This window comes from Aquarana catesbeiana, linkage group LG05 (genome assembly GCF_042186555.1).
Source record: "Aquarana catesbeiana isolate 2022-GZ linkage group LG05, ASM4218655v1, whole genome shotgun sequence".
NCBI lineage: Eukaryota > Metazoa > Chordata > Amphibia > Anura > Ranidae > Aquarana > Aquarana catesbeiana.
In genome coordinates this window covers 414,073,905-414,362,262 of record NC_133328.1, presented here as the reverse complement: position 1 = coordinate 414,362,262, position 288,358 = coordinate 414,073,905, and the positions used below count along the sequence as shown (strand labels likewise).

At 42.7% G+C, this 288,358-nt stretch overlaps 2 protein-coding genes across 2 annotated transcripts; both read right to left on the bottom strand.

Annotated features, from left to right (window-relative positions):
- Positions 1–11,792: 11,792 nt before the first annotated feature.
- Positions 11,793–45,156, bottom strand: BLOC1S4 (biogenesis of lysosomal organelles complex 1 subunit 4). The gene is made up of 5 exons (XM_073631180.1): positions 44,879–45,156; positions 37,441–37,512; positions 30,018–30,119; positions 26,272–26,412; positions 11,793–16,378 (listed from the first exon to the last, which is right to left on the bottom strand). Exons 1-5 carry the CDS (start codon positions 45,080–45,082, stop codon positions 16,289–16,291), a joined length of 609 nt encoding a protein of 202 aa, XP_073487281.1. The 5' UTR covers positions 45,083–45,156; the 3' UTR covers positions 11,793–16,288.
- Positions 45,157–68,085: 22,929 nt separating this feature from the next.
- On the bottom strand, positions 68,086–255,558 carry PARD6G (par-6 family cell polarity regulator gamma). Its single transcript, XM_073631179.1, has 3 exons — positions 255,335–255,558; positions 201,929–202,151; positions 68,086–69,183 (listed from the first exon to the last, which is right to left on the bottom strand). The coding sequence occupies exons 1-3, from the start codon at positions 255,404–255,406 to the stop codon at positions 68,321–68,323; spliced, it is 1,158 nt and encodes a 385-aa protein (XP_073487280.1). The 5' UTR covers positions 255,407–255,558; the 3' UTR covers positions 68,086–68,320.
- Positions 255,559–288,358: the final 32,800 nt, after the last annotated feature.

Below are 288,358 nucleotides of genomic sequence, written 5' to 3'. Positions count from 1 at the left end.
CTGAGCTCCTCCACAGGGAGTACTCTGCATAACAGGTACACAAAGTAACACTTTGTTCACACATGGCAATAACCTGTTGGTGGCTTCTCATGTTTGCTTTACTGTTGTGCCATTATGACAACCCCCTTTAAAAGACCAGCATTTCCAGAGAGGGTAGAGGAGTCACCTGTGGATGACTACTTGAGCCAGCCATGGCCTGTTGAGATATGGGATATCCTTTTATATTTCCTGGCAGGGCAAGGTTTAGCTCATTAACCACCTGGTGAATCACTGCTGTAGATGGAGGCTTCAGTCTCCCTCTAGCAGTGTTTAACCCTTTAAGGTTTGTTCCTAAGCAAACTATTTTACTGCATTTAATTATTTTTATGGGCTGGTTTGTTAATTGGCACGCAAACCCTGTGGAAAGGTTATCTATTGGTAATTACCAGTCTCAGAACAAAACAGCTCTCTTCAGACTCTATGACTCTATGACTGCATAATTCTGCTTTGTTCAAGCAACCAAGAATAAGGATGACGACACCTAACAGGTTGTCACATTCATTAAGCCTGTGGTCAATACACTCTAAAGGAGTGTTTCCACTCACCCTGTGAAAGGGTTACCAAGCAATCTGCTTCAGATTCCAAAGAGAAGACAGACGAGCATGACTGCAAGAATGTTGTCTTGTTCAAGCAACCAGGGATAAAGATGACGACGACACCTAACCGGTTGTCACATTCATTAAACGTGGTGAATACACTCTAAAAGAGTTGTTTCCACTCACTCTGTGACGGGGTCATATATGGTGCCAATGAGTAGTCTCAGAACCTCCTCGGGCAAATTAACCCTTTTCAGCTTCTTCCCAAGTAGAGATGAATGAACATGTGATTCCTACTTTGTTCAGGCAGGCTGTGATTAAGATGATGGTGACCAAGTTGTCACAATTAAGCATATGATCAAGACACTAAAGGAATTGCTGAATTCATCTTCTGCTAGGGCCATCTATTCTGGCAATGTTCAGTCTTCTTATCAGGGCCTTCTCAAGCCAATCAATCCTCTTCAGTCTCTTCTGAACAGGAAGATGAGGATGACCTTTGTCCAGATTGGTAAGGTTGGTGAAATGCCTTTAAATAGAAGTGAAGCTTTGGAAGTATTTGAAGTACCTCCAGAGGACAGCTTGACAATTTCCTTATGTTGGATAGATCAGTGCTCGTTCTACAAGATTGTAGTATGTTGTCACAGCAGGATGTCAAAGTTATGCCCTTTTGAACTAAAAGATGTCCAGGGGTTGGGATCACCCCTCTGGTCAGTGTGTATCCCTTGTGGGATTGGCCATATACATGACCATACCATCAGAAGATGTTGTGGCCTTCAAGGACAAACGCTATCACTGCATTTTTTTGATCGTAGAAGGTCAAGCCTAAATTTAATAGTGGTCAGTTTGGCTTCCTGCCTCAAGATGAATGTCTGCTGAGTTAAAGGAGACCGAAAAACTCAAGAATCAGTTTCCACGCTCACTCTTACTCCAGAGAGCTTAGCTTCTGCATTTCTGGCTGGGAGTCCAGCAAAAACTGGGAAGCCAACACATAAACTAAGAAGTCAGTAAAGACTTCCACGTCAGGATGCTTTCTGTTATTTTGGGATTGTGCCACCCATATATACCTTATGGGGACTATGTGGCTCCTTTGTGGACATAGGTACGGCTTTGGTGATTATCACGTGGTCCATTAAAGCAAGCATTTTAGGCCATATTTGGAGATCTCGCTCCCGTTCAAGTTGGGTTTCTGGACCAGTGGTCTAAACTTATGGTTGAAGAAACGAAATCGTCTGCAATGTTCCGGGGTAAGCCTGTCCTGGAAAAGTAGGACAACGCAACAACTGTGGCCTACATCTGGAAACAAGGCTCAGTCTCTCCCTTCTGATGGAGGTTTCTCTAATTATAGAATCTGCCCAAGTCAATCTTCTGCAGCTATCTGCGGCCTATGTGCCTGGTCAGAAGAAACTTCAGCTAAACTATTTGTCCAGGATGAAGTCTGGACGACAATGAATGGTCCAGACTACTGCAAGTCTTTCGAGAACGAACAGAGCTTGGTATTTTTCTTCCAGAGGTAGACCGCTCACATCCCCAGTCAACACCAAGTTGCTGAAGTTCCATTCCAGGGCCCAGAATCCGCAAGCAATCTGGGTGGAGGTGCTGACTGCAGAGTGGATCTCCAAGACAGCTTATGCCTTTCTGCTGCTCCCTCTGATTCTCAGCTTCCAACAGAGGCTGTGGCGGGGGAAGGTGACAGTTCTGGTGATGATCCCATATTGGCCGAAGGGGCCTTGGTACCCTTTGCTCATCCTTATACATGTCATGGATTGACTCCCTCTGTATGTAAGATCAAATCTTCTCCAAAGTCCCATTCATCCAGCATCCGACAGGCTCAGGCTGATGGCCTGGGTCTAGAGAGGCAGAGGCTAATGGATCTGAATGTTCTGTGAAAATTGTAAATAACCTTATGAAAACAAAGGACAGCGCTAACCGTGCCTATAGTAGAATATGGCATAAATTCCCAGTATTATTGATGATCAAGATTTTATGCTGGACTCCTCAGAAGTCTCTTCTGAAATGCCTGCAGGCATGGCTTGATTTAGGTCTATGCGTAAGTATGCTATAGGCATACATTTCGGCTTTCTCTGCCTTCACCGGCATACAGTGGGCATCCAACGCCTAATTATACTGTTTTTCAAGATGCAATTTGGTTAAAACCCCGAATTGTTTCCGAAATGGGATCTCCCATTGCTGTTGGATGTTATTGCTTCAGATGCCTTCAATCACCCTGTGGTATCTCTCACTGAAAACTGCTTTACCGGTGGCAATAACATCAGCCAGAAGAGAGTCAGCATTGATGGCCTTGGGGCTTAAAGAACCCATACTCGCGTACTTCCGGGCAGGGTGGTACTCATGCCAATGCTCGAATTTTGTGCCTGAACTGACCTTCAGAGTCCATATCACACAAGAGGTTGTCCTCCTACGTTCCTTTTGGGGAGTACTCAAGAAATTAGCCCATTGGATATGGGCCAGGCTTTAAAATGTTTAATCAAGGCGACTTCTGCCATCAGGAAGTCCAGGTGGAACACATAATGATTTTACGGCTTCCAGCAAGATTATTGCCTCTTGGTTGGTAAAGCTCATCTCCTTGGCCTACAAGTTGACAGGGTTGGCCGTGCCAGGAGAATCACGACACCCTTCATTAGAAGGGTCTCGACCTTGAAAGTGGCAGCAGGCCGAGTGAAACTTTCTGCAAGGCAGCTACGTGGGAACCAAAATATTCTTATTCATGGCTTAATGACAGTTAAGTTTGGCAGAGACATCCTGGCTTCAGTTTTTTTAGTCAAAATTTAGGAGTGTGTAGCATTATCCCTCCCCTGTTTTGGCTAGTTAGTGCCCAGCTGTGCTGAAATGGAGCCGTCAGGAAAACGGAAAATTAAATTCAAATACTTACCATAATTTTCCTTTCCTGACGAGCTCCATGGCAGCACAGATCCCACCCAGCTTGGTAGGACTAGTTACAGAACGCTGAGGCTGTAGGTGGGCTCAAATTTATATGGGTTAAGTCCTGGAGCCATGGGGGGGCGGAGCCTATATCCAGCTCTGCTGCCACGGAGCTCGTCAGGAAAGGAAAATTACGGTAAGTATTTGAATTCAATTTTCCGTTATTTTTGCCTTCTCTTTCTTTTCCTTTCCCCCCTCTTCTCCTTGCGCCCTGTCTTCTTTTTTAGCCCTCTCTTCTATATTTGCTCTCTTTCTTTTTCTTTCTCCCCTTTTCTCCTTGTGTCCTGTTTCCTTTTTTTGTCCTCTCTTCTCTTTTTTTTTTTTTGCCCTCCATTTCATTTTTGCTCTCTTTTCTTTTTTTTGCCCTCTCTTCTTTTTTGCTTTCCCTTCTAGATTTGCCCTGCTTTCTATTTCTACCCCCTCTTTTTTCCCTTTCCCCCTTTTTTATCTTGTCTCTCTTTGCCCTGTCTTCTTTTTTTGCCCTCTCTTCTTTTTTTCCCTTCTCTTCTTTTTTTTCCCCTTTCATCTTTTTTGCCCTCTCTTCTCTTTTCTCCTTCATTTCTATTTTTGCTCTCCCTTCTATTTGTGCCCTCTCTTCTATTTTTTTCCCATTTCTTTTTTTGCACTTTATTCAGTTTTTGCCCTCTCTTCTATTTTTGCCATCTTCTTTATTCCTCTTGTCTCTCTTTGCCCTGCCTTGAAAAAGTATTCATACCCCTCAAAATTGTCCACATTTTGTCATGTTACAACCAAAAAGGAAAATGTATTTTATTGTTTTTTTTTTAGATAGACCAACACAAAGTGGCACAAAATTGTAAAGTGGAAGAAAAATGATTAATGGTTTTCAAATTTTTTGCAAATAAATCTCTGAAAAGTGTGGCATGCATTTGTATTCACACCCCCTGAGCCAATACTTTGTAGAACCGCCTTCATCTGCAATTACAGCTGCAAGTCTTTTTGGGGATGTCTGTACCAGCTTTGCACATCTATAGAGTGACATTTTTGCCCATTCTTCTTTGCAAAATAGCTCAAGCTCTGTCAGAATGGACAGAGAGCATCTGTGAACAGCAATTTTCAAGTCTTGCCACAGATTCTCACTTGAATTTAGGTCTGAACTTTGAATGGGCCATTCTAACACATGAATATGCTTTGATCTAAACCATTCCATTGTAGCTCTAGCTGTATGTTTCGGGTCGTTGTCCTGCTGAAAGGTGAACCTCCACTCCGGTCTCAAGTCTTTTGCAGACTAACAGGTTTTCTTCAAAGATTGCCCTGTATTTGGCTCTATCTATTTTCTCATCAATTCTGACCAGTTTTCCTGTCCCTGAAGAAAAGCATCTCCACAACATGATGCTGCCACCATGTTTCACGGTGGGGATGGTGTGTTCAGGGTGATGTGTAGTGTTAGATTTCCGACACACATAGCGTTTTGCTTTTAGGCCAAAACTATTTTGGTCACATCTGACCAGAGCACTTTCTTCCACGTTTGCTGTGTCCCCACATAACTTCTCGCAAACTGCCAACGGGACTTATAATGGCTTTCTTTCAACAATGGCTTTCTTCTTGCCACTCTTCCATAAAGGCCATAATTGTTATCCTGTGAACAGATTTTCCCACCTTAGCTGTGGATCCTAAAGCTCTTCCAGAGTTACCATAGGCCTCTTTGCTGCTTCTCCGATTAATGCTCTCCTTGCCTGGCCTGTCAGTTTAGGTTCCATACTCTCCAGTTTCGGATGATGGATTGAACAGTGCTAGGTGAGATGTTCAAAACTTGAGATATTTTTATATAACCTAACCATGCTTTAAACGTCTCAAAGCTATCTCTGACCTGTCTGGTGTGTTCCTTGGCCTTCATGATGCTGTTTGTTCACTAAGGTTCTCTAACAAACCTCTGAGGTCTTCAAAGAACAGCTGTATTTATACTGAGATTATATTACACACAGGTGGACTTTATTTACTAATTAGGTGACTTCTGAAAGCAATTGGTTCTGCTAGATTTTAGTTAGGGGTATCAGAATTCTGACTTTGAAAGAGAGGCTAAGCTGCTCCGATCGCGCCTGCTTAAGCGCGGCTACAGCAACAGGTGCCTCAAGAAGGCCTATCTCAAGGCTAAAAATCAAGATAGAGCCTTACTTATACATAATCCCAAATCCAATCGAACCAATCCAGGTGTTCGTCTTATCACTAGGTTTTCAGGGCAGCACCGACAAGTGCGAGACATCATGAGGAAATACTGGTACCTCCTAATGGGAGATGAAAAGGTCGCCCAGCACCTGAAACCATACCCTGAAATGACTTTCAGGCGGTCTCGATCCCTCAGAGACACCCTGGTACACAGCCATTATGACATTTTAACAAAATCGTGCAATGAATCCCTCAAAGGCAGTAGACCATGCCATTGTTGCAATTTCTGAAGATTCATATATGCAGCACGCAGTATCCTGCTTCCCAATGGTCGCCTTTTTAGACCCAAATTCTCGGAAACATGCTAATCAGTGGGCATTGTTTACATTATGCAATGCAAATGTCAGATGTTCAATATCGGAAAAACCAAGCCACCTTTCTTCTGCCGAATAAGAGACCATGTCTCATTGATACATAAAAAGCGCATGGAAACCCCTATAAGTCGACACATTGGTTTACAACATAATTTTGACAGCAGCTACATGCACTTTTTTGCCCTTGAGCACATCCCCCCTGGCGACAGAGGGGGGAACTATGATAAGGTGCTTCTTCAAAAGGAGGCACGCTGGATACAAGAGCTATCAGCTCCAAAATATCCAGGTTTAAATGACGCATTTAGCTTTAAACCATTTCTATAAAAGAATTTTTCCCAAAAACTCTTTCCAAATTCAATTTTACTCTGGTTACTATTTAGGATTTATTTATTTTTATATTCATTTTTTTATTTATTTTTTTGCCTTATTTTTTGTTGTATTCTATTCATACTGCATTTGTCTGTGTGTGTTTTTCCTTTTTTCCCATGTATTGGATACCATATCCTTCACAGGCTGCCTCTCCCTAAATTTAAAATCAATATATACAAGTCTCTCAAGAAAACGATGTATGAATTATGTAGCTCAACCTCTCTCACTCTTTAGTGTCCCGGTCTGCTTAATTTTGGTCCACACGGACGCCAGGGGCACTCACGGGGCGGGCGAGTAATCAATCGCCCTCCCCCTGTGTGCCTCTACAGGTGTCAGTCCCAGTGTTGTCCTTGAATTGTGGTAATTTATCATTTACCTACTGGATAATGTTTACAAATGTACTCTCTTGGATTCAACATGTACAGTGGTACTCATTAATTTACCCAATATATGGTCTTAGATTAACCGCATTGTTTACAATATCCCCTTTCCAAGATGGCACCTGGAGCTTCATTTGCTTTTTAGACACACTGCGCGCGCATCTATTGTTGGCACATGCGCATCGGCAGCTGCTGACGTTCTCAACGCCATGCCTCTCGATGCTGCCACTCCTCCCCCTCCCGTTCGTTCGCCTCCCCCTGGTTCCCTCACTACCCGTCCGCATCATGGCGGTGACGCCAGACGCCGCCGTTGATGGAGGGTGTATAAGAGTGCGATTCTCATACCGCTACATTCTGCTGCAGGCTCTTCACCACAGGGGAGACTTTGTGTCTCTCCCCAAACCCTGTGTCTGCCCGATCTCTACAATTGGTAAGTATCCCTGCACAGTCTTGTTCAACCCACACACAGGTTGTGTTTAGGGCTGCATGGCCGATTAGTGTCCTTTTTGCTGTTTTTTGGTCTCTTAGGAACGACTTTAAACTTCACTGTCTGAACTTCATATGCATGACTCCCAGATGATGAAGTAGGGCCCCCTAGTGGATTCTGATCAATATATCGTCTCATTATCTATGAGGTGGTTGTTGTGCCTTTTGCACAAAGATTTTTTGATTCTACTAAAGGTACTTTCCACTCTCCACCACAATGATCAGTATGGTTGCCCTCCTAAACTCATTAATCTTTAAATACATTTTCCTACCCTTTATTTATTTCATTTTTTTCCTTTGCATTAAGGATATACAAACTTACACCCCTCTGTGGCCATAAATGACGGGTACTTCTGATGTGGGATAGATGCAGTTGAAATATTCTATACCATTGATGCCAATTATTGGATTGGATTATTGAATTTAATTTTGCCTCATATGTGCGGCAGCCTGGTAAGAATATAAATATAGCTTTATTATTGTCATTGCTGTTCTATTTGATAAAGGAATACTTTGGATGTTGGTTGAGCTGTATGAATTATTTATCCACATATATATATATATATATATATATACACTATCTGTGAAATGTATTAATTACAACAGTATATCTTATTTTTGTTTTTTATTATCTACAGTATACTTTATCTTATTATATTGCCAAAACTCCTGAGGAAGCTCCGAAGTGAGCGAAACATGTAGAGTGGCTGTTTAGTCAAGTGGTACTTTTCCGATCATTTGTCCATCAGTCAATGTGGCGTCTTTGATATCCAAATATTGTTTTTAAGTGAAAACTGCTCTGTTATATACCTGTTTTAAATGTGTTAAATAAAAATTATTTTTATGGATAAAGTCATACATGTTTTTCTACTATATCTACTTTAATATACAAGCACCTTAAAAGTCCCGGGGGGGGGGGGGGGTTTCAACCCCTTTCCCCCCCCTCTTTTTCTCTCTTTAAAATTATATGGGATGTGCTGCTAAATGCTGCCTATGTCTGCCCTTACTATTTTGTTTGCCTTAGGGGTATCAGAGTAAAGAGGCCTGAATGCAAATGCACACACCACTTTTCACATATTTATTTGTAAACAATTTTGAAAACCATTTATCATTTTCCTTCCACTTCACAATTATGTGCCACTTTGTGTTGGTCTATCACATAAAATCCCAATAAAATACATTTACGGTTTTGGTTGTAACATGACAAAATGAATGAATGTATGAATACTTTTTCAAGGCACTGTAAGTGCAGTAAGAGGTTCTGTATGTTTCTCCAATATAGCCCCAGTTCAGTAATGACTTCTGCAAAGAGCATTGATAGCTACTGTAAAGCCAGGGCAACAGGGAAATACAAAAGTAATTTCTGCATTTCCCTGTCACCTATTGTTGCTTTTGATTGAGCTTCATTTAGTAAGGTAGTTACATAGTTGGTAAGGTTGAATAAAGACAACAGTGCAACCTGTGTAGGTGTGTGTGTAAAAATAATTTCCCATATCCCACTATATTGTTTTCGCTAAGATGCATGTCCAAGAGTCTTTTAAAACTATCCATACTTCCTGCTGACACCACCGATTGTGGAAGCGAGTTCCACATCCTTACTGCCCTGACAGTGAAAAACCCCCTACGCAGCTTAAGGTTAAACCACTTCTCTTCCAGTCTGATCTTATGGCTCTGTGTCCTCCTACACTTCCTGGGATTGAGAAATTTCATACTTACACTGGGATCCCCATTGAGATATTTGTATATCGCAATCAAATCTCCTCTCAAGTGTCTCTTCTCACAAATTTAGCGCTTGTAGTCGTTCCTCCTAATTGAGGTCCTCCAGTCTCCATATTAATTTAGTTGCCCTTCTCTGGACTCTCTCCAGTTCCAGCACATCCTTTCTGAGGATTGGTGACGGAATACTCTAGATGTGGCCGAACCAGAGTTTTATAAAGTGGCAGAATAATCATCTTATTTATTGAAGTAAATTCCTTTTTTAATGCATGCTAATATTCTAGTGGTTTTGGTAGCCGCTGCTTGACACTTCATGCTGTTTATCAGTCTGTCTTCTACTAGGACCCCTAGATCCTTCTAGAAGCCCCTAGGGTTTCTCCCCCTAAAAAGTAACTTGTGTTTATATTTTTCCCCCCCAAGTGCATTGCCTTAAATTTACCAGTGTTAAACTTAATTTGCCATGCAGTAGCCCATTCCAATAATTTATTCAGATCCTCATGTAAAGTTTCTATATCCTGCTGTGTTGTTATTGACCTGCATATTTTTGTGTCATCAGCAAACACTGAGATGGAGCCATTTATCCTGCCCTCTATATCATCTATAAATAAATTAAACAGAATTGGTCCCAGGACAGAGCCTTTGGGTACCCCACTAACCACTCTGAGTATACGTTATTTATCACAACCCTTTGGACACGCCCCGTAACCAGTTTTCTATCCAGGTACCCACCTTGTGGCCCATGCCTACAGACCTCAGCTTGTTGATTAAGCGTTTGTGGGTGACTGTATCAAATGCTTTTGCAAAATCCAGATACACCACATCCACTGACTTACCCTTGTCCAGATGGCAGCTCACTTCTTTATAGAAGGTTAATAGGTTGGTTTGGCAAGAGCGTCCTTTCGTAAAACCGTGCTGATTACTGTTAATGATGCTGTTGTTCAGCTTCATACCTACCTTAGCTGCCTTTCTTGTCACATTACTATGGCAGTTTGTTTCCTGTTTTCTCGAAGCAGATGGGATAAGTGTGTGTATATACAGTGGGGACGGAAAGTATTCAGACCCCCTTAAATTTTTCACTCTTACTTATACTGCAGCCATTTGCTAAAATCATTTAAGTTCATTTTTTTCCTCATTAATGTACATAAAGCATCCCATTTTGACAGAAAAACACAAAATTGTTGACATTTTTGCAGATTTATTAAAAAAGAAAAAATGAAATATCATATGGTCCTAAGTATTCAGACCCTTTGCTCGGTATTTAGTAGAAGCACCCTTTTGATCTAATACAGAGTCTTTTTGGGAAAGATGCAATAAGTTTTTCACACCTGGATTTGGGGATCCTCTGCCATTCCTCCTTGCAGATCCTCTCCAGTTCTGTCAGGTTGGATGGTAAACGTTGGTGGACAGCCATTTTTAGGTCTCTCCAGAGATGCTCAATTGGGTTTAAGTCAGGACTCTGGCTGGGCCATTCAAGAACAGTCACAGAGTTGTTGTGAAGCCACTCCTTCGTTATTTTAGCTGTGTGCTTAGGGTCATTGTCTTGTTGGAAGGTAAACCTTTGGCCCAGTCTGAGGTCCTGAGCACTCTGGAAAAGGTTTTCATCCAGGATATCCCTGTACTTGGCCTCATTCATCTTTCCCTCAATTGCAACCAGTCGTCCTATCCCTGCAGCTGAAAAACACCCCCACAGCATGATGCTGCCACCACCATGCTTCACTGTTGGGACTGTATTGGACAGGTGATGAGCAGTGCCTGGTTTTCTCCACACATACCGCTTAGAATTAAGGCCAAAAAGTTCTATCTTGGTCTCATCAGAACAAAGAATCTTATTTCTCACCATCTTGGAGTCCTTCAGGTGTTCTTTAGCAAACTCCATGTGGGCTTTCATGCGTTTTGCACTGAGGAGAGGCTTCCATTGGGCCATTCTGCCATAAAACTACGACTGGTGGAGGGCTACAGTGATGGTTGACTTTCTACAACTTTTTCCCATCTCCTGACTGCATCTCTGGAGCTCAGCCTCAGTGACCTTTGGGTTCTTCTTTACCTCTCTCACCAAGGCTCTTCTCCCCCGATAGCTCAGTTTGGCCGGACGGCCAGATGTAGGAAGGGTTCTGGTCATCCCAAACGTCTTCCATTTAAGGATTATGGAGGCCACTGTGCTCTTAGGAACCTTAAGTGCAGCAGAATTTTTTTTGTAACCTTGGCCAGATTTGTGCCTTGCCACAATTCTGTCTCTGAGCTCTTCAGGCAGTTCCTTTGACCTCATTATTCTCATTTGCTTTGACATGCACTGTGAGCTGTAAGGTCTTATATAGACAGGTGTGTGGCTTTCCTAATCAAGTCCAATCAGTATAATCAAACACAGCTGGACTCAAATGAAGGTGTAGAACCATCTCAAGGTTGATCAGAAGAAATGGACAGCACCTGAGTTAATATATGAGTGTCACAGCAAAGGGTCTGAATACTTAGGACCATGTGATATTTCAGTTTTTCTTTTTTAATAAATCTGCAAAAATGTCAACAATTCTGTGTTTTTCTGTCAATATGGGGTGCTGTGTGTACATTAATGAGGAAAAAAAATGAACTTAAATGATTTTAGCAAATGGCTACAATATAACAAAGAGTCAAAAATGTAAAATGTAAGGAGGTCTGAATACTTTCCGTCCCCACTGTGTGTATATATATATATATATATATATATATATATATATATATATATATATATATATATATATATATTTAGCATGATGATCAAACCACATCTAAAAAGGCAACCTACTGTACAATTTGTTTGACATGACACAAAAAATACCAGCACTACATGCTAATAACTATTGCATTGTTTATTTTGTATACAAAGTAAAAAAAATCTGTAGAATTACAACGCTGGAAGCCCCAACACAAAAACATGAATGAACTTATATATGCATATATCTTAAAGAGCCACTTTATCCAAAACAAGTATTTCTGTATTGGCAAATGCTGGAGCACTAAGTCACCTGTCAAATTCTTATATCTTTGTTGGGAATTTACCAAACTCCCAAGTGGTTATGATCAGAGTCAGTAAATGACAGGCTGGAGTACCTAAAATATGTCAGAAGGCAGCTGCCTTAACCCCCTAAACGCTACTTATAACTAAAATATCACTTTTGGCTGAACCCCATAAACTTGTCACAAACTAAAGCAGTTCAGCAATCATTGACATTTTTCATACAAATCAGACATGTCCCTGTGCCTCACCTTCTAGTTGGTCAAAGGGGCTTTCACATTATGGACTGAGAAACAGGCTTGGGACAGAGTGAGGCCCAGTATAACATTTAATGGTCAAATTTGTATACAACTTCATTTGTCTATATAGCTGGCCCTATTAATGATTTTGAAATGCAATTTTTCCAAACACATGCTCAGCTTGATTTGCCAGTATTGTGGCGGGTTTACTTTAAAACAGTAACTCCAAGCCAGTAGTTCATGAGGCACGCATGTGGGCTAAACTACCTGTAATGCTAGTGCCAGTTGCTCAGTCACTATGAAGTGCTTTACATGCTTCACTGAACATTCTGTAACTATGAATATTCATTCTTCCTCTTGATTACAGAACAAAGCAGAAACTGCATTATTCATAAGATTACATAAAAAAAAGGCATATTCAAATTCTCCCACTATTGCCAGGCTCATGTAACCAACTACTGCCTACATTGTGGATTTCACTTCCTATAAAGCACTGCACTGCTTATCCTCTTTCTTAACAAGTGTTAGGGCCCTTTCACATCCAATGCAGTTGGATGCATTTTGAACTGCACTCCAACTCCATAGACAGCCCAAAATCAAGGTAATCCTATGGTCATAGTTCACATCATTGCAGTGCAGTTCAACGCAGTTAAAAAAAAGTAGAGCATGCTGCATTTTTCCGGACCGCAAATGCAGGTAACAGGCTACAAACGCACTTCAAATGCATTGCACTGCACCCCTTTAAGCCAAGCCCAAAAACGTATGGAAAAATGCCATGCACTCAGCACAAAATGCATGAAAAACGCATTTAAGCAGGCGTCAAGTGTGCAGCAAGCATGCATCAGGTGCGCTTCAAAATGCATGTAAACATGCAGTTAAAAACATGGAGTTATGTGCAGTTTCTGGTATGAACGGGCCCTTACAGCTGAGAATGAGCCTTGGCCATAGTGTATACAGAGGTAGAGTTGCAAATATACAGGGGTATACAGGGGTCTAGATGCAAATCTTTACCTGACCCATTAAATCAAATTCATAAAGCTCTAAGAAGGCATAAGGATTTTTTGCCATGCAACAAATTTTCAAATGGGATTGGACACTTACAGCTTAATCTTGGTGTGTCAGCTTTGTGAAATAGGCCTTTGTATCAGTAGTATCATGAACTGTGATTGACAAGCTGACCAAGGACCTCTATTTTTTAATTAAAAATTAAATTCCCTCTTAAAGCGGAGTTCCACTCAAAAGTGGAACTTCCGCTTTAAGCACTCCTGACCCCCTAACATGCCACATTTGGCATGTAATTTTTTTTTGGGGGGGGGGGGGGGGGCGGGTACCTAGTTTTGACAGGTACCCAGCTCCCACTTCCACTCGGGCCACTCAGGCGGCCCCTCCCTCCCTGCAATTTTCTGGGACGCGCCACAGGTCCCAGAAGATTATTCGGCTATTCAAGACACGCCGTGCGACTTGCAAATGCGCAGTGCGTGCACCCGGCTGTGAAGCCACAAGCTGTCACAGCCAGGTGCCCACAGTAGTGATGCTAGTGCCGCGAAGAGGCGGGGGAGAGAACCGAGGGTTCGGGCGGCCGCATCGCTGGACCGTGGGACAGGTGAGTGTGTGTTTATTATTATTATTTAATTATTTAAACTTTTTGTAGCTGTTGACTTTTAATAAACACAGAAACGACTGGAACTCTGCTTTAAGTTTTGTTTTCCAACACAAAATGGTCACATTATACATGTTGTTAGCTACACAGAAGTAAAACAAGATATTTACACACTAAAGACCAATTTGGTATTGCTATCTGCAGCCTTGATAGACAGAATACTATGATGCACCTGACTACCGCCGTCATGCCAGAACTACAGGGTGACTATAAGCCACTATATATATAAGAAAGATAAACAAAATAATGTGCTATCTTTATAGTTATTGCATGGGTTGAACAGAACCATTGAACAGTATGTTGTGTAGAAAGAAAATCAATGTGCTGCTGTTCCATAGACCACAACATACATGCCTCACCACCTATCAAATGTTTAGGGAGAGCAATCTTTTCTCAAAAACACTGCTTCCAACAGTGACTGCAGATAAATACTAATATGGTAGGTGTAGACCAGGGGTGTCCAACCTGCGGCCCCAGAGAGTTTAGCATTCTGTCTGGGCCTGTCTGGAAGGACGCCGGGGATGTTGTGTAAGCACAACAGCCACAGCAGCCGACACAGACAAGCCTGACCCATGTAACACCTGAGAGGCCGTACAAACAGACATGCCAGGCAAATGCATGTCTGGAGAGATGCCGGGGCTGCCATGTTTGCAATAGCACGGGAAGAAGGTAATAACATGCTGCATGGCCAGATCTAGGGGAGTGCTGGGGTGGGCAGCCCCCCTTAAAATACAGCACATACATGAGCTTCAATCACACTAGCAATTAGGGTCAATGCGAATTGTAGAGGCAGTTCCTCCTGCGGATCTCAGCGGGTAGGTGCGGCTGCCGGCCCCACTCACTATAATGACAATTCACCGGCAGCCGCACCTATTCGCGGCTCTACACAACAAGCAATTACCTGCGTTGATCACTGCATGATGCACTTTGTCTGGCTGTGCAGAGAGCCATGAATAGCTGCAGGAGGAACTGCTCTTCAGCTCTCCTTATTGTTGGTGTATTTGATGTGCGGCTCAAGACAATTTCTCTTCTTCCATAGTGGACCAGGAAGGTCAAAAGGATGGACACCCCTGGTGTAGACAGATTGCCGACACACACCAAACATGCCCCCCTGAACAATTTTCTAAACAATAGAACTGCTGGGGGAGCAAGAGCGATGTTTAATAAAGCAGTGTTCAGTTGGGTGGTTTGGACCACTGGAGAGCAAAGCCACTGCTTTTGTACGAGTCACGGTCCTTCTCTCCTGTGTGCTGGAAGAATGGGGTTTTTGAACCCTACTCAGCACTTAGCTGATTAAAAAAAAAAAAAAAAGTTCTATATCTATATATAAATACAGATATCTATATATAGATATAGATATATATCTATATATGACATATTATACTACTGCGTATGCAGCCTGACTGTAATACAGCAATAAATGAAGAGGGGTCAACTGAAAGTTACTATATTTCAATTTGTGCATATTGTCCTGGCTTAAAGGGGTTGTAAAGGCAGGTGTTTTTTTATCGTAATGCATTCTATGCATTAAGATAAAAAGCCTTCTGTGTGCAGCAGCCCCCTCAGCCCCCCTAACACTTAATTGAGGTCCCTCTCTGTCCAGTGATGTCTAAGAGTGCCTCAGCCATCCCAGATTCTCCTTTTGGATTGGCTGAGACATAGCAGTGGCGCTAATTGGCTTCTGTTGCTGTCAAAGTCAGCTAGCCAATCAGGGGAGAGAGGGGGCGGGGCAGGGCCGGGGGGTTGGTGTCTGAATAGACACAGGGAGCTGTGACTCAGCTTGGGTGCCCCCATAGAAAGCTGGTTGCTGTGGGGGCACTGAACAGGAGGGAGGGGTAAGGGGCACCGAAGAGGGCCCTGAGAAGAAGAGGATCCAGGCTGCTCTGTAAAAATCCACTGCAACAGAGCAGGTAAGTATAACATATTATTTTTATAGGGGAAAAAAACGAGCCTTTACAAATGCCTTTAAGTTGAAAAGAGCAGTTTTTTGAATAGGGCTCCAAGTTCTACATAAGCACAGAATAGTACAAGCATATTTACCAGAGGTAAACACTTAAGTGGCAATGTAGTTACAATACAGTGCAATACTGCTCTGTAGTAGCTATATGAAAATGGCATCAACAAATGTATTATTTTTGCTTTACAAAGAGACATCAGTAAGAATGTCCATTGATTCAATGCACAAAAAACTTGCATAGAATTATACCCAAATTTTGTGTGGGTTCTTAAACGAGTCATGGTGCAGTTCCAACACCATAAAGTAACTCAATGGCGGCTCTAAAAAATTATTTCAAATTCTAGAACAGAATGATGAAAAGCTTGGCTGGAAGACTTGATAATATTTCTTAGTGTAAAATTAATCTGACATCTTGTAGAAAGTGCAGAACTTTATTGTCCATGGCAGTGTCTAGAATTCAGATTCTACAATAGCACTGGTCAGCTGGAAGTTGGAAAGAAATCTTCAGTCTTGAACACTGTTGGAGGCTCATGTCGGACTTGCTGTGTCCTTGGGGATGCTGCTGCTTTCTGAAAAGAGAAACATATATTATATACACATATACACACACACGCACATACACATACACACATACACACATACATACACACACACACACACACACAACACAGTATCTCACAAAAGTGAGTACACACCTCACATTTTTGTAAATATTTTATTATATCATTTCTTGTAAAGTAGTTAGTGTACAGCTTGTATAACAGTGTAAATTTGCTGTCCCCTCAAAATAACTCAACACACAGCCATTAATATCTAAACCGCTGGCAACAAAAGTGAGTACACGCCTAAGTGAAAATGTCCAAATTGGGCCCAATTAGCCATTTACCCTCCCCAGTGTCATGTGACTCATTAGTGTTACAAGGGAACAGGTGTGTTAAATTTGGCGTTATCGCTCTCACTCTCACATACTGGTCACTGGAAGTTCAACATGGCATCTCATGGCAAAGAACTCTCTGAGGATCTGAAAAAAAGAATTGTTGCTCTACAGAAAGATGGCCTAGGCTATAAGAAGATTGCCAAGACCCTGAAACTGAGCTGCAGCACGGTGGCCAAGACCATACAGCGGTTTAACCGGACAGGCTCCACTCAGAACAGGCCTCGGCATGGTCGACCAAAGAAGTTGAGTGCATGTGATCAGCGTCATATGCAGAGGTTGTCTTTGGGAAATAGATATATGAGTGCTGACAGCATTGCTGCAGAGGTTGAATAGTTGGGGGGTCAGCCTGTCAGTGCTTAGACCGCTACGCCGCACACGGCATCAAATTGGTCTGCGTGGCTGACGTCCCAGAAAGAAGCCTATTCTAAAGATGATGCGCAAGAAAGCCCACAAACAGCTTGCTGAAGACAAGAAAACTAAGGACATGGATTGCTGGAACCACGTCCTGTGGTCTGATGAGACCAAGATAAGCTTATTTGGATCAGATGCTGTCAAGCGCGTGTGGCGGCAACCAGGTGAGGACTACACAGACAAGTGTGTCTTGCCTACAGTCAAGCATGGTAGGGGTAAAGAAGCTAAGGGTTTTATTATCTTTGCTAATTACATTTTAAATACAATATGCCACGAAAAGTATGTAACTTTTCATATTGTTATCAATAAAAAGAAACTAAAAAAAAAAAAAAAAAAGGGTAGAAGTGACTGACTGGCTAAGCATGTCTCCAGACATAAACCCTATTGAGCATCTGTGAGGCATCCTCAAATGAAAGGTGGAGGAGCGCAAGGTCTCTAACATCCACCAGCTCCGTGATGTCGTCATGGAAGAGTGGAAGAGGACTCCAGGGGCAACCTGTGAAGCTCTAGTGAACTCAATGCCCAAGAGGGTTAAGGCAGTGCTGGAAAATAATGGTGGCCACACAAAATATTGACACTTTTGACCAATTTGGACATTTTCACTTAGGGGTGTACTCACTTTTGTTGCCAGTGGTTTAGACATCAATGGCTGTGTGTTGAGTTATTTTGAGGGGACAGCAAATTGTTATACAAGCTGTACACTCACTACTTTACGTTGCAGCAAAGTGTCATTTCTTCAGTGTTGTCAGATGAAAAGATATAATAAAATATTTTCATAAATGTGTACTCACTTTTGTGACATACTGTATATATTCATATATTCTCTCTCTATCTCTTTTCACTCTTTGTTATATTGCAGCCATTTGCTAAAATCATTTAAGTTAATTTTTTTCCTCATTAATGTACACACAGCACCTCATATTGACAGAAAAACACAGAATTTTTGACATTTTTGCAGATTTATTAAAAAAGAAAAACTGAAATATCACATGGTCCTAAGTATTCAGACCCTTTGCTGTGACACTCATATATTTAACTCAGGTGCTGTCCATTTCTTCTAATCATCCTTGAGATGGTTCTACACCTTCATTTGAATCCAGCTGTGTTTGATTATACTGATTGGACTTTATTAGGAAAGCCACACACCTGTCTATATCAGACCTTATAGCTCACAGTGCATGTCAGAGCAAATGAGAATCATGAAGTCAAAGGAACTGCCTGAAGAGCTCAGAGACAGAATTGTGGCAAGGCACAGATCTGGCCAAGGTTACAAAAACATTTCTGCTGCACTTAAGGTTCCTAAGAGCACAGTGGCCTCCATAATCCTTAAATGGAAGACGTTTGGGACGACCAGAACCCTTCCTAGAGCTGGCCGTCCGGCCAAACTGAGCTATTGGGGGAGAAGAGTCTTGGTGAGAGAGGTAAAGAACAACCCAAAGATCACTGTGGCTGAGCTCCAGAGATGCAGTCAGGAGATGGGAGAAAGTTGTAGAAAGTCAACCATCACTGCAGCCCTCCACCAGTTGGGGCTTTATGGCAGAGTGGCCGGACAGGAGCCTCTCCTCAGTGCAAGACACATGAAAGCCCGCATGGAATTTGCTAATAAACTCCTGAAGGACTCCAAGATGGTGAGAAATAAAATTCTTTGGTCTGATGAGACCAAGATAGAACTATTTGGCCTTAATGCTAAGTGGTATGTGTGGAGAAAACCAGGCACTGCTTATCTGTCCAATACAGTCCCAACAGTGAAGCATGGTGGTGGCAGCATCATGCTGTGGGGTATTTTTCATCTGCAGGGACAGGACGACTGGTTGGAAAGATGAATGCGGCCAAGTACAGGGATATCCTGGATGGAAACCTTCTCCAGAGTGCTCAGGACCTCAGACTGGGCCGAAGGTTTACCTTCCAACAAGACAATGACCCTAAGCACACAGCTAAAATAACGAAGGAGTGGCTTCACAACAACTCTGTGACTGTTCTTGAATGGCCCAGCCAGAGCCCTGACTTAAACCCAATTGAGCATCTCTGGAGAGACCTAAAAATGGCTGTCCACCAACCTTTACTATCCAACCTGACAGAACTGGAGAGGATCTGAAGGAGGAATGGCAGAGGATCCCCAAATCCAGGTGTGAAAAACTTGTTGCATCTTTCCCAAAAAGACTCATGGCTGTATTAGATCAAAAGGGTGCTTCTACTAAATACTGAGCAAAGGGTGTGAATACTTAGGACCATGTGATATTTCAGTTTTTCTTTTTTAATAAATCTGCAAAAATGTCAACAATTCTGTGTTTTTCTGTCAATATGGGGTGCTGTGTGTACATTAATGAGGAAAAAAAATGAATTTAAATTATTTTAGCAAATGGCTGCAATATAACAAAGAGTGAAAAATTTAAGAGGGTCTGAATACTTTCCTTCCCCACTGTGTATATATATATATATATATTTTCATGTCACAGAACTCAAAGGACATGCAATGCAAATATAACGCCTTCAGACAGGAGAGACCAAAGACAATCTGCCCTTTATGTTTTTGTGTATGCAATATTTATATATATATATATATATATATATATATATATATATATATATATATATATATATATATATATATATATATATATATATATATATATATATATATATATATATATATATACACACACACACACACACACACACACACACACACACACACACACACACACACACATATATATATGCATACATACATACATAAATACATACACACACTTAATTAAATTGATATGAACCATATATGACACTCGTTTATGCCAGTGCCATGGACTATGATTACATTTTTCTGACTACTGCTTGGCATACAATCAAAATAAACATGCTTATCCTTTCACTAGGTGATTGAATAGAAATACAAATGTATTGTGGGGCAGCACAGTGGGTAAATGATTAGCACTTCTGCCTAGCAGCACTAGGGTTCAAATCCCAACCACAGCACTATCTGCCTGGATTTTGCAGGTTTTCCCTGGGTACTCCGGTTTCCTCCCACACTCCAAACACATGCTGGTAGGCCAATTGGGTCCTGTCTAAATTGGCCCCAGTATGTGTATGTATAAATGTAAATTAGAGACCTCAGACTGTAACTCTGAGGGCAGGGACCATTGTGAATGTATTATGTATGTAAAGCGCTATGTAAAGTGACGGCGCTATACAGGTACCTGTAATAACAATTTTCCATGATTGTCTGCTTCCCCACAACAGTGTGCATGCACATAAATGGAAGATGACTGCATAATATGAAGTGCCAGTATACTGCACTGACAGCAATCAAGATCTCTTGTCAGCACAAGGATGTAGCACTGTACTTTGTCCCCTCTTTGAAAATGGTTTGTCTCTTTGTACAAAAAGCAGCTAAAAAGGACAAAGTTTATTTTTAATTCTTCAGGCATCCTGGTACAATGTACTATTTTTGTCTGGTTTCTCACTCAGTGGGTGGCCCTTTCGGCCACCTCCTGGTCGACAGTCTCAGATTAAAAAATCAAATTTGTCGGGCGGAACAATCAAATGCAGCCGTTGTTCAGGTATTTTAACAGTCAGCAGGGTCGGCTGTCAAAACACAATAGCTACAGCAGTAAGAGAATTGTCCATTCACACTGTTAACGCAGAAGGAAGAATTTGTTAGATTTTTTTAATTCAGCCTGCAGGCTAAAGAAAAAAAAATCTAATAGTGTATGGCAAGCCTTAGAAGTAATTGGAAACCAATAGAAGACTTGGCCTAGCTTCAAGCACTAGTGCCATATTATAAACAGCCCCTTAGGCAAATGCTATATTGACAGTCCTCATCTAAAATAATTTTTTTTGTCAGCCTACTTCTTGTGTCACTCTAGTGAATTTGGGATTGCATCCATGCTTATAGTTCTTGAATAGTATATTATACAGGTAATGTAGACATCGTGCATAAAGTAGGGCTATATAAATGTAACTTAAAGGGTTTATTAACCCATATATATAAGACTATGCCAGTTCCTCTATTGGAGGCTGGCATAGCATAGTATGCAAGTAGTTTTCAAAAACGAGCATTCTAAATACTGAATTTGAGCCGTCTTCAGGCTGGTCACATGACTCGCGGATGCTTTACAGTTTCGATGAATGTCTTCTGCGGGAGGGGCCATGATCTCCCTCTAACATCAGCCGGGGAGATCATGTGGCCGCTCGTCTCCTGCGCAGAAGCTCTGTATCATAGCTGTAAAGCGACCGTGAGCCACGTGATCGGCCTGAAGACAGCTCAAATTCAGTATTTAGAACGCTCGTTTTTGAAAACTACTTACATAGTGTGCTATGCTAGCTTCTAAGAGAGGGGCTGGCAGTGATAATTGTAGGTTTTTATTTTACAATAATAGCGGCGGGGACGGGGCTGGAAACAGACACAGAAAGGGAGTTGACAGGCAGGAAGAAAGAGTGAGGGGGGAGAAAGGAGAGCAGAGGGGACAGCAGCGTATGATGCAGGGATGTACTCTGACCACGATGATCAGGGCTGAGCAGCCCTGATTTTTGTGGTCAGCGCAGAGACGGGATACAGGAAGTGCCAGGTTCAGGGGGTTTTTTTACAGTTCAGATGGGGGCAATTACACAGCACAAGCACAGTGCTGTGTAATCTACTTTAACCAGTTCCCGACCGTACGTCGGCAGAATGGCACGGCTGGGCAAATGGGCGTACCCGTACGTCCCTTTGAATTTGCCGCTGTGCCATTGTGTGCACGCCGCCCGGGAGCTCCGTGAGTCGGGTCATGGGTCCCGCGGACTTGATCACCGCGGGGATACCCGTGATCGCCTCAAGGAGAGGACGAACGGGGGGGGATGCTAATGTAAACAAGCATCTACCCATTCTGCCTAGTGACAGTGTCACTGATCTCTGCTCCCTGTGATTGGGAGCAGAGATCAGTGACGTGTCACATGTAGCCACGCCACCCCACAGTTAGTAACAGATCCCTAGGACATACTTAACCCCTCCCTAGCCCACTAGTGGTTAACCCCTTCACTACCAGTGTCATTTACACAGGAATCAGTGTATCTGTATAGCACTGATTGCTGTATAAATGACACTGGTCCCAAAAATGTGTCAAAAATTACCAATGTGTCCACCATAATGTCGCAGTCATGATAAAAATCTCTGATCGCCGCCATTACTAGTAAAAAAAAAAAAAAAAATGAATAAAAATGCCATAAAACTATCCCCTATTTTGTAAACGCTATAACTTTTGCCCAAACCAATCAATAAACGCTTATTGCGATTTTTTTTTTACCAAAAATATGTAGAAGAATACGTATCAGCCTAAACTGAGGGAAGACAATATTTTTGGGGGATATTTATTATAGCAAAAAGTAAAAAATAATGCATTTTTTCAAAATTTTGTTTGGGAGCCACGTCGCATGACCGCGCAATTGTCAGTTAAAGTGACGCAGTGCCGAATCGCAAAAAAACGCACTGGTCAGGAAGGGGGTAAATTCTTCCGGGGCTGAATTGGTTAAGGGACCAGGATCTGTATATATTTTTTGGGGGTTAACAAACACTTTAAAATGTTTCTTAGATAGTAGGCAATACAAAGCAAAAGGTGCTGACTTATCCCAGAAAACAGTTCTTTATTTAAATACGCTGATCATGTACTAATAGTAACGTAATTGAAGAAGAAAAATATCCATTATACACTTTAATAGATGTCATACACTTCTCCTGAGAAGTGCCAATTAAAATATGGTAATAAAGGCAGGACAGGTGGTGTTAAAACCAAGATACTAAAACTAAAAGCCAGAATGAAATAGGATTCACCATAGGAAATCAGATGCCCTCTTCCACAAATAATTAGACTTATCGTCAGTGACCAGGAAGTTTTTTTTCCTTCTCAATCCTTTCTTCCCTTCCCCACTATTGACTTCAATACTTGGGGACCTGTACTTTTTTTTCCTGGAACTGAATCTTCAAGCCTCCACCTGTTGGACCCACTGCTAGATACCAGGAGGTCCTCCAGTTATATTTCCTGTTATTCACCCCTATTCCTCGAAACATTAAACATCCGTTCAACCATACTTCCGCAGACATTTGTGAAACGGCAACCCTGGTACGTCAGAAACCATTGCTCAACTACAAGGCACTTCTTGCTTCACCCATATATCAGAAGATGGGAATCTGCCCTGTCCACCAGTTTTACACTCTCACAGCAGGAACAGCTTTTAATATTACCACACAAATCCTCCACTGCCAATACATTTTAGGAACAGGGCTACAACAACCTTTCCTGCTGGTACAGGGTACCTGCTACTCAACACATAATCATTAATCAGAACTCAGAACTCTGCTGGAAATGTCAGAAATGCCTATATACCATGCTTCATATTTTCTTGGTTGTGAAAATAATCAGGCCATTTTGAACCCCAATCACAGATGTCATCCATTGAGTATCTAGACACTCCTTGGGTGATGATCCAGCTTCATCCCTACTACCACTTAACAATCTCCACATATAAATTCTTTGTAACAATCAATTTACTGAATGCTGTTTTACTGAAGGTGTTAATACCTCCTTTCGAAACAAATGGTTTCACATCCAGTATACCTTTGAGTGGAAGTACAGGAGATTATGAAACTAGAAGATCTTTCCCCCTCCCTCAAAATTGCTTAAGACAACCACTTGCCAAACAGAGGAAGACTCGCCACCCATGACCTCCTCCTGGGCTGCAGCCACCGCTGTATCCTCCTCTCTCTCTCCATTCCTGGTCACAACCGACTTGCTGTGAGTGGGAAGATGAAAGGGGCTCGTGGGACCTCCGCCTGGCTCCTTCGGATATTTATGGGTCTGGCCGCCGCTGTCCAGTGCCATTTTGCTGGAGCCCCACCGCCGGAAGTGAATTTGGCCTCTAGCCTGAGGCCTCAGGTCGGCGCAGGGCAGATGGGAGAGACGACGGCTCCACCATTTTGGCGTAGTCCAGCGCCAGAAGTGACACGGTCCACCTGGCCAGAATGCTCTCTCCCAGGAGTGTTCCACCGATCTTCCAGGGACCCGCGCCAGCAGATGAAGCTGCCACCCGCCCCTCCCGACCGACCTGGACTCCAGTCGACCTTCCGGATCCTTCAGCTCCCAAACAGTACCTGACCTGGGTGGCAGGTAAGGGGGGAGGTGTGTACCCACAGGAGCTCCGGGACAACCCCTCTGTGCCCGGGAAGCTCCTCCCTGGGAAAGACCCCCGGCCGTAGGGACCCCCTGGAATAGGGATAAATCCTGGCTTGAACCTCAGCCCTCCCAGGTTTTGGCATCCAACACCCGGGGGGGTAAACCATCCGTTACCGACTACTCGCTGCCGGGAAACACAATCAAGAACTGAGGTACAGGGGGAAGGGAGGGGCCTTTTAACCTCATGTGTTGATTGTGTTTCCTGTCAGATGGACCAGTCATCTCTCAGGTGTGCCGTCCTGGAAGATGACTAAAGAAAAACAAGCCTTTATAGTGTTTTTGTGGGCTTATCTAAAATCTACCTTGTTCTACAGTTTACATTGCTTTGTAAATGGCAGCTTAAAGCTACAGGGCTTCTTCAACTGGTCTAGATGTGGTTTGGTTTATATTTTGTAGCAATATCATGGAAATCTATTGAAAGACTTTCAATCTCAGAGAGAAATATGGCTTACCAAATAATCTATTCTTTCAATATTTACAACTCAGGCATGCCATTTTTGCACAATCTAGAATATCTAACTGGGAACTAACTAGTCCTATGGTGCTTACACAGCTGGTATCAACAAAATCCAAGAAGGGACAGATTTCCTCCATATATGGTTCATTTATATGTCAGGTTTCCAAAGCTATGTCCTTTAAATGTGGGTCTGGGTGGTCAGAGGATATAGGTCACATTTCTGATGAGGAATGGTCCAGTATTCTGCATAATGTACTTAAAGTACCACTCTCATCCGCTCAAAAACTCACCAACTGTTTATTATTCATCGCACATATCGTACTCCTTATAAATTACATAAATAGCATAGAAGAGACTGTCCATTATGTCCCCGGTTCCAAAATAGACAATGGTATGCTTATACACATGCTATGGAAATGTCCAAAGTTGATAGGATATTGGACTGAGGTGATTAATAGAATTTGGAATCTCACTCTTAAAGTAGACCCGAAACTCTGCCTACTGGATTGGTTGGACGAAGAACTAAATACACCTCACACATATGTTGCTATTCTCTGAGTTTTATTTATTGCTAGAAAGCTCATAGCACGAAAATGGCTCTTTGCATCACGCCCCCCACACATGCGGAATGGGTTAAAACTATAAATGAGACACTTTTAAGGGAGCAACTAACTTACAAACATTGGGGTAGCCCAACAAAATTTGAGCATATCTGGGATGCCTGGCGAGAAGTTCCCAGGTTAGCTCCACTACAATTAGTTCACAATAGAATTCTTGGTGGTAAGACATCATCCACTTGATTGAGGCACTATTAACTGAGACTGAGGTATCTGTAGTAAGGACAGGTGAATATTAGCGTTCTCTCTCCAACACTGCTACAAGTAATACATACTTTGACTTGCAGAGGTCAACTGTTTTGTTTCTATTTACCTGTTCAGGTATATGTTTGCTTACTATGAATCACACCCCATTTCTAGGGGTTAATGCTTCCCTTGCCTTGCTCTGCTCTCTGGGCCGATCTAGGTTCCGGGAGCGGAACTAGGGTAAAAGGATAAGCGGAGGATGCACAACTTATGTTATTAAATACTCAGGAAGGCTTGCTAAGCTCACTTTACAATATTCTTTTATTTCACATGGACTATGTTGCTATATGCAGTGATATTGTAATTACTATATTGCCGGATTGATACATCTATGGATAGGATTGTGTCTCCTCGACACAGTGTTTTGTATGTTAAAAATTTTCTCTTCTTTTTCAATAAAAACTATCTGATAAAAAAAAAAAAAAAAAAAAAAAAAAACTGCAGCTTAATCTGTGACCTGTTACATTTTAATGGTTGCTCTTCTGTAGGTGAAATAAAGAGGCAGAGAATGTTAAATGAGGCAATGAGGGCGTCTTCGGGATGGGGTTCAGTTAGACACAGAAAAGCTTAGATAACCACAACAATTGCCTACCGTGGGAGAAAAGAGAGGTGAGGCACTGAGGTTTTGGAAGATTTTCTTTAGAGGGTTAGGAAAGGTGCCCAAGTTTGTTTCCGCTTGTGTAACCTGCTCTTCCATGAGAGCCACATCACCTCCAACCTTCTTAACAAAGGCCTGTCCATAAGTGCACAAAACAGAAGAAAATGTTATAATAGCTTTTCTAAAATAAAAACAAAATTATCACAGTGAATAAGAAAGTAATCAGATTGCAAAATAGTAGAACATATAATGCTGGGAAGCAGGAGGACAGGGCACATCGATCTGTAGCATACACACAACACAAACATTTTTATTTGTTGGGTCTCAAAATGGAAGGCAAATCAAAACTTAACTAAGCTTAAATCCACTCTCACGCCCCTTCTAAGATGATTCCATCTACACTGTAAAAAGGAAAGATGCCTATACCTACCTATTCTGAAGTTACTTTGGTTCGGTCACATGATTGGGTCCTGCTGCTGGCTTCAGTGTAGAGAAGAGATTGCCGACAACAGCTGCAGAGCATGGGCGATGACATTTCCCATAGGCTTACTATGGGGCGTCGGATATCCCTCCTCTACACTGAAGCAGGCGCTGGGACCCGATCATGTGACCTGACCAGGGCAACTTCAGAATAGGGGTGGGAATATATTTAAAAGCGGCGCTCCAATCAAAAGTGGAACTTCTGCTTTAAGGCCTCCTCCCGGGTCCTGTTTGTGAAACTGAGCTTTTGGGGAGGGAGCAGGTACCAGATTTTGACAGGTACCTGCTCCCACTTCTGGTCACATTAGGTGATCAGAAGTGGAAGTTCTCCCTCCCGAACTCTTCTGGGACATATGACAGGTCCTAGAAGACTACAGGACCAGTCACAGAGTGCAGCACCACTTACACATGCTCAGTGGGCACCCTGCTGTGAAGCCGCAAGTTGTCACAGCCGGGTGCCTATAGTAGAGATGCCGGCGGCGCCGAGGGAGGACATGGGGAGAACACAGCGCAGGTGAGTGCACAACTGGATCATGGGACAGGTGAGTGGCTGTTTATTAAAAGTCATCAGCTACAATTTTTGAAGCTGCTGACTTTTAATAAACAAAAATATGACTGGAACTCTGCTTTAAGCTTAAGCCCTGTATACATGGGCCGAATATCAGACAGTATCGGCCGATTCAATAGAAACCAGCTGGCATTCAGCCCATGTGTACGGCAGCCGGCCCGACAGAAGCTGGACGTTTAGTGGCATGACCAAAAAATGTCTGCCGATCGGCATCTGAGCTCGGGAGTGTTGTAATATCTTGGTAGATTTATGTGGGATTTTATATTATCATATATATGTACACATACAGTACAAGATTGACCAGGCCAGATTTCAGTTGACAATGGTTGAGTTGTCCGAGCCTACTCAATTACACACATCAAAGGGGACTTGTTGATCAAAGGGGAAGTGGCCAAACAAGATTTACTCCACATATATAAGGGGACAGATAGTGACTTTGGGCTGTATTCAGCTGTTTATGGCTAGGGGTCATTGTCTGTCACACTGAAAGACAGAAGCAGATCAAAGGCCTAATTTAAACAGCCAATCAAATTGCTCAGCTATTCAGTGTATAGGTAATACAACCGTTCAGGCGTTCAGTCTATTTACTCTCTCTGTGATTATGAAGGCACAGGTCTAGGAAACATGGGACTCTGAAGGCTATTATTTACTCTGTTGGATTTTGTCATCCGTTGCAAGACTTTGTTCTGTGTTGGGAGTCAATAAAGTGTATCTCTCTGGAAGAAGTGGGTTGCTGTGGAAGATTATAATAACTACTAAATAATTATCTACCCACTATACTATATCACTACATTGGTGCCGTGACTCAAATCTGGCCTGGTCAATCTTGTACTGTATGTGTACATATATAATAATAATAATAATAATAATAATAATAATAATAATAATATGAAATCCCACATAAATCTACCAACATATTACAACAGAGAGGAGATCCTGTACTAACATCAGATTGTTAGAACAGGATCTCCACTTGAGCTCTTCAGTTTATTTTTCGTTCAGTCCACTGGGTTGAACGAAAAAAACTCACAATGTCTATTAGGTTTTGATTTGCCTTTCACTTTAACTACATTTTTAAAGTAATACACCTGTCTCGTTTGTTTTTTTTTTGTGGTTTTTTATTTTCTGCTTTCAAATGCATAGAATCTTGATAAAATGCAAATCAAGAGTGCATGTGTATTTGCTAACTTCAACAAAAGCAGAAAAAACATATACTAGAAATGCCCATGGCTTATACTCTGATATTGTGTTCCTCTATTCTGTCTGGCTTGGGTTATTTTATTTTGTGACGCACTAGTTTTGGTGACAATTTGGGAAATTGAAAAGCATTATTTTTATTGAATGGCATTTTCGTGCTATCCAACAAGGGGCTCTGAATCCTTTGTATAAATTCAGTGTAAATAAGAAAATGTATTTATACAAGGATTTTCAGAAGTATAAATGAATGGTCAAAGTTTAAAACAGGTCTTAAATGTCTCCTGTAACTATTGCTGGCGCCAAACAGGCTATTTAAACAGAGCTGCTGCTGCACTGGATCATTGCCATTTGGTCTATAGCATTTCCTGCATAACCTGTTACTTGTTCCTGTGTCTGAACACTTGCTACTGACCCGATCTGCCCCAGACTACACCCGACCTCTGCCTGTTACTGACCCCAAGTTGTTCTTGGAGTACATCTCTACCTACTTGTTATGCTGATCTGCCTCACTGTTCTTGACTCCAGTCTGAACCCTGACTAGTCTTCAGTCTTCCGTCTTACACCTGATCTGCTTACCAGTTACAGATCTGGCTTGCCTGACTTTACTGATGAACTATCTGCCGCTTGGGGTCAGTGCCTGCCAACCAGTTAGTTACTGTCTTCTGCCCAGCCCAGTGCCTGCTGATCGTCTGCCTGTTGCCCAGCCAGTTCCTGACGGATACCAACGACAGTCTGCCATCTCTGCTGTTCTCACATCCGCTGTTCGGTCTGCTTCCGGGGAAGCACAGACGACCTATCTGAATCACCTATGGAAAGATCTGTCAGGCACTCATGCCACTACATGCCCTTGTGTCTCCTGTTACTTTACCAGGGGCCCTGAGCCAGAGGTGTAAGAGAGGCCATCCACATCACATCAGGCTTCTCCACCACTCCCCCTAGAGGTCCATTGCCCCAATCACGTCACCACCAACTATCTCCACGAATGACGTTCCCAAGTGTCCCTCAATGTCACAGAACCAGGGGGGTTCTTTTGGGATATATCCACCCATACATGTCACCCAAATCTACGACCACCACCCTACAAGACTATTCAGCGCTTGGGAGGCATTTGGTGGATGCTATACCTTCAAATGTCTGACAGTTTCTTACTACTTACTCAAAATTTCATCACCAAAATAAAAACTGTGCTAAGATTTCTGTGGAATCAGGATTATGTGATGTAAGTTAAAACCCATAGAGCTGACTACTGAAAGATGTTTCCCTACAATTATTTCATTGTTTTTAAACAATAAAAAGGTAAATGCTCTCTCTGCTATAGTAACAAAAGCAAAAACTGCTTTATACAGACAGCACTGGAGTATGGATGATAAAATCTACTTAGTTTCTGTGAGCAAAACTTAGTTATATTGTGCTATGTCAAACTTAATACAATACATCTAACAATACAACTCTTTTATCATTTCTACTAAAATAACAACCGCTTTCACTTTTCTACCTCAAGCAAGTCTATCTTCTGGTAGAGTTTTCTCATTTCTGCCGCCTTAGTGTAAATCTGAGGTACTTTTTCATTAACCACTTGAGATGTATCATTTCGTATCTGTAAAGGAAAAAAAAAAAAAAAAAAACATGGTTAGACTTACCGGTGACAGTGTTTCCAAGAGTCTTCCAGGACAGCTACATGAGAGATACTGGCTCTGTCCTCTACAGGAAACAATACCAAAAACAGTTAAAAGGCCCCTTCCACCACCTCGCCCTTAGTTGTTAACCAAAAAGAAAAACCATCAGTGTGCATGAGGGGAATTACATATATATAAAAATACACAGACCACAATACATAACATAATCAGACACTCATAGAAATGGTGAAAAGACCAGGGTGGCAAAAAAGGACGCTGTCCTGGAAAACGCTTAGAAACACCAGTAAGTCTAACTGTTGTTTTCCCAAAGCCTTTTCCAGGACAGCTACATGAAGATAAAAAAAAGTAATACTTCTACCTCAGGTATGGACCACAGCTTGCAGAATTTATTCCAAAAAGTCAGATCTTGGCTGGAAAGCAGTTCCACACAATAGTGTTTTTAAAAAGAGTGGTTTATGGACCAGGCTGGCACTCTCAGGATGTCTTTCCATGAGACACCGATGTTTCTGACCCTCTTTACCTGGAGGGTCAGAAACACAATAACAACTGAGGACGACGAGGTGGGAGGGGCCTTTAACTGTTTTTGGTATGGTGCTTCCTGTAGAGGGTGGAGCCGGTATCTCTGATGTAGCTGTCCTTGAAGGCGCTTTGGGAAAACAGCATTTTAAAATATATGTGAACCTTCACCTTGTAAAAGAACCCATTATGTTTAAAGTAGAAATGGCAAAACATTTGTGTGTAGATATGAAAAAAAAAAATTAACAATATGTTTGTTCTTTATAAATGATCACATGACCTCTGCTCTTAGCTGCATAAGGGGCTTAGAGAGGTGGGGTGGAGAAACAGCAGGATACTGCGAATGCCTGTGTAGGTGGGCATGTGTAAGCAAAAGTCCTGGCCATTGGAGGACGGTCAGACTATGTTCCCAGCACAACCAGAAACCCGACCATGCTGGGATGGATATGCTCTCAACTCTAGTGTGGTCAGTTTGAAATAGGAAAGCAGAGAGACTGGAAGGATCACCAGGTACTTTACACAAAAGAAGAAATGCAAACAGAACATGACACTTTTTAAACACAAGTACATGGTACCACAGACACATATCGGCAATATGACATTTTGGGGTAACACATTCTTTAAGTCAGCAGTAATTGTTACCCAATATTAGACTACATTAGTCAAGTACAAAATGACAGCTCCAATAAGAGGCCAGAATAGGGGGAAAAATGAATGATGTTGGTAGGCAGTACACATAGAAAGAGTGATAAAAGGGTAAGTAAACTTTGTGGGCCAGATTCTTTATCCTTTCAAGTTTAAACTTTTTTTCCTTTTCAATCATTTTGTTCCTTAGTCTTCTGTGTTATGTATTTAAAACGGAACTGTACTCAGAGAAATACAAATTTCCTCATTCTAGGTTAAAGCACTCATTGACTGTTATCTTTTCCCTGGTTACTTCCAAGTGTTTTTTGGCCTCTTGATTGACATCATCCCGCACATGCACATGGGGCTCTTCTTTGCCAGGAATGCACACTGAGCTGCACAGCATAGCTCTATGTGCATTCAACAGACGACTGCAAACAGGCTAATAAGTGTTACTTATTGCAGATGAAACATAGCATGTCTCCTCTGCAATATAGAGATGATTACTGTTTTTTTTACTAGTCATGTTTAGTTCTGTTTTTAAATAAATTTTAAAAAAATCCTTTATCCCCTTGTAAACAACTTAGTCATGCTTTTCAATTGAATCCTATTTTTACTGTCATCCAAACAAATAAATAAATAAAATGGGTCCTTTATCTATAGTAACACTTCGACATTAGAATCAATTGGAAAAATATGTGAATCCTGGGTGAAAACATTTATAAAAAAGACCTTTTATTTTATTGTTACCAATACTGATCAAACATTTTTTTGTCTACAGATTGCATAGAGAATAAAATATTTTTTGCAAGATTGTGGGGTTGATTTACTAAAAGAATATAGACTGCACTTTGCAAGTGCAGTTGCACTCTGCAAGGGAATTTGCTTCAGGGTTTAGTAAATGAGGGGAAGCTCTGCTGACTTTCATCATCCAGTCATTTTTTTCCCCTTGCTTGTTATTGGATATTCTTTGCAAAGTGAAGCTTCACCAATTACCAAGCTCTGGAGCAAATGTCCTTTTAGTGCAGCTGCAATCACTTGCAAAGTGCCTTTAGTAAATCAACCCCAATATATTTTTTTTTTTTTTTTAAGGCTTGTGTGTACAAAAAAACCCTATGTATTTTACTTTGTTATCTGAAGTAAAGACAAAGTTACCAAGGAATCAATAGGCACATAGCTAAAATGTAAAAATCCACTGGATCCATAAGGTGTATAGGAATAGGGGTTTGGTGTGAGAGCAGTTGTTAAAGCAGAATTCCAGACATGTTTGGTGTTGAGGCCAAATAATTCAATTTTAGTCTCATCTGACCACCTTAAATGCACCTTGAAGATTCTGACTCCACATGGAAAAAGGTTTTATGGTCAGATAATTTAATTATTTGGCCTCAACACCAAACAATATGGCTGGCAGAAATCCAATACAGCTCACCATCCAAATAACACCATTCCTACTGTAAAGCATGGGGTTGGTAATATCCTGTTATGGGGTGTTTCTCTGCAGCAGGGACTGGAGCACGTATCAGTATAGAAGAAGAATGGATGGGGCCAAATACCATCATATTCTTGAGGAAAATCTGCTGCCATCTGCCAGAAAGTTGTCAATGGGAAGAAGGTTTACCTTCCAACATGGCATTGATCCACAGCTCTCAGGAAAAATGACCACATACATAATGGTTGAAGGAGAAAAGGTGAATGTATTTGAATGGCTTAATCAGAGCCCAGACTTAAACCCCATTGAAAATCTGTGGAAAGAACTGCCGTCCACAAACGATCACCATCAAATTTAACTGAGCTTGAGCAGTTCTGCAAAAAAGAGTGGGCAAATATTGCAAAGTCTGGATGTTCATAGTTAGTAGAGACATATCTCAACTGACTAACGACTGTAATGTCACCAAAATACTGACATAAGGGGCATGGATCCTTTTCCAAAGCTCAGTGATTCTGTATTTTTATTTTTTTGACAATTAAGTGGCACTGAGTAAATACAGCTGGATACAACAACAATTTCAGGCTGAGAAGCAACAAAATGTAATTATTATTTAAAGGGAGGATTCTTTTCTATACCCACTGTTTATACTTACCTATTTTCAGTCCAATTCGGTCTGGTTATGTGATGCCTTGTATCAGCCAGCGGTGGCTGCAGGAGAGAAGAGAGAGCGCTCAACCGTGGCTGGCAGTGCCTGGGAGTAGTGATATTACTCATAGGTATAGGCAGGTGTGTGCAGCCTATTGCATTAGGGTATACACACCAAAGCTCAAAACCCAAAGTTGCGGCAAATGGTGGGTATGACCAAATTGTGTTTACAGTAAGAGGGGCTTAAAGGGGTGTGGTTAAATAAAACAAAAGCCTTCCTGCCCCCATAAAATATGCTTTTGGCGTGCTTTCTAAAACCAAAAACTTAAAGCCTGGTTTTGGTGCACTTTCAGAAAGAATATCAAAACCATGAGAAATAAAAGAAGTCTATGGTAAAGCGCAGCTAACCCACACAAAAACCGTGGAAACACTGTGCTGCACCCAAGGTGTGGGAAAACCGCACCGCATTAGTCTGAAAGGCAAGTTGACTGTTTATTACTACTAACCTTGGAGCTTTGCCTCACTTACTGAGTCCCTTCTAAACGCTGCATCACTTACTACAGATTTCAGAGGTCAGTCCTAAGCGAAGCAGAGTTTAGAGGTGATGCACAGAGTACAGAGTGCAGTAGTAAGTGACCGTCTGTCTCACCTCTGCACTGCTTACCTCTGTTCTCCTTCTCCCTGGCCTCTGCATATTACTCAGCGTACTGCACTCAGACTCCTTCTCCTATTCCCTGGTCCAGCAGGTGGGGCTAAATTACAGCTACTCATAGCCCTGCCTACTGGACCAGAGAATAGTAGAAAGGGGAGAAGACCTGGTGCTTCAGTACCCTGAGTTCTGTGAAGAGTCCCAGGGAGAGGAACAGAAGTAAGCCAATCTTCTGTGTCTTCCCTGCAGATGTGCTTCTTACACACAGCTACAGAGGAAACGCTATTTGTTGGGAAGGGGGCGGGTACTAATTAAGAATCAATCATAGCCCTGCCTCCCTACTTCTTGTGGCGGCTTTTACTACTTGTCCCCCATCTGGAATAAACAAACCACGTCTCCTCTGTAGCTGCCTGTGACAAGCGCAGCTGCAGGGGAGACACAGAGAGGGGGAATGGAGTAGTGTTTCACCCCTTTAGGCTAATTAGTAGAGTCAAGTGTTGGAACGTGTTCTGGGATTCAGCCTGGATTGGCAGAACACCAGGATTTAATTCAAATCTCGGGACAGTTACGCCCAATCCAGGGCAGTTGGGAGGCATGAGCATGGGGTGATTAGGGTGTGCTCAGGCACACCCTGTGTGCATGCCTATGGTCATTGGCTTTCGAAGGCCCATCTATTATCGGTGCTGTCTCTTCTCTCCTGAAGCCGCACTGGCTGACACAGAGGTTCCAGTTCTCATGACTGGACCATAACCGGCTGCAAATAGGTAAATGTATACATCTTTCTTACAGAGATTAGACAGCATAGGTGTTAGAAGGGGGGAGGGAGCATTTTTAAGACTGGTTAGGGTTTGCCTGGAATTCTACTTTAACCACTTAAAGACCGGCCACTGCATATATACTGCGACCGGGTGGCTCTTTTGCGCGAAACGACATACCTATATGTCGTTTCATGCAATAGATAGTGTGGGCACATGTGAGCCCACTGCATGGAGGAGGAGCCGATGCACCTGCCCGGCGGACCTGATGTCCGCCGGCCACCCGTAATCATTGTACAGAGAGGCAGAACGGGGATCTGCCCATGTAAACAAGGAAAAACCACATGGAGATCTGCTGTTACTAGTGATTAGGAACAGCGATCTTTGTGTTGTTCTTGTCAACACTTCCCTCAACACAGTAAAGAAACACACTGAGGGAACACATTTAACCCTTTGATCACCCTGTTAACCCCTTCCCTGCCAGTGTCATTTATACAGTAATCAGTGCATTTGTTTAGCACTGATCACTGTATTGGTGTCGCTGGTCCCCAAAAAGTGTCACCTCGGGTTAGATTTGCCTGCCGCAATGTTGCAGTCCTGCTAAAAATTGCAGATCGCCGCCATTACTAGTAAAAAATAAAAAATAAATGTAAAAGTCCATAAAGCTATCCCGTAGTTTGTAGACACTATAACTTTTGCGCAAACCAATCAATATACGCTTATTGGGTTTTTTTCCCCAAACATATGTAGAAGAATGCATATTGGCCTATATTGATGAAGAATTAGTTTTTTTTTTTTTTTTTTACATTTTTTTTGGATATGTATTACAGTATTACAGAAAGTAAAAAATACTGGATTTTTTTCAAAATTGGCGGTCCTTCTTTGTTTATAGCACAAAAAATAAAAAACACAGATGTGATCAAATACCACCAAAAGAAATCTCTATTTGTGGGGAAAAAAAGGAAGTCAATTTTATTTGGGTACAGAGTTGGAGGCCCACGCCATTGTCAGTTAAAGTAATGCAGTGCCGTAGCTCAAAAAGTGGCCTGATCATTAAGGGGGTAAATCCTTCCGGGGCTGAAGTGGTTAAAGGATTGTGCCTTTGGAGCACGTTACACAATACATCTGTATTTAGGGTGTAACATGTAACATGCTCCAAACTCCCTTCCTTGTGACAGCAGGCAGGGGTTCCTCTTCCGTCACACTTCAAAATCAGTGTGTGGTTCAGCCCGCATAACCGTATCATTCATTCACAGCAATCTGTGAAGGAGAAAACTACAAGTCCTGTCTGGCACCATGGCAGATGGCCTATGCCCCGTACATGCGGTCGGATTTTCCGATGGAAAATGTGTGATAGGACCTTGTTGTCGGAAATTCCGACCGTGTGTAGGCTCCATCACACATTTTCCATCGGATTTTCCGACACACAAAGTTTGAGAGCAGGCTATAAAATTTTCCGACAACAAAATCCGTTGTCGGAATTTCCGATCGTGTGTACACAAATCCGACGCACAAAGTGCCATGCATGCTCAGAATAAATAAAGAGATGAAAGCTATTGGCTACTGCCCCGTTTAGAGTCCCGACATACATGTTTTACGTCACCGCGTTCAGAACGATCGTTTTTTCCGACAACTTTGTGTGACCGTGTGTATGCAAGAAAGTTTGAGCCAACATCCGTCGGAAAAAATCCTAGGATTTTGTTGTCGGAATGTCCGATCAATGTCCGACCGTGTGTACGGGGCATTATAGTTTTCAATGAACTGTGAGGGCACTAATGAGCGTGCTTGTAATACATTTACAGCCCTTGCAGCTTTCAAACTGCGAGCCTGTACAGCGGTAAGGGCAAAAACCTGTAGGACTTGTCTGCCATTTGTAAAAGTGACAATCTTTTTTTTTTCTTTCTCAAAAAAATGTTATTGTTTATGTAGAGAAGGTTACATCAAACATTGAACATACACATTTGTATGGAGACTGTATAGTCTATAACAGGGAGAACAGGCAGTCATTCATTCAGTGTTACATTGTGACAATCTTTATTGAACTTGTAAACAGTCCAGAAAATAAAACCGCTTACTTCAAAAAATTAACACAAAACAGTCCATAACTCTGGCTCAATGGAAAAACAAGGTAATGGCTCACTGCCACTATTCCAGTCCCACGCTGGGGTTTTCCCCATCTGCTTTAGGGGTCCCAAAGAGGTGGCTTTCACAGTTCAGCAACCATGGCTCAATTCCAAGTTTAGTTCACCCTGCTCGCTGAGGTGTCTCTTACAACCAGGTGTCAACTGTTTCCTTTTCTGAACTCAGAGGCACCCGGGGGTTAACCCCTCGGGACCAAAGTCCCTGCAATCAGGATTTGAAGGTTCTTTTTTACCAAAAACTGTTCGAACCGCTGAAATTCCAGGTCCATAATAAGGACCTAACAATCTTTACCAACCAGACTGCCCCGGAACCCCTCACCCTGAGTACTCAACAATGACCACAAACTATCCCCTTAAAAGGAACTACAGCCCAAATAATGGGATAATATACCTGCCACTCAGGACTCATCACTGGTGTATTATACCCAATATATAACAAAATTTGGTGCAATTTATTATACTTAGACATTTCCTATCATATCACTTGTGAAAAATAAGATAAAGCAGAAGTACTGTACTTACCATATCTAACATTCCAACAAACTCATCAACTCTAACAAGTAGGTCTTCCAAGCTCTTCTCCAAATTCTCAATCTGGACAACAAACGTATGTCATAGGTATTAAATTATAGGGAAATACATGATGTACATTACTGGGTCATTGTTAATACTCTAGCAACATTTAAACAGACAAATTTGCTGTGGAGAAAAAGATACTTGATGTCTATATCCAACCCAGCAAAAATAAAACAAGTTACATCATATGTATTATGTGATATATAGTATCAGGAACTATCACTAGAATTAACATCTCACCCTCCCTGCTGTCCTCTTATCTGCTGCTATCCACTTTTATAGGACTTTTACAATTTTGACATGCTTTCTTTTCCAATTATTTTGGTATTGTATTAAATATAAAGATGTGTAGATCAATAGCTTAGCGCAATTATGTTGTCTATTTTAACAGACATTGATGCAAGATGCCTGCTACACAGGCAGTGCATTGTTTTTAATGAGTTAGATGGCTCAAAGACTTGCAATGTGGGGAGCAGTAAAGCATAGCCATTGTGTTATCATGAAAAAGCAGGTAGAGCCTGCATATGTAATTAGTGAATATGGCCTCCCCTATGTACATATATATGTTATTAGTTAAGTCATTCATAGAAACAACATTTTTAAAATATTAAAAAAACACTGATAAGAATATTGACATCAAACTGACCTATTTTACATGTTTGTAGAAAAAAACCTAAAGAATTTAAATTCCTTTTAGGCCCAATGCACACTGGTTTATTGTAAAACGCTGTTTATCCTGACAGGAGAAAATCTGCAATAAAAACTCACCTAAGCTGCATTTTTTTCAAACCAGCGTTGCAAAGTTTAGCAGAGATTGGGCGTTTATTTATTCATTGGCTACAATTTTAATTTATTCTGGCTATTGAAATAAACGCTAAGGTGCTAAACGCACCTAGCGTTTAGACGCCTTTAGCAGCGTCAAGTGTTTTTTTCGGCCAAAACTCAGCTGCTCCTGGACACACTGGCAGTGATAAAGGCCATTCAGATTGTGTTGTGGTAATGGTTAAAAAGCATGTCAACACATGCCTACAAATGCTGTTCTATTCATTGTGAATGGCACCCCAATGACCTGCCATGCAATGTGGTGCACTGCATCCAAGAAAAGGGTCATGTGCCTTATCAGCCAATTCAAAACGAAAAGGTGAACTTAACACAATACGCATTCTCGTACTACAATGAACAACTAGTGTGTAGACCCAGCCCAACGGTCATTTTTATTCCACTTTTTAATTATGTTTTATTCTTTATCTACAGGTGCACCTCAAAAAATTTGAATATTATCAAAAAGTTACATTATTTTAGTAATTCAATTCAAAAAGTGAAACTCATATATATTATATAGATTCATTACACACAGAGTGATATATTTCAAGCATTTTTTAAAAAAAAATTGATAAATAGGGCTTACAGCTAGTGAAAACCCCAAATTCAGTATCTCGAAAAATTTGAATATTACATAAGACCAATTAAAAAAAAAGGATTTTTAATACAGAATGTTGGCTTACTAAAAAATGTCTATGTACAGTATAGTATGCGCTCAATACTTGTTGGGGCTCCTTTTACATGAATAACTGCATCAATGCGGCGTGGTATGGAAGCGATCAGCCTGTGGCACTGCTGAGCTGTTATGGAAGCCCAGGTTGCTTTGACAGTGGCCTTCAGCTCATCTGCATTGTTGGGTCTGGTGTCTCATCTTCCTCTTGACAACACCCCACAGATTCTCTATGGGGTTTAGCTCAAGCGAGTTTGCTGGTCAATCAAGCACAGTGATACTATCATTAAACAAGGTATTGGTCCTGCCGGAAAATGAAATCAGCATCTCCATAAAGCTGGTCAGCAGAGGGAAGCATGAAGTGCTCTAGAATTTCCTGGTAGATGGCTGCGCTGATTTTGGACTTGATAAAACACAGTGGACCAACACCAGCAGATGATCACACTGGATCTCATGCAGCTTGGATTTTGTGCCTCTCCACTCTTCATCCAGACTCTGGGACCTTGCTTTCCAAATGAAATGCAAAATTTACTTTCATCCGAAAAGAGGCCTTTTGGACCACTGAGCAACAGTCCAGTCCTTTTTCTCCAGGAGTGGCTTGACACAAGGAATGCAACAGTTGTAGTCCATGTTCTGGATATGTAGTCCACTCCTTGTGAATCTCACCCAAATTCTAGAATGGCCTTTACTAGGGTGATACCGATACTAGTATCGGTGCCGATACCGAGCATTTGCATGTGTACTTGTACTCGTGCAAATACTCTGATGCTTGATCCTGTACCTGAGCAGCCAGGGGTGATCGGTGAGGCGGTGGGGGGAGTTACAAGCACCAATCTCCCTGCATAGATTTCAATAAAAGCAGCTGACAGCCACTTCCCCTCCTCTACCCTCCATGGCTTTCAGCTGCTTTATTAAAATCTATACAGGAGATCGGTGCTTGTAACTCCCCCCCACCACCGCACCGATCATCCCTGACTGTCCCCTGTGTCCTTCTACATTTCCTCCTCTATGTGTTCCTCTGGTCCCCCTCTCTGTGCTCCTCTGGTCCTCCTCCAGTCCCCCTCCATGTCCTCCATGCACCTCCACTCCCCCTCTATGTCCTCCGGTCTCCCTCTCTGTGGTCCTCCGGTCTCCCTCTCTGTGGTCCTCCGGTCTCCCTCTCTGTGGTCCTCCGGTCTCCCTCTCTGTGGTCCTCCGGTCTCCCTCTCTGTGGTCCCCCTCCATGTCCTTGGTGTTCCTCCAGTCCCCCTTCGTGTCCTCTGTGCTCCTCCAGTCCCCCTCCATGCCCTCCGTGCTCTTCCAGCCCCCCTCTGTGTCCTCCGTGCTCCTCCAGTCCCCCTCCATAACCCCTGTGCTCCTCCAGTTCCCGTCCATGTCCTCCCCTGTCCCGGATCTGTCAGGAGGGAGGGGGATGGAGCTGGTAAATATGTAATTCACCAGCTCCTTCCTTTTCTGAATGGACAGAGTCAGTGATCACTGACCCTGTCCATTCATAACTGAGCATCGTAAACTGTGTTTTTCTCTGCTTCAGTTTATGAATAAACATGAGCCGCTGTCTCCTGTCCATTCATTTTCAGTGAAGCTGAGGCTACAGAGAAAGGGACTGGGGAATCTGTGTCCTCTGTCCCTTTCCCTGTCTCAAAGGGGAGATGTCAGGGGTCCGTTTAGACCACTGATATCTCACCAAAAGCCCCCCCCCCCCCCACAGGGCTGATAAAAAAAATAATAATAATAATAATAAATAAATAAAATAAACTAATAAATATTTAAAAGGTAAAATTGTAAAAAAAAATTAAAAAGTAAAAAAAAAAAAAAAAAAACAACTGACACAGTCCACAACTCCCCCCCCCCCCCCAAAAAAAAAGAAAGCATTGTAAAAGAAAAAATAACCAAAAATAAAAATTGTAAAAAAATAAATAGAATAAAAAACTACTGACACAGTCCACTGTCACATGACATTAGAAGAAGTATCGGTAATCGGTATTGGCGAGTACTTGAAAAAAAAGTGGTATCGGTGCAACCCTAGCCTTTACTTCACAATCCTCTCAAGGCTGAGGTTATCCCTGTTGCTTGTGCACCTTTTTTCTACCACACTTTATCCTTCCACTCAACTTTCCATTAATATGCTTGGATACAGCCAGCTTCCTTAGCAATGACCTTTTTTGACTTACCCTCCCATTGTCAATGACTGTCTTCTGGAAAACTGTCAAGTCACCAGTCTTCCCCATGATTATGTAACCTATTAAACCAGACTGGGTTCACACTAGTGTGATTTGGATGAGGGCAATTCGCATGACAGGAGAGTGTGCCCGGCTCTCAATGGAGCCAGTTCACACATCTCCATGGCGGCTGCGAAGCACACTGCACAGGGGTCCTGTGCGTCTTTGGCTCCGTTTCAGGTCCGAATTTTGGCAACAATTAGGACCTGATTCATCCCTGAAACGGAGAACAGGGATGCACCGGACCCCTGCTGTGAGCCGCATCCGTATAAATTGTGAACCCAGCCTTAAAGTGGAGTTCCAACCCAAAAAAAAAAATTAGTAATGTGTTTAAAAAAAAATAAAAAATAAAAATTTGGAGAAATTTTTTTTTTTTTACTCACCTCTAAATGCCCGTTGCTAGGGGGTTCCTCATAGTCTGCCTCCTTCGGTGCCTGGGCTCCTGACGTCACTTCCCTCAGCGCAGGAAGGGAGATCGCCTCTCTCCCCTCCCTCTTGTCAATCATCTGGGACACGTGACCGGTCCCAGATGATTGCGGGGCCAGTGACAGCACGGCTCGCGCATGCGCAGTGGGTGCTCGGCTGTGGCACCCACAGTTAGAATGCCGGCGTCGCCAAGCAGAGGGGGGGACGAGCGGGGCTTCGATCCCCCGCATCGCTGGACCCTGGGACAGGTAAGTGTCCAATTAAAAGTCAGCAGCTGCATTATTTGTAGCTGCTGACTTTTAATTTTTTTTTTTTTAAATGGGAACCCCACTTTAAAGGCTCAGGAAACCTTTACAGGTGCTTTGAATTAACTAGCTAATTAGAGTGTGACACCATGAATCTACAATATTGAACTTTTTCACAATATTCTAATTTTCTGAGATACTTAATTTTGGGTTTTCACTAGATGTAAGCCATAATGTTCAAAATTAAAAGAAAGAAATGCTTAAGATATATCACTCTGTGTGTAATGAATCTATATAATATGAGTTTCAATTTTTTAATTGAATTACTGAAATAAATGTACTTTTTGATGTTAAAATTTTTTGAGATGCACCTGTATTTACATAAAATATTTAACAAATAAACATGTTATACACGGTGCACACAATACACTGATTTAGCAGCACAATTTAGGTTCCAAAAGAAAGAGCACGCTCTCATTTAAACTGTGTACAGAGCCCTGCAGGACCCTACAGGGAAAGAGGGGTGAGTGGAGTGTCCTTTGTTGGACTTTGGCTCGGTTCATATTTCCGTGACTTGAGATCCGACTTGTGAGACCCCAAGTCGCGCGACATCTGAAATTCCATGTTAGTCAATAAGAGCTGTCTTAATTAGCACTACTGAAGTCGCTCCAACTTTAGAAAAGGTTCCTGTACTACTTCAAGTCAACTTATATCAGACTTGTGCCTCAAAGTAGTACTCAAGTCGCCAGGAAGTCTCCTGGCAAAGTCTCACCCTAAACTGCGCGACTTTTAGGTCGCAGCGGTGTGAACTGAGCCTTACTGTATTTCAGTATGTTGGCATAACTGGGGCTTCAGTTATTGTAAACTATAAAAACACTTTTTTTCAGCCAAGCAGCTAAGATTAGCCTAGTAAAAATGTGGCAAGCAGCCTAGTCCTCCACTGGCTGACAGGAAAAAGAAATACAAATGTTTTCATATGCAATATTTCATATTTACCAACTTAATAATTAAAAAAAAAAAACACCTTTTACTACCATTGCCATATAGAAACACAGAAAAGCGACGGCAGAAAAAGACCAAGTAGTCCATCGAGTCTGCCCATTTTATTTACTTTTTGTTTTGTTTCTTTTTCATTATCCTTGTTGTCTTGAGTATAGATCTATGTTTCTCCCAAGCATGTTTGAAGTTATTTACTGTTGACTGTCTCCCTACCTCTGCTGGAGGTTTATTCCAATCATCAACCACCCTTTCAGTAAAATAATACTTTCTAAGATTCGTTTGAGGTAATGTCCCCGTGTTCTTGATTTTGGTTTCATTAAAAAAAAACTGCGTTCCTGAACCTCATTCACCCCCTTGATGTATTTAAAGGGTTTCCATTATGTCTCCCCTTTCCCTTCTTTCCTCCAGACTGTACATATTAAGTTCCTGAAGCTGCTTTCGATATGTTTCATCCCCCAAAACTTTCACCATTATATAAACTAAAGTGGTGGCTTTGGAAAACAGGCGTATAGGTGCTGCAACCTTCCCACATAACAGCTCCACCCAATGCTCAGACCTTGAGGCTGCTGACACCTCCAACTAAGGCTGAGCTCCGGCGTGTTCGCACAGCCCACGTGCAGAGCCCCCCAGGAAGTTGGCACTGGCGGGCTCTGCACGTGGGCTGTGTGAACACGCCAGAGCTCATCCTTACCTCCAACATACCCAAATAAAGGAACTCAGGATGACATCCAAAATAGTATTTCTTTATTGAATGCATGTACAAAGCTGTAAAACAGCCTACGCGTTTCAGACAAAAGTGTGGCAAGACTAAGGACTAATGTCCGAAACGCGTAGGCTGTTTTACAGCTTTGTACATGCATTTAATGAAGGAATACTATTTTGGATGTCATCCTGAGTGCTGACCATCCCTTTCCTTTACAGTGGTGGCTTTGACATGCACTTCCGGTGGGGAGAGTGTGTAAATCTGACAAGTCGACTATTGGTTGTCAGATAGATGCAGCCACCAGATTTCTTCCACACACCCCCATTACCCCCCCCCCCCCCCATGCCATATTTTCTAGCTCTGTGAGCCCAATGGTGGAATCAGGACCACCATGGTAGGTGCCACAGGGTACAGTGGAAGGAGATCAGCAAACGTCCATTTGCTGATCTTCCTTTTCATTACTGACCTGAAAGCGAAGTGTAAAATGTCACTTCTGGGTCCTGGTGTGACTGTCCACAGAAGAATCGAATGAAGTGTGATCTGCATTCCATTAGATTCACTGGAGAGCAGCTGAGAAATTAGGAGTGTTTTTACCCCCCCTTCCCCAAACACATGTAGAAATGTAACTGCAAGTGCTGGGGGGCTATGCACAAAAGCACTGATTTTGCTACACGTTACATATCACAGTTCATGCCAGAGTAAGAGCAATAATTCTAGGCCCATTATTCATGGCTAAAAGAACCTGGTGGCCTCTAGTCTAGGGACTGTTAGAGCATTATCTCTGGAAAATTGGAACTACCACTATTTCATTCTCTAGGGTGTTTGATTTCAGAAAATGTATAACATTTGGGGGGTTTTATGTATTCCTTAGGCAAAAATGGCTCTAAAGGGTCGAGGGACCATTCCCATACAGGGGGAGGGGGTCTGTTGTTTGAATGAACCCCAACAGTGTGAACAGAGCAGCAGCCTTGAGTGGGCCACACATCATTGGCGGTATGTCGTTGGCATCTAGCTAATGCCTCAAGAAACTGCTTGCATTTCAGGGTCACAGGGGTCAGCCATTGCTGTCCGCCTCTGAAAATGCTGGCCTGACACACTTGGAATCACTGCTCCTGGTCAGCAGTAGTCAGAAGCCTTCCTTTGCAAGCTTATGTCACAGTAATGAAAGGGGGGGGGGGTGAGCCAGGTGACTGGCATTTCAGGACAGGACAACAGCAGCCTCTTCCATGTTTCTGTCATGAGAGGCTGACTGCAAGCGCAGGTGAGCTGTCACATGACTGTCAGGAAGCCCCGCCCTTACCTCAGTCTTATGATGGGCGGGGAGAAGGTAGCTGGACAGCTGATTGGCTGTTGTTTTCAGACCTGCTTGTTCGTCGTCGTTCAGAAGGCCAACCGAGACGCTGCTGCAGGCGCTCTGACTGTGAGAGACATGGCCGCTGTCCCCTGGGCTCCCCTCTTCCTCCTCCTCCGGCTCCCACTGCCCGGCACCTCCATCTAACGCCATCGCTCCTCTGACCAATGAGACACGTGACCGGAGGCGGGTGCCGAGTCGGGTCAAACTTCGTCAGAAAGCGTTGTTCCCTCAGACAGCGAAGTACTCACTGATTCCTCATAGGAGATAATACGAGAGCCCGCCAAGGTGTGCTTCTAGTTATTTCTAAACGAGTGCGCCGTCTATGTGCTGCTGAGGCTGCCAGGCCTTCAGAACAGGGCTGCTGACCCAACCCCCTAAATAAACTCCGGAAGATTTCCCCCCTTAATAACCAGGCCATATTGTGCGATACGGCGCTTTACCTATTCAGCCCCAGACCATTTGGCTGGCCAAAGACCAGAGCACTTTTTGCGATTCGGCACTGCGCCGCTTTAACTGATAATTGCGCGGTCATGTGACGTGGCTCCCAAACAAAATTGACGTCCTGTTTTTCCACACAAATAGAGCTTTCTTTTGGTGGTAGTTGATCACCTCTGCGGTTTTTATTTTTTGCGCTATAAACAAAAAAAACGACAATTTTGAAAAAAAAAAAAGCAACATTTTTTACTTTTTGCTATAATAAATATCCCCCCAAAAAATATAAAAAAACATTTTTTTCCCCTCCGTTTAGGCCGATATATATTCTTCTACATATTTTTGGTAAAAAAATCGCAATAAACGTTTATTGATTGGTTTGAGCAAAAGTTATAGTGTCTACACGTTGGACAATGTTGACACATTTTTGGGACCATTGGCATTTTTACAGCGATCAGTGCTAAAAAAATTCCATTGATTACTGTAAAAATGTCACTGGCAGTGAAGGGGTTAAGCACTAGGGGGCAGTGAAGGGGTTAAGTGTGTCCTAGTGTGTGTTCTAACTGAAGGGGGATGGGTACTGTGCAGGGGGCATGACAGATCGCTGTTCAGACGAGAGCTGAGTCTGTTGTTCCCTCAGAGAACCGGAAACTGTGTGTTTACACACACTGATCCCGGTTCTCTGTGTGCCCTGAGCGATCGCGGGAGCCTGGCGGTGATTGCAAGCGCCTGGCGCTCGTATCGGCTCCGTGGGGGCGCACGCGCCCCCTAGTGGCCGTCTATGGTACCGACGTACCATGACGGCGATTCGCGCAGCCGAGCCATGTTGTCGCAGTCTAACAGCAGCGGCTGGTCGGCAAGCAGTTAACTGACAATTGCGCAGTCGTGCGATGTTGTACCCATACAAAATTTATGTCCTTTTTTTTCCCCCCACAAATAGAGCTTTCTTTTGGTGGTATTTGATCATCTCCTGCGGTTTTTATTCTTTGCGCCATGAACAAAAAAAGAATGGCAATTTTGAAAAAAAAAACAACTATTTTTTTTGCTATAATAAATATCCCCCCCCCCCCCCCAAAAAAAAAAAAACATTTCTTTCTTAGTTTAGGCCGATATATATTCTGCTACATATTTTTGGTAAAAAAAAAATTCCAATAAGCGTATATTGATTGGTTTGCGCAAAAGTTATAGCGTCTACAAAATAGGGGATATATTTATGGCATTTTTATTATGATTTTTCTTTTTTTTTTTTTTTACTAGTAATGTCGGTAATCAGCGATTTTTAGCGGGACTGCAACATTGCAGCGGACAGATCGGGCACTTTTGACACCTTTTTTGGAACCAGTGCTAGAAAAATGCACTGATTACTGTATAAATTACACTGGCAGGGAAGGGGTTAACACTAGGGGGCGATCAAGGGGTTAAATGCGTTCCCTGGGAGGTGTTTCTAACTGGGGGTGTAGAAAGAGATTACTGTTCCTAATCACTAGGAACAGACAATCTCTCTCTACTTCCCTGACAGAACGGGGATCTGTTTGTTTACATTGACAGATTCCCATTCTGGCTCTCTGTGGAGCGATCGCGGGTGGCCGGCGGACATTTCGGCCGCCGGCCACGCGCCGACTGTATCTAGTGCACGAAGCGATGTACAGCTATGGTGATTTTTCTCAATAGACCCAACCTGCGGCAGTATTATTTTGACGGCGGCTGGTTGGCAAATGGCTAAAGGGGTTGTAAGCCTTCAAGGGTTTTCACCTAATGCATTCTATGCATTAAGCTGAAAAACCTCCTGTCATGCAGCAGCCCCACTGAGCCTCCCTTTTACTTACCTGAGCCCTGTAATCCTCACAACGGGAATGAGCACGCCAGCTCTGGCCGGTGTCCCATGTCCTGATTGGATAGATTGATAGCAGCACAGCCATTGGCTCCCGCTGCTGTCAATCAAATCCAATGATGTGGGCACTAGGGGGCTGCACTGACCTGCCTTATACCACGCTGGAAGAATACAAGTCACTGCTAGGGAACAATTTTTTTTTATGTGTCATGTGATGTGTTCAAATTATTATACAGGATCTATATAGCGCCAACAATTTGTGCAGCGCTTTACAGTATAATGGGAGAAAGTCAGATACGCTAAAGATGGAATAGGAAGGCCCTGCTCCTGGAGCCTGCAATCTAAACCAGCCTTTCTCAAACTTTTCAACACAGAGGAACCCTTAAAATAACTTTCCGGCTCTCAGGGAACGCCTGCTAAAAATTACAACTCCACAACTCCACAAGGGGTGCCACACCCCCTCCCCCCGGGCCACACAATCCATGTGTGTTGCCATGTACTGTGTGGGGCCCCAGACCAACAGGTCTCTACCAGGTCTGTCACCTCCTCACAAGCATGTGCCCAGAGCCTTAGGCCCCAGTTGGCCAGTTCCATGTTGTCTTTGGGGCGCAGTACACTGCGCCCTGTACCCTCCCACTCTGCGATACCTGTGAATCAACATTGGCATCCAGGGCTCCGCCCGTAGGGTGAGTGCGTACCTGGAGGGGCCCACCCAAAAATCCTCCAGCACCAGCTGCCACTGCTACAACTCATGATACATTAGTGTGATGATCAGTAGGAAGAGTGCTTCTTACGCTTGTGGTCACTGGGAAGTATTACCCCCTTACAGATAGCTAAAGGCCTGTTTCACAAAATTTTAAAGGCAGACCTGATCGGACCCTCCATTTTTACTCTATGGCCAGTCGGATGTAAATGGACTTGTGTCCATTTACACCTGGCTACCTCAGATCCGGCAGATGGAAGTGGATCTGTTCCCCTCCGTCTGATCAGATCAGAGTGCAGCTGGGTGTAAACGTACAGCTGGTCCTTTTACATCTGACTGCCCATAGAGCACAGCGGGCTTTGTCCATGTCTGCTCTGCATAAGCCGGGTGGACATGAAACTATCATCTGGCCATTCAGCTCAGCAGGGAATCAGCAGACAGATCGCCTGCTGAGCAAAACCAGATTTAGCCCATGTGAAAGGGGCCAAAAAGATCAGTGGAACTTCTCTGAGAGGCAGAAATTGCTCATTGCTCAAGGCCTTTAGAAAAACAATAGGGTTCTATGAAACCTTGGTTGGGAAACCCTGATCTAAAGGGAGGGGGAGGTGCTACAAAAGGTAATAGCTGCAGGGGATGATCTGCTGGAGGTGACCCAGGTACAGTTTTTAGGTGGAGGTGGGCTTCCTTGAATAAATGAGTTTCAAGGAACCTGACATACTGGGGTAAGGAGCTCCAGAGGATGGGAGAGGTTCTGGAGAAGTCCTGGAGGAAAGCATGGGAGGAGGTAACAACATTTTACGTGTATACAGTTTAACACAACACATGTAAGTGCACATTAATGTAACACAAGTCTAGGGGAAAAAACCCTTTTCATTATTTTGTCCCTTACAAGCAAGCAATATGTTATGCAATTTTCTGTCCTTCGACCACAGGTTGAAGGACAGAAAAATCACTTGATTCCCCCATCAACACAGTCAGTGTTGATGGGGGATTCCCTCCCGCTGTGCTATTGTATTCTGGCAGCAGGAGGTTTCCCCGCTGTCAGAATACAATGATCACTGCGGGTGCCTATAGCTGCTGACAGTGAATGCACAAGAAAAAGCCGACAGGCTGGTTGTACTGAGGTCATTTGATTGATTAACTTCAGTGCACCCAGCTTGCCTATAGCTGCTGAACCAGCTGAATTTCAATCCATCTATTGCCGCCTGGAGGTGAAGTAGTGGAGTGGAAAGCTGGCTGGTGAGGTGTCCCAATGACAAAGTTTATAAAAATAGATGAGTGATATTGTACATTCTGGTATAAGGTCCAAGCTGCCCTTTATACTCATCTTGTGTGAGCAATGGATGCACTCAATAGCACAGTTTGGCTTGCCCTAAGCTACTCATCTGCATCCTCCTCAATGTAGCTAGAGCAATCACAATGATTAGGGCTGTTACACTAGACATCTCGTTTGCAAGTGCTTCTGTAGAACAAAAATGTGTAAGTCTCTCTCTATGTTTCTCTTTCACGCCCTCTCTCAATTCACAAATATGAAAAAGGATTCAATGTCAGAAGAAATAACCTGCGAAATGCATAGCAATTTAACACGCATATAAATGTATGGCAATGTGCGTTAAAATGCACATCCATTTTTCAAGCATTTTATGAATTTTAAAGAGGTATAAAACCCAAAACCAAAAATGTAACATATTGCAGCTTACCAATCATTAGATGTAGTGGTTACATTTGTTTTCTTTTTTTGTTTAGGCTTTTTACACTCTGTTTTCATCTGGTGATATGGCCAGTAACACACCTGTTTTATACAGACACCACTCTGGATGAAGCAGCACAGTGGGCACCTTTGGACAGCAGCATTGTTAATCTGGGGGAAGGGAAGTGTTAGATGTATCAGCAGATTTAGATACATTAACAAATTAAAGGCAAACTCAAGATATCACTTTATAAGCAATTACAGGAAACAGTTTTGTTCCTTTTGTGATAAAGGTTTTCCGAAAATGAATAAAAGCTGACCATTGTGAGCACCCCTGTCAGTGTAAGTGGTTTGTCTCAACCCTTGTAACTGCTAAATTTGCAGGACAGCTTGTTCTGTTAAAAGGCAACAGACTAATGCCTCGTACACACGATCGGATTGTTGGCCAACAAAACCATGGAATTTTGTCCGAAGGGCGTTGGCTCAAACTTGTCTTGCATATACACGGCCACACAATTGTTGGCCAACAATTACGAACGTAGTGACGCACTAGACGTACTACGTGGTTTTTCAGCTCTTTAGCGCCACCCTTTGGGCTCCTTCTGCTAATTTCGTGTTAGTAGAAGTTTGGTGAGTGTTGATTCGCGCTTTTCTTTTCGCGGTTTTCATTTAGCGCTTTTCATTTCGTGCTTCTCAGTTCGTCTCTGAACGGCCGTCAAACAGACATGTTGCGGAATTGGAGGAGATAACGTGTTATTTATTATTGGCCTTGGAGTTATTGCTTAGACATTATTTTTTGGTTGAATAATTCTATTTGGTATATTTTCTATATTTTTGGATGCATAGAATGGTTAAGTTCTATTGGCAGATAACACGTCTAATTTTATTTGTTTTATTTTTTTAATGCACAATAAAAACATTGTGGAGAATAATACTTGGCTATGTGTTTTTCTTCAAATGACAGTTTGGGAGTAGGCAGTTACATTTAAAAAAATACAATGCAAAATTGACAAGGGACACCAACATTCATGTATCTTTGATCCTAAAAACTACGGGAAAATGGTGTTGTGGTAACTTGCCCAAATAAAAAAAAAAAAGCATAATAATATTATTCTTGATATCACTAGAAAAAAAAAGCCTTTGAAAATCCATTTGCAATAACTCCATCAGTATCACCAGCAAAGCAGCTTCATTATTATCCCATTAAAGAAGAAGAGAATGCGCGCTGCATTTCGAGATTTCATAATTTGCCATGTCATGAATGTTAATTCTCCATTACGAACGCTAGTTTACAAGACCGACCGCTTCTGCTGTGTGTTTGTCTTTTGGACTTTTGTCCGACAGACTTGTGTACACACGCTCGGACAATCTGACAACACACCTGCTAGCCAACATTTGTTGGCTGAAAGTCAGACAGCAATTGTCTGATAGAGCGTACACACGGTCCGATTTACCGCCAACAGCCTGACATCGAACATTTCCCGTCGGAAAGTCTGAGTGTGTGTACAGGCCTTTACTGTCCGGATCACCAGGTGAAATTAAGGGAAAGAAAGGCTAAAAAAGAAAATGAATGCAGCTATCATATTTATTGGTAATTGGTAAGCTGCAATATAATGTTTGCTTTTGGATTTAATACCACTTAGTGCATGTTTATGTGTGAACAGGCCCTTAAAGTAGAACTGAAGGCAGAAGTTTTGTTGGTTATTTTATATAGAGTAAGGGCTCTTTTACAAAGGTGGGGAAACAAGTGGGTTGTGTTTTTACTGTTTTCTGATTGCCTTACAGCGTTACTCAAAACTTTATAACTAGGAAATGGATGGAGGTGTTCACACTGCAGCATTAACATTGCCTTGTGTCGCAGCAAAGCAAAATAACACTACCTGCAGAGTTCAGTATGCATTGATGCTTTGCAACCACCGCCATTAATTTCTATGGAAACACGCCACATGCGCACCATAAACAGGCCTATGGTTTTGGTGCAGTTGCAAACCATCAAAAAGAGTTCATTTGTCATTTTAACCTTGTAAAGATAATAAAAAAAATCTCACAGGGAGTTTGAGGAGCATCGCCTGGTGCAATTTGAACGCCTGTGTAACACATCCAAAACAATCATTAGTGCTAAAGGTGCGTGTTAAAGGCTGCTTTATGCCGCGTACACATGACCGGACTTTCCAACGGAGTTCCTCTGAAACGAACTTGCCTACACACGATCACACCAAAGTCCGATCGTTTAGAACGTGATGACGTACAACAGGACTAGAAAAAGGAAGTTCAATAGCCAGTAGCTAATAGCTGCCCTTGCGTCATTTTTGGTCCGTCGGAATAGCATACAGACGAGCGGTTTTCCCGATAGGGACTGATTCCGTCGGAAAGATTTGAAACATGTTCTATTTCTAGGTCTGTCAGAATTTTAGAAAGAAAAAGTCCGATGAAGCTCACACATGATCGGAATGTCCGACGGAAAGTCCGGTCGTGTGTACGCGGCATCAGAATTCAACACCTGTGTGAAATCCCTAAGGGCTGGTTTGGATCCGATGCACGAAAAACAAATATATTTCAGTGAGTGCAATTTACATCATTGCAGTGTTTTCATGTGCGTTACAGTGTGCTGCATTTTTTTTTTTGCACATAAATATACTGGTACGCCTGTAAATGCACAACAAATGCATGTAAAAGCAAATTTTAAAAAATGGCTAAAAGAAAAAACACAGATTAATGTAAAGGAACTACACTGAACAAGGGGGTTGTGGTATACACAGGCCCTTACGTTAGGTTAGACGTTAGATTCACCACTCATATTTTTGTAAATATTTTATTATATCTTTTCATGTGACAACACTGAAGAAATTACACTTTGCTACAATGTAAAGTAGTGATTGTACAGCTTGTATAACAGTGTAAATTTGCTGTCACCTCAAAATAACTCAACACACAGCCATTAATGTCTAAACCGCTGGCAACAAAAGTAAGTACACCCCTAAGTGAAAATGTCCAAATTGGGCCCATTTAGCCATTTTCCCTCCCTGGCGTCATGTAACTAGTTAGCGTTACAAGGTCTCAAGTGTGAACGGAGAGCAGGTGTGTTACATTTGGTGTTATCGCTCTCACTCTGTCATACTGGTCACTGGAAGTTCAACATGGCACCTCATGGCAAAGAATTCTCTGAGGATCTGAAAAAAAAGAATTGTTGCTCTACATAAAGATGGCCTAGACTATAAGATAATTGCCAAGACCCTGAAATTAAGCTGCAGCACGGTGGCCAAGACCATACAGCGGTTTAACAAGACAGGTTCCACTCAGAACAGGCCTCGCCATGGTCGACCAAAGGAGTTGAGTGCACGTGCTCAGCATCATATCCAGAGGTTGTCTTTGGGAAATAGACGTATGAGTGCTGCCAGCATTGCTACAGCGATTGAAGGGGTGGGGGGTCAGCCTGTCAGTGCTCAGACCATTCCTTGCACACTGCATCAAATTGGTCTGCATGGCTGTCATTCCAGAAGGAAGCCTCTTCTAAAGATGATGCACAAGAAAGCTCACAAACAGTTTGCTGAAGACAAGCAGACTAGGGATATGGATTACTGGAACCATGTCCTGTGGTCTAATGAGACCAAGATAAACATTTTTGGTTCAGATGGTGTCAACCGTGTGTGGCGGCAACCAGATGAGGAATACAAACGTAAATGTATCTTGCCTACAGTCAAGCATGATGGTGGGAGTGTCATGGTCTGCGGCTGCATGAGTGCTGCCAACACTGGGGAGCTAAAGTTCATTGAGGGAACCATGAATGCCAACATGTACTGTGACATACTGAAGCCAAGCATGATCCCCTCCCTTTGGAGACTGGGCCGCAGGGCAGTATTCCAACATGATAACGACCCCAAACACCTCCAAGACGACCACTGCCTTGCTAAAGAAGCTAAGGGTAAAGATGATGGACTGGCCAAGCATGTCTCCAGACCTAAACCCCATTGAGCATCTCTGGTGAACTCCATGCCCAAGAGGGTTAAGGCAGTGCTGAAAAATAATGGTGGCCAGGGGCGACGCTAGGTCTACAAAAGATTTGGGGCTAGAGCCCATAGCAGCGAAGTAAAGAAAGTCATACACTTGGGCGGGCATACACATGTATATAACGTGTGTGTGTGTAACATTATATATTATCATTAAATCAGGGTACCCAAAGCCCCCCTCATTACATCAGGGTCCCCAGAAAGCTCCCCCCCTTACATCGGGGTCACCAGAGAGCTTGTCATGTTACCTGCCACAAGATGCAGATTGTTACATACAGAGAGGCTAGTGTATAAAGAAGACAGGCTGGTGTATACAGAGAGGCTGGGAATACAGAGAGGAGAGTGGCTAGGTATACAGAGAGGGGAGAGGCTGGGTATACAGAGAGGGGAGAGGCTGGGTATACAGAGAGAATAGAGTATACAGAGAAGGGAGAGGCTGGGTATACAGAGAGGGGAGAGGCTGGGTATACAGAGAGGAGAGTGGTTGGGTATACAGAGAGGAGAGTGGTTAGGTATACAGAGAGGAGAGTGGCTAGGTATACAGAGAGGCTAGAGTATACAGAGAAGGGAGAGGCTGGGTATGCAGAGAGGGGAGAGGCTGGGTATGCAGAGAGGGGAGAGGCTGGGTATACAGAGAGGGGAGAGGCTGGGTATACAGAGAGGGGAGAGGCTGGGTATACAGAGAGGGGAGAGGCTGGGTATACACAGGGGAGAGGCTGGGTATACACAGAGGGGAGAGGCTGGGTATACACAGAGGGGAGAGGCTGGGTATACAGAGAGGGGAGAGGCTGGGTATACAGAGAGGAGAGTGGTTGGGTATACAGAGAGGAGAGTGGTTAGGTATACAGAGAGGAGAGTGGCTAGGTATACAGAGAGGCTAGAGTATACAGAGAAGGGAGATGCTGGGTATGCAGAGAGGGGAGAGACTGGGTATACAGAGAGGGGAGAGGCTGGGTATACAGAGAGGGGAGAGGCTGGGTATACAGAGAGGGGAGAGGCTGGGTATACAGAGAGGAGAGTGGCTGGGTATACACAGAGGGGAGAGGCTGGGTATACAGAGAGAGGGGAGAGGCTGGGTATACAGAGAGGGGAGATGCTGGGTGTACAAAGAGGGGAGATGCTTGGTATACAGAGAGGGGAGAGGCTGGGTATACAGAGAGGGGAGAGGCTGGGTATACACAGAGGGGAGAGGCTGGGTATACACAGAGGGGAGAGGCTGGGTATACACAGAGGGGAGAGGCTGGGTATACAGAGAGGGGAGAGGCTGGGTATACAGAGAGGGGAGAGGCTGGGTATACAGAGAGGGGAGAGGCTGGGTATACAGAGAGGGGAGATGCTGGGTGTACAAAGAGGGGAGATGCTTGGTATACAGAGAGGGGAGAGGCTGGGTATACAGAGAGGGGAGAGGCTGGGTATACAGAGAGGGGAGAGGCTGGGTATACAGAGAGGGGAGAGGCTGGTTATACAGAGAGGGGAGAGGCTGGGTATACAGAGAGGGGAGAGGCTGGGTATACAGAGAGGGGAGAGGCTGGGTATACAGAGAGGGGAGAGGCTGGGTATACAGAGAGAGGAGAGGCTGGGTATACAGAGAGGGAGAGGCTGGGTATACAGAGTTTCCCCCCTCCCCCTCGGTCTGCACTCACCTGCTCAGGAGCTCTGTGTGAGAAAGTTCCTTCCGACTCTATGATAAGGGCAGAGCAAGGGAGAAAACTCACTCTCACACTGATCTCCCTTCTCTGGCTGAACCACTGAGTGCAAAGTACTCAGTGAAGGTGCTGCGGCTGTGCGGGAAGCGCTGTGTCAGACAGCCCGGGACACTCTCACTGTAGGGCCGGCCCTGGACTCGGGGCTATGAGCCCCAGATTCAGGGCTTCAGCCTCAATAGCCACCCCTTAACAACGCCACTGATGGTGGCCACACAAAATATAGACACTTTGGGCTCAATTTGGACATTTTCCCTTAGGGGTGTACTCACTTATTGCCAGCAGTTTAGACATTAGACATGTGCATATCGTTTCGTTCCGAATCGAAATTCGGACGAATTTTTCATTATTCAGAAATTTGTATGCATCCGAATTTCCGAATTACAAAATTAAGCAATTTAAACGAATCCGAAAAAAAACGATCAAATTCGAAAAAAATAGAAAACGAATTTCTAAAAAATGCAATAACATAGAATATAAAACAAAGCAATAGAATATATATATATATAGAGAGAGAGAGAGAGAGAGAGAGAGCGAGAGAGAGAGAGAGAGAGAGATCTATGTATATATATATATATATATATATATATATATATATATATATATAAATAATATTTTTTTATTATTCTGTTCTATTGTTTTTCTATGCTTTTCTTTTCTATCATTTTCTATTCTATAAGTCTTTTCTATTCAAATTCGAATTCATTCTATACGAAATTCGCATTTTGGAACATGGCTTCTGAAGTTCGAATTTCCTATAAAATGAATTTGAATTTATATAGAAAAGATTAGAATAGAAAATAATAGACTAGAAAAACAATAGAACAGAATAAAATATTTTTCTATTCTGTTCTATTGTTTTTCTATGCTATTCTTTTCTATCATTTTCTATTCTATTCTAATCTTTTCTATTCAAATTTGATTTCAGTCTATATGAAATTCGAATTTCGGAAGATGTTATATATATTATATTTTTTCTGTTCTATTGTTTTTCTATTCTAATCTTTTCTATTTGAATTCTAATTCATTCTATACGAAATTCGAATTTTGGAAGATGATAGATATTTATACATGATAGATATATATATTTTTTTCTATTCTGTTCTATTGTTTTTCTATGCTATTCTTGTCTATTATTTTCTATTCTATTCGAATTCGAATTCATTCTGTACCAAATTTCAATTTCGGAAGATAGATAGATAGATAGATAGATAGATAGATAGATAGATAGATAGATAGATAGATAGATAGATAGATAGATAGATAGATAGATAGATATTATATATGTTTTCTATGCTGGTCTATTGTTTTTTATGCTATTATTCTCTATTATTTTCTATTTTATTCTAATCCTTTTGAATGCACATTCATTCTATACGAAATTCGAATTTCGGAAAATGATTATATAGAGATAGAATTAAATTGAATTCTAATAGAAAAGACTAGAACAGAAAAAAATATAATATATATATTGGAATATATATATATATATATATATATATATATATATATATATATATATATATATAAAACCATCTTCCAAAAGTGAAGTTTGGTACAGAATGAATTCGAATAGAAAAGATTAGAATAGAATAGAAAATAATAGACAAGAACAGCATAGAAAAACAATAGAACAGAATAGAAAAAATATAATATATTCTATTCTAATCTTTTCTATTCGAATTCGAATTCATTCTGTACCAAATTCCAATTTCGGAAGATGGTTTTATATATATATATATATATATATATATATATATATATATATATATATATATATATATATAAAAATAATATATTTTTTCTATTCTGTTCCATTGTTTTTCTATGCTATTCTTTTCTATTCTATACTTTTCTAATCAAATTTGAATTCATTCTTCACGAAATTCGAGTTTCGGAAGATGGTTATATATATTATATATATATATATATATATATATATTATTTTTTTCTGTTCTATTGTTTTTCTATCCTATTCTAATAGTTTCTATTTGAATTCAAATTCTTTCTATACGAAATTCGAATTTTGGAAGATGTTATATGGTCTATTGTTTTTCTATGCTATTATTTTCTATTTTATTGTAATCTTTTCTATTTGAATGCAAATTCATTCTATACGAAATTCGAATTTTGGAATGGTTATATACAAATAGAATGAAATTGAATTCTAATAGAAAAAAAACTAGAATAGAAAAAACGATTAGAGTAGAATAGAAAATAATAGATAAGAATAGCATAGAAAAACAATAGAACAGAATAGAAAATATATATAATATATTCTATTCTAATCTTTTTCTATTCAAATTAATTTTGTGCCAAATTCCAATTTCGGAAGATGGTTATATATTTATATAATATTTTTTTTCTATTCTGTTCTATTGTTTTTTCTATTCTAGTCTTTTCTATTAGAGTTCTATTTTATTCTATCCCATATATAACCATATTCCGAAATTCGAATTTCGTATAAAATGAATTCGAATTTGAATAGAAAAGATTAGAATAGAGTAGAAAAGAATAGACTAGAAAAACAATAGAACAGAATAGAATAAAATATAATATATCTATACAAAATTCGAATTTCAGAAGCCATCTTCCGAAATTCGAATTTCGTAAAGAGTGAATTTAAATTCGAGTAGAAAAGTTTAGAATAGAATAGAAAAGAAAAGAATAGCATAGAAAAACAATAGAACAGAATAGAATAAAAAATAATATATATATATTATATTTTATTCTATTTTTCTATTTTTATTTTATTCTATTCTGTTGTATTGTTTTTCTAGTCTATTCTTTTCTATTCTAATCTTTTCTATTCAAATTCAAATTCATTCTAAACGAACTTCGAATTTCAGAAGCCATCTTCTGAAATTCGAAGTTCGTATAGAATGAATTCAAATTTGAGTAGAAAAGTTTAGAATAGAATAGAAAAGAATAGCGTAGAAAAACAATGGAACAGAATAGAAAAAAATATAATGTATATACTATATTTTATTCTATTCTGTTCTATTGTTTTTCTAGTCTATTCTTTTCTATTCAAAACAGAAAAAAATATTTTATATATATATATATATATATATATATATATATATATATATATATATATATATATATATATATATATAATATTTTGTTCTGTTTTGAATAGAAAAGATTAGAATAGAAAATAATAGAAAAGAATAGACTAGAAAAACAATAGAACAGAATAGAATAAAATATAGTATATATATATATATATATATATATATATAAAACATGAAACCGCAAAGGTGATCAAATAACACACAAAAAAAAAGCTCTATTTGTGGGAAAAAAGGACATTAATTTTGTTTGAGTACAATGTCCCACGACCGCGCAATTGTCAGTTAAAGCGTCACAGTGCTGTATCGCAAAAAATGGCCCGGTCAGGGGATAAATCCTTCCAGGGCTGAAGTAGTTAACATGGTAAACCATGAATCAGTGATGATCTGCTGTAAATTGTCGTTGGATTTGTTTGCATGTTTTCTGTCCTGTGAGGTTTTGTTCATACAAGAAACACATACCTGCATTAATGGGTAGTGTACTAATCGAATTTGAATGTTAGTAAATGATGCAACACACCTAAATTGTCTGTTGGAAGCAAAGTTGTGCATATTTTTCTGGATAATTTTGTAAAAAGAAACACACTGAAGTTTAAAAAAAAATCATTAAAAAAATCATAAAAAACAAAACAAAAAATTGTTACATTTATTAACCATGCCTCTACATCAGGGGTAGGCAACCTTTTGATCACAGTGTGCCGAAAAATGTTTTCAAAGAAACTAAGCGTGCCGATTTTATAACAAAAAAATTGCAACTTCACACTCTCAATCACGACACGCCTTAGATCAGCCCCAATTCATGCACCTTCACACCTCAGATCACTGTCCGACCCCCCCCCCCCCCCCAGGCAAATCTGTTTCACCACTGTACGCCCCTGCTCATCTGCCCCACCACTATAACCCCCTGCTCATCTGCTCCACCACTGTAACCCCCCTGCTCATCTGCCCCACCACTGTACACATCTGCTCCACCACTGAACCATCTTCTCATCTGTCCTAAGACTGAACTTATCTGCTCATCTGCCCCACCACTGTAACCCCCTTTCTCATCTGCCTCACGACTGTACCTCCTGTACATCTGTCCCATCTCTGTTCCCCCTGCTCTTCTGCCCCACTACTGTAACCCCCTGCTCATCTGTCCCACGATGTACCTCCTTTCTCCTCTGCACATCTGCCCCACCTCTGTCCCACCGCTGTAACCCCCTGCTCATCTGTCCCACCAATGTACCTCCTTTCTCCTCTGCCCCAACACTGAAGCCCTCTGCTCATATTTCCCACCACTGTAACCTCCTTCTCATCTGTCCCAACACTGAACCCCCCCGCTCATCTGTCCCACCACTGTAACCCCCTGCTTATCTGCCCCAACACTGTACCCCCCAGTTTTCTGTCCCACCGCTGAACCCCCTTCTCATACCTCCCACCACTGTACCTCCTGCACATCTGCCCCACCACTGTAACCCCCCCAATCAATGTACCCCTTTTCTCATCTGCCCCACCACTGTACCTCCCTGCACATCTGCTCCACCGCCGTACCCCCATGCTCTTCTGTCTCACCTTCTCATCTGTCCCAACACTGAACCCATCTACCGCACCACTGTAACCCGCTTTCTCATCTGCCCCACCAATGTACCTCCTGCACATCTGTCTCATCTCTGTACCTCCCTGCTCTCCTGCCCCACCACTGTAACCCCCTGCTCATCTGCCCCATCAATACACCTCCTTTCACACCTGCCCCACTGCTCTACCCCCTGCTTTTCTGCCCCAACACGGAACCCCCTGCTCATCTGGCCCATCACTGTACCCCCCCTGCTCTTCTGTCCCACTGCTGAACCCCCTTCTCATCTCTTCCACCACTGTACCTCCCTGCACAGCTGCCCCACCTCTGGACCCCTCCTGCTCATTTTTACCCACCGCTGTACTCTTTTCTCATCTATGATATGGGTGATATGCAGAGTGGTGAAAGGAAGCAGTGATGAGACACATCTACCTGTCCTGGCACACTCATCCTGCTGATCCACCTCTCGCATCCAGCACACGTGCTTGTATGTGACATCCCATACATCACATATAAGCATATGGAATGGATGCTCAATGATGAGCTCAGGTCAGGGGCAATTTCTGAAAGCAGTGGGTCTCTGTGCAGGATCATAAGTTGGGCCGCTGCAGCTGAAAGAAGGTGGTTGGGTGTGATTTCCATTGCGCTGAATACTGGCTGTGGCTTAAAGGGACACAGAGTGCAGGGGTTCAGTAGTAAGTGACGCAAAGGTTCAGGAATAATTTCAACAAAATTCCCAGAAGCTCAACAGTAATTCCACAAACTGTCACCTGATTGTGGTTTTCTCAATCACAGTGAAATCCCTTCTTTCTGAGATTGGTAGTGGCAACCAAGCGAGTCATCTTCCTCCAGATGGTGGGCGGGGCTAGCAAGACTGTGATTGGCTTTAGCAGTAGCCAAGACAGTCCTCCTCCTCCTGGAAACAGGGACCGCCCCCTCCTAGCAGAATTGCACCCAATCTCTTCCCCATCACAAAAGCTGACGATCGCAGCTACAGCAAAGTTAGAGAACCAATGTTTCCCATCTTTTACAATGTGTGGGGGCGCAGTGCCTCCCCCTCAATGCAGGTGCAGTGTGGAGAATTCTGAAATTGGAATGCATTAGTGTCTCACTGACACTTCCCTGCGCTGCTCTGCCGATGGGGAGGGAGTCGAGTGCAGGCAAAAGAGGCTTTGTGTGCTGCGGGTTGCCTATTTCTTCTCTACATGCTAAAGTGAACTTCTGCCAGGTGATTGTAATCCTGCAGAATATGCTACACTGTTGTGGCTGTGGTAGCATATTCCTATATTCAGAGATTTGTGGCAGATTCCCTAGTGTAAGAATTTTCTTAACATTCTGTGTGCTGTCATTTCTTTTCTACTGTTCTTCAGTCTTCTAATTTGTGATATTAAGGGAGTGGATATATAACACAGGGCAGATGCATCCCACTGTTAACACCCTGGACTTGCAGTTTAGGTGTGGTGCCTACAGTGTCCTTCAGAGTGTTCTCTGCATAGCGGTCTATCGTGCGACGGGTTTCCTCCAGACCCCTGCTTCTACTTAAGTGAAACAAAAACATTTAACCGTCGATGAGGTAGAAGACCTCTGCTGAGACTAGCAAGATACTTTCTAGTATTAAAGTTGAGTTTCGCCCAAAAGTGGAACTTCCACTTTAAGCACTCCTCCCACCCTTACATGCCACATTTGGCATGTCATTTTTTTTTTTTTTTTTGAGGGGGGGGGGAGTGGGTACATAGTTTTGACAGGTACTTCTTGTCCCACTTCCTGCTTCTGTCGCCTCGCAGCCTAAGCGACTCCTCCTTCCTCTCAGCAATCTTCGGGGACTCGTCACAGGTCCCAGAAGATTGCCTGGCCACTAAGAGAGCACAGTGCTGTCACAGCCGGGTGCCCACACTTGCAATGATGGCGCCAGGGAGAGGAGCGAGGCTTCAGGCACCCGCATTGCTGGACCGTGGGACAGGTGAGTGTCTATTAAAATTCAGCAGGTACACTTTTTGTAGCTGCTGACTTATACGAGTGGAACTCCGCTTTACAAAAGAAGGGCAACCAAACTGAGGCATAGAGGAGCTCAGCTATTAGGGAGGATTAGCTGTACTGAGTTTATTCTTTGAGAAAAAACAATTAAGGTGTGATGTGATCACAATGTAGAGTATATATACAGAAGTGATCCATATATAGAACTTGGTGTAGAGTTCTTCACTTTTAGGTCATTACAAAGGGGGGGCTCTTTCTTTCTGGAGGAAAAGTGATTTAGGCCTCATGTACGTTGCTGCTGCTAAATGTACATTTAGGAGCAGTTGGACTACTGCTGAATTATCCTCTATGTTATCTTATCAGTACATGTACACAGGGTAGTTTATAGTCTTTTCTAGGCAGTTGAGTTGAGGCTTTTTTTGGAACGCAAAAAAATGGGTTCAGAAGCTGAGTTTAGAGGCATTTCAAGCGCCAAACGCTGCTAAACACGGTAACTCGCTTTAGCCATGTTTATTTTATAGGCGTTTTTCATTTTTGGCTAATTTAAAAGGTTAAAAGCGCCCCGCTAGCAGCCGAAAAGTGCAGCTATAACAGCGGTAAAGCGAGCTAAAATTAGCGGCGCTTTACCGCTACCCCCCACCCCAGTGCGAAAGTAGCCTAACAGCAGCAGAAATGTAGAACAGACGCCATCAAGAACTAGTTCTGGCCAGCCCAGTTCATTATTTAAAAAAGAGCTGGATGTATTTCTAAATACATAAAATATACAGTGCCTTGAAAAAGTATTTATACGTCTTGAAATTTTCACATTTTGTCATGTTACAACCAAAAACAAATGTATTTTATTGGGAATTTATGTGATCGATCAACACAAAGTGGCACATAATTGTGAAGTGAAAGGAAAGTGATAAATGGTTTTTAAACTTTTTTACAAATAAATATGTGAAAAGTGTGGCGTGCATTTATATTCAGCCCCCCTGAGTCAATACTTTGTAGAACCACCTTTCGCTGCAATTACAGCTGCAAGTCTTTTTGGGGATGTCTCTACCAACTTTGCACATCTAGAGAGTGACATTTTTGCCCATTCTTCTTTGTAAAATAGCTCAAGCTCTGTCAGATTCAATGGAGAGCATCTGTGAACAGATTCTCGATTGGATTTAGGCCTGGACCACTCTAACACATGAATATGCTTTGACCTAAACCATTCCATTGTAGCTCTGGCTGTATGTTTAGGGTCATTGTCCTGCTGGAAAGTGAACCTCCACCCCAGTCTCAAGTCTTTTGCAGACTCAAACAGGTTTTTTTGTAAGATTGCCCTGTATTTGGCTCCATCCATCTTCCCATCAACTCTGACAATCTTCCCTGTCCCTGCTGAAGAAAAGCATCCCCACAACATGATGCTGCCACCACGTTTCATGGTGGGGATGGTGTGTTCAGGGTGATGTGCACAACTAATAGTTGTCCTGTGGATAGATTATCCCACCTGAGCTGTGGATCTCTGCAGCTCCTCCAGAGTTACCATGGGCCTCTTGGCTGCTTCTCTGATTGATGCTCTCCTTGCCCGGCCTGTCAGTTTAGGTGGATGGCCATGTCTTGGTAGGTTTGCAATTGTGCCATACGCTTTCCATTTTCAGATGATGGATTGAACAGTGCTTCGTGAGATATTCAAAGCTTGAGTTTTTTTTTTTTTTTTTTTTATGACCTAGCCCTGCTTAAAACGTCTCCACAACTTTATCTCTGACCTGTCTGATGAGTCCCCTGGCCTTCATGATGATGTTTGTTCACTAATGTTCTCTAAACATTGCTACTGGGGGTGAGAGCACCTGTCTACTTCATAGTTATTTATTTATTTTTCTATTGGTTGAACCAGATGGACTTTGTTTTATACTCTAACTATATAATAAGCCTCCATATACACAATTGTATACCAACAGTTACAGTGCCTTGAAAAAATATTCATACCCCTTGAAATTCTCCACATTTTGTCATGTTACCAAAAACGTAAATGTATTTTATTGGGATTTTATGTGATCGACCAACACAAAGTGGAACAGAATAGTGAAGTGGAAGGAAAATGATAAATGGTTTTCAACATTTTCAGATATTTGTAAAAAAATGTTGAAAACCATTTATCATTTTCCTTCCACTTCACAATTCTGTTCCACTTTGGGTTGGTCGATCACATAAAATCCCAATAAAATACATTTACGTTTTTGGTAACATGACAAAATGTGGAGAATTTCAAGGGGTATAAATACTTTTTCAAGGCACTGTAACTGTTGGTATACAATTGTGTATATGGAGGCTTATTATTTATTTATTTTTCTACTGGTTAACCAGATGGACTTTTTTTATACTCTAACTATATAACTATGAAGTAGACAGGTGCTCTCACCCCCAGTAGCAATGTCCCTTGAGGACCATGCAGATCAAATGCTTCTTGTTCATAGGTTCAAACTAAAGTGCTGCCCGTGTGTATATAGACATGTGTAGAGTGCACATAAAGCAACAGCATTTATTTATTTTATTTTTTAAAGGTCATCTTATCCTTTAAAACTTCATTATTCATTATACATTATGACCACTGCCACCTAGTACAACTAATTCAAGCACAAAGCTTAAAGGATAAGTTCACCTTTTTCGGGCAAAATTTCAGTTTTCATAATAGAAGCGTTTTCCAATGCTATTTCTGGTCCATCTCTACCAGTGTGCTTTCCTCTCATTTACCTAATTCACAGGAGGTTTAAAATCTTGTTAGTTTATTTTTTAATTTTAAAATGATTTTCAGATTCCAATCACTTCCTCCGCTTTCACTTCCTGTTAGGCCATCTCCCAGTAGCCTTCACTTCCTTGTTGCATCACAGAAAAGGGTGTGACAGGGTGTATTCACCACTCTGGACCAAACCTCCCTGGAAGGTAGTATTGTAATTACCTTATTGTAACTACCTTCCATCCACTTCCTAATCAATCTGATTGTACAATCTCCTTTAGCTCTCCCATCAGCTATGTAGTACAAGGGCCTGCCTGATTTGATACAAATTGAATGGATCGTTCAGGTGGGTCCTCCTATTTCATAGTTTTGGTAAATCGAAAGGAAATTGTACAGAGATTGTACAACCAAATTGCATAGTGTATGGCCATCTCTACACAAGTACATAGGAGGGAGCGGACGGAGACACTCTGGCCTCTTTCACATTTAGAAAACCTACATTCCCACACGTGTTTGTTTTGGAGCGTTTTCATTGGTCACGCATAGGGCAGCCCACTCACTTAAATAAGCTACATGCAACAATTGCCCCAGAGAAGCTCCAGTCCTTTTTTTTTTTTAAATGGAGCATGGTGCATTACCACGGTTTTTGGTGCATTTGCTGCACTTGGGGTGTCTTTAACATGCAATGACAACAAACATGGTGCATATTTGCAGTGTTTTAGAAACATTTTCTGTGTGGTTTTCCATGCGTTTGAAAAACACAGATGTGAATGGAGCCTCATTGTTCTTGTGTAAATGCACCAATTTCACTTTCAGGCCCCATTCACACCTAGCGTAGTAGGAGCACGTTTTTTTTGTGGCTTTTTTCTCCAGTGACACACATAGGTCAGCCCGTTGACTTCAATGGGCTGCACTACCCATGGCAAAGTAGCTCATGAGACATTTTGGTGTGGGACAAGTAGTAGTTAGTAGGAGTTGGACTAGTTTGTTTGCCACTGTCCAATGCTTCTATAGGTGAGAGTGTAATCCGAACCCTAAAAGCAGCGGTCCCCTACCTTTTTGGCTCCAAAGACCGGTTTCATGGCAGTCAATTTTACTAGGGCTGGGGGAAGATTGTGGTTGTGGTGGGTGAGTGGGTCAGGGATGGGATATTCATGAAGTCTGTCCTTAGCTCCTTCACACCACAACCCCCCTTTACAGCACAGTCCCCCTTTACAGCAGTCTCGAAGTATCCTCAGTTCTCATTTATATTACAGTGCCCCTTTACAGCGCAGTCCCCTTTACACTAATGTAATGGGGACTCTTCTGTAAAGAGGGGCTGTGATGTAAAGAGGACACTGTGATATAAAGGGGTCTGCAATGTAAAGGGAGCACTCAATGTAAAGGTGACTGCATTGTAATGTACATTACAGGGGGCAATTACATTTACATTAAATGGGGCACTGTAATATAAAGGGGACTGCACTGTATTGTAAAGGGCTGTGATGTAAAGGGGGGCTGCACTGTAAAGGGGGTACAGTGATATAAAGGGGACTGCACTGTAATGCAAAGGGGACTGCACTGTAAAGGGGGGGGCTGTGATGTAAAGGGGCACTGCAACAGTGCCCCTTTACATCACAGGTCATTTACATTACAGTGCCCCTGCAGTCTGCTCCCTCCCCTCCTTTCCTCTCTAACATCAATCTCTGCCTCCCCTGTTTAGGACTTCTACCTGCAGTGCAAAGGTTGTTAACAGTGTGTTTGTCCTCTTCCAGCTTCTCCGCCCGCCAGCCCGGCTGACAATATCATCCTATCAGCAGGGGGCGGGTGGAACTCCTCATTCCAATCTGCAGCACCTCCCACCCCCTTCCCTGCTAATAGGATGAAATTGTCGGCTGGATGGGCAGAGAAGCCGGGACAAGACACACGGGCATGGCCACACAGCAGGAGGCGAGCAGTGACCGCGGTCGTCACTCATCTCCTGCTGTTCAACTCGGCCAGCAACAGGCCACGAACCGGTACGGGCTGCTTAAAGACTTCCTTGTATGTCCCATTGCATAAAAGTGAAACACCATTTTACCTTTTCATTTTAAAGTACTGTAAAAGCAGTGCCACCAAACAGGTGCCAGTGTAGCCTAATAGTCACAAAGCCTCAGTCATAGTCCATGGCTTTTTTCAGGAAGAAGCTCCAAGACAAGCAGAAGTTTTCTAACTGAGCTTATTGTGTTTGAAAAAAAAAAGTTTGTTGTGATATTCAGAGGCAGTCATATTATTAGTGTCTATAGAATATATTAATCCATAGTCACATTAAACCAGAAATCACAGCAGTTTATTGTTCCGACTTTATTTATCATACTCCTTTAAGTACAAAAGAATAAAAAACAAGAGCTGTCAATTTGTATCATGCTAAGTCTTAAATAAAAAGAATGGAATGTGTTTTTTGTAGATTTCCTAATAACTAATCAAGTCCTTAATTGTTTTTCAAAGAGGTTCTCTGAAGAACACTGTATCAGGGAATAAAAAATAAAAGACACTGTTGGGAAGACTTCATTGCATTCCTAGCAGATAATTCGAACACATTCAACATCTTTAATATTAGTGGTGCTTTACGTTTGGGTACCTCTAACACAGTTGTGACCAAACAGATTAAAGGTGTTAAATCTAAATCATATCTTTTGGAGGCAATCAGATAAACCTAACACATTTGTTTCCAATCTGTTAGTACCATATCTAAAAAGGGGAAATTGATACTTATAATTTAATTTTTTTTTCTGTTCATAAAAAATATCTCTGTAAAATAACATTTATTGTATAGTACAGACAGCATTCACCAAGAATAAAAAATACCTTTGTCATTCATGTACAGTACACAGGTGATCAACAGTTTCCGCTCAAATCGCTTAACAGTGATCAATTGGAATTGTTCATTTGGGGAGAGTGTTTTGGCCTTTCCATAACTCCTAAGGTCCCACAGTGTGTTACACAAACAAGGCACTGTGAGATAACGGAAGCCCAGTTCACGGATTTTTCACTAGTGTTCTAAGCAGAATAGATTGTTTCTGATGTAGGCAGCATGTGATTTTAAAGCCACAATAGTCACAGAGACATAACAAATGGATTGTGAATGAACTTCTCTGGTGGGGTCAGATTTCACATTACTTGTCTTGTATCTACCACCTTTGACCAGCAGGTGGTGCTGTTGAGCTACATTTTCATCATGCAAGTTGCACCGACTTGCTTTTTTCTTTAAAATAGAGGCAACAGGGATTGTAACATTACATAATTTTTAGCCTGTTGCAAGATATTTACAAGCAAATAAGTAAAAATATGTACCACAGAAATACTGGGGGCTTGTAGAATAACTCAGTGCCATTTTACAGCTATGTTTGTCCAAAGGGAGGCCTTGAAAAAAGAAAAAAAACAAAATACAAATCCATTAGGGCTTGGTATTAAGAGATGCTTTGGTAATGAAACTTGTGCAGGAAAGGGCAGCTGAGGTTTTTTTTTTTTTTTTTTTTTTTTTTAATTGTACACAGGTATAAGACAGTGTCAAAGCAAACCACTTTCCAGTAATAGAATAAAACTAAAAAATAAAGATTTCATTAGGTACCACTCAATATCTAACTCGCACGTAAGTGTTCAGGTTTGAAAGTTTTTTTTTTCTTTAAAAGGTCCAACATGTATCCTGCATGTTCAACACTGAACTATATGCCAATAGCAACAGGCAGTATGTTTAAAGTGTAATAACAGTGCCATCTTCCTCAATGCCTCCTTTGGGTATGACCAAGCTGTTCCTTGGGTCAGCCTTCAAGCTGCTCAGAATTTTGTGGATACTTCCATTACTCTCACGCCCAGAATGGTTAAGAGTCAAGTCTCTCTCTAACTTGTGGCTAAGGCTGGTGCCATTGATCCGTGAAAGGCTTCCTGATGGTAGGCTGTGAGATTTGGGAATGTTGCGTGGCTCAAGACTACCTTCAATAACAATATCTGCATCATCGTCACTCTCCATTTCGTCTGGGTTAAAATTCTGTAGCAGGTGAGCCGACGGCAAGCTATGGTGACTGGCCGTGCTGTCTGTAGACTGACCAGAGCTGCCAGACATCCGGCTGCTCCGAATAACATTGTTTCTTTGGTTGGCTGGCTTAACTGTAATGATTAGATTGTGGCTGTTTGCGATCATCATATCTGTGACCTGATCAAGAGTCTTCCCAGCTACCTCAATACCATTTACTTCCAGAACCTCATCGTTCACAGCCAGCAGACCAGTGCTCTCCGCCAGGCCTCCTGGAACCATCCTGGAAATGAAGATTCCTGGCACTTTCTCCAGACCATGGGGGGTCACCCGAACACTAGTTCCATCTCGAATATAAAATCCTAGAGGCTTTTCACATCCATGTCTGTATAGTCTTACTCGTCTGTGCGTTTCTGGAAGGATATCCACATCAATGATGGAGGACACTGGTCTAAAATCATGAGGCATACTGATGTTGATGTGTGGTTTCTTGTGGCGGAGGCTGTCATTTCGTAATGCCACCAGAGCATTTTTCTTCTTTCTATTCAAAGTGGCTGACCCGAATGTGTTGTAGTCTACTTCTTCTGTAAACAGACAGAAATCAATGTTAGGATTGTTTTATATGTAGAAATACCTTTGTAAATACAAAAAAATAAAGCAAGTAGACTTTTGATATTCAGAAGGCAGGTTAACATCAACCATTACCTCTCCACTCCCTCTACAAAACCATCTGTAGACTGTACAGTTAAAGGAGAAGTAGGGCCAAAGCTCTTTTGGCCAAACTTCTCCTTTGGATCACAGGAGTGCACTTCGTTCTGCAATCCTGTGACCTGTTTTCAGCTGACAGCGGGCTAAAGTCTGCAGACATGACTGGTTCAGGCTCTGAATCGATCCTGACTTTAAAGCTGAGATCCACCAAGATTCCTGAGTGGTAGCTGGCTCAGCATCTCAGTGTGCTCCTGAGAGTCTGTTCAGCTCTTCAGTGAGCACTCGAGGGGCAGAGCAGAGAGCCATTGACTGACACTTACCGTCTCTCTGCTTTAAGAATGCTGAGAACTGAGCAATCAGCTGTCTTTATTCGCTCAGTTATCAGTGTTAGAGCTGGTGGGGGACAGATGCAGCATTGGAGCGATGCTTCCACCTAGGTGAGTATAATTTTTTTTCCTACATCCCAAACTTCTCTTTTAATGATACATTTTAATGACTTGTTTACAAACCTGCCTCATAAGCCCCTGTTCACACCGGTGCGACTCGTCATGCAATTTGACGATTCCAAATCTCATGACAAGTCACTCCCCACTGCCGGCAATGGAACCCTTCATGTCGCAGAAATTATGAAAAAGGTTCCTGCACTACTTTTTAATCGGTTTCATTTAGGGCTGCAACTAACGATTATTGTCATAATCGATTAGTTGGCCGATTATTGTTTCGATTAATCGGTTAATAACCTTAAAAATAAGTGTGGTGTATAATTTAGTTAATATGTAAAGTTTTAAAAAAAGGCAATTTATTCTTAAATATCTCTATGCAGTGGTGAATATAAGTAACCAACTATATGGTTAGGGAGCAAAATATCTAATCCACTCTGAGAATAACAGACAGAAGAGATATTCTGTACATACTATTAGAGGAGATATTCTGTATATACTATTAGGAGAGATATACTGTATATACTATTAGAGGAGATATATACTGTATATACTATTAGAGGAGATATACTGTATATACTATTAAAGGGTGAATCTGGTAAATATCATCAGACTCAGAGATCTATTTTTTATTTAAAAAAACAAACAATGTCTTCCCCGACAAATGACAAAAAATGTCATTTTAAGAACGTTTGTTCGATTTTCTAATTGTTAGTGTGGTCAAAATCGAATTGTCAAAGGATCTGCGGGAAAAGGTAGTTGAACTGTAAAAAAAACAGGAAAGGGATATAAAAAGATATCCAAGGAATTGAGAATGCCAATCAGCAGTGTTCAAACTCTAATCAAGAAGTGGAAAATGAGGGGTTCTGTTGAAACCAAACCACGGTCAGGTAGACCAACTAAATTTATTTATTTAATTTATTTACAGTAGCGATTATTTGCTCTATTTGTACTATAAAGAGCTCATTTTAGTTTTTTTTTAACCCCATTATGTTACTGGCCGATTAATCGATTATGAAAATCGTAATCGATTAATTTCATAATCGATTAGTTGTCGATTAATCGATTAGTTGTTTCAGCCCTAGTTTCATTGCCATTGGCATAGACTTCTGTTAAATGAAGCCGCAATGGAATCAACAGTGCAAATCGTGTTGATGTATGGCTTTGATATCGAGCTGAAGTAGAGCGATTTCAAAGCCATACCAGTGTGAACGAGGGCTAAATGTGCATCTCTGGGGCTTATTCACACCTGTAATTACTGGTGGATAGCAGATTCTTGCTGCTTGAATCAGTTTTATGCAAACAGTTGCGGCTGGGAAGCCCATATAAAGCAATGACAGGCTGTCCCGTAGGTAGCCACACTTTCACTTACCAGTGGTTAGAGACAGACTGTCTGCATTCAGCATTTGTTTCTACTCACAGGTAATTGCTGGATATGTGGGTACATGTGGACAACTGCAGCTCCTGTCAGCCTGTCATTGCTCTGTACTGGCTTCCCATCTGCAGCCGTTTGCATATACCTGTGAGTCCACAGTTGTAAGCCACAAAAACACATTGTCTTACTTCGCAGGTGACAATGAATCCCCAAGCATTTTTTAATATTTGTAAATACATTTATATTCAGTTAACTAATAAAGAAAATGTATGCCCTGACTTAATTTGCTAAAGCATTATCTATGATTTTTTTTTCCTTTTCACAAATTACTGTTTAAGGGTCAATTCACACCATAGAAACAGTCTGGATGCATTCCAGATGCTTTTCTGCATGCACGTTTTTGGTGCGCTTTTTCACCCTCTTTTTTCTTAACTTTAAATAAGGACATGTGTGTTCCAGTGCATTTATGCGTTTTACAGCGTTCCAGAACAGTCCAGTGCAGGAAAAAGGCAGCATGTACTACTTTTTTTTTTCCTGGAACGCAGTGAAACTGCAAGCACTGGTGTGAACTATGCCATTGAAAACCATAGAACGCACTGGACCGTATGTGGTGTGAACTGGCCCTAAACCTTTTTTCTGTCTCAGTGCTGCTGATCTCTTGCAGAATCTTAACATGTACTCCAGCAACTGCTGCATGTCGTTTCTCTGGTTGGGTTTTCTGATGGTGACAACAGTGGACAGCCTAAGCAAGTCAGAATAGCCACCTGTAGTCCTTATTGTGAAAGTGTGTGACGGTAACAATGCAGTCTATTCAATATTCCTATCGCACATGTTCCTGGTAAAATGGCTCATAAAATGGTGGGTGCTGTAGCGATTACCAGTTGGGTCCTCTTCACCAGCACACCATGGATCAGCAAAAAGTTGTCCAAGAAGGTTTTAATGAAAGGAAGTCACATCACAAAGAAAAGGTGCAACGTTTCGGGACGCACAGGACCCCTTCGTCAGGCATGTCTGAAACGTTGCACCTTTTCTTTGTGATGTGACTTCCTGTCATTAAAACTTTCTTGGACAACTTTTTGCTGATCCATGGTGTGCTGGCGAAGATGTACATTTGTTAGGGTAACAATGCAGGAGCACAATCGGGAGACAGAGACTGAGCAATGGCAACCTTTAAGAGGAAAGGTCTTCCATGGCAGGATCACCAGGTATTAGTTTGATGAGAGTTTGAAATCTACTTTTGGAATGACATGTTAAATCTTACATAAGACTTTAATGAGTTTAAATATACTTTAGCTACTTTGACAATAGCTAAGGCCTTTTAAAATCACTTGATATGCTCAATTAATAAAACAATGTACAGTGTATATAAAATATGTTGTTTACAATTTCTGGGATTCATCAAAGCGAATACTTGAATTGCAAATCATTAGGTCAGAGCAAATAGGTTTTTTTTCAACTTAATCACCATAAAAAAAAAAAAAAAAAAAAGACCAGAAACATGTTTAAAGGTGTACAGCAGAAAAGTATCCGCCTTTGTTAGCCAAGATTTTATCAACACTCCTGTCAGGTCCAGTCATGTCCGACGTACAAAGAGACCACTGTACAGATCAGCAAGTCCACAAACTACATGCCATGGGACAGAGATGTGAAATAATTAAGACTAATGGCAAAACACATGGGAGGAAAAGTGCTCGAACTTTAGGAATTTTGGATTTCTGCAGGACTGGCCCCTAAAATGTCAGCCGATCTTTATCCAAGTCATATTAAGTAAATAGTCTTATTTAACCAACAGATTAAACAGTTTACACTGCTATATCAATACTGGCAGCAAGACTGGAATAATGGTATTTATGAAAGTCAGTAATTAGGAGCCAGCCATTGCAATCATTAAATGACCCTTGCTTTCTACAGAAAATCACAACTTTGGTTACATGCCCTTCAAAGCAGAAATCTGCTCAATGTGTTTCAGTCAGGAGATCCAGAATAGCTGCTGCAGTTTACAGAAATGGAGAGGCTACAGATGGATTTGGGCCTCAAACAGATAACTGCATAAAGAAGGCAAAAGCTGAACTTTTCTGAGAAATATACATAGCTGAAAGCAGAACTCTAAGCAAACCGCTAATGCATAATCAACATTCATAGGTTTACCATTTTACTTTTCAGAAGATTTGGAATTCTGGCCACATACTTGTAACACACCCCTCTGCTAGTCAGTTCTGCTGCTTTTTGGTTTAGCGTTACTACTTCCTGGACCGCAAAACTGCTTCCTAGATCATCTCCCTGCTCATATGACAGAGGGGATGAATGCAAATTCCTTGTCCAATATAGGCAGGTTGGAGGTAGAAAGGTGAAATACGAGGTGTGTCTAAAAAATTTGGTGAATAGTCCGATATCACAATGGCAACATGGGGCAGGTGCGCACACATGGCTATCCAAAGACACGTTGAGAAGCGCCACTTAGCATAGAGTACACGTGACCATCAGGGTAAACCGGCTGTGGGCAGTTGAACGTGATCAGTGTGAGAGGTAGGGTTACAGTGCAATGGAGCAATGAGTGAACATCAAATTCTGCTACAAATTGGGGAAAATGGCAACAGAGATGCATGAAATGTTGGTGCAAGTGTAGGGGATGGAAACTGTGAGCAGAAAATGTGTTTATGGCTGGTTCAAACGCTTTTGCGACGGGAAGGAAACGACTGAGGATGAACCAAATTCGGGTCAGCCGTCGACAAGCAGAACCCTACACATGATCGAGCGAGTGCGACAAATGCTGGCACAGGATCGGCGACTGACTATGATTGATGGCAGAGGAATTGGGCATTAACAAGGACACAGTGAGCACCATGATCCACGAAGATTTGGGTAAGAGGAAGATCTGTTCCTGGGTTGTGCCACCAAGCTGACAAACACAAAGCAAAACCGATGGAAACCTCTGGACATGTGTGACCAGGATCCATCCTTTCTATGAACCATCGTCACAGGGGATGAGGCCTGCTACTACCAGTCTGATCCGGCATCCAAGCAGCATCCTCCATACTCCACTGATCTAGAGCCTGCGGACTTCTATTTCCCTGCTAAAAGCGCATCAAGAAAGGTGCACGTTTTACAGATGTGACGGTAATCAAAGAATGTGTGACCGTGGTTCTGCAATCGATTCCTAAAGAGGCCTTTGCTGAAGGCCAATAAAGGTCATTTGTTTGCATCTTATGTTTTGTTTGTTTTCTGATACCATTCACCAAACTTTTTAGACACCCCTCCTAGATGCTGCATTGCTCATCTATGCAGGTATGTCACCTGCCTGGCCATACAGTGTGGTAGAGGTACATAAGTCACAAGACTAGCTTTACAGAGTTACAAATCTTTAGGTAAGTAAAACAGTAAATATATGCTTTCAGCTGTGTATTTAGCCGTTTGTATGGAGTTCTTATTTATATACAGTATGTCATCATATGATAGCTGAATGTTGTACTGGGAATGTCACTGGTGATTTGGAATCTAAGTGACCCCTTTAGCTTTAAAAATATGATGATGCCTGGGGAATAAAGCTGTTGTGTTTCCAAAACTTTCATCTTTAAAAACCTGAGTTAGCCAACATGGGCTCATTCACACGAACGCTCAGCCTTGTACAGTGCGAGGAGCCGTTTATCTTTTTTGTATTAGCATGTCGCTGCATGCAGGTAGCCTATATAAGTGAACTGATACTCATCAGCTGTAGAGACTTGTATATATATAGCCAAAAAGGATACACTACTGTATGGGGGCTCAGAGCCTGTGTGAATGAGCCCTGAATAGAATCACAATTTAAAATATTATCACACGGAAATATTATTGTTACCAAACCCAGTAATATGAAAATAGTTCATCTGGGCCCACAGTTGCAATGCTGGCGCTGCTGAACAGAGGGGGGGAGGAGTGGGGCTTCGATCCCCTGCATCGCTGGACCCTGGGACAGGTAAGTGTCCAATTAAAAGTCAGCAGCTGCAGTATTTGTAGCTGCTGACTTTTAATTCTTTTTTTTTTTTTTTTTGATGGGCCCTCCTCTTTAAGTTAAGTTAGACAAATCATTCAAACATTCCCAATAACAGGAAATTTCAAATTATTTTGGCACCTCATACACGCTCCCAAAACAGACTGTCCTGCCCCAGGCCAACCAATCAGAAATGGTGTTCATCTTCCTGATAGTTAAGAGTGCCTTGAAAAAGTAGTCATATTTTCCACATTTTGTCATGTAACAACCAAAAATTAAATGGATTTTATTGGGATTTTATGTGACACAAAGTGTCACATCATTGTGAAAGGAAAATGATTAATGATTTTCCAAACTTTTTACAAATAAATATCTGAAAATGTGGTGAATTTGTATTCAGCCCCCTTTACTCTGATGCCCCTAACTAAAATCTAGTGGAACCAATTGCCTTCAGAAATCACCCAAATTAGTAAATGTTGTAATTAGTAATTGGTAAATATAGTCCACCTGTGTGTAATTTAATCTCAGTATAAATACAGCTGTTCTGTGAAGTCCTTAGATGTTTGTTAGAGAACCTTAGTGAACAAACAACATCATGAAGGCCAAGGCACGCACCAGATAGGTCAGGAACAAAGTTGTGGAGAAGTTTAAAGCAGGGTTAGGTTATAAAAAAAAATATACCAAGCTTTGAACATCTCACGGAGCACTGTTCAATCCATCGAAAATGGAAAGAGTATGGTACAACTGCAAACCTACCAAGACATGGCCGTCCACCTAAACTGACAGACCGGGCAAGGAGAGCATTAATCAGAGAAGCAGCCAAGAGGCCCATGGTAACTCTGGAGGAGCTGCAGAGATCCACAGCTCAGGTGGGAGAATCTGTCCACAGGACAACTATTAGTCGTGCATTCCACAAATCTGGCCTTTATGGAAGCGTGGCAAGAAAAAAGCCATTGTTGAAAGAGAGCCATAAGGATTCCTATTTGCAGTTTGAAAGAAGCTATGTGGGGATACAGCAAACATGTGGAAGAAGGTGCTCTGGTCAGATGAGACCAAAATTTTTCTTTTTTGCCTAAAAGCAAAACTCTATGTGTGGTGGAAAACTAACACCACCCTGAACACATCATCCCCACCGTGAAACATGGTGGTGGTAGCATCATGTTGTTCAGGTTGTTTTTCTTTATCAGGGACAGGAAAGCTGGTCAGAGTTGATGGGAAGATGGATGGAGCCAAATACAGGGCAATCTTAGAAGAAAACCTGTTAAAGTCTGCAGAAGACTTGAGACTGGAGCAGAGGTTCACCTTTCAGCAGGATAACGACCCTAAACATACAGCCAGAGCTACAATGGAATGGTTTAGATCAAAGCATATTCATGTGTTAGAGTGGTCCAGGTAAAGTCTAGATTTGAATCCAATTGAGAATCTGGGGCAAGACTTGAAAATTGCTGTTCACAGATGCTCTCCACTCAATCTGACAGAGCTTGAGCTATTTTGCAAAGAAGAATGGGCAAAAATGTCACTCTCTAGATGTGCAAAGCTGGTAAAGACATCCCCAATAAGTCTTGCAGCTGTAATTGCAGCGTAATGTGCCACGTCGCCATCCGCCTGGAGGGGGGAGGGGGTGCTTGTTTGCCACCCCCCCCCCCCAAAAGAAAAACCCACCAGCTGCAACTGAATAGGAAATGTCACTAATACGCAGTATATGAGTATTTGTGTTCCTTCAGTTTGTATTCCACAATCATAGAAAACCATGGTTTACTGCAGTGTTTACTATCACTACCAAGCACTCACACTATGAAATAAACCAGGACTGAAGCTGGATGCAGACCGCGCTGTAAATACAGCCATACAAAATATAATTTTTGCTGCCAGTTTTGTGCCCTTTCTTCTTGTGTAATACAATGCTGTGTGTGATTTTGATAAGCGAGCACCATGAACTGGATGACAAATCCTTACAGGAGAATCAGTGTCTGTGAAATAAGTTTCTAGGTAGCGCATACGAGATGGAATCTGAAGGTGACTAGTTTTTGGCACACAGTGAATGTCACTGGCTTGACAGTTCAAAAAGCCAATGATAACTTGGGTTATCAGTGTGAAGTAATCAGGATGGGGGGATTCTATTGCCGGAAGATGGATTACCATTCAAAACCTGTTTCCTTCTGTAGAAAACGTACCAAAATGCATTAGAAATGTTACACTTCTAGCATCTTTCTCAACAATTACAAATCAGAAGCCAGTCGTATTGCAGAGGACACATGCGAGTATGGCTTTACCCTGCAGGAGAAGAGGAAGAGACAATACTACCTGTCCACCCCACTGTTCCAGGGAAGATGGCACCCTGCAACCCAATTTTCTCTTCTGCATAATGCCAATAATTTGGCATGGATCAGCTGACCATAACATGGATCCACTGACCAGAACATGATATAACACTATAATATGGGTTCACTGGCCATAACATGACATAACAGACACTATACCATGTCTCCACTAAGTATCATTTCTAGGTAACAAGAATAGACATGTAATAGAGATATGTGAGGTCATAGAGGAGGTTCGTGCACAAGGCTACTTTTTATAATTGATAGTTTAGTGGTAATGAGTATGGTCAGGGTGAGAAAGATTTTCTTTTCACTTGGGGAGATCAAACAAACTACATTTTGAATGACGCTACTTTTATAAATGTCAGTTCAGTTTTACCAATTACATTAAGGGTGAGTAAATTTTTTTTTTTTTACCGGCAGCTTAATTCTAATGCAGAGAATGCATTAAAGTGGAACTCTAGTCAAAAAATGAAGTCCTGTTAGATCACTTCAGACTGGCTATGTAAAACATTAAGGCCTCAAGAACACTGGACATTAAAATAATGTTATAAAAACGGCAGTAGCTTTGTAGTGAGTTTTTCAACGTTTAACATTTTTCTAATATCGGTGGTGAGGCGAGTTTTTCAGCGTTTTTTGACGTCAAAGCGTTTTTACAGCTGAAAAACTGCTCTCAGAACCCACTAGTTTGGGGTTTTTTTTAAGCCAAAAAATGCCCCAGCCAAAAACTGCTGATAACAGCCTATGTGTACATGGACACATAGGATAACATGATGGCGAGTTTACTGACTTTAGCAAAAACGTCTGAAGCCAAAAACCGCTGCTGTAAAAACGTCCAAAAACGTCCAGTGTGCATGAGGTCTAAAAATAAACATCTATACTGTTTAAATCCAGTAATACATTGTCACTCTGTTCTGCACATGCTCAGTTGCTCTCTATTTTTAGGCACTGCTGTGTTTGTAGAGGCCGATCAGCTGAACTTGCACGATTTCAATCCCGCAGCAGTGTGAACCAGGGCTTAAGGGGAAACATGCTTAGATCCTATGATTATCCAAGTACAGGATAAGCTTTAGCGAGCGATACCTTTTTTAAGACCAAATATCACAGCTTGATATAGCACATGTATGAAAAGCTTATCCTGAAAAATGTACTCGTAAGTGTCTCCAACCCTTACCATACGATTCCCAATAACACTAGCAAAAATATATATCAGATATGCCCAATACACATTTAATATGCTATGCATGGTCTTCAATATAATAGTTATGTAAAACAGATTGTACATTGTGTATTGTTCCTATAGCAGGAACTACCACTCCCGCTGCTTACACAGCTGCTTATTCTAGGAATGGCAGCCAGATGAAATACACCACCGCTTAGCCAGATACTATTCTATAAACAGGATTTCACAGTATGCCAGGTTCCTAGAGCAGAACAAGGATTTAGGTCCAGACTCTACCCTAAGCATATTATATTTCTGGAAACCAGGGAACACCAATTGACAGCGAAGAGAAACACTTCAAAAGGGAGAACTTCCTTCATCAAGCAAGAAAACAACATTAGACAGCTTGGGAGTCAGGCCAATACAGATGTGTCATCCCTTTAAACTACAAATGGCAGGGCAGAGCCTAGATTAGACTGCGCTGCACCCCCATTGTAATTGGAAATAATGCAGTGTGCTCTGCTCACACTCACTGTGCCTGCTAACACTTTATTAGCTACTTTTGTTAGTTTAATGGCTTTTCATTATAGGCGCAACAAAAAGCTTGAAGATTCACTGCAGGCTTATTTACCAATATCAATTCAATATAAAAACATATCAAAAATTTACCAAATGAAAAAACAAAAAAGTAAAAAATATTTCTCTAGCAACAAAATATCTGTGCAACTTTCCTTTTTGGAAACTCAGGCTCCATTCATATCTGAATATCCACAAACAAGCGCTTTCACGCAGAAAATCAAGGAAAGTGTTTGCAGTGCTATTCATCACTAATGGCACCCCAAACATGGTAAGCAGACACGTGTGTTTGTGCGCATCAAAATGCACGACCGACGTGCAGTTAAAAAAAACACTCAAAGCGTTGTAAAGCCTAAACATTTTTTATCTTAATGGATTCCCTGCATTGGGGTAAATACTGTTTCAGTATGTGTATCACCACCTTACCCCAAGTATACCCACCTGGGCCCGATCTTGATCCAGCATCTGCAGCAGCTCTTTCTTCTCCCACTCTCAAATTCTTTACCAAGAGCAGCGGGAGCCATTGGCTCCCACAGCTGTCAGTCAAATCCTGTGACGAGTGAGCGGGCCAAGTCTATAGACGCAGGCAGCGCAGCTCTGGATCAAGCCTGCAGGTGTGCCACCATAGGAAGTGGCTTCCTATAGTGGCATACTGAGAAGTGGAGGAGCCCGGAGCGCCAGCAGGGGACCTGAGATGAGGAGGATTGTGGCTACTCTGTGCAACACAGGTAAATATAACATGCAAGAGCAGATAAGTATAACATGTTTGTTATTTTAAAAGAAAAAAAAAAATGACTTTACAAACGCTTCAACACCTAAAAAGGTACAGGAGCTTGTTTGACGCACATAGGGCAGCCCATTCAAAGCACGCCTTTCAGTCCCACCCGAAGTCCTCTGCAGCTTGAGTGGGTTGTCTGGGGTCCCACATGCCGCAACTACATCTCTGTATGGCAACCAACATCTCTTTCCACTGGCTGGCTGTCACACAAACTCACTGCAGAACAGACTAAAGTCGACTCCTCCTCCTTGGCTCTGACACTTTCATGTATACAGACAAGAGGAGCTGGGGAGGAGGGACACCGCTTTTCATGTTTCCCACGCTGATATGAGGTCTGTAGTAAGTTTAGTATAGATGAGGACTTTCAAGAGAGGGGGACACAATGACCGTATTTGAAATCTGCCCCCCCCCCAAATCAAAGAGATTGTGGCATCTGGAAACCCCCCGGGCACCCTGCATGAGATGTGGAACAATTGCTTTAGGTGCCCGTGCTAGTACTGTCTGCCACTTGTTCTGGCACGGGGCTCTAGGATTTTTTTTTTAATAGACGGGGAGATAAATTCTGTTGGGGGGGGATATGGAGTAGAACTGGGGAGAGGACTTGTGCTGAGGTGGGGGATTTGAGGGAAAAAAGATTTGTGCTGGGGAGGATGGGGGGAGAATTTGTGGTAGATGTGAGTATGGGATTTGTGCTGGGAAGGTACTTGAGTGTGATGTATTTGTGACAGAAGGGTTGTGCTGGGCGGGAGAATTTGGGGAGAGGGTTCGTGCTAAAGTGGGACAAGGAGGATGGGGGGGGGGGGGGGGTTTGAAGGGGAAGAACATTTTGTTGGAGGCAGAAATTTGGGGGGGTTTGTTGTGCTGGGAAGGGGGATTGGGGGTTCGCTTGGGGGATTTGGAGAGAGGAATCGGGTGGGGGAGTATTTGTATTGGAATGGGGAGGTTGTGCTAGGAGGGAGAATTGGGGGTGAAAGAGGTTTTATTTTGAGAGGAGTGGGGGGGCATTTGTGCTGGGAGTGGAAGAGAATTTGTGCTGGGAAGGGAAAGAGTGGGTGGGGATTGTGCTTGAACTGGGGATTTGGAGAGGGTGAAGAACTTGTGCTGAGGAAAAGGGAAAAACATTTTTGTTTGATGGGGGGGGGGGGGGGGGGATTTGTGTTCGGAGCGTGCAGATTAGTGCTGAATTTTTTCTGAAGGGGAAGGAGTGGGAATTTTTGCTGAAAGGCTAAATTTTGCACTCCCCTTAACCCTACACTGTGCATTACACACCCCTGACTCTTACTATGCATTACACACTCCTGTCTCCTTCATTCTGTGCATTACACACTCCTGTCCCCTTTATTTTGTGCATTACACACTCCTGTCCCTTTCATTCTGTGCATTACACACTCCTGTCCCTTTCATTCTGTGCATTACACACTCCTGTCCCTTTCATTCTGTGCATTACACACTCCTGCCCCCTTCATTCTGTGCATTACAGACGCCTGACCCCTGCATTCTGTGCAATACAGACTCCTGACCCCTGCATTCTGTGCATTACAGACTCCTGTCCGCTTCGTTCTGTGCGTTACACACTCCTGATCCCTGCATTCTATGCGTTACACACTCCTGACCCCTGCATTCTGTGCATAAAACTCCTGATCCGTGCATTACGTACTCCTGGACCCTGCACGGACTGCAGCCCTATCCTATACTCCTGATCCTTGAACACTTTGCATTACACATCCTGGACACCTGTACTCTGCGTTTTGTATCCTAAACCCAACACTGACAGCAGCACTTTGTGCATTGCACATTCCCAACTCCTGTGCTCTGCCTTACAGACTCCTGCACAATATACACAATACTGTACATTATATACTTCTCACCAGATTGTTCATTGTCTCAACAGTTGCTGGTTGCTATGCAGTCCCTGACTATTTTAATTAAGCTCTTCTTTAGGGTAGGCTCAATGTGTTAGTGCTCTGTATATTTTGAGTGCAAGCAAAACCATATGCAATGAAAGAGTTTTTTAATTTTATTATTTAATGTTTGTGCTGGGGTTCAAATGTGTCTGTGAGACTAATGCTTGTGTAAGAGCAATCAAAGCATGTTTTATAGGTACAAGGAAGCCCAGGTTTTGTTTAACCACCACCCTTAAGCCCCTCGCACTGTTAAAGAGTTTGGCCAGACCCACTTTTTGCTGAGGTGCACACCGCAGATCACTTTCTCCCTCAAGTGTCCCTCATTTGGCAATTCAAAAGTTGGTATGATGGTTGTACCAATTTATCTGATTTGCCAATTTTAAATATTTTTTTTTTTTAGTTACTTTTGGTGGCATTGATGATAAAAGATATCACCAGGCATTTAAAGCCTCTTTTTCCAATACACAGACATATTTCATTTTGAAGAAAGACCCTACCCACTGATAATGCAATTTTAAAGAAGCGCAAGTAAATTATTTATAGGCTTGCCATTCTGAAAGCTGACTGAACAAACTAATATAATGATCCATCCATTGTTCTGTCTGCTGTACAGACCAATTCAGGCATAAAGCCTCCATAAGTGCATCTACTGGCACCTGTATGCTTATGAAAATATTTGGACGGACATTTAAAACCACGGTATCAAATAAAAATTAGGAAGATACCTGTACAGGTTATAAAATGACTATCACTTGTATGCAGGGGGTAAATGGTGGGACCAGCTTTTCTTCCATTTAACACCTGCATTCACTAAAAGTAACATTAATAGCTATTGGATAGTTTTGTGATTGGGTAATTTGTTTACAGGAAATGTGCTGAAAGAAATACTGTGGCTGCAACCACTGGAAAAAAAACACAAAAAAAGTGCTAGATTGCCGGCAATCCGATTCATCCCGACTTCAGAGCCATTGACCTGGAACAAGCATTTGGCAAATGAAGTCCGTGTATACAGTGGGGAAAATTATTTGATCCCCTGCAGATTTTGCAAGTTTGTCCCCATACAAAGAAATTAAGGGTCTATAATTTTTATCATAGGTGTATTTTAAATGATAGAGACAGAATATCAACCAAAAATCCAAAAAACACACACGATACAAAGGTTATAAATGGGGTTACAGTTCAATGAGTAAAAGAAGTATTTGATCCCCAAGCAAAACATGACTTAAGGCCCGTACACACGGTCAGAAAATCTGAAGATAAACTTTGATGAACGATCTGCCGATTTTCTGATCATTAGTATGCTGCTTTTGACAGCCGATTACAAATTTTCAGCAGACAAAAACTGGATGTGTAGGTTTGAAAATTTTTGTCTGATGTGACCACAACGTCCGATTTTCTTTTTTTTATTAGTACAGTTTTCTGACAAAAAAAAAAAAATATGAAGAGCAAGACTACGCATGCTCAGAAATGAAAGAACACATACAAAACAATTCAACACATTACGTCACTTCTGAAGTTGAATTCTGTTGTCAGAAAATTTTCTGATGGCGAGTACCCTCTTCACTTTTGATTCGAGACTAGCATCAAACAAAAAACTGATGAAAATTCGTCCAATAATCTGACCTTGTTGGCAAGCACAGAGGTAAGACATTTCTTGTAGTTGGTGACCAGGCTTGCACACATCTCAGGAGGGATTTTGGTCCACTCTTTTTTACAGATCTTCTCTACACCCTTAAGGTTTCTTGGCTGTCGCTTGGCAACTCAAAGTTTTATCTCCCTCTATATATTTTCTATACGATTAAGGTCTGGAGACTGGCTAGGCCACTCCATGACCTTAATGTGCTTCTTCTTGAGCCACTCCCTTGTTGCCTTGGCGGTAATGTTTGGGTCATTGTCACGCTGAAAGACCAATCTTCAGTGTTCTGGCTGAGGGAAGAAGGGTCTCATCCAAGATTTTACATGGCCCCATCCATTGGCCCCTCAATGCAGCAAAGTCGATCTGTACGTACCTCCATGCTTGATTGTAGGGATGGTGTTCTTAGGGTCATAGTCAGCATTTTTCTTCTTGCAAACACGGCGAGTCCCCCCTCTTCAAGAAGGCACATGTACTGTCATGCCAATGAATATCTAAATGATTCAGAGAAGGATTGGGAAAAAGTGCTGTGGTCAGATGAGACCAAAAAATTGAGCTCTTTGGCATTAACGTGACTCGCCGTATTTGGAGGAAGAAAAATGCTGACTATGACCCCAAGAACATCATCCCTACAGTCCAGCACAGCGGTGGAAACATGATGTTTTGGGGCTGTTTCTCTGCTAAAGGTAGGTATGCGACATTGCCGCATTGAGGAGCCAATGGACAGGGCCATGTATTGTAAAATCTTGGATGAGAACCTTCTTTCCTCAGCCAGAACACCAAAGATGGGTCATGGATTGGTCTTCCGGCATTACAATGAATCAAAACATACCGCCAAGGCAACAAAGTAATGGCTCAAGAAGAAGTGCATTAAGGTCATGGAGTGGCCTAGTCAGTCTCCAGATCTTAATCATATAGAACATTTATGGAGGGAGCGGAAACTTCCAGCCAAGAAACCTTAAGAATTTAGAGAAGATCTGTAAAGGAGAGTGGACCAAAATCCCTCCTGAGATGTGTGCAAACCTGGGCACCAACTACAAGAAACGTCTTACCTCTGTGCTTGCTAACAAGGGTTTTACCTATGCCCTGCTTTGCTTTACTTTAATGCCAGGTCCCCCCCCCAGCAACATATTCCCAGTTGCTCCTCTTCCAAGGAAATAAAAGGAAGGAACATACATACTGCTCTTGGGTTTTGCTTGGGGATCAAATACTTATTTTACTCGCTGAACTGCAACTTAATTTATAGAATTTGTTTTATGTGTTTTTCTCTGGGTTTTTGGTTGACATTCTGTCTCTATCTTTTAAAATATGCCTATGATAAAAATGATAGTCCCCTCATTTATTTGTAAGTGTGCAAACTAACAAAATCTGTAGGGGATCAAATAATTATTTTCCTCACTGTATGCACCACCCAATTTGCACCCTTATTGTGGGAAATGGCTCCCAAAGTATTGAAGCCAGAGGATTGTACTGCCAGCCAGGAAACTAGTATTTTCAGAAGGAGATGCTGGCAATGGCAGCTTCTGGATTTATTTTGGCACAGGTTTCCTTTAACTTCACAGAGGCACTGGGAAAGGATAGAGTAGTGGTGCACATCTTGAGAGCCCAGGAAGAATTTTAGATCAATGATTCTGGCCAGTGCTATGAGAAGCCATGCTGGAAAATCTGAGTGTGTACTGAGTTGGTTGGTCCAGGACATTCTTTCTGACCTGGCAGGAATTTATATCTAGATGGAGCCTTGTGAGCGGAGTCAGCCACTGGCTTCTCATATCTCTCAAGTACTTTGACAACATCTCCCCATCATAGTTCTGGCTCTGTTCCAATCCAGCTTGATAATCTGTATGTTCCCACTCCACCTGTTTGAAGTCTCCAGAATAAATAATATATTATGACTCCAACAGCAAGAGCATGACCCTCTAGTAAAATTTCTGTGTGCTAGCTAGGAAACAGTAATTTTTCTTGATTTTTTAAAAATATAATAAATTGTTCAACAAATGACGGTGTCCACAAATCAATCATCTCACCCCTTTTTCTCAAAGTAGCTTCCAGTCTAACTAGTTTAGCCAAATGCTTCCCATCTGCTTACCATATAGGACACTAGTCAGAATACCCAAATAGTGTCTGTATCTGTTTGGATACAGGTGCCGTACAGCTGGAAATTTCAGGCCTGAATTTTTAAGAGTCAAGGCCAGTGGGTCTGACAGGGCTGTGCACGGGACGAACTTCAGTAGGAACTGACCAAAATTTGATCTGTGTATGGTCAGCTTTACCCTGGTCTGGGCCTGTGATGACAGCTCTCAAAGCACAAGGAAAGAAAAGCAGATGTGATGTGTTATAAATGTAAAATTGCTTGCTATTTCTTGATATTTTTTATTATATATTTAAATAAAATGAGCTTTCCCCAAGCTAACAGCTTTACTTTAATGCCAGGTCCCCCCCCAGCAACATATTCCCAGTTGCTCCTCTTCCAAGGAAATAAAAGGAAGGAACATACAAACTGCTCTTGGGTTAGGCAACCTTGCCCTGCACAGCTTCACTTTACAAATCCATCCATCCTTTAATGAAATAAAAAAAAAAAAAAACATGCTAGAGCCATTGTTTCAAAAATAAATAAATAAATGAAAAGGAAAAAGGATCCAAAGATTACTTCTACTGAAAAAAAAAGGCATGGACTATGAATGGTAGGGTGCGAAGGCATCAGTTCTACTTCTTGCTCCTGGTTTTGTAAATTCATTCTGTTTCCAAGTAATGGAAACAACCATATAAGCTTGATGATTCCACATCAAACAGATACCCATCTGGGAAGATTTAAATTTTCTCTCTACTTGCAAGCAAATGGTTTCACGAAAACATATGAAATCATAAAAACTGAATGTAGAAACATATAAAGCTTGAACATGAATATTTGTCAGAACAATAGTAAACTTGGGAAATTTAGCTTGGAAAATAATATAATTCTAGTCCTCTTAGTACACCGCCACATAGATGTTCAGGGCAACAGAATAATGCTGGCACCATAGAGGTACTACCCATAATAAAATAAACCTAAGAAGCCAAAACATTCCCAATAGAAGCCACTTGCTGCCTACCACAGTTCTTCACAGCCACAAAACACATTCAATCCTATCCTGGAAGACTGAATATGATTGGTGACAACAACAAGCTAGAGTTGCTGAGTTGGCTGAAAATCAAGCTGTGGGCACCCCCATCCCCCCTCCCCCTTTTGGCACCACCCGGCTCAGGAAAAGTTCAAAGGTAGAAAACGGTCATCCAAACAACGTCTGCATCCAATCCAAATGATATAGTTTTATGATGGAGCTTTCTTTTGGTGGGATTTGATCACCACTGTTTTTTTTTTCTTTTTTTGAAATATAAATGAAAAATTACTGAAAATTTTGAAAAAAAAAAAAAAAAAAAAACAAAACAAAACAATTTTCTACTTTCAGCTATAAAGCATATCCAATAAAAAAAAAAATCTAATTTCTTCATAAAGTTTTGGCCAAAATGTATTTTGCTACATGCCTTTGAATGTTTTAGCATCTACATACTATGGTATATATATTGGAAGTTTTCTTTTATAATAGTAATGGCTGAGATCAGCGACTTATAATGGGACTGCGGTAGTGTGGCAGGCAATCTGACATTAACTGATGCTCTGAGTATCTGACCAACAGCCACTGACATCACCAGTGACATTAATACAGTGAACAGCGCTACTACTATATAGCAGTGATGGTAAACCTTGGCACCCCAGATGTTTTGGAACTACATTTCCCATGATGCTCTCGCACTCTGCAGTGTATTTGAACGTCATGGAAAATGTAGTTCCAAACCATCTGGAGTGCCAAGGTTCACCAACACTGGCTGGGAAGGGGATAAATGTGTGCCTAACAATGTGTAATGTGTGTATTATGTACTGCTTTTACATATGCCCTGCTTTGCATTAATTAGAAACAGAGAGATCTTTCCCTCTGTACAACACTACACCAAGCTCTGGACTGTGATTGGACACAGCCGATCAGCAGGTTCTGGCCATGAATCATTGGTCGGGACTTTGGGACTTCTGACAGATTCCCACTGTGTATAATCACAGTGGGTGTAAGTGGTGGTGGTGGTGGTGGTGGTGGTGGTGGTGGTGGTGTGTGTGTGTGTGTGTGTGTGTGTGTGTGTGTGTGTGTGTGTGTGTGTGTGTGTGTGTGTGTGTGTGTCTGTTTTTTTTTTTTGTTTTTTTTTTTAAAGTCCAGCTCTTTACCGGACCATTCTAAACAGACAAAGCCTCTGCCACTTTCATATAGAGCATAGCTTGTCCCCCACCCTGCTAAATCACATATTCCCACTGGTCAGTGAGTAATGAGCCAACAGATCTGCGTGTGTGAGCGGAGCTTTGCCTGTTCCGAATGGTTTAACATTCAGGCATAGCAGATTCAATGAAAGCTGCTGCTGAGCACATTTTTCATAATATATATTTTTTAATAAATAACGAAGTCACTTAAAACCTTTTCTGCCTTGTGCATAGCTGCAACGTTGCTGGATTGTACTAGTAGTTTAACGGACTGCTTTCCCGTTTTTACTAAAATTGTTCTAGAACACCCTGTAACACTTATATAGTATTTTAACAAAACAGTCTGCAATTTAGGCATCTTTACAAGTGTCATGTGAAAATGAGTTTATGTGTTTTGCTTCTTTAGAAAACAGAGGACAGTGCTGCAGGGTAATTGTGCAATGTTGTGAGCCAGATCAGTAGGGTTCCCACACTCCCCAGTACAGCTCCGGCACCTGCCCAACTCGGAGAAATGCTGGAGGCACGCATCCAGCTGGCTTGGTGTGCAAGTGGAATTCCATGCAGCTTCCAGCAGCCGAATGACACTCCCACAGCAGTGCCTCATTGCAGTGACAAGCACCATGGACAGCCGTCATCCACACCATGACACAAACACATTATGTGACATCTTCACTAATTACCTTCATCTATAAATAGGATGAGGGTAAATAAGTATGTCAAACTACAAATACAGTAAAAGCCTTCCAGATTAAAAAGCTGCACATGAAGCCGCAGTCTGAAGTGCCTTAGCACAGTAATCAGTCTGCCTTAAAGTGAACGCACTCTGTTTAATCTACATTGTTTCTTCTATCTCTGTATATTGATGGCATTGCAATTATTTTATTTTAACAAAAAACAAGTACATTTTTCCTAACCAATATACAGCTGTCACATGACCCAGAACATTCCCAGCCTGTCTGCAGGCAAACATAAGCAGGAGGAGCTTCTAGTCCTCTACTGCTGGTCACATGTTAAAAAAAAAACAAAAAAAACCAAAAAAAACAGCTGTCGGAATACAGAGTAAAAATAATGGATGCATTTCTGCCAGTCACAGGCTGTGTCACACCCCTCCAGCCTGTGTCTTAGAATAAGAGGGAGCCGAAGCCTCCATCAATCTACACTCACCAGCCACTTTCTTAGGTACACCTGTTCTATTGCTTGGTAACACAAATTACTAATCACCCAATCACACGGCAGCAACTCAATGCATTTAGGCAATTGGACGTGGTGAAGACGACTTGCTTAAAGGGGTTGTAAAGGTAAAAAATTTTTCACCTTAATGCATTCTATGCATTAAGGTGAAAAAACTTTTGACAGTACCGCCGCCCCCAGGCCCCCCGTTTTACTTACCTGACGCCTCGAATCTTCGCTGCTCGTCCTCGTCATTGCAGCTCAGCCTGGTCGCTGATTGGCTGCAGTGGATGGATTGAAAGCAGCGCAGCCATTGGCTCGCGCTGCTGTCAATCACATCCGATGATGCGGCGCGCCGGGGGGGCGGGGCCGAGTGATACAGCGAGCGGCTATAGCCGCCGGCTGTATCACGGGAGCGCGCCCGCAAGCACTTACCACCGTGCGAGGGAGCTCGCATTAAGGTGGTAAATGCTTGCGGGGAGGAGCTGAAACAGCCGCCGAGGGACCCCAGAAGACCAGGTTCGGGGCCACTCTGTGCAGAACGAGCTGCACAGTGAAGGTAAGTATAACATGTTTGTTATTTAAAAAAAAAAAAAAAAATTAACTTTACAACCCCTTTAAGTTCAAACTGAGCATCAGAATGGAGAAGAAAGGGGATTTAAGTGACTTTGAACATGGCATGGTTGTTGGCACCAAACGGGCTGGTCTGCGTATTTCAAAAACTGCTGATCTACTGGGATTTTCACATACAACCATCTCTAGGGTTTACAGAGAATGGTCCAAAAAAGAGAAAATATCCAATGAGCGGCAGTTGTGTGGACGAAAATGCCTTGTTGATGTCAGAGGTCAGAGGAGAATGGGCAGACTGGTTTGAGATGATAGAAAGGCAACAGTAACTCAAATAACCACTTGTTACAACCAAGGTATGCAGAATACCATCTTTGAAAGCATCGAACCTTGAACCAGATGGGGTACAGCAGCACAAGACCACACCGTGTGCCACGCCTGTCAGCTAAGAACAGGAAATTTAGGCTACAATTCGCCCAGGCTCACCAAGATTGGACAATAGAAGATTGGAAAAACGTTGCCTGGTCTGATGTGTCTCGATTTCAGCTGCAACATTCAGATGGTAGGATCAGAATTTGGCGTAAATAACATGAAAGCATGGATCCATCCTGCCTTGTATCAACGGTTCAGGCTGGTGGTGGTGTAATGGTGTGGGGGATATTTTCTTGGCACACTTTGGGCCCCTTAGTACCAATTGATCATCATTTGCCACACCTACCTGAGTATTCTTGCTGACCATGTCCATCCCTTTATGACTACAGTGTACACATCTTCTGATGGCTACTTCCAGCAGGATAATGCTCCATGTCACAAAGCTCAAATCATCTCACCACTGGTTTCTTGAATATAACAATGAGGTCACTGTACTCCAATGGCCTCCACAGTCACCAGATCTCAATCCAATAGAGCACCTTTGGGATGTGGTGGAACGGAAGATTCCCATCATGGATGTGCAGTTGACAAATCAGCCAGTTCGTTCTTTTTTCAGCCAGTTAATAGGCACAAAATCGGTAATCGTTGGGACGTTTTTGAGCCAAAAAAATAAAGGACAAGTTTGGAAATTTTTTGCCAAACAATAAATTGAAAGGTCAACGTGTTTCCCGTCCGAACTGTTTGCACTAGGAATATTAAAAAAAAACTAACAAAAAAATGATTAATTTATGTCCACTGAACGATTTAGCGGTCATTACATGATGGCACTATCGTTTGCTCTCATGGCCGAATGTTCGTTTTTCGAAAATGGGTTTGCCAGATTTTTCGTGTAGTGTATGGCCATCATAAGTATGCTAACATCATACCTGGAGGTCAGCTTTAATGTGCAATTGATTTTTCAATGGTACCACAGCCATTTTTCTTCACATGACAGATCAGCTTTTACCAGCTATTCCAGCCAATAAATGAATGCCGTCAGTGCCAGGAAACAAACATTGCAACTGTGTAGAATTTGAAAACTGCCTTAATCAGATTCCACTGCAGCCTTATGCAGCTACTCAAGGGATCACTGGGAGTTGTAGAACATACTCCGTTCCCTGCGCCAACATTCAGATTATACCTTTCAATAGAGGTCTGAGTCCTTCAAAACATGACAGATAAGGAAGTCTGCACTGGTGTGTGGGAATCCCCCTTGCATCACAAGCCGAGCTCTCAGGATTGCTAGATTATAGAAACTAGTAAAGGCTTGCCTGTTTCTGAATGAAAAGGTTCAGGGATGCAACAATGCTAAAGACGTTTCAATTGCGCAACAATTTTTTTTTGGGGTGGTTTGAACTATGTGCTGGTAATGACTGTGGATGATTTTAATGGAGAACGTACACGAAAAACTGTGGAGGATGTGACAGTGGGCAGTATGTGCTGGAGAGGAGAAGAAGAGTATGATGGGGCAGCAGGGGCGGATCCAGAGTCTAGTCTCAGGAGGAGCACTGCCAGAAAATACATTTTTTGGGGGGAATTTAGGGAAATGGCTGGTGTTGGCGCTGCAATCATCACAGCACCATGGTTGTTATGGTGTCAGGATGATTGAAGCACATTTTTTCTATTATTACATTGTTATATAAAATGAAATAGTTCAACTCACCATAATGCAGAATCAGTGGGAGCCCCGAGTGTGTCACTTGCCACGTTGCCTGCCACCAGATGCGGATTGTCACTTGTCACTTCACCTGGCACACGTTGCAGATTGTCACTTGCCATGTCACCTGCCCCCAGATGTGGATTGTCACTTTCCTGCTACAACTGTCACTTGCCACATCGCCTGCCACCAGATGCAGATTGTCACCTTGCCACGTCACCTGCCACACATTGCGGATTGTCACTTGCCACATCCCCTGTCACACATTGCGGATTGTCACTTTCCACGTCACCTGCCCCCAGATGCAGATTGTCACTTGCCTGCTACCATTGTCACCTGCCACCAGATGCGGTTTGTCACTTGCCACGTCACCTGCCCCCAGATGCGGATTGTCGCGTCACCTGCCACCAGATGCGGATTGTCACTTGCCACGTCACCTTGCCACCAGATGCGGATTGTCACGTCGCCTGCCACACATTGCGGATTGTCACTTGCCACGTCGCCTGCCACCAGATGCAGATTGTCACTTGCCACGTCGCCTGCCACCAGATGCAGATTGTCACTTGCCACGTCACCTGCCACTAGATGCAGATTGTCACGTCACATGCCACACATTGTGGATTGTCACTTGCCATGTCGCCTGCCACCAGATGCAGATGGTCACTTGCCACGTCGCCTGCCACCAGATGCAGATTGTCACTTGCCACATCATCTGCCACACGTTGCGGATTGTCACTTGCCTGCTACAGCTACAATTGTCACTTTCTGTTTCCCAGAGGGTGAGGCAGCAGATTACCAGTCAGGCAGCAGAGAGATGATGTAATCTCTCTGCTGCCCGTGGCTACCTGCACAGTGAGGGCGGAACTGCAGAGATGCAAGGCGGGCAGTGAGAGATGATGTCATCTCTCTGCACCCCCGCCCGCCGGCTCCCTGATTGGCCAGCAGCCCGGCCGCTCTCTAAATGTCACCCGCCCACTCTCTGACTGTCACCAGCGGCCAGCCCGGCCGTCCGCTCTCACCCACCCACTCCACTGTCAGTCTCGACTCAGACTGTCACCAGCCTGGCTGCCCGGCCGTCCACTGTTACCCGCCCACTGTCAGTCTCAGACTGTCACCAGCCCCCCCGGCCATCCGCTCTCACACGCGCCCACTGTCAGTGACTGACAGTGGGCAGGTGAGAGAGCGGACGGCCGGGCTGGCGATAGTCTGAGACTGACAGTCAGTCTCAGACTATCACCAGCCCTGCCGTCCACTCTCTCACCCACCCACTGCCAGTCTCAGACTGTCACCCGCCCGGCCGTCCGCTCTCTCTCTCCCACGGACCCAGCTGCCTGCCCTCTCACCAGCATTCTCGGAGGGGGCAATTGCCCCATTGCCCCCCCTGGATCCGCCCCTGTGGGGCAGTATGTACAGGAGAAGAGTGCGAAGGGTATGACAGTGGGCAGTACATGCAGGAGAGGAGAAGAGTATGATGGGGGCAGTATGTACAGGAGAAGAGTGCAAAGGATATGACAGTGGGCAGTACATGCAGGAGAGGAGAAGAGTATGATGGGGGCAGTATGTACAGGAGAAGAGTGCGGAGGGTAAGACAGTGGGTAATACATGCAGGAGAGGGAGTATGATAGGGGCAGTATGTGCTGGAGAAAATAAGGGAAGTATGATGGGGGCAGTATGTGCAGGCAAAGAGTGCAGAGAGTATGACAGTGGGCAGCACAAGCATGAGAGGAGAAGAGGAGTATGTGGGGGGCAGTTTGTGCAGGAGAATAGTGGGGAGGGTATGACAGAGGGCAGTACATGCAGGAGAGGATAAGAGGAGTATGATGGGGCAGTATGTGCCGGAGAGGATAAGAGAAGTATGATGGAGGCAGTACGGGCAGTAGAAGAGTGTGGAGCGTATGACATTGGGCAGTACGTGCTGGAAAAGATAAGAGGAGTATGATGGGGCAGAATGTGCAGGAGAAGAGTGCAAAGGGTATGACAGTGGGCAGAACATGCTGGAGAGGATAAGAGGAGTATAACGGGGGCAGGAGGCGCAGAAGTGTGTACAGGGTATGACAGTGGACAGTATGTGCAGGAGAAGTATGTGGAGGGTATGACAGTGGGCAGTATGTGCAGGAGAAGTGTGTGGAGGGTATGACAGTGGGCAGTATGTGCAGGAGAGGAGAAGAGTATGATGGGGGCAGTATGTACAGGAGAAGAGTGCAAAGGATATGACAGTGGGCAGTACATGCAGGAGAGGAGAAGAGTATGATGGGGGCAGTATGTACAGGAGAAGAGTGCGGAGGGTAAGACAGTGGGTAATACATGCAGGAGAGGGAGTATGATAGGGGCAGTATGTGCTGGAGAAAATAAGGGAAGTATGATGGGGGCAGTATGTGCAGGCGAAGAGTGCAGAGAGTATGACAGTGGGCAGCACAAGCATGAGAGGAGAAGAGGAGTATGTGGGGGGCAGTTTGTGCAGGAGAATAGTGGGGAGGGTATGACAGAGGGCAGTACATGCAGGAGAGGATAAGAGGAGTATGATGGGGCAGTATGTGCCGGAGAGGATAAGAGAAGTATGATGGAGGCAGTACGGGCAGTAGAAGAGTGTGGAGCGTATGACATTGGGCAGTACGTGCTGGAAAGGATAAGAGGAGTATGACGGGGCAGAATGTGCAGGAGAAGAGTGCAAAGGGTATGACAGTGGGCAGAACATGCTGGAGAGGATAAGAGGAGTATAACGGGGGCAGGAGGCGCAGAAGTGTGTACAGGGTATGACAGTGGACAGTATGTGCAGGAGAAGTATGTGGAGGGTATGACAGTGGGCAGTATGTGCAGGAGAAGTGTGTGGAGGGTATGACAGTGGGCAGTATGTGCAGGAGAGGAGAGAGGTGGTATGAGAATAAGCAGCATGTGCAAGAGAGAATTGGGGAAGGTATGACAGCGGGGAGTACATACAGGAAAGAAAGGAGTGGGAAGGTATGACAACTTGCAGAACAATTAACCCTTTAATTCACAAATGGTGGTTTCCACATTTGGCAAAAAATCACCACAAAACATTACTATAGCCATTCTGGTGTATGATGGGTGGGAATGATCTCACCCAAATACATTTTGCACCCATTTAAAAAAAAATATGGTAAATTATAAAGCCAAACTCTTCACACAGATTGTTTAACAAAAGACAAATAGAGGTCAATGGTTATTGTCCAGGAAATGGGCCTACTGAAACAGGTTTAACTAGAGGAGGCAGGAAGAAGTACAGTGGACACAGGATAAATTAGGGACAGGGATGGCGATTGAAGAGGGGACAGACACCAAAACTAAAGCCGGCTATACATGGATCGAAATTTGGCCAGTTCAGCAGGGACTGGCCAAAATTCAATCCATCTATGGGCAGGCTGATTGTACCAAAGTCGATCCATTGAGTGATTTTCTTTGCTTCCACCTGCTTAAATCAGGGTCATTAGAAGAGACTCATGAAGTCCAAAGCAGTGGAGGTGGTGTTATGGGGTTTTGTGCGGTAGTGCTTGGTTGCCAGGGCTCAAATTTCTATTGGATGAGGGACAGTGGAGGGGAGAATATTTGGCATGGTGCACCGATATAATGTGAGGGATCCCATAAGCGCTGAAGCCTTGGTGCTAAGTACATGTGCTAAACCTCCACATGGTGGGGTCGATTTGCTAATACTGAAGAGTGAAAAATCTGGTGCAGCTCATAGAAACCAATCAGTGTCCAGGTTTTATTGTCAAAGATTAATTGAACAAGCTGAAGTTAGAAGGTGATTGGCTACTATGTACAGCTGCACTAGATTTTTAACTCTCCAGTTTTAGTACATAACCCCTGTGTGTCTGGGTTCAATGTGTAATGTCTATGGGAAGGGTATGAAAAGTGTTCAATATGCAATGTTTGTGGGTTTGTGAAGAAAACCAATCTGTGTGCAGGAGGTGGCATCTTACGGCTGAATACACGCTAAAGCTGGGTACACACCAGCGAGTTAAAAAAAAAAAATGAAATTTGTCCAGTTCCTGCTGAACCAGCTGAATTTTCGATGCATGTATAGTATACCCAGCTTAACTGTGAGTAAATATAAAATAATCCTTAAAAGGCAGAAGTTTTTTTTTATCTTAATACATTCTATGCATTAAGATAAAAATCCTTTTGTGTGCAGCACCCCCCTCAGCCTCCCTAATACTTACCTGAGCCCCATCTCAATCCAGCGATGTCCACAAATGCCTTGGCCGTTCCGGGAGTCTCCCTCCTGATTGGCTGAAACACAGCAGCGGCGCCACTGGCTCCCACTGCTGTCAATCAAACTCAGCTGGCCAATCAGGAGATAGAGGAGGGGGTGCCGAACCGCAGCTCCATGTCTGAATGGATACACCGAGCTGCAGCTTGGCTCAGGTGCCCCCATAGCAAGCCGCTCGCTGTAGGGGTACTCAACAGGAGGGAGGGGCCAACAGGAGGGAGGGGCCAGAAGCTCCAGCCAGGGACCCGAGAAGAGGAGGATAGAGGCTGCTCTGTGCAAAACCACTTCACAGAGCAGGTAAGTATAACATGTTTGTAATTTTAATAGAAAAAAAAAAAAAAAAACGAGACTTTACAATCACTTTAATAAACAGAGCCGGAATACAGTGTTCATGGATATTTGAATGGTCACACAATTGTAAGAAGAAACACGGATTATTTGGAGAATATTTTTTTCTTATTGAGGAATGCGAATATGTACCTACTCACAGTTAAGCCTCATACACACAAAGAGAAAACCAGACAAAAAATTCCACTTTCGACGCGATCCTTTGATAATCTGATTGTTAGTATACAGCTCTGGTCTGAAATTTTTCCGAAGGGATAAACACGAAAATGTTTCTCGTACGTTACCAGTTCGTGCAATTTACGTTTAATCAGAGTCACAGTTTTCGTCCGAACATACAATACAAACACATACACACTACATCACTTCTGAATTTTTTTTTCTGTCATACGAGAATTTTTGTACTTTAGTAACCTATTCACTTTCGAGCATGCAAAATAAAAAAAAAAAAAAAAAACGGACGATCATTCGTCCGATAATCTCATTGTGTGTACTAGGCTTTAGGCATGTTTCATGCGTACAGGAGAGACTAAGCGCAGGCGCGGTTTTCAAACGTCATGTGTAGGGCAGCACATTAATTTCAATGTGCTGCCCTACACGCGAGAAACACTTAAAAAAGTCCCTGACTTTTTTCCTAAAATGCTGCACGTCTGCTAAAGGGCAGTACATTTCTGTGCATGTCAAGAAAGCATGCATTTTTGCACACGTTCTCCACATGCATAGCTGTGAATTTATCCTTAGAGTGTTCAGTGTGTGTCTATAGACACACATAGCCCAGTTCAGCACCACACCCGCACAAGTGCCCCATAGCACCCAGCTTGTGAGGAGTGCACCCAGAGGAAGAAGGAGCAGACAGTGCCAGTGGGGGACCAACAAATAAGAGGTAAGGGACAGATGAGCATGTGTGTGCTGGAGGTAGGATCTCACTGAAGAAAATCAATGTGTGTGCTGGAGGTAGGATCTCACTGAAGAAAATCAATGTGTGTGCTGGAGGTAGGATGTCACTGAAGAAAATCAATGTGTGTGCTGGAGGTAGGATCTCACTGAAGAAAATCAATGTGTGTGCTGGAGGTAGGATCTCACTGAAGAAAATCAATGTGTGTGCTGGAGGTAGGATCTCACTGAAGAAAATCAATGTGTGTGCTGGAGGTAGGATGTCACTGAAGAAAATCAATGTGTGTGCTGGAGGTAGGATCTCACTGAAGAAAATCAATGTGTGTGCTGGAGGTAGGATCACACTGAAGAAAACCAATGTATGTGCTGGAGGTAGGATCTCACTGAAGAAAACTAATGTGTGCGCTGGAGGAGGGATATCACTAAAGAAACGAAAATCTGCCCTGTGTACATGAGGCCTAATCTGTGTGCTGAAGTGGAATATTACTAAGGAAAACCAATGTGTGTGCTGGAGGTAGGATCTCGCTGAAGAAAACCAATGTGCGTGCTGGAAGTGGAATCTCACTGGGGAAGAACCAGGAAAATGCTGATTTGCCCAACGGAAAAGTGTAAAGAAAACTTGGGTATTAGATTATTTAGGAAATAGAGTTAAAGCAGAACTTCACTGCACCTGGGGACCACAAACCAAAAACACTATTTAATTCATTTTTAATATTCAAAACAATCTCCAGCCTCCATCCATGTCTCCATGCTTTATTTTGTTGAGAAATCACTTTGAAAAACAACCCCTAGCATTTATGGCTGTGGCCATCTTGAGTAAAGGTAGACGGATTCCAGGAAGTAAATGCCACATGAATCATCTGCAAGAATGCATGCATGAGTGCGTGCTTAGCTGAGAAACCCCCTCCTCCCCTCCTGCAGACTCCTGGGATATATGACATCATTTGCCTAGGCAAGAAACCAGGAAGTAACTAGAGAAATGTAAAAAAGAAATTAAAAAAAATTAACAGGTAAATATGATATACTTTCCTATCTATTTACGCATGCTATCAAGCATGAGTATTAAAATAAGCAATGTTAGTTGGGAGAGTCACTTTAAGTGGACTGATCCATTACAGCTTTTCCTGAATGAAAAACAGATATATTAGGCAGGTTAGTCTGTGCTCACTGCATGCTCCTCAGGGCTTGACTAAATCATATTTTAAAGTCTTCTTCACTGGGTCTGTGTGAGAGATGACAAGAATAATGGCTAAAAAAGTAGCTGGCTGGACATCTCTTGCTCCCCCATACATTTTTCCCTGGGGCTCTTCCTTAAGCTTTAAAAAAAAAACAGCTGTCTAAATAATCGTTCATATGGTCGATATGAAAAAACAGTTCTGAGCTTTGTATATGGAAATGATGCACAATGTGTACATGAGCCTCAGAAAGTAAATGGTTTTCCTTTGTCAAAGGACAGTACTTGTTGAGTTGGTCAATTAACGGGCATTTAAAGCCTTTTTTCTTTTTCTTTTTTTTTTTTTTTTTTTTTTTTTTTTTACGTAAAGTATTTTTTTTATCTGTTTCCTATTCAAAATATTTCTTTTCACTTCCTGTAGACATAATTGGAAGTGAGAGTAAATCTCTCCTAAGCAAGTTAAATGCCCTCATAGGCTCGGTTCACACCAATGTGTTTTTTCATGCTTTTTGCAAAAATGCAGGACATTATTTCTAACATGGGTTCCTATGGAACATGTTCACATCAATGCATTTTTGTGCATCTGCATTTTTGGAAAGGGTCAAGGACTTTTTTAAACACGAAACACAAAACGGTGCTTTTCTTTTTTGGTTTAGCAGACTTCAATGGAGAAGCTGCAGAAAAAGCATGTAGTGCGTTTTTACCATGATTTTGATGTGATTTGTGCTTTTTATTCTGTCCAACAACAAATTTGCCAAAAAAAAAAAAAGCATAAAAATGCAAAACGCAAATCTCAGCAAAAAGCACAGCAGAAACGCTCAAAAGCAAACTGCATAGGTGTGAATGGAGCCTTAGACAGTTACCAAAACAAGGAGAGTAGAAACCTTCGAAAGGGGACATTTGTGCTTGTGATAACTCAGAATTCTGGATTTACCCCTCATTTCCAGTCCTAGAGACAGTGGCACTAGGATACAAAGAGGGCGAGTCTCCCTAAAGAGGTGAGACTGCAATAAAACCCTGATAGTGCCATTAAAGCGGAGTTCTACCCAAAAGTGGAACTTCTGCTAATCTGATTCCCCCTCCGGCACCACATTTGGCACCTTTCAGGGGGGGACCTGTTTTTTTACAGGTACCCTGTCCCCACTTCCAGGAGACCGGGCCACGGCGAAGTACATCAGCAGCTCTGCCCCCCTCCTCCTACCTCTCCTGCTGGGCCAGTAAGAGAGGGCAGCACGTTTTGCGCACGCACAGCAGGGACCCAGCTGTGAAGCCAAAAGGCTACGCTGCCAGGTTCCCATACCAGCAATGGCGGCGGCAGCAGCACCCGACCAGCCATCCGCCCGCTCCGCTCACTGTGGCCTGGGAGAGGTTACCAAGTCGCTTAAGTGGCCCTCGCTCTTCACAAGTCCTGACATACAGAAATAGAAGGGACAATGTAAATTAAACAGTGTGTGGTATCACTTTAATAGCACAGCCCCATAGAGGGGGAAACATCTACTCAGCAGAAAAACAAAATGTACTCTTCATTTTCTGCTCTACAGTGTCACTATGGACTGCTCTGTTGTATCAGTACAGCAAGAATGAGATAGGAATACATTTCTCCACCAAGGATCATATTTGCTGAACCATGATCGACAGCCAGGCCTTCAGAATAAAAAACTGCATTCTTCAGACACTTGGAAAGAAACTTTATTTTCCAGCTACAGCTCAGGAAAAATATAATCCCGCTCAGGTGGACACATAACACATGACCTCTCAAACAAAATAAATCACACTTTTTCAGGCTCTGATATTTCCGTCTCAAAGCATATTTATGTTATTATTCTCTCTCCGCACTTGTGACCTGCCCCCGGATGCTCCCTCGTCATCCTTGTACTCTTGTCCATACATGTACACATTTCACAACTCAAATCATCAGTTTAAGTTCACTAAACTGCATACAAATCTTCTACCATATGAGCTGGGGTACAATACTCCAAACATAATTCTGCTAATGTCCCAGAGGGCATACTTATCAAGACTTACAGTATCTCACAAAAGTGAGTACACCCCTCACATTTTTGTAAATATTTTATTATATCTTTTCATGTGACAACACTGAAGAAATGACACTTTGTTACAATGTAAAGTAGTGAGTGTACAGCTTGTATAACAGTGTACATTTGCTGTCCCCTCAAAATAACTCAACACACAGCCATTAATGTCTAAATTGCTGGCAACAAAAGTGAGTACACCCCTAAGTGAAAATGTCCAAATTGGGCCCATTTAGCCATTTTCCCTCCCCGCTGTCATGTGACTCAGTGTTACAAGGTCTCAGGTGTGTTAAATGGCGAGCAGGTGTGTTAAGTTTGGTGTTATCGCTCTCTCATACTGGTCACTGGAAGTTCATCATGGCACCTCATGGTAAAGAACTCTCTGAAGATCGGTCAGTGCTCAGACCATACACCGCACACTGCATCTAATTGGTCTACATGGCTGTCATCCCAGAAGGAAGCCTCTTTTAAACTTGATGCACAAGAAAGCCCGCAAACAGTTTTCTGAAGACAAGCAGACTAAGGACATGGATTACTGGAACCATGTCCTGTGGTCTGATGAGACCAAGATAAATGTATTTGGTTCAGATGGTGTCAAGCATGTGTGGCGGCAACCAGGTGAGGAGTACAAAGACAAGTGTGTCTTGCCTACAGTCAAGCATGGTGGTGGGAGTGTCATGGTCTGCGGCTGCATGAGTGCTGCTGGCACTGGGGACCTACAGTTCATTGAGGGAACCATGAATGCCAACATGTACTGTGACATACTGAAGCAGAGCATGATCCCTCCTTTCAGAGACTGGGCCGCAGGGCAGTATTCCAACATAACGACCCCAAACACACCTCCAAGATGTCTGATATTCTCATTGTGTGTATGAGGCTTTAGGGTACATGGACATTTGCAGATGCAAGGGAGCTCTACTGTAAAACTGCAGCATTTTCCAGCACCTGAGAAGCCGCAGGTGGCACATACAGCCAGGGTTGCCAACAGTCAGTAAATTTACTGAGAATTTGTAAAAAAAAACAAAAAACAAAAAAAAAAAAAACAAAAAAAAAAACTCAGTGATTTTTACAACTGTCTGTAAATTTAAGGGGCTAATATTGTCACATTGTATTGACTTTTTAAGTATAAACTATCCAAATGACTTGTGTGTCTTGTCAGTGTTTCCATATCGTGTGTATACTGTTTAAATATCGATTGTCTTCGTTTTTAATAAGAGTTCTGTCATTTTTCAGGTTGTTAGCAAAAAAATGTAATCAGTCAGTAAATTTTCCATGTTTTGTCAGTAAAAAAATGCTGCGGGAGGTTGGAAACACTGCATACAGCCTGCCATAGAAGCACATGGCTATACATGCTTGTACTCGTGTAAACGCTGATGCTCTTTAACATCAGTGTTTACCCAGACAAGTGTATGACGTAATTCCTGAATGTTAAAGTTTTGCCATCTGCAGCTCCCCAGGCACAAGAATGCAAGGAGGTTTACGCTAGAAAACATGTGCATGCATGTACCCTAAAAATGTATACTCAAGTGGAAGAGTGAGCTGCAGGGCTGTTGGAAGAATTTGGAATAAAGTAAAACGTATTCTGTATTAGTAGAATATGGCTGCAGCACATTTTCATCTCTCTTTCACTTCTCCAATGCTTTGTTCATCTGGGAGCAGGAGTACCTGAGCTGTGTAAATTTGGCCATAGACGGTACAAAAATCTTGGCCGGTTCAGCAGGGACTGGCTGAGATTCGAACCATGTATGGACAGGCTGAATGTACCCAAGTTAATTGATTAATCAACTTGGGTACAACCAGCCTGTTGGTTTTTACATGCGATTAGTACTAGTGGCTATTATAGTTGCCAGCAGTAATCACTGTGTTCTCCTGGCAGGAACAGCTCCCCCCCACCCCCACCAAGAGAACACAATGGATCTACGGGAGGCATACTCCTATCAACTGACTGAGATGATGGGGAAATCTAGCGATTTTCTTTCCTGCAACCATTGGTTGAGGGAAAGAAAATCGCTCCATCTAAGACTGGTTTAACTTAATAGTACTGGGGCAATCACCAAGAACCACTGCCATCACATGGGGAAAGTCTCTAGCCCTGTGTAAGCTATCATTTTTTGTAACTTTTAACATAGAATGAGTTACATGTTCCTCCCATAACTTGAACTACTAGGTTTTTTTTATACTTCTGGCAGCTAGACGGAGTGGCGGGTAGGCAAATGTGAGTATGTGCTGGGTAAAGATATGCTGGGCAATGAAAGCTACTTGTGTTCAGTACAAGGGTTTCCAAAAAAAAACCAAGTCATTGCATGGGGCTAGGTGTCAGGTTAGGCAAAGCCAATTCCACATGCAGGAGGTCAGGAGGTCAGTACTGCCATAACGATCTGTAGACCAGGAGAGGACATTCAAATGGGTATAAGATTAAAGTTCATCTTCAACCAATACGTTTTTATGATTTGGGAGGGAGTGCAGAATGTCCATCATGTTTTAAAGTATATGTAAACCTTTACTTTGTAAAAAAAACAAAAATTCAGTTAAATGAAAGGCAAAACATTTGTGTATATACAGTATATATAGATATATCTATCTATCTAAATATGTAAAACAGAAAATACCTATTTTTTTCTTTTTTTGTAAGTGATTGCATACCATCTGTTCTCAGCTGTATTAGGAGCTCAGAGAGCTAGGGGAAGAGAAACAGCAGTACACTAGTCTTCCCAGTGAATGTGAGGGAGGGGGCATGACAAGTTTGATTATTGGACGAGAGCAGGCCAAGTTCCCAGCACAGCCACACTGACCACACTGTGCTCTCATGCCTAGTTTGGTCAGTTTTTTTTTATAGGAAAACAGAGCGACTAGCAGGAACCCCAGGGATTTCACACAAAGGAAGCAATACAAAAAAAAAAAAAAACAGGATACTTTTTTCAAAACATGGTACAGCAGGCCCTTATCAAGAATATGCAATGTTCTTTAAGATATTCTTTAGCCCCCATTCATACCGGAGCAACTTGTCATGTGATTCTTTCAGGTCAAATCGCATGACAAGTCGCACCCTATTGTCGGCAATGGCACTGTGCAAATTGGTGCGATGCTGTCTTTGCTGTGCTGCATTCGTTTGAAAAAGTAGTTCCTGTACTACTTTTGGCGACTTTAAGTGCGACTTGGATAGACATCTGTGCACGATACACCTGATAATGCTACTAACATACTTCCTGACACGATGTCACAAAGAACAGTGTATCTAGAAAGAAGCAGTGTTGTCACCATAGGACAGGAAGCGTATTAGGACTACAGATCACCTTTCCTCATCTTAATATATAGGGGGTAGCCTGTAGTACACAGAGTGCAGCACTTGGAAAAATACCGGATAAGAATACAGCAGAAGTGGAGAGCCCTGGAATTTATCCCCTCTCAAGACTTCTGGCCGGAACAAAAGGCAAAAAAGGCATTTCTTTGTACAGATATAACAAAACAATTTCAATTGTATATTTGACAGACTAAAAGTGAGAAAATAAGAAAAACGTTTAAATTTAGTTTAACATGTCTTGTCCTCATTTAAGTGATTATTTTTTCACATTTTTTTTTTTATAACATGCCCTTAGAGATTTCCTGTTCTGACTCCCATCATCTGACCATTCAGAAACCTTCCTATCTGCTAGAATTTTTTTTGGCTGCACAAAGTCTTAGTTGGCGTTGGGCTATAACTTTGAATGAACATTCACCATTTGTGTCTGAATTCTCCAAGTAGTAATTTTAAAAAAGGTTATAAGTTAGATTCATGTTGATCAGCCTGCGGGCTATATGATAGAAATCGAATAGATCCCTACATCCACACAAATGGCTAACAGAGGCTTTTTAGAATACAGCTGCAGGGGGCTGTTCAGCCAACAATTTTTGACCCAGCTCCTTCAACAAAAGTCAATTGAGTCATCAAATTTTATCGGGCTAACAAGGCCACCCACTGTCAGAAGTTCAGCCAATTTAAAGGAATCAACCAAAATAATTCTAACAGTGTATGGCCAGCTTTGCAAAGCTTCAGGTGGAAGGGTATCTAAAGTGGCTACAAATCAGAGTGTCTAATTTTTGAGATGTGTGAGCCCTGTTGTATTACTAATCTCTGCATTGAAAATGAAAATCAATATGCTGTGAATTGACTGGCTTCAGGTGATATAGAGATTAAACTAATTTTTCTACATAGGTTGTACCAGGTTAATCTGCAGTCTTCTCTAAATCCCTGTGAAGTCCAGAATTTGTAAAGCCTGTCTGAGCTGTCAGAAAAAAAGGGGCGGAGAGCTGAAGTTGCACTCTGCAGAGCTCAGTGGCGAGAGCTCTGACAGATGATTGGAAGAAAGGGACACACCCCTCCACACAGGACCAGAGCTTAGGCTGTCAATCAGCTGGATCTCCTTTCCCTGTCACAATCTTTCTCTTGGTGTCAGAAGTGATTCATGCTGATAAAAGGAACAAAGCAGCAGGCATAAATGACAAGTAGGTCTCATACACACTGCAGCTCAAAAATTCCTGTTTTACTTTTTTGCTCTCTGCCATTAAATGCCTCTCCATGTTAGCCTATGTGTCCATGCACACATTGGTGTTTACAGGAGTATATAGAAGCAGGAGTGTTTAGAGGGCGGGAAAAAAAAAAAAAAAGCGTTTGGCCCAATAAAAAAAAAAAAAAAAAGACACAGATGTGCATTCGCATGCCGATACATTCTAATAGCCGGAATAAAATACACACAATGCACTACTGCCAAATGCGCATGCAAAAGCGCAGCTTTTACCACGTTTTTTCAGCTAGTTTTCTCCTAGGTGTCCTTTGGAGTACAGTGTGCATGGAACCTATAGCAGAAGAACAAGGCAGCAGACAGAAATTACAGCACTCTTAAAGGATAGCTAAAGATTAGTTTAAAAAAAACAAAAAAACAAAAACAAACATACTTACCTCCTCTGTGCAGTTGGTTTTGCACAGATTGGCTCCGATCCTCCTGGCTCCTCCTCTTCTCGAGTGCCCCGTCTGAGAGCCGATCTCCCGCGGGGCACTCATGCAGGCACGCTCCCATGTCCTGCTGATGCGTCCATTAACACAGACAGCAGAACTCGGCCACGCCCCCAGCTCCTGCATCATTGGATTGTATTGGCAGCAGTGGGAGCCAATGGCTGCGCTGCTATCAATCTATCCAATCAGGACCCGAGACACCAACTGGAGCTGGTGTGCTCGTCCTCGTCGCTGGAAAGATCGGGTTCAGGTAAGTAAAAGGGGGCTCTGGGGGTCTGCTGCATCAAAGGAGGTTTTTCACCTTAATGCATAGAATGCATTAAGTTGGAAAACCCTGAGGGTTTACAAGCCCTTTAATTGAGACAAGTAAACACTATATAGCACGTGTCAAACACAACGCCCGTGGGCCGAATCTGGCCCTCAAGGACCTTAGATTGTAAGCTCCTTGAGGGTAGGGACCGATGTGAATGTGCAATGTATATGTAAAGCGCTGTGTAAATTGACGGCGCTATATAAGTACCTCGCACCCCTCCTGCCGCTGCACCCCCTCGTCTCACCAGTTGGCTGCAGAAGAGAACACAGAACTCCTCCTATGGATCCTGAACCTCTGTGCAGCCACAGCACCCCCTCATCTCCGCCTCCCCTGGTCTCAGCATTCAGCAGACTCCGGCCACTGACTCCAGCCCTCCTCTGGTCCTACTCCAAAACCTGTAAATTCTGCTTCCCAACTCCAACTTCTTTCCGGCAGAAGCACAAGGTAAGGGGGGTGCACTGTGATGGGTGGGGGACCCTTGACTTCTGATATTACTGGGGTGGCTCTGGATATCTAGTCTAACAGATGCAACTGGCTTTGAGGTCAACCATAATGCTGATGCGGCCCACAATGAAATTGAGTTTGACACCCCCACTATAGAGGGATGTGCTTTGTGTTTATATCATGTCTGAGGTTTACAACCACTTTAAAAGTATGACGGTGCGAGCGCAGTGTTTGCCCGCACAGAGATGCAGTCAGTCCCATTCACGTCAACGAGGATGTGGACACAGCCGCTGCTCCCAATTTAACATCTGTGTGGGTGCATGTCACTGAATGCAGACAGTGCGCCAAGATTTCTCTCCTAGACCAATGGTTTCTGATGTAATTGCTGGTACCCACAGGTGGCCCGATCGTTTCTAAGGTTGTGGCTACTGGACAAAAGTATCCACAGAGTATGAATAATATTTTCTAGAGAACACAAGGAATTCCAACAGATGTAGTGACATGGCACATTCAACATACACAAACCAATTCCGAACTAAAATTACTGCGAGACATTAAAGCTATTCATTTTAGACATTATGGTCACTTTACCAGGATGATGAAGAAAGCCATCTCTTGCAGCAATCAGAATTCCAATCACTGTAATTCAAGTCTAAATTACATGCAAGTGAAACCAGTTTCTCCCTGGCCAAGGGAAATAGAATCCAGTGTCCTGTGGCCAAGACGTCGGTGACACATATCATTCAATAGCCCGGCACTACATGGCATCTCATGTTTACAAACAAATAACCAAGCTCAGTTAAAAATATTCCCCGGTTATGGCACAGATGATGATAATTACAGGTTATGTAGCTGTAACACACTCAGGAATATAAAGCTGTATACCACATGTTCATACAAGATGATCCTCCTGCTGAGCCCACGCGACTGTAACCCAACTCACAGCCCTTCCCTTCAGCCACAACCTGCGTACATGGAAGTGGAATCTAGGGCATGTTCTGCAGAACTTTCACTTTGAACTTATTTACAATTGTTCCATTGTAGCTAGAATGTCAAATTGTAACATGAATAAAAAGAAAAAAAAGCAACATTTTTTGCAGCAACAAAAGCAACTTTGCCATATCAATGGCAAATAGTGCCAGCACCATAGGAATATCTCTACACAGTACAGAACCTAAAAGCACTACAACAATTTTAGCCAGTAGCAGCCCGTCCATTAGGGGCACCAACACTTTATCCACGCTACCCCCTATATGAGTTATGAATAGATTTATGCCATAGCATAAAGCTATCCACTGCCGCCGCGGCCACCCCCTATTCATGCGTCCGGCCCCTTTCAGGGCGGCGGTGGTGGTTTTTTTTTTTTAAAGCACCCGATTAGAGAGCAAGAGACTCTAATAGACTTCAAAATAGTGTGGGCTCAGAGTGCAGAGCACTGTGCCATGAGCCCACCCAGGTGTTACGGAGCTGTGACTCGGCTCCAGTGCCCCCATAGGAATGTGCTGACTGTGAGGGCATTTGGTAGGAGAGAGGGGCGAGGAGCAGCAAAGAGAGACCCGAAAAGTGGATGATCCAGGCTGCTCTGTGCAAACCAACTGCACAGAGGAGGCAAGTATAACATGTTTGTTATTAAAAAAAAAAAAAAGAGACTTTACAATCACTTTAACAAAGGGGGAGGAGCCCTCAAAACATGTTACCGCCCACCCCCTATTACACCTCTGGTTGACTTGTATTGTGTGGATGTGTATAGACAGCGGCCGCAGACGCAACCAATATTACCATCATCTGGTAGGTCTTGTGCTTCGTTCTGGGCATATTGATCCCATCAACCCTTTTGCTCCATCTTGACATACTGACACGTCATCTTTCTGCATGCTGAACAGGGAGTCTTTATATTTTTCCTCGTCTGATGGCAGAAAAATCTTATGGAACCAAAGAAATGCAGAAGTAGCCATGCAAGTAAGGATGTACCGATATCAGAGCCGATACCGAATATTTTCACGAGTACTCATGAAACTGCTTCCAAGACTGAAACCGATACTTTGCGGTGGGATTTGCGTCAATACAAAATGAACTGGAGCAAATTGCACTGCAAAAAATTGCATGCAATTTAAACAGGAATATGGTGTGATTCCTGTCTGAGTCACATGCGAATTTCCCACCTCTACTGTGTGTATAGAAGCGCAAAATGCAGTTTATTAACCTCTTTGTGTCGGCACCTTCGGGCCCTTTAGGAGGTTTAGAATGCCGAGAGGCGGGGTTTAATATTATGTGACTGCTGTAATTGCCTGTCACGTGATCCGAAAAGCTAGACGCTGGTAACTGTGCCAAGAGCATGCAACGCAAGCTCCCTTGGTGCAGCTGTATTGACAGCAATTCACACAAATATGCGGCCTCTCTGTGCCAGGTGCCGAGAGCCTGCATATTTGCGTGCGGCCGGCGACAAGGGGTTAAAAATGTAAGAACTCAAAGTACAGTTCAAATGCAAAATCTGCATAGGTGTCCCGGTCCCGCCGATGATGGAAAATCACAGCCACTGGAAGTGCTCACAGGGCTGGAGGAGGCTGAAAAGGCGGCCCGCCCCCAAGCTGACATCACTTCCACCATATACTCACAAGGGGGCCACTGAAAGTCTCCTCCGGCGGCTGTGATTTTCTATCATCGGCGGGACCGGGACACCTATACAGATTTTGCATTTGACCAGATATGTATTAATGTGAGTTCTAAATTTTTTTTAATAAACTGCCCACTAAATGGCACTTTTCCCTTTCTATAATACATACACACACACGTATGTATTGACGCAAATTGCACGGCAAAGTATCGGTACACGGTATCTGCAGGTACTTGACCAAAAGTATTGGTACTCATACTCACTAATTAAAAAAAATGGTATTGGTGCAACCCTACATGCAAGCCTGTCTTGCAAGGGTTGAGGCAGGCCAAATGGATGCATGGAGCAAACTACTCCATCGCCTATGCAGAATACCAACCAAATGCAGACCTACAGCCAACCAGTGGGCCAAAAGTCATATAGAAGAGTTGGTGTCACTGGGAGGACTTTCAAGTGACGGTAAGGCCCCTTTGGCCTCCTTACATGATGAAAAGCCTACTAGCACAACTTTTGTTCACATATGCTATGAACTGTGTGCTTTTCCTTGTGTGGTCTTTGTTTAAACATAACTGATGATCCTGTCTGATATCCGTCAATTGTTCTAAGCAATAAGACAAAACTGACACACTGTTACTGAAATAGCAATCATCACAACCCTCAGCAGGAGTACAGGAGTACATTGGCATACACTGGGAACATCTCAGTGCTCAAATTTAAACACCGCTCCCACACTGATCGATCATCTCAACAAAAAAAAAAATAAAATAAAAATAATACTGGCTGGTTCACAAAGCGTTCAGCTTGCATTGTACAAGAGCAGTGTGTACAGCAAGCTTTTATAAAGCTGTCTGTAAGCTTCAAAACAAGGAAGCCCTTAAATAACAGTTCATTTCTTGCTTGGGAATGTTAAATCCAAATTCAAAATGAGAGTACTGATTGTCACTTCCACTCCCTGCTGCCACTATCCAGAAGCCCTTTAAGAGAGTCCAAATGTGGGTAGAAGGAGGCAGGTTTCCAGATCATCTGACCACTGTGACTGGTTGTCACACTGGTCACATGATCGGGAGCTCTCATATGTAAGCAATGACCTTGACAGCCGAGCGACTTTTAGCTGCATCGGTTGTTATACCAGGAAAGCCGATCATCCCGGTATAACCCCGGAAAGCCGAGTACACACATCTGCGAACGCTCAGCGGGAAGGGAATAAACAAGCTGCTACATGGCTACAACAGGCTTTTAAACAGACTTTAAGCCTTGGTTCACATTGATGCGATTTGAGATGTCAAATCACATGCCAAATTGGTGACAATTGCCGGCAATGGCAGCGTCCGAATCAGTGCGATGCCACATTTGCGGCGCTGCACCGATTGCCAAAAGTAGTTTCTGTACTACTTTTTGTGATTTCGGGTTGAGATTTCCATTGACATCTGTGCAGTAACCCGCACAGATGTCTCTGAAATCGCCCCCGAAGTTAGGACTGACATGCGGGAATGAAATTGTGCAAGTTCAGTCAGTGTGAACCAGGGCTAAAGCGGTAGTAAACTGCAAAAAAAAAAAAAAAAAAAAAGCCCTGGTAGTTGTCATAATGTGTGTATGACAGACCTACCTGAAAACGAAGCCCTCCAGAGGCGTACTGTCACCGCTGAAGGCGCTTCCATCTTCATGGGCTTTGGTGATATGAATGGCTGAGCCAGCGACGATGTCACTTCCACGCATGCGCGTGAGAGTCACTGGTTACATACAGCATGGGTATACTGTTCCTTTAGAGCACATGCGCCGGTGACGTCACCGGCTGCATCTAAAGTAAATAAGCACATTTAGGAGATATTTACTGTACCTATAGGTAAACCTTATTATAGGCTTACATCCAACACGTGAGTTTACTCACACTTTAAAGTGGCTGTAAAGTTGGAAGGTTTTTTTATCTTAGTGCAGTCTATTTTATCAGTATTGCCTCAATTTAAAGTATATTGTAAGGTAGAGGTGGGTACCATCACAGAGTTAGTCCAAACCCCTTTCTCGATTTCCAGGGACATTTCTGAGCTGACCCCATGCACCCATTTCTATTTTAATGCAGTATATGCATTAAGATAAAAAAAACTTCTGTGTGCAGCAGCCCCCCTAATACTTACCAGAGCCCCATCTCAATCCAGCGATGTTGCAGGAGTGTCTCGGCTGCCCAGGACTCTCTCTCCTCATTGGCGCCATTGGCTCTTGCTCCTGTCAAAGCCAGTGAGCCAATGAGGAGAGAGAGAGGGGGTGGGGCTTAACTGCAGCTCCGTGTCTGAATGGACACAGGGAGCTGCGCCTCAGCTCGGGTGTCCCCATAGCAAGCTGCTTACTGTAGGGGCACTCGACAGGGAGGAGGGGCCAGGAGCGCTGGCGAGGAACCCAAGAAGAGAAGGATCGGGTCTGCTCTGAGCAAAACCACTGCACAGGGCAGGTAAGTATAACATGTTTGTTATTTTTAAAAGAAAAAAAACCTGAGACTTTAGCATCACTTTAAGTAGTACTGAAGCCTACTAATAGCCTGTTTAACATGACAGCCAGCGGTCTCATTAAAGGATCACTAAAGTAAGTTATTTATTTATTTTTTTTAAACAAACATGTTATACTTACCTCCACTGTGCAGCTCCTTTTGCACAGAGTGGCCCCGAACCTGGTCTTCTGGGGTCCCTCGGCGGCTGTCTCGGCTCCCCCCCCCGCAAGGACTCAACACTTTCATGCGAGCTCTCTCACATGGTGTTGAGTGCTTGCGGGCGCGCTCCCGTGATACAGCTGGCGGCCATAGCCACTCACTGTATCATTCGGCCCCGCCCCCCGAGCCAATGGCTGCGCTGCTTTCAATCCATCCATTCTAGCCAATCAACGACCAAGCTGAGCGTCGAAGAGGATGTCGGGGGCGAGCGCGGGACTTTTGAGGGGTCAGGTAAGTAAAACGGGGGGGCTGTATTGTCGGATGTTTTTTCACCTTAATGCACAGAACGCATTAAGGTGAAAAAACTTTTACCTTTACAACCCCTTTAACTTCGGAGTTTAACATTCCCAAAGGGGAGCTGAATTGTATTTTAGGGAATCGATTACACTTGCAATTAAGGGACGGTAAATCCCCTCTCCCCAGCTGAGTAACATTGTTACTGTCCCTTAAGCATTCCCCCATTGCTTCTAGGGCAATATCGGGGTTCATAGACATGCTGCAGCCGTAATTCTTTGTAACTGTAGCTCTTTGCTTGGCAGCCGCAGCAGGATTATTACCCACATCGCACTCACCGGGCATTACCGATTCAAGTGAATGGGGCTGGGCTACAAGCGTGCGTGGCTGAAGCACAGTAATTAGGGGGTTGAAACAAACAGTGAGGAGGTGATACAATGCCTCCTCATCGCCTGTCTATTGCTTTCTGAAGAGAGTTCTGAATGTGGATTGCGTTTCAGAGAGCAAAGCAAGTCTAAACAAAGCCTGAAGGCTTCAAACAAACTTGTAAAAAGGTCTGCAATGCTATTCTGCTCTTCTAGAAGCTGAGCCCTGTGTGAACAAGGCCCAAATGTACAAAGCCATAATACCACCTGCCCCACCCTATTAGATTGTAAGCTCTTCTGAGCAGGGCCCTCTTAATCCTCTTGTATTTTATTGTATTATAACTGTATTGTCTCCCTTTTATATTGTAAAGCGCTGCGTAAACTGTTGGCGCTAAAATCCTGTATAATAATAATACCAAGCGTAATTATAAGACCCCTTTCAAGCTGAGCCGCGGCCGTGTTGGTGCTAAAGCGTTCGTTTTAGCGGCGCTTTGCATGCGCTTTTAACCTCAAAGGGGGGGGGTTAAAAGCGTTCGTGTTTCAGCGCTTCCGAAGTGCTACCTATTCATTTCAATGGGCACGGCGTTTTGGGAGCGCTAAATACAGCACTCCCAAACCACCCCAAAGATACTGCTTGCAGGACTTTTCCTAACGTCCCACAAGTGCACCGCCCCAGTGTGAATGTGGGCTCAATTCACAAAGCTTCTCCACAAGGCTAAAGATGTAGATTTCAATCGTCATTGGAGTCAGCTGAAAAACACTTCCTGAAAAGAAATATCCTTATCCTTGCATGTTAGCTTTGTTATTGGAGCAGATAGGTCTTCAATTTACTGCAGGGGTGAATTATTCCTTAGAAGTAATATGTGCTCATACCTGGATGGCTTACCTGTCTAAATGAATCCACAATATGACAGCTGTTCTCAACACAACTGGACTCCCCCATAGGGATGAATGGGGACACAATAAGAATGTACACAGAGGAGGAAAGGGGACCCATGCAGTGTGCTTTGCAATGCATTGAAAATGAACTAGCCCTCAAGCTGCAATGTAAGAATAATTAAAAAAGCAAGTTATTTTTTTTTTTTTTTTTTTTCTGATTCGATTAGAAAATTGCAGTCACGTGACTACAAGTAACGATCCCTGTATTAAAGCTTTGTGAATTGAGCTTATCACATAAAAATAAGTGCAAAACATGAATGAAATCTGAATGCTGCTGGTCAAAAGTGACGAGAGTAAACAAGTAAATGTAATCTTTCAGCCAAACTCATATAGTATGACAAGGATTATTTATAACTGAAAAAACTTGTTTGCACTGAGAACTTGGCCAGAGTCTAGTAAGCACCATACTGCTCTGCATCCCATATAAGCCATATGCTCCAGCTTTCCCTAAGCACATGGTAATGCTTATTTGGCTCAAGCGCCTGCCAAAAATCCACTGGCAAAAAGACACCCTGGACTTCCGCCTCATAAAACAAAAGATGATTCTCATTAGATCAGCACTTTCTACCCCTAACTGAAATCCCATCACTTTTATAAAGTATTTGGTCATTTTTTTTTTTTTTAAATAAGATAATATCTGAAAAGGGAATCACAGAGAGCAATACTTTCTGATTCTATCTGCACATATGTAAAATAAAACATTGCAAATCTCTGGTAAAGAATGAAGTTAAAATTGATTTACTATTCCACGGAAGGAATCTGAAACTGTACAGTTCAGTGAAGTGCTGCCCTGTCCTGGCTCTGCATTGCTAGAATCAAAGAACAACGCCAGGAAGGGCTGCTAGGCTCCATGCACACTGGGCTTAAAAAAAGTCTGTTCTCTTGGGAGTAAAAAACGCTCATATAGAACATTTTTTTGTATAAAGTTCAGACGAGTTTAGGAGTTTTATGTTTTTCTGCCAGTAAGCTCCAATCAGGAACACGAACCAGAAGGTTTTTTTTTTCCTGCCTCTAAACGTTAAACTCAAAATATGCCTCTAAACATCCTAATGTGCATGAACCCATAGGATAAGATTGAGCTGCTTCTACAGGTAGAACACAAAACTCCTGTAGAAGAAACATTTAAGCGTTTCATCTGACCACATGATATTCTCCCAATCCTCTTCTGGATCATCCAAATGCTCTCTAGCAAACCTCAGATGGGCCCGGACATGTACTGGCTTAAGCAGGGGGACACGTCTGGCACTGCAGGATCTGAGTCCCTGGCGGCGTAGTGTATTACTGATGGTAGCCTTTGTTATGTTGGTCCCAGCTCTCTGCAGGTCATTCACTAGGTCCCCCCGTGTGGTTCTGGGATTTTTGCTCACTGTTCTTGTGATCATTTTGACCCCACGGGGTGAGATCTTGCGTGGAGCCCCAGATCGAGGGAGATTATCAGTGGTCTTGTATGTCTTCCATTTTCTAATTATTGCTCCCACAGTTGGTTTCTTCACACCAAGCTGCTTGCCTATTGCAGATTCAGTCTTCCCGGGCTGGTGCAGGTCTACAATTTTGTTTCTGGTGTCCTTCGACAGCTCTTTGGTCTTCACCATAGTGGAGTTTGGAGTGTGACTGTTTGAGGTTGTGGACAGGTGTCTTTTATACTGATAACAAGTTCAAACAGGTGCCATTAATACAGGTAATAAGTGGAGGACAGAGGAGCCTCTTAAAGAAGAAGATACAGGTCTGTGAGAGCCAGAAATCTTGCTTGTTTGTAGGTGACCAAATACTTATTTTTCACCATAATTTGCAAATAAATTCTTTCAAAAATCAGACAATGTGATTGTCTGGATTTGTTTCCACATTTTGTCTCTCATAGTTGAGGTATACCTATGATGACAATTACAGGCCTCGATCATCTTCTGTGGGAGAACTTGCACAATTGGTGGCTGACTAAATACGTTTCTGCTCCACTGTGTGTATATATATATATATATATACATATATATACACATATATATACACACACACCCTTCCCTTTCTCTTTATACACACATATACATTGGATATAAACAGTCTAAACATTTCAGGTTTCTGTGAGGTAAAAAAAAACGAGACAAAGAAACCATTTCACAACTTTTTCCACCTTAACCACTTCCCATCCAGGCCAATTCTGACATTTCTCTCCTACATATAAAATTCATAATTTTTTTTACTGGAAAATTACATAGAACCCCCAAACATTATATATGTTTTTTTTAGCAAAGACTCTAGAGAATACAATAGCAGTCGTTTCAATTTTTTATCTCAAAAGGTATTTGCTCAGCAATTTTTCAAAACACATTTTTTGGGGGAAAAAAAATGCTTAAAAAAAACAAAAAAAAAAACATTAAAGTTAGCCCAATTTTTTTGCATAATGTGAAAGATGAAGTTACGTCAAGTAAATAGATACCTAACATGTCTTGCTTCAAAGCTGCACACGCTCGTGGAATGGCGCCAAACTTAGGTACTTAAAAATCCCCATAGGCGACACTTTAAAAAATTTTTACTGGTTACATGTTTTGACTTACAGAGGAGGTGTAGGAGGGCTAGAATTATTGCTCTTGCTCTAACGTTTGCGGCGATACCTCACATGTGTGGTTTGAACACTGTTTTCATATGTGGGCGGGACTTATGAATGTGTTCGCTTCTGCGTGTGAGCACACTTTAAATTTTTTTTTTTTTTTTTATTGTTAATTTTATTTTGCTTTTTTTAGTTTCTTTTAAAAAAAAAAAAAAAAAATTTTTTTGATCACTTCTATTCCTATTACAAGGAATGTAAACATCCCTTGTAATAGGAATATGGCATGATCGGTCCTGTTTACAGTGAGATATGGGGTCAATAAGACCCCACATCTCACCTCTAGGCTGGGAAGCCTGAAATAAAAATATAATGATATTGGCTTCCCAGCTGAGGAGGCGCCATTCGCTTGAATGCAGAGGCCGGGCGTGACGTCAAAACATTGCGCCCGGTCTCCGAACGATCATAGAGACTCCGGGGACCATCTGGTCTGCCGGAAAACTCTATGGGTACCATATGGGGTCGGCGGATCCTGTTTCTGACTCACCGATGGATACGGTGAGTCGGTAGAAGCACTGGAGGGTGGGGGCATCCACAGCCACTATGATCGTTCTTATGGTGTAGGGAATCGCCGGCTGAAAAAGCCAATATCTGAATGATGTCTGTAACTGCAGGCATCATTCAGATATACCCCCGCAAAGTCAAGGATGTCCTATTACGTACCTTGGGCGGGAAGAGGTTAAGACCCGCTAGTTTTAGCCGCACTTTACCCCTGTTATAGCGGCACTTTTAACCCCCTGCTAGCAGGCCCGAATAAAGGGTTAATAGCGCTCGTGTTGTGGTGCTGCCGAAGCGCTTTGCAGGTGTATACACCGGTACTCCACCGCCCCAAAGATGCTGCTTGCAGGACTTCTTTTCTCGTCCTGCAAGCACACCGCTCCAGTGTGAAAGCACTTGGGCTTTCACACTGGGGTGGCTTGAGAGCCGCTTTTCAGGCACTTTTTGTAGAGCTAAAATGCCTGAAAAGTGCCTCAGTGTGAAAGGGGTCTTATTGTGACCTATAAACTGTACAACTCAATTGAAAAACAAGTTTTCAGCAAAGTAAAAATAAAAACTAAAATAAATGTGCACACCCTCTAATAATTAATTAACCACTTGACAACTGGGCACTTAAACCCCCTTCCTAATCAGACCAATTTTCAGCTTTCAGCGCTCTCACATTTTGAATGACAATTACTCAGTCATGCAACACTGTACCCATATGAAATTTTTGTCCTTTTTTTCACACAAATAGAGCTTTCTTTTGGTGGTATTTAATCACTGCTGGGTTTTTTATTTTTTGCGCTATAAATCAAAAAAGACTGAAAATTCGATAAAAAAAAATTTCTTTGTTTCTGTTAAAATTTATTGCAGAGTATTGCCAGAGTATTGCAGATTATTGACATTGAGCAGCGCTGTGGGCACTAAACATCCAGCCCACAGCGCTGCTGCCATCTCTCCCCTTGCAATGTACCGATCGGTACACAGAGGGGAAGGAGGAACCAGCGTCATGACGTGACGCCAGTTTGTTTACAAGTGATCGCTCCGTCATTTGACGGAACGATTACGTGGTAAATGGCCTCGATCAGCGGCCTTTTACCGTGATCCGTGAGGTGCCGGGTCCGGAGGACCCGGCGGTCACGGTTGTTCCCGGGTGCGCACCCCAGGGGGCGCGTGGGAGACAACATTCTGGAATGACATCCCACGGACGTCCACCCAGAATAAGCCGACCGCGCTGTAGCCGTCTTTCGGCTATGGCCTGGTCGGAAAGTGGTTAAGCACATTCAAACTCATTTTAAATAGAAGCCAGTACACACCTGCCATCATTTAAAGTGCCTCTAATTAACCCCAAATAAAGTTCAGCTGTTCTAGTAGGTCTTTCCTGATATTTTCTTAGTCGCATCCTACAGCAAAAGCCATGGTCCACAGAGAGCTTCCAAAACATCAGAGGGATCTCATTGTTAAAGTGGAACTTCCCATCTATTAAATCTTCTGTCCTTGTTGTTTTAACTTTGTATAGCAAAACATTTTTTTCTGCCAGTAAATACCTTGTACAGCCCACTTTTCCGGGAAGAGAGGGGTGGGTGAGTCATAGGAGGGCCAATGAAAGCTGCAGAGCTGGAGGTGTGTGTCTCTGTAAATCCAGGAAGTTAACAGGCAGCAGCTTCAGCTTGCCCACAGTTAAAATGGCTGCAGCTAGACTTTGTGGAGGGAGATTTCTGCAGCATATATGGCAAGTACAGAATCAGTATATATAAAATAATATGCAAAGTGGTTGGAGGGAAGCTTCAGAATGGCAAATATGTTTTTATTACAAATTATGTGAGCAGACTGCAGTTCCTCTTTAAAAGGTATCAGTCAGGAGAAGGGTTCAAAAGAATTTCCAAGGCATTAGATATACCATGGAACACAGTGAAGACCGTCATCATCAAGTGGAGAAAATATGGCACAACAGTGACATTACAAAGAACTGGACGTCCCTCCAAAATTGATGAAAAGATGAGAAGAAAACTGGTCAGGGAGGCTGCCAAGAGGCCTACAGCCACAATAAAGGAGCTGCAGGAACATCTGGCAAGTACTGGCTGTGTGACAACAATCTCCCATATTCTTCATATGTCTGGGCTATGGGGTAGAGAGGCAAGCCTTTTCTTACGAACAAAAACATTCAATCCCGGGCTAAATTTTGCAATCTGAAGTGTCCCAAAAGCATGTGGAAAAACGTGTTCTGGTCTGATAAAACCAAGGTTGAACTTTTTGGCCATAATTCCAATGCCATAATTTTTTTGGCCATAATTCCAAAGAGATGCTTGGCGCAAAAACACTGCACATCAATAAAAGAGCACCATACCCACAGTGGTGGTGGTGGCAGCATCACGCTTTGGGGTCGTTTTTCCTCAGCTGGAACAGGGGCCTTAGTCAAGGTATAGGGAATTATGAACAGTTCCAAATACCAGTCAATATTGGCACAAAATCTTCAAGCTTCTGCTAGAAAGCGGAACATGAAGAGGAATTTAATCTTTCAGCATTACAACAACCCAAAGCATACATCCAAATCAACAAAGGAATGGCTTCACCAGAAGATTAACCACTTAAGCCCGGACCATTTGGCTGGCCAAAGACCAGAGCACTTTTTGTGATTCAGCACTGCTTCGCTTTAACTGATAATTGCGCGGTCGTGCGATGTGGCTCCCAAACAAAATTGACGTCCTTTTTTCCCACAAATAGAGCTTTCTTTTGGTGGTATTTGATCACCTCTGCGGTTTTTATTTTTTGCACTATAAACAAAAATAGAGCGACAATTTTGAAAAAAAAAAAACGCATTATTTTTTACTTTTTGCTATAATAAATATCCCCAAAAAATATATTAAAAAAAAAAAAAATTTCCTAAGTTTAGGCCGATACGTATTCTACATGTTTTTGGTAAAAAAAACTGCAATAAAGCGTTTATTGATTGGTTTGCGCAAAAGTTATAGCGTCTACAAAATAGGGGTTAGTTTTATGTAATTTTTATTAATAATTTTTTTTTTTTTTTACTAGTAATGGTGGCGATCTGCGATTTTTATCATGCTTGCGATATTATGGCGGACACATCGGACAATTTTGACACATTTTTGGGACCACTGTCATTTTTACAGCGATCAGTGCTATAAAATTGCACTGATTACTGTATAAATGACACTGGCAGTGAAGGGGTTAACCACTAGCTGGCTAGGAAGGGGTTAAGTGTGTCCTAGGGAGTGATTCTAACTGTTAGGGGGCGTGGCTACGAGTGACACATCACTGATCATAGCTCCCGATCACAGGGAGCCATGTTCAGTGACAGTGTCATTAGGCAGAACGGGGAGATGCTTATTTATATTAGCATCTCCCCGTTCTTCAGCTCCGTGAGACGATCGCGGGTATCCCCGCGGACATCAAGTCCGCGGGACCCGTGATCCTACTCACGGAGCTTGTGGCAGGGTCACGCCGGCGCGCACCCGACCACACGGTGGCAAATTCAAAGGGTCGTACAGGTACGCCCATTTGCCCAGCTGTGCCATTCTGCCGACGTAAATGTACATGCGGCGGTCAGCAAGTGGTTCAAGTTTTGGAATAGCCCAGACCTGAATCCGATTGAAAATCTGTGGAGTGATCTGAAGAGGGCTGTGCACAGAAGACGCCCTCACAATCTGACAGATTTAGAGTGTTTTTTGCAAAGAAGAGTAGGCAAATATTACCAAGTCAAGATGTGCCATGCTGATAGACTCATACCCAAAAAGACTGAGTGCTGTAATAAAATCAAAAGGTGCTTCAACAAAGTATTAGTTTAACCACTTGCTTACTGGGCACTAAAACCCCCCTCCTGTCCAGACCAATTTTCAGCTTTTAGCGCTGTCGCACTTTGAATGACAATTGCTCGGTCATACAACACTGTACTCAAATGAAATTTTTATAATTTTTTCCCCACAAATAGAGCTTTCTTTTGGTGGTATTTGATCACCTCTGCGGTTTTTATTTTTTGTTAAAAAAATTGAAAAAGACCGAATTAAAAAAAAAAAAAAAAAATTATATATTTTTTATATTTTGTTATAAAATTTTGCAAACGGGTAATTTTTCTCCTTCATTGATGTACGCTGATGAGGCGGCAATGATGGGCACCGATATGTAGCAGTGATGGGCACTGATGGGTGGCAGTGATGGGCATTGATGGGTGGCACTTTTGGGCATTGATAGGTGGCACTTGTGGGCATTCATAGGTGGCACTGCTGGGCACTGGCAGGTGGCAATGACAGATGGGCTCAGATGAGGCATATGTGCCTTCTTCCTCTTCGGGGCCGATGTCCCTTTAACATAAGCCGGTGATCGGCTTTTTTTTCTCCTCACGCTGACGAAACTGATTACCGAGCTTTTGTTTACATCATGTGATCAGCTGTCATTGGCTGACAGCTGGTCACATGGTAAGGGGCCGGGATCGGCCCCTTACTCGGATCTGTGATCATCCGAGTCTCCGTGACGGCCTCCCGGAAATTGAGGTCCGCGCTGTGGCCGTCATTCGGCTATGGCCCAGACCTCAAGTGGTTAAGGGTGTGCACACTTATGCAACCATCTTATTTTATTTATTTATTTATTTTTTTACTTCCCTCCACCTAAAAGATTTCAGTTTGTTGTTCAACCGAGTTGTACAATTTATAGGTCACATTAAAAGGTGGAAAAGTTCTAAAATGATTTAGCTTTGTCTCTTTTTTTACATCACAGAAACCTGACATTTGAACAGGGGTGTGTAGACTTTTTATATCCACTGTAGGTGTATGAAGAATGATTGCAATTTACAGATTTTGCATTTCAGTATTTGGGTAAATCAAATAACTAAAATGTACTCAATTTGTTCATATTTAGAACATGCTCATGCAAATTTATACAGAAGTTCCAGTTGAAACAGGGGTCTCTTTAAAACACTGAGGGACTTAAAATTTAAGAGGGTTTAAAATGTACTTGTTCACTAAGCACAGCTAGCTTTCACTATACTACTTTCCAAAAGGAGAGATACAGGTCTTTTACACAGCAGGCGCTCTTGCCTGCCCCTCCTCTCCTGTGCCCATTTACAGGAAGCTTTGGATTTTGTGAATGGGTTTACTGAATGCAAAGCCTTCTGTGATTGAGCAAGTGTAGGAGGAGGGATGAGCAATGCATCTGTAAACAACGCTACAACTGCTGTGTAGGACATCTGTAAGCTGGGATGTCAGGGTGCCAGAAGTACACCAATAGCTACACTATCAGCACTCAGTTATAGAGTAAATTGAGAAAAAAATGGGAGCGTTCCACTAGCTGCCATGCATCTCACTGCATAGTCATCGGCGATTGACTTTTTAGTAAATATCTCCTAAACCGTGGAGGTTTAGGAGATATTTCAAACACCTACAGGTACACCTTAATATAGGCTTACCTGTAGGTAAAAGTGGTTGTACAGGGTGTACAACCACTTTAAAGTGGTATTGAAGTCAATGTGTTTTTACAACAGCTGACAGGTATACTTTTTATAGCAATAATGTATTCTGAGCAGCACATGCACAGCTCAGATCACATTTATGGCACTCCCTTCTGTGCTGCGAAGACGTGACTCGCATACGCATGCTCAGGAGAGTGATGTCATTGCAGCCCTGACACTTAATTGGCTGAAGAAACGGAATCCAGCGGGAAGACTGGACTGGGGGAAAAAGGAGGGAAGACTGGGGGGGGGAAAGGAGGGAAGACTGGAGGGGGGGAAAGGAGGGAAGACTGGAGGGGGGGAAAGGAGGGAAGACTGGAGGGGGGGAAAGGAGGGAAGACTGGAGGGGGGGAAAGGAGGGAAGACTGGAGGGGGGGAAAGGAGGGAAGACTGGAGGGGGGGAAAGGAGGGAAGACTGGAGGGGGGGAAAGGAGGGAAGACTGGAGGGGGGGAAAGGAGGGAAGACTGGAGGGGGGGAAAGGAGTTAAGACTGGAGGGGGGGAAAGGAGTTAAGACTGGAGGGGGGGAAAGGAGTTAAGACTGGAGGGGGGGAAAGGAGGGAAGACTGGGGGGGGGGGGGAGTTGGGAAGACTGGGGGGGAAAAGTTGGGAAGACTGGGGGGAAAAAGTTGGGAAGACTGGGGAGAAAAAGTTGGGAAGACTGGGGAGAAAAAGTTGGGAAGACTGGGGAAAAAGCGGGGAAGACTGGGGGGAAAAAGCAGGGAAGACTGGGGAGAAAAAGCAGGGAAGACTGGGGGGAAAAAGCAGGGAAGACTGGGGGGAAAAAGCAGGGAAGACTGGGGGGAAAAAGCAGGGAAGACTGGGGGGAAAAAGCAGGGAAGACTGGGGGGAAAAAGCAGGGAAGACTGGGGGGAAAAAGCAGGGAAGACTGGGGAGAAAAAGCAGGGAAGACTGGGGAGAAAAAGCAGGGAAGACTGGGGAGAAAAAGCAGGGAAGACTGGGGAGAAAAAGAGGGAAGACTGGGGGGAAAAAAAGAGGGAAGACTGGGGGAAAAAAAGAGGGAAGACTGGGGGAAAAAAAAGAGGGAAGACTGGGGGAAAAAAAAGAGGGAAGACTGGGGGAAAAAAAAGAGGGAAGACTGGGGGAAAAAAAAGAGGGAAGCCTGGGGGAAAAAAAGAGGGAAGCCTGGGGGAAAAAAAGAGGGAAGCCTGGGGGAAAAAAAGAGGGAAGCCTGGGGGAAAAAAAAGAGGGAAGCCTGGGGGAAAAAAAAGAGGGAAGCCTGGGGGAAAAAAAAGAGGGAAGCCTGGGGGAAAAAAAAAGAGGGAAGACTGGGGGAAAAAAAAAGAGGGAAGACTGGGGGAAAAAAAAAAAGAGGGAAGACTGGGGGAAAAAAAGAGGGAAGACTGGGGGAAAAAAAGAGGGAAGACTGGGGGAAAAAAAGAGGGAAGACTGGGGGAAAAAAAGAGGGAAGACTGGGGGAAAAAAAGAGGGAAGACTGGGGGAAAAAAAGAGGGAAGACTGGGGGGAAAAAAGAGGGAAGACTGGGGGAAAAAAAGAGGGAAGACTGGGGGAAAAAAAGAGGGAAGACTGGGGGAAAAAAAGAGGGAAGACTGGGGGAAAAAAAGAGGGAAGACTGGGGGAAAGAGGAAAGCTCCTGGGTACTAGCAGGAGTGGTGACAGCAAAGTACTGAAGGACTCTCTTTGAAAGGCATGTCTGTCATCATGTGCTATTATGTGGTACATGCTAGCACATTACGGAATAATCCTGCAGGCAGCGCCTTTTTTATGGGGGACTTTAATAGCACTTTAACTCCCTGTATGCCAGCATATTTTAAAACTGTATTTTTTCCTAGTTTTCATTTTTATTTCTAAATGCTGGTAGCCTACAGCGTATAGCATTTTAGATAAACAATGCATATAGAGAAAGAAATTGAAAAAATGTCAGACATAGCTGTGAGCACCAGTGCTTCAGACTTGCCTGGCTTACCTGAAAGGAAGTGAAGTGTTTCAGTAAAAACAGACACCATTAAGCCCCCTGAATTTTTCTGGCAGGTGACGGGGAAGAAAAAAAGAATAATAAAATAACGCCTGAGGGGGCCCGCCGTCATGAACACTGGTACAGATGTTTCAACACTTCATTTAATGACTGTTTCATAAGAAAGAGAATGCTAGCAGGTAACTGCAGAGGCGGCCATGACACGAAGGGCTCGAGCTCACAGCAATTACACATCGATTACCTCTTTGAATTCACTTTAGTTGTGCAGACAGATTTCAGTGTTTAGCAGGAAAACAGGATAAGCAGGAGGAAATCTGAGATAAGGGATGAGTCAGGGTGTGGTAACAGACAATATCAGTCTAAAATGACATCCTGTAAATTCATTATCACAGATTCTGCACGTCTCCAGCTTTATGTTGTATATTGTTGCAATGTGAACCCATCACCTGATCTGGCAAAGATTTAGGCTAGGTTCACACTGCTGCAGTACAAATTTAGCGCGATTTTGTTCCGATTGCGTTGCAAATTTGCATTGCGAATTCTATAGGTGTTCTTGCGATTCTACTGCAAATATTTCAGTCTATGGAGCTGAATTCGCATCTCACACGGATCAAACTGGCACAGGACCTTTTTTTCCCACAGGTTATATTTGCAACGCATTGATGTGAACGGCACTAATGTTAATCTATGTAATTTAAATGACTTGCGCATTTGAGCGATTGCAACAGCTCAAATTCGCAATAGAATTCGCAGCAGTGTGAACCTAGCCTTAAAGTGAGAGCAAACTCCCATAGATGCTTTTTACCTATAGAAAGGCTTACCCCTAGATACAATAAATATCCCCTAAATGTGCACCGTTAGGTGATCTTTACTTGTGAAGCCACTGGTGACGTCACTGGCGAATGCGCTGTGAAGGAATGGCATACCCACGCAGTTCCTTTAGAGCCCTGTTCTCTGATGGCTCCCACGTGTCATCACAGCTCATCCAATCAAAGGACCGGAGCCCGCCAACAAGGAAGGAAGACCGGGTGAAGATGGAAGCTCTGTCAGCGCGCCGCTGGAGGGCTTCCTTTTAAGGCAAGTTTCACATAACGTGCTAGTATGCGATGCATGCTAGCACATTATAACTTTGCCTTTGAGGGGTTTAAAAAAAAAAAAAAAGCTACAGCATTCATGTGACACTGCAGCTACCCCATGCCAACTCCAAGAATGAGCACTGACACATCACATGACCACTGATCAGTACTTGGTCTGCTTGTTGTAGCAGAGAACAGTGACTGTTAGTCCCTGCACCCCACTTTGCTCTTCCAGTACTTACTGGAGCGTCGGGAAGGAGGGAGCACCGCTGGCTCCATCTCCCAGCTGTGTGCTGAAAGGCGGATCAACCAAGTGGCAGGGTGTATCCGTTCCCAATCCTTCCCATGTCCTCAGTGCAGCTGGGCTCCCTCTCGCCGCTGAAGCTATCGCACAGATAGTACAGTAGAGGAGGACTTTTGAAGCTGGGGGCGGGGGGGCAGAGACACTAGTTCACCATCAGGCTTGCTCCCTTTGTGATTGTTTGCAGGCAATGGGCGGATCCATACCCAACAGACTGTCTACTCTTGGCTTTAGAATCTGCCCAATGCATGCTGTCAATCACAAGAAGAAAGTGGACCTGATGGGGAATTAGTGTCTCAGCTTTTCAGTCAAGTTCCGCTCTCTGGCAATATCACTGGTTGCTAGGAAGCTGTTGGCTGTGTAGTAGACATTGCCCTTAGCAACCAGTGACAGGTGGGGAGAGGAGGTGGTAGCAGCAGCAAACTTGCTGCCTGCTACACAGAGTGCAGAGTCGGGCATAGGCCTCTTGCTTGTCTGTGTATGCCAACTTACAGCTGGTCTTAATTACTGCCAGTTTTTTAAATTTACGAACCTGAGGTAATTATTTTTGAATTGGGTGCATGAATAGCACCATTTTTACAAAGTGGCACTATTACTGCACCAAATCAAAAATAATTACCTCCAGTTCACAGATATTAAATACTACCCGAATCTGCTGCATGTGCCAGTTAAGCCAACGAAACAGGCGGCAGAGATTTTTTTTTTAAACTGGACCTTTTGAAGAGGCCATAACCCCAAAGTGTCACTTGGGCTTTATTGAATACCTCAAGTGTATTTTTGGCTCTGAATTGCACAGCACCCATGTCAGCCCTGCCGACTGTTTCTGTTGTAATGCAAAGAACACAGACCTCCCCTCACCTTTCTTGATTTCTGGCAAATTCAACAGGTTGGGAGCAAATAAGAAAAGTTCATTGTCTAGCTTTACATAAACTTAAATGCTCCAATGTAGTATAGTCTGCAAAGACATCCGATACAATGCAGGTTCTGACTGTGCTGTCTGAATCATAAGATTGACTGAACAAAACTACAGATCCTTTGGCAGGTAAATAAGCCATCTACAAAACACTCAGACATGAACCATCCAATTAACCCTTTTCCTGACTAGTAATAGCTAGATGCTCGAAGAAAAATTTGTATGGGAATCAGGGTTTTTGTGGAATTATACTTACCTAGCTGGATGCAGCATCAGTCCAATGCTACATCTGTCCCCTGCCAGCTCTAACACTGAGAACCGAGTGATCAAACACTGCTGATCGCTCAGTTCTCACAGCTCTATGAGCAGAGAGCTGGTCACTGTCGGTCACCAGCTCTCTGCTCTGCCCCCTCCATGCTCACTGTACTCAACGGACTGCACTCCTTTGATACACAAGAGAAGCATAGCCAAACAAGGTTTGGCTGTGCTTCGCCTTTAACAAAAACTATGGCTGAACTGCCTACCAACATTTTTACATTGCTCAAAGTACATAAGGGTACATATGCGCACGGGCAATCATACAGCATAAAGACACTGTATTTCTGGTGTGCTAGATGTTCTACAGCTGTGGGTGAAGGTGGCTGTACACAGCTCTGCACTATTTGCATAAAGTAGTGCACATGTAACATATCGGTGCATTACGCAAACAGCTGCGTACAACTGCCTTCCTCCATTTGTGGGTGGCCATTTGCAGCTCTAGGGCGTCTGGCACACCAGAAATATGCTGTCGTTATGCTGCATGGGCAGATGCGCCCATGTGCCTGTAGCCTAATGAACAAAAATGCGAACATTACATTCTTTCAAACTTTGATAATTGTTAAAAAAAAAAACAAAAAAAAAAACACAACTTTGTACTGTCCCCTTTAAAATGTATTTTCTTCTATGCACAGCAAGTTTAACCAGCAGATATGTCTAAATTACACACAATCTTCACAGATATGTTTTTTTCAGGGATGTCTCCAAGGGAATAATTGCAGACCCCTTTAATAAACATATAATAAAAATAAACCTTCTGCATTGTGGCCCTCTTTTATCCTGGTGCTAAGGGGCTTCTGCTCACAAATGACTGTGAAGGAGGCATTCAGCTGCTGGAGATGGCTTGCTTTCAAACATGTTGACTTCAGCATCCAAATTTCAGCTGTGCTTTCTTCAGTGAGATATACATCTATATATACACACACAGGCAGTCCCCGAGTTACGAACACCCGAGTTATGAATGACTCCTACTTACGAACGGCCTTGAATGCCAGCCACTTGTGCTCCACACTTGTCTTGGATACCTCCAAGCACCTCTGTACACATCCCACACTGCAGTACTACATGTACTGCATGGCCAGAAGAGCCCCAGATAACATAACAAGCGCCCGGAACATCCTACATCCATGCACAGGCGGACGTTAAACTTTCAAATGCAGTGTTCCGACTTACGAACAAACCTACAGTCCTTATTGTGTTCGTAACTCGGGGAAGAAAACTCCCATGCTGCACTAGAAAAAGGGCAGCTGTACACTGATTACTATGGGCAGTACACTGTCCTGTGTTTTAACCACTTAAGGACCAAGCCTCGTGTTGTTTACAAGTTAAAAACTAAATTTCTAGCAAAAAAAACTCTTAGAACCACCAAACATTATACATTTTTTTTCTAACACCCTAGAGAATAAAATGGCGGTTGTTGCAATACTTTGTCACACCGTATTTGCACAGCGGTCTTACAAACGCACTTTTTTTGGAAAAAATAAATTTTTTGAATTAAAAAATAAGAAAACAGTAAAGTTAGCCCAATTTTTTTTTTTATATTGTGAAAGATAATGTTACGCTGAGTAAATAGATACCCAACATGTCACAATTCAAAATTGCGCCCGCTCGTGGAATGGCGACAAACTTTTACCCTTAAAAATCTCCATATGCGACGTTTTAAAAATTCTACAGGTTGCATGTTTTGAGTTACAGAGAAGGTCTAGGGCTAGAATTATTGCTCTACCAATCGCGGCGATACCTCACATGTGTGGTTTGAACATCGTTTTCATATGCGGGCGCTACTCATGCTTCTGCACGCGAGCTCGGCTGGACGGGGCACGTTTAAAATTTTAATTTTTTCTCTTATTTATTTTACTTTTTATTTTTAATTTTCACACTGTTTTTTAAAAAAAAATCTATCGCAGAGACCAATCTTATTGGAAAGCGGACCGCCGGCCGAAAAAGAGAATACCGGGGTTATGGCAGCTAGCGATATTCCTCTTCAAACTTAGGACGTATATCGGCGTGCGGCGGTCCGTAAGTGGTTAATACCCAAGATCAAATGACCTGTAATTGGGGCGAAGTCTAGTACGTTTCTGATGAAACTAGGATCTAGTAATAACACTCCATGTGATCACACATTGGATGCCCGTGAGCGCTAATTACTCAACATGGCTGTTGTTAATGTGTAAATTGGCAGTCAGCAGTGGCCTTGAAATAAAAATGGATTCTAGTTTTGTGTGTATATATATATATATATATATATATATATATATATATATATATATATATATACACACACATACACACATACATACAGTTGTGCCCATAAGTTTACATACCCTGGCAGAATTTGATTTCTTGGCCATTTTTCAGAGGATATGAATAACACAAAAACTTCTCTTTCACTCATGGTTAGCGTTTGGCTTGAAAAATGGCCAAGAAATCATAAATTCTGCCAGGGTATGTAAACTTATGAGCACAACTGTACATACCCTCACAGTACTGCTCAAAAGATGTAGGTCCTTTAGGAAGAAATGCTGTAAAGTGAAGATGCTTCCTACAAGAATTAAAGTGTCACTTACGGCAAAACTTTTTTCCTCCAATTTTGGATAGAGTAAGCGAAGGTTATAATCACACACAGGTTTGTTTTTTTCATCTGTGTAAGGGAGGGTTTTAACCCTGTCAAATTTTTTTTTCGCCATGTGTCCCATTGCAGAGATTTCCCTTCACTTCCTGTCCCATAGCAAAACCAGGAAGTGGGGGGGGGGGATCCCTCCACAGTGAGGGAATCCTGGAATGTCACCAGGATCACTAGAACTAGTGTGCCAGTTGGAAGATTTCCACTCTATTACTGTTGCGATGTCAACTGAAAATTAAGGTTTTTCTTTTACTTTCACTTTTGATATTACCAGGAAACAGGACATATTGAGAGGGTGAATCTTCCTAATAAAGGGCACAGACAGCAATAAAACCTAACAAAAGTTCTCTCTCCACTCTATCCAAAACTAAAAAAAAAATGTTTGGCTTTAGTGACACTTTAAATGAACAGTATTATTCTTTAGTTAGCAGCCTACAAAGTGCATAAACCGAAGAAAAAATTAAATCAATAGTTGGTGTGTCTACTCTGTCATCAACATAGATACAGTACTGTGCAAGTGATTTAGACACTTGTGAAAACATGGAAAATGTAATTTTACTGCACTATCCTAATATCAATCCAAGAGTGAGATCAAATAAGAAAAACACTCAATAAACGAAACAAAAAAAGAAAAAGCTGCACTGTATGCTTGTTGTGATCAAAAATAAAAAGTGATTATTCTGGTAAAATGGAGATATGAAATCTCTGTGTAACCCAATATTGCATTAATAGTAAACGTAACACAAGTGAAGTAAACAAAAAATATTAGTAGGAAACAATGAAGGCTACAATAGTTCTCCAAATGTTTAATCCACTCTGATGGACTGTTAAAAAGAAGTTCCACAAGGTATATAGTTCATAATGACAATTCAAGTGTTGGTTCCTCAACCCTCTATTCTGTAGTGACATAAAACCACGACACCCAAGAAGATGTGATAGGGTATGACAGGAAAGATCCTCCACCAGTAATAATACTGCCGCTTACCAGCTTGTTAGATCTCTTGTTTAAGGAGATCACAAGTGCCTGTGGCTTTATCTCCAGCCCCGGGTCTCTGTGCTTGGATAGCTAGATGTTCCCAGACACTCTGCTCAGGGTATCCTCAGTGCAACTGGTATTCGCTCATTCCCCATGTAAGGATATAAAGACTTCCATAGTGTAATTCTTTTAAAAGCATTTATTAATAAAAATAGACAGTATTACACTTACAATTTAGCCGTGGATACAAAGCGTTTCAGATAAAAGTCAAGCCGGCTGGCTCTCAATTGCTGCTCGTTGCTTCTGGGACTAGCGCTGTATGTGGTGACATCAGCACGCCGCTCCTCCCAACGCCGTTTCGTCACAGATGACATCTTCCAGGGGCCAGTGTCAGCTAGACGCACTTGAACACTGTCCCTATACAACGCACACCAGTGCGCATGCATTTTACAGAGCATAATGCACATAAGCTGGTGTGAATAGGCCCTGTGTGCAAGTGTACCCGGGAGAACTGAAGCGGTTTTAAAGGCAAAAGTGAACACGGCAAATATCGATTTGATTTTTTGCCTGTTTATAGGTTGCTGATTAATAAAAATAAAAAAATCTATGGATCGGGTCGGCCAGTAACATGACCCCTGCTGGAAGCATTCAGGACCATCTCTAATCCTTACAGAGAGCTAAACTTCAGTGACCATCACCTTCAAGACACTGGTGAATAAACTGGTTTGCTTCCTGTGTGGGAGGGGTTATGTAGGGGTGGCACATAACCCAGATGGTCATGATTATAGCCTACTCTGTGTCCCGTAATGTACAATAAAGAAAGATCGATTTTATATATACTATACATACAGTATCTGGCAAAATTGAGTACACTCCTCAAATTTTTGTAAATATTTTATATCTTTTCATGTGACAACACTGAAGAAATGACACTTTGCTACAATGTAAAGTAGTGAGTGTACAGCTTGTATAACAGTGTAAATTTTCTGTCCCCTCAAGATAACTCAACACACAGCCATTAATATCTAAATCACTGGCAACAAAAAGGAGTACACCCCTAAGTGAAAATGTCAAAATTGGGCCCAAAATGTCAATATTTTGTGTGGCTACCATTATTTTCCAGCACTGCCTTAACCCTCTTGGGTATGGAGTTCACCAGAGCTTCACAGGTTGCCACTGGAGCCCTCTTCCACTCCTCCATGATGACATCACAAGGCTGGTGGATGTTAGAGACCTTGCGCTCCTCCACCTTCCATTTCAAGATGCCCCACAAATGCTCAATAGGGTTTAGGCCTGGAGGCATGCTTGGCCAGTCCATCACCTTTACCCTTGGCTTCTTCAGTGGTCGTCTTGGAGGTGTGTTTGGGGTCGTTATGTTGGAATACTGTCCTGCGGCCCAGTCTGCGAAGGGAGGGGATCATGCTCTGCTTCAGTATGTCACAGTTGGCATTCATGGTTCCCTCAATGAACTGTAGCTTCCCATTGCTGGCAGCACTCATGCAGCCCCAGACCATGACACTCCCACCACCTTGCTTGACTGTAGGCAAGACACATTCGTCTTTGTATTCCTCACCTGGTTGATGCCACATACGCTTGACACCATCTGAACCAAATAAGTTTATCTTGGTCTCATCAGACCACAGGACATGGTTCCAGTAGTCTGCTTATCTTCAGCAAACTGTTTGCGGGCCTTCTTGTGCATCATCTTTAGAAGAGGCTTCCTTCTGAGACAACAGCCATGCAGACCAATTTGATGTAGTGTGCGGCGTATGGTTTCAGCACTGACAGGCTGACCCCCCCACCCTTTCAACATCTGCAGCAATGCTGGCAGCACTCATACGTCTATTTCCCAAAGACAACCTCTGGATATGACGCTGAGCCTGTGCACTCAACTTCTTTGGTTGACCATGGCGAGGCCTGTTCTGAGTGGAACCTGTCCTGTTAAACCCCTGTATGGTCTTGGCCAGTGTTAATTTTGTCGACTAAAATGACTAAAACATTTTAGTCGACTAAATGAATACTATTTTAGTTGACTGAAATACGACTAAAACTAAAACAATAGCAGAAGACTAAAATGGGACTAAAACTAAAATGCAATTTTAGTCCTAAGACTAAGACTAAAACTAAATCGAAATTTGCTGCCAAAATTAACAATGGTCTTGGGCACCATGCTGCAGCTCAGTTTCAGGGTCTTGGCAATCTTCTTATAGCCTAGGCCATCTTTATGTAGAGCAACAATTATTTTTTTCAGATCCTCAGAGAGTTCTTTGCCATGAGGTGCCATGTTGAACTTCCAGTGACCAGTATGAGAGAGTGAGAGCGATAACACCAAATTTAACACACCTGCTCCCCATTCACACCTGAGACCTTGTAACACTAATGAATCACATGACACTGGGGAGGAAAAATGGCTTATTGGGCCCAATTTGGACATTTTCACTTAGGGGTGTACTCACTTCTGTTGCCAGCGGTTTAGACATTTAATGGTTGTGTGTTTTTTTTTTTATTTTGAAGGGACAACACATTTACACTGGTATACAAGCTGTACACTCACTACTTTACATTGTAGCAAAGTGTAATTTCTTCAGTGTTGTCACATGAAAAGATGTAATAAAATATTTACAAAAAAAGGGAGGGGCGTACTCACTTTTGTGAGATAATAGAATATAATATAAATATACATATATATATCTTGGGTAATGACTGAAACCTAAGTAAATGGTTTCTAACCTGGTTTCTGTCAAATTGGAGAGCCTTTTTAGAGAGGCTAAATGGTATTTATTTAGGCATTTCCCTCTTATTTGTGACCCAGAGTTTTCTAAACTAGACTACAAACGCTGCTATTTTCCTGCACGACATCAAGGATGAGCTATCAGCAAATTAGAAGCTAAACCACGCTATGTTGTCTTCCTTTTCAATTACACAAGTCAAAAAGGTGATGTAATAAGGGTCTTTAAAGTGATTGTAAGGTCTCTTATTTTCTATAAAAGTAACAAACATGTTATACTTACCTGCCCTGTGTAGTGGTTTTGCACAGAGCAGCCTGGATCCTGCTCTTCTCAGGTTCCTTGCTGGAGCTCCAGGCCCCTCCCTCCTGCTGAGTGCCCCCACAGCAAGCAGCTTGCTATGTGGGCACCCGAGCCGAGCTGCAGCTAAGTGTATCCATTCAGACACGAGCTGCGGTTCAGCCCCGCCCCTTTCTCCTGATTGGCTAGGTTTGATTGACAGCAGCCGGAGCCAATGGCCACTGCTATGTCTCAGCCAATCAGGTGGGAGAGTCCCAGATGGGCGAGGCACTCATGTACATTGCTGATTGGGGCTGCTAAACACAGAAGGCTTTTTATCTTAATGTATAGAATGCATTAGGATAAAAAATCCTCTGACTTTACAACCACTTTAAGAGATTAGGTTACATTTGTTAAATTTGTAGTCTTTGGCTTCATGTACACTTGAACTACTTTGACTGCCGGTCGCAGGAAAATGCAAAATGCGGCAAAATCGTGCCGCGATTTTAAATGTTTTGCAGCCAGTGGTCAAAACGTTCCTATCCTGAGTGCTATTCTTCCACGTTCAGGAGAAAGAGATTAGGGGAGGTTGAACCTCCCCTAACTACAGCAGCTCCTAAACGATCCTAAAAGCCTATGTGTATATGGGGCATATAGGCTTTTATGGAGACGAGTTTAGGAGCTTTGGCAAAAAGAAAAACACCAAAAGCTCCTAAACTCAAGTTTAAGAGCTGCTAGTGTACATAGAGCCTTTGTTAAATGAAACCAATAGCACAGAAGATATTAACATTTTTAAATGAAGGAGAATCAGCTGCAGTTGGGCTGACAAAAGGTATTGGAAAATTCATCCTTCAAATATTATAACTGCGCAGGTTTACTTATTATAGATTTACCCCTTATTTAGCTTCATGTTGTCTTCAGTTGGAGTGTCAGTGGACAGAGGCTACCTGAAGTATGACAGCAGTTGCCTATTAACTGCCCAACTTCACCCTGCACAAAGAAGGGACACCATGCATGAGACAAAGGGCAGTTGATGGGCCAGCAATTATCGGATTTTAGGTCAGCTCTGACTGCTTCAGCAAGGGCCGTTCCCATAGTTTTATTGTGACAGATTCTATTAAAAGTTCTTTACATTCAATTAGGGAGTAAAAATAGCATTTTCCTTCCCACTGATTTGAAAGGTTTACTGCACGTTTTGGAACTTTCTCTCAATCCACAATCACACTGATAAGCACATAAACATTCTGGCAAATATCATTGTATCTCCGTTTCTGGCACCGATTCCCATCATAGAGAAACAACCGCCAACCGATAACAGTTTTCAATGCAACCTATATTTATTTATCAATCTCAATCGTCAATTTACACAGCGCTTTACACATATTAGAATACATTCACATCCGTCCCTATCTTGAAGGAGCTTACAATCTAAGGTCCCTAACTCACATTCATACATAGACATACTAGGGCAAACTTAAGACAGGAGCCATTTAACCTACTGGCATTTCTTTGAAGCGTGGGAGGAAACCTACACAGGCACAGGAAGAACATGCAAACTCCAGGCCAGGTAGTGCTGTGGTTGGGATTTGAACCGACAATCCTAGTACTGCAAAGTGGAAGTGCTAACCACTCAGCCACTGTGCTGCCCAAGGGAATGTATCATCACATACCAAAAATTTACATTCTTTTGTTCAGGACAAAAAAAAAAAAACCTTGACACTCATGGTTTATAAATGCCATACCATTCCAGTTTGTACACTATGCTGTCTGTACAATGTACTGCATACAACTTATGATCATATAATGGTCACAAAATATACTACTAGCAAAGTAGTGAAAAGCAGGGATATTTGTGGGGAGGTCATCTCAAAATCTATGGGGGCCCGTTAAAAACAAGAGAAAATAAAGTCCTCCCACTTAAGTTGGAGATCTTACCTCTAGCTGTCAATGAGATTTATTGCCTTATTTTCCCCAGATAATAAAAGTTTAGGCTTGATTGGTTGCTCCTTTTAGCAGTGAATGTTTTTTTCTCCAGTCTTTAAACAGGCCTACATAGGTATACCAAACTATGTAGAACAGCCAAATGATTCAGCTTATCAAGCTTAAAACAAATGGTCCAAAACGATGAGGACATTTTCACAACGCTGTATTTATTTCTAGGGCTTTACATTTTAATTGCCTGATAAACCGGTAGGAAAAGATGGGCAGGAAAATCTTTAAACTTTTTGTAATGTCAATCAAACCCTTCAAAATAGATAATAAAGGACAGAGATTGTGCAGAGCCAGGAAGGGAAGAGGAGATAGGTGAAGCTGGGATCTATCCTCTTTGTAGATAATGACAGCAGCCTGTGTTCTGTTGATAGTAGCTGTTGAACCATATGATGTTTGGATAGACCACCATGCACCCATCAGTAGACCAGACAATCAAATAATCCAATAGCTACTTAAACTTATTTTTAAAAAGAGTTAAAAAAGCACCATTTATTCCATATTTATCAACAGCTTGAAAATGTCAGAAAATTGCTACATCAACTTCAACATGACTGACCAAGTAATAAGCAGTAAAAGGAGATTTAAGATGGACGAACATAGGTCAACTAGATAAATCATTCCATAAATGTCATTGAGGTTTGGAACACCTCAGTAATAAACACATCCCTTTCATGGCCAAAAGTGATTTTTTTCACAACAGAGGGTTATTTTTAGGTACTCGCACTTAGGCTTCATGCACACTAAGAACAGAAAAAACCATCAGCATTTTAGCTGGAAAAACGTGGGATTAAATTAAAAAAACCCGACTTGAGAGCATATTGTACAAAGGTTAGGTGAGTTTATGAGCGTTTGAGTTTATAGGCATTTTTTTGCACTTAACACTCCCCTCTGCAAAAGTTAACTCCCAAACAATAAAAAACATTGAAACTTGACATTCACAAGAGATAACAGGAGTTTAGGAGCGATTGACGTTTTCACAGCTCCTAAACTTCTCCAGAAAACGCGATCAAGAAGGCTTTTTTTTTTCCTGTCTCTGAACGTCCCCATCAGAAAATGCCTGTAATCGTCATAATGTGCAAAGACCCATAGAATAGAAGTGCTTCTACATCCAGGTGAAAAAAAAACATTAAATGCCTATACAATCGACGTTTTTTTTTTTTTGCCAGAGTACATCAAGCCTTACTGAACATTAAAGTTAAACTTCAGGGATTCAGCCACTTAGTAAAATATCCAGTTAGATGCAAAAAAATGTAAAAGTCCAATAAGATGCATGCCACCTTGTGGACTTCTCTCTTTTACGGAGTGCTGGGAGTACAGCTTTTGCTAGACTCCCAACACACTGACAGGGGAGAAGCTGCTTTCTCAGACAGCAGCAGCAGCTCTACTCTCCCGTTCAGTGTCCAATCTTTGAAAGCTTTGCATTTTGTGAATGGGTTCACAAAATGCTGTGATTGGGCAGGAGGAGGGGAGGGGCGGGCAGAGTGTCTGCATAAGATTCTGCAGCAGCTGGAGCTGAGACCAGAAGGTCCAGTGTCATGAGTATAGAAATAGCTAAGCTCCCAGCGCTCAGTAAAAGAGTAAATTGTAAATTAAAAAGATGAGGTGATGTGCAACTCAGACTTAACCCATAGTAATCTGGCCCATTTCAGAAAGTGGGTGAATTGCTGGAGTATAGCTTCAAAGATGAATGCCAGCCAAACACATTTTTTTGATATGTGACCCGTAAAATTAAATCTACACCAATGACGTGTCCCATGTGCCAAGGCTGCAGTGTTATGCATAACTGACTTTTACTCTTGCATTGCAGTCAGCACTGAACACTGGTACTGAGTAGAGGTGCAATGAAATTTTGGCCGCTGAAACATATCGGCCGAAAATGGCACCGAAATGGGGGCGGTCTGCCCCGGGTGCCGCACATTGTGGGGGGTGTCATCCTGGCATGCACCCAGTCCTTACCCTCCCCTCCTCCTTACCTTGTCACGCAGAGCAGCAATCTCCCTGTGTCACGGGCTGCTGTAACAAAGTCCCGCCTCCTGTGATAGGCGGCACACTGGTCCAATACTGGGAAATTGAATAAGTGTGATGCCTATCAAGAAGGTGGGATTTTGTTACTGCGGCCACCCAGCCCGGGCAATTCAAATCCAGCTCCGTGACACTGGGGGAGATCCCCGCTTTGTGTGACCTGGGTACTGGTGGGGCCGCCTCTGATGGGCACTGGCGAGGCTGCATTGATCTCTTGTATCATACCTGCAGTCTCTGACCATTTCCTGTACTATGTCTGCAGTCTCTGACCATCTCCTGTATCATGTCTACTAGAGGTGCACTGAATGGAAATTTTTCTAATACTATTAGCTAACTATTTAATACTCTAGAGACTGCGGACATGATACAAGAGATGGTTAGAGACTGCAGACTGCATTTTCCTTGAGCTTTTCTTGCACTAAAGGTGCCAATAATGGCCAACAATAAATTCATATTAATTGAAATTGATAATATTAATAAAAAAGTGAGAGGATGAATCTCTCTAACAGAGGCACAGAGAACAAAAACTGGCCGGGGGTTATAATCCCTCTCCACTCTACCCAACGTATAAAAAAAAGAAAAAAAAAAAAAAAGGGTTTGCCTTTAGTTATACTTTACCACTTTTGGGTTATCATGCACCATTATTACTTTTTAGAGTGGAAGTGCAAGATTGACTTGATGGATACCGAAACTGTGATATGGTCTCCTTGGCTTCACTTCAGTCACGCTGCAAATTTTACTTTGAACCTGTAAAGCACTTGTTTTGTTTTTTGTTTTTTTTTCTTCCTTCTTGCTCTGTTCATATTCTTCATGGACCCCTCCCTTATCCACACCTATTTCATTTCCTTATGATTTGCCTTCTTTTACTTTCCCTTGTGCATAAGACATTCCTCTCCTTTTCCTGTCTTTCCCTATGTGTTCTCTAGGTAAGATTAGAGGTTTATAACCCCCTTGTTGGCACATCCACTGTTGGTTTGGTCCTCTGAGCATGGAGAGTAATGTCACAAGCACACCAAGATCTCCAAAAATGAGTCCAAAGCTTTAATCGGCGATCACATCATTACAGCAGAAAGCAACGATTCGGAGCCGCACAGGACCCCTTCATCAGGCATGTGACAGTCACCCGGATCTTGATGTCAATCCGCATCGAGCAGTGGATTTGTATGTGTTTTCATGCCTGGATGCAAGCAGATTAAAAGTTTTTTATCTTATATAAAACTATTGATAAAGACGAAGAGCACTATTAGTTAGCTTTTCTATGTTGGTATGCCTACCACACCAGAACTACTAAAGCTGAACTCCTTAGAGGTTTTAACTCTTGATGGGAAAGCGCATTTTCACCATCCTGTTGGTTCAGGGGTCATTATCCTGAGGTGAGCGGCTTGTGTTACTACTAGAGGTGGAGTCTACACCTGAGGTGGCCGATATAGTCCTTCCCACTTTTTCAATACCTAATTTACGTTTTTGGTTGTAACATGACAACATTTCAAGGGGTATGAATACTTTTTCAAGGCACTGTTTGTATTGGCTGTGCAACTATCTATCTTTTTGAGCTATTGGTTTTCTTCAACTAAATGTCTCTTTATTTTTTTTTTTTTTTTTGAGAGACCTCTTTCTGCATCTCATTTTGTATATCTTTACTATCTCTGCTTTAAGTTCTCCTTTTATAGCCTCAATTTATTACTCTTAACCTAAGTTGCCCTTTTATTCTTTCTGCCTCCTTAATTTCGTTCTTATTTTTATCAGCCTCTTTTCTATCTTGCCCTCTCTTACTCTATCCTCTATGTTTCCCTATTTCAGACTGCTTATTACTGCTCATCTATTACGCTCATTTTCTTAAAATATATTGCATTACCCATACTCCCAAACCCGCTCCTTTATAGTTTTAAAACTGTAGGTCTGTTTCTATACAATAATCAACTTTCAGCAAGTCAAATCTTTGGATTAGTAGTTCAGGAAGGCCCATAGCAAAGACACCACAGTGGCACCTACCAGCATTGGGTGGGCCCTTGGCTTCCTCTTATGGGGATATGTTAAATTCAGTCATATTACGGGTTCATTTTAACTCAACTGGTTCTTAAATGACAGCACATCTTTGATAGCTGAGCATCCAAGTGGTCTGCATCTGAATCCACTTACTGAATAAGGCCAGCCATAGAAGAGTCGAAAAATGAACGTTCTGTTGATTGAAAAACAAAAATGGCGCAATCATTTGTTTGGTTTTTCTGAACAAAATCCAGCATGTTGGATCAGGCACTTTCGATTGGGGCATGAAAATCGCGTGTTGTAGCAGGCACTCTAATGATGCGAAAAACAAACCACCAAGTTTTGTTCAGTTTATGGCTCCTTTATGGCCTGCTTAAGCTTCCTTTCACCAGACATGCACACCCACTGTTCAATTCATGTCAAACGATATTCGAGTATGTTGCATATATACCATTGTCCCACAGCACATATTGTCGTGAAGGCAGTACCTTTAACTGTATTAGCGTTTTGTGTAATGGGGAACATACAAAATTTGTGGCTGTATGAATTGTCCTCACACCATTCTAAAGCAGGTCCTCATTTAGGCCCCTTGCACCATTATAAAACTGGTCCTCGTTTACGCTCCTCGCACCATTATAAAACTGGTCCTAGTTTACGCCCCATTCTAAAACAGGTCCTTGTTTACGCCCCATTCTAAAACAGGTCCTTGTTTACGCCCCTCGCACCATTCTAAAACAGGTCCTTGTTTACGCCCCTCCCACCATTCTAAAACAGGTCCTCGTTTATGCCCCTCCCACCATTCTAAAACAGGTCCTCGTTTATGCCCCTCCCACCATTCTAAAACAGGTCCTCGTTTATGCCCCTCACACCATTCTAAAACAGGTCCTAGTTTATAGCCCTTCACACCATTCTAAAACAGGTCCCCGTTTACACCCCTCATACCATTCTAAAACAGGTCCTCATTTACTCCCCTTGCATTCTAAAACAGGTCCTCATTTACACCCCTCACACCATTCTGAAACAGATCTTCGTTAATGCACCTCACACCATTCTAAAATGGGTCCTCGTTTACACCCCTCACACCATTCTAATGCCCCTTTCACACTACTGTGACTTCAAAGTTGCGCGATTTTGATGCAATTTTTTGCCGTGATTTCAGGGAATACCTGTGTAACTCACATCAAAGTTGGACCAAAGTAGTGCAGGGACTACTTTGAAGTCGGCGCGACTTGAAGTCGTATTAATATGAATGGTAGTCATTGGAAATCATGGGGAACAACTTGTCATACAACTTTGCAGTCCCAAGACGTAGGACAAGTCGTACAAGTGTGAAAGGGGCCTAAAACAGGTCCTCGTTTATGCCCCTAACACCATTCTAAAACAGGTCCTAGTTTACACCCCCCCCCCCCACACACACACCATTCTAAAACAGGTCCCCGTTTACGCCCCTCAAACCATTCTAAAACAGGTCCTCATAAACGCCCCTTGCATCATTCTAAAACATGTCCTCGTTTACACCCCTCACGCCATTCTAAAACAGGTCCTCGTTTACGCCCCTCACACCAGTCTAAAACATGTCCTTTACGCGTTTCACACCATTCTAAATTTTGAAGCATTTTTTTGGTCCCTCCAATGTGAGCAGACTGAAATAAAACTATACATACTTCTGTTACCTTTCATATCATGTAGGATTGAGCCCTTTGGTGATATGCCCGCCAATGCTTTCATTGAAGAAAACGGCTACAATCACCTCAAATTAGAAGAAAACCTCATTCTTGGGGGAAAAAAGCTTTGCAATTCAGGAACTGAGGCGAGCCAGAATATGCTACGTGCTGAGAAACCTAATGATCACACCCTCGGACTAATTAAAACGGTAAATAGAAACCATCAACAACAACAAACAGAATGATGTAAAGCTTGCATACCCTCCCTTCCTTGGGAGGTATTCCAGCGAAGAAGGTCTGGACATCACTGGAATGCCAGACACTAGAAGGGATCAAATTAAAGCCCTGCTCAATATATATTCCAATTCACCTTTGTTTCTAAACAAGACAAAAAGTAATAAAAGGACAAAAATCTAAAGTGGAATGTCACAGGAGGCTCCAAGGCAGCATAAGAATGCAGAGGATAAACTAAAGATGTACTGCAGTAGCCGCAGCGACATACTGACAGGAAAAAGGTCTGTTTATGTAAGACTTCAATTATCCAAAAATAAACCGGCAAACATAGTACTCAGACACGATGATAAAAACATGAGCAGACTTCACATTCAACTCAACTTTGAGAAAATATGAAGAGCAGGGGTGTCCAACCTTTTGACCTTCCTGCCTGGACCAAATTGGAAGAAGAGGAATTGTCTTGGGCCACACAAAATAAATAGATGATGAGCAGAAAAAGTCAGGAAGATCACAAGTTATCCATCACCGATAGGTACATTATCTCTATCTAAATAAAGTAATAAACTTCATTTTCTTGTAATTTTTTTTATTGTAAAAGAGGGCAACATTAAACTACACTAGTTTTGATAAACTACCGCATCAATATCTAGTAGCAATTCTCAATGAATTCTCAAGGTGCTCATCAGATATTTTGGTTCTTCACCCTTAAAAATATTTGCTGCTGAAAGCTGGTGACATGAATAAGGCGTGATTGTGAAGAATGGAATGCAGAAGCTGTGAAGAATAGAATGGAATGAAGGATGGTGTGAAAAATGGAATGGAATAAAATGGAGAAGAATGTAAAAAAATTGAACATTTTTCTTTAGGAAGATAAAAAACTTCTAAAAGTCCAGTATAGAGACAGTCTATTTTTCCACTATATGTGTTCACTATGTGTAAAAGCATTTTTACAAAAAAAGCTCTAAAGAAAAAAAAAAAAAAAAAACCCAAAAAACAAAAAAAAAACCAAACCAACATTTTTTTAAGTGTACGATTTTGTAGTGGGCTGCATTCTTATCCATCGTGGACCACAGGTTGGATACGTCCGATATAGAGTGAAGCTGTCTCCAGATTTAGCCTTATTAGAGACAAAATCCCAAAAGTAAACAAGTTTTCTTCAACAGTTTCTCTTCTTACACATGATCCGAATATCATACGAAAACGGTCGTCCGAAGAAGGATCGTACGATATTCTGATCGTGTGTACACTACTTTCGACAGCTCATCCGATATTATTCGATCGGACATACACGAAAATTTTCCTCGTACAATTCCAGATCGTACGATTTTCGTTTAGTCAGTATAGTTGTCGTCCGAAAATACAAATACATTACAACACATGACATCACTTCCGATTTTTTTTGTCTGTCGTACGAGAATTTTCGTGACTTTATTTAGCTATTCAATTTCTACTTGCGACTATTAAGCGAGAACGGTCATACGATATTCGGATTGTGTGTACAGACCATTAGACTCCACATAAGTCTGGAAATGTGGCAGATTTGCCAATGCAAAAATCAAGCCACTAGAAACTGAACCTAGGCTGTATGGGCCCATTTTTTCCATGTATAGCCCCTACCCCCAGTATAACCAAGCATCACTGAAAATGTTACCATGAAAAAATAAGGCCTCTTTCACACGGATGATCCGTATGTCCGTTTTTCATCCATCCGTTTTCGGATGAAAAACGGACATACAGTCATCCCTATGGAGCGTCGGATGTCAGCGGTGACATGTCCGCTGACATCCGACCCCGCTCCGATCCGAAAAGTGTAACGGAGGAAAAACCTACTTTTCCCTCCGTTTTCGGATCGGATCGGATGACGACGGACACTACGGACCGTCATCATCCGATCCCCCCATAGGGGAGAGCGGCGCTCTGACAGGTCCGTCGCTGCACAGCGTGCAGCGATGCACCTGTCATCTTCCTGCTCAGCGGGGATCGGCGGAGCGATCCCCGCTGAGCCAGCGTGTGTTCACGGGGCGGATCATGACTGATCTGCCCCGTGTGAAAGAGGCCTAAGTCACGCTGTATTTTGGGGTTTTTTGTAGGTCAGCACACATCAGGCACTGTGGGGTGTTGCAGCAGAGCTGCATTCTCAACATACAATGGGATGCCATCATTCAAAATGAATGGTGCACTATCATGCGCTGCTATACTGTGCACATTTTACTATGTGTTACTGTGGCACAGTAGTATGAATAGGCCTTAAAGATGAATGCACTCTCATGTGAATTACAATAATGTGACTGCATTCACATGTAAACGTTTAAAAAAAAAAAAAAAAAAGTACCTAAACTCAAAAACAAAATGTATATAAAACAATGTATATATTGCAGCTTACCAGTCCATAGATGAAGTGGCTGCATTAGTAATCTAATTTCAGACTTTTATCTCTATTTCTAGTGTGACACTCACTGTACTTATATCTATGGAGAGCAGCATTGTCATGCTAGGACAGAAAGCATACAAGGACTACAGAACAACCCATTCTCCTCGTCTCTATAACATAGGGTAGGTAGGGGTGTTCTGTAGTTCACAGAAGAAAACTTGGAAGGCTGATACCATTGTTTTTTAGTTCAGTGCAGGGGAAGTTACAAGCATTGTTGACAAAGCCAAAGAATTTTTTTTTTCGTGTTTGCAGTAAATGTGCTAGCTGAAAACCTGAAAAAAGCCATCACAACTAAAAGACTAGTAAGCTGCAATATACACATACACACACAAAAAAAACGACGTCCTGCAGTTGTGTATTCCTTTAGAAATAATTCATTACAGTACATGTACTTTTACATACGAATAAAAGTACCTGAACCCGTCTTAACCACTTGAAGACCAGGCCTTTTCTGACACTTTGTTTACATGTGAAAATCATCATTTATTTGCTAGAAAATTACTTGGAACCCCCAAACATTATATAGGGTTTAAAGCAGAGGCCCTAAAGAATAAAACAATGGGTGTTCTTTATGTCACATAGTATTTGTGCAGCAGTTTTTCAACACTTGAATTAATTTTAATGTACAAAAACACAATATAAAAATTGTATGGTAAAATATAAAGGATGATATTATGCCAAGTAAACCGATATCAAACATGTCACACTTTAAACCTGCGCATGCCTGTGCAATAGCGACAAATTACGTACATTTTATTATCCATAGGCGATGCTTTAAGAGCCTTTACAGCTTACCACTTTAGATTTACACAGAGGGTCTGGTGCTAGAATGACTGCACTCGATCTGATGTTCACGGTGATAGCTCACGTGTGGCGTGACTGCTGTTTACGTATGCACGTGGGACCGATGCGTGCATTCGCCTTTGGCCATGAGAACAAGGATACAGGGGGCACGTTAAATTTTTATTTGTAATCACTTTTACTGTTGTCATAGTGATAGGTACTCTTTACTGAGCACTAAAAGACCCCAGATCTCTCCTCTGCCCTTAAAAGCTTCGGATCATACCAAGATCGGTATGACCTGATGCTTTTTTTTTCAAACCACTAATGGTTTGTTTACAACCGGCAGTGATGAAATTCTCAATGCTTCCGATCCTCAGACCATAGAGATGATTGGGGCCATTCTGGTCTCTGATCAGCTCCATGGTCAGCCAGCAGAATTGCCAGCTGCACACTAAGGTTTCCCGATGGGATGGGGAAGCCACAGAAGGTATTGGGGGGGGGGGTCGAGTGGAATGGGGTGGTAACGTCCCCTCCCGACGCTTGCAAAAGCAATCCGGCAGCCAATTAGCCGCTAGGATTGCTTTTACAAGAAAGCCAACCGCCGGCTGAAAAAAACAATACCAGGATGATGTCTGTCACTGGTTGGCAAGTGGTTAATATCAGCCTCTTCTAATCCTTTTTATAGCAGCTTGCATGTTGGGGGGGTGGGGTAGACACTAGAATCTGCATTCATTTCTACAGTATGGACATGTACTGACAGGAAACATGCTGCCAGGAGGAGAGAGGAAATGGAGTTATCAGTGACTTACCAATGTGTTGCTGCTCCTTTATTGCATGCCACAGCCCACAGGCAGACAGATGTCACACCTGTATTCCCTAAAGTAGAATACTGGGTGACCCTAAGAGCCCTTTCACACTGGAGTGGGGGTGGCGTCGGCGGTCAAACGCTGCTTTTATTAGCAGCGTTTTACCGTCGGTATTCGGCCACTAGCGGGGCGGTTTTACCCCCGCTAACGGCCGAGAAAGGGTTAAATACCACCGCAAAGCGCCTCTGCAGAGGCGCTTTGCCGGCGGTATAGCCGCGCCGTCCCATTGATTTCAATGGGCAGGAGCGGTGAAGGAGCGGTATACACTCCGCTCCTTCACCGCTCCGAAGATGCTGCTAGCAGGACTTTTTTTACCGTCCTGCCAGCGCATCGCTCCAGTGTGAAAGCCCTCGGGGCTTTCACACTGGAATGAAAGCAGCGGCACTTTCGGGTCGGTTTGCAGGCGCTATTATTAGCGCAATAGCGCCCGCAAACCGCCCCAGTGTGAAAGGGCTCTAACTAATCTAAGAAAAACTCCTTCCCCACTCCTAACACCTATGCTTGCTAGCCTGTGTAAGAAAGTTGCATATACTTACCTATTTATATGCCCCCTCTGGTCCGATCATATGATATCCCCTATGTCAGAATCAAGGAAGAGGAGAAAGTGCTCAACAACGGCTGATAATGCCTGAGCAGTAACGTTACCCATAGGCTCATACGATGTCGATGCTCTCTCCTCTCCCCTGTAGTGGCACTGGCTGACGCAGGGGAGCAGGATCACGTGACTGGACTGTATCGGCATGAAAATAGGTAGACAAATCGTTTTTACACTAGTTAGAAGCACAGGTGTTAGGAAGAGAGATGGAGTATTTTAAGGATTAGTTAGGGTTATCCCGGAATTATACTTTAGCCGTGTGCTAGTACAAATCCTTTAGCAGATAAGACTGTTCGCATATGGTTTATTTCAGTTGTGAATTTGTTGCCCTTGCTGCTCCCTAGCCAAACATAATGCTGACATCACTGCAATACTTACTTTTATCTGAGATAGGTCCCATCAACCACAGGCAGCTGATAGCAATCTGCTCAAGGGAAAATAAAAGTATTTTAAGAGTGTTTATGCCCCGTACACACGGTCAGACTTTGTTCGGACATTCCGACAACAAAATCCTATGATTTTTTCCGACGGATGTTGGGTCAAACTTGTCTTGCATACACACGGTCACACAAAGTTGTCGGAAAATCCGATCGTTCTGAACGCGGTGACGTAAAACACGTACGTCGGGACTATAAACGGGGCAGTGGCCAATAGCTTTCATCTCTTTATTTATTCTGAGCATGCGTGGCACTTTGTCCGTCGGTTTTGTGTACACAAGATCGGAATTTCCGACAACGGATTTTGTTGTCGGAAAATTTTATATCCTGCTCTCAAACTTTGTGTGTCGGAAAATCCGATGGAAAATGTGTGATGGAGCCTACACACGGTCGGAATTTCCGACAACAAGGTCCTATCACACATTTTCCGTTGGAAAATCCGACCGTGTGTACGGGGCATAAGTGTTACTTTTGGCTAAGGAGCAGCAAGGGCAGCAGGAAAGCTGAAGAGCCATCAACAGAGGATTTAGTTTAGCTAGAAGGTACCTGGATATAAGGTTTGATTTAATAGATAACTATACATCACTGCATATATGAAGGTTTTCAGACATCTGAGTGACTGCAGAGGCACACATTAATGTGTCCATAATTGATGTGAATGTACAATATAAACTGCGCTGCATAAACTATTGGTGCTATACAAGTACCTGTAATAAATAAAAATTGATATACTGTACAGTATACTGGTGTACATGCGCTGTGATCGGACTGTTTCCCAGCAGCCATGATTTCAGTGAAGGGACTAAAGCCTGATCGTCTTTTTTTTTTTTGCATGCTATTCTCATATCGAAAATTAAGAGGTTACTTAAAGTAAAGTAAGTTGATTGTAAAGGATCCTTTTTTTAAAAATAACAAACATGTCATACCTCCACTGTGCAGCTCGTTTTGCACAGAGTGACCCTGAACATCCTGTTCTGGGGTCCCCCGGCGGCTCTCGCGGCTCCTCCCCGCATCAGATAAGCGCTCTCTGGGGGGGGGGGTTACCTTGCGGGTGCACTCCAGAGTCCAGCGTTTGTGTCCATAGACGCAGAATGCTGGACTCGGCCCCCGTCCCCGGATCATTGGATTTGATTGACAGCAGCAGGAGCCAATGGCTACGCTGCTATCAATCTATCCAATCAAGAGCCGGGACCCCGTGGAGAGAGAGACAGCGCGTCCCCGCCAAGGAGATGAAAGGGCTCAGGTAAAACAGGGGAGGGGGCCGGTGACTGCCAGGTGTTTTTTTTCACCTCAACCACTTAAGAACCGAGCCACTTTCTGAGATTTGTTGTTTACAAGTTAACAGGTTTTTTTTGCTAGAAAATTACTTTGAACCCCCAAATGTTATAATTTTTTTTTCTAACACCCTAGAGAATAAAATGGCGGTCGTTGCAATACTTTCTGTCAGACCGTATTTGCGCAGCAGTCCTACAAGCGCACTTTTTTTGGAAAAAAATACACTTTTTTGAATTAAAGAATAAGACAACAGTAAAGTTAATCCAATTGTTTTTGTATTGTGAAAGATAATGTTACACCAAGTAAATTGATACCCAACATGTCACCCTTCAAAATTGCACCCGCTCATAGAAAGGCGACAAACTTTTACTCTTAAAAATCTCCATAGGCGACGTTTAAAAAATTCTACAGGTTGCATGTTTTCAGTTACAGGGGAGGACTAGGGCTAGAATTATTGCTCTCGCTCTACCGATCGCGGCGATACCTCACATGTGTGGTTTGAACACCGTTTTCATATGCGGGCACTACTAATGTATGCGTTTGCATCTGCACATGAGCTCGTCAGGACGGGGCGCAGTTAAAAAAAAAATTTTTTTCTTATTTTTCCTTTTATTTTTACTTTTTTTTTTTTTTTTTTTAATTGTCACTTTTATTCCTATTACAAGGAATGTAAACATCCCTTGTAATAGAAAAAAAAGCATGACAGGACCTCTTAAATATGAGATCTGGGGTCAAAAAGACCTCAGGTCTCATATTTAGACTAAAATGCAAGTGTCACCGCCAACAGGGCTTCCATCTTCACCTGGTCTTTCTTCGCGGGCTCCAGCACGGTACACCAAATCTTCAGAGCGCATGCACCGGTGATATCACTGGCTGCATCTAAGGTATCTCCTAAATGGTGTACTGGTGTAATGATATTCATTTTACCTACAGGTAAGCCTTATTATGGGCTTACCTGTAGGTAACAATTACAAAGCGGACTTTACTACCGCTTTAAGTTACAAAAATTCTATACACGGAAGAGATGTCATGTGTTCTATTGTATTGTAATGAATTCTTTTGCTTGCGAGCATGCGTGGTCTTGATCTTCTGATATTTTTCGGATAAATACTGTACTGATTAAACAAATATTGTACGTTCTGGTATCGTACGAAAATGTTTTTGTGTTTGTCCATTCAAATAATTTCACATGAACTGTCGTGTCAGCTCTCAAAAGCTGTGTACTAATATTCGGACTATCGTTCGATCATTTCGAGCCATATTTTTTGTACGATTTTCTGATCGTGTGGCCAAAGCCATGAACTCCTAACCATTGCTTTACAAAAAAAAAAAAAAAAAAAAACACATCAACCTCTGCTTCCTAATAGCAAGGGGGTTACAATGGCCTGCTACGTTGTGTCCAGGCACACTAACGCCTGAGAAACAAAATGCCTTAAGCATGTGACGTCTTACAGGAAAGCAACAATCTGCTTAATACAGGCAGCTGGCGATCCCTCCTCCCACACATACACACATCAGAAGGATTTACTCATCCAACATAAGAGAAAGGAAACATAATGTACTCAGGAAGCTGAAGAGAATCAGCACTCCATGGTTAAGGCCGTCTCCACTTATTTTAAAATAACTCTACTTTCCTTTCACTTGAGTGCAGAAAAATGCCTGCAGCATTCAGCTGCCAGTCAGCCCAATCAAGGGGCAAAGTGCTTAAAGAACCAGGTGCCACGTACATGGAAGGGCTACAAAAGTATTTCACAAATAATATACTTTAACCTAAATCTAAGTTTCCCTTAGGCTCCATGCACACTGAAGTTCATAAACGGCTGCTGATAAACGTCGATAAACACTCAAAACCATGGCTCACCAGCGTTTAAGGTTTTTGATCCATAAAAAAAAAAAAACGTGGAAAAACGCTAATAAACGCTATTGCAAAAAACATTAAACGACTCACTGCAAAGCTACTGGCGTTTTAATAATGTTAATTTAACATCCAGTTACTATGTGAAGCACATGCCTCATAATGTAAACGAAATCGCCCTTTACATTCAGCCAAATCCTCCTTCATTTGTATCTCACATGCGCCCCCCCCGACACTGCAGCTCACAGTGGGAGGGTTTCAGCAACAGAGGCAGTGTTGCCAATCCAGAAAGCAGTGGGCAGGACTAGGGGTGGCTAGGTACTGATTGACAAGCTTATAGGCTTATGAATCAGCAGTAGCAATGCTGATAGTCACACCCCCTGCAAGTCTTTTTTTTTTTTATAATTTCTTTATTACAAAAGAAAGTTACAGTCAACAGTCAAAGTATGCAATGACAACAAATCTCACAGTCAAAAGACACAGGAAGGGTCACATAAGCAGAGACCTAGAACATCACGCCCAGTGCTGCACATTACAGATGGTCATAAAGAAACTACCATGGTTGTGCGAATAGTGGTCAGTGCATCATGCTGGGGAGCCCAACAAACAATTACGGTATATGGCAGACCCAATACATGTGTATTTGAATACTTCGGATACAATGAAGTGGAGTAACTTGGATTAGAATCTTTTTAACATAACGGGAGATAATGCTTCCCTAAGGCCTGTCTTGCCCAGTAATGGGATAACGTAAAAGGTGAAACATAGGCAGGGATGTACACCATAATAGAACAACATAGTCCATTACTGAGTCACAAAGATGGAGGAGGGAAAGCAGCCAGAAGGGGAAGGATTAAAGTGTTTAACCCAAAAAAAAAAAAAAAAATGCAGATTCTGGTCCCTTAAAGGGGTTGTTAACCTTCGTGGTTTTTCACCTCAATGCGTTCCATGCATTGAGGTGAAAAACCTCTTGCAGTGCAGCAGCCCCCCAGTGCCCCCGTTTTACTTACCTGAACCCTTCTTGCGCTGGGGACGAGCACACCAGCTCCAGCCGGTGTCTCGTGTCCTGATAGGCTAGATTGATAGCAGCGCAGCCATTGGCAGGGCTGAATCATACATTTGGTGGCTATGGACGCCAAATGCTGGACTTGGGAGTGCGCCCGCAAGGTAACCCCCCACAGGGAAGAGCTTCTCCTAGGGGGTCATCTGATGTGGGAAGGAGCCGCGAGAGCCACAGAGGGACCCCAGAAGAGCAGGTTCGAGGCCACTCTGTGCAAAATGAGCTGCACAGTGGAGGAAAGTATATTTAAAAAAAAAAAAAAAAAAAAAAAAACAACCCTTACAAGCCCTTGTGAATCTGTGTAATCTGCCCCCCTCTAAACTAAAAAAAAACCCTGAACTGCTAGAAAATTAGTTAGAACTACATATACAAATGTACAAACTAAATATATTTTTTTTCAGACACCCTAGAGAATAAAATGGCGGTCGTTGAAATACTTTGTGTCACACTGTATTTGTGCAGCGGTCTTACAAGAGCAATTTTTTGGGAAAAAATACACTTTTTTGACTTAAAAAATAAGACAACAGTAATTTTTTTTTTTATATTGTGAAAGATAATGCTATGCCGAGTAAATTGATACCCAACATGTCATGCTTCCAAATTGCGCCTGCTCATGGAATGGCGACAAATTTTTACCCTTAAAAATCTCCATAGGCAACGTTTAAAAATTTCTACAGGTTACCAGTTTTGAGTTACAGAGGACTTCTAGTGCTAGAATCATTGTTCTTGCGCCAACGATCACGGTGATACCTCACATGTGTGGTTTGAACATTGTTTTCATATGCGGGCGTGACATACGTATTTTTTTTCAATCACTTATTCCTATTACAAGGAATGTAAACATCCCTTGTAATAGAAAAAAAGCATGACAGGACCTCTTAAATGTGAGATCTGGGGTCAAAAATACCTCAGATCTTATATTTACACTAAAATGTAATTTAAGAAGAAAAAAAAAAAAAAAATTGAATTTTATTTTTTTTTTACTAAAAAAATAAATTTCCCTTTTAAGAGCACTGGGCGGAAGCGACGTTTGACGTCGCTTCCGCCATCCAATGCTATGGAGAAGAGCGGGGGCCATTTTTCCCTCACTCAGCATCCAGCCTGTGAGGGAGGAGGACCCAATCGTCTCCGCCGCTTCCAACGGCTCTGGTAAGCGTCGGAGACGACTGGAGCGTGGCGCAGGAGGGGGGCCAGATAAAAAGTGATCTTGCGGCGAATCCCCCGCAGAGACCACTTTTATATGAAAGAGGACCGTCCACTCTTGAATAGCATACCGGGGTTATGGCAGCTAGCTGCTGCCATAACAACGGTACTCCTCTTTAAACAGCCGAGGTACAACTGCGGCGGGCAGTCCTTAAGTAGTTTAAATAAAGTGATTTTTTTATTTGATACCGACCTCAGCACCCTGCTGTTTGTTTTCTTCTGCATTAAGGTGATCCTACCCAGATCTTCTGTGGGAGATGCAGAGGTTCCAGTCTCGGTCCCCTCTCCTGCTCAGTCTTCCATCCGATTATTCTCTCACTGATCCAGTTGCCTCATCCTTTCCTCTACCCTGTTGATGGTCTACAGATACATATGAAGGTTCCAATGGACTAAGTGACTCTACGCTGTATGTACGGTGTACTTGTACTAGAGCGGCACGATTCTGGCTAAAACGAGAATCACAATTTTTTTTTTTTTGCTTCAAATAAAGATCATGTATCCATTACGAATCTCGTATCGAATCTCGTAATATCGTAAAATATATATATTGTTTGAGGGTTCTTAGTAATTTTCTAGAAAAAAATACTGATTTTAACTTGTAAGCAACAAGTGTCAGAAAAAGGTTTAGTCTTTAAGTGGTTAAACTGACTTCATTTACAGACAGAAGTTTATCCCTCTGATCAAAGAACGAAATGTTACTTAGTTTATAGTTATCTCTGATGTTGAGATAAACTTGGAGAAGAAGAACAGAGGCGCCACTCTAAGTGCAATATTAAAAGCAAATTTAATAGATCTTTAAAATTGGTACTCACAAAGGTACATTTGTAATCAGGCATGTAGGTAAAGAATAAGTGCTGCCGGATGTCCCGGGAGTTGGTCCGATCAGGTCATAGGATGGCGGTGATCTCCATACGACAGGCTGCGCTGCTCTGTGCCGATGCTTCCTGCTGCTGGAAAGCACAACAGTACCCAGAGGAACGGGATCGCTTCCGGGTCCGTGTAAGGACAGGCGATGCGTTTGCGGAGCTACGCTCCTTCCTCAGGCCGCCAGGAAGGAGCGTAGCTCCGCAAATCCGTCGCCTATCCTTGTACACATTTTGGATTCGCTGTAGCAGTCTGACTCAGGCCCCATTCACACTTCGTGTCAAGGGAATGCGTGTTCCCACTCATATTTTTTGTTTACGCTATTTAGCGCGTTTCTACGTGTGGTGCATAGGGCAGCCCATTCAGCGGCAAACACATCGAAGAAACTCCAGCACCTTTTGGGGCGTAGAGTGGTGTGCATTTCTAGTGCGTCTTACACACAGCAATAAGCACAGCTGCTAACCACATTTGGGGTGCCATTAAGAACAAATGGCACCCTAAGGATGTTGCTCATTTTGCCACAATTTTATTGCAATCTGGGGAAATAGAACAATACAAAATAACAGTTAGTTTTGTATCTATTCTGCTCATTCATCTGCGGGTCAAAGGGATGAACTTTTATCTGCAGATGTCAAGTTTTTTTTTTTATTAAAGGGTAACTCCACCGTGGGGGAAAAAAAACAGCAAATAAAGAAAAAAACAGTGCGTACAATTGCGACACAAGTCATACTGTAATTGAATGTTATTAAAAATTACCTTTCCTTTTCAATCTGCAGCCGCTGTAATTTTCTGAAAATGCAATGCAATATGGCTACCTGGAGGTGTTCTGTACACAAAGTGTGCACTGACCACCCCTAGAAACAATTTCCTGCTTGTGCGACCGGCTCACCAGTTTTCCCAGAAGTCTGCACTAAGATACAAGTCAGATTTCAGGCATCCCCTGCAACAAAAATGTCATTTTTGGTGACATACTCCCAATAGGAATGTAGGTCCAGCAGCTTTCCCCATTAGTGCCCTGCAGGTGCACAGCTGACTGATATTTATGAAACCACTCCCATTAGACTCAACACATGGGCACAGAGGAAGACACAGTGATTTCTTCAGAATAACAAAAAGGTAGATATCTGCAATAAAGGTTGTTATAATCCTTGCAATGTACATCGATCACCCAGAGGGGAATGTTTTTTTTCTCAACAAAAGTGGAGTTACGCTTTAAATAAAATGTTCTTCTGTTTAAACACTTATTAACCCCTAGTTTACTCTAATCAGCCCTACTTAACTCATTCTTTTCATTTTTATTTTATTTATTTTAGGTACTTCTATAGCGCTGTCAATTATTTTAAGAACCATTCATATTAAAAAAAAGCGTGTTTTGTTTAGTCTTGTTACATAATTTTCGAAGGATTGTAAAAAAAAGGAAATCATTGTTGCAAGACAATATCACAAAAAGAAAGCCTTGCTGGACCTTAAAAAAAATATGTTATATGGTGCTCCAGCACATGCATATTTTTAAAAACCTTTTTTTGAAATATATATGCTTTTTTTTTTTTTTTTTAGTTTTCAAGTGGGTAATGGTTTGAATCTTCAATTGGTTTTAGCTGCTGCATCCTTTTTATTTGAAAGTTAGGAAAACTCCAAAATTTTGAGTTGTCACTAGTTCAGGAAGACAGAAGTCTTCTGGTCACAACTAAGTGGAGATTTCCTTGAACTTTGGAGACATTCCTCTGAGTTCATGTTGCGTTTATTAGTCAGGAAGCAAAGGGAGACCTCCAATGGGACACAAATGGGGAAAAAAACTGACAGGGTTATAATAACTTCCCTACTGTGCCCCCCCCCCCCCCAAAAAAAAAAAATTAGATATATTTAAAGTGCAAGTGTACTTTCAAAGTACACAAACCTATATTTACTAGCCCTCCTATGCTTTATTACACTATAATCAGTCCACCTCAGCTGCTTACTTACCTCAGCAAGTCAGCCAAGAAATATTCCGAGCTTCGGGTTTTTATTTTTATTTTTTTATCCTCAGGTCAAAAATTCTCTTTACCACTGGCCGTGGCTGTATGGTGAGCCCTCAAAGTTGTATAAGGCTGTTGCTTGACTGGAGATGCTTGGGAGATTGCCTGTACAAATTTGTGAAGGCTCGATGGCTTGGTACAACCAGTGGTGAAGAGGATTTGGCCATAGAGGAGAAGGCCATAGCTGTCCTACTGCGTTCATTAAAGTGTAAACTATAACATTTTGGCTAGAGTGGAGAGGGATTGAAACCTCTGTCAGTTTTTATTGCTGTTTGTGCCTCGATTAGGGACATTCACACCCTCTATTTTTGTCCTATTTACCATTATCATTGAAAGTGAAAGTAAAGAAAATTCCAAATTTTGAGTTGTCCCCAAAAAAAGTAAGAGGGAAAAAAATCTTCCAATGGGGAGATTAGTTCTGGTGACCTGGGGGTCATCAAGGAATTCCCTTAATTTGCAGGGATCTCCAAAATGGAACACAGATGGTGGAAAAAAAAAACATCTAACAGAGGTTATAACCCTTCTTTGCCTAACCAAAATGAAAAAAAAAAAAAAAAAAGTTTTGCCTATAGTTCTACTTTAAGTAGCTATGGTGGATTGTGGTTTTGTTTTTGGCTCAGGGGGGCTAGGAAGTTAAGACTAATGTACTTCATCTGAAAAGCACACTAAAAATCAGAAACACCAACTGCAATGTTCACATCAATAAAATAAAGGCTGACCCGGTGTTAGAGCTGCACGATTCTGGCTAAAATGAGAATCACAATTTTTTTTGCTTAGAATAAAGATCATGATTCTCTCGGCGTAACATCATCTTTCATATTATACAAAAAAAATTGGGCTAACTTTATTGTTTAGTTTTTTTTTTTTTAATTGATTAAAGTGTGTTTTAAAAAAAAAAAATGCGTTTGAAAGACCGCTGTGCAAATACAATGTGACATAAAATATTGCAACAACCGCCATTTTATTCTCTAGGGTCCCTGCTAAAAAAATATATATAATATTTGGGGGTTCTTAGTAATTTTCTAGCAAAAAATACTGATTTTAACTTGTAAGCAACAACTGTGAGAAAAAGGTTTATTCTCTCATCGATCCAGTTGCCTCATCTCTTCCTCTACCCCAGTGGTCATCAACCCTGTCCTCAGGGCCCACTAACAGGCCAGGTTTGCAAGATAACTGAAATACATCACAGGTGATATCATTTACTACTCAGTGATTGCAGTATTCTAGTCTGCATCTCCCCAAGGTCATACATAAAACCTGGCCTGTTAGTGGGCCCTGAGGACAGGGTTGATGACCATTGCTCTACCTTGCTGATGGTCTACAGATAAAGGTTTTAATGGACTAAGTGACTCTACGCTGTATGTACTGAGTACTTGTACTAGAGCGGCACGATTCTGGCTACAATGAGAATCACAATTTTTTTGCTTTGAATAAAGATCATGATTCTCTCGGCGTAACATCATCTTTCATATTATACAAAAAAAATTGGGCTAACTTTGATGAATTTTAACAAAAACGAAACAGTAAAGTGTATTTTTTCCCAAAAAAATTGCGCTTGATAGACCACTGTGCAAATACAGTGTGACATAAAATATTGCATCAGCATTGAGCAGAGAACTCTCTTCATTTGTTACAAGAAATCGGGGAACTGCTTTTTTTAAGATCGGGAGGGGGGGGGTTGGGGTCGCAATTTTGATTCTTTAACCGGTTCAATACCGGGCATTTTCACCCCCTTCCTTCCCAGGCCAATTTTTAGTTTTCAGCGCTGTCGCATTTTAAACGACAATTCCACGGTCGTGCGACGCTGTACCCAAACAAAATTGACGTCCTTTTTTTCCCACAAATAGAGCTTTCTTTTGGTGGTATTTGATCACCTCTGCGGTTTTCATTTTTTGCGCTATAAACAAAAGAAGAGCGATAATTTTGAAAAAAAAAAAAAAAAAAACACAATATTTTTTACTTTTTGCTATAATAAATATCCCAATTTTTTTTAAAAAAATTTTTTCCTCAGTTTCGGCCGATACGTACATTATGGCGGACACATCGGACACTTTTGACACATTTTTGGGACCATTCACATTTATACAGCGATCAATGCTATAAAATTGCATTGATTACTGTGTAAATGTGACAGGCAGTGAAGGGGTTAACCACTAGGGGGACACAAGGGGTTAAATATGTTTCCTAAGGGAGTGTTTCTAACTGTAGGGGGAGGGGACATACAAGGGGAGGAGACGGATCAGTGTTCCGCTGTACTGGGAACACAGATCTCTCTCCTCACAACTGACAGGATGTGGATTGTGTGTGTTTACACACACAGATCCACGGTCTGGCCTGGTTAACGGGAAATCGCGGGTGCCCGGCGGACATCGCGGCCGCCAGGCGCACGCACCGGTTCCCGAGCAACACGGCGGGCGCGCGCGCGCCCCCTAGACGGCCGGGAATCCCAGGCCGTCATATGACGTTCACCCAGGCTGGGAGATCCCATCTGTGGACGTCATATTACTATGGCCGGGTAGGGAAGTGGTTAACGATTAATCGTACAGCTCTTGGTGTTTAGTCTTTAAAGTGGATGTAAACCCACCACTCACCCAGTATAAACTAATGGCATAATGTTAAAGAGGAACTGCAGTCTGCTCACATAATTTGTAATAAAAACATCTTTGTCATTCTGAAGCTTCCCTCCAACCACTTTGCATATTATTTTATATATACTGTGATTATGTACTTGCCAAATATGCTGCAGAAATCTCCCTCCACTGAGTCTGGCTGCATTAATTTTAACTGTGTGCAGCTGAATCTGCTGCCTGTTCACTTCCTGGATTTACACAGAGGCACACCTCCAGTTCTGCAGCTCTCATTGGCCCTCTTATGACTCATCCCCCCTCCATTCCTGGCAAACTCTCACAAGAGAGAGAGGTGTGCATGATGTTATAAGCCAAGGCTTTTTTCCAGACAAGAAACAGGAAGTGGGCTGTATAAGGTATTTACTGGCAGGTAAAAAAAATGTTTTACTATCCAAAGTGAAAACAAGGGCAGAAGATTTAATAGATTAAAAGTTGAAAAAAATGACTGCAGGTCCACTTTAATCTGTGCACATATACAAGACTCCTGCATGTACCCTTACCATTCCTCTGTAACCCCCTTCAGCGGAAGGAGTGGAATTGGTGGGTGGGTCTCTTTGTAGGAGCTCGGTGGGCGAAGTCGTGATGTCACAAGACTCCCCGCCCACCTCTACACTCTCCTACTCTTTCTGCTGTCTCTGGGAGCTGACTGCACCATGAATATCCTCCTCAGTCACACTGATTTTCTGCTGATCTTGTGGATCATGCCCCATGATGAGTAACATCCAGTCAAAACACAGGAAAGGCACCACATGACTTCAGCATGCCCAATCATGCTGAAGTGTGAAGCAGCCAATCCTGGGAGAGCTTGAGAAGAAAGGCGGAGGGATGTGAAGTTGGAATCGTAACTCTCTCTCTGCTCTCACACTCATGCATGAGATAAAGACATCAGATGTCAAGCACAGCAGTGGGGGATGTGGCGACAAAAACTTCTGTGTGTTGTTTTGTATCTTAGTAAAAAAAAAAAAAGACAAGAGGGTTGCTCAGAGCTGGATTAACTCTTCGTGGCAAAACTTGGCACAGATGACTTGACATCCTGCAATGTACCAGGTAGAAGTCTTTATTAACCACTTCAGCCCTGGAAGGATTTGCCCCTTTAACTGCTTTAACTGACAATTGCGCGGTCGTGTGACGTTGTACCCAAAAAAATTGACGTCCTTTTTTCCCCACAGAGCTTTCTTTTGGTGGTATTTGATCACCTCTGTGGTTTTTATTTTTTTGCTATAAACAAAAAAGGCGACAATTTTAATTTTAAACAAAAAAGCAAAATAAAATATTCCCCCCAATATATATATATATATATATATATATATATATATATATATATATATATATATATATATATATATATACACACATACATACATATATATACATACATATATATATATACACACTGTATTTAATGGCGTATAACACTCACTTTTTCACCATGAAAATCGGGTGCAAATAGCGTGTGCATGTTATACGCCAATACTTCAATTTTAACTGCCTCGGAGGGGACAGGGAAGGGGGCAGGACGAGCGCCATCAGATTACATACAGTGAGAAACTCCTGTTTACTTGGTGGCCTCTGTAATAGGAAGTCCCGTCTCCTGGGCCGCCATTGGACCACGGTTTTGTCTATCATAGGAGATTCTCACTGTATGTAATCTGTCTGCACTCGTCCTGCCCCCCTCCCTGTCCCCTCTGGGCTGCAGATGGGCATCGATCAGGCTGCACAGATGGTAATATTGAGGCTGTTGCATTGATGGCACTTGTGAGGCTGCATTGATGTGGACTGATGAGGCTGCATTGATGGCACTTGTGAGGCTGCAGATGGGCACTGATCAGGCTGCATTGATGGCAATGGTGAGGCTGCAGATGGGCACTGACCCTTATTTTGCTTCAAAGTTCCTTATTTAAAATTTAATTTTTTTTTCTGAAACTTCCCTCTTAAAATGAATGTGCGTGTTATACGCCTGTGCGTGTTATATGCCGATAAATACGGTATATATATATATATTTTTTTTTTTTATAGTAAAGGCGGGAATCTGCGATTTTTAGTGGGACTGTGACATTGCGGCAGACAGATCGGACACGTTTGACACATTTTTGGGACCAGTGACATTTATACAGCAATCAGTGCACTGATTACTGTGCAAATGTCATTGGCAAAGAAGGGGTTAATACTAGGGGGCGATCAAGGGGTTGTGTTCCCTTGTGTGTGTTTCAAACTGTGGGGGGATGTGACTGACTAGAGGAGGAGCCAGATCACTGTTCCTAACTAGTAAGAACAGATGATTTGTCTCTCCTCACCTGACAGAATGGGGATGTGTGTGTGTGTTTACACACACACACACACACACACACACACACACACGTTTACATCCACTTTAAGTGGTTAAACTTACCTCATTCACAGACCAAAGTTCATCCCTTTGATCTAAAAGAACTAAATGTTACAATGTTTATAGTTATCTCTGCCTGAGATGTAATAAACTTGGTAGGCTGCCTGTTTTTTTGGTTTTTTTGGGGGTTTTTTTGACAGCTGTCAGCAGTGAGCACTGAATCCAGGAAATGCTGGGGGATAGAATCGCGCTCTTGATTCTTTAACGATTAATCGTGCAGCTCTACCCTGTGTCTATCCCCAAATAATGCATATTCATGTAGCTGATGAGAGAAATGTGTAATTGTTATGCTGATCCAGAGGCTTCAAAAAGTTTTCTCACCAATCCAAACATTTCGGCAACTTAAGTTTTTCACTGTTTACATGCTTGGACTAGCTTAGTGACTCTAAATATGGAGGTGGGAGATTAAAATAATCTGCATGGACTTAGCTATTGTCTTTACATTGGTAGCAGAACTGATGCCATCATATTATGAATGCAAGTCATTCTTCTAATCAGGTAAACCCACTGGAGATAGATCCCTGCTACAAAACCACGTGTCACAATAACCTAAGCAGCCCTCTTTCAAACAAGCCATTTTAAAGCTAACCAACTTCATCTGTAAGTGTTTATTTTTAACACAGGCCAGTATGCCTGGACAAGATCCCTGATGTTGCATGAATTATTTATTTAGTGCATGTAAAAATTTACATCATCTGACCCGGACTGGATGTACAAAACCTTATGCTGTTATACTCTATTTCAGAAACGCAGTGTCCCTGCACGCTAAATTATGCTTTACATCCCAACTAGTACTGCTATAGATGTGCCACCTGATAATTCTCGAATTATTGCTGAAATTTACCTTATGTTGAAGCCTTATACTACAGCTGTTTAAATTCATTTTTTCTCTCATTAATCTACATCCAGTACCCTATAATGACCAAATGAAAACAGAATTTTAGAAATGTTTGCAAATGTATGAAAAAGGAAAAACTGAAATATCACATTGGCATAATTATTCCGACCATTTGCAGCGACACTTGAAATTTAACTCAGGTGCCTCCCGTTTTTGTTGATTGTTGCCGAGATGTTTCTACACCTTGATTTGAGCCCATTTGTGGTAAATTATGAAAATAGATTGGACTTGGTTTGGAAAGGCACACACCTCTCTAGAAAAGGTCTCACTGCTGACAATGCATACTGTATCAGAGCAAAAGCCACGAGGTTAAAAGGCACTACCTGCAGAGCTCAGAGATCAGATTTTTGAAAGGCACAGATCTGGGAAAGGCCACAAAAAATTTCTGCTGCACTGAAGGTTCCCAAGAGCATAGTGGCCTCCAAAATTCTCAAACAGAAGAAGTTTGACACATACAAGACTCTTCCCAGGGCTGATCGCCCAACCAAACTGAGCAATCAGGGGAGAAGGGCCTTCGTAACAGAGGTGACCAAGAACCCGGTGGTCACTGAGCTCCAGAGATCCTCTGTGGAGATGGGACAAAATTCCAGAAGTACAATTATCACTGCAGCTCTCCATCAATCTTTTTTTTTTTTTTGCTGAGTGGCCATGGGTGCTTAACCCTTGGCCCTTCAGCTGTTGCATAACTACAAGTCCCATCGTGCATCTGCCTTTGGGAGTCATGCTTGTAACTGTTAGCCTTCCAATGCCTCATGGGACTTGTAGTTTTGCAATTCTCTGGTCTGATGAAACAAAGATTGAACTGTTTGGCCTCAATTATAAACGTGATGTCTGGAGGAAGTCATCACCTGCCCAATACCATCCCCACAGTGAAGCATGGTGGTGGCAGCATCATGCTGTGGGGGTGTTTTTCAGCAGCAGGGACTGGGAGACTGGTCAGGATTGAGGGAAAGCTGAATGGAGCAAAGTACAGAGATATCCTCAATGAAAAACCTGTTCCACAGCACTCAGGACCTCAGACTGGGCCAAAGGTTCACCTTCCAACATGACAACGGCCCTAAAGCATCCTAAGCATATAGCCAAAGCAACACAGGAGTGGCTTAGGGACAACTCTGTGAATGTCCCAGAGTGGCCTACCCAAAGACATCAGACCTGAAAAGAACTGTCCACCAACAGTCCTCATCCAACCTGACTATGCATGAGAGAATTTGCAAAGAAGAATGGCGGAAAATGCCCCATTCCAGGTGTGCAAAGCTTGTTGTGTCATACCCAAAAAGACTCAAGGCTGTAATTGTTGCCAAAGGTACTTCAACAAAGTGCTGAGTAAAGGGTCTGAATATTTAGTACATGTGATATTTCAGTTTTTTTTTTATATAAATTCACAGACATTTCTAAAATTCTCTTTTACTTTGTTATTTATTCTATTAAAGTGAACCAAAAGATAAATTAAAAATCACTAAGGTGGTAACGTGTCTATTTGTAAGCCCCCTATGGACCAGATTTCTTACCAGGAAGCTTGGTGGATATTTGCATTCGGAGCACTAGCTAAGATAAATAAGATCACCACGTTATGCGGCAAGAGTGGCATTTATTGCCACGTTAGCAGTTCATGTGCACTTTACATTGCAGTAAAATCGAAAGCCCGCTTATACTGTCAGGGCCCCATCCCTTGGTAAAATCACTTGCTATTAGTAGTTGTAAAATTGTAGCTGTAAAGAAAAAAAAAATATATACCGGTATATAAAATGTATTTACCCCACCCCTAGCTTCTGCCTGTGGCAAGTAGGCGAGGATAACATCATACTCCCTCTGACTAGATACCGAAGAATACAGAGCAGGTGCAATGTTCCAAGAAGACTTTTCCAATGGGGAATTGAGTGTCTTCTCACAAGATTTTGTCTGTTCTGCATTCTCTGAGAATCTTTCTGGAAGGTCACTGATGCCACCCCACCTGAGAAAAAGATGGGTAAGGTAAGAAGAATAGATCTAACTTTTTTCTTTACCAGTATACATTGCACCTACTAATCTCAGATGATTTTTAAAGAGGGAGGTGGCCCAAGTGTTATATGTGGACCTTACATTATACTGCAAGGTTCGCTTAAAATATATGCCTAGAGTTTTGCTTTAAAGAACAGAAAAAATATCATGGAAATTACAAACATGTATAGGAATGTTTCTCAGAAGTGTTTTTATATGAGGAACATGTCACATCACCCTGGGGTGTCTATAGCACATCCACTGCAAAACAAACATCATTGAAACAGCTCCTAATCAACCACTGCAAAAATGGTATACTCTTCAGAAGACACACTAAACTCCACTACACTCTTAATATAATGCAATACTATTCTGTAAATTTATGTCATCCTTCAGAGTCACAGATAAAACAAGACATTCCGCTCCATAGAATGTCACAAGTGTTGACAGATTTTGCAGGGAATATGCCTTCCAACTGTGTTATTAAATGTCATCCACTCCGTAAGTAGGACAAGGAAAACATCGATACACTGAAGACAAGGGACCAGTCATCGCGCGTGAATCGGTTTCTGAAACATCTTCAGCTCCAACAATCTGAGGTAGAGAACCAAAATCTGAAAAATGTATCAGCGATTTATTCAATTTGAATCAAGCATGGGCAAACATCAATGTCCATCTTCCAGTATGTAAAAATTTGTATTTAAAGCTCAGTTAGCATACAACTGATATTGAATTTTTGGGAAGATGCTGGAGAGTTAAACTACTTTACCCCTAAGGGACTTCACTGATGAGCTCCTAGGCCTTGCCATGGCTCCCAACTGTCCTCCTTTTACAAACAAATCCCACCTCAGATGTTACAGCAAAAGGTTTACATTTCTATGTAAACCCCTAGTGGCCAACCTTATGCCCTCCAGAACGTGTAAGCCCAGCCCTCATGGCCCTTGCAAATAGTAGTTTGTATTTTCCCAAGCTAGATTATGGTTTCGACCAGTGAAGGAAAATTTTCTTTAGCCTCAGCTGTAGTATCTAACTGGTCTGGTTTATGTTTTTAATCTTGTATTATTTTTTGGAGTTGTCCATCCCTTTCATTTTTGTTATTTTTTTTCCCTCTGATCTTTTATAATGGATCACACTGACATAGATATCAAATGTGGCAAAGGCATTTAAGGAGTCTGTAGGGATGATGAATGTGGGTGACCTGCTTGTTAAAGGAGCTGTTACAGTAGTGATGTCGAACAGTGTTAGGTAACATGTCTAGTCTGTCTCCACATCCCCAGTCTCCAACAATTTATATAGCATTTTCAGTCTATGAATACCTTTTGTAACGTGCCAGTAGTCTCAGACTATATCCTGGTGCATGGATGAAGTGTATGACTGCATTCTATAGCATTACATTCAGCGAATATTGTTTGAGGCTCTTTAAGGTCATCAGGTGCTGCACCTGAGGCCACCTACAATGTTTTAGACCAACTGATAGTTCCGACATGGAGTTTGAGGGCTCATGCACACTGCAGCTCAAAGAAGCGGCTCCTTCTGGCCTTTCAACTCTTTTGAGCGCTTATTTTTTCTGCCTAGAAACTCTTTCATGCTAGCCGATGTATCCATGCACACTAGGAATTTTTCAATCATTTTCAGCCATATGCTCCTACAGGCAGAAAACCCCCCCACCCAACTCATGTTTTTTGAGAGGAGCTAGTGCCTCACAAAAGCTCAAAAACGTGCGAAAACTTTTGTTGCAGCTTTTTGTTTTGTTTATACAGTGGTTAAAGTGGAGTTCCACCCAAAAATGGAACTTCCACTTTTTGGATTCCTCCCCCCTCCGGTGTCACATTTGGCACCTTTCAGGGGGGAGGAGGGAGCAGATACCTGTCTAATATAGGTATTTGCTCCCACTTACTGGCATAGATCACCGCGGTGATTGCGGTGACCTACGCCACTTCCGCCGCCTACTCTGTGAGACACAGAATACAGCAGGGACCGCACGGCTTCACTTATTCCCTTACCGAGGATGGCGGCGGCAGCAGCCGAGAGCTGAAGGACGGATCGGCTTCGTCTGCCGACACTGCATGCTCCATGGACAGGTAAGTGTCCATATATTAAAAGTCAGCAGCTGCAGTATTTGTAGCTGCTGGCTTTTAATATTTTTTTTTCAGCGAACCTCTGCTTTAAGAAAATACTATCTAGGAGGGTTTATGAAAAAAAGAGCTTATTCCCAAAAAAGCCTGAAAGAGCCAATGAAAACATGAGAAAGACCACAAAAAAGAACACGCTTTTTCAAGCTTTTATAGGCAGAAATAAAAGCTCAAACGCCTATAAAAAGCAGCTTTTTTTTTTTGAGCTGCAGTGTGTACAAGTCTTTAATTGAACCTTTGCCCCTGCATATTTCCTCATATAGTCAGTGAATGATCCAAGCCTAAGTAAGTTAACTTTAAAGATCAGAAACGTACATCTAAAGCCAAAGCTTAGTATCACAATGGGTATCATTCCCTTCACTCTCTGTTAGGGAGGCAAAGCAGGAAGTTAAAAAGAGGTCTTTCCAAATCTCCAAAACAAGGCCTCATGCACACAGACGTAACTAGGCATAAAATATGCCTGGCATAAAAAACACATTGTTTCCCCATGGCCAAGAAGCAGGTATAGCTGGCCATAGAAGTGAATGGCTGCATGACTCTGTATTAGAGTACATGTTGATGCATTTATGTATCTACGTATGCCATACGACATATCTTTACAGAACGCTGACATGTTGCATTTGGTAAAACATGGCGATGCATAGAAGCATTGACATTTACATGCATACGGGGGGCATACAGCCATTCACTTCAATGGCCGGGTGTACACCCACCTGTGGCTCTCCGGCAACGGGATAATGTTTTTTACGCTAGGTATATTTTATGTCCATGTACTTGTAGCCCAAGGGGATAAAACCTTTTAGGCTTATGTCACTGAAACATGTATCCTGACTGGGAGATTTCCTCCCATCCCTGCACTGACTTCCACCAAATTTTGGATTGTAATCACCCTTTGTCCAGTGACAATTACCACAGTCAAATAGGGTACATTTCCTAAGCAGTGCTCAAACAGCAAATAAAGATCCAAAAGGGGTTTTTAGCACTTTCAAATTCTATCCAAGACTGACAAAAAAAAAATGGACTGAGCATGCCAGTATTCACTGCAGAGAAAAGGAAGACCTAAGTTTCTATGACCAACCATCAAATTGTTGTCAGCAACTATGGCCAACATTATTATGCATTTGGCTCAATAACTGATGGAATGTATTTAGGTTATTAAAAAGTAAGCCAAATCAAAAATTAAGTATATGCCATTTCATATTCCTGTAATGTAGTACTGCTTAGTCACTTTTTGTTGAGGCTTGCTATGAATGTAAATTTAGCTAGTGCTGCAATGATATGGGAACAGTTCATTCAAGTTACTGCAAGTTTTAGAACCGGCAAATGTCTCCCGACCTCCTGCCCGTGTGTACGGGGCTTTACCTGTATTGAGAACTAGTGATGCAGCAATCAGAAGCTGTACACCAAGGCTGGGTTCACATTATTGTGAATTGGATGTGAGTTTCCCAGCATCCAATTCGCATGTCAGGAGAGTGTGACTGGCTCTCTATGGAGCTGGTTTACACATCTCCGGAGCGAATTGCACAGGAGTCCATTGTGTCTTTTGGCCCATTTCAGGTCCGAATTCAGCGAAAAATTCGGACCAACATCAGACCTGAACCGGTGAACAGGGGCGCACCAGACCCCTGCTGTGAGCCGCTCCGTGCGGCAGTGTGAAGCCAGCCTCAGTAAACAAATGATGTAACAATGGTCATCACCTGTGTGTTCCACTGTGTCAACAGACTAATTATCATTTAAGAAAATCCACATTTCCAATGAGTTACTCTTGTCAGTCGTAATATTTACCATAACCAAAACCTGCTTTACAGGAAGCACTTATCTTACAACCATCCCGATTCAGTAATGATTTCTTAAAGTATAACTATAGGCAAAACTTTTTTTTTCATTTTGGATAAAGTTAACCCTTGTTCACATTGACTACGGCTTTGAAATCATGCAACTTCATCTGAAATTTCTAAAGCTGCACGTCAGTGCAACTTTGGGTGCGACTTGGAAGACATCTGTGTGGTTTCATGCACCGATGTCTATGCAAGTTGCAACCGAAATTGCCAAAAGTAGTGCAGGAACTACTTTTTAAAATTGGCGTGGCTTTGCCAAGTCAGCGTTGCACTGATTTGAACAGTGCGATTGCCGGCAATAGGGTGCGACTGACCATGCAATTTGACCTGTCAAATCGCATGACCAATCCCTCCAATGTGAAGTAGGGCTAAGGGAGGGTTATAACCCCTGTCACATTTTTTTTTTTAACTGTGCCCCATTGCAGAGATTTCCCTTCACTTCCTGTCCTATAACCAGACGGGAAATCCCTGCAAATTAGGGGAATTCCTTGGGAACCCCCAGGTCACCAGAACTAGTGTCTCCATTGAAAGATTTCCCCCTCTATTACTTTTCTGGGGGACAACCCAAAATTTGGGGTTTTATTTTACTTTATCATTATCAATATTGATAGTGAAACAGGACAAATAGAGAGGGTGAATAACTGACAGATGTTCTAATCCATCTCTTCTCTTATCCAAAGCTAAAAAAAAGTTTTGCATTTAGTTATACTTTAATTCTCAGGTGCTAATTTGTAAGTGCTATAAGTAATTCACAGCATTCAGAATTTATCATGAACTTCTAATTGGTTCTGCACTTAAGAATAAGTGGACTAAAAGTGGTATAATCCTTTAATAACAGGCAAATAGCATTTTCCTAAGGAGTTCAGTAAAGGCAGTCCGCCATATTTCTCACATTACAGGTTTCCTTTTGCCTTTGAAAACGTGCTGCTACAGTGCAATTTCAAAGCTGCAGATCAGTGCGATTTGGACCTCCGATTTCTATGCGGCTTGCACCTTTATTTAAACAGAAGTCAATGCAAAGTCGCAATGAAATTGCAAAAAAAAGTAGTGCAGGAGCCTTTTTCAAAGTCACAACAATTTGAACGGTTCCATTGCCAGCAATGGAATGCAACATGTCATGCGATTTTAAACTGTCAAATTGCACTGGTGTGAAAAGAACTTGCATACAGCAGTTCATTCATTAGACATAGTAACATTTTCATCTTTGTATCTGTACTAATATTTCAGAGGAACACGTGCACACTGGGTGCTGTCATATTGAATAATACTCTTCATTGTCCAGGTATAGAACAGTGACAAATGTTTCAGCTCCATGGGACTTCTATGTAAATTGCAATATAGTCAAAGGTTTAAATAAACATGCCAAAGCTCCTGATTTTTTGTACACAATGGCAGCACGACTTCAAAGACATGGAAACTGTTTCTGTCTCAGCCTGCTCTACATCGCTGTGATCTTGCTTCTCATGTCACACATTAGCTTTTAATGATCAAATGTTTGCAAAGACCCTGCACATTAACTGTTGCTGCTCTGGCACCATCTGTCTTAACTTGGCTACATTAGCGCAGGTTTGACACTTAACAGCTAAATAACTAAAATGACAAGTATAATAGCAAGACAAACAAACCCGTTTAAATTGTGGCCACCAACCAAGGGCCTATAAATGAAAAAATATTACATATGTCTATCACAATTATACCTTATTATAGGATTTGCTCCCAGCAGATGTCATTATATTTGTAGGAAAATGTAGTTCATGGTAAAAATCAATACTAATACAATATTACTGCTGTGAGATAATGGACACAACTTTTCGCAGGTTCAGGCACCCTTGCACCTCTGGCAGGTCAATGGCTCCTGCAGTAACAAAAGCATTGATTGGCTGGTTTTTTTTTTTTCGCACAATGATTATGCCAAGGCTTTGCCCCAACCATCAGCCTGCCAAGAAGCTGGACTCACTAAGAGGTAAGTATCCTACAAGGCTTTCTATTCTTTTTTATTAAAAGGAGCCAAAAAGGGCTGGGTGTAGCTCAAAATTAGTTTAAAGAGGAACTGCAGTCTGCTCACATAATTCGTAATAAAACCATCTTTGCCATTTTGGAGCTTCCCTCCAACCACTTTGCATATTAATTTATATATATACTGTGATTCTGTATTTGCCAAAATATGCTGCGGAAATCTCCCTCCACCAAATCTGGCTGCAACCATTTTAACTGTGGGCAGCTGCTGCCTGTTCACTTTCTGGATTTACACTGACACACATCCAGCTGTGCAGCTCTCATTGGCCCTCTTATGACTCACCCCCCTCCCTTCCCGGCAAACTCTCACAAGAGAGAGCTGTACATGATGTCATAAGCCTAGGCTAATGACCAGACAAGAAACAGGAAGTGGACTGTATAAGGTATTTACTGGCAGAAAAAAAATGGTTTACTATCCAAAGTTAAAAACAACAAGGGCAGAAGATTTAATAGACGGAAAGATGAAAAAATGACTGAAGTTCCACTTTAAGGTTGAAGGGATTGAAGCGGTCTCCACCGGGAGAAGAGAGTGATTATTGCTAGCGATCACCGCAAGGCAATCCGGCAGGCTGGTTGTACCGAAGTTGATCGATCAACTTGGTACATTCAGCCTGCCCACACACAGTTCGAATCTCGGACAGGTCTTGCTGAAACGTCTATGGCCGGCCTAAGTCCTTAGATAGTGATGCATTCACATAAACAAATAATCCAAAGCATTGAAAACAGACCTGTCACAAGCCTAAAGCTATAAAAGAAAGCTTAAAAGTGAAGTTTTGAAAAAAAAAAAACCCTTTACTCACCTAGGTGGATGCATCATCAATTGTATGCTGCATCTGTCCCCTGCCGGTGTCTTGCCGAATAAGTTCCCTCGGCGGATAAGTTCCCCCCCTGTACTGCGCAGGCGCAGCGCCTGCGCAGTACGAACTACTAACACCCGCCGGAGATAGCCGAAGCTCAAGATCGACAATCAGCTGTACACGGCGCCTGCACTCTGGGTCCAGGTTCCTTCCCTACCATCCAAGTGGACCTAGAGGGGGAATCTAAAAGAGCCGAGCGAATCGAGGCCGTGCCCGAATCATGGCGAGCGAAGCGAGCCCGCGAGGGGCCCTCTTGCAGGCGCCGTGTACAGCTGATTTGGACCTATTCCCCTTCGGCTATTTCCGCCGGATCCTACTGCGCAGTAGAGGGGGGTCCTTATCCGCCGAGCGGAACTTTCTCGGCAGAACACCAGCTCTGCAGTGAGAACTGAGCGATGGAACACCACCGATTACTCAGTTCTCCCCCTCCGCTCTGAGCAGAGAGCCGGGACTGTCAGTTTTCGGCTCTCTGCTCTTCCCCTCCAGCGCTCACTGGAACACTGGACTGTGGAGGGGGGCAGGAGGGACTGGCCTGGGCTCTCCGCAGAAAGCTCAAAGGCTTAGCCAGGTGCTTGTCCAGGCTTCTGGTTGGATCCCAATCATTCGGTCGTAATCTTTTCAGAGCATGGACCAGCACTGTGACATCAGTGAGCTTTAGCCCACTGTTTGCTGAAAACGGGTGACAGAAGTGCAGAACGAACAGCACTCCTGTGATCCATAGGAGAAGTGCAGCTAAAAAAGCTTTGGCTGTACTTCTCCTTTAACCCCGTGCCACCTAATCCTGCCAACCCTTTAAGGGGTTATGTACATCAGACGCCGTTAGGCGGCCTCCTGGTCATGTGATCAGTGTCACTGGCGGTCACAGTGGTTACATGATTGAGAGCCCTTCCTACCAGCTCCTGAATGTAAACAGTGACCAGGGAGCTTTGGGGTGACATCTCGGTCACAGTGCTGGGGACGTTCAGTGAGCGTGCCTGCAGAACAGAACAAATGCACCAACTATGCTTCCACATGCGTGTACAGCCAATGGCAACAGATTGAAGAGACTCAGTTACTGCACTAAATATCTGTTTAAGACGATGTAGTATATTCTCTCGTGTGGCCTGCGTCATCAGTCTCTTTGGAACCTAACACTCGTAAGTGTCAAATGCCTGTGTCCTCTGATGTGCACTGTGGTTTCTTCCACTGACTCCAGGACAAAGCAGTCATTGCAAGGTGACTGCATATTTTCCTCGCCCAAGGACTGGGGGGACCACAAACCTGGGCATACTCAATATATAAACAAATGTGTCCAGATATACATACCTCTACTTCCAGAGCAGGCTTCTTCTGGCACTTTTTGTTTACATGTAACAATCAGTACTTTTTGCTAGAAAAATACTAAGAACTCCAAACATTGTATATATTTTTTTTAAAACAGAGTCCCTAGGGAATAAATAGGTGTGGTTTTTCAAATGCAATTTTTTGGGGTAAAAATATTCTTTTAGAATTTTAATGCAAAAAAAAAAAAAAAAAAAACACGATACATAAAACACAATTTTGTAGGCAAAAAGTAAGCCGTGCAACGGCGACAAACAACATACATTTTACTATCCTAGGCGATGCTTTAAAAGCCTTTACAGTTTACCACTTTAGATTTACAGAGGCGGTCTAGTGCTAGAATTACTGTCTATGATCTGATATTCATGGTGACAACTCACGTGTGGAACGACTGCTGTTTGCGGGACAGACGCATGCTTTCGCCTTTGCATGAGAGCAAGGGGGGGGACACTTTAATTTTTTTTTTTAAGCACTTTTATTGCTGTCACAAGGAATGCAAACATCTCTTGTGATAGCAATGGGCAGTGACAGGTACTCTTTATGGAAAGATCTGGGGTTTATAAGACCCCAAATATTCCTCCCCTTATCCCCTTAAAAGCATTCAAAACACCCAGATCATCGTTTTAGAATGCTTCTGATTTTTTTTTTTTTTTTTAATGGCGCTGAGGACACCCAGATAAAGTGGAAGTGATGTCAGGTCATTGCTTCAGGGTTACCATAGCCAAGAGCCAGTCAAAGCCGATCTGGGCTTTGCTGGACTCTCCGATCAGCTGGCAGAAGTGTCAGAGCCTGACAGCAGGAGGGGAAGGTATGTCCTCTCCTGCTGCTTGTAAAAGCAATCCAGCAACTAGTTAGCCGCTAGGATTGCTTTAACAAGAGAGCCAACCCTTAGCTGTAAAAAAACAGTAACATGATGATGCCCCCAGCTGCAGGCATCATCCCTGTATAACCACTTGAAGTCCAGTAACCTACGGTTACGTCGCTGGTCTAGATTGGTTAATGCAGTAAAATGCATTATGCATGATTATCTAACTCAGCGTTACATTTCTATGGGGTTTAACCCAAAAAAGGTCAACTGTCTATACCAGTGATGGCGAACCTTGGCACCCCAGATGTTTTGGAACTACATTTCCCACGATGCCCATGTACTCTGCAGAGTAGCTGAGCATTGTGGGAAATGTAGTTCCAAAACATCTGGGGTGCCAAGGTTCACCACCACTGGTCTATACTGTATATTATTGAGTAAGTGCAACATATTTTTTCTAGCTGCAAGTCACAGATACAGGTATTACAGGAAGTGTAAAAGAGCATCTAAGCAGATTTGGAGAAACCAGGGAAAAGAATTTAAAGCAAAAAAAACAAAACAAAACACATGCAAGTGACTTATGCTGCCTGTCTAATATAATATCATGAACATATAGGTAGGTACTCTTTAAGCAGCAACGGTCAATTACATCACAGACTTCAGAAAAGTACACACTCTGACTACGGTAGCTGATCTGAAAAAAAAAGAAGTTGTTCTTGGATGGTAAATTGTTTTTCCTGATGATATATCTGCAGCAGCAGCACTTTTACCCACCGCTTAAGAAACCTCTGCTGTTAAAATTCATTTGGAAAACATTCAGATACTCACTAATCTATTTACTTAGCCATCAGTAAAGCTACTGCCTCATAAAACACGATAAGCTGTCAGATTTCTTTGTTAAAAAACATGATGCAAAATGGAAATCTGTCATTTCCTCAAAATATTGTCTATTGATCAGTCATGTAATCCAGAAAAACTGTCCAGCAAAATCAGACTGGGGGGGGGGGTCAGTGGATGGCGGATGTAGAATGAAAGGGGAACAGTTTTCTTTAGATCCAAATAGAGTGATGAGGGGTGAGAAACATTGTCAGGTTTTTACTGCTTGGGACAGCACAGAGAGTGGTTGGCATCTCTGCCTGGCAGCACTACAGTCGTTGGTTCGAATCCCAACCATGACATTACCTGCCTAGAGTTTGCATGTTCTCCCTGTGCCTGCGTGGGTTCCTCAGGTACTCGGGTTTCCTCCCACACTATAAAAACATGCTGGTAGGTCAATTGGCTCATGTCTAAATTAGCCCTAGCATTTGTATTTATAAGGCCCCTTTCACACGGGACGGATCCGTGTTGATCAGCCCCGTGTTTATCCGCTGCTCAGCGGGGATCGGTCCGCTTTCCCCAGCTGAGCAGGCAGATGACAGGGCGGGACCCGCACACTGTGCAGGGACCGCCCTGTCAGATCTCCGCTCTCCCCTATGGGGGATCGGAGGAACACGGACCGTCTGTCCGTGTTCCTCCGATCCGCTCTGCAGACGGATAGAAAAATAGGATTTTCTTCCGTCCGCAGAATCGGACGAGAGCGGAGGCGGACAACATCGGGTGTCAGCGGATGTACATCCGCTGACACCCGCTATCCCATAGGGATGCATGTATGTCCGTATTTCATCCAAAAACGGATGGATGAAATACAGACATACGGTCCGCACGTGTGAAAGGGGCCTCAATGTGAGCTGGGATCTTAGATTGTATAATATACAGTACACAAGCAGGGCCCACCTGTCCCTTCTGTATTGAACTATATGCCATGTTGTCCAATGTTACCGGGGATGAAAGTGAAGGTGAATCCAATACTTTAAGTTGCTACTAGTATATATAATCTTTTAATGGGGACACTAGTTTCCCTGACAGCTGTCTAAGGCTCGCTTCACACTAGATGCAGAGCGAATTTGCACCGCATCTAAATCGTAAACCCGTTTATGCGAACTGATTGCGGAGTGTATGTTAAGTTAACGACACCCCACAATCAGTTTGCAAAATGCAGCACCATTTGCAGAATTGGATCGCATAGGTGTGAACACCCACGAGATCCAATTCTGGTGTGGATCAAAAAAAGGATCCCGCGTGAGTTTGGTCCGAATGCGATGTGAATTCAGCCATACAGTTTGTATGGCTGTAAAGGCAGCCCAGTCAAAGTAAACCCTCCTATCGTTTTCAGCTAAGGAAGCTGTCACCCTGGCCTCTGTTTAATCTTCACCTGCTATGATGCTGCACATGTGATCAGCCATGACACCAGCCATTGGATGGTTTGACAGTACAAGCAAATTTGACAGTTGGCAATCCCGGCATGCCAGGAATGTTTTCTGAAACCGTTTAATCAATGGGTTTACTTCTGCTTTAATAGAAATGCAAACGTTCCATTCTAGCACCTGGCAGGCCCACAGCACTCCTAAATGACTGAAGGGGATATATGAGGTGGCGAGGAAGCAATGCAACGCTTCCTTACTGCCTGTCAAATGCCATCTGAAGAACAATCCAGTGGCGACAACTGGAGTGGTGGGGGGGTGGCGCTGGGTGCAGATACTGGAACAGATTCCTCAGCAGCGCAGGCAGTGGGAGGGAGAGAAGGAAAGATGACTGAACTAAAGGGGGGAATCGGAGCAGAGAAACGTGGACCCCATTCACACTGGCACTGCTCCGCGTTAGCATCGTTTTAGAGGCACTTTTCGGGCCGCTAGCAGGGCACTTTTAACCCAAAAAGTGCAGCTGCCGAAGCGCTTTACAGGCATTCGGCAGGGGTGCCCATTCATTTCAATGGGCAGGGGCGGTAGAGGAGGGGTGTATACACCGCTCCAAAGATGCTGCTGGCAGGACTTTTTCTAATGTCCTGCAAGCGCACCGCCCCAGTGTGAAAGCACTCAGACGTTCATCATTGGGGCTGCAGGGGAGGCGTTTTTCAGGTGCTTTACAGGCACTATTTTTAGCCCAAAAGCACCTGAAAAACCCCTCTAGTGTGAAAGGGGTCTAATGGAGCTCAGTGCCAACACTCATTCTGGCACTGTGCTCCGGGATTGAGCCTGGATCTGCGTGGCACAATTTCTATGAAAACTCAGGGAGGATGGGAGGTATAGTTCTCTCAGTATCAGTACTGCACCTGCAATTGCTAGATTCACATACGGTACATCTTTAGGTTTAATTTTCAAGGATTCATTTTATTAATTGCCAGCCCATAGAAGTCCATGCAGTTGACTAGTACAGGCAGAATGTTGTACTCATTCATCACAAAGAACCAATGTAACCAAATCTGGAGAGCTGCGGCTCTTCCAGGTAGAAGGGTAGGCCTGAGGTATTCTTTTCTAATAGATTGTAAGCTCTAAGGAGCAGGGCCCTCTGATTCCTCCTGTATTGATTTGTATTGTAAGTGTACTGTCTGCCCTCATGTTGTAAAGCGCTGCGTAAACTGTTGGCGCTATATAAATCCTGTTTAATAATAATAACCCTAGGTGTGAGGGAGGGCATGAGAGGCCTTTAATGGAATTTAACTTATAACTGCAATTTTCACATCATAACAATCCTGTGACCTAATTAAAAGAAAAACTCACAGGTTTAAAGTGCAGGCAGCACATGTAGTGTAAATGGGGAGGGTGCAGCTCTGTTGGGGGAGAAGATGGTCAGAAGGTTAGGAACCTGAAATACCAAGATAATAAAGGAAGGTATCCTAACTGGTATATGTGGAACTTAACATGCAAGTTTATTGGTGATTTTTACCAAACTAGAGAGTTGAGCTTTAAAGAACCCAGACACCAAGAATATGCCTGCTATGGTCACTTTTAGCCTCCTGTTTTCTTTTTGTTATTAATGGCTTTAGTTTCTGGACTCTGGAAGATCTGACCACTGGAGGGGAGCCCTCCATTCAAGTAGAAATCCTTTATCCCCCACACACGGGTGGGGCAGGGCTCAGAACACAGCATTGTGGTGTCTGCTGGAAGGCAAAACTTTTTTGCCGCGTACACACGACCGGACTTTCCATCAGAATAGACTCCAACGGTCTTTCAGATGGAGTTCCGCTGAAACGGACTTGCCTACACACGATCACACCAAAGTCTGATTATTTAGAACACGATGACGTACGGGACTAGAAAAAGGAAGTTCAATAGCCAGTAGCCAAAAGCTGCCCTGGCGCCGTTTTTGGTCCGTCGGAATAGCATACAGACGAACGGTTTTCCCGATGGGAACTGATTCCTTCGGAAAGATTTGAAACATGTTCTATTTCTAGGTCCATCAGAATTTTAGAAAGAAAAAGTCAGATGAAGCATACACATGATCGGAATGTCCGACGGAATGATTCAGTCGGACCTTTTCTGCAGGAAAGTCCGGTCGTGTGTACGCGGCATTACTATTAACAGTTAAAAATGGCTGACAAGTCCACTTCAATGTGGGTTCTAGTTTCACATAGAAGACTGCTTGTGCACATTTTAAGGGCACTAGAAACATCAAATGAATTCTCTACCTACAGAACATAGGTTTGTCCGGTTTTGTACAAAAAAGGTATTAGGATTTGGTGTACTGTGAACAGAAAGTGAACACTCGGTGGCCTTGAAGCACCTTCAGTATAAGCAAACAAATGCACTGTGCTATTATTATTGAATTACAATAGTAACAAGGTAAATATTGGAGCACACGATAAGAACAAGATAACTCGATATCTATAACCTTAGTAAGGGCGCCAACTGATTATATGTCAGGCTACAATAATCCAAATCATTATTAAAAATGAATAAAACTAACAAGTGTGCATCATAAATGCCCTGCTTGAAATGTTCAAGGTAAATGACACACTGTAATGGTACAGCAAGCAAGCAGAACATTCCATTTTTAACGTGGACATGCTTTCTGATAACAGACATTGTAATGATGAAAATTAGACTCACAGTTATCTCATGTATGCGGTACGGTAGCTTAGCTCTTACAATGGTACGTTTCCTTGTAGCTTCAATAACATTTACAGCAAACTACTTAGTATTAGTGCTTTTACATTGTCTGCAAACAATTTAATATTCTCTGGAACTGTCAACCAATTATGTTTGGTCAGGTGTCACAGAGAAAACGGTACTTGCTATTGCAATGGGCGCCATTTTTCAAAGAACAAGCTGTGCAGCGACATGCATTCATTTGAATGTGCTGCCTAATGCACTAAAAAAAGGTGCATGTACTTTTTTTTTTTTTTTAAATGCACGGTAGTGCACTACTGGGCGCCGACGCGTTGCAGCACATATCTCCTGCAGTGCAACAGTATGAACCCAGCATAAAGAGACACAGAAAAAGTAACTCCCTTTTGGACACATCTCTCTCTAATGCCCCGTACACACGGTCGGATTTTCCGGCAGAAAATGTTCGATGGGAGCTTTTTGTCGGAAATTCCGACCGTGTGTAGGCTCCATCGGACATTTTCCATCGGAATTTCCAACACACAAAATTTGAGATCTGGATCTCAAATTTTCCGACAACAAAATCCCTTTGTCGGAAATTCTGATCAGGTACACAATTCCGACGCACAAAGTTCGGCCCCTTTCACACGATCGGACCGTTCAGGTCCGCCTGTCAGTTTTGACGGCGGACCTGAACGGGCGCTCCATGTTAGCCTATGGAGCGTCGGATGTCAGCGGAGACATGTCCGCTGACATCCGACCCCGTCCGATCCGCTAAAAGCAGACGTATGGCTCTACGTCCAGATCCGTCGCTGGCGGATCGGATCGGGTGAGATCTGACGAAAACGGACACGCTGTCCGTTTTCGTCCGATCCCTCCATAGGCGGCAGCGGCGCCTGACAAGCCCCTCCCCGCTCAGTGAGCAGAGAGGGACCTGTCATCCGCCGGCTCAGCGGAGATCAACGGACAGATCTCCCGCTGAGCCGGCGGACCGAGGCGGGCTCCGTAGAAACGGAGCCCGCCTCGTGTGAAAGGGGCCTTACACGCATGCTCGGAATCACGCAGAAGAGCTGCACTGGCTATTGAACTTCATTTTTCTTGGCTCGTCGTATGTGTTCTGCTCTCTCTCTCCTCATAGCCTCAGAGACAGCAGCAGGAGCCATTGGCTAAGCTACGCTGTGTTTGTGTGTAGCAAACGTCTTGCTATAGTGAGCACTTGGCGGTGGGGAGGAGCAAGGAGCATCGGGGCTGCTCTGTGCAAAACAATAGAACCACGCAGACAAGTGTATAGGTGGGTACGCACTAAGAAAATTGGGCGAACAATGGCGCGTTTTCATTGTTGTTTCACAGCAAGTTGAAACCGAGGATGGAACTAATGTACGAAAATTTTCATACGACAAAGGCTTTTTTTTTTTGTAGTTTGGTGTAATTTGGAGTTTGTCCCTTCGAAAATTTTTGTTTAGAAAGTCTGAAATCGGATGTCGAAAGGGGTGCACACACATACCATACAAAAATCGAATGAACGAATTTTTCTTCTCATAGCGTGTACCCAGCTTTATACAGTGTTTTTTGCAACCAGGGTTCTGTGGAACCCTGGGGTTGCTCCTGAGGTTGCTAGAGGTTCTTTGAGTTTTAAGCAATGGTGGGTTGATCTTCCAACTTTAGTGATCACCAATGAAAGGGGGTGATTTTCCACTACTTCTAAACTGACCACTAATGTTAGAGTGGATACTAAGTACACTACATTACTTATTCTAGTAAACTTTCTTTAGGCTACTTTCACACTGAGGCGCTTTACAGCCGCTATAGCACTAAAAATAGCGCAGTGTGAAAGCGGAGCGGTGCGCTTGAGGGACGTTAAAAAAAGTACTGCAAGCAGCATCTTAAGAGCAGCGCTTTAAGAGCGGCGCTTTGCGGGTGCCTTTAACCCTTTATTCGGCTGCTAGCAGGGTTAAAAGCACCCCGCCAGTGGCCAAAAAGAGCCGCTAAAAATAGTGGCGCTTTACCGTCGACACCCCAAATGCCCCAGTGTGAAAGTGCCCTTAATGTATTAATTATATTAATGTACCATGAGATGTAGACAATTCTTTTTTAGCAGGGGTTCCCCAGGAACCTGATAATTATTTCAAAGGTTCCTCTGGGTAAAAAGGTCGAGAAAGGCCCCTTTAACATGGGCGCCTCTGTGAAGCGCAATCCGCTTGCTCAGTGGGGGATATCTCCGTTGATTCCCGCTGAGCAGGCAGATGACTGGTCCGTGTCCACTCCCCTATGCAGATAAGGCACAGCCCCGCTCTTCTCTATGGGGCAATCGGATAGAAACAGATTGCCTGTCAGTTTCCATTTGATCCACCAGGCGGATGGGGAATAGGACCATCGTTCGTCTCTTTTTGGCACACAGGATCAGATGGGATGGTGGCGGGTGTCAGTGGACATGTCCGCTGACATCTGCGGCTCCATAGAAGAGACTGAAGGGTCCAATCAGGTCCACCTGAAAAACTGTGAAAGGGGCCAAAGGCTGCTTTAATATATAAATTAGGAAATAAAACATACAAAACTGGTTTACGCTCAGTTTTTTCTTCAGTGGCCAATATAGCCACCCAGCACATGAAAAGAACAAATCTGAAGGAACAGTAATGCAAGTCAGTTGAAAGTCAAGATTTGCATACAATTCCAGCTGCCTTTGGATCTACTAAAAATTTTGACATGTAAGAAAAGCAGAGACCACACGTTCTTGGAGGTAGTATTGCTTTTATTTCTCTTTTCATATTGTAAATTCCCATGTCAAATTTGTATGACGTGGAAGAAAACCAGGCGACATTTTGTGGCAATCATAAAATAAAAAGGTATTCTCATTACAGTTGATATTTCTTATAACAGAAGGAATCTACATGTCTTACTTCCACCAGAAATCCAAAAATAGAAGGATTATTATTTTTTTGTAGGACAGAGGACAGCTGTTTCAGGCTGGTTGGCCATCAGGAGCACAGTGTATGGAAACCAGGACTTCCATGGAGTAGGGGAATTTGAGGTCAGCAATTTATGTTTTTCTTAGAAAGCTGTGGTGGGGAAGGGAGGGGGGCTGGAAGCAACTGATATATTAATTAGGGCAAGCGAGCACCCTTGTGACCTGTTAAAGGAGAGCGACATTAGCCAGGATTACTAAGAGTGAACAGGTTGACCCCTGTCTTTTTTAGGGCTCTGATGCACTGTCATCAGCTTGGAGAAAACCCAGGGAGAAGAAACAATGGCCAGTGTCTGTCTGACCCAACATCAAGGTGAGAGGAAGAAAGCAGACGTTTTCCATTTGGGCCTTGCGTACACTAGGCTCGAAAATGGAACGATTGGGTCTAAAAACTGAACAATGGATCTTAACTTATCATGCATTTCTCTATACATTTCTACATTTGACGTTTAGAAGCATTTATATGAGATGAGCTTACCACATCAACAAAAAAATTGCATTTGCAGTCTGTTTAGTGTTGGTTATGTTGATTTAGGCATCATGCACACTGGGCGTTTGCCCAGTTCTTCTAAACACCAGGAGTAAAACAGCATCAAAAAACACGCCTAAAGCCGTGTATTTGAAAACGTGTTTAGGCTCGTTAAAGCAGTTGGGCGTTTATTTATTTTATTAGGCAGAATATTAATTTATTTTGTCCACTGAAATGAACACTCAAGCGCTTGACGCGCGTAGCACTTTAAGCGGACCTTCTCCCTCCCGTGGATGATCCCGCCTCTTCACCCCTCCTCCCTTCATTTGCAGGAATAGGGCATCATTTTATCTTTTTCCTTTTGTTGACGTCTTTTTTTTAAAAATGTAAAGTCCAGTCAGCCCCGCCTCCCCATGTATGTCACTCGCCTTAGGCGAATGAGGCGCACACTGCCGACTGTGCCTCCCAGGATATGTACGTCTCAGATCCCAGGAGCCATTGACTTTCATTCCAGAACAGGAGGGGCTGGGCCTATCAGCGCGTCATCAAGAGACCCTCCCCGCTGAACCCGGAAGACCTATCGGGCCTCTCAATGACGTCTGAGAAAACATGGTGGCGTGGGACATAGCTGTGGCAGGGCATTGGATGATCTCAGCAGGTTCAACGCTGGATCCACTGGATGGGTGAGTATCTGAAATGTCCAGATACCACCATCAGGTAAGTGGGGCAAAAAAAAAAATTCAAATTGGGGGTTGGCCGGGGGCCTCTAAGTGCGTTTATACGCATAAGGTGTTTTTTCTGCCAAAAGGCTGCTGCTCCTGAACACACTGGCAATGTTTTTTTCTTTTCTGCCTTTAAACGCCTGGACACATACGCTAACACTGAGGGGCGTTTAAAGGCAGAAAAAAAAAATAACGCAAAACGCCTCTAAAAGCGGCATTTAAAACATCTTGTGTGCATGGGGACAAGTGTTGGCTTATTGATTTAAGCATACATAGCTTTAAGCATCAGAACTGATCTTCTGATTTTCTAAGAAAACACACTGCTGGACGACATGCTTCCAAACAACAACTTGATGCTGTATAAATGAGGCCTAATGTTCCTCAATTTACATCTGCATTTTAGAATACCTGCTGTCGGCAGCTTGCCATTTTATGAAGTTAGGGCAGATCACCCAGTTAAGAAATGTGCAGCTTAGCTGTCAGAGCAGAATTTTAAGGGCACCCAGAAAAGCCTGTCAGTAGCCAAGTCTAAAAAATATAAATAAGCAGCTATAGGTTTTCCAGGGCAGGAGAGGCACACCCTATTTACCCGTCACCCAGATACTCATGATAGATGCGCATTTTCCAATAAAGTGGAACTATAGGTAAAATCACATATACTCTGCAGTCTGTCATTAGAAATAATACAGCAGTTTTTGTTTTTCCGAGTAACAGTTTTATTACCTGTGGATCCTAACAGTAGATCTATTATTTTTCCCACTGGTTGTTTTTCAGGAAATCTTTGTAGCATTGGCCAGGCAGGAAAGTCCTAAGCCTCGTACACACGATGAGAATATTGAAAGAATGATTGTCCGTTTTTTTTGCATGCTAGTCTCCATATCGTAAATGAAGAGTTTACTAAAGTTACAAAAACTCTCGTACGACAAAATACAACTTCAGAAGTGATGTAATGTGTTGCATTGTATTCTTTCGTTTCTGAGCATGCGTGGTCTTGGTTTTCCGATTTTCTCAGGCGAATGCTGTACTGATTAAATGAAAATCGTATGTTTTGGTATCATACGAGAAAAATGTTCAGGTTTGTCTCTTCTATAATTTTGCATGAACGGTCATGATCGGCTCTCAAATGCTGTGTACTAATAATCAGATTATCTTACGATCGCTCTGAGCCCTGGTTCGCATTGATGCAATTTGGCATGCGATTTGACATGTCAAATCGCATGCCAAATCAGTGGCTATTGCCCGCAATGGAACCGTCTGAATTGGTGCGAAGCCGACTTTGCACCGCGGCACCAATTCCCAAAAGTAGTTTCTTTACTACTTTTTGCAATTTCAATAGACATCTCTGCAGGAAACAGCACAAATGTCTCTGAAATCGTCAGACTGACATGTGGGTATGAAATCGTGCGAGTTCACCTGAACTCGCACGATTTCAATCCCGCAGCAGTGTGAACCTGGGCTGAAAGCTGCATTTTGCATCCGATATTCTCATCGTGTGTACTAGGCATTAGCTGGGTATGCAGTTTTAAATGGACTTTGAAGGGCAAGTTCAACTTTACAGAAAAATCTGTAAGGTGAGCTTACACAGGCTAAGCACATTATGTGACACATACCTGCAAACAAAGCCTGCACCGTCCACAAGGCAGGCCGCATCCAGGCTTCGCCCATCTTCCTTCCGGGGCCGCGGACTCCGGCTGTGTGACTGGCCTGCCTGATGTCACTCCCGCGCATGTGCACGGGAGCCGGCGGTCACGGCACACGCCCCTGAAGAAACGGCACTGGCGGCAATTCCTTCAGAGTGCATGCGCCGATGACATCATCAGCACAGTATAATGGTAAATATCTCCTAAACGGCGCACGTTTAGGAGATATTTACAGTACCTATAGGTAAGCCTTATTCTAGGCTTACCTATAGGTACAAATGTTACAGGGAGGTTTGCAACCACTTTAAAAAAGAAAAGTATGGGTTTGGGGGTTTTTCCTCCATCATACTTACCTAGGTGGATGCGATGCTGCATCTGTGCCCCAGCGCCCCTACACTGATAACCGAGCGATTCGAACACCGCCGATGGCTCGGTTCTCACAGCTCCCAAGCAGAGAGCTGCTGCCTGTCAATTAGCATCTCTCCTCTCTGCTCCTCCACGCTCACTGGAGCGCTGAGCTGTAGAGGGGCGGCTTGCTGAGAGGCTGAGACGGGTATCAGTCCAGGCACCTGGCGGATCCAGACTTCAATTGTCGGGGTTACGCAGTGCCTGGACTGATTTCTGTGACGATTTCTGTGACGTCAGCTTATTTTAAGAGATCAAGCAACTTTTTTTTCCTTTTGAAAAATATAACCCCCACTCCCCCCCCCCAGGGTTATAGGATTCGTCCCAACTGCTGTAACTGTCACTTTTGCTGGACAGCTTGGTCTGCATGTAAATTTGTAGAAAATTTTAAGCAAAGACTTGTGAAGAATAAAAAAAAAGAAATAACTCACACAAGGAATACTACATTTTTAGGTACTAACCTCGCAATACAATATTTTTATCTATATTGTTCCCTAAAATAGATTTGAGACATAAATGGGTCAGCGTTCAAGGAAATTGGGATCTGGGTCAAAAGATGTACAAGATCATTAACAAGCAAACCTGCTGAACATTTTACAGTATAGACAGCACAGCAGCATTTTGGAAAGTGAGGGTCCATGAATATAGGATTGTTCCGCTCAGCAGGGGATCCGTGAACAATTACCTTGCTGAATCAGAGAGAATGGGACTAATGTCAGTTTTGTGACTTACATGCCCGTTCAGTTGCCGTCTGTATTTTAACAGACTGCGGTGGACCCAGAATGGCTCTATGGGCAGTCGGATACAAATAGATCCATCAGGTTTAGGTCTTGAAAAATGGAAAAAACTTCATAGTCCTTTTGTGTTTTTTTTTCTTTCAGACCTGGACAGTGAGGTAGGCAGATGTAAACAGACACAAGTCCGTTTACATCCGCCTGCTCATAGAGTTGCATTGGGCGTCCAATCACAGATTCATAGTAGGCAAGGTTGAATAAAGACATTAGTCCATCCAGTTCAACCTGTGAAGGTGTATGTGTGTCAATCAGATCCACCTGAAGAACTGACAGGGGGACCTGATCAGAACAGGGCCTAGACCTCTAGAATGTTAGCTGAGTAACACATGGCTGTTACAAAATGGCAGATTTAACCTGCCATTCCCATTTACATGCTAGTTAAAACGTTTAGGAAAAAATGTTATGTCGATGATATGAAACTAAACCTTCAGCACTGTACATGGACTGCTCCCAAAAAAAGACACAAGTCTTCTCTTCTAAAGCTCAAATTCTGACTGCCAAGTTATGTAGAAATCTGCAGATTTTGTTCTAGTGCATTAGGAAGGAAAAGGTAAAGCTGCTTCTTGACCTGTGGCCATTTTGTAACAGATGCCAGAACCAGCTAATGGAAATAAAACCTTCACGTCTTTTTAAACTGGGAACACACATGTATGCTCCTACTCATTGTCAGCAGGGGTGATCACCTCTAATCTCTATATTCCATTTTTATTCCAAATAACCGACAAGAAAATCGCAGCAGTCATTGGAAGGCGGCAGCACGTAATAAACACCTTTCATTACAGCTATTAGGAGGTTAGAAAGAGATTGTGTTCTTATGGAAAAAAAAAGAACATTCACAAAACAGTTCAGGTGTGCTCTGATTAAAAAGGCGAGGAAAGAAATATAGCTATTTCTGACTTGTTTTTAAAGGTGCAGGCCCAAGGGCTGTCATCAGTACCCTGGCATCTTTACCTAGTGAGTCACTGACCTGGAACAAGTATGCAGGCTGTGAGTCCAGGCTTCTGCAATCTTGGTTCCAGGTCAGTGACTCACTAGGTAATGAAGCCAGAACGGAGCACGGTCATTGGCAACTATGGCTACAGTACATATTTTGCATAATTACCACAAACTGTATAAATAGACGAGTTTAAAAAAAAAAAAATACAGATTGAAATAACAGTGTACACCACGATGACATTCATGCAAAATACTTCAATTTTTTTTCATTTTTTTTTTAATGTAGTAGAGTTGGAGAGGGGAAAACATATAAAGAGGTGCAGAAACTGATAGGATGCTGAGCTAAAAAAAAAATCTCAAATGCTTTAAAAATTGCAACCAAAACCAGAAAGACATGGAAGAAAATGGAAAACTACCATTCGCATGGTTCGAAGAATAGCCAAAATGGCAAAGACTCAGCCAAGCCAATCAGCTCCAGGGTGATCAAAGGTGGTCTAAAGTTACCTTTGAGTACTGTACCAATTAGAAGACGCCTATGTGAAGCCAAGCTCTCGGAAGAAGCCCCCACAAAGTCCCATTGTTGAAAAAACGACGTGTGCTGAAGAGGTTACAATTTGCCAAAGAACACATTGACTGGTCTAAAAAGAAATGGCGCAACATTTTGTGGACTGATGAAAGCAAGATTGTTGTTTTTGGGTCTAGGGGCCACAGACAGTTTGTCAGACGACCCCCAAACACTGAATTCAAGCCACAGTACACTGTCAAGACTGTGAAGGGTGGTGGTACAAGCATCATGATATGGGGATGGTTCTCATACTATGGTGCCGGGCCTATTTATCGCATACCAGGGATCATGGAACAGTTTGAATAGATCAAAATACTTGAAGAGGTCATGTTGCCTTATGCCAAAGAGGAAATTCCCTTGAAATGGGTGTTTCAACAAGACAACGACCCCAAACACACCAGTAAGCAAGCAGCATCTTGGTTCTAGACCAAAAAGATTACCGTTATGGGGTGGTCAGCCCAATCCCCAGACCTTAATCCAATAGAAAACTTGTGGGGTGACATCAAAAATGCTGTTTCTGAGATAAGACCAAGAAATGCAGAGAAATTGTGGAATGTAGTGCAATCATCCTAGGCTGGAATACTTGTTCACAGGTGCCAGAAGTTGGTGGACTCCATGCAACACAGATGTGAAGCAGTTCTCAGAAAGTGGTTATACAACGAGATATTAGTTCAATGATTCACAGGAAAGCTAAATCTTTATACAGTAAATGTTTGAGTTTGTAAAGAAAAATGCAGACACTGCTATTTTTTGGAAAAGCCTAATGTTCCTTTTTCTTCACTTTCTGTAGTAATAACAAATTTGAAATACAAAACAACATTTTCTTTGTGTTTTGATTTGGAATAGACTGCAGTGTTCCCAAAGCATTTGTGTGTATGGAAATAAAAGCTATTATAAGGGTCCTTTCACACTGGGGCGGTTTGCAAGCTCTATTACGCTAATAATAGTGCCTGCAAACCGACCCGAAAGTGCCGCTGCTTTCATTCCAGTGTGAAAGCCCCGAGGGCTTTCACACTGGATCGATGCGCTGGCAGGACGGTAAAAAAAGTCCAGCTAGCAGCATCTTCGGAGCGGTGAAGGAGCGGAGTGTATACCACTCCTGCCCATTGAAATCAATGGGACGGCGCGGCTATACCGCTGGCAAAGCGTCGCGGCAGAGGCGCTTTGCGGTGGTTTTTAACCATTTCTCGGCCGCTAGCGGGGGGTAAAACCGCCCAGCTAGCGGCCGCATACCGACGGTAAAGCGCCGCTTACAATAGCGGCGCTTTACCGCCGACGCCCGCCCCAGTGTGAAAGGGCCCTTAGGATTTGGAGCTTTACTTTTTTAAATACACTGCTTATATTTTTAACACAAAACTGTGTGTGGTTTTAACTTCCTGGTTTCTTGAGGCACAGGTGATGCAGCCCTGACCTCACAGAAGCATTCTGGAAAGGCTACATCACCTGTGCCTTCCAGGAAAATCTCATCTGTAAAACAAGAGCTCAGGGGAAAAAAAGATCTTTTCTCCCATCCGATCGTATGACCTGTCACATTTTCAAAGAGAAAGATTTAGTTAATTCATTCACAGATATTTTTATGCCTCCTCTACCATATTTGAGCAGACGTCATCAGTAGGTAGTCACAGGTAACAAGGAGGAAGAAGTGGCCCACCAATGACGTTTTGTTTTTTTTTAAAGATGGAAGCGCAGCAAAGATTTTTACAAGCAAAACCACAACTTCAAGCAACTGATGCCCCAAGTAGGACCTGAACAAAGTCATTTAGGGGCAGAAGTGGTTACTGCTATGTAACGTAGCATGCTTTATTTGCACTAAAATATTAGATGTTTTTGGGCTATGCATGCAAAATATAGTCAGGTATGAGGCAATATTACTGGTGATCCTGTTCAAAGCTGTCATTTGCATTTGGTGAATCCGTCCCTGGAATGCATTCAGCATATGCAACAGGAGGAGAGGAGTGGCAAGCGCATAGTTATGTGGCTCAGCCTCCAAGAGGAGCCCAGAGTGGTTTTCTGTTGGTGGGACAATGTGTCTGTTTAAACTACTGCCAGTCCTTTAGTAAGTATATTATCATGCGTAGAACATTCCTCCACTCAGATCCCTAATGCTGCAAGGACCAACCTGTCAGACAAGTGATAGATATCGGTTTCATCCCTACGACACATAATGAGCACAGAAACCCAATAAGGAGAACAGAAAACCCATTGTTTTCAAAAGCACCCGTTCCCATCAATGAGTTGCACAGAAGCACATTGGGAAAAGCCCAGTGTGCTGACCTGTCATCTGCCATTCAAGCCAATTAAAAAGTTGCTCTACAATAATGGAACTCAAAGCATTGCACTGCACATCAACACAAAGCATGTTCATGCATGGGATCTGGTGTGAATGCGCCACAAGACTGGTCCTTGAAACATAAGACAGACCAGTGAACCAGCAAACCCTTGTCTAAATCTCAAATACATTAATCATTTCTATTATTAACATATGACACTACCAGTATGATAGACAGCCACAGCCAGTAAATTTTATTTAGAAGCCTAGGTGTGGTTCGGCATCAGTTAAAGGCTTAGGAGGGAGCAACAGTTATTCACAGAATTTTATAGGGGGAAAAAAAGACACATATACCATCTACCACCTGTGAAGCTTATATATAAAAAATATTATATTATAATATATATATACACACACACACACATATATATATATATATACACACACACACACATATATATATATATATATATATATATATATACACACACACACACACACACACACACACACACACATATATATATATATATATATATATATATATATATATATATATATATATATATATACACACACACACACATATATATATATATATATATATATATATATATATATATATATATATATATATATATATATATATATATATATTTTTTTTTTTTTTTTAAATACAAGTACTAGTGTAAGAAAATGGAAGGTGGACAAATCACTTGGGTCAATTTCCGAGTTAACGTAAAATGTGAGCCAAAAAACTTTTTTTCTATTATTGGAAAAAGTGGAAAAGGGGTTAAAAGTCAATAAACCTGGTGAGAGTAGCAAACTGTGCAGCCTAAGAAGTGTGGGACTCCCTACCCACAATTGAGTTCAGGTTGCCAGGCTGGGCAATGAGATGAGGGGTATAAATGATAAAGCCTAGTACATACACACACCGCTAACACAGCTATTTTTTAATTTTTTTTTTCGTTCAACCCAGTGGGCTAAACGAAAAAAAAACCTGACAGCTCAGGTCGGAGCCGATGTACTAACAACCCGATGTTAGTACATCGATCTCCTCTGCTGTGCTATTGTCTTCTGACAGGGGGACGGTCCCTACGCCAGAACATTTCGGTCATAAGATCCTATTCGGTCATGTCCTTTCGACAGAAGCCAGCTGAATGACCATCTTCTGTCGGACTGGCTGCAATATGCACAGGCCAAATGTCGGACAGTTCCTAGTAAACCGACGGAGGCCGTCCAACAATCAGCTTGTGTGTACGGGGCTTAAATGAAATGTCATCAACAAACAGAATGAGCTGTAATGTTGTCTGGCAACAGTGGGGCTTGTGAAATCAGGACAGTCTCTAATGAGCGGGCCAGTGGTTCTTTCACTAGTGTGAATGGGGGAGGAGATAGTGGGTGGCCTTGTCTAGTTCTCCTGAGTATTTCGAACAAAGGACGCGAGCAGAAAAGGAGGAGAAGAGAGAAGCAATTCAGCTACAAAATTTCGGTCCAAATCCCCATTTCTGCAGGATAAAGAATAGATGAGGCCAAGATAGTGAATGAAAAGTTTTTCTTCTTCTATAACAAGGGGAATGAATACAAGAGAGATGCTTTCTCGCTGCTTTGATGAAGATGGCGATTCTGCGGCTGTGGTCTTCAGTCTGCCTGGCAGATATAAAGACAACTTGATCTATGTGGAACAACTTTCCAATATCCAAGTTTATTCTGGAGGTGAGAATTCACTATCAGCTTAAAGTGGAGTTCCACCTACTTTTACAAGGTGGTCTTAAACTAAAGACCACCCCTCCATCCCTCCTTTTTGAATATCAATTTTTTTTTTTCCCTTACCTACCTTTTTAGAAAGAATACATTTACTTCCGTCCTAGCAGCGCAGTACGTCACGTCCTCTTCTGCGGGGAGCCCTCCTCCTGCTCCCCCGCTGCCTTCTGGGACCTGTGTGTGTCCCAGAATACGAGCTGGCCATTCACAAAGCTCTGCACGACTCACGCATGCACAGTAGGAATCCAGCTGTGAAGGCTTAAGGCTCCACTGCCAGTTTCCCTTAGTTGGAATGGTGGCACCTGCACCCGAGCCGGTGGACGAATCGGCCTCCCTGGACAGGTAAGTGTCCTTATTAATAGTCAGCAGCTACAGTACTTGTAGCTGTTGACTTTTTAAAAAAAAAATTTTTGAGGCTGGATCTCCGCTTTAAAAGGTCATTATTACACATTTATACTGGCCTATAATTGGGCCAGTTAGTGTTGCCAATGTTAGGTTTCCGGATCATGCATACAGCCCCCATTGGAGTGGAGACACCTTAGTTTGTAACTGGCCATATTACCTCATGAAAATAAAGGAAAAAAAAAAACCTAAGAAAAAAAAAAAAAAAAAGAACACTAATGCACCACATTTAAAGGGGTTATAAACTCTTGAGGTTTTCTACCTTAATGCAGGCGAGTCCTGCTGTCTGGGTCAATGGATGCAGCAGCAGGACTTGGGAGCATGTCCGCATGAGTGCCCCCATGGAAAGCAGCGGGGGGGGGGGGGGGGGGTGCACTTGAGAAGAGGAGGAGCCAGGAGCGCCCCAGAAGAGGAAGATCAGGGCCACGCTGTGCAAAACCCTTGCACAGAGGAGGTAAGCATAACAGGTTAATTAAAATAATAATAATAAAAAAACAAAACAAAAACTTTACAATATTAATTTTTGTTTAAATAGCTTTAAAGATATGCTTTATCATCATACAAATGAAGAGAGGATCTGGATGTTTCCCTGTACCAATCTCCATTTACTTGCTGCATGTATAAAATAATATGTTGAATACTCCACAGATCTGGTGGTGTTTTCTTTTCTTTTAAGCACCTATAACTGGCTGACATTTTCTCTTTCTCTCTTCCCATCTTGCCTATGAGCAGTGAACAGGGGCCCGCAGGTTTATGTGAAATGTTAATATTTACTGGGCCTTGCTGTAGATTCCATTCCCCGATGTGATCCAATTATCTAGTCCTTGCTCAGCTAGACACTATGCCTAGGTTACTAATGTAAATCTTAAATCCATTACTGCTGCTGCATAAAAAACCCCTTCATGCTAACATTGTCAAACAATATTCAAAAAAATATGTAGGTGTTATATTTAAAAAAAAAAAAAAAAATGTACAGAAAACAGATACAGTATATACAGTAGGCTACCAATGCTAACCTCATCAAACTTTGGGTCATTCACCTGGAAGACAAATTGAATTGGATTGCAGAGAAATCTCCCAATCTGCATACTAGTTCTGGGTCAAAGACCCAACATGGGATTCAATGCATCAGCATGACAGCCTGGCCACTAGCATTTTCAAAAGAAGAGGTCAGTAATAGCAGCAGGTTTTCTTTTTGTAGAACTACAGGCAAAACTTTTTTTTTTACATTTTGGATAGAGTAAGGCTACTTTCACACTGGGGCGTTGGGGGCGGTGGCGCTTTACCGTCGTTTTTGCCCGCTAGCGGGGCGCTCTTAACCCCTGCTAGCGGCCGAAAAAGGGTTAAAAGCGCCCGCAAAGCACCGCTGCAGCAGCGCATTGCCGGCGGTGCTGCCCTGCCCATTGATTTGCATGAACAGGGGCACTTTAGGAGCGGTGTATACATCGCTCCTATAGCGCTGCAAAGATGCTGCAGTGCTTGCAGAACTTTTTTACTGTTCTGCCAGCACGCCGCTCCAGTGTGAAAGCCCTCGAGCTTTCACGGCGCTTTGCAGGCGCTATTTTTAGCGTTATAGCGCCTCAGTGTGAAAGTAGCCTAAGGGAGGGTTATAACTGTCAGATTTTTTTTTTACCATCTTGTGTCCCTTAGCAGAGATTTCCTTTTACTTCCTGTCCCATAGCCAAACAGGAAGTGAGAAGAAATCGCTGCAAATTAAGGGAATCCTTTAGGCCCCCCGGGTCACAGAACTAGTGTCCCCATTGGAAGATTTTGCCTCCATTATTTTTCTGGGGATTCTTTAGGTTTTCTTTTACTTTCACTAATAATGGTAAACAGGACAAATAAAGAGGGTCAATCTATCCAACAGGGGCATAGAGAGCAATACAAACTGACAGGGGTTCTAACCCACCCCCCCTTCCACTCCATACAAAACTATGCCTTTAGTTATAATTTAAATAAGAGAGGCTGAGAGCGTGAAGGACCTGGCAATGCTGTCTGGCAGAGTGACTGAATAACAAGACTTTTTTTTTTATTATTATTTTATTTAAAGAGTAAATATATCTCATTACATAGCAATTTCTGCTTCCTGCCTTACAGTGCTACACAAGGGTTTTACTTCACTGATCACAATTAAAAATGTAAATCTACGGGTCAACCGACTCATGGAAAATCCTGCACTCTGTGTGGCCGATAACTTGTATTAGCAGTTAAAGTGATACTAAACACACACTGTTTCATTTACATTGTCCCTTCTATTTCTGTATATGGATGATGGCATTGGAATTATTTTAAAGTATAACTAAAAGACAAGACTTTTTTTTTTTTAAATTTTGGATGGAGTGCAGAGGGATTAGAACCCCGTCAGTTTTTTTTTTTTTGCCCCCCCCGTTAAGGAGATTCACCCTCTCAATTTGTCCTGTTTACCATTATCATTGAAAAGGAAAGTAAAAGAAAACCACAAATTTTGGGTTGTCCCTAGAAAAGTAAGCGGGGAAATCTTCCATTGAGGACACTAGTTTCTGGTGACCTGGGGTCCCCAAGGAATTCCCTTCATTTTCAGGGACTTCCTGTTTGGCTATGGGACAGGAAGTGAGGGGCAAATCTTTGAAATGGGACACAGGTGGCAAAAAAAAAAAAAGTGACAGAAGGTATAACCCTTGCTTACTCTTTCCAAACTGAAAAAAAAAAAAAAAAAAAACCCACAGTTTTGCATATAGTTCTACTTTAACCACTTGCCGACCGACCGGGCCATAGCCGAAAGCACGGTCGGCTTATTCTGGGAGGACGTCCATGGACGTTCTCCCAGAATGTTGCTATCGCGCGCCCCCTGGGTCGCGCTCCCGCAAACATCCGTGACCGCCGGGTCCAGAAGACCCGGCGCATCACGGATCACCGTAAATGGCCAAATGACGGAGTGATCACTTGTAAACAAACCGGCGTCGTGTCATGATGCCGGTTCCTCCCTCCCCTCTCTGTACTGATCTGTACAGTGCGAGGGGAGAGGGGGAGAGATCTTTTTAGCAGCGCTGTGGGCTGGATCTGTAGTGCCCACAGCGCTGCTCTGTGCCCATACTGTGCAATACTCTGCAATAATGTGCCATACTCTGCCAATACCCGTCAATAAATTTTAACAGAAACAAAGATTTTTTTTTTTTTTTACCGAATTTTCAGTCTTTTTTGATTTATAGCGCAAAAAATAAAAAACCCAGCGGTGAGTAAATACCACCAAAAGAAAGCTCTATTCGTATGAAAAAAAGGACAAAAATTTCATATGGGTACAGTGTTGTATGACAGTAATTGTCATTCAAAGTGTGAGAGCACCGAAAGCTGAAAATTGGTCTGGTTAAGAAGGGGTTTAAGTGCCCAGTGGTCAAGTGGTTAAGACTCTGACCCAGAACACGCATACATATCACAAAGGATAGCCAGCTAGTAAGCTAGTATTTTCAGAGGAGAAGGTCAACAAGGGCGGCAAGTTCCTTCAAATAGGAGTGCAAACAGCAATAACGGCACTTAAAGAGTATTAAGCCATAGCCAAAAACAGCTGTCAGATCACAGCACTTCCAGTGAGAGGACATTTGATGGATTGCCATTTTAACTGCATTTTGTAAATAAGATCCCTGTACCTATTTGACAACCGAGCAAATAGCAAGGAGTCTATGAACACTCCAGGAAAAAGCATTTAAACGTACTAGCAGATTTAGATACACTAATTGAAACCAAACTTCAATCTCACACTTTAAAAATCTACAGCAAACTGTTTTTTTTTTTTCCTTCTGGGACAAACGTTTTACATAAATAAATTAAAGCTGATCATTTTAATCATTCATCCATGTAAACTTATACATTCTGCTGGAGAGCTTGTGCTTAAAAAAAAAAAAAAAAAAAACAGACTTGCTGACTGGATCACCAGATGAAAAAAGAAAGCAAGCCTAAAAAAGAAAACAGATTGCGAGTATAATTAGTTCCAGAGACATGCTTGTAATCCAAAACACTCATATATCAAAGCGAATTTCCCCATAAGAAATAATGGAAATTCAAATGATTCGTCGACAACCATTTATTCAGAAGTCCTTCAGTTTATAGTCTATATAAAGAGATCATAGCAATGTGACCAGGTTACATAACCATAAAATGTCCATCCACAAATGGGAGCCTCCACAAGGGGATTAGAAGCAAAATCCAGCAGGAGCTACAGAGTGTAAAAGAGAAGAGAGGCACCTCTAAGTGCAGCAATATGGGTACATTTAATGAAGGTACAACATTTAGCAACTTACATGGTTATTGATTAAAATAGGTACATGGCACAGGCATCAGGGGTAAAGCTGTCTACATAGACCATCCCCTGCACCGCCGGCTCTCACCGCTGTCAGTCTGCAGTCGTGAACAGAAAAGACTACCCTGCAGTAGAGAGATCTGAAAGCGAGGGTCGAAATGTTCGTGGAGCGCAGTGTAGAAGGGACAACGTTGATGGCGGTGAGGAGGATGGTCTGTGTGGACATTAGGGCTGCAACTAACGATTATTTTCATAATCGATTAGTTGGCCGATTATTGTTTCGATTAATCGATTAATCGGTTAATAACATCAAAGGAAAGTGTGGTGTATAATTTAGTTAATATGTAAAGTTTTTTTTTTTAAAAAGGCAATTTATTCTTAAATATCTCTATGCAGTGGTAAATATAAATAACCAACTATATGGTTAGGGAGCAAAATCTCTAATCCACTCTGAGAATAACAGACAGAAGAGATCTACTGTATATACTATTAAAGAGTAAATCTGGTAAATATCAGACTCAGAGATCAAATTTTTGTATTAAAAAAAACAATGTCTTCCTTCAAAAAAAAAATGTAACTTTAAGAACTTCGTTTTCGATTTTCTAATTGTTAGTGAGGTCAAATTGACGTTCATTTTCAACCACAGTGACGGGAAAATTTGGAAATAATAGAAAACTTCTTGGTCAAAGGAATTTTCAGACAGTGTATGTGGTTTTCCTTCAGAAATTACATTCATTTTAAACAGGAATGTTAAAAGCATGTGAAAATTTCAAACATTCTTTCATTCAGCAAATGTATAAAGATTTTTTGTATGAATATTCTCGTCTGAAAATTGATCTGTGTGGCCAGCATAAGGCTCGGTACACACCTATGCAGTTTGCTTGTGATCTGTTTCTGCTGTGCTTTTTGATTTTTGCACACGTGATTTTGCTGCAATTTCCGTTTTTGCATTTTGTTGGCCAATTTGTTGTTGGGCAGATTAAAAAACACAAATTGCTGCAAAAACGCATTACATGCTTTTCTGTAGCTTCTCTATTGAAGTATATTGAACCACAAAAACACAGTTTTGCGTTAAAAAAAATTCACTGACCCTTTCCAAACACGCAGTGGCTGAAAAAAGCATAGATGTGAACGTGTCCCATAGGAAACCATGTAAATGGAACTGTAGTGCGTTTCTGCAAAAAGCACCAAAAAACACATAGATGTGAACCCGGTCTAAGACGTTTAGTAAAATAATGGGGTTAAAAAAAATAAAATTAGCCCTTTATAGTACAAAAAGAGCAGATAATCACTACTGTAGGGTTCATTTTTTTACTGTAGAACTGTGAAAGTAATATTTACAGTAGCGATTATTTGCTCTTTTTGTACTATAAAGGGCTCATTTTAGTTTTTTTTAACCCCATTATGTTACTGGCCGATTAATCGATTATGAAAATAGTAATCGATTATTTTCATAATCGATTTGTTGCTGATTAATCGATTAGTTGTTTCAGCCTTAGTGGACATCTTTACCCGAGATGCCTGCATACTTAGATGCGCCTGTTTTAATCATCAACCATGTGAGTTTCTAAATGTTGTACCTTCATTAAGTGTAACCATAGTACTACACTTAGAGGCGCCTCTCTTCTCTTTTATACTCAGTTGCGACATGACACTATTTGTATATCAAGACATCACTTGTATACCAAGTCAAAATGTATTTAAAAATTTTGCTTGTCTTGCAAAACGCTCGCAAACCAAGGTTTTACGGTACAGCAATCAGGGCCAGGACAAGGGGTGTCTGCCCTGAGCGTAGTATGTATTGTAGGACTGGGGGTGCTGCAAGTTCCTTTTACTATAGGGCTGACAGGAGTAGTGACAGCGGCATCACTACTTCTGTCAGCATCAAGGAGAGGAGGCGCTGGCTGTGCTCTCTCTCCCCCTCCTCCTCATAAGCTTGCACATAATGAAGGGGGGTGCAATTTGCCATTTTTGCCCTGGGCACTGGATGATCTTGTCCCAGCACTGACAGCAATCACATCTTAGAAATGGTAAGCTGCAATATAATAAATGTTTGCTTTTGGGTTTATTACCGATGTACTGAAACCCACTGCATTCAGCTTACATCTGCAGAACCAACATAGCATATCAGCTTGTTTTTCTATTGCCTGTTCATTATGATTGTCCTCAATGGGACCAATTGAGCTGACATTCCTCCATACAAAAAGCAGCAGATGCAACATCTATTCAGAAACCTAAGCAAGCTTTGTTACATTTCATAGAAAGATGCCTGTATTTGAGGCCAACGATATCACAAAGCATAACACACATAAGGGACACAAGCAATCATTTACATTGATTAGGCAGACTAGAAAACAGCTGAACAAGACAAACTCTGTCCACCATCAAATTAAGATAAACTGTTACTTGTTTCAGCACAACCAAATGTAAATTGAGATTGAGGATAATGTGGAGTGTGCGAAGTCTGAAAGACCACTGATTCATTATTTGTCAATGCAGCAGTAAGAATGATGCCAACCTGTGCGACCCATATAGAAAACCAGTAGCAAGACATTCAATTGTGTACTGTAAAATGGATAAGAAGTCATCTATTGACAAGAAATCAAGTGACTCAAATGTAAGAAGCATGTTTCAAAAAAAAATTTTTTTTGGTTATAAACAAACATTCTATAAATTATAATGACCCCTCATTCCTGACATTCATTAAATCTTAAAAAAAAGCAGTTTGTGATAGGGGGGGTTGCCAATATGCAAATATACTTATCCAGAATAAATCTGCCTGCTCTGCTTCAGGGCCCAGTCACACCACCACATTACACTGCCACATACGGTTCATGCCTTGGTACCATGCAGTGCCATACACTGGTAACAGACTACACTGTGCATTGCCGTGGCCTAGCCAAAATATAACCGTTCCAATTTCTGGTCCATTGTGGTGAATTAGGCATCCCATTGAGCCGCCATAATGCAACACTAGTGAATTAAAAGCACTTTAACAGACCTGACTGGTGTGAATTGGCCCTTAAAGTACAACCCCAATTCCACAATAGGATACACATACAAAGGCAATTCCTTGCACATAAAACATAAAAGGCACTTCCACAAAAAGCACATAAAAAAGGTATTTTACACAGTGTAAAATCTACATAAAAACGGAAAGCAATAATGTGGCAAATCTCAGAAAACCAATATTTTATTCGCAATAGAAAATATATTAAATATTAAACTAAGAAAATGTACCATTTTAAGAAAAAAAAAAAAAAAGCTAGCTGCAGTAGTTAAACCTCTTAAGTTTCATTCATCTCCGTGAGTACTGTAAGCGCAAGAATTCCTGTGCCGAGACTCAAGCCAGCCATAGACTATTCAAATCTCGGCAGGAAACAGCTGAGATATGAACCATGGCTGCATGTTCAATCGATCAACTGGAGTATAATCAGTCAGTTTTTGAAGGGATTTCCCCATCAGCACGTCAACCCGTGGTCGCAGGAAAGAAAATTGCTCTGTCTATGGCCGGCTATACAGTTGTGGCTCTCGTATAGTGCACTATAGTGCATACAGTGATGATAGTGTAGAGACACTCACACACCACCTCATTTATCTAAAAAACCTTGTAAGCTTTTTCACAAAATGTCTTGTATTCTGTAAAAAGCTTACAAGATATTATTAAATGAGCGAGGTGGAGTGCGAGGAACTCACCATAATTACTGTAGGCACTGTATGGACTATAAAGCCAGCCATAGACTGTTAGAAACTCGGCTGGTTCAGCAGGAAACTTGCGCCGTCTATTGCCGGCCTAAGCTAAGCCTAAATGTTACTTAAGGCTAGTAAACACAGGGTGGCATCGGCTGGTCCAGTACAAACTGGCTGACATTCAGCCCGTCTGTATGGCGGCCGGACTGGCTTCTGTCGAAGGCTCATAACCGAAAAAAAGTCTGCAGACCGGCTCCTGGTCAGCGTGTTCTGGCAGGGGTGTCCCCCTGTCAGAACACAATATTTTAGCAGAGGGATTGTCGTACTAGCTTCGACCAAAGCCATCATTTTTTTTTTTCCATTCAGCCCTGCTGGGTTAAACGAAAAAAATGTTTAAAAATAATACTAGTGTGTACTAGGCTTAAGGCAGACCGACCATAGACTCTGCGAATTTCTTACCTGCAACCTCAGGTTGCAGGAAAGATTTGCACGGTTCCCCCACAGCTCCGACCTGAGCGGTCAGTTACTAAAACTAGTAGTTGTGTACGAGGCTCTAAGCTGGTCATACATTATACAATTGTCTTGTTTAATTCCCAATATATTTACCTTTAAAAAGGGGTTGTAAATGCATTAAGGTGAAAAAACCTCCTGTGATGCAGCAGCCCCTCAGAGCCCCCCCCTTTTACTTACCTGAACCTGGTCTTTCCAGCAACAGGAACGAGCACAGCAACTCCAGCCGCTGTCTCAGGTCCTGACTGATTAGATTGATTGCAGTGCAGCCATTGGCCATTGCTGTCAATCAAATCCATTGACAAGGGAGGCGGGGGCGGGGCAGAGTCCTGCGGTCTGTGTCATTGGGCACAGCAGCAGGACACAGGAGCGCGCCCGCACAAATCCCCCAAGGGAGAGCGGCTCTCCGACGTGAAGAGGAGGAGCGAGGAGCACCGATGAGGGACCCCAGAAGAGGAGGATCAGGGCCACACTGTGCAAAACGAACTGCATAGATCAGGTAAGTATGACATGTTTGTTCTTTTGTTCTGTTTTTTTATAACAAACCTTTACATATTTCTTAACTAGTACAAAGGCCTGCCTGATTGCATCCAAATTGAAAGTGTTTAGGTTTGCCACATATTATATGGTTTTGGTAAATCTAAAGGAAAATTGTAAAAGAAAGTTGTACAAATGTATGGCCAGCCAATTCTAACACAAGAGCCATCCACAAATTGATATCACAGCATTAGAGCTGATTTATTAGTACATAACAAGCAAAGTTTTTTGCCCTGAATTTAAAAAATAGGTATGGTTTTATCCTTTGAAATCACGATTACATATAGGACCTCTGTGTATGAAATAATTTATTTTCATTTATAATAAAATGAAGTTATGCAATTAAAGTTATGAGAAAAAAAAAAAAAAAAAGATCACGGGGACTTCTTGCCCACACCCAGAGTTGCATGATGATGACGGATATACAAAGCATAGAAAAGAAGGCTCCTATGGGTTCATGGCAGCAGGTTCTGACTCACACGTACACAGATGGGGAGAAGGAAGACTAGTCACGCACAGGTTTTCCTTTGTTCCCCATGTATATGGCTCTTAGAGATAATGAAACTCCAGTAATTGGTTTATCCAATAAAGCAATGCACAGAACTAATTTCAGTAACCCGCAGCATTATCGAGGTTAAAGCAGTGAAAAAAAGAATATGGTTGCGTGCTACTGCTGTGCGATTTTTATTGCAAATTAACTTTAAATAATAAATAACTTCAACATGAAGTTGTAAACTGCTTGTGACATAATAGTACGCCATGAGATGGAAAGGGAGAAGGCCACTTCATGCTTACAATTGATTGATCTCCATCTCTCTGCTTACAGACTAGATGATAGCTTCACTTTAAATTTCTAAAGCAGATGTTCTTGGGACGCAGCGCCCACATAAACATTAATGCCAAGAGAATACAAACCTCCCTAGTTAAAAAGAATGGACTGTTTTACAAGTGATCATACACAACAAATTTGGAGTCTGGTGTCTTTCATTATTAGCCTTCTGAGGGCTGTTTTTGTGGGAAGGTTAAATTCTATTTCATGGCTTTATAGTACTTTATTGGTTAATTGCGTTACGCAGATTCCTTTTAAAGGGGTCAATAAAAGTCATGTTCAGACCTGAAATTAAATTCTAGAATATAGGAAGAGGGTAAGGGCCAGAAATGTCACACAAGCTGCAGTTTGACAACAAGGCCTTGTAAAACACTTGCCATAAATCCCCGAAGCCTTGTGTAAGCCAATGAAGCCATGAAATGCGTCTGATAGTCCTGCAAAGTTTACAAACAGCTGTTGTGCCAATCTCTCCTTCCATCCTCTAATGATTATGTGCACAAGCTACTCGTATCCAGAACACTATGGAACCTCCAACTGCTGCATCTCCTGCCACCCTGCAGGCAATGTCTTTTCAACTAAATGCCAACACTCAAGCAAAGTAGAAATGTGTCGGTGACTCACCAAGGCTCATTGACCTCTGGCTATCTAAATTACAATCTTAATCCCTCAAACCTAGGAAGCTGTGGAATAGAAAGATTTAATCTTTAATAGCATGTTCCACAATAGGCAAAGTGGGCTACTTCCTACGGCAGCCAAGAGCCAGAAAACCTTTGACGCTTGAGAATAATAAACCCATATAAGAGCAATACAGACACTTCAACCAGATAAATATCCATACTGAAAAAAAAAAAAAAAAATACATGACAGAGAATCGAATCTATGATTACCGCACTCATCTGTAACGGCTTTTTATTAATATGCTTCCAACACATTAAACCACTTCAAAACCAGGGATGCCTAATAACTATTGTTCAGATATAGTCATTCACATGAATATTCAAATTTGTTGCAGCACAGGCCACCTGAGCCAAGTGTAGGTTTAGTTGGCAGCCTGGTCTGGGGATTGTATGGCCAACTTTAGATTTCCATAGACATTAGATGAGGTTCATAGCAAAAACGATCTATGACACAATGGGGGAGAGTTGCTCAAACTGGAGTGCGCAAAATCTGGTGCAGCTCTGCATGGTAGCCAATCAGCTTCTAACGTCAGCTTGTTCAATTAACCACTTACCACAAACCGCCGTAGCTGTACATCAGTACTTTGACGTAGAATACCGGGGTTTTGGCGGCAGATAGCTGCCATAACCCCAGTATTTTCTGAAATGGCGTGCGGCAGTTTAGGATAAAAGAAGTGGTCCCCACGTTCCGGTCGTCTCTGCCGCTTACTAGACCTGCCGGTAGCAACAGAGACGATACGGTCCTTTCCACTCAGTGGCTGTGAAGTTTAGTGAGAAAATGATGGTCCCCACTCAACTCAATGACTTTGGATGATAGGTCACTTCCACCCAACAGCCTTAAAAAGGGGAATTTTTCAATAAGAATACTTTTTTTTTTTTTTTTTTTTAAATAATTTTTATTGCATTTAAGTGTAAATGTGAGATCTGAGGTCTTTTTGATCCCAGATCTCACATTAAAGAGGTCCTGTCATGCTTTTTTTTTCTATTACAAGGGATGTTTACAGTGTAAAAAATAAAAATAAAAAAAACAGTAAGAAAAAGTTCTTACTGTCGTGCAGTAGTGCTCACGCACAGAGGCGAACGCATACGCAAGTCGCGCTCGCATATGTAAATGGTGTTTAAACCACACATGTGAGGGATTGTCTTGATCGTTAGAGCGAGAGCAATAATTTTCGCAAAAGACCTCCTCTGTAACTCAAAACTGGTAACCTGTAGAAATTTTTAGTCGCCTATGGAGATTTTTAAGGGTCAAAGTTTGTCGTGATTCCACAAACGGGCGCAATTTTGAAGCATGACATGTTGGCTATCAATTTACTCAGCTTAACATCTTTCGCAATATAAAAAAAACTGGGCTAACTTTACCGTTTTCTTATTTAATTAAAGAAACAATTTTTTTCCAAAAAAATTGCATTTGTAAGACTGCTGCGCAAATACGGTGTGACAAAGTATTGCAACAACCGCCATTTTATTCTCTAGGGTGCCTGAAGAAAGAAAAGACATAATGTTTGGGGGTTCTAAGTAATTTTTCCTGCAAAAAAAAAAAAAATTAAAAAAAAAAAAAACAAAAAAAAAAACGATTTTACTGTTTGAAAGTTTGAAAAATAGGCCTGAACCTTAAGTGGTTAAACTTTGGCAATTAAACTTGGATATGCAGCGCTGCACCAGATTTTGCATGCTCCAGTTTTAGTAAATAATCCCCAATCCTTCTTCCAGCAAAAATCACCATGCAACATTCAGCACACCTTAGATCCGCACACCAGGTGCCCATACAGGATGGGTAGTATACGCTATCCACTGCCTGAAAACAGTAGGACAGGTTCTCTATAGCGGACAGCAGTCAAGCTTTGCTAGGTAACCAGGTAATTGGCTGATTTGAAAATTTTCAGTCAAAAAAATGTTTTTTTTTATTCGAGTGATAAGATTGTTAAGCTAGCCATAGATCAGGGGTCTCAAACTGGCAGCCCCCTAAATGTTGCAGAACTACAAGTCCCATGAGGCATTGCAAGGCTGACAGTTACAAGCATGACTCCCACAGGCATGATGGGACTTTTAGTTCTGCAACTGCTGGAGGGCCGCCAGTTTGAGACCCCTGTCATAGATGGATCAAAATTCAGTCAGTTCAGTAGAGGCCAGTCGAATTTTGATCCATCTATGGCTGTCCCTGATCGAATCCTGACGAATAGGAATGATGGAGAATTTTCATTTGACCAAGGGCTGTAGTGCTGATCAGTTTTTTTTTCCGCCAAAGAATACAATAGCACAGCGGAGAGGATTCCTCCATCCACGTCACTTGAGTGATCCGTTTTTTGCAACCAGCCCACTGGATTATTAAAAAAAAAAAAAAAAAAAAAAAAAAAAAACAAAAATGAAAAAACAAAAAAAACAAAAACACCCATCTATGGGCAGACTTACTTCAGAATAGGCACATAGAAGCATGTTCATGGACAGAGATGAGCTCAGGCATGTTCAGATCCTACTCTGCCAGAAAGCTGTCGATGCACACAGCCAATCGTAAGCAGCCAAGGTATTCCCCACCCAACAGCCACACACATACACCCCTTCTATACATGTGGCTGCAGGGGCGAGGAATACCACGGTCACTTATGATTGGCTGTGTGCAGCGACAGCTTTCTGGCAGGATAGCCCAGACAACTTCAGAGTAGAATCCAAAACACGTCTGAGCTGATCACTTACTCATGGATTGCTACCATGTCCACGACCGTAAAAGAGCTAACATTTTGCAAACCAAAACAATCTACTTTAAATATTACAAATGTTTCCTTCTTTAATTATTGATGAAATGTCTGCAAATCACTGAAAAAACACAAAAAACACAAGGTCCATCATCCTTAATGAAAAAAAAGAAAAAAAAAAAAAAAAAAACAGTCATCTTACCTTGTTTTTGAATAAATACTCTTAGGAGGGGGTTGGCACTTGACACAGCTTTTAAGAAATTATCATCATTGTTAATGGGTAGAAGATCACCATGAATATCTGCATATCCCAGCATGACATCCACATTGGAGATATTATGGACTTGAAGTATAAGGTTGTAGAATTCCTCGAAAGTTCCTGGTTTGTACCGATTAAGGCAAAACCGTCTGAACTCAGCTCCATACTGAAAAAAAAACACATTAGATAGTCATAAGATTATCTATTGAAGGATATCTAAACTTAAAAAAAAAAAAAAAGGACATTTTCAGCAAGTACCTTTCGCTCTTACCAGAAATGCAGTGTCCTTGTCACAGGGTAAAAGGCGAGGGGGGTGGGGGGAAATGTACAGATGGAAAAAGCACTAAGGGGGGGGGAGGGGGGCAGTAGGAAAGAAAGGGGAGAAAAGTCAATTATGCCCCTGTTCCATGCTCAGGCTAGTCTCCACAAGGCTCAGTGACAGCAAGCAGCCAGGATCTAAGCTGCACACTCCATTACAAATCTGCCGCTCACATAACCCCCTTTCACAGGAACAGCATTGCTATGCATTGAATTGAATACCAGGGGATGGAGTAGGGGGGCACAGGAGATAGGAAGAGAGGTGGAGCAGCCCTGTCCTCTTCAAGTAGAGCAGGGGTGTTAAATTAAAATTCACAAAGGTCCGGTCAGAAAAATGTTCTTACAACAGATGTCCAAAACGCATGTTTGTTTGACCTCCTCCTAATATCTTTACCATCTCCTGCACATCACAATCCCCCCTTTATATCAGAGCCCCTTTTCACAATAGTCTTCTGAACCCCTATACATATCAACACCCTTCTCCAATAGTAGTGTCCTCCTCTGCCCCCCCCTTCACAAACCCCCCCACAGTAGTGTTCTTCTCTGCCCCCCCCCTCATAATCCCCCTCTCGCAGTAGAGTCCTCCTCTGTCTTCCCCCACTGCCCACACAGTAGTGTCCTCCTCTGCCCCCCCCCCCACCCCTACAGTAGTGTGTTCCTCTACTCCCATCCCCCCCGCAGTAGTGTCCTCCTCTGCCCCCCTTCACATCACCACCTTACAGTAGTGTCCTCCTCTGCTCCCCCTCACAGTAGTCCTCCTCTGTCCCCCCCTTCACAAACCCTCCCACAGTAGTGTTCTTCTCTGCCCCCCTTCAAAATCCCCATCTCACAGTAGAGTCCTCCCCTGTCTCCCCCCGCCCCCACAGTAGTGTCCTCCTCTGCCCCTTAACTGCCCCACAGTAGTGTGTTCCTCTGCTCATATTTCCCCCCCCCCCCACAGTGGTGTCCTCCTCTGCCCCCCCCCCACATCACCCCCTTGCAGTAGTTACCTCCTCTGCCCCCCCCCCCCCCCCCCCTCCCCATTCACCCACCCAAGGTAGAGTCCATTTTAGCCATTTCACATCACCCAGTGGAGAGGGAGGGGAAAAGATTCAGATGGTACAGTGACTCAATCCAGACCGCCATTTAGTGATGCCTGATGTAGAGGCAGACAGAGACTTCTGCTGACTGCTTCCCGAAGAAAAGGAAGTACATATATCCTTGTTTTTTGTGTGTAAGCTACTAGTCCCATCAATGGAATGGAGATTGCATGGATTGCAGACAAAGTCAGCCTGACCAGTCTGTCACATAGGCTGGAGATCTCCAGCCCGTGTGACAACAGAGGCTCCATCCATAGATACAATGGAGAAATTAGTGTAGACGTGAAGGGTGCAGGATCTGCAAGTGAGAGAAAACTGGCAAAAAAATGCAGTCACCTCATTTAAAGAGGAACTTTACCCAGATTTCAACCAGTTCCTGCCCACCCACAGTACATTTACTGTGGGCGGCAGTGGCAGGCTGAATCACGTACATGTATGTCACTGGCTGCTGGGCGCGCTGCTCCCGCTGTGTCCACAGCAGATTGCAGCTCCCGGTACCCAGCCGCTCTGAGCGGCCAGGGTGTCATGTGATCGCTGTGCAATCACAATATAAACACAACTATTACGAATAGTTTTCATTCATAACAGCTGTGTTTGGCCCACAGCTATCACATTACCATGGCCAATCACAGCACCATGTGATAGCTGTGGGCCAATCACAGCATCACAATAGTAATCAGAGCTGTGTGTACAAACCCATTCATGACATTTCAAAACATTGCTCTTACAATGATGATCACTGTAAGGCTTAATGTACACGGGATGTTTTACAACCTCTCCTGAACGATTTAACTTGACAGATAGTAAGAGATGTTTAAAAACGTCAGTTTTGCCGCGTTTGCATGCTGTGTTTAGTCACGTTTGCATTTAGAAGCTTTTTTTTTTCCAAACAGTCAAAAATTAAAAACGCCTGTAAACGAAAAACACGGCTAAATGCGGGGTAACACATTTACAAGCTATTACAGGCATTTGGCGTTTCAAATGCCTCTGAAAATCCATCCTGAATGCATTTTTTTGCATTCCAAAAAAATGCTTCTAAACTCAACTGCCTAGAAACGACTATAAACGACCCTGTGTACATGTACTGATAAGATAACAGAGGAGAGTTCAGGGGCCGAAAAAAAAAACGCCCAACTGCTCCTAAAAGTTCGTTTACCAGCAGCAGTGTACATGAAGCCTAACAGCAATCAAAATGTAAAAAATTAAAAATTAAAACACCTGATCAACAACTCTAGAGTAGTAGTACAGTGTCATGGAAATACTCTGATAAAAATATGAAAAAATAAAAAATGTTAAAAGGTTTTAAAAGTTGAATAAATGTATTTACTTATTTTTTTTTTAACATGCTTTCACCAGTCAGTATCCCCAAACACTGCCACACCAGTTAAACGATGATGCTGTACTGCACTGGTGACAGTATGTTAAAAAAAAAAAAAAAAAAGTGAAAACTTTTTTTTTTTTTTTTATTTCATTTATTTTCCAAAAAATTGTGATAAAAAATTTACAACTTTAAACAACTCACCATGCCTCTACCTAAATACCTTAGACTGTCTACTTTCCAAAAAGGGGTCATTTGGGGGTATTTGTACTGTTCTGGCATTTTAAGGGTCTCAAAAAAAAAAAAACACAAGATAGGCAGTCAGTATAACAGGAATGAGCAATTTTCAAATGTATATATATATATATATATATATATATATATATATATATATATAGCTTAGTTTGTAGACGCTATAACTTTCACACAAACCAATGTACACTTATTGGGATTTTTTTTCTTTACCAAAGACATGTAGCAGAAGACATATAGGCCAAAATGTATGAAGAAATTTGATTTTATTGCATATGTTTTATAACAGAAAGTATTGTTTTTATTTTTTCAAAATTTTCTGTATTCTTTCATTTACATATTAAAAAAAAAAAAAAAAAGTGGTGATCGAATAACACCAAAAGAAAGCTCTATTTGTGAGAAAAGAAAAAAAAAGATGATATAAATGTCACTGCCGTACGGCTTTGCATGACCCCGCAACTGCCAGTTAAAGTAGAACAGTGCTGAATAACAAAAAAAGAATTGGTCATGCAGGGGGGTAAAACATTCCAGAGGTCAAGTGGTTAAACAGTAGGGGTACCTATTTTAATGTTTTATTTACATAGCTTTTCCTGCAAAAATGGGCAGCATAAAGTGATCTGGCAGGACTTAATTTTCTGAGTAAAGTTCCACTTTAAGGACTGGTAAGCTGTAATACAACATTTTTGTCTATGGGTTTAGATACGCTATAAATTGACAATCTATAAAGGAAGTCAATTTATTTTGCATAATCACTTGTGCAGCACAGAAAGTTAGGTACAAGCAGGCTTATAACTTCATATTTTTCCACTAAACCCCATAGTTGTCCTGTATTATTATTATAGACCACGACTTTCAGGTGCCAATATATGCAGCACTTTTGAAATTAAAACCAATTTACAAATTACATCCAATATGAAATTATCTAAAGGAATGTTTTGGTCGCTTGACATCACATTGGCCATTCACAATGATTAGCAACAAAAAAATTCAATAACTTCAAATGATCATTCGATTTTTTTTTCCCCAATGCAAGGTTTCTTAGACAAAAATAATTCTCCGGAGCAAATTTTATTGATTTTTTTTTTGTTTTTTATGTAGGAATAGTTATTTGTAATTGAGTACCCTCTGGAAATGATGAACATAAGCCCTAGAAGCATATAGGCTTTTCATGTATTGATTATTCACGCATCTTAGAAAGGTCGGCGGTCAGTCAGCAGTAATCTCTTATAATTAGCAAAGCTTCAACCCATGACAAATAGAGAAAAAAAAATCAAACAGAAAAGAATTACAGTGTAGGATTCTAAAAAGACAAAAATCTGTCCATTCAGGGAATGCTTCTCTCATTCATTTGCAGCCTACACCATATATTAAAAGTCACAAGATATTTTCAATATTAAAAAGTTCTGAAAGGCACATATTAACAACAAATGCGGTTATGCATTGAAAATAATGTAATGTATTTAAAAACAACCAGTATAAATGTATGAATCAAAGAGGGAGTCAGGCCTAGTTCACACATACTGCAGTGACCTGGCGTTTTACTGCACTGGAAGAATGCAGGCCACCGCAAGAACACATAGAAAACAATTGTTTTCTATGTGTCCTGTTCACACCACAACGCTGGTGTCATGTGAAATGAGATTCGTTGCGTTAAAATGTTACATGTGCATCAACGCATATAAAAATGTACATCAATGGAAGGCAATGCATTTTTCGAGCGTTTTCATGCACGTTTATGTCTGAGCAGGCCCTTACAGTACGTGGACCATGAAGGAGCAGCATCAGACTAGAAATGCAGTACTCCCAACTGGACCCACCTACTGGATGGGGCAGGAGGGTGAGCAATTGTGTTGATGAATTGTAGCAGAGAATAGCTAAGTTACCAGATTGGCTGTGCAACCTTTCATTGCTATATAAAGCTCAGCAATAAATTAATGAAAACACAAGTCCATCGGCAGGCAACAAAACAAATGTATTTTAAGTGTTCATTTAGCGCAGTGGTCTCCTAACTGCAGTCTGGGGGCCAGATGTGGCCCTTTGCTTTCTTTTATCTGGTCCTTAGGGCATTGTTCCCCCCACCATCTGCAACAATGGGGCATAGTTCCTGCCAATGACACCGACAATGGGGCACAATTCTTTCCACTGACATCGATGGGGCACTATTCCTCCCATTGACAACAACGATGGGGCACTATTCCTCCCACACAAATGATGGGGCACTATATCTCCCAATGATACAGACGACAGCGCATTATTATCCCCCATAATACAAAGGATGGAGCATTATTTGCTCCCACTGATGCCAGGACAGGTCTTCTCCCACTGGCCACAGTTTGGCCCCGCTAAAGTTTGATGGACATAAAACTGACCCTTTGTTTATAAAGTTTGGAGACCATTGAATTAGTGATTATCCTGCAAAGTTTTTTTTTTTGGGGGGGGGGGGGGGGGGGAGAAAAAGGAAAAGAAAAAAAAAAAAAAAAAAAAGAAGAAAGAAAAAAGATCAGTTGTTTGGTCTTTTTATGGAATTTTTTAATAACTACCATATTTATCGGCGTATAACACGCACATTCATTTTAAGAGGGAAGTTTCAGGGAAAAAAAAAAAAATTTTAAACAAGGAACTTTGAAGCAAAATAAGGGTCAGTGCCCATCTGCAGCCTCACCATTGCCCAACAATGCAGCCTGATCAATGGCCATCTACAGCCTCACAAGTGCCATCAATGCAGCCTCACCATTGCCATCAATGCAGCAGCCTCACCATTGCCATTAGTGCAGCCTGATCGATGCTCATCTGCAGCCTAGAGGGGACAGGGAGGGGGGCGGGAGGAGCCCCGACAGATTACATACAGTGAGAATCTCCTATGATAAACAGAACAGTGGTCCAATGGCGGCCCAGGAGATGGGACTTCCCATTACAGAGGTCGCCAAGTAAAAAGGAGATTCTCACTGTATATAATCTGATGGCGCTCGTCCCGCCCCCCTCCCTGTCCCCTACAAGGCAGCTAAAATTGAAGTATTGGCGTATAACACGCACACGCTATTTGCACCCAATTTTCATGGTGAAAAAATTAGTGTTATATGCCAATAAATACAGTATATTTATTGGCACTTCTGTGCCAAAAAATGCGATGCCTAATTGATAATGCAAGAAACATACCAGACAAAAAACACTTACCTCGGGAGGGCCCCTTGAGTCATGACATTTGAGGCAAACATGGAGCTGAAGCTACAGGTAGTGAATGAACTTTTACAGCCAACTTTGTTTACAGATGTCGTAACTGAACATAATGCCAAATATCTCAACAGCAGGAGGTAACATACATATGTTTCCAAATTTTATTTTAGTTTTTATGTCAATTTTAACCGTATGTCCTTCATCCTGAAAAGAGACTGATGGCATAAAGCAGACAGGAAATATTTTATATTTTTCTGCTAATTCTAGTTTTCTAAAGCCAAAAAGTTCAAAAATGTAACTAGTATGCAGAAATGATGTAAAAAAAAAAAAAAAAAAACAAGGAATTGTATATACTATAAAAAGGCAAAAGGTAAAATAGACAGCACTAAGGATGAGCTCAGGCGTGTTCGCACAGCCCACGTGCAGAGCCCGCCAGGAAGTCGGCACTGCACAGCGCTAATCACAGGCAGTGAGACATTTCCCGATCTGTGCAGACGCGCATTGGGACAATGTCTCACTGCCTGTGATTAGCACTGTGCAGTGCCGACTTCCTGGCGGGCTCTGCACGTGGGCTGTGCGAACACACCTGAGCTCATCCTTAGACAGCACACTGATCTAAACATTGGAACTTTTTAAAGGATAAGTTCACTTTCGCAGTTAAAAAAAAAAAAAAAAAATGTGCATTTATTTTTTTTTATTTTTGAAGCCTGTAAAGCATTGCACCAGTGATGCAGAGCGCTGGTGCCATGTAGGTCTCCTGTAGATCTGTCAGTGTATCTGTGTGCCCATACATCCCATACAGCCAGGCAGATACACTGACGGGAAGAATCAATGAACTACCCCAGTGCTCATTAGCAACGTGCCATTTCATTGAGAAGTACAAGCCACAAAGGACGTCAGAGCTTGTAGTTTATTCACACACAGAGGTGTGTGAATGAATGACGCAGCCGTGCAGGGCTCCTCTGGTTTGAAAAGGTGACAACTAGTACGGGGAGGGGAACGGGCCGTGGCTGTAGCATTGGGAACATGTTGCATGTTCCAACCTGAAAACAGGTGTAACACGTTAAATGTTCCCAAAGGTGAACTTATCCTTTAAAGTAAAACTATAGGCAAAACTTATTTTTTCATTTTAGATTGGTTAAGGGAGGTTTATAACCCCTGTCAGATTTTGCAGAGATTTCCCTTCACTTCCTGTTCCATAACCAAACAGGAAATGAGAGAAATCCCTGGAAATTAAGGGAATTCCTTGGGGACCCCCAGGTCACAAGAACTAGTGTTCCCATTGGAAGATTTCCCCTCTATTACTTTTCTGAGGACAACCCAAAATATGGAATTTTCTTTTAGTTTTACTTTTATCCTAGGCTCACACTATAGCAATGCGGGAACCAGTGCGATTACAGCACCGGTTCCCACATCGCTTCTCTCCCGCAGGCAGTTCACACTGCCCTCTGCAAACCACTGCGGGTGTCAATACAATGTTAATGACACCCCCAGATCCACAGGGCGAACAGGGAACACGCACAGGAATCAGATTGCATAAAAAGATCCTTAGATTAGACATCATCCTTTTCACATTTCTAAAAGGTATTTGTAGACATTAGGTGATTTCTGCCAGATTGGGCAGCAATTTACAAATTACTTAGGAAAAAGTGCCCTTAATTGGGGACAAGTAGTACACCTTTGTGAGTAGGGATCAGTACAGTGCAAGATCCTCCAATTCTTCTGATATGGTCATTTAGAGGAAACAAAGACGATGAGGTCAAGTCTGTGTCAGGCTGGCTTGTGAACAATGCAGGTCAATAAAGACCCCAAATTCCCTCTATCGTCCTTCTGGTGTGCATCGACCAACTGAACAATATCAGGGACACTGGCAGGTTCAAAAACTGATATACAGGATGCTACATTTTCATTTATTTGGCAAACTACAGTGATTAAGGGAATGTACATACAGTTTTGCACAAATCTATTATGATTTTGGCTAGAAAAAAAAAATATTTATAAAAATAAAAAATTTTTACTCGGGTAAATATGAAAATTTGCATATTAAATTATAGTCAACTAAAAGTAGCATCTTATTTACAGAACTAAAAAGTTTATGCTAAATTAAATCAGAGGGAAGACTCTTACCCTTATCAAACTATTTAGAAGTTAGCTAACCCGTACAACTCTATGAAACCTTTGTCACATATTAAATGCATATTTGCAAAACAAGTTCTAGACTACAGGAGATTAGAACAGCAGAGCCTCCATAAAACATAAGGTATTTGCATGACTCACTTGCATCACAAATAATAAAAAATAAAAAGAATAGGAGGTGTATTCCTCTATATGTGGAGCTGTGCAACCCTGAATCGCTGTTGTAAAAACACAAATTAAGCCATTTATTCCAAACTGCAGACAACAGATTTGGGCTAGTTAGGCATGGTCAGTAGTGTATGGCAACCATGGCTTATACTGGGCAGCGATTGCCCAAACTATAACCAGATTTTATATCTACCTCATCATAACCGGTCTAGTTATCCCTTCTAGGAAGAGATTAGACAAAGATTTCATACAAACTGCTGTAAACTGCTAAATGAACTGAGACAGTTAACAGGTTGAAAACTATTTTATTCTATGGCCCTAATGAAAACTGACCACAGCCATATAAATATGCACTCTAAAATATGCTGGTAGGTTAATTGGATCCTGTCTAAATTGGCCCTAGTATGTATGAGATAGGGACCTTAGATTGTAAGCTCCTTGAGAGTAGGGACTGATGTGAATGTACAATGTATATGTAAAGCGCTGCGTGCATTGACGGCGCTATATAAGTACCTGAAATAAATAAAATAAATAAAAATGTCCTTACATTTAGTGTCACTTTTCGCCAACCTTTCCACCATGTGGAGGAGTCATCCTCATCTCACAAGGTCAGTTTATGTGTTAAAGCGTACCCCATCCCATTTATTCCTAGGGGAAATATTTAATGACTTATACAGCGTAACAAGTTATCTTTTATTGGTCTGTATTGATAGAATTGTTCTCTGCTTTGTCATGATCTGTTAATGTATGGTATGCCTAAGACACACACTCAGAAAATCAGCCGAAAAATACAGCCGAAGCGACCGTACGATAATTTGATCGTTAGTACAGAGCTTTTGAGAGCTGATCACAACAAAATTATCCAAAGGGACAAACATTTTTCTCATATGATACCAGAACAAAAGATTTTTTTTTAATCAGTAAAGTATTTGTTCAAAAAAAAAAAAAAAAAAATCAGAAGAGCAAAACCACGCATGCTCGCAAACTAAAGAATACATTACATCGCGACCGAAGTTGTATTCAGTCGTACGAGAATTTTCATAAGTTTAGTAACCTCTTCATTTTCGATATGAGACTGGCATGCAAAAAAAAAAAAAAAAAAAAAAAAAGGACGGTCATTCAACCGATAATCTCATTGTGTGTTCGAGGCTTTAATCTTAGGTATGTTAAAGAGAAAAAAAAGTAAACAAAAATTGTCTGGACTTTCATTCAGTTTTAAGAATTAACACAAATAATTTATGAGGTCTATTTGCAGGATGTCTGGAGAATGCAGATCCACACCGCTTTTGCCAAAGAAAAATCATGCGTCTTTTGTCAGATGCCATAAGCACACCGACATGCTTTTTTCTGTTTGATATATGGCCGTTTTCGCTAGACAAAAAGGTCAACAGCATTAAAGCCTGGATGTCAATACCCACTAAATTCCCATTCTGATTTATAGCACCTTCTCTCCTATTTTGTTGAGACAAGGCTCTCACATTTCACAAAAGCAGAAAATCTTCTACAAATGTATAGGGCCAAACAAAAACAAAAAATTAAATAAATAAATGGCTCAATATAAAGAAACTAAAATACAAAAAGTTAACAAATAATTAATCAGTACCACTATTAAAACAATAAATACTGTACTTTCTGAATATATGAATATATATATATAGTGGTGTAGTGGATAGCACTTTCGCCTAGGGCCGCTGGTTCGAATCCCAACCACGACACTACCTGCCTGGAGTTTGCATGTTCTCCCTGAGCCTGCGTGGGTTTCCTCCGGGTACTCCGGTTTCCTCCCACACTCCAAAGACATGCTGGTAGGCTAATTGGATCCTGTCTAAATTGTCCCTAGTATGTATGAATGCGAGTTAGGGACCTTAGATTGTAAGCTCCTTAAAGGGTAGGGACTGATGTGAATGTACAATGTACATGTAAAGCGCTGCGTAAATTGACGGCGCTATATAAGTACCTGAAATAAATATATATACAGTGGGGACGGAAAGTATTTGGACCCCCTTAAATTTTTCACTCTTTGTTATATTGCAGCCATTTGCTAAAATCATTTAAGTTCATTTTTTTCCTCATTAATGTACACACAGCACCCCATATTGACAGAAAAACACAGAATTGTTGACCTTTTTTCAGATTTATTAAAAAAGAAAAACTGAACTATCACATGGTCCTAAGTATTCAGACCCTCAGGTCAGGTTTAACTCAGGTGCTGTCCATTTCTTCTGATAATCCTTGAGATGGTTCTATGCCTTCATTTGAGTCCAGCTGTGTTTGATTATACTGATTGGACTTTAGAAAAGCCACACACCTGTCTATATAAGACCTTACAACTCAGTGCATGTCAGAGCAAATGAGAATCATGAGGTCAAAGGAACCGCCTGAAGAGCTCAGAGACAGAATTGCGGCAAGGCACAGATCTGACCAAGGCTACAAAAAAATTTCTGCTGCACTTAAGGTTCTTAAGAGCACAGTGGCCTCCATAATCCTTAAATGGAAGATGTTTGGGACGACCAGAACCCTTCCTAGAGCTGGCCGTCCGGCCAAACAGCTATCGGGGGAGAAGAGCCTTGGTGAGAGAGGTAAAGAAGAATCCAAAGATCACTGTGTCTGAGCTCCAGAGATGCAGTCGGGAGATGGGAGAAAGTCAACCATCACTGCAGCCCTCCACCAGTCGGGGCCTTATGGCAGAGTGACCCGACGGAAGCCTCTCCTCAGTGCAAGACACATGAAAGCCCGCATGGAGTTTGGTAAAAAAACACCCGAAGGACTCCAAGATGGTGAGAAATAAGATTCTTTGGTCCGATGAGACCAAGATAGAACTTTTTGGCCTTAATTCTAAGCGGTATGTGTGGAGAAAACCAGGCACTGCTCATCACCTGTCCAATACAGTCCCAACAGTGAAGCATGGTGGTGGCAGCATCATGCTGTGGGGGTGTTTTTTAGCTGCAGGGACAAGATGACTGGTTGCAATTGAGGGAAAGATGAATGCGGCCAAGTACAGGGATATCCTGGACGAAAAACCTTCTCCAGAGTGCTCAGGACCTCAGACTGGGCCGAAGGTTTACCTTCCAACAAGACAATGACCCTAAGCACACAGCTAAAATAACGAAGGAGTGGGTTCCTCAACAACTCCGTGACTGTTCTTGAATGGCCCAGCCAGAGCCCTGACTTAAACCCAATTGAGCATCTCTGGAGAGACCTAAAAATGGCTGTCCACCAACATTTACCATCCAACCTGACAGAACTGGAGATGATCTGCAAGGAGGAATGGCAGAGGATCCCCAAATCCAGATGTGAAAAACTTGTTGCATCTTTCCCAAAAAGACTCATGGCTGTATTAGATCAAAAGGGTGCTTCTACTAAATACTAAGCAAAGGGTCTGAATACTTAGGACCATGTGATATTTCAGTTTTTCTTTTTTAATAAATCTGCAAAAATGTCAACAATTCTGTGTTTTTCTGTCAATATGGGGTGCTGTGTGTACAATAATGAGGAAAAAAAATGAACTTAAATGATTTTAGCAAATGGCTGCAATATAACAAAGAGTGAAAAATGTAAGGGGGTCTGAATACTTTCCGTCCCCACTGTATATATAGAGATATCTCTCTCTCTCTCTATAGATATATATATATCTATATCTCTATCTCTCTATCTATATATCTATATCTCTCATTGCCAGCTATATACCCCTTACTTTACTTGCGCTTTTAAGGCCTTAAAGCGGGGTTCCACCCAAATTTTGAACAATATCTGTAGGTAATCTCTTCCTTGCCTAGATGCTGACATGCCGTTTAAAAAAATTTAAATCGCCGTAATTACCTTTTATTTTTCTATTCTTCTTTGCACTTCCTGGTTCTCCTCCCGTGGGAGTAGGCGTGTTTCTAGCCTCTCCCAGACTCCTGGGAGCTAGTCTCAGGCTTCCCAGGATGCCACTGAGCATGTGCGGGAACGAGCAGTGAATGCTGGGAGCACAGCATTCACCACATCCAGGAAATAAATGCTTGTGGGCTTCAAATGCCCACAATGAAGATGGAAACCGCCTGCAGTGAATAATATAAGTTATTCTTTCCGACGAAATCTGACACAGGCGGACATATTACACACAATATGTGAGTATGTAATGCTGAGAAGAAAAGTTTGTGAATGAACTCAAAAAAAAAAAAAAAACGATAGATAGGTGGACCCCCGCTTTAACACTGCTACTTTAAAATATTGTAATAATTAAAAGGAGAAGTCCAGCCTGAGCTTTTTAGGCTGGGCTCCTCCTATGGGTCACAGGAGTTCAATCTATTTTGCACTCCTGTGACCCGTTTTCAGCGGAGAGCGATCTGAAGTCCGCTCTCCGCTGACGTCACTGCAATCAGTCGAGGAAGCTCGTCATCCCGAATTCCCAGATCTGGATCCGCAGGTGCCTTCATTCAGTCTCAGCGAGCCACTGAGACAGCCTCTCCCGCCCCTCCACAGCTCAGCGCTCCAATGAGCGTGGAGAAGCAGAGCAGGAGAGATACTGACAGTCAGCATCGCTCTGCTTGGGGAGGAGTGAGAACCGAGCCACCGGCGATGTTCAGTGGCTCGGTTCTCAGTGAAGGGACGGCGGGGGACAGCTGCAGCATTGGTCTGATGTTCCATCCACCGAGGTTAGTAAGATTAGAAAAAAAAACAAAAAAACAAAACCTCATACTTCTCTTTTAAACCAAGCAGAATAGTATTGATGTCATTGCTGCATTTGCACTAGCATGGTGTGTCAAACCAGAAGTGTAGTGTTGCAAATGCTAGTGGAACGTTTACTTCACCTCATATACATTCTATATTTGATAAGTACATGATAAAAATGGAGACTGGTTAGCTGTACAAACTTTGGGGTTGCCATGATAATAGCGATTTATTTTATCCACATAAATGACAGTTTCAATTTAGGGCCCATTCATAAATGCTTGCTGTAAGACACTGTGGGGTTTATTTACTAAAGCTAAAGAGAGGGCAAAATTAGTCACAATTCTACAGAGAAACCAATCAGCTTCCAGGTTTTATTGCTAAAGCTTAATTAAACAAGTTGAGGTTAGAAGCTGATTGGTTTCTCTGTAGAATTGTGACTAATTTTGCACTCTCTAGCTTTAGTAAATAAACCCCTGTGCGTTCATTGGTGCACTGTGGAACCGTTCGTTTTAAACTCCACCTCAGCACACTGCAAGTTGCAAAAAGTTCACAAAATTTTGTGCAATGAATTCCATTGGTTTTGAACAAGTAGCCTAACACAGCTTGCTGTGGTGCACTCCAATTTACAAAACAAAAAGTGTTACAGTGTATAGCACTATAGTGTGAACATACCTTTACTGTATATTAACAGATTAAACTTGATTCAAAAGAACTCTATGGTAATGCAAAGTATTCTCTGATTGGATGGAGGTGGAAAGGCGAGCGGTGACGTAACGAGGTGGCGATCAGGACATCGCCACTCGGCCTCACCACATCATCCAATCAGAAAACGCTTTTCATTTACTGAGTGTATGCAAATCGTTCTCTGAATGGCATCTGTGCCATGCAAGCAACCTCCTGTGTTCTCCAAGCATTAGGACAGTCGCTCAGCATTAGACCTGGGGGCTAGTAGAGATCACTGTAGTAGTGGTGCGTACTACAGGTCTTTCCAACTTCTACAGGTATTCCACAGGTATGGCATATACACACTTTCATTGGTTCAAGCTGGACCAATATAACTGTAAAAATTGCCATACCTAAACATCAGCTTTATGCAGCACACTTATTGTTCCTCTTCTTAACCACTTCCCGCCCGCCATATATCAATATGACGTGCGCAAATCACTTTCAGTTATCCTGACTCAACGTCATATGACGTCTAGCAAGACAAGCAGCGAGGGGCACGCAGCGATCATTGGTATGGTGTGTCAGTCTGACACACCGCATCTCCGATCGAGCTAAAGAGCCTCGGAAGCTCTTTACCACGTGATCAGCTGCGTCCAATCACAGCTGATCACAGTGTAAACAGGAAAAGCCATACATTGGTTTTTCCACCACTCACACTGACAGGCGTGAGTAGAGGAGAGCTAATCGGCTGCTCTCCTGACAAGGGGGGTCTGAACTGATTATCAGTGCAGCCCCCCCAAGGATACCCACCCCGGACCACCAGGGATGCTAATCAGTGCCCAATAGGGATGGCACTGTGCCTATCAGTGATTGATCAGTGCCATCTATCAGTGGCTATCATTGCCACCTATACATGCCCACCAGTGCCACCTATCAGTGCCCAGTGCGACCTACGAGAGCCCATCAGTGCCACCTATCAGTGCTGCATATAAGTGCCTCATCATCAGTGCCACCTCATCAGTGAAGGAGAAAACATACTTTTTACAAAGTTTTGTAACAGAAATAAAGAAAAACTTTTTTTTTTTTCTTTTTCTTCAAAATTTTTGGTCTTCTTTTATTTGTAGCGCAAAAAATAAAAACCCCAGTGGTGACAAATACAACCAAACTAAAGCTCTTTTTTGGGAAGGGGGGGATAAAAATTTTGTTTGGGTACAGTGTAGCATGACTGCGCAATTGTCATTCAAAATGTGAGAGCGCTGAAAGCTGAAAATTGATCTGGGCAGGAAGGTATAAAAGTGCCCAGTATTGAAGTGGTTAATGAAGAGTGGGAAGATCGGCCAGGTTGCATAGAGATTTTCCTGCAAGTTCTAAATTTTCGGCAAGCATTAACAAGAAAGTCTGATGATAGGATTACTCATTTCCTGCTAGACGTAGGGTGCAATACTTGAGCAGTGTGCAAGCAATTACTTTTATATGAACCAATGTAAGAATGTAACACCAGAAAACATGCTAGCAGTTTGCAAGCACCCAGGCACAAAATCATGAGAATGCAAATAAAGAAAAATAATTTTCATCAAATGAGAAACAAATGAACATTTAAAAGGGCATCCCATTAGAAAACAGCAGCAAACTAATTAAAATATATTTTAAAACAATTTACAGACCCGTGTAAACAGAACTGCTGAGAATGTGTTTACTGCCGCTATTAACAATCACACAATTTGCTGGCAGTTTTATTCAATTTCACATAGATTTAATTATCTGCTCATCTGGAACCCACATTGAATGGAGGTCTCCAGGGACACTTTCAGCTTAGTGTCGAGCTATCAAGTAAACCACACATTTCACAGAACTGTGATTTCACCTGCTTATCTTCAGCTAATATTTACCAAGCTTCTTTCCAAAGTTATAGTAAGTCTATTTGCAATATTTATTTTTTAGAATAAATGCATTATAGGAGACAGCATTGGTATCTTATTGCTGTAGTGTTTATACTTGGCACACAAAAAAAAAAAAAAAAATAAAATCTAAAAGGGGTGAATATAAAGTGGAGTTCCACCCCCCAAAAAAATAATTAATTAATGTGCATGAAATAAATAATAAAAAAAAAAATTTGGAGAAAATTTTTTTTTTTACTCACCTCTTAATGCCTGGTGCTAGGGGGTCCCTCATAATCTGCCTCCTTACTCACCTCGGCTCCTTACGTCACTTCCCTTGGCGCCGGAAGGGAGATCAGCTCTGCCCCCTCCCTCTAGGCAAGTGATGGAGAACCTTGGTACCCCAGATGTTTTGGAAATACATTTCCCATGATGCTCAACTACACTGCAGAGTGCATGAGCACCATGGGAAATGTAGTTCCAAAACATCTTGGGTGCCAAGGATCACCATTAATGCTCAAGGCAATCATGTGGGACACGTCACAGGTCCCAGATGATTGCGCGGCCAGTCACGGCGCGTGGCGCGGCTCGCACATGTGCAGTGGGTGCCCGGCTGTGAAGCCACAGCCGGGCGCCCACAGTTACAATGCCAGCGCCGCTGAGCGGAGGGGGAGATGAGCAGGGCTTCGATCCCCCGCATCGCTGGACCCTGGGACAGGTAAGTGTCCGATTATTAAAAGTCAGCAGCTGCAGTATTTGTAGCTGCTGACTTTTAATTTTTTTTTTTAAGCGGAACTCCGCTTTAATAACGCTTAAGTGTTACTTTTCTGGTGTTAATTCCTCTTGTTAATGTATTGTGCCACATGCATTTGCAACACTTGGTTCTGACAGTGACTTGTGCTTAGGCAGTTCTAAAATGTGCCACTTTTACATTGTGGTGCAATGAATGCATCAAATTCTAATTAAAATACGAACAGTTTGTATCTTACGAAAGTGAATCTAATTAAGACCAACTCTTTTTTTGGCGTACAGAGAGAGAAACTGAAGCAGACCAATTTTGATGAGTGTCCTGTGTGCATTCTAAAAGTGGCACAGCTTGCACCTAAATCAAATTCACGTTCTACACAGGTACATAAATTTGGCACACACTGCACACCTTTTAGGCCCCAATCACACCTGAGCGTTTTGTAGCTTGAAGCCTTAAGCTACAAAACGGTGGAGGGGAAAAAAAAAAAAAAATCAATTATTTTCTATGGAGATGGTTCACATCTCCACTCCAAAAACGCCTGAAGCTCAAACAAGTTCTGGAACTCTTTTTTTTTTTTTTTTGGCAGATTTGGGCATTTTTCTGCTTATTACATTAATGACCTTTTGACCTGTACAAAATTGCACAACTTTCTGCCTGAAAACGCTATGCTTTACGATCCTTTACAATCACTTTAACCTCCATAGTCGGAATGATACTTGCGAGTTTAATAAAAGACACATAGATGAGTTTTTGCTAAACTATTTTAAGCAAATGACAGAATGGATAAATAAAAGACCAAAATTGTCAAACAAATCGGATTTTTTTTTTTTTTTTTTAAATTATACAAAAAAAAGAGCAACTGTGGATATAGAACTTGGATTTTGGCCTAAAAGACCATATTCAAAGAGTAGTGATTAATGATTCGTACTCTGAATGGTCTAAGGTTATCAGTGGTGTACCCCAAGGTTCAGTGTTGGGACCCTTACTTCCAAAACACATTTAAAAATGATATAGAGTTTGGGATTAAAAGTATCATTTCAGTTTTTGCAGAGGACACCAAGCTATGTAGTGAAATAACATCTTTACAGGATGTCTCCAACTTACAAACCAATCTCAATGCCTCATTTAAAGTGGTTGTAAAGGCAGATTTTTTTTTTTTTAAATCTGAATTCATTCTACACATTAGGATATAAAACCTTCTGTGTGCAGCAGCACCCGTCATACCTACCCAAACCCCATCTAGATCCAGAGATGTTGCAGCAGTGTCTCAGCTGCCTGGTACTCCCTTCCTCATTGGCTCCCGCTGCTGTCAAAGTCAGTCAGCCAATAAGGAGAGAAAGGGGGCAGGGCCGGGCCGCAACTACGTGTCTGAAGCTTGCTGTGGGGGCACTCAACAGGAGGGAGGGGCCTGGAGCACCGAAGGAGGACCAGTAGAGGAGGATCTGGGCTGCTCTGTGCAACACCACAGCCCAGAGCAGGTAAGTATGTTTTTGTTTTGTTTTTTCTTTAAAAATAACAAAAAGACTTTACAATTATTTATATATTAGGTTTACTGTTGATAAATGTAAAGTTATGCAACTGGGGTTAAAATAATCTATGCTAGTAGGAGCTGAGGGAGTCTATTGTGGAAAAGTTCTGGTAGGTCATAGACTTAATGAGAGGGGAGGGGGAGAGGGAGATGATAGAGATTTGACCTTGTACAAAGCATTAGTAAGGACTCATCTGGAATACGCAGTTCAGTTTTGAGCACTAGTTCACAAAAAGGATATCGGGGAACTGGAGAAAGCGCAGAGACGGGCAACCAAACAGATAATATACCTCTCTGGCCCAGGGTTCTCAGCTCTTGATTGGATAGATTGATAGCAGCGCAGCCATTGGCTCCCGCTGCTGTCAAACAAAACCAATGACACGGGTGCTGGGGGCAGAGTCCGAACTTTCTGTGTCTAGGGACGCAAATGCTAGACTCGGGAGCGAACCCGCACGGTAACCTCCCGGGAGAGCGATTCTCCTAGGGGGTTTACCGATGGAGGGTGGAGCCGCGAGCGCCATTGGGAGACCCCAGAAGACAATGATCAGGGCCACTTTGTGCAAAACGAACTGCACAGGAGAGGTAAGTATGATTTTTATTTTTTTAAACAACAAACATAATGTTTACAACCCCCTTAAGATACTATTCTCCTACATTGGCTATATACGTATATGCTACATTTAAGTCTGTGTTTGTGAGACGTTGTTGACTAATGTTGCTTCTTTATAAATTGGAGAGATTTAACTGTACCTGTTCATTTACTGGACTTCTTGAGTACACAGCAGTAAAACAAAAAGAGAAAATGTTTCATTCAAATGCAGAGATTTATTCACGTATACGTTTGCTCATATTTTAGCTTGTTTACGTGAGTATAAATGAGTATATTACAATCCTGGCAATGAAGAAGAATTTTTACTCGTCTATACACTTATTTCACCTTTACTTGCTTATAGTCAACATTGCTCAGGTCTTTATACACAGTTTTTGGCCCCTTGCACACGACGTCACAAGTAAACATCAGTAAATTATAACGCCTGTGTGCAAGGGGCCTAACAGTACTGATAAATTAAGAACTTTATGGCATTAAGACATGTCTCACAGGGACCATTCAAACTGAAACCCTGTCCTAAATTTGTGTGAGATAGTAATACAGATTAAAGTTACACAATATATTCTTTTGAAAAAAAAACTCAACTTTTTAAAATTTGGCTGCAGTGAATTATACAGAATGCAGATTTCCAGCCTCAAAAAAAAAAAAAAATGTCAGTAGCTACACATACTGTAGCTGCTAACTTTGAATACCAGGACACTTACCTGTCCAAGTATCCCGCAATATTGGCATGGGGCAGGGTCACCGGGTGACATAATTCAGAGGCTACGCCCCATGCCAATATAAAGTAGTGGCACACCGCGAACCCAGAATTAGAGCGGAAGAGAGCGTCAAGTCAACATTGGAAGAACAGAGAGCGAAGACAGCGGAGAAGACCCGGCAAAAGAGTGAGAAGACAACGGATAAGACCCGACAGAGGGAGAAGAAATGGAGAGGGCTAGAAGACATCAGCGGAGAAGAACCGGCAGAAGACGTCAGCAGAGGATGCAGAAGAGCCGGAGAGCCGGAGAGGGGAGAAGAAAATGGGAAGAGATGCCGGAGCTGTCTTAATAAATTACTTTAAAAACCTGTGTACTGCGTTTTATTTTTGACACTTTTTTTTTGGTTAATGAGTAGGGGTACAATGTACCCGATACTCATTCACATAGGGTGGCGGGCCAGGATCTGGGGAGCCGCTTGTTAAAGGGGGCTTCCAGATTCCGATAAACCCACTGCCCGCGGACCCCGAAACCAACGGCCAGGGTTGTCGGGAAGAGGCCCTTGTCCTCATCAACATGGGGACAAGGTGCTTTGGGTTGGGGGGGACGCAAGGCCCCCCCGGCCCAAAAAAAGCACCCCCCCATGTTCAGGGCATGCGGCGTGCTATGGTTCAGGAGGGGGGCACGCTCGCTTGTCCCAACCCCCTTTCCTGACCTTCCGGGCTGCATGCTCGGATAAGGGTCTGGCATGGATTTGAGGGGAACCCCACGCCGTTTTTTCGGCATGGGGGTTCCCCTTAAAATTCATGCCAGACCGAAGGGCCTGGTATGGTCTGGGAGGGGGAACCCATGCTGTTTTTTTATTTAATTTTTTTTTTTATTTTGGCGTGGAGTTCCCCTTCAAGATCATCAGAGCACAAGTCGCAAGCTAAAGTCGGATCAGATAAGATGGCGATCTGACTTTGATCTTACTTCAGTGATATTCAATGGGCTGAAATAGGATCAAAGTCGGTACAAAGTAGAGCAGGGAGCATTTTCAAAGTCGGACCAGTTAAGAGGGCTCGCATAGGAAAAAATAGATTTTCACACTTCATGCGACATGAGCTCCCAAAGTCGGAGTGTTTGTTGTACAAGTGTGAACCCAGCCTAACTCACATGATCATTTAGCTGCAGAATCATTCACCTGAATAGAGGAATGTGGCCAGGTGTACACATAGAGTCATACTTACTCATCATTCGAACACCTCTGACTGTGCTATAACAAATACAGGTTGTACCAGTGGTACAGTTCAGCAAAGATTTTTCTCTAGGAAGTCACACAGTTTCCAATCAAAACAGATTTCTCAAAACCAACCCAAAAAGCACTTCAAAACAGAAAACATTCATTCCTCAATGTACCATCTAAGGCCAGCCACAGATGGTTCAAATCTCGACCGGTTCAGTAGTGACTGGCCAAGATTTGAACCATGTGTGGGCAGTCTGAATGTACCAAAGTTAATCCGATTGATCAACTTGGGTACAACCAGCCTGTCAGATTTTACACGTGATTATTGCAAGCGGCAGTTACAGCCACGAACAGTAATCATTGTGTTCTCCAGCTTTCCCCACCAGAAGAACACAATGGTTCTGCGGCAGGGAAATCGAGCGATTTTCTTTTCTGCAACCCTTGTTTTTAGGAAAGAAAATCGCTCTGTCTATGGCCGGCTTTACAGTATCTGTTCATTGTTGCTGTATGCACTTTATTGCTCCCCTCCTCATGTCACACCTCTCAAGAAACTCTATAGCAATCCCTAGATAGCAGCTGTAAAATCCCCATTTAAAGCAGTAGTAAACTGCTGAAAAAAAACACAAGAAAAAAAAAACCACAAACACCTGCAAGACAATAGAAAAATATGCTAGTATGCATTGCATACTAGCACATTACGAAATAACTTAGAACGAAGCTTCCGCAGCGCGCTCGGTCACCGCTGAGGGAGCTGACATGTTCCCTCTGCGATTCTTCCAGGATCATTGGCTCCAGCACTGTGAGTGTCGCAGGAGCCCTTTGTTCCGGCAGGATACACCGGACCTGTCGAGCGCATGTGTTGCCGACGCATGCAGGGTCAATATCTCCTAAACCTTGCAGGTTCACAAGATATTATTTTTTACCTACCGGTAATCCCCATTATAGGCTTACCGGTAGGTAAAAATCACCAAACGGGCAATACAACCACTTTAAAATCGGACACCAGAACAGAAGTAGAGGGAATATCTATTAGGGTTGCACCGATACCGATATTGGTGCCGATACTAAGCATTTGCATCTGTACTCGTGCAAATGCTCTGATACCTGGAACCAATACTTTCAGGCTCGGTTCTTTCAGCTGTCAGCGGGATTCCCACACGGACAGCTGAAATGTAAAAAAAAAAAAAAAAGCAGCCGGGGACTGTTTATCAACAACACTGCTCAGCCACTGAAACACAGAGATAAAAAAAACATTTTTTTTTTTTTTTGTATTGGTTTCTTCATCTACCGGATCAAAAGGGATGAACTTCCCTCGGCAAATGAAGTCAGTTTCAAGCAACCTGCCATGTAAAAAAAACAAATATATATATAAAAAAATTTTTATTAAATGTTCCTCTGTTTTAACCCCTTATTAACACTTAAAGGTGTTGTAAAGGTCGTTTTTTAAAAAAAATAACAAGTCATACTTACCTCCTCTGTGCAAGGGTTTTGCACAGAGCAGCCCTGATCCTCCTGTTCTGGGGCCCCCAGCGACACTCCTGGCTCCTCCTCTTCTCAAGTGCCCACCATGGAGAGACGCATTCCATGGGGCACTCCCGAGTCCTGCTGGTGCGTCCATTGACACGGACTCGGCCCCGCCCCCTGGTCCCGTGTCACTGGATTTGATTGACAGCAGCGGGAGCCAATGGAGCTGGAGCTGCTGTGCACGTCCACGTTGCTGGTAAGATGGGGTTCAGGTAAGTAAAAAGGGGGGTGCTGCACTACAAAAGGTTTTTTACCTTAATGCATACAATGCATTAAGGTGAAAAACCTTGAGGGTTTACTCAAATCAGCCCTAATGAACTTATTCTCCTCCATTTAAATTAATTTTCCTGCCAATTTTTTTTTTTTTTTGTTCACTCATAATTTATAAACTACCGTATTATTAATTTAAACTTTTTTTTTGTTTGTTAATGCTTTTACGTCTTTAACATATATTTACACGTTTCACATTAAAAGGGAGTAAAATATTTAAGAAAAATAAATATGTATTTAATTTGTAAATAACTTTTCAATGCTTTGTACCATTGCTGACCGCTGAAGTGTAAATAAAACAGTTGCAGGAGGGTATCAGTAATTGGTATCGGCGAATAAAAAAAAAAAAAAAAAAGAAGGGTATCGGTTCATCCCTAATATCTATCAAGAGGGAAATTCCCCTTATGGGGACACAGCTTGCAATAAAACCCCAATATTTTCCCACTTTTTCAAAACTAAAACAAACAACTAAAGATAAGTTGGGGATACTAGTTTAGGCCAACCTACATAGAATAATCACACGTACAGCTTCTATATATAAATCTCATATTACATATTTAAGGAAATTGGTGACATCTGTATATACTGTAATAATCTTCTTGAAGTTCTACTTAGATGTCTGACAACTGTACCTTAATAAAACACGACTTCCTCCCATTATTTATCTCCCAGTCTACTATATTTAGCGTCTCTCCTGCAGATGATGTAGACCAGTTTCCTGCCTTGTATTTTAAAGGAGCGATCTCCCCAGAAATCAAAGTTAACTAATGACAGGGGCACATTTTATGAGTAATGCTGGCAACGGATGGGAAGATCATTGGAACGTACTTAATTATGTCATACAGGGCAGAGGCAAGTGAAGATTAAACACATGAGAAAGTCAGCAGTTCAGATGAAAAGATAAACATTCTTGTTAAAAAAAAAAGAAAGAAAAAAAAAAGGACTAAGTGCAGCTTGCAGGAGGTTACACAAACTGGAGGCAGAACTTTTGTTCAGAAGAAAACAAAGGGATCAAACGATATTATCCTCGGCTAGCCCGTAGCCCACTGCCTGCAGACTGCTAAACTACAACATGAACTTGACAACCCTGCAGGACAAGTTGTTCAAGAAAATATCTAAAAAGGGACATCTGCAGCCTTTGAAACCTCTCATTGGTGACATGGAAGGGTTGCAGAGATTAGCAGCTGTCATCTACAAGAACAGGACTAACATTTATTGCATTCTGGAGGCACTGACAGATGACAGCTGCACAATCTAGCAGGAGACTTGGGATTATGACGACAGAGACTGAACATCCACTTAAATTCAGTGTCATGGAGTAATATTGGCCATGCATTTACCCAATGCTACGTTGTTTGCATAGTTTGTTATGCCAGCAAAAGTGGACAGCATTAACTTCAGTGGTGACCAATCCTGAGCATGTGTTTGGACTGTTCATGCAGTAAACACTGGAGCACAATTCTTTCAAGGGAGCAAATTGCTGCCCAAAGTCTATTTTATTTAATACCACAAAATCTGATATGTTTGATTACTAAACTTCTTCAAATTTTTTTCACTTTTATTCCTATAACTAGGAATTCCTATAACTAGGAATGTAAACATCCCTTGTAATAGAAATAATCATGACAAGTCCTCTTTATTGAGAGATCTGGGGTAAAAAAACAAAAACAAAAAAAACAATTTAACTTTAAATGCAAAAAGAATTAAAATTGACACTTTGACTTAAAAAAAAAAAAAAAAAAAAAAAAACCTGTCTTAAGCCAAAGAACCAGAAGTGACATCGGAGGTCACTCCGGTCCTCTAAGGGCATAGAGCCGAGTGGGGACCCATCTTGCCTCCCCCTCACTTGGCTTCCTGCCTGTCCAAACGGATCGGGTCATTTCCGGGTTTACCAGCGGCTCTGGTAAACGACCGGGGTGGGAGGGTTGGGGGGGCATCTCTCCCCACCTCCCCTGAAAGTAATCCTGTGGCGAATCTGCTGCTGGGATCACTTTTAGCAGATGCTGAATCATCGTGACACAATAGCGGGGTTATGGCAGCTAGCTGCTGTCATGACCCTGATATTAAACATCAAAGTAATGACATATATATACTGTGGGTGGTCAGCAAGTGGGTAATGGCTTAAATCTACGTTCCCGGGAAATATAAAAACGCACAAATTTGTGCAATTGTCCATTCACACTTGTGCATGGCAGCATGCTGCTGTAACAGGGTATGTAGCTGTTCTATATACATTACCATTCATTGTAAATGGCACTTTAACACATGCAAAATGCATCGCACATGTGCACAAAAAAAGTTAATATGTTTTTTTTTTACCTATAGGACTTGTTGCTGGCTTTTTGTAGTCCTGATTTTCCCAGAAGTCTGCACAGAGATACAGGTCAAAGTTTAGGCATCCATTCATTTTTTGGTGAGATACTGCCAAAGGCATGCCCGATTTAAAAGAGATACAGCTTTCCTCAATAGAAACTGGTATTTGTCCAGGTGGTAATAATGAAGGCAAACCTTTGTCTTCATGCATCAGTCAGTCAAAGTGGAGGACATATTGAAACAAACTGAAACTACTATTTCTTCAGTGGAGGAAAAAGTATGAATCTGCAGCAAATTTTGCTAATTTCATTGCAATGCATCTAAATTACTTCAGGTACATTCACACCAGGTGCGGTGGGACTGCATTGGGTGGCTATTCGAGTTAGGGCTGAAACAACCAATTGATTAATCGACAACTAATCGATTATGAAAGTAATCGATTAATCGGCCAGCCGATTAGTTGGTCTGCATGCAGAATGCATTATTTGTTTACGTGTCAGGAAATACAGTGCAGCACACATACAGCTCAGTATACCAACCATACATGTCAGTAAGTGCCTGAGAACTTGTGAATGTGTGAGGAGCAATGCCTCATGGGACATGTAGTCCTGGGCAGGAAGTGAGTGGTTCTAAAGGCAGAAGTTTTCTTTACCTTGCTGTTGGGGCACTCTAGTGTACTTAACACACAGCAAAAAGCAGTGTAGAAACAGGTCAAAAGCAAACTGCATAGGTGTGTACCGAGCCTTATGCTGGCCACACGGATCAAAATCTTTGTACATTCGCTGAATGAAAATGTTTTTTGAAGTTTTCAACATTTTCAAGGGGTTGTAAAGGTAAAAATTTTTTCACCTTAATGCATTCTATGCATTAAGGTGAAAAAACTTTTGACAGTACCGCCGCCCCCAGGCCCCCCGTTTTACTTACCTGACGCCTCGAATCTTCGCTCCTCGTCCTCGTCAGCTTCATTGCAGCTCAGCCTGGTCGCTGATTGGCTGCAGTGGATGGATTGAAAGCAGCGCAGCCATTGGCTCGCGCTGCTGTCAATCACATCCGATGACGCGGCGCGCCGGGGGGCGGGGCCGAGTGATACAGCGAGCGGCTATAGCCGCCGGCTGTATCACGGGAGCGCGCCCGCAAGCACTCACCACCGTGTGAGGGAGCTCGCATGAAGGTGGTAAATGCTTGCGGGGAGGAGCTGAAACAGCCGCCGAGGGACCCCAGAAGACCAGGTTCGGGGCCACTCTGTGCAGAACGAGCTGCACAGTGAAGGTAAGTATAACATGTTTGTTATTTAAAAAAAAAAAAAAAAATAACTTTACAACCCCTTTAACATTCTGCTTTTAACATTCTGTTTTAAAACAAATGTAATTTATGAACGAAAACCACATACACTGTCTGACAATTCCTTTGACCAAGCAGTTTTCTATTATTTCTAAATTTTCCCATCACTGTGGTTGAAAACGAATGTCGATTTGACCCCACTAACAATTCGAAAATCAACAAACGTTCTTAAAATGACATCTTTTTTTTTGAAGGAAGACATTGTTTTTGTATGGCCAGCATATAATATATTACAGTTCTGTTTGAAAATCTACAAAACAGTCTTTAACGTTTTGTTTCTTTATATAAAAAAAAAATGTGATCACTGAGTCTGATGATATTTACCAGATTCAACCTCTAATGCCCTGTACACACGGTTGGACATTGATCGGACATTCCGACAACAAAATCCATGGATTTTTTTCCGACGGATGTTGGATCAAACTTGTCTTGCATACACACGGTCACACAAAGTTGTCGGAAAATTCGATCGTTCTGAATGCGGTGACGTAAAAAACACGTACGTCGGGACTTTAAACGGGGCAGTAGCCAATAGCTTTCATCTCTTAATTTATTCTGAGCATGCGTGGCACTTTGTGCGTCGGATTTGTGTACACGATCGGAATTTCCGACAACTGATTTTGCTGTCGTAAAATTTTATATCAAGCTCTCTAACTTTGTGTTTCAGAAACTCCGATGGAAAATGTGTGATGGAGCCTACACACGGTCGGAATTTCCGACAAGGTCCTATCACACATTTTCTGTCGGAAAATCCGACCGTGTGTACAGGGCATTATAGTATATACAGTATATCTCTTCTGTCTGTTATTCTCTGAGTGGATTAGAGATGTTGCTCTCTAACCATACAGTTGGTTATTTACCACTTCATAGAGATATTTAAGAATAAAATTGCCTTTTTTTACACTTATACATATTAGCTAAATTATACACCACACTTTTAAGGTTATTACCTGATTAATCGAAACAATAATCGGCCAACTAATCAATTATGAAAATAATCGTTAGTTGCAGCCCTAATTCCAGTACAGTCCTACCACAGCCCCACTGCACGACAGGACGAAAAATGGCTGGTCTCTGGTGCGGCCAGTTCAGACCACCACGTGTAATATTTATTTTCAGCGCAGCACAGTTACTGCACGCCGACCAATAGAACTTTATGAAATGTCACTGTGTGACATTTCAATAAAGTTAATTTAAAAAATAAAAAGCAAACAGTGTAATGACGCTCCAATACAGCGCAGCGGCTGGTGTGAATGGACCCTTACAGGTGGTTGGAGTAACAAGTTAAATTAACCCGTTGCTTTTACCCTTCATGTGAAAAGCACAGTACTGCTTAAAGTCAAAATTGCGCAAATCAAATTGTTTTCAAAAAAGCTTTGTCTTCTGCTTGCAAATGATCAAAATCTGCTGCTTCCAAGTTCCCAAATGTGAACTTAAGCATAGATCACATGGTCTCCAGAAGACCATGAGTTTTTCATGCTTGAGACTACCAAATGTATATTGTTTTTAATCAGACAGCTCATGGCCCGTACACATGATTAGAAAATTGGACAAAAAATACCACTTTCGAAGGATTAAAACAATAATCAGATTGTTAGTACAGAGTACTCGAGAGCTGATCACAATTCATCTGATATTATCCGATCTGGCAAATTTTTATTTAAGCAGTACAGTTGTCATCCGAAAAATACAATAGAAATACCCTACAACACATGACATCACTTCCAATTTTTTATTCTGTGGTAACCTCTCCATTTTCGATATGCGACTAACATGCAAAAAAAAAAAAAAAAAATGCACGATCTGTCGTCCCATTTTCGGATCGTGTGTACGGGCCAAGGGTATACATGCATAGTTATTTTTGTTCAACCAGCGAGTTAAAGAAAAAATAAAAAAGTCAAAAGATCCTCACATCAACAAAAGCAATGCTAAAGCAGGGATCTCCCCCACTGTTCTATCGTATTTTGACAGAATACACGATCAGCACTGCAGCCATTGGCAGAAGCGAGTCGTTTCTGTTGAACAGACAGCAGTACACATTACCAAAACACTGCAAAAATGTACACAAGAGGGCACAAACGCCTAGTGCATTAAAAAAAATAACCATTTATTGAAAGCACGTAATAGTGTTATACTCACAAAAGTAGGCATAAAATCAGGCTCGTCATAACAAAGCTCCAACTGGTGAGGCAGGTGACCCTGAAGCCATAGGGTGGAAAAGCTTACGCGTTTCGGGGGACAGACCTTCTTCCTCAGAGTTCATTACCGAAAAACCAAACCAGCCGAAATTCAGTATGTGTATACCCAGCTTTACAGTGAGGTAAGAATATCAATGTATAAGTGAGCTGGTACTACTAAAAGCTAAACCAGGATTTTTATACAATACCCATTGGAAATACTGTACATTAGGTGGCTATCACACTTGAGCCGAGCAATTTTTTTTTTTTTTCCATAAAGATTTTATTAAAGTTTTCAAACAGTAATACAAAAGGTATCATCAAAGAGATATCTACATAGTAAAACAGGGTATAAACAACATTGCAACACATTTCTATGTATCGGAGACCCTGCCCTAGTCATAATTCCTACATCAAGTGCAGATTAAGTGCCTGGCACATGTAATCCTGTATTACCCCTAAAGGAATCCTAGTATATCCATTACTTGCATTAATTTCTCTCTAACTTCTACCATGTTGGAGCAACCGGGGCCACAGAATCCTCCCAGCCATTCCAACCCGATTTCTGTTTAATGCATAAGATATGCTATGGGGGGGGGGGAATGGGGGCCGACCAGACCACTGAGACCACCCACCTCCCCATATTCCCCCTCTGTTACCTTAGAAAGGGAGGAGGAAAGAAAAAAGATTAGAGAAAAACAGAAAAGAAAAGAAAAAAGGGAATAAGAAGAGAAAAGGAGAGGAAAGGAGAGGAAAAAAAGGGGTGTAAGGCCCTATTAGGAGAGAGGGTGGGATACCACCAACTACCCTTTCCAGTCGCTATCGGACACGCCACCTGAGACCCCCAGTTCAGAATGCTTGTGTGATGTATTAACAAGACGTGTCAAAATGAGTAAGGCATGAATTAGGTAGAATTTTGTAAAAGCTCCTGATATTGCTGAGAAGATCGAAATTCAAACCACTTAGTTGCTGTAAATCTAGAAACCCTGTCTTGAGTAATGTGTATCAGCTCCTCCATCGAAGCAATTTTTAGGCATTTTAATTTGAGCATTTTTACACACATATGAGCTTTTAGGCTGGGTTCACACCTCCCCGATGGATGTGGCTGACAGCAAGGGTCCGGGTGCATCCCTGTTCTGTTTCAGGGACGACTCAGGGCCAAATTTTTGTTTGAATTCGGCCCTGAAACGGAGCCAAAGACGCACATCAGCCACAACAGAGATATGTGAACCGGCTCCATAGAGAGCCGATCACAATCTCCTGTCATGCGAATTGGATACGGGGGAAATCCGCATCCAATTTGCATAGGTGTGAACCCAGCCCTAGATGTGCATTTCAAGCATTTTGCATGTGTAATCAAACTTCAGGCACTTTGTTTTAGCCAATAGAAAGCACTAGGGGACACCAGTTCTTACACAGAATTTCAGCTCTAGCTTTCACAGTTGTTACTGCTGAAGTCTATAGAGTAAAAAAATACCCAAATCTGCCTCAAAATTAGCTCACCTAGCTTTTGGAGCGTCAGATGTTGAGCTACAGGTGCCTCATTTGTGAATGGCTCGGCTATCATTTAATTACATGGGATCTTAAGAGCTTCGTTATGAGCTCCATGCTACAAAATGCTCAGATGTGAATGGTGCCTTAGTGAGAACAGTTCCACTTAACAATGCCATATTGTAAATAGTTTAAAAGACCAAGACCACAGACAGAAAGATATGTGAAAATTTAGGATAAATAGTGAGAGGTTTCAGAGAGAACTTGGCAAGCCTTTGGGTAAAGTATAAAAGGTGTTCATGTCCTTATAAATCACTTTTCAGCCAGGGTGCCTTCAGGTATCTTCAGAGGTTTTTTGGCAAAATGCCTGAAAATTGTGTAACTAAGGGCTAGTTTACACCTGCGTCAAAACAAGGCTTCGGACAGGCTTTGTTAAAGCTCTCTGAACGCCAGTCAAAGCTCCTGTCACTAAATAAAATGGTTAGCTTACAGTCCTGTTTACACCTCGCTTTAGCTTGGTGCTTCGATGAGGCTTTGGTGGGGCTTCACGCAAGCTTTGCCATAGACTTCTATGGAGGCTTTGAAGACACTTTGAAGCCCCACTAAAGCTACAGGAGGTATAATTTTTGAAGCAAAGCAAAAAGCAAGGTGTAAACAGTACCGAAAGCTAACCATTTTATTTAGTGACAAAAGCTTTGACAAAGCCTGTCCAAAGCCTTGTTTTGAAGCAAGTGTAAACTAGCCCTTAATGTATGTTAAAGCTGAAGCAAGTGTAAATGAGCCCTAAAAGGCAGGCTTGATCCACCTGCTGGCTTGTATAAAATATTTGGGCAAAAGGAATAGTCAGCACCAGGAAAAAAAGAGTTTATGTGGCTAGGAAGTAAGGTAAGGCAGTCTCCAATCCAAGTATTGGCCAAACCCCAAAACTTTCACATTTAGTTATTCAAAGCCACAGATTTCATTGTGCATCATCTCAACCTTCAAGCTGCCAGCGTCCTAACAATCAATGACATCATCGGTTCATAAGGATGATGTTGGGCGCCTGTACAGCATCCTTGTTTGCCCCTCTCCATCAGCACTGGGGTCATATTAGCTAACTGAGGATGAGAAACAGAAGGAGTAGAGAAGCATTGGAAAACTAGTCAGTACCAGTGTGCAAAGGTTCATTTGCTTTGGAAAAATAAATCCCGCCTAACGTTAGGTGTCCTATGTGTGTTGATGTTCCTGCATAATGTAAAACTGTAAGTTTGGGTTTTCACATTTTAGAATGGGGTGCCTCGAGGTCATCTTAGAGAACAACCAGGCCGATACGCAAAACTGCCAAAAATAAACATTAGAAAACACTTCTAACCTGCACAAGAAAATTGAAGCTGGAACCTATGATCAACCACACCATCTTCCTCTTTTAATCCATCAGCTTGTCAGATTTCTACTTGGTTTCCAATCACTAAGGCCCCATTCACACTAGCGCGTTTTTTGATGCATTTTGCATTTTGCAGAAATGCACGGGAATTTTTTAACATGGGTTCCTATGGAACATGTTCACATCAATGCTTTTTTGTATCTCTGCGTTTTTGGAAAGGGTCGGGGACTTTTTTTCATGCAAAAAGCAGCGTTTTGCATGTAATGGTTTTCAATGGACAAGCATCAAAAACGCAAGTGCACCATTTTTGCAGCGTTTTTGATGCGTTTTTGCCGTTTTTTTTTTTTTTTTTTGTAATTTTTTTTTAAGACTGTAAAAAAAAATGAAAAAAAAAAAAAAAACGCAAAACGCAAATCGCGGCAAAAACGCGGCAAAAACGCCGCAAAAACGCGGCTCAAAAACGTGGCAAGCATGAAAAAAAAACCTCCAAAAACGCTCAAAAGCAACATACATAGGTGTGAATCGAGCCTAAATCATCAGTATAATTCTGTCTGATAGAACGGTGCGTCTGATATTTAATCTTGTCTATTGCAATCTGTGATTCAGTATGGGCCTGCTTTGAATTGTTAAATTATGAGATGAAGAACATTAAGTTCATGTCTCTACGTGAAGTCTTCCTGGTGCCCATAATGCTTTCTTTACATGCCAATATCCTGCTGGACTTTTCCAGTTTCTCTACGAAACTTCGCCTCCAAGCAATTTGAATTACCTCCAAGTTTACCTCTGACAATAGATCAAATAACTCATATTTTGACCTATTGTTCAGTTCCAGTGGGGAGTCTTTGGCTGAACATGAGTTATACTGCAATACATTTTTGGACTAGTTTCTTTGCTGCTGCCCACTGTGTAAAAAGTAATGTTCTTTTCTTTTGTGCAAAATCTTTTTTACATTGACTTTTATATAGCGTGTTCTGTTAGATCATGTTTCCATTCGGAGACGTGCAGCCTGTGCACTTGATGCTGTATTATGAGGTTACTTTAGGTCAATGGACAGGATGAAGAAGGGAACAATCTGAATATTCTAACAAGTGACAGAAGACGTTGACGCTTAAAATTGCAGAATTCTTTTACATGCAATCAACCAGATTCCACAACTTCCATCCAATGTCAGGCAGTCCTGGCCTGGGAAGCTTCGATGCTATTGGAACTCATAGTTACCTACATAGTTAAGTCCACCATGATCAACCAATAAAAAAATTATAACCCGCATCCACAGAACCCTAAACTGACAGTTGGTCCAGGGAAAGGCAAAAACCCACATAAAGTATGGTCTAATTTACTGTAACAGGGCCCTGCTGTCAGAATATAAAAGGGGTTGATTTACTAAAACTGGAGAAGGCAAAATCTGGTGCAGCTCTGCATAGAAATCAATCAGCTTCCAGGTTTTTTGGCAAACCTTGCTGACCACCGCACGATATACGTCGTCAGAATGGCACGGGCAGGCAAAAGGGCGTACCTGTACATCCCTTTGAATTTGCCGCCTAGCGAGCTCGCCGCAGGAGCATATCCGCAGGTCCCACGAACACAATGTTCGCCGGTGGCCCGCAATTGCGGTGAGGAGGCGCAGAACGGGGAGATGCCTATATAAACAAGGCATTTCCCTGTTCTGCCTACTGACACAACAGGGATCTACTGCTCCCTGTTATCGGGAGCAGTGATCTCTGTCATGTTGTAGTGAGCCCATCCCCCCTCTTCACTTAGAACACATCCAAGGAACACACTTAACCCCTTGATCGCCCCCTAGTGTTTAAACCCTTTCTTGCCAGTGTCATTAATACAGTAATCAATGGCTATTTGTAGCTGTGATCGCTGTATAAATGTCAATGGTCCCAAAACAGTGTCAAAAGTGTCCGATCTGTCCGCCATAACGTCGCAGTCCCGATAAAAATCACAGATCGCCACCATTACTAGTAAATAAAAATTTATAATAAAAATGCCAGTGACATTTATACAGTAATCAGTGCATTTTTTTATAGCACTGATCGCTGTGTAAATGTCACTGGTCCTAAAAATGTATCAAACATGTCCGATCTGTCCACCGCAATGTTGTATTCCCGCTAAAAATCGCAGATCGCTGCCATTGCTAGTAAAAAAAAAAAAAAAGTTATAATAAAAATGTCATAAATATAGCCCCTATTTTGTAGACGCTGGTTTTTGCGCAAACCAATCGATATACACTTATTGCGATTTTTTTTTTTTTTTTTTACCAAAAATATGCAGAATACTTATCGGCCTAAACTGTGGAAGAAATTTTCTTTTTTTATATATATTTTGGGAGATATTATAGCAAAAAGTAAAAAATTTAGCTTTTCTTTCTAAATTGTAGGTCTTTTTTTGTTTATAGCGCAAAAAATAAAAACCAAGGAGGTGATCAAATACCACCAAAAGAAAGCTCTATTTGTGGGGAAAAAAGGACGTGAATTTTGTTTGGGTACGTAGTCACACGACCGTGCAATTGTCAGCTAAAGTGACGCAGTGCCGAATTACAAAATATGCTCTGGTCAGGAAGGGGGTAAATCCTTCCGGGGCTGAAGTGGTTAAAGTATGAGTTCAACCTTTTCAGAAAAAAATAAACTGCAGATAAAAAGAAAATAATGTGCATTTATTATTTTTTGTTTCAGGAGCCTGTAAAGCATTGCACCAGCGATCAGCAGATCGCTGATGCCATGCAGGTCTCCTGCAGACCTGTCAGTGTATCTGCTTCCTTGTACCTCATACAAGAAAGCAGATACATGCTGACAGGAAGAATGAATGAACTACCACAGCGCTCACAGCACCATGGTAGTTCATTGAAAACTACAAGCCGACATCCGCAAAGGCTGCCGGACCTTGTAGTTTTCCATTCACAGAGCTCGGTAAATGAGTGACGCCAGGCCAGGTGGGCAAAGCTCCGCACAGCCAAGTTTTTTTTTTCAAATTGTGACAGCTAACGGGTGGAGAAGACCCCCCCCCCCAGCTGGCACAGCGGGGATCAGGCATGTGCAGGTGCCGGTCCCACATATGGGTGTAACATGTTATGAAAGATGAACGTATCCTTTAAAGTGGTTTTAAACCCTGTTACACCACTTTTACCTACAGGTAAGCCTATAGCAAGGTTAACCTGTAGGTACCTTAAGAATATCTCCTAAACTTGTACAGTTTAGGAGATATTCAGTAGATGTGCTGCTGCAGACATCGGCACATGCGCACTGAAGAAACGGGCCGCTGTGTGGTTTCTTCAGGAGTCGTGTTGTGCCCGGCGGCTCCTGTGCGCATGCGTGGGAGTGACGTCATCACGGCTCCAGCCAATCACAGCACCGGAGCTGCGAACCCAGAAGTAACTCCGGTGGAAGATTACCGCGCCAATCCAGGGCACCGTTCTAAGGTAAGTATTTCATAATGAGCTAGTATGTGATGCATATTAGCTCATTATGCCTTTGTATTGCAAGGGTTTTTTTTTTGTTTGTTTGTTTTTTTTTGCGGTTTACAACCCCTTTAATTGAACAAGCTGAAGTTAGAAGCTGATTAGCTACCGTGCACGGCTGCACCAGACTTTGCACTCTCCAGTTTTAGTAAATCAACCCAATGTCCCAACTGGGGAGATTCCTCCATCCACCTTGTTTGTGTGACATGTCCGCTGACATCCGACCCGCTTCGATCCGCTAAAGTGTGACAGAGGAAAACCCTACGTTTCCATCTGTCTGCGGATAGGATGAAAACGGACTATACGGTCCATCTTCATCCGATCCCCCATAGAGGAGAGCGGCGGTCTGACAGGTCGGGCCCTGCACAGTGAGCAGAGACAGACCTGTCATCTGCCTGCTCAGCGAGGATCGACGAAGCGATCCCCCACTGAGCAAAGCGGAGCCCATACATGGACACGTCTGTGTGAAAGGGCCCTAACACACTTTTTTTGTTTACAAACTTTTTTTTTATTAAAGTATATAAAATATATATTCTTGTGACAAGATACAACAAATAGTAGATGTCACAAATATAATCTTGAATACAAAAACAAAGAACAATTCAGAAGAAAACAGAAGAACCATTACAAAATATGGATCAGTAACTGTAAAAAAAAAATTGATATATAAAGAATCAGAGAGATATACCCAAGCGTATTGATCTTACAGATCATGGTAACTTAAACTAGTACTACATTAATTTAAGATAGCAGAATATGTCTGAGTTTTCCAAGCTTCCCATTTACGATCAAACAGGTGCATTTTATCCTGTAGGGTATATAAAATCATTTCCATCAACATAACGCCATCAACGCTATCTAGTATTGAGGACAGGGGTACTGCTGGGGACTTCCAGTGTAGAGCAATAACCACAAGGTCAATACACCAATATTGTGTATTAATCTTTCCTCCTTGTGAAGGACACCTGGAATAGGTGAGTCAATGAAACACATCGAGATTGTGAGATTTAGGATGTACCCGATATCGCTGAGGCTATAGAAGTTATTTTATTCCATACCGGAGAGAGAAGCCCACACTCCCAAAATACATGTTTGAAGGTGCCCAGGAGTGGACATCCCCGAAAACAGAGTCCAGATGTTTCCGGAAAGATGGCTTGGAGTCTGGAAGGGGTATAATACCACCTGGTCAATACCTTAAAGGCAGTTTCTCTTGACTGCTAGGGATTTTGTACATTTACGTAGATTATCCAGCATTATATCCCATTTTCCAGAGTGAACTGTGCATCACAGTTAATTTCAATTTCCCCACTTGTTCCTATAAGGAAGCTCACTAGAAAAAATAGGAAGCTAATGCAGCTTTATAGAGGTCTGAAACAAGGCCTTTACCTCTGGGAGAGTCATGGCAAAGCTGTTCAAAAAATGTAGATGGGGAAAGGCTATAAATGTGAGATATAAAAGTGCCTTATTTGCACATAATGATAACTTAACACACTTTTTTGGAGAGTGTCATCTAAACTGCTGCAGAGAGCATTGCATTCGAATATAAAAAAAAAAATTTAAAAACACACACACACATAAAACATATTAACCCATTTTGCATTCAGCTGTGGATAATCATTTTTTTTATTACCTGCCCATGGCTGAAAATGTATACGTCAGCATTCGGGTCCCTGAGAAAGATACCATTACAGAACACAAGTTACCAAACCACTGTATTATCAAGCCCTAAAGTACCATGGATGGCAAGCATATTTTAGATTTTCAGAATAACAGGTTCACCTAACCTCAATAAATAGAACTTTGAGACTATTTACTGACAGTATGTTTTGTCTTCTTGTCCATAAGCTACCCAACACAGTCCAGTTACAAGCCAGTAAGAGACTATACCTGATTAGATCTGATCAGCAAGAAGCTTTGGACAAGTAAAATTCAGATACACATGCTGCTTGCATTTTAATGATGTATTATTGATCACTAAGCTGCACTAATTTGGGTATTTTTAAATCTGCCTGGAATTCCTACTTATACCCAAACAGCTTTAAAACTGTTCTCTCTCCCCCCTACTAACATCTATGCTAACTAAACTATGTTAGAAAGATGTATATACTTACCTATCCGCAGGTCGCTCTGGTCTGGTCAAGTGAACCATCTCCCCTGTGTCAGCCAGCGCTGCTGCAGGGAAGAGGAGAGAGCACAGATGATGGAAGGGGCAAATAAAGTGTATGGGTGACATCAAAACTGCAGGCTTTACTAGCTATAGTTGGCGCTCTCATCTACCCTCTGCAGCCGCCAGTGGCTGACACAGGGGAGATTAGGTGAGCACACCGGAGGGGCCTGAAAATAGGTAGTATATACAACTTTCTTACACAGGTTATTTAGCATAAGTGTTAGGAGGGGACCGTTTTAAGGTTAGTTAGGTGTACGCAGGTATTCCACTTCAAAGTGAATGGGGAATGAAGTTTGTAATTTACTTTGTTATTCTTCCTAACTCCACTGGGGAAATTGTTTTATTTCTGTGACATCACGACAAGACAAAAGAAGGCAGCAGCAGATAGCATGAAACGCAATAAAAAAAAAACCTAACATAGGTTATTATTTTTCCTTATTCTACTGAAGGAAAAAGTGTTCTATGTACCTGTTGGAAGGATTCCCCACCATATCCTATTTATTGGGCCCTGTCACTGCAAACATAAGCTGGCAGAGGTCCAATCCCTCCCCCACTCCTTTCAAAACAATTATATCAGACTTGAAGTATATACTTGTACAAAGAATGAAGAACAATGGAGCACAGTCATTGTGCAGCGTTACTAATTGGGAATCCAAGCCTCCATAGGTAACGAACAAATATAGGTACCAATGCATTCAAATACATTTACAAATTAAAGTAAAACTAAAAAGGCAAAACTTTTTTTTTTCAGTTTTGGATAGAGTGGAGGTGGATTAGATCCCCTGCAGGTTTTAATTGCTTTCTGTGCCCCCGTTAAGGAGATTCACCCTCTCTATTTGTTCTGTTTACCATTATCATCGAAAGTAGAGCTGCATGATTCTGGCCAAAATGAGAATCACGATTTTTTTGCTTAGAATAAAAAGATCACGATTCTTGCTACGTAAAATCTTTCACATTATACAAAAAAAAATGGGCTAACTTTATTGGTTATTTAATTCATTAAAGTAATTTTTTCCAAAAAAATTGCATTTAAAAGACTGCTGCGCAAATACAGTGTGATATAAAATATTGCAACAACCACCATATATTATAATATATATGTTTGGGGGTTCTAAGTAATTTTCTAGCAAAAAAAAATGATTTTAACTTGAAATCAACAAATGTCAGAAAAAGGTTTAGTGTTTAAGTGGTTAAACTTTCCTCATTTACACAGGAAGTCTATTCCTTTCCTACAAATTGTTACAATGTTTATACTTAAATTCCACTGATAAAGAATGTTGCGATTCTCGAAAGAATGTTGCGATTCTTGACTACCCAGTTTTTTTCTTCCTTTCTTTTAAGGGCTGTGGCTTCAGAAGAGCAGAGAGAATTTTTTGCATAGACAGAATCGTGAAACACTTTTGTCAAGATCGCAACGGGGAAAAGAATCGCAATAACAATTCTTGACGATTGATCGTGCAGCTCTAATCGAAAGTAAAAGAAAATCACACATTTTGGGTTGTCCTCAGAAAAGTAATAGAGGGGAAATCTTCCAATGGGAACACTAGTTCTAGTGACTTGGGGGGGCCCCAAGGAATTCCCTTAAAGGCAGAAGGTTTTTAATCTTTATGCATTAAGATACAAAAAAACTTCTGTAGTAGACTCCCCAGCACACCCTAATACTTACCTGAGCCCCATCTCTGTCCACGCGTCCCTCAGGCGCCCGAGACTCTCCATCCTGATTGATTGAGACACCACAGCAGCACCATTGACTCCCGCAGCTATCAAAGTCAGTTAACCAATCAGGAGAGAGAGAGGGCGGGGGTCAAACGGCAGCTCCGTGTCTGAATGGACACACGGAGCTGCAGCTCGGTTCGGGTGCCCCAATAGCAAGGTCCTTGCTGTGGGGGCACTCGACAGGAGGGAGAAGCCAGGAGCAGCGAAGAGGGACCCGAGAAGAGGAGGATCTGGGCTACTCTGTGCAAAACCACTTCACAGAGCAGGTAAGTAGAACATGTTTGTTATTTGAAGAAAAAAAAAAAAAAAAAAAAAAAAGGACTTTACAATCACTTTAAAAATGGAAGGTATTTCCTCTCACTTTCTCTTTGGCTATGGGACAGGAAGTGAAGAGAAATCTCAACAGGACACAGATGGTGAAAAAAAAATCTGACGGGTTATAACCCTCCCTTGCTCTATCCAAAATGGAAAACAAAACAAAAAAAATATATAGTTCTACTTTAAACATAGGAACAACGTTTCAGAAACCTTAAAAAGAGGAACTCCGGTTTAGTCCCGCACATGCACATGTGTGACCTTTGGGATCTGGCAGAGCTCTATTGTTCATCTGAGCACGTGCCAAGCTGTGTTCAAGTATGCAAAGGAAAAAGAGGTCCCAAACCCCCTTCACTGTGCAGTCTTTGCGCCCTTGTACATAGTGCATGCACATAGGTGCAAAGGCTCTCTGCCATGTCCCGAAGCTTAGGACATACAACTGACCACACCAAGAACGGAAGCAGATTCATCCAAGAACTGCTAATTTGTATCTTTGCTTTCTACTTTGGAACTATAGGATGTCGTAGCTGCCATATGAGATGTTGGCAGAAGCTGGTAATCGTCATACAGAATCTCCACCCTCAGCACCGCTGGGAACAACACTAAAAATAATGGTCCTGTGACTGCTTGTAAACATAAAAAAAGGAATTTGCATTGTATTTTGTGTTTTTACTACATAGTTTTGCTTTATATCAGCATTGGCTGGGATGTGTGTTCCCACAGACACACACAGTGCAACTCAGCCTGCCCCCTCTCTCTACTCACAGGATTTGATTGACAGAAGCAGGAGCCAATGACTCCCACTGCTGCCTCTCTGTTCTGTGAGAGGGGGGAGAGAGCCACTAAAGAGAGGCTCCGTGCTGGTTCGACTCAAGGAATATTTAGGGGGACGATGGGAATATACTGATACTAGGGCCCAAAAGTGGAACTTCTGCTGTAAGGAGTCCTAACCCCCTGACATGCCACATTTGGCATGTCATTTTTTAGAGGGGGGGGGGGCAGTGGATACTTAGTTTTGACAGGTACCTAGCTCCCACTTCCGCACGCACCGCCTAGGCGACTCCTCCTCCTCCCTGCAATATTCTGGGACACGTCACAGGTCCTAGAAGATTGCTCGGGCCATTCAGGACAGCACGACTCGCACATGCCCAGCTGGCTGTGAAGGTGCAAGCTGTCACAGATGGGTGCCCACACTAGTGATGCCGATGCAGAGGAGAGGCGGGGGAGAGAACTGAGGCATCTCTAGACCATGGGACAGGTAAGTGTGTATTTATTAAAAGTCAGCAGCTACACATTTTGTAGCTGCTGACGCTTAATAAACTGAAAAACGAGTGAACTCCGCTTTAATATAGGGAATGCACTAAGCTTAAAAAAAAAAAAAAAAATTCTCGGATTTAGAATCATTTTAATACTTTTCTATGAGATGTTGCAGCAATTGCTATGCTCAACTAAAATTTCTAAAGGAGAGTGAATTGTAGCAGAGCACAAACACAATGCTGTAGCAAATCTCTAGAAGCACATAAAGCAAACATTTATTATATTGCATCTTACCAATTCTTAAATGCAATGGCTGCTTATTTTTTTTAGGATTTCTTTCTTCTATTTTCATCTGGTGATCTGGTCAATAAGTGTTGTTTTTCAAAAGAAAAAGCTCTCTATGAGTTACATGCAAGAGACAAACCATTTAAAACACCTGCAGGGGTGCTGCAAACATTTTTTTTTCCTTTTAGGAGAAAAGTTTTACATGAATAAATAAAAGCTGTTCATTGTACAAAGATCAGCTTTTATTTATTTCTGTAAAACCTCTCTCCTAAAAAGAAAAAAAAAATGTTTGCTGATTATAAAGTGGGAGCTGCAGTTCAGCTTTAGTTTGTTAGTGTATTTAAATCTACTAATACATCTAACTCTCCCCTCCTCCCAGACAATGCTGCAGTCTGTTCTGCCCCCTGTGCTCCTTCATCCAGAGTGGGGGCACTAATACAGGTTTGTCTGTTACTGGTCAGATCACCAGGTGAAAACAGAGGGGGGGGGGGGGAGACAAAAAAAAGAAACCAAATTCAGCGACCACATCTAATGATTGGTAAGCTGCAAGATATTACATTTTTGGCTTTGGGTTTAATACCGCTTTAATCTCTGAAAATAAAAAAATAAAAGTGGATGTCACCCCAAATGCACTCTGTCCACATTTCAAGCTGCTAATCCGCACGCCTGTCAAATTAGGATGGAGCAGCTGTGTCCATGCAACCCCCCCCCCCCCACACCACACACACACACACACACACACACCATCAGGCAGCTCATTCTGCATATACAAATGGATTAGCTATGGTTTATGAGCCTCTGTGCTCATGCGAATGAGGCCACTGACCGGCCATAAATGGAGCGACTTTGTAATGTCGATATGGGACGCTCACAAACTGCGTATGCTTGTAAGACGTATCTTCCGGTATGCATTCCAATTTCATTCCACGTTCCACTCACTTTGCGACACGTGTTTGGTCCATAGGAAAACGCTCGCCTTTAAATAGCACATGCGCATTTAAAGAAAAGCCACTCCCTCTTGAATAGTACATGCGCATTTAAAAAAAAAAAAAAAAAAAAAAAAAAAAAAAAAGCAGCTGCTTTGACGATATAGGTAGCATACTGAAGATTGTCTCACGCGTATGCGCAGTTTGCGAGCATCCCATACTTACAGAGCGTCACTTATCAACATAACAGATTTCCTTTTCTGCAACCATGGGGTGATGTGTTGATGGGGGAATCCCTCCCATGGAGCCATTGTGTTCTTCCGACAGGGGGAGCAGGGGACGCCGCCCCCCTGGGAGAACACAGCGATTATTGATAGTGCCTATAACAGCCGTAAATGATAATCGCATGTAAAATATGGTAGTCTGCTTGTACCAAAAGTTTATTAACTTGGGTATATTCAGCCTGCCCATACACTGTTCAAATCTTGGCCGGTTTTGAATCGTCTATGGCCGGCCTTATATTGACTGCTCAAAGTATTTACAACAAGATGTGTATGAGGAAACATACAGTATATGGAAATAAAGACTATATTCCCCTACCAGCTACTTTCTAAGAATTGATTTGCATTCTGGAAGAACAGATCTGTGTGTGATCCGTCACATGGCAGCAAATTCAGGCTTACTGCTGTACAGTCCCTGAGCAGAACAATATGGAGTGTTTACAGCACACAGATAACAACATTCTCCAAAATAGGGATGGGCAACCTTTAGCTCTCATGCTCTTGTCCCTGTAGTCAAAATTCTTCAAATAAATACATGGGAGAGAAATAAAAACCGTACACGTGCCGAGCGTCACTTTGTCAGAAACCTAAGTGCAGTCATCAGGTTTTTCCTCATTGTCAGCACTGGCGGCAAAGCATCTTAGTAATCTATGAATGCAATGAATGTTCAAAATGTGCTGAGCAGTCTAGGAAGAATTGCTAGAGTACCAGTTAGACTTCACCTAAAGGGCTCTTTACACTGAAAAGGCCTGATGGACTGTATGAGTGCATGGGCACCCCGTGAGTCCACAGTCTGAAGGAGTGGACGGTGTATAGTTTCCTCTACAGCAACCTGGGTCCATGGATAAGTTTCAGGGGGCTCGTGAGGGTCAGATTAAAAACAACATTTAGGCCCTTTTCACACAGGCCGTATTTGGTTTTGCTCAGCAGGGGATCCATCCGCTATCCAAAGGGAACATCCGCTATCTGAAGGGAACTGATCCCCTTCCTTTTTTTTCCCCTCGGATCAGACCTGGAGGTAACTGGGTGTACACAGGCAGAAGTCCGATTAAAACCACAGCTCCATAGAGGAGAAGGGAGGATCCAATCAGGTCCAGCTGAAAAACAGACAGCCGGACCTCTAGTGTGAAAGGAGCCCAAGGCCCTTTTCACAGGGGCAGATCGTTCAGGTCCACCTGTCAGTTTTTTAGGCGGACCTAAACGGACGCTCCATACAGGTCAATGGAGCGACGGATGTCAGCGGTGACAAGTCCACTGACATCCAACCCGCTCCGATCCGCTAAAGTGTGACGGATGGAAACCCTACTTTTCCATCCGTCTGGCGGATTGGGTGAAAACAGACTCTACGGTCGGTCTTCATCCGATCCCCCATAGAGGAGAGCGGCGCTCTGACAGGTCCGTCCCTGCACAGTGTGCCATTTTCAGCGCTATAGCGCCTGTAAAGCTCCTCAGTGTGAAAGTGGCCTAAGTATTGTGTATCTTTAGATAACGGCCCCTTCACACCATTTGCGTTAGACTGTGATTCGTAGCCTTGCCCAGCCATTGGTGATCCTGCTGTTTACTTTTCTCTTGCCCTAGTTTCACCTCTGGCCTAGCAGCCACAGCATTGTTGGGACCCAGAAGTGCATTGTGTCATTGTCTGTTCAAGAGCAACATTGATTCCTTCATTGCACAGGAATAGTCAGAATGAGATCTGCTATTGCTCAGTCTGGATGGTCCATACAATTCCTTCCCTCACTGTGCCTTTTGGAAGAGTTTCCGATATCAACATCATTGCTGAAACAAATCTCTGCCCGACAATCACTTCATTAATAGATGGTGAAGACGGGTAGCGCTATAGCTGAAAATGGCGCCTGCATAGCGCCTGTAAAGAGCCTTGGGCTTTCACACTGGAGCGGTGCGCTGACAGGATGGTAAAAAAAAAAAGTCCTGCAAGCCGCATCTTGGCAGCGCTGTAGGAGCGGTGCATACACCGCTCCTAACGCGCCCCCGCCCATTGAAATCAATGGGAACCGGCAAAGCGCCGCTACCCTTTTTCGGCCACTAGCAGGAGTTAAAAGTGCCCCACCAGTGGCCGAAAACCTCCACAAAAACGATGGTAAATCGCCGCTTTACCGCCAACGCCTCAGTGTGAAAGTAGCCTTGCTATGCGCAATTATTATAGTAGCCTTTCTAAACAGACTGAAAACCTATACTGGGAGAATTACAGAGCATGTTCTCACCCCACTAAAATGAAAAATAGAAATAACAAAAACAATGCTGCACTATTAATAAAAGTAGTCAATAGTGATACATCCAAATAACCAATGATCAATAACATAATTATCAATCTATAGAAAAAATTAGGTGCTATGAGTTCATGAATTAAATCCAGTGACTGATTGAAGTGATTTCAAAACATCAATAAAAGAGTGGTGCAAAAAAAAACATTATTGACTACTTTTATTAATAGCGCAGCACTGTTTTTGTTATTTCTACCTTCTATATACTCAGTGAAGCATCTGGCTTCAGGTGATGCGGAGGTGAAACAAATCCTCATATATAAGTTGTATCTATCTGTACTACTCTCTTCTCTACATCCATTCAAAGTGCTAAATTATAAAGCTTGTCTGAGGAGTTCAGAAAAAAAGGGGAGAAGTTACGTTTTTACTCAGTGAGGAGAGCTCTGAGAGCTGATTGGAGGGAAGGGGACAGCCTTCTCCACACAGCAAACAGGAATAGAGCTGAGACTGTCAATCTGCTGGGTAAGAGGGAGGCAATCTTTAACCACTTCCTGCCCGCCGTATGCAGAATGACGGCCGGGAAGTGGTTCTGTTATCCTGACTGGGCGTCATATGACGTCCAGCAAGATAACATGCCGGCGCATCTCCGATCGTGATAAGAACAGTTAACATGTGAACAGTTATGACCAAATCACAGCTGATCAACACGTGAACCAGGAAGTGCCAGTAAACGGCATTTCTCGGTTCGCGCTGACAGGGCGATCCGTCACATTGATTATCAGCACAGCCCCCTCAGATGTGCCACAACACCTTTAAAAATGTGCCCATAAACTGTCAGTCAGTGCCCCACAAATACACAGCTCACAGTACCCAAAGTGCCAATCAGTGCCGCCTGTCAGTGCCCATCAGACGCCTGTCAGTGCCGCCTATTGGTGCCCATCAGTGCCGCATATCAGTGCCGCCTATTGGTGCCCATCAGTGCCGCCTATTGGTGCCCATTGGTGCCCATCAGTGCCGCCCATCGGCGCCGCCCATCGGCGCCGCCCATCGGTGCCCATCAGCGCCGCCCATCGGTGCCCATCAGCGCCGCCCATCAGCGCCGCCCATCGGTGCCCATCAGCGCCGCCCATCGGTGCCCATCAGCGCCGCCCATCGGTGCCCATCAGCGCCGCCTATTGCTGCCCATCAGCGCCGCCTATTGCTGCCCATCAGTGCCGCATATCAGTGCCGCCTATTGCTGCCCATCAGTGCCGCATATCAGTGCCGCCTATTGGTTCCCATCAGTGCCGCATATCAGTGCCGCCTATTGGTGCCCATCAGTGCCGCATATCAGTGCCGCCTATTGGTGCCCATCAGTGCCGCATATCAGTGCCGCCTATTGGTGCCCATCAGTGCCGCATATCAGTGCCGCCTATTGGTGCCCATCAGTGCCGCATATCAGTGCCGCCTATTGGTGCCCATCAGTGCCGCATATCAGTGCCACCTATTGGTGCCCATCAGTGCCGCATATCAGTGCCGCCTATTGGTGCCCATCAGTGCCGCATATCAGTGCCGCCTACTGGTGCCCATCAGTGCCACATATCAGTGCCGCCTATCGGTGCCCATCAGTGCCGCCTATTGGTGCCCACAGTGCCGCCTATTGGTGCCCACAGTGCCACATATCAGTGCCGCCTATTGGTGCCCTTCAGTGCCGCCTATTGGTGCCCTTCAGTGCCGCCTATTGGTGCCCTTCAGTGCCGCCTATTGGTGCCCTTCAGTGCCGCCTATCAGTGCTGCCTATTGGTGCCCATCAGTGCTGCCTATTGGTGCCCATCAGTGCTGCCTATTGGTGCCCATCAGTGCTGCCTATTGGTGCCCATCAGTGCTGCCTATTGGTGCCCATCAGTGCTGCCTATTGGTGCCCATCAGTGCTGCCTATTGGTGCCCATCAGTGCTGCCTATTGGTGCCCATCAGTGCTGCCTATTGGTGCCCATCAGTGCTGCCTATTGGTGCCCATCAGTGCTGCCTATTGGTGCCCATCAGTGCTGCCTATTGGTGCCCATCAGTGCTGCCTATTGGTGCCCATCAGTGCTGCCTATTGGTGCCCATCAGTGCTGCCTATTGGTGCCCATCAGTGCTGCATATCCGTACCGCCTACTGGTGCCCATCAGTGCTGCATATCAGTGCCGCCTACTGGTGCCCATCAGTGCTGCATATCAGTGCCGCCTATCAGTGCCGCCTATCAGTGCTGCATATCAGTGCCGCCTATCAGTGCCGCCTATCAGTGCCCATCAATTCTACATATCAATGTATCCTCATCAGTGCCACCTTATCAGTGCCAACTCATAAGTGCCGCCTCATCAGTGCCCGTCAGTGAAGGAGAAAACAAAAATTTTATAACCGAACCGAAGAAAAACTTTTTTTTTTTCCAAAATTTTGTTCTTTTTTAGTTTGTTTAGCAAAAAATAAAAACCGCAGAGGTGATCAAATACCACCAAAAGAAAGCTCTATTTGTGGGAACAAAATGATAAAAATGTTGTTTGGGTACAGTGTAGCATGACCGCGCAATTGTCATTCAAAGTGCAACAGTGCTGAAAGCTAAAAAAATGTCCTGGGTGGGAAGGGGCAAAAGTGCCTGGTATTGAAGTGGTAAAAAAAAAAACACATCAAATTATCAAGCCCCCCAATAAAAAAAAAAACGCAGCATAGTCTCCTGTGCCCGCCCACCCCTCGTTTTCCTCCACATACCAGTGTCCCGCCAGCGTGGCAGTGGAGGCGGAAGGACCGGGAAGCTAGGGGGTAGGACCAGCAATGCAGGGCTATGTTCCCAATCTACCCGTCAGCTGCCCATGGTCGTCTGGTAGATCGGGATCGATGGCTTGCTGACCCCCGCTATAGAGGGATATGCTTTGTTCATGTCTGAGGTTTACAACCACTTTAATAAAATGTTGGAAAAAAAATAAAATAATAAAACCACACAACCTAATACCTTTTCAAAATGTTAGCTGCCACGACCATCCAGTAGTTTCAATACTTCTAATCGCTGACCTGGAACAACTATGCAACTCAGGATCTCTGCCTTCACTTGCTGCAATCTTGTTCTGGGTCAGCCTGGCAACTAGAATTTTAGAAGTCCACAATAGTAGCACCAATACTTCTCAAAGGGACAGTACAATGGCTTAAAGAAGAACTAGAGGCAAAACTTTGTTTTTTATTTTGGATAGAGCAAGAGAGGTTTCTAACCCCTGCCATGTTATTTTTTTTGCCATCTGTGTCCCATTGCGGGGATTTCCCTACACTGTCCCATAGCCAAACAGGAAGTGAAAGGAAATCCTTGCAAATTAAGGGAATTCCTTAGGGATCCCCAGGTCACCAGAACTAGTGTCCCCATTGGAAGATTTCCCCTCTATTACTTTTATGGGGACAACCCAACATTTGGGATTTTCTTTTACTTTCACTTTTACTTTCAACGATAATGGTAAACACAGACAGCAATAAAAACTGACAAGCACTCTGATCCCTCTGCACTCTATCCAAAACTAAAAGAGATAAAAAGTTTTGCCTTTAGTTATATTTTAATGATATCGCTTCGACCTTGCTGCAATGGGGTCCTCCGTTCCCAGTACAAACCTATGTGCATGGAGTTTGCATGGGTCACCTCCCGCCATGTTCTCCCTGTGCCTGCATGGGTCCCCTCCCGTCATGTTCTCCCTGTGCCTGCATGGGTCACCTCCCGCCATGTTCTCCCTGTGCCTGCATGGGTCCCCTCCCGTCATGTTCTCCCTGTGCCTGCATGGGTCACCTCCCGCCATGTTCTCCCTGTGCCTGCATGGGTCCCCTCCCGTCATGTTCTCCCTGTGCCTGCATGGGTCACCTCCCGCCATGTTCTCCCTGTGCCTGCATGGGTCACCTCCCGCCATGTTCTCCCTTTGCCTGCATGGGTCACCTCCCGCCATGTTCTCCCTGTGCCTGCATGGGTCCCCTCCCGCCATGTTCTCCCTGGGCCTGCATGGGTCCCCTCCCGCCATGTTCTCCCTGTGCCTGCATGGGTCCCCTCCCGCCATGTTCTCCCTGTGCCTGCATGGGTCACCTCCCGCCATGTTCTCCCTGTGCCTGCATGGGTCCCCTCCCGCCATGTTCTCCCTGTGCCTGCATGGGTCCCCTCCCGCCATGTTCTCCCTGTGCCTGCATGGGTCACCTCCCGCCATGTTCTCCCTGTGCCTGCATGGGTCCCCTCCCGCCATGTTCTCCCTGTGCCTGCATGGGTCCCCTCCCGCCATGTTCTCCCTGTGCCTGCATGGGTCCCCTCCCGCCATGTTCTCCCTGTGCCTGCATGGGTCACCTCCCACCATGTTCTCCCTGTGCCTGCATGGGTCACCTCCCGCCATATTCTCCTTGTGCTTATATGGAATGTGAAATGGGAACCTATGTTTGACAATATATTGCTTGTATTTCATTCAGCCAATGGACAGAAAAATGAACTAACAAGTTCCTTCATCGACACAAAACGAGGTAGATGAAGGAATCCCCCCGCTGGGCCATTGTAAGGTGCCACTGTAGGGAAAACACTGATAAGCGGCTGCAGTCGCTAATCGGCAGAAAATGTTCCATGTTCTCTCAACAGAAGCAGGATAAACAATTCAAATCTGTCAAGCAAGTGAACCCACACACTGATCAAAATTCAACCAGTGTGTGGCCAGTTTTAGATTGTAAGCACCTTGAGGCATAAATAGTTGGTGCTACCTGTATTAATTAGAGCTTTCCTATAGGCAAGCTGAACAAATCTGCATCAGTTTGCACCATGTACAATATAAACTCCTTAGTATACCGACTATGTTATCTTTCATCAACTTAAAAAAAAAAAAAAAAAACAGATATTTAGTATGATTCGCAGTGTGTGATGTCACGCCTGTCCCATCACGCACAGTGATTTAATGATGGGAAACATCACTCTGCCTCACCAATAAAAGGGAGCCAGAGCCTAGAAAACAGCTCGGAGCTCCTTGCTGCAAGTCCAAACAGGACAAGAGATGAAAGCTTAATTGATGAGTACACAGAACCTGCACTGACTCACAGAGGTGTGGAACGAGGCCGCTGCACTTCAGTAAATCTCACTATATAATCAGCACAAAGCAACTAAAAACGGCCACAGCGCCTGTAGTGCCATGCCTGTACTAACATAGGGCCCTAACAGTATACACAAAGCCTTCCTCTCCTTACTCTTCCCTTCCAAGTGTTTTCAGCAGACAGCCTATAGCAGGAATCTCCACACCACAACATGTGCATGCTGTTAAATCCAGACATTGTTAGAGCGCCGACTCCATGAAAACACACCATCCACCGCTAGATTGTGCCTGGACTGACCGTGACGGGGATGTTGTGTACAATCCTGACAATCACAGACATCAATGTCAAGCTGTAGGGCTCTCTATGTGTAAACAAACAGCAATGACAGCAGACTGTATGGATTTACCATCCTACCTGACCTGTCACTGATCACATCCAGTAAGGAGATCAGCCCAGGCAAGGATACATTCTATATTATATTACAGGTGAATGCTAGATGGACAGTTATAAAGAGATCAGCCTAGGCGATTCTATATTTTATATTATGCATGAATGCTAGATAGACCGGTGATCAGCCCAGTACATTTATATTACAGATGAATGTTATATAGACCGGTGATCAGCCCAGGCAATTCTACATTTTATATTACAGATGAATGTTATATAGACCGGTGATCAGTCCAGTACATTTATATTACAGATGAATATTATATAGACCGGTGATCAGCCCAGGCAATTCTACATTTTATATTATATTACAGATGAATGCTATATAGACCGGTGATCAGCCCAGGCAATTCTACATTTTATATTACAGATGAATGTTATATAGACCGGTGATCAGTTCAGGCAATTCTACATTTTATATTACAGCAGGATATTAGATGGACAGGTATAAAGTGATCAGCCCAGGCAATGATACATTTTATATTACGTTACATATAAACACTAGCTGGACAGTTATATAAAATCAGCCTACACAAGGATACAATTTATACTATATTACAGCAGAATACTTGATGGACAGTTGACCAGCCCAGGCAAGTATACATTTTGTATTATGTTGCAGCTGAATATTAGATGGACAGTTAGTGCCGGTTCACACTACCACGACTTGGGATCCGACTTGTCAGACCTCAAGTCGCCCCAAGTCGCTTGACATCAGAAATTCCATGCAAGTGAATGAGAGCCGTCTTAATGTACGCTACTGAAGTCGCTCCGACTTCAGAAAAGGTCCCTGTACTACTTCAAGGCGACTTCTAGGCGACTTGTACCCATGGATTTCAATGGAAGTCGCCTACAAGTCGAATCATGGTCTATAGTGAAGCGACTTCACAGGAAGAGAAGATGGTTTTCTCGAGCAAACCCCTTCCTCCCCCAGAGCTGATTGTTGTTTGATTGGCCAATGGAAAGTTGCCTGTCCTGGAGGCGACTTGAAGTCGCCTTGTAAGTCGTGCTGTGGTGTCGCCCTCAGGTCGTGTCCAGTTCGCCTCGCAAAGTCGCGGCCAGAGTCGTGTTGCCCCTGTGTGAACCGAGCCTTAAATTAAAGCGGTACTAAACCCCAGAACCAAAAATGTAATATATTCCAGTTTACCAAACATTAGTTTTGGTGGCTGCATTTTGTTTTAAACGTTTGCTCTCTACTTTCATCCAGTGATCTGGCCAGTAACACACCTTCTGTATTAGACCCCTTTCACACTGGGGCACTTTGCAGGCGATATAGCGCTAAAAATAGAGCCTGCAAAGCACCCTGAAAGAGCCGCACCTGTGTCTCCAATGTGTAAGCCTCGAGGGCTTTCACACTGGAGCGATGCGCTGGCAGGACGCTAAAAAAAGTCCTGCAAGCAGCATCTTAGGAGTGGTAAACTTCACCTCTCCTGCCCATTGAAATCAATGTCGCAGCACGGCTATACCGCCAGCATAGCTTTGCGGTGGTTTTAACCCTTTCGCTAGCGGGCGAATACCGCCGCTAAAACTACGGTAAAGCAGCGCTAAAAACAGCACCGTTTTACCGGCATCGGCGGGGGGGGGGGGGTTAAATGTATTAACAGATTTAGATACACTAACAAATTGAAATCAAACTCCAGCACACAGTTTATAATCCGATAAAGCGAACAGTTTTTGTTCCCTTTTGGGATAAAGGTTTTGCATGAATAAATAAAGATTGATCATTTTAATCACCCCTGTCGACATTAAGCGGTTTGTCTCATCCAGGTAAACGGATACATTCTGCTTGAAAGCTTGTGCTTTTGAAAAACAAGAAACCTAAAAAAGAGAAGAATAGGAATTTTTTTCCCCCATAATCATACTTAGGTGGATGCAGCATCTGTCCCCCACCCCCGCGCCTCTACACTGAGAACCGAGCGATCAAACACTGCTGATGGCTTGGTTCTCTCAGCTCCCCGAACAGCGAGCTGCTGCCTGTCAGTCAGCAGCTCTCCTGCTATGTTCCTCCACACTCATTGAAGCTCTGAGTTGTGGAGGGGCAGGGAGTCGCCGTCTCATCGGCTTACTGAGACGGCCATCAGTCCAGGTATCTGGCGGATCCAGACTCCCAGAGTCGGGATGACGTGGTGCCCGGACTGATTCCTGTGTGACATCAGACTTCAGTCCGCTCTCTGCTGAAAACGGGTCACAGGAGTGCAAAACAAATTGCACTCCTGTGACCCGTAGAAGCCCGGCCAAACAAGCTCAGGCTGGACTTCTCCTTTAAGGCTTGTACACACTATAAGAAAATTGGGAGAACATTTTCATCCAAAGAATTTTTATATGATTTTCGTATAGTGTGTACACAATTTTCGACAGCCGATTCTGAATTTCGTCTGAAAATTCCTGAAGGGACAAACACCAACATTTTTCTTGTACCGGACAAGAACGAACGATTTTCGTTTAATGTTTCATTTTCGTACTAGAAAAATAAGAAAAGAAAGACTGCGCATGATCAGCAACAATAAACAAAAAAAAAAGCCTTTGTCGTACGAGGATTTCCCCACAAATTTTCATTAATCAGTTCCGACTAGCTGTAAAACAATGAGGAAAATCGAACGATCATTCACCAAATTTTCTTATAGTGTACCCCACACTTTACTAAGTCCCCAGATGAAAACGGAAGAAAGCTTAATAAGGGAAATTATTGCAGCCATCACATCTAAGTATTGGTAAGCTGCAATATAATAAAAGGTTTACTTTTGGGTTTAATAACACTTATACATGCAGCAGACCTTGCTGGCCCTCTGAAAAGCAATCAGTGTTGGACTGCTTTTTAGAGGCTTTTGACAAGTGGTGAGAAGCCAGCATGTCACCTCCTCAGTGCCTGTTTTAACCACATAAAGCCTGCTGTGGTGCACCAGGTCGCAGTAAGGCCCCATTCACTTGATTAGGTTGTGTTTGGCAGGGTATCACTTTTGCTGTGAAACGTATAAATCTACATTCAGCTGCCTTTGCAGCTTTTTTTTTTTTTTTTTGGGCAGGGGGGGGGGGGGGACGACTTACAATTGTGGTTCAACTGCCTATTTTTAGAGCCACAGATTTGAATGAGCCTTGAAGGAGGATAAATGATCTAATGATACAGTTTATACTGTGCTGCAGATGACTACATACAAGGACAGTCCTAAGGCAATGATACATATTACATAGAAATACATACAAAGACAGTTATAAGTAGATCAGCCCTGGTATTGATACATTTTATATTACATATGAATACATCCATGGGCACATCTAAGCGGAGGATACCTGCTAGTGATCCATATTATACATTGTTGCAGCTTATCACATAGTGTATAGAGTGGGACGGGGCGCTCTGTATTAGAGATGGACGGGGCGCTCTGTATTAGAGATGGACGGGGCGCTCTGTATTAGAGATGGACGGGGCGCTCTGTATTAGAGAAGGACGGGGCGCTCTGTATTAGAGAAGGACGGGGCGCTCTGTATTAGAGAAGGACGGGGCGCTCTGTATTAGAGAAGGACGGGGCGCTCTGTATTAGAGAAGGACGGGGCGCTCTGTATTAGAGAAGGACGGGGCGCTCTGTATTAGAGAAGGACGGGGCGCTCTGTATTAGAGAAGGACGGGGCGCTCTGTATTAGAGAAGGACGGGGCGCTCTGTATTAGAGAAGGACGGGGCGCTCTGTATTAGAGAAGGACGGGGCGCTCTGTATTAGAGAAGGACGGGGCGCTCTGTATTAGAGAAGGACGGGGCGCTCTGTATTAGTGATGGGTGGTGGTCTCTGTATTAGTGATGAGTGAGGTGTTGTGTATTAGTGATCTGTCATGTGTGATCTCCTATGTAGTGGATGACATGATCAGATCTCAGCCATGACTCCTGTAGAGATGGAGATGAGAAGGTTCTCAGCTCCATGGATGAGGACAGGGTGCTCTGTATTAGAGAAGGACGGGGTGGTCTCTGTATTAGTGATGGGTGGTGGTCTCTGTATTAGAGAAGGACGGGGTGCTGTGTATTAGTGATCTGTCATGTGTGATCTCCTATGTAGTGGATGACATGATCAGATCTCAGCCATGAATCCTGTAGAGATGGAGATGAGAAGGTTCTCAGCTCCATGGATGAGGACTTGGAATTCTTTACATTCCCCAAGAAACAAAAGATCTGGATGTGTGTGATCCAGTACAGGACTTGTCCCCATTCATTCCCATCCAGGGCTGTATATAGAGGGGATGGTAGGAGGACAGAATGGGGGGGACTAGGAGACCCAAACAAAGCACACCCCCTCCCTGACTCACCTTACTCTTCACCTCCACAGCGCTGCTGGCCACATACCGCAGAGTCTGGGACTTGCTGAAACTTCGATTCATCTTCACCGTGCTCCCCCCCTCCCCAACACCGCCCGGCCAAGTTCTCCCCAGACTGCAGTGCGGGGGTCTCAGGTCGTTGCCGATGCTCAGGGCTGTCTGTGGCAGTGCCCGGCTCCCGATCGCCGCACTTCTCCCAGCTCTGCTCACAGCGCCGCTGCTGCTCCTGCTTGGAAGGATCACAGAGTTGTGATTACAAGAGGCCGAACTTCCCCGATCCTTCGCGTCCCCGTCTCTGGAGCTGCAGCGCCATCTTGGTGGTGTTGGGTCGCTGCAGGCGAGAAAGTGATAACGATGCTCACAAACCACAAATCGATCGTGGCTAAAGCGGCTGGTGAAGAGGATCGCTTCCAGTTATTGTATTGTAAAAACATAATGGGGGGAATTTACTAAGATTGGAACAGAATCTGGAGCAGCTGTGCATGGCAACCAATCAGCTTCTAGCTCTAGATTTTTCAGTTATGTCTTGTAAACGAAAGCTAGAAGCTGATTGGTTGCCATGCACTGAGGCTCCAGATTCTGTCAGCCTGTATCTTTATTAATGATAGGATAGTGCATATACCTATTGTCTCCATTCACACATAGGCATTTTGAATCATGGGTGGAATCACCACAATTCTGCCCCCGATTTCAGAACACACCCTGGTTCACAGCGGTGCAGCTTTGAAATCGCGCTACTTCGTGCAATTTTTAAAGCTGCACATCAGTGCAATTTGCACTAACGATTTTGTTGTGGCTTGGGATTTCATTTAACAGAAGTCTATGCAAGTCGCAATAAACCTGGTAAAAAGTAGTGCAGGAACCTTGTTCATTATCGCTGCGACATGAGTCGTGGTGATATGAACGGTTCCATTTCTGGCAATGGGGTGCAACTTGTCATTGACCTGTCTAATCGCATGACAAGTGCAATTTGGTGTGCGCGATTAGTCGCACGACAATTGCGCCAGGATTGCACGTTTTTAGGTGCCATTGAAATGAATGGAACCTGAACACGCTGACATGGGATTTGACATTTTAACAGTGTGTTTTAAAATCCTGAGCAGAATCAAAATGATTCAAAACACCTATGTGTGAACGGAGCCTAAAGACTTCCACCTTTTGCAGATAAATAAATAAATGCACCCATACTTCAAAAAAAAAAAGAATACGCATTTATTATTTTTGCATCAGAGCAAAGCAAAGCATTGGGTCACAGGTGCAATGCTCTGGCTCCTGCAGACTTTTCCTGCAGTTCAGGTCTGTATTGAGTAAAGACAAGCTCAGAGCTTCCTTCAAATTCATTTCTATCCAAACTATTAAATTGCACTTCTTTTTAATCCAATCATCTGCAGGTCAGATCAATCCAGCATTACACATACAGTAAACAAAGAGGTGAGATGCTGGTGACGTTAGTGCCCTTAGATGGACATAGGCCCGTATTTGACCAAAGACATTGACTAGGGCGACTGGAGAGGTAAGTATTTACTCTTGCCTTAGTAACATTTTTTAGTGACAGGGTCCCTTTAACTTTGGTCAGGGAACAAAAACTCCAATGTTTTCAACCCTTTGCTTTCTCCCAGCAAGTCTATCTTTTTTTTTTTTTTCTAAGGCTACATTCACATGTGTGTTTTGGCCCGACAGAGTGTGGATGGGAGAACCTCAGCAGAGGGTCCTGGTGGATGGGAGAACCTCAGTAGAGGGTCCCGGTGTATGGGAGAATCTCAGCAGAGGGTCCCGGTGGATGGGAGAACCTCAGCAGAGGGTCCCGGTGGATGGGAGAACCTCAGCAGAGGGTCCCGGTGGATGGGAGAACCTCAGCAGAGGGTCCCGGTGGATGGGAGAACCTCAGCAGAGGGTCCCGGTGGATGGGAGAACCTCAGCAGAGGGTCCCGGTGGATGGGAGAACCTCAGCAGAGGGTCCCGGTGGATGGGAGAACCTCAGCAGAGGGTCCTGATGATCAGCTGCGTGTCTGAGGCAGGTGGAGAGAGGGTTGACACTTCTTCCATGTTTCCCTCCTTGTTGGGTGCTAAGTGTGAGTCACATGAGAGGCTTACCCTGAGGTGGGTTCTTCTGGGCTACACTAGGCACCTTGGATTGGTTCATTGTCTTAAACATGGGATACCTTTACTTGAACAGACAACTGAACTCTAGTTTGTGTACACACGCGAGACAGATGAGTTATAACCCCTGTAATATTTATTTTTGCCATCTTTGTCCCATTGGGGAGGTTTACCTTCACTTTCTGCCCCCAAGCCAAAACAGGAAGTGAAAGGAAATCCCTGCAAATTAACCACTTGCAGACCAGGCCATAGATAATTTGACGTCCTGGTCAGGAAGTTGAATACCGGGTTTATGGCTGCAGCATGCCATAACCATATTGCTTTTTTCAGCTGGCGATTTTCTACAAGATTAAAGTGGTCCGAGTGGCAAATTCACCACTTGATCACTTTTAGAAGCAGTGGGAGGAGTGCTCTCCCCCTTCCGCTGCTTCCCAGACTTACCTGATAGTGAAGCCCGGGACCCATCTGCCACCGCCGCTGGATTGGCATAGAGATGAGTGAAGGCAAGATGGCCTCTGCTCATCTCTATGGCCATGGAGGACTAGAGCGATGTCATGACGTCCCTAACGGTTCATCCAGCATGTAAACAAGGCACTTTTTTTTAACCGCTTCAATACAGGGCACTTTTACCCCCTTCTCGCCCAGGCCGATTTTCAGCTTTCAACGCTGTCACACTTTGAATGACAATTGAACGGTCATGCGACGCTGTACCCAAGTTAAATTTTTATTATTATTTTTTTCACACAAATAGAGGTTTCTTTTGCTGGTATTTAATTACTCCTGGTTTTTTTATTTTTTGCTTAAAAAAAAAAAAAAGACCAAAAATTTTGAAAAAAAAAAATTTTCCTTAGTTTTTGTCAGAAAATTTTGTAAATAAGTAACTTTTCTCCTTCACTGATGTGCACTGATGAGGCGGCACCGATAGACGGCACTGAAGGGCACTGATGAGGTGGCACTGATGAGGAGACACTAATATGCCACACTGATGGGCACTGACAGGTGACACTGATGAGCACTGATAGACGGCACTGGTGGGCACTGATAGGTGGCACTTATGGGCAATGAAAGGTGGCACAGTTTGGCGGCACCGATGAGCAGGCACTGAAATGCAGCACTGATGGGCACAAATTTGCATTACTGATGGGCACAGATTGGTTTTACTGATGGGCACAGATTGGCATCACAAATGGTCACTGACCGGCATCTCTGCCTGGGCTGCAATTATAATCTAAATCTAAATCTAAAGGTGGGAAGTGTGATCTCCTAATTCTCATGAAAGATTGAGGTGACCTAAGGGTTTGACCTTAGCATCGGAATTAGAAGCACTCTGTCCGGAAAAAAGTTAGAAAAGGTTCTTTTGACCCTAAAACCTGGATTTCGGATACCGTCTTCGCTGAGGTGATGGATATCAAAAAGGCAGTTTTGAGGGCAAGCTCTCTGATTGAAAGTGGTTTGTCGAGTTGTGAGAAAAACTCAAGGACTAGAGGGAGATCCCATTTGGGGAACGTGGGTTTCCTTTGAGGCCTAAGTCTAACTGCTCCTTTGAAAAATTGCTGAATAAGGGTGTGTCTAGCCCACGACACCCCAGTGAAGGCTGAGAATTGCTGATACCCGTACATGAAGAGAACTGACAGATAAGGATAAATCCAGGCCTGACTGCAGGAAGCTCACGATGTCTTGAACTGCTGGTGTGCTACATGAATTGGCTCTAGAAGACATGTGGATCGTGAATTTAGCCTATATTCGTTCATACACCCGGTTGGTGCTTCTTCTTGCATTCAGGAGTGTGGGAAAGACCTGTTCAGGGCATCCTAGTGCCTCCAGCCTTCCTCTCTCAAGAACCAGGTTTAATTGCGGGTGAAGAATCGTGCCCCGGGACAGCAGATCCGCTCTGAGCGGAAGAGGAACCGGTTTCCAGAAACTGAGAAGTGTTAGGAGGGGAAACCAAGGCCTGTTGGGCCAGGAAGGAATTATGGCTATTACTTCCACTTCTTCCGACCTGAGTCTCTGCAGGAACCGAAGGATAATGGGTGTTGGAGGGAAGGCGTAGGCCCTGTGGAACCACCAACGCTCTGTCAGTGTGTCTATCCCATAGGCCTGAGGGTCCCGGAACCTTGAATAGTACCTCGCCAGCTTCCTGTTGCACTGGAAGGCGAAGAGATCGACTTTTGGGGAGATCCCCAAAGTTAGGATCCATCTGAACACCCCCTCATGGAGAGACCACTCGTTGTTGTCCAAGTGGATTCGAGAGAGGAAGTTCGCTTGGACATTCAGAATCCCAGGTACATATGTTGCCGTTATGTTGACCAGATTCTTCTGTGCCCAGGTCATAATTGGTTCCACGTCTTGTAGCAGGGACAGGCTTCGGGTACCCCGTTGTTTCTTTATGTAGGCTACTGCCGTCATGTTCAAATAACAGACAGTGCAGCGCTTAATAAATGGAAAATAAAATTGAGGTAGAACACAATACAATCCACCACAGTGTGTAGACAGAACAGTCCAAATAATCAGGTCCAAATAGATCTTCAAGGTAGAAAGGACTGCATATTTGCAAATGGTGATTCCAGGAGCCCACCACCACGGAAACAAATGGCCTCTCACCTGGTGTTGTAGACCCTTTAATTATAGAGGGTCAGAAAACGCCTTTGGCATATAATCAAATAGTATGTGGCTAGGTGAATCTTCATCAAGGACTCAATGCAGCACACTCCGGTAGGGACATATAAGGAATAAAAGTAGCGAAAAATAGTGCTCTCCGTATACAATAATCTTTATTTCAGTGTAAAAATCATAAAAACACTCACAAGAGAAGTACTTGGTATAGGCAAACAAGCAGTGATGACGATCTCCTGTTCCTCCGAACAGCAGAGCAGATGCGCAGTGGCCGCGGGTGACGTCACGACGCTACCTCGTTCTGGACGCGTTGCGTCCCAGTGGGCGGGGACTTCATCAGCAGATGAGGAACGTCGTGGGCACCCGCGCTATATACCAGGTAAGTAACCATGGCTACAGTACACAAAACGAAATTGACCTGAGGCTCATCCGGAAGTCAATCCGGACGTGACTCCTTATGCAGAAATACAAAATAAACGAAGGTGAATCTCCCAAAGGCAATAGGGAAAGACCTAAATATGATAATAAAACCGCATCAATCCTCAAAAGGACAAGTGCATAATTCCCAAAAAGTAATAATACCATACCAAGGGGAAAGTAAGATATTAAAAGTCAAAACATATATATATAAAAAAACATATGTATATAAAAAATTAAATTATATACAATAAATATTCAGAACACTATAAAATTTAAAATGTAAGTCATCCGCGGCCACTGTCATCAAATATAATATGATATAAATTCAATCAAATAGGAATCAACGATCTGATATAAAGCAATTTGTATCGAAATCCACGTTTAACCCCTCAGGGCAAAGAACCCTGGTTTCGAAGATCCAGTAAGATTCTCTCTTACTCAGTTGCCTTAAGAAATTGCCCCCCCTCCAGTGTCTCGTAACCCTCTCTATACCCCAAAACCTCAAACTTTTGGGATTCTGATGATGATGGAGTTTAAAGTGTCTAGAGACATTGTGGGTTTTCAGGCCTTTCTTAATGTTGTTAACATGCTCAGCAAGCCTCACATGTAGGGGTCTGGATGTTCTCCCTATATACTGGAGCCCGCACCCGCACTCCAGCATATACACGACCCCTACTGTGTCGCAGGTAATTAACTGTTTGATGTCATACTCCTTACCAGTAGCTGAGGCTAGGAATTTTTTCCTTTTCTTTATGTACCCCTTTGCATGCTTACATGGAATGCATTTGCCGCATGCGTAGAAACCACTCAGAAAAGAAAATAACCATAGGATACAATAATCAGAGGAGGGGACAGGAGGGTTCAGAACACTAGGGGCCAAACGGTCCCTTAATGATGGAGCCCTCCTATAAATGAACTGAGGGCGGTCAGGGAGCACAGGGCCTAAGACTTTATCTTGTTTCAAGATGGGCCAATTCTTCTGTACTATTTTCTCAAATGTGCGGTATTGCACATTATAGTCAAGCACCATCTTAAAATTATGATCGTCTCCACCTTTTTCCCTGACCGTATCAGAAACCAAAATCCCTCTGTCAAGACTTCTGACTTTAGTGATCTCCTCCTCAAGCTTGGAGCGATCGTATCCTTTTTGTTCAAACCTAGATGTCAAAATATGTGATTGCACCAGGAAGTCCTCCTCCGTGGTGCAATTCCTACGTAGCCTGATATACTGACCCCTGGGGATGTTGCACAACCAAGAATGGTGGTGACAACTCCCCAGGGGGATGTACGAGTTGCGGTCCGTAGGTTTGAAATAATTGGTCAAAGTAAGACGGTTGTGTGTAATGTTGATAGTCAAATCCAGAAACACAACTTTTTCCTGGTCGATCGTCCAAGTCAAGACAATGTTTTTGTGGTTAGTATTGAGAGTGTCAATAAACAAGTCCAGTTTATCCCTATCTCCTCTCCATATCAGAATAAGATCGTCAATAAAACGACGGTAACAAATGAGCTCTGGGGGCTTGTTAGAAAAAACTGCCTCTTCCTCCCAGTGGGCCATAAATAGATTGGCCACACTGGGAGCAAAACGGGCCCCCATAGCAAATAAAAATCCCTATTGTACCAAAAATAATTTTTGGTTAAACAAAAATTTAAACAACTCAACAAGTGTTCTACCTCAATTTTATTTTCCATTTATTAAGCGCTGCACTGTCTGTTTGTTGATGTTTATTGAGGGATTTGAATTTTGGCCCTAGTGTTCAGCTGCTGTTCTAGTTGCATACCACTTCGCGCTGATTGATTTTTTATTTGTGTTACTGCCGTCATGTTGTCTAATCTAAGTAATACAGATGCCCCTGTTGTCAGATGGCGAGACGCCAGCAGGGCCCGGAACGCTGCCTGTACCTTTAGGATGTTCGACACTGTTCCTCGAGAGGGAAAATCCCAGGAGCCCTGAGCCACTTCCGTTAAACAATGAGAGCCCCAACCTCTGTTGCTGGCATCTGTCGTTATTGTGGCCCACGTGATGGGAAGGATAGAGTGACAATTGCATAGGTTTTCCCATTGAAGCCACCAGAGGAGGGAACCCCTCATGGCCGGAGTAATATGAATACGTTGGGCTTTGTTGCCCAACCACTGACAAAGAAACCCCTTCTGGAAGGGCCTCATCCTCCACTGTACCCACTTCACCATCAGTATTGTGGACACCATGGTACCGATGATCCTCAGACACTGGAGGGCATGGAGATGAGAAGAGGAGAGAGCCAGACAAATCCTGTCTCAAACTATTGTAACATTCTCCTCGGGTAGGGAGATGGTGCCTCTCACTGTGTGGAAGTGAGCTCCGAGGAATACAAGAGACTGCGAAGGTTCTAACTGACTCTTCTCTAGGTTCAGGAGCCACCCAAATTCCCGTAGAGTTAAGGTAACTTGACCTCTCTGTTCCAGTAGACGATCTCTGTCTTGAGCCAGCAGGTGGAGATCGTCTAGGTAATGATGGAGACGGATCCCTCTGGTTCTTAACAGAACCACAACAGCCAACAAGACCTTTGAGAAGACACATAGAGATGTCGACAGCCCGAAAGGAAGGCAGGTGAATTGTAAATGAAGTTGGCCTATAGAAACCCAGAGAAACTGTTGGAAATCTGCTGCCACTGGAACGTGGAAATAAGCGTCCTTGAGGTCTATAGAGACCAGCCAGTCTCCTGGTTGGAACGGCTGCTGGATTGTGGACAGGGTCTCCATTTTGAACCTTTCTTACCTGATGAAACGGTTCAGATGGGTCAGATCTATGACAGGCCTCCGTGCACCATTCTTCTTTTGGACCATAGAGGAGAATATATCCCCATGCCTTGCTGGTCGTCTGGGACAGGAATAGCAGCACCTTTTTCCAATAAAGATTTTACGTAGGCTGATAGAATCTGCCTTTTTTCTTCTGAGGCTGGAAGAGACGTTGGAACACACCTGAGGCTGGGAGCCCTGCTGAAAGTCCAGGCGTGACCTGAAGAGACCGTTCTGACTATCCAGAAGTCCTGGATCGAGGCCGCCCAGGCATGCAGAAAGCGGAGAAGGCAAGCCCCCAACCGGCCTGCCTGGGCGGACCCAATCTCAAAAAGACTTGGTCGGTTTCCTCTCACCCGTCTAACCGCCCTTAGTGGTTTTCTTGAAAGATGACTGTCTTGCCTTCCAAGATCTGGAGAACTCATGGCCTGGCCTGTAACTACGTGCTTCCCTGGCACGTTCCTGGTTCTGTTTCCTTGATAACAATCTTCTCTGGCCAACCAAGGGCGGAGCCACAGGGCACGCTTGGAGGTGACTGCTGGAAGCATAACCTGAGCCACCAGACGGATGATATCAATCGAGGCCTCCCCCAAGAAAACCGATGCCAACCTCAACTCCTGGATGGGCGAACTCTTGACCACATTGTCCACATTGTCCGTCCAAATTTTCATGGCTTTTGACATTGCAGCCAGAGCCAAAGCTGGCTTGCAGGCCGTACCTGCTGTAAGATAGACCAGTTTTAGGTCAGAGTCTATCTGCCTATTCAAGGCGTCCCTAAAAGAGACCGTATATTCCAGAAGTAGGGTCACATGTCTGACCAACCTCATCACCGCTGCATCCACCGGAGGAGCTGATTCCAATTTCTTAACCTCTTCCTCTTTGAAGGGATAAAGCCTCAGTACCTTTGAGAGCAGGGAGTTCTTTTTCTCCACCTTGCCCCACTCGTCTGTGATGACTTCACCCAGCTCAGAAAGAAACGGGAAGTTGACACGTTCCTTCTTCAATTGCTTGAAGTACTTCCTTTGTTTAGCAGGAGCCGCTACTGGCTCTTCCCAGTTTAAAGTTTTTCCTTTATGGCTTTAACCAAAGGAGACAGCAGGGCGAAGTCAAATCCAGTGCAGGGGTCTTCCCCCTCTGAGTCACTATCCAAGGGGACAGCAGATGGGCAAAGAGGACTCCCAAGTGTCCGGAACCTGAGTATCCCTCACTGGTGAACCTGGAGGCTCTGTAGGAGGTTTGTGGGGCTGGCTGGCCTCCATCTCTCTCAGACCCTCCTAGTAGCTAGGCTGAACGGCCAATGCGCTGCTTTGCCTGCCAGTGGCTAGGACTGTATCTTCAGCACCTCTTCCATATGCCCACTCCATACCCTGCTAGTAGCTAGGGCTTATTGGAGTATTGCAACTCCTCTTCTCCAGGGTCGCTTGGCGGGTCCTGATTGTAGGAGGAAAATCTTCAAGTAGGAAGACCATCAGCTAGGTCCTTTGGAGGAGGACAAAAAAAAAGAACATGGCTGCTGGATGGGAGCAAAGATTTATGGGAGTGGAGTCCTAAAGGGTAGTAGTAGAGGCGGGACTAAACCCACACATTGGCTACCATGGAGTCTATCAGGAAATTTGGTTATATGTTGTGTTTTGGTGTGTTTTTATTTCATTAAAGTGTATTTTTTCATTAAAAAAAAAAATGTGTTTGAAAAATTTGCAGCGCAAATACCTGGTGACATAAAAAAATTGCAATGACCACTATTTTATTCTCTAGGGCCTCTGCTAAAAAATATATATAATATTGGGGGTTTTAAGTAATTTTCTCGCAAAAAACACTGATTTCTCTGCCTGGCTACCCTACTTTCTCTCTTCTCAAATCTATCATCTGTTGCATAATTTTTTGCTAGGTATTTCAGTTTTTTTTTAGCTTTTCCCTTAGCTTTTATTTTTTTCAATTGTTATTATTCATTTATTTTTATTTTTTGGTTAAGGTAATGGATTAGAGTTAAAGGGGTTGTAAAGGTTGTTTTTTTGTTTTGTTTTTTAAATAGCAAACTTGTCATACTTACCTTCTCTGTACAAGGGTTTTGCACAGAACGGCCCCGATCCTCCTCTTCTGGGGTCCCTCGGCGGTGCTCCTGCTCCTGGCTCCTCCACTTCTCGAGTGCCTTTTCAGAGAGCCATTTTCCAAGGGGGCATTTGTGCGGACATGCTCCCTAATCCTGCTGCTGCGTTCATTGACACAGACAGCAGGACTTGGCCCTGCCCCCCAGCTCCCATATCACTGGATTTGATTGACAGCAGCGGGAGCCAATGGCTCCCACTGCTATCAATCTATCCAATGAGGACTCGAGGACAGCAGCGGCTGGAGCTGCTTTGCTTGTCACCATCGCTAGAACAATCGGTTCAGGTAAATAAATGGGGTGCTCTGGGGAGCTGCTGCACTAAAGAAGGTTTTTCACCTTAATGTATAGAATGCATTAGGTGAAAAACCTAGAGGGTTTACAACCCCTTTAAGTTAGGGGTAGGGTTAGAAGTTGGGGTTAAGGTTAGGATTGGGGGTTAGGGTGTCACGTACCTTGGTTGGAGGCCCAGTTTATGAGAGGGCTTCCCTTGCGGCTCTGGTCCAAGCACCCCTGAATGTGGTGACAGAGGTACAAGGCTCCATGAAGCACGGTTGCCAGTAGCATGACAGCAGGGACGTAGTCAAGGTGAGCTGGGGTCATACATGGTAAGACAACAGGGTGGTCAGGAGGCGCCTACGTGTCAGTGCACACTGTATATTAGCCTGGTCTCGTCTGTGTGCTGGTACATGTGCACGAGTGCCACATGCTCTCAATATGGGAGGGTGCTTTAGGGTGGGGGGGCTCTGCCCCCCCACCCCAAAGCACCTCGTCTCCATGTTGATGAGGACAAGGGCCGCATTCCACAACCCTGGGCTGAGGTTGTGGGGGTCTGTGGCCAGGAGGCTTATCATAATCTGCTTATCGGAATTCCCCAACTCTCTAAAACATGCATTAGTCACTCCCATACTTAAAAAGCCCTCACTAGACCCCAGCAATCTTAACAACCTACGTCCCATCTCCTTGCTCCCCTTTTTATGCAAACTTCTTGAACATCTGGTCTACAATCGACTGAGCGACCACCTCGCCGAGAATAACCTTGATCCCCTTCAGTCTGGATTCTGTCCCCAACACTCCATGGAAATTGCTCTCCTAAAACTCAAAAACGATATGCTTAACAGCTTAATCCAATAAACACTATTGTGTACTCCTACTCCAGGACCTCTCTGCTGCCTTTAACCACCCCCTTCTCCTCAAAATACTCCACGCCTTTTGTCTCCATGATCGTACTCTTCGCTGGTTCTCACCCTACTTATCCAACAGCATCTTTAGTGTTACTTACAATTCTACCTCCTCCTCTCTTCTCCTTTTCTCTGTCGGGTCCCCCAAGGTTCTGTTCTCTTATTCTCCATCTACACCTTCTTCCTGGGTCAAGTAATAGCCTTCAATAGCTTCCAATACTATCTCTACCCTGATGACACCCAAATTTATCTCTTTACCCCTCAGCTTACTCCTTCGGTCTCCTCACATATCACTAATTTACTAACAGACATATCAGCCTGGATGTCTTGCCACTTCCTCAAACTCAATCTATCCAAACCCAGGCTTATCATTTTTCCTCCCCTACATGCCTCTTCCCCAGATTTCTCTGTGAAGATCGATAGCTGTGCTTTCAGCTCGTCCCTGCATGCTAGGGTTCTAGGTGTAATCCTGGACTCTGAACTATCCTTTCGGCCCCACATCCAATCTCTGTCCAAATCTTGCCACCTCAACCTCCACAACATCTCTAAAATATGCCCCCTTTCTAACCAATGACATAAAAAAGCTCCTAGTTCACTCCCTGGTCATCTCTCACCTCAACTATTGCAACTTCCTCCTCAAGGAATTACCTTTACATAGGCTATCCCCCTTTCAGTCCATCATGAATGATGTTGCCATACTCATCCACCTTACCAACCGTTCCGTGTCTGCTACTCCTCTCTGTCAATCCCTCCACTGGCTTCCACTCACCCAACAAATTGAATTCAAAATACTAACAACAACTTACAAAGCCATCCACAACTCATTCTCTTTGTTCCTCCCAAGACCTTCTGCTCTCTAGCTCCCATGTCACCTCCTTCAGTACTCACCTCCAGGACTTTTCCTGAGCCTCTCCTATCCTATGGATCACCCTACCCCAATCTGTCCAACTATCTCCTGCTCTGTTTGCTTTTAAACGATCCCTGAAAACCCTCCTCTTCAGAGAAGCCCCCACCTAATAACTGTACTTTTATTTTCTCCATAAGATCATTCCCACACATTACCTTTTGTATCACTTGACCCTCTCTCCTACATTGTAAGCTCTCACGAGCAGGGCCTTCTGATTCCTCCTGTATTGAATTGTATTGTAACTGTACTGTCTGCCCTCGTGTTGTAAAGCACCGTAAAACCACTTTAAGTTTGCATATTCATCTTTTCTGGTCTGCGCGATCAGGAGTGTGTCCTTTTCCTATACAGTTTTCTCTAAAAATGTAAGTAAATTGAGCTAGCTAAAAGGTGTCCATTTAGAAAGCCCGAAGGTACAGTGAGCTACTGTTATGTAGTCTGACTTTACTGGGCCTGTTGTGCTGCACGTCCCTATTGGAGTTGCACAGTCTTCCATGGCTATATATGTATATTTTCTTTTCCAATTGTTTTTATTAAAGTTATAAACCATACAGATATAAGACTGTTCGATACAGTATAGAGAAATGCCGGTACATGACAACATTATTGACCTACAACATTGGTCGTTAGGTAACCGGCATAATGCTATTTTGGGCTATGACTATAGTTCTGAGGAACAGAAGATACATCCTCCGAAGAGGAACTGCCTGGCCGGAGGCACCCCCATCTGAGACGAGGGATCACCTCAGCCATGAATCGATCACGGTAGCTGGTCATTATGTTTGAATGCATAGCCCACAAACTGGGAGTGGGACCAATGGCCGTTGACCAGAAGTCCTAGATCACTTCCCAAACTATCAGAAGGTGCCTGTTATGGGGTCTTAGACAGATTGTTCCACATGAGAGAATAGATAAAATTGTAGATTCGGATCCAGAATCTACAAGCTTTTGGTCACATCCACCATACATGAAAACTGTTCCCTCTTGGCCGCATCCTCAGAAACATCCTTTGTCCAGCCGTACCTGACCAAAATCGCCACAAACCCAACCCATCTCTATGAATCCTTCAGAATCTATAGCCAATGAAATCTGAGGATTAGGCTTCACTACATTAACATGTCTATGTTAAAATGCAAATATTTTGAAGGGATGCTAGATATTTATTATACAGTTTATAATAGTGAAATTAAAAGTTATACAAGACTACATTATCCACCATCAGGGAGGAGATAGAACTCTCCCTTAAGCCTTGTACAGACGATGAGAATATTGGACGAATGATCATCTGTTTTTTTCGGATGCTAATCTCATATTGAAAATGAAGAGGTTACTAAAGTTCTCATACAACAGAATACAACTTCCGAAGTGATGTATAAGGAATTGCCTCAATCTAGTTGGTCTAAGAGTAGGGGCGGGTACCATCATCCATAATGATTGGATAATAAAGCGGAATACCTGGGGCTGCCCCAAACATGCCTCTGGTGGAGTAGAGGAAATAGGACTATATTGATACCCAAGAATTAGGCTAGGATTACCATTAAAATAGCATTTTATTAATAAAGAAGCATAATTAAAATAATTTTGTACAAAAAAAGATTATATAGAATTGAAGATTACAACCATGTATAGTTCATAAAAGAGGTTTCAGAAGGACGGTGAACCCCAAAGATCATAAGGGGTACTGGAATGTAGATCTTGACACAGTCCTCTACATGTTTCGGTTGAGCCGCTTCCTCAGGAAAATTCAATCATTGTCATCTACAAAATAGGTACAATCTCATAGTCAAACAGTCATAACAAAAACTTTATAATACAATATTGTATTATATATATATATATATATATATATATATATATATATATAATATTATATTTTATATTGTATTATAAAGTATTTGTTATGACTGTTTGACTATGAGATTATACCTATTTTATAAATGACAATGATTGACTCCTCCTGAGCAGGCGGCTCAAGCAGCAAAAAATGTAGAGGACTGTGTCAAGATCTACATTCCAGTACCCCTTATGATCTTTGGGGTTCACCGTCCTTCTGAAACCTCTTTTATGAACTATACATGGTTGTAATCTTCAATTCTATATAATCTTTTTTTGTACAAAATTATTTTAATTATGCTTCTTTTTTAATAAAATGCTATTTTAATGATAATCCTAGCCTAATCCTTGGGTACCGATATAGTCCTATTTCCTCTATTCCACCAGGGGCATGTTTGGGGCAGCCTCAGGTATTCCGCTTTAATATTCGGAAGTGATGTAATGTTTTGTATTGTATTGTAATGTATTCTGTCATTTCTGAGCAAGCATGATCTTGGTCTTCCAATTTTTTTTTTGGACAAATACTGTACTGATTAAACGAAAATTGTTTGTTCTGGTATTGTACGAGAAATTTTTTTGTGTTTTGTCCCTTCTGATAATTTCACATGAATTGTCCTGATCGACTCTAGAAAGCTGTGTACTAACAATCAGATTTTTTGATCGTGTGTACTAGGCATTACATAAAAAAAGTTTTTTCTTGGTTTTACTTTTAATTTTATCAAAAAAAGTTGTTTGAAACAGTATAAAATAGTTAAGTTATTTTTTTAATATATATTTTCTCAGCAATGTAAGAAAAAGTAGTTTATACTCTAGAAAGCTGTGTACTAACGATCAGATTTTTTGATCGTGTGTACTAGGCATTACATAAAAAAAGTTTTGTCTTGGTTTTACTTTTAATTTTATCAAAAAAGTTGTTTGAAACAGTATAAAATAGTTAAGTTATTTTTTTAATATATATTTTCTCAGCAAGGTAAGTAAAAGTAGTGTACCTCTATTTGCTCTTAAAGGGAAAGTTGCATCTGCTACAAGGACCTCGCCAGAGCTTTGAAGAACAGGCACTTGGAATTCTGGCTTGTTTGTCATTTGGATGAAGGATCTACTTTGTATGGTCAGCAATACTAACAATGATTATGTCAATGCTTCTGTTACCAATTCGCTTGGCTGATAATATCAATGCTATTTGTTGTCTTTTCATCAAATATTTCTATAAAATATAACAAAAAACGGTGTATGAGCACTGGATTGTATTACTTTAGCATTAAAAGAATAACAAGAATACAATTACCACCACAGCACACAGTAATTTTATTTTAATATCTTCCTTCTACAACTACAATATGTTCCAGACCCTCTGTGTAACTGACCCAAGAACAAAGGAAGGACTGTTTCCACTCTTATGAAGAAAACAGAAACAAAAGAAAGTATTTAGCACCAAAGGCAGGGGTTCATCAGGCACAAAACACATGAAATCCTGGTTATTTCTGGACATGACAGTGAAGCTGCCCTTAATTACATTCCATTGTGTCTAATCTAGCTGAAAAGAAAATAGTGTCAGGGCCAGAGATAGCATGAGGGAAAACATGACCACATTCTGCTTATCGCATATTCCATCAGGTTCACAGCTTCAGCAGCACAAGGGACAGAGAACAATCTGTGAGTAATGTTATGTGAAAGAAAACAAAAGACAAGAGAACAGAGAATGTGCCAGAGCAACTAAAACTCACACCGTGGGTGACTGTGAAGAATGCAAGGGTTGAGAATTGTCTGAACTATATTTATTTTGCATCCTTGAGCATGAACACTAAAACAAAGACCTTTTCAGAAGAGTTGAGAGCACTCATGGTAACTGTGAGTCCAGAATGCCTAAGGGGTCATGCTATACATTTTTTTACAACAATAATCTTGTAGTATTTATTATGATGCTAACCAACAGTATACAGTTTGTGAGCTATTTATTGTGTTTTTTTGTGCTGTGCAGAAAGTCAAGCTGGTATAACAGTTCCTGTCCACAATTAAAACAATTTTGTTTTCTGTAGAGCTGGACATTGGCTCTAAAAACTAAACTGAAGCCACTCTCCATTTTGTAGCCACTCTCCATCAATAACATCAATTTTATTGACGTTATCCAGTACAGGAGCGATCCATTTGCTCCTTCTACGCGTTTCACTCCACTAGGCACCTAATCAGTTATGACTAAGCTCCCAGTGTAGTGAAAAGTGTAAGAGGTGCTGGTGGATCCCCCCTGTACCGGACAACGTCAATAAAATTAATTCTGAACTTTGAAAAAACGAGTAGCTTCACTTTTGTTTTTGGTGGCATAATTGTGAGTGGATCATGGGCCATCTGGAGCCAGCACCTATCAGTCAGTGGAGTGAGGATAGTAAGGCTTGGAGCAGAGTGGTTTGGATTGCCTGTAGTCGTTGACTCTGTCAGTCTTCCCATGGTATCTAGACATTGTAGAATGAAGACCTGACACTCTAATGCTAAGATATAGGGGTTGATTTACTTAAGGCAACTGACTGTTCACTTTGCAAGGGAAGTTGGATGCTGAGGTCTTGGCACAAAAAATGTGTGTAAATCTTGTAGCTTACTTATCTGTTCCTCTATTCCAACATGCTCCTAACACTAAAGATCCCTCTACCTAATCCACACCATCCCTAAACCCAAGCCTTTAAAACCTTAACCCAAGCCTAAACCTCAACCATTTGAACCTAAACTAATCCACTTAATCATTCTTCTAGCCTTAAAAATTAACCTAACTCATAAAGTGGGCCCCTAACACCTAACTCCGCCCCCACATACTTAAACTACCTATATATTACTAGCACATACTTAATCTGCTTGCTAAGATATGTGCAAAAGGAGTTCAGTAGGGCTGTTATAAAGCATTGTTTCCCTCTGAAAAGCTACAGCATAGACATGTGCAAAATGAAAACATTTGTCTTGTTTTGTATCAATTCATCAAGTTACTAATTTTGTTTTGTTGCATTCCTAACGAAATTAGTTTAGTTTAGCTTTGTTTATCCATTTTTGACCGGATTCTAATTTTTCCAGTAGATTACAAGTATTTGTTTTGAATTTAAATTGAATTTGAATTGAAAGTATTGAATTCATCAAAGTCATTGTGGAGAACAGCTGGTTCTATTCTTTTCCAAATAGGAATTTTGGAAGACAGTTATATTCTATTTTATTCTATTGTACTTTTTCTATTCTATTCTATTCTATTCTATTCTTTTCTATTCTGTTCGGCTTTACTCTATTCTTTTCTGTTCTATTCTGTTTTATTCTATTGTATTCTTTTCAAAATTCAAATTTGGGAAGACGGCTATATTCTTTCTATTTTATTCTATTCTAATAATAATAATAATGATAATAATATTCTATTCAAACCTATTTTTTTATTCTACACAATTCTTTTATATTCTAGTATATTCCTTTATTTTCTATTCTAGTCAATTATTTTATTTTCTATTCTCTTCTTTTATATTCTAATGTATTCTGTTTTATTCTATTATTTTCAAAATTTGAATTTTAGAAGATGGCTATATTCTAACGCTAATACACAATAGTCTTTGAAGGAAATCAGCAATAGCCAGCAATATGTTTATATTTTGAATTTTTTTTTAATTTGATTGCATTTTCGTTTTGAGTTTGAATTTTAGACAACATTTCCTTTTGTTATTTTAGATTCATTTAAATTCGTTATTATTTTTAATCTTTTTATTTTTACCACCAGTCTGGTGCATGGTATACGCTTATCAATGATTAAGTAGAATCCTTCACCTATCAACATACTACTGATTTCTCATATGTTTTTACATGTGAATGCCGGTCATATTTCATGTATTTGATTGAAGCGCTGCTTTGAGTATTGGAACTTTGTCTATATAGACTAAGGACTTTTTTTACTTACGGGTATATTTATGTTATATTTAGCGGCTGCTTTTATGTACATAGGCTTATGTCATATACAGTACACCCCTCACATTTTTGTAAATATTTTATTATATCTTTTCATGTGACAACACTGAAGAAATTACACTTTGCTACAATGTAAAGTATTGAGTGTACAGCTTGTATAACAGTGTAAATTTGCTGCCCCCTCAAAATAACTCAACACACAGCCATTAATGTCTAAACCGCTGGCAACAAAAGTGAGTACAGTGAAGTATGTGCAAATTGGGCCCAATTAGCCTTTTTCCTCATATGACTTGTTAGTGTTACAAGGTCTCACGTGTGAATGGGGAGCGGATGTCTTCAATTTGGTGTTAGCGCTCTCACTCTCTCATACTGGTCACTGAAAGAACTCTGAGGATCTGGAAAAAGAATTGTTGTTCTACATAAAGATGGCCTAGGCTAGAAGAAGATTGCCAAGACCCTGAAACAGAACTGCAGCATGGTGGCCAAGACCATACATTGGTTTAACATAACAGGTTCCACTCAGAACAGGCCTCGGCATGGTCGATCAAAGAAGTTGAGTGCATGTGCTCAGCACCATATCCAGAGGTTGTCTTTGGGAAATAGACGTATGAGTGCTGCCAGCATTGCTGCAGAGGTTGAAGGGGTGGGGGGTCAGCCTGCCAGTGCTTAGACCATACCCTGCACACTGCATCAAATTGGTCTGCATGGCTGTTGTCCCAGAAGGAAGCAGCTTCTAAAGATGATACACATGAAAGGCTGCAAACAGTTTGCTGAAGACAAGCAGACTAAGGACATGGATTACTGGAACCATGTCCTGTGGTCTGATGAGACCAAGATAAACTTATTTGGTTCAGATGGTGTCAAGCATGTGTGGCGGCAACCAGATGAGGTGTACAAAGATAAGTGTGTCTTGCCTACAGTCAAGCATGGTGGTGGGAGTGTCATGGTCTGGGGCTGCATGAATGCTGCCAGCACTGGGGAGCTACAGTTCATTGAGGGAACCATGAATGCCAACATGTACTGTGACATACTGAAGCCGAACATGATCCCCTCCCTTCAGGGACTGGCCGCAGGGCAGTATTCTAACATAATAACGACCCCAAACACACCTCCAAGGTGACCACTGCCTTGCTAAAGAAGCTGAGGGTGAAGGGGATGGACTGGCCAAGCATGTCTCCAGACCTAAACCCTATTGAGTATCTGTGGGGCATCCTCAAATGGAAGGTAGAGGAGCGCAAGGTCTTTAACATCCACCAGCTTCATGATGTCGTCATGGAGGAGTGGAAAAGGACTCCGGTGGCAACTCTGGTGGAAGCTCTGGTGAACTCCATGTCCAAGAGGGTTAAGGCAGTGCTGGAAAATAATGGTGGCCACACAAAATATTGACATTTTGGACCCAATTTGGACATTTTCACGTAGGGGTGTACTCACTTTTGTTGCCAGCGGTTTAGATATTAATGGTTGTGTGTTAAGTTATTTTGAGGAGACAGCAAATTTACTCTGTTATACAGGCTGTACACTCACCAATTTACATTGTAGCAAAGTGTCATTTCTTCAGTATTGTCACATGAAAAGGTAAAATAAAATATTTACAAAAATGTGAAGGGTGTACTCACTTTTGTGAGATAATGTATATATATATATATATATATATATATTATATTCTGCTTTCAGTGTAGCCTATATATAGAGTGCATTCGGCGGTGTACAGTTTCTAATACACTTCAGGCGGTGTACACAGTATATAATACAGTGTATTGAGGTGTTACAAAATAAACATAATGTCCGGAAGGCCACCAAGGAGAGGCAGTGCTCACAGGCCACTAAAAGAGGGCAAACAACCTCTGTGTCTACGGTCAAAAGTGGTGGTCGTGGACATGGTGCATCCTCTGCAGGTGGCCATGGGGCACGCTTGTCCTATTTTTCTGCTGCTGGCCATGTTATTGAGCCACAACATGCAGAAGAGTTGGTGGATTGGATAATGAAGCCGTCCTCATCCTCCTCATCCTCTGTCACCCAGGCTCAGAGTAGTTTGCCTTCCAACGCAGCTGCCAAAGCGACCTATTCCAGAATTATTCGACCACAGTGTCGGTTACATGATGCTGGAGGAAGCGCAGCGATTTGAAGGCTCTGATATTGGTTCCCCGGTTGAGGAAGGGAGTAACGTGAGCCTAGAGAGAGGGGGTGCAACAGAAGGACAAGAAACTGGCAGTCATGTTCCCCCAGCTGCAGCATACTGCCAAGTTTTCTCCAGTGATGAGGAGGGAGGGGATGATGAGGTCACTGACTGTACTTGGGTCCCTGAGAGAAGAGAGGAGGAAGGTGAGGAGGAGGCACAACTCCAACGAGGCAGGATGTCCTCCAGCAGAGCTCCGCAGGTGCAGGGCGCTGCTGACTCCCCGCTGACTTTTAAAAGTTCCCTGTTGTGGGTCTTTTTAGTCACGTGTGCAGCAGATCACACTGTTGCTATTTGCAACCTATGTCTGAAGCGTATCAAGCGTGGCAAGAACAGCAGCCGCTCGGGCACCACATGCTTGATTACACATATGATGACCTGCCATGCAGTCTATTGGCACCAGCACTTGAAAGACCCACATGATAGAAAAAGGCAGACTTATCCTTGCTCCTCATCTGGGATCTCAAACCCTACTATACCTCCATTCCTCTCAAAAAACCTGCACTGAGAGGAATGAAGGCATAGCAATAGGTGTCACAAGTACTTACAGCCAATCTGCTAGCCGTACACCACCAGTTGAATTCAGCAGTCAAATTTCCCTACCCCAGTTGCTGAACCGTAAAAAGAAATTTGGTCCCAGCCATCCACATGCTCAGTGTCTAAATGCTAGCTTGGCCAAATTGCTAGCACTGCAGCTGCTGCCTTTTCAGCTGGTAGAGTCTGCCCCCTTTCGTGAATTTGTGGAATGTGCTGTACCACAGTGGCAGGTTCCAAAATGGCATTTTTTTTCACATCACTCTCTACCGTCATGTGGAAGGCAATGTTTTGGCCTCGTTGGACAGGGCGGTCAGCAGTAAGGTACATATTACCACTGACTCATGGTCCAGCAGGCATGGGCAGGGTCATTACCTTTCCTTCACGGTGCACTGGGTAACTCTGCTGGCAGCTGGGAAGGATGCAGGACAGGGTTCATTGTTGTTGGAGCTTGTTCCGCCACCACGCTTCCAAAAAGCTAGTGGTGATTCTGCCACAGCTCTCTTCCCCACCCCCTCCTCTTCTTCTTCCTCTATGGCCTCTTCTGCAGAATTGTCCTCTGAACCAGCAGTGCTCCGTAAGCGCTCAGGGGGCTACGTAAGCAGTCAGGCTAAAAGATGCCATGCGGTGCTTGAGTTGGTCTGCCTAGGGGACAGGAGCCACACTGGGGCAGAGATTCTGTCAGCTCTGCAGGGGCAGGCTCAGAAGTGGTTGATGCCACTCCAACTTCAGCCAGGAATGGTTGTATGCAACAATGGCACCAACCTTCTCTCCACCCTCCGACAGGGACACTTGAGCCATGTTCCATGTTTGGCACACATCCTGAATTTGGTGGAGCATCATTTCTTGACCAGGTACCCAGGGTTACAAGATCTCGTGAGGCAGGCCAGAAAAGTCTGTGGTCATTTCCGCCGGTCATACAATGACATTCAGAGGGAATGCAACCTGCCTACCAACCTCCTCATTTGTGACATGCCCACCAGGTGGAACTCAACGTTGGCAATGCTGCAGCGGCTGCACACACAGCACAGGGCCATCAATGAGTACCTGTGCGAGTATGACACCAGAAAAGGGTCAGGGGAGCTTGGCTTCTTTTCGCCATTTATTGATCAAGAATGCATGCACTGTCCTGTCACCATTTGAGGAGGCCACAAGGATGGTGAGCAGCGACAATGCATGCATCAGTGACACTGTCTCTAAGCTTCCTGCTGGAGCACACGCTTTGTGGAATCATAGACAGGGCACTGAAGGGAGAATAGGGGGAGGAAGAGGAGGACTTCCTTTCCTCTCAAGGCCCCAAAACAGATAGGAAAAAGAGGAGGAGGGGGAGGAGGAGGAGGATTGTGTCAGTATGGATGTAGAGGATAACACTCAGCAGCAATCTTCAAGGGATGATTTTCAGTCCCCAGAAACCCAAGGAGTTGTACGTGGCTGGGAGGAGGTACATAGTTACATATGTAGCACCCTCTACCAATAGGTAGGTGCTGGTAATAGGATTTTTTTTTGATGCGTCATCAGGAAGCCCAAATTCCTGATGACGCATATGATGATGCGAAACGCGTAGAGGCTGCTGGGAGTTCTCTCGGAACAGGTGATCGGAAACGTCCGGGCAGCAGGCGGAAACACTTACGAGAGCGAGGAGTGAGGCGCAAGCCAGACGCGGAGGTCACATACGAACCACGGAACCGCTCAGTACTTGTCCTTATCTGCTGGATTCGCTCAGTGCCGGCTTGAAGGCACTTTTAAATGTGAGTGTAATATCAGTTTTTGGTTTTTTACTCAATAAATGTTTTAAACGCACTGCGAAATGATCGTCTATCTATATACCCTACATGAGGAAAACTAAAGCATAGTCGGTGAGAAGTGATACTAAGGTGGAGCGACACTAAGGTGGAGCGTTTTTAAGGTGGAGTGGTTATCCCATGAATGAACCAAAAGCACATCATTTAACAAGCATCTGGTGAGTGGCCAATCTGAAAGGTGGTGGTGTGTCACAAAGTCACATATAAATAAGAAGAGACACAAGAGCACGATAAGAATACAGTCACAGCAATTGAAAGAGGATTTTTGGATTCTCATTGTTTATGGGACTTGATAATTGTTATATGCACATGAGGGGCAATTTGACATATAGTTTTCAGCGGTTTTAACAGGTTTTCATGCGTGATTCACACGCAGTAGAAGGCCATTGGTTTACATGCACTTATTTGATTTATGTTTTTTTGATTTGTACACAGAAGATGGCTATTTGAAGTTTTAGGAGACATTACCGTATGATATATTTTCTATATTTTCTTTATCACATAGCATTAGGAATAGAAATTCATATTGTAAGTGGTGTAAAGGGGCATTATATTTAGATCCTTTGTTCTGTAGAACACCAATCATATATTTTTTGCCCAAATTACGTAAAAGTCTAGAACAACCTCCCGGCCATCCCATAGTCAATGGAATCGATTCCTTAACGGAGCGGTTAGGCCAATACATAGACTTTTTTCTCCAGCCTCTGATCACGAAAATGGAAGCATACTTGAGAGATACTAAACAAATCATTCAGATATTAGATACCCTCATATGTACTCCCATTAGTATATTGATAACCACTGATGTGGGATCATTATATACTATTATTGATCATGACGTTGCCTTCGCTTCAGTGGAATGGCACTGGTTGATGCTGATCTCACTAGGAAACATATTACATTTCTATTAAACAGTCTTAAGTTCTGTTTACTTAACAACTACTTTTGGTTTGATAGGAAATATTTCTTGCAGACCAAAGGCGTGGCGATGGGTGCTCGTTTTGCTCCAAGTGTGGCCAATTTGTTTATGGCCCACTGGAAGGAAGAGGTAGTCTTTTGCGATCGCCCGCCTCAATTGATCTGCTATAAGAGGTATATAGATGATTTAGTGATTATATGGGAGGGTAATCTGTCGAGTTTGGAGCTATTCATGAATAAACTGAATAGAAACACCAAGAATATTAAACTCACTTGGACTATTGATACACAGCAAATAACTTTTTGGGATTTAGAGTTCTTTTGTTTGTAAATTCTTTTAATAAGGGGTTTTAAACATAGAAAAAGATACATACAGACATTGAACATAATAAACATTCAGCACTACAATTCCCAGCACCAGTGTACAATGCAACTCCCATACCAAATAATAACAGACATCAGAAATCCTTCCATATTAAACCCTAGTGAAGGGGGAAAAAAATGGGAAGGGGGAGGACATATACAAGGTACAATCATTATATACAGTATGATATCCCCAAACAGCAATAGTAAAAGAGGTTATAGGTTCCCATCTAGGCTTACACAAGCCTCACTACCCGCCACATAGTTCCTCTATTCACCAGGAGGCAATTAATCTGATGCAGTTGAATTGTCATCTATCCAACCACCCCACACCTTTTTAAACTTATCTGGTACCCCTCTACTGAGATATGTAGCTTCATACAGCGGTAGAGCCTTGTTGATCAATGCCTTCCAGGCCATGGGGGTAGGAGCCAGCGGTTCCTTCCATGATAAGATAATCACTTTGCGAGCATAGTACAGGAGCAAGGTGAGTAAAGTATGGATCACATTTTTGGGTGCTAATGTGTCCACCAAGCCCAACAAACAAATTTCAGTAGATGGTGCAATAGCAATTGTAGTTACTGATCTAACACAGTCCATCACACCCACCCAGAACCAACGGATGTGTGGGCAGAGCCAAAAGATATGCAAAAAATCTGCTCCAGGTGCATCACACCTCCAGCAGTTCGAGGGGTGCGTAGGAAAAATCCTTGCTAAATTAGTGGGGGGTGTAGTATATCCTGTGAAGAAACCTGAACTGTATCAGGTGATCACAGGCCGACACCAGTCTGGCAAATGTGGTGCTCCAGACATCATCCTAGTCATCATTGTCAAGCTGCGGGAAATCCAACGTCCAGGCAGTGAGAAGCTTTGTAGAGTCAGCGAACAGTTCCTTATATATAGTAGATAAGGCTTTGGGTAGTTCCTTGTCCCTGAGTAGTGATTCCAGGTCACCAGCCTGCACATTTAGCGTGAAGGACCCAAACTGAGCTGAAAAAGCATGCCTGAACAGCAGAAAACAGAACAGGTGCGAGCTAGGGAGCTGGTGCTTACTTCTGAGCACATCAAACGTCAATAACACCCCATTTCCAATCACCGCACCCACTGTTTTAATGCCATATCTGGTCCAGACTATTGGATCTGGATAGGCAAAAAAATGGGATAAGCTTGGATTGCGCCACAGGGGAGTATAAGGTGAAACTACCCCATCCTGAGGTGCTGCCCTTCTAATCATGTCCCATGCTCTGATAACTGAGCGCATTGACCCTGTCATGGGATAGGGGGCCCCTGTATAGTAGGTCAGATAGTGTCTCATGTGAGCCAACCACTGTGGCCTCCAATGTCACCGCAGCATCATCCTCTGGTTGAGTCAGCCATCTATGTGCAAAAACCAACTGCCCCGCCAAAAAATACCTAACAAAGTTGGGTACCACCAACCCCGCTTCTTTCCAGGGCTGCTGTAGCACTTGCAACTTAATGCGTGGAGTCCCCCCACCCCAGAGAAAGTCTGTAATCACTCTATCGATGGACTGGAAAATAGTCTGAGGTATCCAAACCGGGGAATTCCTAAAGATGTAAAGGAATAGGGGGAGAAATGTAATTTTTAGCAAGTTTATTTTCCCAGTCAGGTACAATGGTAGGTTACGCCAGGCCTGTGTGCGCAGCTTAAGCGCCTGAACAATCGGAGCAACATTAAGGGGGATAAAGTCAGAAACCGACTTGGTAATATGCAGTCCCAGATATTTCACCTTATCCACCTACTGAAGTGGGCAGCCTGTTGGGGCCCTGAGGGTTGGGGATGGAACTTGCAATGGCAGAATTTGCGACTTACTCCAATTTACCTTAAGACTGGAGAGCCGGGAGAAAGTGTCTAGGATAGATAGGGCAGTGGTCAACGAGCGGTCATGATCCCCCAGGAAAAGCACCGTATCATCCGCGTATAGCGCAGTTTTTTCCTCCAATACACCCACCCGTATCCCCTGCACCCCAGAAGATGCACGCAGGGCTGCAGCTAAAGGCTCAATAAGCAAGGCAAATAGGCCCAGTGAAATCAGGCAGCCCTGGCGCGTACTCCTAGCCACCGGGAAGAACTCTCATACCATCCCATTAAGTGTGACTGGCGCAACTGGGGAGTGATATAGTAGCACAATCCATTGATGAAATATAGGTCCAAACCCGAACCGCCACAACACATCTTGCATATAGCCCCAATCCACTGAGTCAAAAGCCTTTTCTAAATCTAAAAAGACTAATATTCCTCCTTTGGTAATCTCGGGGCCTAGCTGTATATGGGTATATACCCTTCTCAGGTTTATATCAGTGGCCTTTCCAGGCATGAACCCCATTTGGTCTTCAAACACTAACTGAGATATAACTGACATAAGCCTGTTGGCCAGCATTTTTGTAAGGATTTTAAAATCCATATTCAGTAATGAGATCGGCCCATATGAGGCTCAGTGGAGGGGGTCTTTGTCCAGCTTGGCTATAAGTACAATATACTAAATAACAGTCCAGCACTAATTTTACGAGAAGCAGACTAACATATTGCTCATAGCATAAAAGTATTGAAAGTCCCCTTTTGATGTAGAAGAAAATGGAAAAGAAGAGTTGACAGAAACGTCTCCTCACAGACATTCATATAGTGCAACTTAATCCGTGATTCCACCACCAGCTAGCCAAACCGCTGACCTCAGTCACTGGACTCCTGAACTAACAGATAGGTCAAACGGGCATTCACCACTGACAGTGGTCATAGATGGAGGCTTGGGTAGACAGATGAAAGGGATACGATGTCCCTCCACTTTAAACAACCGCACGTTGTTACTCCTAATTTCCAACCGAAGTACCATGAAATGCAATACAAAATATATAGTGCACACTGTATGGCTAAAATCACTTTCTTTATTCTAAAAGACAGGTACTCACATAAATAGCACTATAACCCCAGTGCTGGGATGAATGGTATGTAGTCTTTACAGACATAGGTGGATAAGGTGGCTGCAGTGACGTCCCAGGGTCCTCCCACGGACAACTTATCAGACTCCGACAGAATTGTTCATCAGAGGAGGAATTTTGGAATTTTTGTCCCAGTCTCAGGTTTTGGCCTCCAGGTTCAGACAGAAAGGTTATGCACACTCTGCTATCACCAAGGAAATTGAGAGGGCCAGAGTCACTGATAGGAGTACCATTGTAGCTGATAACATTAAAAATGGGACTGTTGCCACTAATCAATTTAAGATGATAATGCATTACAGTATACTGTACAAAAAGTTTGAAAAGATTGTAGCTGGACATTGGCCCATTTTTAAATATAATCGCTTCCTAGGTCCATTACTTCCTAGTCATCCCGAATTTATTTATTGGAAGGCACCTTCTCTTAGAGGTAGTCTTGCTCCTGGAGTTATTGACCTGCCTAGAATTACGGAAAGCAAGTTATTTAATTTCTTATCAGGATTTAAAAATGCTAAAAATAACATAAAAAAACAAAAGATTTTTAGTCCGTCGGTCACACATAAACAGTATCAAATTAAGGATCTCATCACCTGCCCGACATTGGGTGTAGTTTATATGTTAGAATACGATTGTGGCCTGCAGTGGATTGGGAGGACCTCTAGGGCCTTACATGTACGTGTGGGTGAGCATATCATTAACATCAAGAAGGGGCTTAAAACACACAGCATATCTAGAAATTTCAGAATATGCCCCCATCATGACCCAAAGCATTTGAAGTTTTGGGGAATAGAGAACGTTTTTAGACATTGGAGAGGAGGTAACTACATTCGCCAGGTAAGTCGTCGGGAATCTTTTTCGATTTACAAAACTATGACGCCTGCTGGCTTGAATGTAGAGCTTGACCTTAATTGTTTTATTTCTAATAGGTAGCTTTATTTTTTGATTGATTTTGTTTTAAACATGATTTGGAATTTTTTATGCATGTTTGTATTATTGTGTACTTTCTGATTATGGAGGATGGCTGTGGTCTGACGTCTGATTTATCATTTGTTTTTATTCTGTCTATTTTTTAACGTTTGGTTACCTTTTAGTAGAGTGCCTCTTTAATAAGGGTTCTTTCGATTTAAATTTTGAAATTTGAATATCTTTGATCTTTTGTAATCTTTTTTAAGATCACTATGCAATGATGTTTGTGTAGCCCTTAAATATTTCTTGCTTCAGCAGGAGTGACATAGGTTTCATTGTTTTAAATTCAGAGAATTATGATTAGTTTGATCTTTCACCGTTCGGCTCCCCTTGCACTGGATTACCGGTGGAACATTGACTGCGGCTGCGCCGCTCTGCCTGGTAGATTGATTAGTTGATTGATGGTTGCCATGGTAGTACATATACGAGCGGGCCATCAATGTTAATCTAAACCCACGCTGAAGAAGTCCCGCCCACGGACGTAACACGTACGGACGAGGAGTCACATCTGAGGTCACCCACGGCCATCTTCCCGGTTAGAGACCAGTAATTGTACAATGCTCATTTGCCTGCACTCGGCTGGAGTGCTATGTTTGTAAGTAGGATTCCTCTTTTTATATTGAAAATAAACCTGTAAAACAGAGAGCACTGGATTCTTTTTCTTTGTCCTCATGTCTGCAGAGATCATTGGCTGGATCGTATGTTATTGGTACCCCAGGTGTGGGTCATAAGCTGTGTGACCTTTACAGGTCGAGTCTGTGAGGTTGAGAGGCTTGAATATCTGTGGTGGATGGGCTGTAATCACCTCTTTACCATCTTGTCTGTCATCCATCATTGCACATAAGGAGGCTTTCTTTGTTTGGTCTCACACAGGAGTTTTCATCACTGAATGATTTTATATGGACTATTCATTTATTGCGCTGCACTATATTTTGTTTTATTATCTGTCAAGGCGTTCTGGATTATGCTTGAGTGTCAGCTAGCAATTCTATGTGTATTTAAATGTATTATTTTTTTAACTGCGCTGAATAATTGTTGTTTATATTGTGAGCGCCAGCTGCAGGCTCAGCGATATACTGGTATGTCTCTGAGCGCATGTGCACTGGCGCAGCCCCCTTGGCCTCGCAGCAGCACAAACCCATGACCGCTGTGTCCAGTGGACTAGCGGATCATGGTGATCAGTACCGGCCACTGTTAGCAGCTGGGGCATCATGTGATCGCTTTGATTGGTCATAGCAATCACATGATTACAATGTCATCAAAACAGTCATGAATCGTTTCCATTCATGACTGTTTTGTTTGTGATGCTGTGATTGGCCCACAGCTATCACAAGATACCTGGGCCAATCACAGCACCCTGTACCAAGTGTTTAGCTGTGGCCAATCACACATCACAATAGTAATCAAGCTGTCATGAATGAAAGCCATTAATGACAGCTAAAACTATTGCTTTTAACAGTGATCATCACTGTTATAAGCAATAATAGGGTAAAAAATTCCCTGATAATACTAAACTACTCTGATGACAGGATGTAAAAAAATTTGTAAAAAAGAAAAAGAAAAAATTGAGAAATGAGATACGCTGTCAGTAGATCAGGATTGCTCAATTTTCATATACTGTATATATGACTCTATAACTTTCACACAGACTGATTAAAGCGTTTGTTAACCCAAAAAACAAAAAACACAAGATCCTGTTCCCTTAAAGCATGTTATACAGCACAGCACTTGTGCTGTTTCATTTGGACCCCTGTATCACCTAAAAAACCTGGCTGATCCTGCCTGGCTATACCAGTGGTGGCCAGTGGATATTTTCTTTGGGGGGGGGGGGCAGAAAACAGTAAAACCATTCTCCCCCAGTCGGCAGGTCTGGTGCACTGACTCACTCCATGTAATGAGTGCTTCAGGCTCTCTTTCAAGCGCCAGCGGCTCTCCCTCTGTTTCCTCCCTCCTGGCTCTGGCTTCTGTTTCCTCCCTCCTTCCCCTGCTCTCCACTGGTGGCCAATCGGGAGTCTTCTCATTTTAGAATATGGGTCTCAGACCAGCTTCTGATTGGCCAGACTGAGGATCAGTGTTACAATAGCGTATATTCATTCGCTGTTGTAACACCTGGGTGGGCTCGTAGTGCAATGCTCTGCGCCACGAGTCCAACTTTTTTTGAAGCCCATTAAAGCCTATGGCTCTAATCAAGTGCTTCAAAAACACACCCCCCCCCCCCCCCCCCCGCCACTGTAATTCAGGCACTATGCATGAACCTATCCATTAGTCATATAAGAGGTGGGTGGAGAGAGGGGGCGGCACCCGGGCGCCCCTAATGGATGGGCTGCGACTGGGCTATACCCTCCCCTCTGCAAACTGACCACGATAATCCCAGTGGTCAGTTTACATGATTCCATCATCTGCAGCCCTGCTATCTGTCTCCTGTGGTTCCTCTGTCCTCCTTCCCCCTCTCATCTCCACCCTGCCTGTCTCTGCTCACACCAGCGCCCCCTCCGCTCCTGCTGCTCTCATAACTGCAGCTATATCATCTTATCTCCTCTGTACCAAGTGTCCCTGTGCCTATGTAATGCAAAAAATCTTGCGATCTGTATCCAGCGCTCAGCCCTGCCCACTGCAGCTGTGAGCCAGAGTGAAGAGATGCGAGGAATCAGCTGAGCGCTGGGAGCAGTGCTCATATAGGTACAGATCAGCAGATTTTGTACATAACGCAGGCACAGGGACACTTGTTATTATGGTACAGAGGAGATAAGATGATTTTATTGCAGTGGGTTAACAACCACTTTAATATACACTGATTTGGGTTATTTTTACCAAATAAATGTAGCAGACTACATTTTGGCCTATATTTATGAAGAAAGATTATCTGTTTGTAAAAATTTTTTTTTTCAACATTTTCTGTATTTTTTTTGTTTATATAGCAAAAAATGAAAAACTCAGTGGTGATTGACCCCTTCCGACCAGCCGCCGCAGTTGTACTGCGGCAGGTTGGCTCCCCTGGGGGAAATGACGTTACCTTACGTCATGTTGCCTTTTGACCAATGCGAGTGCCGGCGGGCGCGATAACCGCCGGACCCCCGAGAGCGAGAACCGGGATTCTCTCAGGGGAGAAGAGACAGATTGTGTGTTCATACTAAGTATGAACACCAATCTCTCTCTCCTCCTAGTCAGTCCCACCCCCCCACAGTTAGAACACACACTAGGGAACACAGTTAACCCCTTGATCGCTCCCTAGTGTTAACCCCTTCCCTGCCAGTGACATTTATACAGTAATCAGTGCATTTTTATAGCACTGATTACTGTATAATTGTCACTGGTCCCAAAAATGTGTCAAAAGTGTCCGATGTGTCCGCCTCAATATTGCAGTCCCGATAAAAATCGCTAATCACCGCCATTACTAGTAAAAAAACAAAAAAAACAAAAATGCCATAAATCTATCCCCTATTTTGTATACACTATAACTTTTGCGCAAACCAATCAATATACGCCTATTGCTGGTTCGCAGGTTGCTGGAAAGGACAGAGAGTTCAGGCGGAAAGGAGTGGCTGCAGCACTATCTTCAGATGGCTGATGTGGGTGTAGCCCAGCGGTGCGAAGTGGACCTGGAAGCCACCGCCGGACCTTCAGATCTCGGCCCAAGGCACACTCCAGGAGCGTGGGCAGTGACGGCGGGGAAGCCGTGAAGAAGCATTCCCTCAAAGCACCCAGTCCCAGTGTGTCCAGAGGAGGAGCCGCATCTGCAAAAGGCGGGGGCCCATGACGTCAGCAAGGCTAAGCGGTCTAGCCGCCCTATACAGAAGGGGAGGCGGGCGAGGTCTCCTTCTCCGGTGTTCTGCCGAGAAAGTTCCCCTCGGTGGATAAGGACCCCCCTGTACTGCGCAGGTGAAGCACTTGCGCAATACGAGCCACCGGAAATAGCCGAAGCTGAATAGCTGTAAGTCAGCTGTACACGGCGCCTGTAACAGAGCCCCTCGCGGGCTCTCTTTGCTCGCCACGCTTCGGGAACTTTTTTATTCTACCTCTATGTCCACTTGGATGGTGGGGCTTGAACCTGGACTCAGGGCGCAGGTGCCATATACAACTGACTCAAGGTTTTCAGCTTCGGCTATTTTCGGCAGCTCCATAGTCGATCATACTGCGCAAGCTCTGCTCATGCACAGTACAGGGGGGTCCTTATCCGCCGGGGGAACTTTCTCGGCAAGACACCGGTGCGAGGCAGTGAGAGGATGGACAGGGGCAGCCGGATCGACGACCATGCCCCCGGCCGTGGCCTCTGTTGCCGGGCAACGTGACTTCCAGCCTGTCGGTGGATCCCTCCACACAGTGGCTGCATCCAGTACTGGAACCAGCAGTTGCTCCTGCTACAGGTATGAGTGAGTCTGCACAGTTTAATTTACTCACTAATTATATGGCTTCTTGTGCTAAGATGGCTGAAGTTTTTTATTCTACACCTGCAGCTTCTGTCTCTGCTTATCCTTCTAATGTTTGCTCTCCCCCTGCTGCTGGTGCTACAGTGTATAGTCCTCCGGCAGCTAGTGTTCTTTCTTCATCTATGGGTACTCCTCCGCCTGCATTGCCTACCTCTGTCCCTGAGGCTTGTTTGGGGGAGATAGTTCCTTGTTCCTTCTGGGTTTTCATTTGCCCCTAGCTATCAAGGAGAAGCTTTGGAGGGGGGAATTTATTGATATTTTATCGTTACTTCCCTCTTCTAAAGATTTTCCTGTTAGGTCAGATAGGGGGCATGAGGATAGATCGGAGGATAGGCGGTGACCGGTTTCACGGTCGTTCCATAATTGGCTCCTTGCATTTTGCATTTTCGCAAGTGTCATGAGGGAAAAGTTTCCAGGGAAGTGTAGTGGGCTGTTTCAGCATGTGGAAATAGTCTTGGAGGCGTACAGACATTTTGGCGGCCTAGGGTGGTTCTTGTATGATGAGTCCTTCCGCCAGAAACTGTCCGTTTATCCTAATTGGAAGTGGGGGATGAAAGATGTAGGCTTGTGGCTTAACCTGACCCTGCCGCAGAAGTCCGCTTTCCCTAGGCAGCCAACCCCCGCGGCTAAAGTGCAGGGGGCTTACAAGTGTGGTATTTGCTACGCTTTCAATGAAAGTCAGTGCAGATGGAATACGTCTTGTCGCTATAGGCACAAGTGTTCCTTCTGCTCTGGTACTCACCCATTGTTAAAATGCTTTAAGAAGTCATCTGGGACAGGTCAGCCACAAAAGAATATTTTTCCAAAAAGCCTGCACGCCTGTGAGGCTGTAAAGAATGTTGCCTTGGCTGCATCTGTATCCAGACAGGGAGAGGGCTAGCCTTTTAATTGAAGGCTTTGCTGATGGTTTCCAGCTGCCAATTTTTTCAGGTACGGGTTGTTCAGTGGTAACTTAAAGTCAGTGGAGGTTTACAAGCAGGTTGTGCAGGAGAAGGTTTCTAAGAAAATTTCAGGGGGTAGGGT

Excerpts from the sequence above, each read along its gene's own strand:
- BLOC1S4 (XM_073631180.1), bottom strand. The coding sequence starts at position 45,082 with ATGGCGTTAGATGGAGGTGCCGGGCAGTGGGAGCCGGAGGAGGAGGAA. Across the intron at positions 30,120-37,440 it reads TTGTTGGAATGTTAGATATG|ATACGAAATGATACATCTCA; the intron begins GTAAGTACAGTA and ends TTTCCTTTACAG. Across the intron at positions 16,379-26,271 it reads CACCTCTCTTTTCTCCCACG|AAAGCAGCAGCATCCCCAAG; the intron begins GTAGGCAATTGT and ends TTCTCTTTTCAG.
- PARD6G (XM_073631179.1), bottom strand. The coding sequence starts at position 255,406 with ATGAATCGAAGTTTCAGCAAGTCCCAGACTCTGCGGTATGTGGCCAGC. Across the intron at positions 202,152-255,334 it reads CTGTGGAGGTGAAGAGTAAG|TATGGAGCTGAGTTCAGACG; the intron begins GTGAGTCAGGGA and ends TTTTTTTTTCAG. Across the intron at positions 69,184-201,928 it reads AGTATTTATTCAAAAACAAG|AAGAAGTAGACTACAACACA; the intron begins GTAAGATGACTG and ends GTCTGTTTACAG.